The following is a 241,950-nucleotide window of genomic DNA, read 5'->3' on the forward strand; positions in this document are numbered from 1 at the left end:
GGCAAAAGGGAGGGGGAGTTGGTGGAAATCGGCGGTGGAGCCAGGCTTTCCAAAGGTCTAGTTTCCAAAGGTGCACTGGCATGATCAGGGCTCACTGCGACCTCTGCCTCCCAGGCTCAAGCGATCCTCCCACCTTAGCCTCCAGAGTAGCTGGGACTACAGGCGTCTTGAATAGGTAGATGTGGCAAGAGTGGACAACTTTGTTTCTGATCTATTGAGATGTTCACGTGGGGTATTTATTTCCCTCTTCAGTTTATTAATATGATGTATTACTGTGATCTTGTGTTTATGAGACAGGGTCATGCTTTGTTTCCCAGGCTAGAGTGCAGTGGCTCAGGCTCAGCTCACCGCAACCTCTGCTTCCCAGGTTCAAGCAATTCTCATGCCTCAGCCACCCCAATAGCTGGGATTACAGGTGCACACCACCACGCCCGGCTAATTTTTGCTTTTTTTTTTTTTTTTTTTTTTTGAGACAGAGCCTCACTCTGTCGCCCAGGCTGGAGTGCAGTGGTGCGATCTCGGCTCACTGCAAGCTCTGCCTCCCGGGTTCACGTCATTCTTTTGCCTCAGCCTCCCCAGCAGCTGGGACTACAGGCACCCCCCATCGCGCCTGGCTAATTTTTTGTATTTTTAGTAGAGACGGGGTTTCACCGTGGTCTTGATCTCCTGACCTCGTGATCCGCCTCCCTCATCCTCCCAAGGTGCTGGGATTACAGGCATGAGTCACTGCACCTGGTCAATTTTTGCATTTTTTTGTTGACATGGGATTTCATCACATTGGCCAGGCTAGTTTCAAACTCCTGACCTCAATCAGTCCACCTGCCTCTGCTGCCCAAAGTGCTGGGATTACAGGCGTGAGCCACTGTGCCACCTTGCGATTTTACTTCATATGCTGAATCACCTTTACATTTCTCAGATAAATCCCACTTGGTCATATGTATAGTGCTTTTAGTATTTTGCAGAATTCAATTTGCTACTATTGAGAGTTTTTTGTATCTATGTGATAATTGATCTGAAGTTTTCTTATTTTATGATGCTTTTGGTTTGAATATTGGGGTAATAATATCCTCATAGAATCAGTTAAAAAGCAATCCTCCTTTTTTCGAAGTTTGAGAAAGACTGGTGTTGTCTTCTTTAAAGATTTGGTAGAACTCACTAGAAAAGCCATCTGGTCCTTGGCTTTTCTTTGTTGGAAAATTTTTGACTATTGATTCAATCTGTTTGCTACATAGGTCTATTCAGATTTTGAGACAGTTTGGGTAGTTTGTGTTTTTCTAGGAATTTGCTCATTTAAATTGTCTATTTTTTTAAACATACAATTGTATTCTCTATTCTTTTTATTTTGTAAGGTCAACAGTAGTATCTCTACTCTCATGCCTGGTTTTAATAATTTGAATCTTATCTTTTTCTTTCGAGTCTAGCTATCAAGGTTTGTCAATTTTGCTGATCTTAAGAAACCAACTTTCGGTTTAATTCATTTTCTCGATTGTTTTTCTATTCTCTCATTCATTCATGTCCACTGTAATCTTTATCATTTTCTTCTTTCTGCCTTCAACATGTTAAATAGGTTTTTTTCATTTTAGTGTACTATTTTAATTACCTTGTCATTTCTCTTACTATATATTTTGGAGTTATTTTCTTGGTGGTTGCCCCAGGGGTTAATTTATAACATCTTAATTTATAACATATCAAATTCAGATTAATATCAACTTAATTTCAGTAGTATACAAAATCTTTGCTCCTATATAGTGGTCTCCTATTCCCTTTTCTAGTTTTTGTCATAAATTACATCTTTATACATTGTATGTCCATCAATATAGATTTATAGTTAGCTTTACTCAGTTGTCCTTTTTATTTTTAAAAATTTTAATTTTTTAGAGATGAAGTCTCATTATGTTGCCCAGGCTGGAGTGCAGTGGTTATTCATAGAGGTGACCATAGCACACTACAGCCTCAAACTCCTGGACTCAAGCAGTCTTCCCACCTCAGTCTCCTGAACAGCTGGTACTACAGGGCATATGCCACCACACACATCTTCGCAGTTGCCTTTTAAGAAAAGTTAAAAACAAAAAATGCATTACTGTTGATTTTTATACTTTTACATACTTGATTTTATAATCTTTCACACTTTTAAAATATATTTTGTACTATATACTTACCTTTACTGGTGTTGTGTGATTTTGTTAGTCTAGGGTCCTCACATTTCAACATTTAGCATTTCTTGTAACGATGGTCTTCTAGTGACAAACTTTTTGTTTATTGGGAAACATCTTAATACCATCTTCCTTTCTGAAGAATAGCTTTGCTGAATATAGAGGTCTTGATTGACAGTTTTCACCCCTTTTGGCACTTTAAATGTCATTCCACTGGCCCTGTGAAGTGCCAGTGGAAGGTAGGACTGGCACTAGAATTCTCAGTTGGGGGTGGGATTGGGGAGAGTAACTGAATTCCAGCAAACCAGATTATCTTTGGATGACGGAAGGCTTCAGGCAGCCCTGTGTTTGGAAAAGCGCTGAGTAGAGACCTAGGTAATAGATCTTAACTCAGCAAACAGGTCCCTGTAAATTAAAGAATGCAATGAGGAGAATTTATATTCATGTGGAGACACTGGACCATACCAAGTCAAACGTTTTCTGACCAACTTAATTTTCCTCATTCCTCACACTGTTGTGTTTAATCAATTTTGGGATGTACATTTTAACATTTCTGAAATTGCGATGCATCTCACAGTCATTATTAGTCAGATGATGGTTGTGACATAGTCATCAACGCCTTCACATGAATATCAGGACTCAGATAATAATCCTGGGAACTATAGTGGAACATCAAAACGCTGCATCATCAATGTTTTTGGTAGCATAGAGGATGATATTGTCTAGAAAAGACAGATGTTAATGACTGCATCAAAAAGTGTCTCAAAACAGTGGGACTCTGAAGTTTTAGGAGTATTTTAACCAATTTAGTTCAGTTGTATTTTCCTTTGCTAAGTTTATACATAAGTGATACATGATACAAACGAAAGTCTAAAAGACTCTTTTCAGTATGAAAATTCTAACTTACGAAAGTTCTATCAGTTTAAAAGTTTGTCAGAACTTTTTAGTAGTGCAAAACAATAGTATCTTGCAATCTATAGTGTTTAGAGCTATTGATATATAGTACTGTAATTTCCTAGAATGCAGTAAATAAGCTTGAGGTCACAGAAAGTTCATCCAATGTTAGGATAAATGAGTGAACATCTGAAAATCGTGTTTTTTTCTTTTTTTTGAGACGGAGTCTTGCTCTGTCTCCCAGGCTGGAGTGCAGTGTTGCTGTCTCGGCTCACTGCAACCTCTGTCTCCTGGGTTCAAGCAAGCGATTCGTCTGCCTCAGCCACCCAAGTGGCTGGGACTACAGGTGTGCACCACCATGCCCAGCTAATTTTTGTATTTTTAGTAAAGACGGGGTTTCATCACATTGGCCAGGATGGTCTTGATCTCTTGACCTCGTGATCCGCCCGCCTCAGCCTCCCAAAGTGTTGGGATTACAGGCGTGAGCCACCGTGCCTGGCAAAAATCGTGTTTTGTCTATTAACCAATAAAACAATTATTTTGACTTTCTTTAGAGGTCAAATGAAGGCAAGTTTGAGGGTCACAAAGGCCCATAGACTGACATGAGACTAAGGATTATCTGAAGTCAAACTGGCTTTGTTTTTCCAAAGGCTAGCACATTAAAAACAGGCTAACCAGCACAACCATAGTCATAGCTACTACAGAGACTGAGGCAGGAGGATCACTTGAGCCCATGAGTTCAAGGTTACAGTGAATGGCCAGGCACAGTGGCTCACACCTGTAATCCCAGCACTTTGGGAGGCTGAGCCGGGCAGATCACCCGGAGGTCAGGAGTTCGAGACCAGCCTGGCCAACATGTTGAAACCCTGTCTCTACTACAAATACAAAAAATTAGCAGGTTATGGTGGTGCATGCCTGTAGTCCCAGCTACTTGAGAGGCTGAGGCATGAGAATCGTTTGAACCCGGGAGACGGAGGTTGCAGTGAGCCGAGATCGCACCACTGCACTCCAGCCTGGGTGACAGAGTGAGACTCTGTCTCAAAGAAAAAAAAAAAGTTACAGTGAACTATGATGGCACCATTGCCCTCCAGCCTGGAAAACAGACCTCGCCTGTATAAACAAAAACAGGAGAATCAGAACTATACTATTCCTAAGGAAAGGTTTCTGATATTATCTGTACCATTAAATGGTATTTATATATCGAAAAATTATGGTAAGACAGTGTTTTAAAGACATAGTTATGGCCTGGGGTATCTGAGATGATGAAGTTCCAGTATATGAACTTATCATGACCTTTGGTTAATTTAACATACTCCTAGAGCCTTTCATTATTTTCTCCTCCACCTCACTGAATCCTGTTTTTTTTTTTTTTTTTTTTTTTTTTACGGAGTCTTGCTTTGTCTCCCAGGCTGGAGAGCAATGGTGCGATCTCAGCTCACCACAACCTCCGACTCCTGGGTTCAAGCAATTCTCCTGCCTCAGCCTCCCGAGTGGCTAGGATTACAGGCATCCGCCACTACATCTGGCTATTTTTTGTTTTTAGTAGACACAGGGTTTCCCCATGTTGGTCAGGCTGGTCTCGAACTCCCAACCTCAGGTGATCTGCCCACCTCGGCCTCCCAAAGTGCTGGGATTACAGGTGTGAGCCACCATGCCCGGCTGAATCTTGTTTTTAATTCCTAAAGTCTCCTGAGTCTTCTGACCCAAGGGCTCAATAGTCTAGGTGAAGTGTCTTTGCAGTTAGTAGAGTGAGAGGAAACTGCTTAGCCTCCCCATGTTTGCTGGAGGGAGCAGCAATCTAAGGCTTATACATACCAGTCTGTGAATGGAAGCTATTATTATATCTCATTAAGATCCTCTCTAACGTTCCTCTAAGCTTGGAGACTTTTAGAAACAGCATGGTATGACACAATTCATGCTCATTAAGCATTCATTTTTTTTTTTTTTTTGAGATGGAGTCTTGCTCTGTCCCCCAGGCTGGAGTGCAGTGGCGCGATCTCAGCTCACTGCAAGCTCCGCCTCCTGGGGTTCACGCCATTCTCCTGCCTCAGCCTCCCGAGTAGCTGGGACTACAGGCACCCGCCAACACGCCCGGCTAATTTTTTTTGTATTTTTAGTGGAGACGGGGTTTCAACGTGTTAGCCAGGATGGTCTCGATCTCCTACCTCGTGATCCACACGCCTCGGCCTCCCAAAGTGCTGGGATTACAGGCTTGAGCCATCGCGCCCAGCCTAAGCATTCATTTTTCTATTGTGTTGGCTTTACATGGAATCTCATTTCAGTTTTAATTTGTGTTGGCAGATTCCATTAACTGCTGACTCAATAATCAGTGTGCTCAGCTGTACCCCAAAACCTCTCGCTGCCACTGCCAATCTCCATATTCTGTGCTGCTACAAAGATTCCAATTTGATGAAATGAGACAATACGCCCTGCCCGGGGGATGAATCATGACTGGTCTAAGGAAATCACAGCAATCCTCTCCTTAGCTTGGACATTCACTCTAGGTTTCTACCTTCCTTTGCAACTGGGATTGGCGTCTGGCGAATGAGATGTTAAGAGTTCATCTTGAGCTTCAGGAAAATTGCCAGTCTACATTTCCTTGCCCCCTTCCCCCGAACCCAAGTCTGTTATATTGCCAATGTCATCTTTTCTTAAAAGAGGGGAAATAGCCTGAATTTGGGATTTGAAACATGCACGGGTGCGAATCTTAATTTTGTTCCTGAGGATTCCAGGGCAAGTTACTTACCTCTGTGCAGTCTCAAGTTTTGTTACTTGTAAAACAGGGTAAGTACCTCTCACAGAACAATGAAATGAGACATGAATGGGACAATGAAGAGGCGTAAATTCTTGCGGCCTTTTCAGGGTCAACAAATGGGATTCCTTATCTAACTAAAATTAATAAAACACATTCCTGCAAGGTCAATACATTCTCACTGTAGTGCACAAATCCTGTTATTTCATGGCCTCCACTAAGTCATTTTGGTTTAATGCCCAGCAAGACAGAAGCATATTTGTGGAAGTGATTTTTTTCTTTTTAGAATTCTAGCGGTTAAAGAACCACATTTTGCCTAGTTGACAAATTTTCTTTACTTATGCTTGTGTCCACGATTGTAAAAAAGCAAACAGTGCCAATGGCCACTTTGGTAAAAACACACAGTGTTCAAACCTATGAAGGATTACATCCTTTGGACAGGTTTTATTCCCAGGATATCAAACCCCTTGGCCATGACAGCAGCTACTGCTTCACATAGCAGCATACGCCACATGTTCACCTTCAATATTTTTCCTGAAAAGACAGAAAAAAGTTGTTAATTAACTTGTTTTCCTTTTTGAAAATCATTATTAAAGAATCCATGCTACTTGCAAATTTTAGTTAGAAGTGCATAGCCCAATCCACAGATGGTTTTGGGTTTTAACTAGAATCTTCTTTACCTTAAATTATGAAGACAGACAATTTAAAAAATAAAGGCATTTCTGTTAAGAAATATGTTTTTAACTATTAAGAGATATAAGGTATGCAAGGATGAGAACAGTAAATTTTAACTTTCTTTTAAAAAACTGTCCTAGTCCTCATGGTCTGAAATAACTATAAACCTCATTATCACAGTGGTGATTTTTTTCCCTAATAAAGTTTCAGTCCTCAGGCATGACTTTAACAAATGCCTACTTGCCTCGTAATACATTAATTCTGGCTACTTCATTAACTATGTAATATGACAGAGGGCAGAGGGCCTAAGGTAAGAAAAGATAACAATTGTTTTCCGAGAAGTTTCCATTATCAAAAACACCCAAAGATTCCTTCTGGGACCCACAAACACATTGTGTTTGTTGGAAAAGTCCTACTCTCAGTCATCTTCCATTTGTTTTCTTTGGAGTCCTAAGGTTCCATTTCATGTGCCTAATTGTAGAAAAGTAGACTAATTGGGCAGAGTTCCACTTCTGGTTGAAAGTGCTACTTCACATTTTGTCTTTTATATATGATATGGTTCACCGTGCAACTGCTAGGGAAAAAGTGGAAGTTTCCATGAATAAAATAAATCTGCAAACCACTCCCATACAATTCAAATGCTTTAATGGCACCCCATCCCTAATACGGCTACTAAATGAGACACTTGGACCTGGGTGCAGTGGCTCACACATGTATAAGTCCAGCTATTCGGGAGGCTCAAGTGGGAGAATCACTTGAGGCCAGAAGTTTCAGGCTTCAGTGACCTATGATTTCACCACTGTACTCCAGCCCAAGATCCGTGTCTCTCACAAAAAAAAAAAAAAAAAAGACACTCACCAGTCTGTCTATCTTTCTCCACACAGTAGCAGCTATCATAGAACTCTGTGAAAGTAGTTGCCAGCTCATATATATAATCACAGAGAGTGTGGAGAAATAAGTCATCTAAAATCTTTTGCAGAATCTCAGGGAACCGTAAAATGCACCGGCCTAGTTTCCATTCCTTCTCATGATCCAAAAGAATCTTGGTTTCTCGAGCAGCTTTTTGGAGCATTTCTTCATCAATATTGGCCAGACGTGCAATAGACCTTAAAAAAATAAAATAAAATCATCAGGCAATCACCACTGTTCCCTTTTTTAGGCACACTCATTCTCCACTCGAAAATATGTACTAAGAAGTGATTCACGTAAATCAGAAATTATCACCGATTAAAAAGAAGTTCCTATAAAATGAAGTATTTTATTACATAACATACTATTAGGCAAAACTAATAACCTGATCTAAAGCATTTCATAATACTAAAAATGGAAATATAATTCTTTTAGGGGATCAGCTGACACTTTCTAGGTATTTAAACATACAGCATCTAGAAGAGTATCGGCAAGTGCAGTTAAGGCCAGGTTTACGGATTCCGGGATAACTTGCAACACTAAAAGAGCACGTATTTCCAAAGATGCTTGTAGGCAGAAAAATAAATCTGAAAAAAACACTTTAGGCTGAGCGTGATGGCTCATGCCTGTAATCCCAGCACTTCAGGAGGCCGAGGCGGGTGAATCACTTGAGGTCTGGAGTTCCAGACCTGCCTGGCCAACATGGTGAAACCCTGTCTCTACCAAAAATACAAAATTTAGCTGGGCATGGTGGTGAGTGCCTGTAATCCCTCCTACTGGGGAGGCTGAGGCAGGAGTATCACTTGAACCCAGGAGGTGGAGGTTGCAGTGAGCCGAGATCGCACCACTGCACTCCAGCTTGGGCAACAGAGTGAGACTCTGTCTCAAAAACAAACAAACAAACAAACAAAACACTCTAGAAGTCAGGTGTAATGGTGGTATGTCAGTAATCACAGCTACTCAGGAGGCTGAGGTGGGTGGATCATTTGAGCCCAAGACCTCGTCTCATTTCAAAAAAAAAAAGAAAATATTTTTGAGTAACTAAGTATGTTTTCATTTGATTCACAATAAAACAATGCCTACCCACAATTACCTGATTCTAGTGAAGGCATACAACAAGTAAGCAGCTGTATTTCCTTTGTCATCTAGCATTTTGTCAAAGGAGAAGACGTAGTCATTCAACCGGTTATGGGAAAGGTCAGCATATTTGATACAGCCATATGCGACGGATGTCTGAGCAGCATTCAATTCCTCTGCAGTTAAGACCTTTGGGAAAATCAAAACAGTATTTCATAGCTTACTGACTGCTGCTTCTGCCCTGGTGTCTCATAGGCATAAGACTGGGGTAGGGAACATCTAATGGTATTCTTTTACCAATAAACTTTAATAAACACTGACACTGAGGCAGAAGGACATGGGCCAATGTACAAACAAAATAATGAAAATGTAAAACGCATTACGCACAACGAAGAATGTTTATATGAGAAACCGAATTTGTAAAATGTAAAATGTCAGCATGCATACCTTTTTCCAGTGTATTCAGTAGATATGAAACCAGAAGCATCAATTATTAGTTTATATCCACTTCATACTATGAACATTGTGAGGTTATAGGAAACAGAGTAACACCAAAAACGACAAACAAAAAGGGTTAAATAATTAATTGAAATCAAGGGTGTATTAAGAGTAGATAAAAGAACCCATTCACTGATTTGCTAATATTTGCTCAAGTATTCTGAAGCATTATTAGGTCACAAGTAAGTAATTAAGGATTTTTGCTTCTCGCCATGACAGAATACCTTGCAGCAGACTAACCATTCTACCAAAAGCAACTATTTAAAAGCTGGGTTAAACATATGAAACAACTGTTTGAAGTCACTAGAGAGCATCAACACAAGCAAAGTTGAAGGGACTATAGTTCTTAGAAGAACAAAAACATTGGGGATGAGTCCATAATCACTTGGCTTTTGCCCTAAGGGCATTTTTCAAATCACTACATAGTGGACAAGGGGGACAGAACCCAAGCAGAAAGAAGTGGTCTTACTGAGGGGAGAAGACAAGAGTTTAGAGTATGGGGCTGCCAAAGAAGCAAGGACACAATCCCCAAAAAGAAGGAGCCACAGAAGAGTCAAAGACTCTGTGAACAAATTTCTTTCAAATGTCATATGGCTGGCATGCACAAGGCAAGATCCAAAAACTCTATCAGGAAAGCAAGTGGTAATTAAAGAGCTGAGCAGTGATTTCAGCAGCTGTGTGACACTAGGCAGTTCTGCAGTGGCAAAATGGAAGGGCATTAGCACACACACCATTGAAAGATGGCCAGAGGGCCATATTTCAGGAGTAAGGACCTCACCCTAGTCATAAAGGTAAAATTTAAATAGTTCAGCCCTAAAGAAGCATAAGGCCAATACGAACAGGGTCAAGATAATCAGCTAGTATGCTATCTGTCGGCTAGAAGAAAACATAACAGTCTCTGGAGGGAAATAACCTCAGCCAGAATCTTTATAATTTTCTCTTCATAATGCCCAGCACCCATAACAAATAAATCTTTCTAAAAAAGTAAGATGAGCCATGCCTGTAATGCTCATGCCTGTAATTGGCTCATGCCTGTAATGCAGCTACCTGGGAGTCTGAGGTGGAAGGATCACTTGAGACCAGGAGTTTGAGACCAGCCGGGACAACACAGACCCCTATCTCTTGGGAGGGGAAAAAAGATAAAAGAGCAAGATGAAATAACTAAATACTAAGGAGGGGGACTACAAAGAAAGGGCTAGCAGAGAATCAAGACAACAGAAACAAAAGAAAAAAGATAATAGCAACTTTAAAGTCTGAAATTGTTTAAGATGAAGCTACTTAAAAAATACTTATTAATGACAAAGGGGGAAAATACTAACTTTACAGGGGAGAAAACTGATACCATCACCTTACCAAAGAGATCAAAATTATTATTATTAATTATGAAGCTTATCAATATCATGTGCCTCCCGATATGAACTGATAAGAACTCTACATCTATTCTTGTAAGACTGTATAACCTGGAAACAGACTTAACAGAACAGGAGCCAGTATCAGACAAATCCAACTAAGTGATATTCCAAAAAAACTAACTGACCGGCAGACTTCAGAAGTGTTGAGGTCATGAAAGTCAAAGACAGACCAAGGACCTAACTGCCCAGATTAAAGATAAGGAGACATGATAACTAAATGTGACATGTTATCCTGGACTGGATCTTAGACTAGAAAAAGGTCATTAGTGAGATCAACTGTGCAACCAGAATAAGGACTGCAGATTAGTTAATGGTATTGTATCAATGTTAATTTCCTGATTTTGATAATCATACTATATAGCTATGAAAGATATTAGTATCTGGGGATACTAAATGAAAGATACAAAATTCTTTGTAATATCTTGCAACTTTTTTATGTCTAAAACTGTTTTAAAATGTTTAAAGAAAACTATGATTAACATGTTCGAAAAATTGAAAGGAAAACAGTAAGAAAAATGGAAGAAAAGATGAAAAATTTCAAGAAATACCTTAAACATAGAATACCAAAATATAATATCTGAAGTAGAAAATATTCAAAATAAAGCAAAGAGAAAAAAATGAATTAGAGCATAAGAAACACGTGAGATACAAAGTTCTAACATATGTACTTGGAGTACCAAAAATAATAGAATGAGGAAAAGTAGTAGCATTTGAAGAGATATGGCCAAGGATTCTCCTAACCTGATGAAAGAACTCAACCCACAGATTTAGGAAGTTCAGCAGCCCCCAGAGAGTAAATACAAAAATGATTCCCCAAACCACACTTAGGCATTTCTTAGTCAAAGTACTAAAAATAAAGCCTAAGAAAAATACTAAAAAAAGTCTGAGAAAAAGACACATACTTTCAAAGGAGAAACAATGAAACTTACAACTGATTTTCAAAGGAAACTACGGTAGCTGGAAGACAATGGGGTATAATTTTTATTTATTTCCTCCCCCAGCCCCACTGGTCCTCTCTAGTTCTGTGGAATATCATTTCTAAAAATGCTGAAAGAAAACAGCTGCCAAACTAGAATTCTATACCCAATAAAAACATTGTTCAAAACTGAAGGCATCATAAAGACGTTTTTGGACAAACAAAAATTCTGAAAGAATTTGTCACCCCAGCAGACCTGTGCTAAAAAAAATAAAGACCTTCAGATTGTGGAAAAATAATCCCAGGTGGAATTAAAAAACTGCAGGAAAGTGCAAAAATATATAGATAAATGCAAGTACTGATGGTCTAATGCAAAATAATAATAATAATGATAAATGGGCAAAAGAGTTAACAGACTCTTCACAAGAGAAGATTATCTAGATGACCAATAAGCCTAGGAAATGCAGTCAGGCAGGGCACGGTGGCTCATGCCTGTAATCCCAGCACTTTGAGAGCCTGAGGCAGGCAGATTGCTGAGTCCAGGGGTTTGAGACCCACCTGGTCAACATGGTGAAACCTCATCTCTGAAAACAATACAAAACAAAAATTAGCTTGGTGTGTTGGCATGTGCCTGTAGTCCCAGCTACTCAGGAGGCTGAGGCAGAATTGCTTGAACCCGGGAGACGGAGGTTGCAGTGAGCCAAGATTGTGCCACTGTACTACAGCCTGGGTGACAGGGTGAGATTCTGTCTTAAGAAAGAAAGAAAGAAGCCGGGCACGGTGGCTCACACCTGTAATCCTAGCACTTTCGGAGGCAGAGGCAGGGCAGATAACGAGGTCAGGAGATCGAGACCATCCTGGCTAACACGGTGAAACCCTGTCTCTACTAAAAAAAAATAAATAAATACAAAAAATTAGCTGGGAGTGATGGCGGGCGCCTGTAGTCCCAGCTACTCGGGAGGCTGAGGCAGGAGAATGGCGTCAACCTGGAAAGCAGAGCTTGCAGTGAGCCGAGATCGCGTCACTGCACTCCAGCCTGCGCGACAGAGCAAGACTCTGTCTCAAAAAAAAGAAAAAAAAAAAAAAAAGAGGAAAGAAGGAAAAGAAAGAAACATAAAGGTAGTCAATATCATCAATATCATTATTCATCAGAGGAATGAAAATTTTAACCACAATAAGTCACTATGCACTCACCGAAAAGCTAAAATAAAAAACACTGACTAAACCAACTGTCAAGGTTAATATGTCAACTTGACTGGACTGAAGGATACAAAGTATTGATCCTGGGTGTGTCTGTGAGAGTGCTGCCAAAGGAGATTAACATTTCAGTCAGTGGTCTGGGAAAGGCAGACCCACCCTTAATGGGGGCGGGGGGTATCATCTAATCAGCTGTCAGTGAATACAAAGCAGGGAGAAAAACGTGAAAAGAAGAGACTGGCCTAGCCTCTCGGCCTACATCTTTCTCCTGTGCTGGATGCTTCCTGCCCTCGAACATCTGACTCCAAGTTCTTCAGTTTGGGACTCAGACTGGCTCTCCTTGCCCTTCAGCTTGCAGACAGCCTATTATGGGACCTTGTTATTGTGTAAGTTAATACTTAATAAACAACATCCCTTTATATGTATCTATCCTATTAGTTCTGTCCCTCTAGAGAATCCTGACAAATACACCAGTGTTGGTAAACACATGGTGCAATGAAACTCTCATTCGTTAGTAGTGGGAGTATACAACGGTCACCACTTTCTCCTTGGCAATTTTTAATAAAGTTAAGCATAAGCCAACCCTACAACCCAGCAATGCCATTCCTAGATATATATCCAAAAGAAAAAGCACATGTACCTCTAATAGGGCTTGAACAACAATGTTCAAAATCGCTTTGTATTCAGAACAGCCAACAACTGGAAATAATCCTAATGTCCATCCATAGGAGAATGGATAAACAAAATGTGGCACCTTCATATATCAGAATATCATGCAGCAATAAAAATAAATGAACTACAGCTGGGTGTGATGGCTTATGCCTGTAATCCTAGCACTTTGGGAGGGCAAGGTGAGTGGATCGCTTGAGCCCAGGAGTTCCAGCCTCGGCAACATGGCAAAACCCCATCTCTACAAAAAAATACGAAAATTAGCCGGGTATGACAGTGGGTGCCTATAGTCCCAGCTACCCGGGAGGCTGAGGTAGAAGGATCACTTGAGCCCAGGAGGTCGAGATGCGGTGAGCCATGATCTTGCCACTGCACTCCAGCCTGAGCGACAGAGACTCTGTCTCAAAAACAAAACAAAACCAAAAACATATGAACTACTGATGCACATGGAAAAGGGCATATACTATGTGATTTCATTTATGTGAAATTCCAGAATAAGCAAAAGTGATTTATGGTGACAGGAAAATCTCTGGGGTGATGGAAATATATCTTGATTGGTGTTCTAAGGCATATATATGTAAAAATTCATTAAGCTGTACATTTTACTATACACATTTAAAATTAACTTAAAAAAATACTAGCTGGGGTGGTTAAAAAGAGTTAAAGCAATTTTTGTCACCAGGCAGACTAACAGACAGCTAGATGACTAAACTTACCACTTTTCATCTGACTGTGCCAGATGAGCCTAGACCAGTGATTTCGCTGGATCATGGGGGCAGATTCCTTATGGCTTGGTGCTGTCTTGGTGATAGTGAGTTCTTGTGAGATCTGGTCACTTAAGTGTGTGGCACCTTCTCCCCCTACTCTCTCTCTCTTGCTCCTGCTTTAGCCATGTGAAGTGCCTGCTCCCCCCTTCATCTTCCCCCATGAATAAAAGTTCCCTGAGGCCTTCCCAGAAGCCAACTGATGTTGGTGCCATGCTCCTACAGCCAGAAGAACCATGAGCCAATTAAACCTCTTTTATAAATTACCCAGTCTCAGGTATGCATGATCTCTCTCCTCTACTGCTCTAAACTTCAAAAAAAAAATTTTTTTTTTCCTTGTTGACTTTTCATTTCCTCCAAATTCCACACAAACTGAGCCATAGTCTTTTCTAAGGGTGCTATGAAAGGCCATCATGTTGCCTGCTCTGAAGGTTCATCAATGGCCTTGGGTGGCAAGAACTGACTGCTATGACCACTCTACAAATGCTCCCAAGAAGGAGCATGGCACATGTAGACACTGATGTGAGCTGACGAATCAAACCCCTTCAGTCTGCAATATTCTCCCATCATTGGGAACTGCTGTTAAGCAGCACGGATACTAAGCTACATTAACAAAGGAGGAAAAAGCCAAGGTCTTTTTTAATTGCCAAGAACTATATTTTCTAAATAAATGCTGAGCAATTCACAAAATAAACTTACTGTGCAATAAAGTCAGAGCAATGTAAGCCTTGTCCTAGGTGGGACTGACTCCTTATACTTCTCCTCAGTTCTCTCAATAAAAACAAAAATGAAAAATCACAATGCTTGATACATATTATGCCAATAAGGCTTTGAATTACCTTGTCTCTTTCTTTTTCCTTCAACTTATCCATGGATCGTTTTAGTCCTTCTCCCAGAAGGTCCACGAGGCGCACTGTTTCACCCGAACGTGTTTTAAACTTTTTCCTAAAAAATGTAAAACCCCCAATCAGATTTTGAAACAGACTTTTCGACTTACAAATCTTTGAAAATGAAGGTTTGAGAGACCTGACCACAAACTGCAACATATGTTTTACATCTCTAAGGTACATGTTGCCCCTGAGAACTATGAAGAGAGGGTTGATGCCAATGGTAACAATGCCTTATGCCAGTCATCAAGCAAGGAGAGTACTACATGAAACACTGTGCTTTCAAGTGTCTTTCATCTCCAGCCCTCAACTCAAAGCATCCTATGCTTTAGCCCTGAAAAGCACTCTCTACATATTTACCTTTAATAAGTTTCCTAACAGCGAAAGAAGATATTTGTTAATTTGTTTGCTTTCTTGGAATACTGAGTTTGGCTTACATGTTTCACCTTTTTAGAAAAATTACTCATCAAAATATAAGTTTCTAGAATTGTTGGGAAAGTCAGCAAATCCTTTGACAAAATCTCACTTGAATTTCTCTGTATACTAATTCCCCTTGTTCAGTGGTAACCAAGCCTTGATTCATACCAGAATCGCCTGGCAAGCTTTAAGAAAGATGCTTGAGCAGCCAGTTGCTTGCTTGCTTCATTCACTCATTTATTTATTTTTAGAGACAGGGTCTTGCTCTGTCACCCAGGCTGGAGTGAAGTAGTATGACCACAGCTCACTGTAACCTTGAACTCCTGGGCTTAAGTAATCCTTCTACCTTACCCTCCCACGTAGCTAATTCTATAGGTGCGAGCTACCACACCTGGTTAAGTTTTTAATTTTTATAGAGATGGTGTCTCTCACTATGTTGCCCAGGCTCCTATCAAACTCCTGGTCTCAAGTGATCCTCCCACCTCAGCCTCCCAAAGTGTTGGAATTACAGGCCGGAGACACTGCACCTGGCCTAGTTCCTTAAAAAAAAAAAAAAAAAAAAAGAAAGAAAGAAAAAAAAGAAAAAACCCCCAGGATGCTAGGGCCCTGTTCAGATCCACTGCAATCAGAATCACTACGGATATGGCAAAAGCAGTCATAAGCATTGCCCTGGGCAGTCGCTGTTAAAAAGCATTTTGAGAAAACTGAATTTTAAGTATTAAACAAAAAAGTTTACATAACACCAAGGATATAGTATCATTTTCCTTTTTTTGGTGTGTGTGTGTGGGCTGTTTAAAAAATCCCTCAAACACAACAATGAAGCATGCTTTTCTAACACAAAGAGTACCAAAATGAATGTGCTACTTTGTTTTATTTCCAGAGCTTGCCTAAGCAAGAATCTACTTGCCCTGTAAAATTCTGCTTATACAGAATTAAAACTCCTTTATTATCCCACAAATACATTATATATTTCGATAGCTTTCTTTAGCCCATACACTCCTTCTTAAGTGTCCAACTTTCAAATCTCTGATAAAATGAAACTCATCATGAAGACCAGTCAAAATGCTAAAAGAACCTTCCTTAATCTTTCTACTTTGCAATTACTGTTCCTTTCAGTTACTCCCTACCTGTGCCTGCCATGAATTTTTGTTTTTGTGTTGGTCTATTCTGACTAGTGGCTCTACAATGAGGGATGCGTATCTGAATATCAAGAGAGCTTTAAAGAAAACACAGATGCCTAATACCCCCTTTAGACCCAATAAGTCAGTAACTCTCACAGTGGGGCTTGCATGTGTATTTTCTGAAGCTCCACAGGAAACTGCTCTGCTCTAGATGATAGCCTCTTTCAGAGAGGAGGTCATGTTCTATGTACCTGTGTATACACACTGTGGAGCATCCAACCAACACCACGCACAGCACATGCTCAATAAACAGATGTACAAGGAATAGCAGGAAGATGATGAAATAAAAAAAATTATCATTCAAAAAATTAAAACAGAAAATGTCATTTAAAAATAGCAGAATCTGTGAGCATTAAAAAAAACAAACAAACCTTTTTTTAAGTCCCATCCCCCTCTGTGAGAAATTTTTTTTTTTTTTTTTGAGACGGAGTCTCGCTGTGTTGCCCAGGCTGGAGTGCAGTAGCACAATCGCAGCTCACTGCAAGCTACGCCTCCCGGGTTTACACCATTCTCCTGCCTCAGCCTCCCGAGTAGCTGGGACTACAGGCACCCGCCACCACGCCCAGCTAATTTTTGTACTTTTAGTAGAGACGGGGTTTTACCATGTTGGCCAGGCTGGTCTCAAATCCTTACCTCGTGATCCACCTGCCTTGGCCTCCCAAAGTGCTGGGATTACAGGTGTGAGCCACTGTGCCTGGCCCAAAATTGAAAAAAAAAAGGGGGGGGGGATAGGATACTGTAACCACTCGATGCTGAGTGCAGAAAAATTTTAAAAATTATCAAGAATCCTTTAGCCAATATATGACAAATGAATTAAATGCCATAATATGAGCACTAGTGAGTAATTTTAAGCAAGTGTCAGAATATCATCTAAATGTCCAAAAAACCAACCGTTAAGAAACTAAGATACTACTAAGTAATGATGAACTTATTGTTTTGTTTTAAAAAACTTTATGTCCATAAACACTATAATAAGGACTTAGTGTCTTCCTAGTTATTCTTTTTGTTTTTGAGACAGAGTCTCACTCTGTCACCCAGGCTGGAGCCCAGTGATGTGATCTCGCCTCACTGTAACTTCCATGTCGATGCTCAAATAATCCTCAGCTGGGCTGACAGGTGCATGTCACTACGCCCGGCTAAGTTTTCTCTTTTTTTTTTTTTTTTGGCAGATATGGGGTTTCACCATGTTGCCTAGTTTGATCTTAAACTCCTAGGCTCACCCAATCCTCCAGCATTGGCCTCCTTAAGTGCTGGAATTACAGGCGTGAGAGCCACTGTGCCTAGCCCCTAGTGTCTTTTGATTTCAAAAAAGTGCAGATCCACGGAGAAGAAACACAATTAGAAAATGTTGTTCCCAACAAGGTCTTTGAGCTCCACATAATCTGTATCTAAGATAATACCTTAACACATCTAATCTGCCTTTTACATGTTCAATTAGGGCTTTTGTACATTGGCTGGCCAAACATCTTGAGCTACTTCATGTGGTTTTTTAGAAGTATTATCACCTTTGTAGGATGGAAATATTTAGGCTTTGTTAACAAATCTAAGATGCCACGGATTTTTGGTAAGTGATCCTAAGACACCAGTGAATACAGGAGGTTAAAACATGAAAAATGTTGTGCCTTTGAATTGAGGAATACTGTATGGAAATATGGTTGTATTTAACTTTTTATTTTGTAAATATTGAGAATATAAAAAAATTAGAAAACAGAAGAGCTGAAAGTATGAATATTAATACATAGTTCTCAATAAACAGTATTTTCGGAGAGAACATAACAAAACCAGTGAATCTTAAAACTTAACTGGAATCTCAATAACTTATACCTTTTGCCTATGTTCAACTTTGAAGGAAAAAACAAAAACATTTACAAAATGCATAAGCTATATTGTTGAATAGTGTCTGAAATCTGAGCAGGTATTGTAATAGATTTTATAATTTAGATTAGTGGGAGAGGAAACCCCTCATATATAATCTATTAGGTCTACAGTCTGGCTTTCACTAAACTTTGTACATACTATCTACCTAAAAGGCTACATTCTCTGGCAGTGATGATATAGATACAAAATCACTCAGCTGGGTTTATACCATTATAGCTTATGTGAACTAAAGAAAACTGTGGACTTTCTTAATTCTAATATGGTATCAAATGAAAAGTAGCCTCTTCCAAGTAAATGTGGGGGTCAAGTATATCATTACCATCTTCAGATTTTCCAGACTTACTTGTCTTCCCCTAGCACCACACCAAATCCAGCAAGGAAGACTCGAGTTACTTTAGGGTCATACCAACCAATCATTTGAGCAGCAGCAAATATTGTCTGGAAGTGCACAGACTACAAATCAACAGAAACGGAAAGTTACTTGCTAGTCTTCTTTAAAGAAAAAAAAAAAAGACTTAAGCCTCTTTTCCTTAGGAATAGATGTGTAAAATTCAAATCGCTCATAAATCTTGTGAGACAAGTGCTATTATAAAACCTCCTCTTTTATTCCCTATATATGAGAAACACTAAGAGCAACACATATTTTCTACTACGTTCAAATGTTTTTAAAGCAACTGAATTAAGGGCAGGGTCACATGCAAAAACTTCAGTTACATTTTAGGTCTCACAATAACCCTATTGACAGGAACAACTGTTGAGGTTCAGAGGTTCCAGTTTGTGGAGGCAAGCTGGAAAACTAGGAAGTGTCCAGTTTGGCTGGGTCCAAACCCTCTTCTTTCTTCTACGCTATACTGATGTCCTGAATCTTAGTCTTTGGGGAAAATTTACAGTTCCCCAGTGTCAAATGTCACCAACTGCACCATACTGTCTTACCTCCAATCAGTCAATGTAAAATACATACAAATCTACAAACTCACTTGTCCATTGTCCACCACATAGATAATCATATCTGCTTTTTCCTCAAATAGTCTTTGTTTAATAGCAGCCAGGTCAGATGTATCATAGGTATAACCTCCATCTGATTTTACTATGGTTAATGGTATGGAACACCCTGGGACAAATACAATCTTTCTGCCATCATCCACCTGCACAAATCCTAGGGGGTAAAAAACACTTCATTAATAAACGTAAAAGAACCCTGAAGGAAAATGAATGCTTACTCATTCTGCTATGTAAATATTTAGTTATTCTAAGAATATTTTGAAATATATTTATTAGAGAGCTAAAGAAAGCACATAATTGTTTCCTCACCATGATCTATTAGAAACCTTGGAAAATGTTAAGCATCAAGGTTGCCTGGATACTCAGGGTGCTATCAGAGCACAGGTCAGATGTTCTGGCATTTTTCCAGACTTACACTAAACTTGGTTCCCAACTGCTTTTTTTTTGTTTGTTTCTTTTTGACACACAGCCTTGCTACGTTGCCCAGGCCAGTCTCAAACTCCTGGGCTCAAGCGATTCTCCTGCCTGGGCCTCTGCAAGTACTGGGATTACAGGTGTGAGCCACCATGCCTGGCCTCCCAAACTCTTTAGTTGGAGCCCATCAACTTGGTAGGCCCAGAACATGAAAATCTGCTTTGCTTTCAAGCTGGAGCCATAACCTTCCTCTTGGAGAAAGCTGCAATTCTTTTTTTTTTTTTTTTTGAGACGGAGTCTCGCTCTGTCACCCAGGTTGGAGTGCAGTGGTGCGATCTCGGCCCACTGCAAGCTCTGCCTCCCGGGTTCGCACCATTCTCCTGCCTCAGCCTCCCGAGTAGCTGGGACTACAGGCACCTGCCAACATGCCCAGCTAATTTTTTGTATTTTTAGTAGAGATGGGGTTTCACCGTGTTAGCCAGGATGGTCTCAACTCCTGACCTCGTGATCCACCTGCCTCAGCCTCCGAAAGTGCTGGGATTACAGGCGTGAGCCACTGGGCCCGGCATTTTTTTTTTTTTTTTTTTTTGAGACAGAATCTTGTAGCGTCACCAGGCTGGAGTGCAGTGGCATGATCTCGGCTCACTGCAATCTCCACCTCCTGGGTTCAAGCGATTCCTCTGCCTAAGCCTCCCAAGTAGCTGGGACTACAGGTGTCTGCCACCACACCAGCTAATTTTTTGTATTTTAGTAGAGATGGAGTTTCACCATGTTGGTCAGGATGGTCTAGATCTCCTGTCCTGTCCTCGTGATTCGCTCACCTTGGCCTCCCAAAGTGCTGGGATTACAGGTGTGAGTCACCATGCCCAGACATGCCTGGCTAATTTTTTAATTTGTAGAGACAGGGTCTCACACATTGTTGCCCAGGCTGGCCTCAAACTCCTGGGCTCAAGTGATCCTCCCACCTCAGCCTCCCAAAGTGCTGAGATTACTGTCACGAGCTGCCATGCTCGACTTCTCTTTCTCTCGTTATTTTTTTTTTTTTTTTCAGAGACAGGGCCTCATTCTGTTGCCCAGGCTGTAGTGCAGTGGTGTGAGCATAGCTCACTGTAACCTCAAATGCCTGGGCTCAAGCATAGCTAGAACTACAGGCATGCATCAACATGCCCAACTACTTCTTTTGTTAATTTTGTTAATTTTTTGGCAGAGAAAGGGTCCCGCTATGTTGCCCAGACTGATCTCAAACTCCTGGCCTCAAGTGGTCCTCCTGCCTCAGCCTCTCCAAGTGCTGTGATTACAGGCACGAGCCACTGCACCCAGCCAAAATTTTATCATCTTAAAAAGTATGGTCCCGGCCGGGCGCGGTGGCTCACGCTTGTAATCCCAGCACTTTGGGAGGCCGAGGCGGGCGGATCACGAGGTCAGGAGATCGAGACCATGGTGAAACCCTGTCTCTACTAAATGTATAAAAAAAAAAAATAAGCCGGGCGCGGTGGTGGGCGCCTGTAGTCCCAGCTACTCGGAGAGGCTGAGGCAGGAGAATGGCGTGAACCCGGGAGGCGGAGCTTGCAGTGAGCCGAGACTGCGCCACTGCACTCCAGCCTGGGCGACAGAGCAAGACTCCGTCTCAAAAAAAAAAAAAAAAAGTATGGTCCCTAGGCCCTAGACCGTGATTAAAATACTACTCCCACTCAAGGAAAACAGGCTTCCATAGAGATATGGTTGATTTCAGGTCTGAGGCAGGAAATGTACAAAATGGGCCTGGAATATTGTATACCAGAAAGCAATTAACTACCAAAGGGGTTGAAAAAAACAAAACCACAATAAAAAATATGAAGTTACTTGGCCAAAATGGAACAATTTGAGCATTACATAAAGACAACTGACTGAAAAATATAAAACACTTTAAAAGCCCACCACAATAATGTTAAAATCAAACAATTCACTTTGAGATGCTAAGGAACAAACCTATTATTCTGCAATTGATACAAAAAAAATCAAGCACTTCTACTACCCTACCTGTTTTATATGAATTGTACCTGAGGATAACCAAAATAATGAGTAACAAAGTTCAGCATAAGAGAATCCCAAGTAACAAATGGAGAAAGAATGACAGAACACTACCATTTTCCAACCTCCAGTGAAGTGGTGGATCTAAGTCATGGTCATAAATAGCTGATAAAGCCAACAGGGAAAAGTCTGATGGGGAAATTTATGGACAGATCCAGCTGATGATACCTGAATTCACTAATCAATCTTAATATGACAAAAACAGAGACAACCAGACACTGCCTCATTGCCTGCATTCTTGCAACTAAAAGAAAACAACAAAAAAAGGAATAAAACATAAATCAGAATCTAATGAAGCCTCTTTAGAGAAACACAGACAAGGAATTATGCTAAATAGTTTCATATGGGAAATTATTTAAGACAAATGGCCCAGTTTCTTCAACAGTAAAAGAAATTTAAAAAGAGGGAGAAATCTCAGATTTATAGAACTTAAGATACATATCAAACAAATGTTATATGCAGACTTTGAAAAAACTATTTAACTGGGTGTGGTGGTGCATGCGTGTAATTCCAGCTACGTAGGAGGCTGAGGCAGGAGAATTGCTTGAATCCAGGAGGCGGAGGTTGCAGTCAGCCGAGATCACTCCACTGCACTCCAGCCTAGGCAACAGAGTAAGACTCTGTTCCAAAAAAAAAAAAAAAAAATTCATGAATCAACTTGGGAAATTGGAACTCTATTTAATGGTATTAAGAAATTGTTATTGGCTGGGTATGGTAGTTCATGCCTATAATCTCAGCACTCTAGGAGGCTGAGGTGCGAGGATCACTTGAGGCCAGGAGTTCCACACCAGCCTAAGCAACATAGCAAGATTGTTTAAAAAAAAAAAAAATATATATATATATATATATAATTTTGTTATTATAATGATATTGCGGTTTTAGGGCAGAAAGAAGGTCCTGTTCTTTCAGAGACATATACCAAAGTCATTATAGATGGAATTATATGATGGAAGCAGTGTAAGAAGGTATAGATACAATAAGGTTGGTCAGTACCCATAACTGTGGAAATTGGATGATGAGTACATGAAGCTGGCGTTACTATACATTCAATCCACTTTTGCCTATGTTTGAAAATTTCCATAATAAAAAGTTAAAAGAAGAGTGCCTACCTCTATCTTCAAATTCCTTTACAATATCATACATCCTATCTTGATAGAAGGATTCCCCTCTCTCTATTAAAGAGATGTCCAAGGCATCATAGATTTTATTAAACTCTAGGGAAAAAAATAAAACGCCACCAAATAAAATGCATAAGAATTTTTTAAAAACAGGAAACATGCATCTTACATTAAAATAAATTTATTAATAAAAATATTAAAAGGAAATTAATTACATAAAAATGTATGATACAGAACATTATATACATGCTGTCATTTTGAAAAAGGGAAAGAAAATGGTAAGGTACACATCAAAATATTAACAATGGGTGAGACTACAGATAATTTTATTTTTCTCCTGTCTACATTTACTTTATTATTATTATTATTATTATTATTATTTTGAGATGGAGTCTCGCTCTGTCACCCAGGCTGGAGTACAGTGGCGCGATCTCGGCACATTGCAACCTCCACCTCCCGGGTTCAAGCGATTCTCCTGCCTCAGCCTCCCGAGTAGCTGGGACTACAGGCGTGTGCCACCACACCTGGCTGATTTTTCTATTTTTAGTAGAGATGGGGTTTCACCATGTTGGCCAGGCTGGTCTTGAACTCCTGATCTCAGGTGATCCACCCGCCTCGGCCTCCCAAAGTGCTGGGATTACAGGCGTGAGCCACCGTGCCCGGCCTACATTTACTTTTTTATATAAGGAACATGTCCTTCTTGTTTAACTTATAAAAAATTAATTCTTAAAAAATGTGAATGAGAAGAAAAAAAGCTGTTCCTATCTAGTGATCAAATATTTACTGAATTTTCTTGCGGTTTTTCCTGATTTAAACCACTTACCTCTCTATGTAGCAATACATCAGTGACACAGTATTACTTACTGTAATTATAAAACATTTTATTACCTAGTGCTGCAAGCCAGTCATCATTAGTCGTCTTTTTCAAAGATTACTGCTTGTTCTTTACCCATTTACTCTTCAAAGAAACCTTTAAAACTATTATGTCAAGTTAGAAAACTTGAAATCGCCTTAAAACCATAAATAAATTTGGAGAACTAGGGAACTAGGCCTGGCACTCTATCCAAACATTCTACTCCATCTCACTGTATACTTCTCACCATTTTGGTCCTACACATTTCTGAATAAATTCATTCCTAAGTGCTCCTAAGTGTTTTATAGGTTTTGTTGCTACTGTGAATAAGATTTATTTTTATTTTCCACTTTATTTTCTAATTAATTTTTGCTGACTTCTAAGAAAGTTAAGATTTGAACCTGCCTGTCTTATGGCAGGTTCAAAATTTATTAGTTGTTTCAGAAATACATTTAAGAAAAAATCTATTTGCCTGTCCTCAGAAGGTTAAAATATCACTCAAAGTCAAATCAAAATTAAGACTCAAGGAAATGATATACATAGTATTTGCTGGATGAAGGAACAAAGCCCAGAAACTCACCTTGGCGGGAGACATCACAGATAAGCTTCCAAGCTTTTGTAATATCTGGGTTTTTACCCTGAAGCAGAACTACACACTGATATGCTCGCTTCTTAAATTCCTCCTCAGTATCAAACCTCTTCTTAGATTCCTGTGTATGTATATATTTTAAAAAGCAAGGTTTGTAAAAAGATCTAATCCTGTATTTCCAGAAAAAGAACTTACACATTTCTACACACACAAACACAGTGAGAAAGTACAAACTCAGAACACCAGAACAAGTGCTCTCCCTCAATAGTTGAGAATACTGTTACAAATGAACATGCCAAAGAACTCTGAAATCATTTCTCTTGAAAAATACAAAAATCACACCACAGTTTTCTTTACACTTTTCCAATTCACAAAAGTCTACTTCAGCTAATACTTTTGTGTTCAAGAAGAGTTAGTACAGAATAGCTAACAGGTACAACTGAATTTTCTGTGTTCCAATCTCCATTTTGGATGTGGTCCTGAATGAATTTTTTTTCTTTTTTTTTTTTTTTGAGACATAGTCTCACTCTGTCTCCCGGACTGGAGTGGCACGATTTCGGCTCACTGCAAACTCTGTGTCCCGGGTTCAAGTGATTCTCATGCCTCAGCCTCCAAGTAGCTGGGCTTACAGGCACATGCCATCACACCCGGCTAATTTTTGTATTATTAGTAGAGACAGGATTTCACCATGTTGGCCAGGCTGGTCCTGAATTCCTGACCTCAAGTGATCTGCCCACCTGGGCCTCCCAAAGTGCTGGGATTACAGGTGTGAGCCACCGTGCCTGGCCAACTGATTATTATTAACTAAAAAGAAAGTTGCTTTCATTGTTTTATTTCTATTTTGAAAGCAACACTTACTTAAAAATAATTAATCTCACCTCAAATTAACCGGTGTCAAAATTTAATGAACAAATCTAGATATTTCTTTACAAATACACATATATGTTTTATCAAAAATTGGAAATGGCTTTTCTTTACTGTGGTTTGTAAATTTTAGCAATTTATTTATACAGACAATTTCTTGCATTAATAGGTCTGCTTCACTATATTCAAAGTACAGAACTCCAAAAGATGTTTATAACATTAGTTTTCCAGTCCATATCAGTAAACATTTAGCTTATTTTCAACAGAAAACATTTACCAAAAGCAAAATGAAGCCAACAAAAACAAAATCCCCACAAATGTTTACTTTTTAATACAGGAATCCTATTCTTGAAACGTTCTCCATCATAAAGAAATGCCTAAGAATTTAAACAGAAAACATGCAACTCACATTAAAATAAATTTATTAATCAAAATATCTGAGAGGAAATTATGATCTTTATGATCCTTCTACCATAGGGAATTTTTTTATGTTTATTTTTTTAAGACAGGGTCTCACTCTGTCACTGAGGCTGGAATGCATTAGTAAGATCACAGCTCAATGCAGCCTTGACCTTGCCAGGCTCGGGTGATCCTCCCACCTCCGCCTCCCAAGTAGCTGGAACTACAGGAGTGTGCTCGGCTAATTTTTTGTATTTTATGTAGAGACAGGGTCACTCCATGTTGTCCAGGCTGGTCTTGAACTCCTGGACTCAAGCGATCTGCCTGCCTCAGCCTCCCAAAGTGCTAGGATTATAGGCATGAGCCACTGCACGCAGTCCATAAGGAAATTTTTAAAAAACATTTTTAATTTTTGAAGAAATAATTTTTTTTTGAGATAGGGTCTCACTCTGTTGCCCAGGCTGTATAGTGCAATGGTGTGATCACAGCTCACTGCAGCCTTGGCCTCCCTGGTCTCAAGTGACACTCACTTCCACCTTAGCCTCCCAAGTAGCTGAGACTACAGATGTACGCCAACATGCCTGGCTAACTTTTGTAGTTTTTGTAGAGATGAGGTTTTGCCATGTTGCCCAGACTGGTCTCAAACTCCTAGGCTCAAGCATTTTGCCCACCTTGGCCTCTCAAAATGTTGGGATTACAAGTGTGAGCCACTGAACCCAGCCAGGAAATAATTTTTAAAAAGCGAAAAAATCCAAGTCTACAAAGCTATTTACTGAATAATAACACCTCTAAAATAGAAAAAAATCCTAACAAAGGATCAATGTAAACATCGGTACACTGATCCAACAAAATGTGCAGTCATAAAGTAACACAAAAGTTGCAATATTAAATATAATAGAAAAACTATATTAAAATCATAAATGATTAATACATGTTCATATACAGATAAGTCAAGGAGTCAAAGAACGTTGATCACGATGGGCGTTTTAAAATTATGGATGATGTGAAAATTTGTCTTTAAAATTGTTTTTCCATACAGTTAATCATATCAAAATACATAAAATTAAGCATCAAAAAATTTTAAGTGCTATAATGCATTCTGATTAATAAACCTCTAAATTCAATGTGGTAGAATTCATTTTTTTACTTTTATTTTTTAATATAATTTTATCTTTTAAGATAAGGTCTTGCTCTGTCACCCAGGCTGGAGCGCAGTAGCATACTCACGGCACACTGCAGCCTTGACCTCCTGGGCTCAAGCGATTTTCCCGCCTCAGCCTCGCAATAGCTGGAACTACAATGCCTGGCTAGTTATTTTTGTATTTTTTGTAGAGATGGGATCTCACTTTGTTGCTCAGGCTGGTCTCAAACTCCTGAACTCAAGCAATCTGCTTGCCTCAGCCTCTCCAAGTGCTGGGATTACAGACATGAGCCACCGCACCTGGCCTAGAATTTGGTTTTTCACATACACCAATAAACAAAGCAAAGATAACATATTAACAGGTGGGGGATGGCTGTTTCTATGCACACAACCAAATGTAGGGTATCTAGTAGTGGTTCTACATACGTGACCAAATGCAATGAATCTGGGGGTAGGGGACGGCTGTTTCTAAGGCACACAACCAAATGCAATGAATGTCAGAATAAAAAAGAATTCAGTGTAGGTGAACAAATTTTATATGTTTATCAATTAGTCTGTTCCCATTTTGCCTTCTACCATAAATAGAAGCTCCCTGAGTCCTCCCCAGAAACTGAGCAGATGCTAGCGCCATGCTTGTACAGCCTGCAGAACTACGAGGTAATTAAACGTCTTTTCTTTATAAATTTAAAAAAAAAAAAGTAGTTTAAGTTCAAGAGAATGTCATTTATACAGAGACATGTATTACTAAGGCTGTTAGCAACTTTCACTTAACTCCATAGTAGCTTTAAAAACCATTTTAAGTTTCCTAAGGAAAATGGATAATTACGATTAATGGTAAACACAAATAATATAAAAGAAATGGTATCAAACCTTATAAAAGAGCTGAAGATCCCCAATAGGAGGTGAAACTGTTAGATAATCTGGAAATTTATCTTGCAGGTGAGCGATGAGCATGCCAAACTGGGTTCCCCAGTCTCCTACATGATTTAACCTAACACCAATCAGAGAATAGAAAATCATTTTTTAAATAATAAAGATGGTTAAGTTAAATTAGAGGAACTATATTCCATTAGGAACCACTAACATTTACATGCCAGTACGTCACCATTTAGTAATACCTGTTTACTTGGTTGTTTCTTCAACTCGTCTGCAACCTCCACAAGCGATGGAAACTATGTCTGTTACATTCAGCTCTGCATACTCAAGTACTAGAGGCTGCACATGGCAGGCATCCAGAATTTGTTGAATGAATGTGTTTTCTGTCAGTGGACTATAATCTGTTTATTTTGTAGCTAATTGAGATAATGACAGCTGGCCAATGTTGATTATTCCCACAATTTTATGAAAATTTAACATTTTAACCATTATCTTAGTGTAATTTAGACCAATGGTTCCCAAATATCAATGAACAAAATTCTTGAAAATATATGTTGAGGCCGGGCGCAATGGCTCACGCCTGTAATCCCAGCACTATGGGAGGCTGAGGCAGGCGGATCACTTGAGGTTAGGAGTTCCAGACCAGCCTGCAAACATGGGGAAACCCCGTCTCTACTAAAAATACAAAAAATTAGCCTGGCGTGGTGGCAGGGGCCTGTATTCCCAGCTACTCGGGAGGATGAGGCAGGAGAATCGCGTGAACCTAGGAGGCAGAGCTTGCAGTGAGCCAGGACCACGCCACTGCACTCCAGCCTGGGCGACAGAGCGAGACTCTGTCTCCAAACCAAAAAAGAACATATATGTTGATCCAACTCACTTCTCTCCCTCTCCCCTCTCTGCTTTTATCTAATCCAAACCACCAGATCATCTTTCAAGCGGATCATAATGATAGCCTCTTACTTTTTTTTTTTGACACAGAGTCTTGCTCTGTTGCCCAGGCTGGAGTGCAGTGGCACGATCTCAGCTCACTGCTATCTCTGCCTCCCAGGTTCAAGCAATTATCCTGCCTCAGCTTCCCAAGTAGGTGGGATTACAGGTGTGCACCACCATGCCCAGCTAATTTTTGTATTTTTAGTAGAGACAGGGTTTCGCCATGTTGCCAGGCTGGTCTCAAACTCCTGACCTCGTGATCCATCCCTCCTCGGCCTCCCAAAGTGCTGGGATTACAGACGTGAGCCACTGTGCCTGGCCTAACACTTACTGTTATAGTCTCCCTTCTTTGTCTAGCTTCTTCACAGTAAGTAACCAGAGTAATCTTTAATTTGTATTATTTTAAAAATTTTCTTTAAAAATATAAAAAATAGAGACAGGTTCTCACTATGTTGCCCAAGCTGGCCTAGAACTCCTGGCTTCTAGTGATCCTACCACCTTGGCCTCCCAAAATGCTGGGATTATAGGTGTGAGCCACGGTACCCAGGCTAATCTTTAATTTGATCACCCTGCTTCACAAACTAAAACTCTCTAATAGCTTCCCAGTACACTTAAAATAACATCTCAATTGCCTCTCACAGCTTACAGGCCCAAAATAACCTGTTTCTTTACTACTTCTCTCCCTGCCAGGATATAAACCCGCTGCATACAAGAGGTCCTCAAGAAAGATGTGTAGAATGAAGGAAGGAGTTTTGTCCTTGGTTCCACTAAGTCTAAAAAAAATAACATAGTAAAAAAGGTTCAGAGGAAAGGCTCAGGACTTATTTTAAAAGCTTACTGGGTGATTGTAAAGAAGAACTAAGCTGATGAACCACTGATTTAGTCGAATGTTCTTTCTTGAGTGAGATATTCCATGTGCTATAGAATTTTCCAAACGAGAAAATAAGGAATGAGAATAGTAAGCAAGGCAAGAGCACATACCTGAGCACGTCATACCCTGCAAATTCAAAGAGGCGGCTTATACTCTCTCCTATGATAGTGGACCTCAGGTGGCCTACATGCATCTCTTTAGCTATATTAGGGGAGGAAAAGTCAACTATAACCTGGGGTAGACAAAAAGAGAAAGGCTGTTAAGTGGGGCATAAACATAAAGACAGAAAGATTTTTTTAAGACGAGCATAAACATTTTGTTCTAATGCATTCATTAATAACACATTTAATAACAAACTCAGACTTAAACATTCATTTGGGTTGTAATTCAACCATGTTTGATTTTATGATGGATCTGCTTGTGTATTTTTAACTGAAAAAGAATCAAATTCATGTATACTAATTATCCATTCTATTTCAGCGATATCTGTGTATCAATTGGCTACCTCAAATGCCAATTAAGTGGAAAAAAAAAAAAAATCACACAACATGCTAGACCCAGGAGAAAGGCTACTTCATAAATGTTCATAATCTCAAATGTGAATGATTAAATTTCAATATAAAAGTGAAATCCATTCCCAGTTTCAGCACATTCCACGCAGTTCGTTTTTCTTTTTTAGAGATGAAGTCTCGTGATACTGCCCAGGTTGAAGTGCAGTAGCTATTCACAGGTGCAATCATAGCACACCTCAGCCTTGAACTTCTAGGCTCAAGCAATCCTCCTGCCTCAGCCTCCCAAGTAGCTGAGACTATAGGCACATACCACCGTGCTTGGTGCCATGTAGTTCTAAGATACTAATATATTAATAGAAGAGTGTACATATACCTTTTTATTCTCTCCCAGAGCAGGTAGTCGAATTCCATTCACTAGGAGACTGGTCAATTGTTCTGATACAAAATCCTTTCTTAAGTGGACATTAATAAAACCTAATGGATAGAAGAGAGAAAATATCAGATAGTGTGTTATCTTGAATAATCACTCACTCCTAAGGATTTGCTCCAGACGCTGACCTGGCTCTGGCAAAATTCTTCAAGATTCCAATACCAGTTGTGGCCTTGACTTAAGCTGTCTTGTAAGCTCCTGTCTCACCATCTACTTCAAGCCTTCACCACTCTCCTGAAACCTTCCTACTTAACTCAGGGCCCTTTCATTTTCAGCAAACGATCTGTTCGCCTCTTAAAAGAAAACAGAAGGCCCTTGTGCCGAAGACTTATATGCCATTATCTATCCTCATTTTGCTGATGAAAAACTGAATCACAGAGGCAAAGTAACTCATTCAAGATAAAGCAGCTAAAAGCGGTAGCTGAGTCTAGATTAAAACTTCAATTTCCTATATCACAATCCACAGTGCTTTCACCATCTTGTTCAGTATATAAATTTTAACCCTGTAATTAAAATGTGTGTTCTTTTTTAACTTCAAAAAGGACTCATCTTCAATACAACTATTAAGAAGGATAACATTATGTCATACCAGGACCAGCAATTTCAACTTTTTCAATACATTCATTGTCTGGGAGGTGTTTGGTAATGTTTTCAGCAATTTCTCTTGGATTAACTTTCTGTTCCTTGGTTTTGAGCATCTACAACACAATATAAAATGATTCATTACACAACAGATTTCAGCAAGTTACTCGGAAATGCACACCTGACAAGGCACAAGATGCATTTTACGTTAAGAACCATCAAAAGGCAGAGGCAGAGAAGTCCAATCACATTATGAATGACAGATTAAAGTATCAATAGTGCCAAGAGGAATAGAAAGTGCCCAAACTACATGATCTCTATTTCCAAATACGTTACACACTAATACCTGGAACTATTTTTTTTTTTTTTTTTTGAGATGGAGTCTCGCTCTGTCGCCCAGGCTGGAGTGCAGTGGCGTGATCTCGGCTCACTGTAACCTCTGCCCCTGGGTTCAAGCAACTCTCCTGCCTCAGCCTCCCTAGTAGCTGGGATTACAACACCTCGAACTTTTTAATGATGACATAACAAAGTCTACTGCTATGAAGCCTGGTTCCAGCATATTTACATTTCTAATCTTCAAGTCATGAAGGTGTGCAATATTCACACTTGAGAAATAAACCACGCTATAAGACCTGGACTCTTCAGAGTAACCCTTTCCAATTCAGCAAAGAAAGGAAAACAGAAAGACCCAAGCCAGATGCAGTTAACCACAAACACATCAGACAATGCAGCTATTTAAAATGGGGAACTCCTCTGCTTGAAAATGAATATATAAGCCTGGCTCAAAGATCACAGTTACATCAAATATTTAATTGGGATGCTGACTGGTAAATGTCTTATTTTAATTTTTCACCTCCCAACACTCAACACCACCACACAGCAATCCTGGACGCAGCAGGAGGGAAATACCTAAACAAAAGAGTACCAATGATTGCCCTTAAACATTGAGAATACATATAAAATTTAACCAAACCTTAAAAATTGCGCCTAAAAAAGTTAAAACATATGCGCCCCCCTAACCCCTTTCTCAAGTTTTTCAAACTGTGGCAAATGCCCTTTTCACTAACGATACAACTTGCAATAGTATTATTTCTGTAAATGGCAATGATGATAATAATACTTAAAAAAATCAAACAGCCAAGAGTCATGACAATACATCACCTGAGAAATACCCATAGCACTATTACACTGATAGTCCCCGAACTTGGCCTGCTGACTTGGTGTCACTAGCAGAGGAGGATTTTCCAAATCTGGATATGCAGCCTTAATTGCATGACCAAAGACCTCTTGTAGGCGGCTAATAATGTTAATCATATTTTTAGTTGGTTTGTTCCTTTCTGCCTGAAGACTCTGTAGGAAAAGAATGGAAACATGTCCATAATGTACTATACCATCATCATACAAGATGTCTCCAAATATTTTGAGTATAAACCTTCAAATATCTTAAGAACCAAAAGGGAAAACGTACTCATAGTGTGATGCCCTCATATCTGGGATTTGCTAAGACATGTAGCAGGACAAGTCCATCCCACGGCATCTAAGACATCCATGGGAAATGCCCTGAGGTCTTACTTTTTGCATTTGTTTTAGCAGAACAGAAACTGGGAGGAGGAAGTTAAAAGGGCTGACGGAATCCTTTTCTCAGCTTCAAATCTCTGAGAAAATAATATAATTTCACATCAAATATTGGAAGTGAAAACTCAATGGACAAAAAACAAACAAAAAATTACATGATGTCCATCAAAATGTTGACCTCTTCAAGGCATGAAATAAAAGGGAGCAAAGTAGGTAATATCAATATACCAGAAAAGCCAGTAGTTTTGTTTTACTGTTATTAGACCTACTACCTCCTGTTTTCCCATGGAATATAGTCATTTAAGAAGGCATATAATTATCTCTATTACTGCACTTGTCATACCCTCACAGAACTCTCTGTCTCTACCACTAGACTGCTGGATGCACAGAAAGTGCTTAATTCATGGCTCTCTTCCCTGTCCCTGGCATCTAGCACTGTACTTGCCATATAGCAGTTTAGCAAAAAAAAAGGTGAATGACACATATGCTTTTAATGGAAGATAAACACGCTGCCTATACACCTTTATGTTTGTCAATTTTATGTACATCAACATGTTCATCACAATTTTATGTTCATCACAAATTTATATTCATCAAAATGTCGTCAACAGTATAAAATAATGACAATAACAAAAGTTAGTATTTGAGTATGTAGTGTCAAGATTTGAACCAAATGCTTTATTTATATGCATTATCTTATTCCATCTACATAATAAAATTCAGTTTGTTACTATTATCACTATTTCTATGTGGGCTACAGATAAGTAACTTGCCAAAGACAAGACAGAGTAAGTGGAAAAGGCCAGATTCAAACTCGGGTCTACTGGAATGGAGAGTCCAAGTTTTATGCTCCCCTCATCAGCCCTCTCTATCATATGAAGAAATTATATTCTTAAATTCACTAAAAAACCTGATTTCAAGTTCGTAGCTAATCAATAATTGACTCCTCTCTGTGGTAACATACTTAAAACAAGGAAGATACATTTTTCCCAATCTAATGATTTCCAACAGCAAATGCCAAATTTACTTGGATATGATCCTTTTTTCTTCTTTGTTGGGGGTAACAGACAAGATCTCACTGTGCACTCTGCTGAGGCTGAAGTGCAGTGGCATGACAGCTCACTGTAACCTGAACTCCTCGGTTCATGAGATCCTCCTGCCTTGGCCTCCCAAAGCATTGGAATTACAGGCGTGAGCCACCACACTTGGCCTAGATTATGATCTTATACCCAAAAGCTGCTATAATAAATGTCAATTTTTTGTTTATTTTTATGTATTTATTTTTTTGAGACTGGGTCTTACTCTGTTGCCCAGGCTGGAGTGCAGTGGCATGATTTTGGCTCACTGCAATCGCCACCTCCTGGGTTTAAGCGATTCTCATGCCTCAGCCTCCCAAGTAGCTGGGATTACAGGCCCGCGCCACCATCCCTGGCTAATTTTTGTATTTTTAGTAGAGACAGGGTTTTGCCATGTTGGCCAGGCTGGTCTCGAACTCCTGACTCCAGGTGATCCACCTGCCTCGGCCTCCGAAACAGCTGGGATCACAGGTGTGAGCCACCGCGCCCAACCTCAATTTTTTATTTTTAAAGGATAGGAGTACCACCACGTACATACGTATGTGTGTGTACCTACACACACTAAATCTACTGTGCTTAGTTTTGGCACTATGAAAATTGCTATCTGATTATAATCAATTCAGCAAGTTGTCTCTACCAGTTTCATATGTGATGCTTTCAAGTCAGAGCGCCTGGCCAAAGTGAACCAGGGAAAGACGACAGGGTCAGTGGCCATCACACACAGTACTTTATTACTCTGTGGTTTTTAGTTCTGCTGTGTACCTTGTGTTCAGCTGTTCATTAAGTAGGGCAATGTATTTGTCAAACTACCAATATGCCTCCCACAATACAGTGAGAGCATTCTCCTATCTATATAAGAGCTAATCTGCATTATAGAAAAATGTGTAGTAGAATATGCTGTATTTCTATCCCAGCTACTTGGGAGGCTGAGGTGGGATGATTACTTGAGGTGAGGAGTTTGAGAAAATACTGTACTTCCTTTTGTGTATCTTTTCCCTCATAGTCTCTAGCATATATTAGACATTTAATAATACTTTTGAATTAAAATAAATATAACAGAGAATTACACATATATAAGTGTAGAATGAATGACATAACGAGAAAGGTGAGATTCTTTTGGGAAGATTCTATGGAAAAGGAATTTTGTGATTTTAGAAGACTCAAGGACAAGCACAGCAGATCACATATAGGTAATATGAGACTCGAGCACAGCAGATCACAAATAGGTAATATGGACGCCGGCCACGGTGGCTCACGCCTGTAATCCCAGCACTTTGGGAAGGCAAGAAAGGCAGATCACCTGAGGTCAGGAGTTCGAGACCAGCCTGACCAACATGGAGAAGCCTCGTCTCTACTAAAAATACAAAATTAACCAGGTGTGGTGGTGAATGCCTGTAATCCCAGCTACTTGGAAGGCTGAGGCAGGAGAATCGCTTGAACCTGGGAGGCGGAGGTTATGGTGAGCCGAGATCATGCCATTGCAATCCAGCCTGGCAAACAAGGGTGAGACTCCGTCTCAAAAAAAAAAAAAAAAAAAAAAAAAGATAATATGAGAGACGTCATGGGAGTGGGGCAGATAGAGTCTAAGGTGACTAAATGGAATCAATCAGCTTTGGGAAAAGGATTTAATGCCAGCACAGTTTGTCTGAGAGTAATATATACACACAGGAGAATAATTACGGGAATGAGGTCAATACTCTGGGATATGTCATCACCAAATATGAAAGGCAGGCCAAAAAGCTGCAGCAAGTTCATTTTTTTAAAACAAAATTGAAAACACTGTTAAATCATGAGACCATTAAATAAACACAGCACAAGTTTCATGGGGAAAAAAGTGTTGTGAAATACCAGATGGAAAAAAACCCAAATGATTATGTAAGATATAAAACTGTAAAATAACCAACTTAGGGCACAGAAAATATGCAGGTGTATTTTCAAATATTTCCTTTATGATAGAGGCAACGGTTTAAAAATCAAATACGTTGTTTTAAAAAAGGCATGGGCATAAACTGTTGAAAGAAATGCCTCAACCATGCTAGGTGCCGTGGGTCATACTTGTAATTCCAATACTTTGGGAAGCCAAGATAGGGAGGGTTGCCTGAAGCCAGGAATTCTGAGGCCAGCCTGGCCAACACAGCAAGATCCCATCTCTATTAAAAAAAAAAAAAATTAGCTGGATGTGGTGGCACACGCCTGTAGTCCCAGCCACTCAGGAGGCTGCGGTGGGATGACTGCTTGAGCCTGAAGGTTGAGGCTGTACTGAGCTGTGACGATGCCACCGCACTCTGGCCTGAGTGACAGACACCTTGTCTCAAAAAATAATAAATAAATTTTTAAAAAGAAATGTCTCAACCCTACCTAAATCCTACTTTAAGTTAGCCAAATAGTTAGCAGGATGAAACATTTCAAAGAGTCCTGAAGGACAGGACAACACCAACTTCTCACTATTTGCACCAACTACCTCAGTCCTAAGTTGTCTAATGCAGGGAAAAGAATAGGGTTTCTATGCTTCTTTTTCCAAATTCCATAGGATATACTTCCAGAATCTTTGGTAACAAAGGCTTTTAAAAAGGTATAATGATTCAAATTGGAGAATAAAACTGAAACCCAAAGTACTCACTTTTCGAAGAATATTCAGTCGATACTTTAATTTTAAATTTTCTTCTTGTAACTGCTCCAAATTTGGAGAAGCTCCTAAACAGCCACAGTTTTTCAGCCGGTCAATTTCAGCAGTCAGAGATTTAATCTCTTCTTCCTGTGGAAAAAAAAGCACTTTTTTCAGTCCATAAACTGACTTCCACATTTCCCCTCTCTACCAAGGCCTGGCATAGACCATGGGAATCATTAATGTTCCCTTTGATGAGCTGTGTTTCTTTCTCCTCTGAGACTTTTGCTGACGTTAGCATATTATCCTTAATAAGAAAATATTGGCCAGACATGGTGGCTCACGCCTGTAATCCCAGCACTTTGGGAGGCCTAGGCAGGTGGATCACTTGAGGCCAAGAGTTCAAGACCAGCATGGCAAACATAGCAAAACGCTGTTTCTACTAAAAATACAAAAACTAGCTAGGCATGGTGGTGCATGCCTGTAATCCCAGCTACTTGGGAGGCTGAGGCAGGAGAACTGCCTGAATCCCACAGGCTGAGGTTGCAGTGAGCAGAGATCGTGCCACTGCACTCCAGTCTGCTTGACAGAGCGAGACTGTCTCAAAAAAAAAAAGAAAAAAGAAAAAGAAAATATTAACCACACATACATGTGTGCTGGGAGACAGGAATAGGAGTAAGTATATAATGGGATATGTCTCATGTCTCATATCCCTCGTTCTTTTCTTTGGCTCGATAAGACACTCTGATTTAGCAAGAGTAGTTAAGTTTCAGGTTGACCAACCCGCTTTTATTCCCAAATCTTATGACTTGGGACTCTTAAAAAACCAAATGTCTTTTGTCACATTCAAAATAGCTCAAGGGTCTGCCTTTCACCCTTTCTGGGACTAAACAATTTTCCCATTTCTTCCTCTTTCCAGTGTGTTAGGTCCTAGACTAGACCAGACCAGGCTTTGTACTTTAATATCTAAAAGTAAAGACATGTCAATTCAGAAAGAAATAAAGCTTCCAACTTAAACTGCAAAACTCAGGGGGAGATTCCTCACCTGAAATTTCAGAATACTTACTGGGAGATAGCTACAGCCAAAACCAAATTGCCAAAAATGAGCAAACATTATGTTCCAGGAGCTGAGCTAAACACTTTTCAGAAATTACCTTTATGATTATCACAACCCAGTGAGGCAAAGATAAATATATACCGATAAATACATGGCTCAGAAATGTAAAGAGCTTGCCAATTTACTTGACTAACTTGTACTTTGTGGCTGCTGATTAAGTATAAAGCTGTAACAGGACAGAGTACTGTGAACTATCTTCCCACCATCCCTCCCCATCTGGGCATAAAAGGTAATGGAACTGTTCCGTTTTCACTTTTTTTCGGGGGGGGTGGGCGGGGGACGGAGTCTCGCTCTGTCGCCCAGGCTGTAGTGCAGTGGTGTGCGCTCTGCTCACTGCAAGCTCCGCCTCCCGGGTTCACGCCATTCTCCTGCCTCAGCCTCGAGAATAGCTAGAAATACACGCGCCCGCCACCACACCCGGTTAATTTTTTTTTTGTATTTTCAGTAGAGAAGGAGTTTCGCTGTGTTAGCCAAGATGATCTCGATCTCCTGACTTCGTGATCCGCCCACCTCGGCCTCCCAAAGTGCTGGGACTACAGGCGTGAGCCACCGCGCCCGGCCGCTTTCACTTTTATCTGGTGTGGCTGCTCCTTCCCGACGAATGCTGAGGGCACAGAGCAAACTCCGTTGGTCTGATAATGAATCGCCCCATGGGCTTATTAGGAATCCTCTCGCTCAGTAACCCGGAAAGAACTGCGGCTGAGCTGCAAAACAAGACCCAGAGCTCTGAATGTACTCCCAACTTGTCTATCTCCCCGCATCCCCTAAATCACATGTGTATGCAGAAGAGGAGGTGGATTGTGGGGAGAGAATTGTTCTAAACATGCCAGGCTCCAGCCCACCGAAGACGCTGGCTTGAGGGAGGCCTGGGAGAGGGTGGGGACCCTCCATTCCGCTGAAAGTCACAGTCGCACGGGCTTTGAAATGATGGGTGCTTCCTCTCCCAACCCTTCCTGCTCCCACAGGGACCGTGCCGCCCCACTCTGAGAGGACAAGGATGGTCCCTGCCTAGCTGTCGCGCCCCAGAAGCCGCTTGGGCAGGAGTCAGAGCCTGCTCCATCTCTTTCAGGCGTTCCCGCCGGTCTCCTGCGTCCAAACCTGCTGCAGCAGCCGCGCGGAGCATTCAGCCACCAATACCTCCATCCTCCCGTCAGCGTCTCACACGCCAAGTGGACGGAAGCGGAAACGGTCAGCCTCTCCCGGAAGCGGAAACCCCCTCTGGTCCGCTGTCCCGTCGGACTGGGTGTTGCCGCCTCTGTTGCCTCCTGGCGGGATCCAGTGGACACTGCGAGGAGAACCCGCGGGGATTTCGGCCAGGAGCGAGGCCAAAGCTCAGGGACGTTTGGGCGAGGGGAGAGGAATTGAGCAGAGACTAACCAGAGCTGCTCTGTGCTTGAATAGACTAGGACAGTCACTGACCTAGAGCTTCTGGCTCTCAGAGGCCTCACTTTGCCCCTTTGTGAAATGGGCACAAAACTAACAAATCCATTCATTTGTTCAACAAGCATTTATTGTGTACTTTAAAATGCCAGACACTATTCTAGGCTCTGGGGGCACAGAGAAAACAAAACAGACTCGATCTCCCCTCTCATGGCAGACACATTTTAGAATGGAGAGAGAAAATAGACCAAAAAAGGCAATAATCTCAGGTAGTTTTAATTGCTAGGAAGGCAATGTGATAGAGTGACTTGGGTCAGAGAAGACATCTCTAAGTAAGTGACATTTGAGTTAAAAATCTTATTTATTTTTCCAGTTTTATTGAGGTATAATTGACAAAGATTGTATATCATAACGATATACAACGTAATGTTTTGATATATATATATATACATTCTGAAATGATTACCACAATCAAAATAATTAACATAACCTTCATCTCATACAGTTATCATTTGCAGGTGTGTGTGTGTGTGTGTGTGTGTGTGTGCTGTGAACATTTAAGATCTATTCTCATCCTGGGAAACAGCTAAGACCTCGTCTCTACAAAAAAATGGAAAAATAGCCGGGCATGGTCGCATGTGCCTGTAGTCCCTGATAGATGGGAAGCTGAGGTGGGAAGATCACTTGAGCCCAAGAATTTGAGGCTGCAGTGAGCCATGATCATGCCACTGTACTCCTGCCTGGATGACAGAGTGAGACCTTTTCTCTCTCTATTTAAAAAAAACAAAACGAAACGAAAACGAAAACTGCAAGTATACAATATACATTACATCTCTAGAATTTATTCATACTGCCTAACTGAAACTTTGTAACTTTGAGCAGCATCTACTATCTTTCCTACCTCTGCAGCCCTGACAACCAGCATTCTATGCTCTGCTTCTATGAATCTGAATTTTTTAGATTACATGTATACACGAGCTAATGTAGTATTTGTCTTTCTGTGCCCGGCTTATCGCACCAACATAATGTTCTCCAGGTTCATCTATGTTGTCACTCATAACAGAGTTTTCTTTTATAAGGCTGAATAATATTTCATTGTATATATATTGAGTTAAAATTATAAACAGCAAACCTGGGATATATGTTCTAAGAGGGCAGGGACCTTAATTATCTTGTTCACTCTTCTCTATGACTCCAGAACTTAGAAAGTAGCACTCTAAACGTTTTCGCTTCTGTGCCTCATAAAAGTATTTTAAAAATTAATATCCCAGTGTATACTTTTAAAAGTTGACATCAGGCTAGGCACAGTAGCACATGTCTGTAATCCTAGCACTTTGGGTGGCTGAGGCAGTCAGATTGCTTGAGCCCAGGAGTCCAAGACCAGCCTCGAAAAAATGGTGAAACATCGTCTCTACCGAAAATACAAAACATTAGCCAGGCATGGTGGTGCGCACCTGTAGTCCCAGCTATATAGGAGACTTACGAGGGAGGATTGTTTAAACCCACAAGTTTGAGGCTGCAGTGAGCCATGATCCAGCCACTGCACTCCAGCCTGGGCAACGGAGTGAGCCTCTGTCTGGGAAAAAAAAAAAAAAGACAACTAAAAACTCTTTTCACAACTTCTGGGAATGGATTATTTTCTGGCATGATATTTCATAACTGTTCTCACTGTATTTTTGTCAAAACTGTGGATTTGCACGTTTAGCTTGTCCAATTCATGCAAAGTATCGGCCATATTGTTTCATTGGCAAAGCCAGTCCTCTTTGTCCAATTAAATAACCCAAATTATTTTACTTAATTTTTAACAAGCTTAAAGTTTGCCTGTATCTTTTTTCTTTTTAAATTAATTAATTTATTTTACCCAGAACTATATAAACTATCCTTTATTTTGTAAATAAAAGTGTTAATATACCAGTCCTTCCTTATCCGTGGGAGATACATTGCAACACCCCTCAGTGGATGACTGAAACCGTGAATAGTACCAAGCCCTATACATATACTATGTTTTTTCAATCCAGTAATTCAGAGGGCTAATAAGTGACTAATGGGTGGGTAGTGTAGACAGCATGAATTTGTTAGGCAAGGGGGGATTCATATCCTGGGCAAGACAGAATGGGACGGTGGAGATTTCAACATGCTACCAAGAAATGGCATGCATTTTAAGACCTATGAATTGGTTATTTCTGAATTGGTTATTTAAACCTATGAATTGGTAATTTTCCACTTAATATCTTTTGGACTGTGGTTGACAATGGGTCGCTAATATATACGGAGCACATAAGTAGGGGGGACTACTCTGCATGTTCCTGAAATGGCCTTTGCAAAATTATGACAGTAAGAGAAATTTGACATCTTGCTTCACAGGCTGTCTGTCTTTGCTCATTTCTGGGCGTGGGCCAAGCTAACTTTGTGGGAAATTTAGTTTATAGTTGAAATGATAATAGCCCTTCCCCCAAATCAAAGTGTTCTTGTAAAACTAATGCAAGGCAACTAAGCTATGAGGATGAGAGGGACTTGAATTCTAAACAATTGTCAGCCATTATTCTGGAGGTCAGATTTGCAACTTCCGCAATAACTCTTGCAGATAACATTACTATTGTAGAACGTAAGATTGGCCTTTTGAGATGTCTTTTCAGGTTTGTGCATTTCTGACAACCGGGTGGCCCCACCTAGACCCACCAGTCAGTCCTGTGGCCCCTACCCAGGAACTGACTCAGCACAAGAGGACAGCTTGGATTTCTTATGATTTCATCTCCAACTCAACCAATTAGCATGTTCCCTACCCTGCCCCACTACCCAGCAAACTATCTTTGAAAAACCCCTAACGTAGGAGCCTTCGGGGAGACTGATTTGAGTAATAACTCTGTCTCTTACACAGTGTGGCCAGACTTGTGTCAATTAAACTCTTTCTTTATTGCAATGCCATGGTGCCCATGAGTCAATTTTGTTGTGCAGCAGGCAGGAAGAATCCACTGGGTGGTTACATCACTCTGATACCTTATTTCTAAGTGCTGAGAAAGATGGAGGGAGGGATGGACAAGCTGGTGGATAGACAAAGGGATAGGCAGATAGATCTCTATCTTCAAGATAAAGGAGGAAATAAAAACAATCATTTTACTAAGCCCTCTTTGTTTAGCGCTCAAGGATATGCCCTGTGGAAAAATATGTTCTTCAATGAGAACACTTGGACACAGGAAGGGGAACATCACCCACCGGGGTCTGTTGTGGGGTTGGGGGAGGGGGGAGGGATAGCATTAGGAGATATAGCTAATGTAGATGACGAGTTAACGGGTGCAGCACACCAACATGGCACAGGTATACAAATGTAACAAACCTGCACGGTGTGCACATGTACCCTAGAACTTAAAGTATAATAAAATAAAATATATATATATATAAAGTGTTTTCAAAAAAAAAAAGGAAAAATATGTTCTTGAAGTGTCCCTTGTTCAATTCCTGTTAGTTTACACCCAAGCAATGTGGAGTCCTAATTTAGGGAGGGGGAGTTGGGCTGGTGAGAATGAAGGAAAGCAAAAAGAGAAGGCAGGTAAGCTATAAGTCTACCTTTCTTCGTGGTTCAGGATACATAGTCCTCCTGTGCAAATTACTCACCATCTTCCTGCACCCAGCTATTACCAGACAACTCAGCTGATAGAAAAGTGCAAGTTAGCTCACTGCAGCCTCAGCATTATCAGTACTGCACAAAGCCCTCTTAACACACAGCCCAAGCACCATTCTATCAAATCCCCAGCAAACCTTTGTTTCCTGGCAGTCAGCTCCTCTCTTGCTGATTTGCTTGTTGCACCCTTGCAACATACTTTCCTGCTTTGTCTAATAAATCTGCCTTTCTTTACCTACAACTGTATTGATAAATTCTTTTTACCACCTGCGTGACACGGGCCCCAGATAGTCGCTACCTGCGACAGGCAATGGAAAGGGTGCTCTGCTTTTCCTTGTGGAAGGGGAGATGTAAAAGGAGAATTGGAAGACTGAGTTTGCAGGCCAATCAATTTTAGAAAAGAGTATACAAAAATTCAGGATTTCCCTAGTATATCTGGGCCCACAGATCGCTTTGAAGGGTCTTCCCAACTGTGCTATATGCACCTCAGGGTACAGGACTTCCCAATCCCCCAACCAATAAAAGGGGGGAATTGGGTACTAGCCCAGGTGGAGAGATTGGCAAAAGTGAGAGCATATAGGAATTTGTAAGTTGTACAGGACTTCCTGTACCCCGAGGTACGTATAGCCCAGCTGGGAAGACTGTTCATCTTGTTGATTTAAAGGAAGAAACTGAAGCAAAATTAGTATAAGTGGAGAGTCTATTTGGGCCAGGGTTGAGGTCTGCAGCCTGGGAGTCATGGATTCAAGTTGCCCTGAATATATGCTCCGATTAGCAGCCATTACAAGTGGGTTAAAAGTTAAAAAAAAAAAAAAAAAAAGATGAAACAGTTAGGATGCAGTTCCTAAGTTGCTTACCAAGAATTTACAGTGGTTCATTAAAATAACATAAGCTATCATTGTCTATACATTGATCTTCCTACCACAAACCCCAGGAACGTGAAGATAACAGGTGAGGGTCACATTGTGTAACTTGTGGTAACATTGCAGGTAATTTATCAGCTAGTCTGAAATTACGGAAAAGGAAAGAGAAAACAAAATGCCTTTAAGCAATTACCCCCAGGCATGGGTGCGGAGGATGTGACAGGTGTCTCCTGCTCCTGTCTGGGCCTAATCAATTTTGCATACCTCACATTCCTCAGACTGCTCTGAGCCACTTTCTCAATGTAGAGCAGTGCTAGACACAGGGCATTGTCTAAAAGTGTTTCTTAATTGAATGAGTAGGAAGGTTCTATGCAGTGAGACTAGCAAATGCAAATGAGGCAGGAGCTAAGTTTAGAGTATGATCGATGATGGACTGCTCATGTGATGATGGTACCTTAAGATTATAATGAACCTGAAAAATTTCTATCACCTAGTGACACCTTGATGAGTCTGACCTGTGTAGGCCTAGGTTAATGTGTATGTTTATGTCTCAGTTTTTAACAAAAGAGTTTTAAAAGCGGGAAAAAACTTCCAGAATAAGGCCATAAAAATGTTTTTGTACCTTTGTACGTTGGTTTGTTTTAAACAACTGTTATTATAAAAGAGGCAAAAAAATCAAAAAATTAAAACATTTATAAAGTAAAAATATTATAGTAAGCTAAGGGTAATTTATTATTGACGACAGAACATTTTTAATTTTTTATTTCTATTTTTATAGAGATGGGAATCTCGCCATTTTCCCAGGTTGGTCTTGAACTCCTGGGCTTAAGCGATCTTCCTGCCTCTTCTGGGTTTACAGGCGTGAGCCAACATGGCTGGCCAAAATTTTTAAAGTAAATTTAGCGTAGCCTAAGTGTACAATATTTAAAGTCTACAGTAATGGACAGTAAGATCCTAGGCCTTCACATTCACTCACCACTCACTCACTGATTCACTCAGAGAAATTTCCAGTTTTGCAAGTTCCATTGATGGAAAGGCCCTATACAGGTGTTCTTTTTTTAATCCTTTTTTTTTTTTAAATTATTGTTTTGAGATAGAGTCTCGCTCTGTCGCCCAGGCTGGAGTGCAGTGGTGCCATCTTGGCTCACTCCAACCTCCGCCTCCCTGGTTCAAGTGATTCTCCTGCCTCAGCCTCCTGAGTAGTTGGGATTACAGGTATGCACCACCATGCCTGGCTAATTTTTTGTAATTTTAGTAGAGATAGGGTTTCGCTATGTTGGCCAGACTGGTCTTGAACTCCTGACCTCAGGTGATCCACCTGCCTCAGCTTCCCAAAGTGCTGGGATTACAGGCGTGAGCCACTTCGCCCAGCCCTATTTTTTATCTTTCATTCCCTAATTTTACTGTACCTTTTCTATGTTTAGATACACAAATACTTTCATTGCATTACAGTTGGCATTACAGTATTCAGGACAGTAATGTGCATACAGGCTTGGAGCCTAGGAGCAACAAATACACCATACAGCCTGGGTGTGGAGTAGGCTCTACCATCCAGGTTTGTGCAAGTACACTCTCTGATGTTCACACAACAAAATTGCCTAATAGCACATTTCTCAGAATCTGTCCCCATCGTTAAGTGACACATTACTGCATTTGAAAAAAAAAAAAAGGTGGGGGGTGGGCATTGGGTACTAGCCCAGATGGAGAGACTGGCAAAAGTGAGAGCATGTAAGAATTTGTAAGTTGTTGGGGCTCGGAAACCGATACCCCAAAATATGGTGCTTTGACATACCGAAATGAAGAACACTCGAGGTTTCTCTGACCTTCTTCCTCATCCCATCTTTCCCAAAGAAGTTACAGTTTCTTTATCTGCCTAAGATCCAGACACACTAAGGCACATTAAGGACGATTGTTTTTTCTTCCCTTTCCTGTAAAACCAAGAGTATAGCCACACTTGAACAGACCTTTTCACAAGATAACGTACACGTTAATATCTGTTCCTTAATCCATCCATTCTCCCTAAAAATCCCCTCAACAGAACTCCTCTTCCCCCACTCCCATAACCTGTTTTGCCAGGACGACATATACACTTAGGCACCACCTTGCGGGGTGAGCAGTTACTTAGTGGTTCTCCCTGTGAATACACAGCAAATAAATTTGTATGCCTTTTTACCCACCAATCTGCCTTTTGCAAGTTGATTTTCCAGTGAAACTTCAGGAGGCCAAGGGGAAAGCTTTCCCTTTCCCTTTACCCACGTAAAGTCAAGGCAGGGGTTTTCAATTTTAATCTATGCACAATGGGAACCATTAGAGGGTTTGGATGAGTAGACGGCTGGTGGAGAATTTTTGTTTTTCAAAAGGGTGGTGTTGGCTGGGCATGGTGGCTCACGCCTGTAATCCTGGCACTTTGGGAGGCCGAGGTGGGTGGATCATGAGGTCAGGAGATCGAGACCATCCTGGCTAACACGGTGAAACCCCGTCTCTACTAAAAATACAAAAAAATTAGCTGGGCGTGGTGGCAGGCAACTGTAGTCCCAGCTACTCGAGAGGCTGAGGCAAGAGAATGGCGTGAACCCGGGAGGCAGAGCTTGCAGTGAGCCGAGATCGCGCCACTGCACTCCAGCCTGGCTGACAGAGTGAAACTCCCACTCAAAAAAAAAAAAAAAAAAAAAAGCGAGGGGGGGTTGTTATGTGCTGAAATGTATTCCTCCAAAGTTCTTATGTTAAAGTCCTAACGCCCAGTATCTCAGAATGTGACTGTATTTGGAAATAGGGTCTTTAAAGAGGTAATAAGTTAAAATGAGGTCATGGGGGCCAGGTGAAGAGGCTCATTCCTATAATCCCAGCACTTTGGGAGGCCGAAGTGGGCAGATCAACCGAGGTCAGGAGTTCGAGACCAGTCTGGTCAACATGGCAAAACCCCGTCTCTACTAAAAATACAAAAATTAGCTGGACGTGGTGGCATGCACCTGTAATCCCATCTACTCAGGAGGCTGAGGCAGAAGAATCACTTGAACCTGGGAGGCAGAGGTTGTGGCGAGCTCAGATTGCACCACTGCACTCCAGCCTGGGTGATGGAGAGAGACTCCATCTCAAAAAAAAAAAAAAAAAAAAAGAGGTCATGAGTATGGGCCCTAACTCAACATGACTGTTGTCCTCATAAGAGGAGATTAGTATGCAGACACAGACACACACAGAGGTAAGACCATGTGAACACACAGGGAGAAAGTGGTCAAGGAAAGAGCCCTCTGAAGATACTGACCTACCTGCCAGGACCTTGATCTCAGAATTCGGAGAAGTTCAGGTCAGCAATGATAAATCAAAATGGTATCAGAAAAAAAAAATGGATAGATTTATGATATATTTTAGAGGTAGAATTGGCAGAACTTGCTGGTGGATTAAGAGTCTAAAAATGAGGACATGGGTTAAGAGTGTCAAGTGGCTGGGCATGGTGGCTCACGCCTGTAATCCTAGCACTTTGGGATGCTGAGGTGGGCAAATCATGAGGTCAGGAGTTCGAGACCAGCCTGGCCAACATGGTGAAATCCCATCTCTATGAAAAATACAAAAATTAGCCAGGAGTGGTGGCGGGTACATGTAATCCCAGCTGCTTGGGAGGCTGAGGCAGGAGATCACTTGAACCCAGAGGTGGAGGTTGCAGTGGGCTGAGATCGCACCACTGCACGCCAGCCTAGGCAACAGAGCGAGACTCTGTTTGAAAAAAAAAAAAAAAAGGAGTCAAGCCAAGAATGATGAGGTTCATAAATTTGAAGAGGAGAGCTTTATTTCACATAAAGAGTTGCATGGTGCAGGTGGCCATTCTGAGAGGCTGGAAAGTGTAGCCTCCAGCCAGTAGCTGAAAACATGCACTTCGAGGGAAGGGCACAGGAAAAAAGAATGTATGTTGAGCAGTTGGCCAAATATACATATTTAATAAGCTGTAGGAGGGGTCACTAATATTTGTGAAAGGAGAAACGTGTGCCTGTGCAACTGAGCTTCATGCCCTTTCATGGGACCCCTGTACAAAACATAGTGTCCTTACCATGATCTGAGGGTGGAGCTTCTGGGCTTCTGATGTCAAAAGGTGAAGCGGAGGATATGAAAACCCTCCCTGCACATCTGTTGTAAACTGGCCAGAACCATTCAGTGGTGGGTGGCCTCTTATCAGGAAGGAATGCATGTTGGTTATTGTGGTGAAATGGCAAAAGGGAGGGGGAGTTGGTGGAAATCGGCGGTGGAGCCAGGCTTTCCAAAGGTCTGGTTTCTGTTTAGACTTTAGGGAAGAATGCCTACCAGCAGCTAGGGAGGGCATGGGTATAAGGAGTTGTGTTCCACCTCCAGATGCTGTCCCGGGCTCTCCTTGGCCAACAGGACAGGACTTCCATTCAGTCAGTCATGGGGCTTAGGATTTTGGTTTTACTTCTCAAGAGAAAATGAACTGACTAGGAAGAAATGAAAAAAGCTATGGGGAGGGAAAGAATGACTGGAACCTTAAATTTTCCTTCTAGTGGTAAAGTTTTAATGACCCAGGTCTGATCACACACTACTTGTTTCCATAGGGAATAATGTTGATTTCACCATCAATCTGTAAATGCTGTTTACTAGTTTTTAACTTTTTAAATCAACTCACAGCAGAGGAAGCTTTATGATTACATGATTACAGAGCAGTGTGTAAATGTGATACCCTTTTTTAAACTATATAAAAATAATAATGTAACCAAGAAAAATTAGAAGTTGTGGCTGGGAAGGAGAAAGGGTAAGTATGTGCCATAATGTCCTCATCTTTATGGCGAGGAATGGAGAGGTCTTACTGAAGATGATGAATAAAAATAATACAGGCCATTTTTTTTAAATTTTATTTATTTATTTATTTTTGAGACAGAGTCTCACTCTATCGCCCAGGGTGGAGTGCAGCGGCACGATCTCGGTTCACTGCAACCTCCGCCTCCCAGGTTCAAGCGATTCTCCTGCCTCAGCTTCCCGAGTAGCTGGAACTACAGGCCCACACCACCCTGCCCGGCTAATTTTTGTATTTTTAGTAGTGAAGGGGTTTCACCATATTGACCAGGCTGGTCTCAAACTCCTGACCTCAGGTGATCCACCTGCCTTGGCCTCCCAAAGTGCTAGGATCACAGGCATGAGCCACCGTGCCTGGCCTACAGAGCATTATTTTATTTTTAAATTTTATTTATTTATTTTTTTTAGAGACGGAGTCTCGCTCTGTCGCCCAGGCTGGAGTGCAGTGGCATGATCTTGGCTCACTGCAACCTCTGCCTCCTGGGTTCAAGCAATTCTCCTGCCTCAGCCTCCCGAGTAGCTGGGACTACAGGCGCATGCTGCCACACCTGGCTAATTTCTTTTGTATTTTAGTAGAGACGGGGTTTCACTGTGTTGCCCAGGCTGGTCTCGAACTCCTGAGCTCAGGCAATCTGCCCACCTCCGCCTTCCAAAGTGCTAGGATTACAGGAGTGAGTCACTGCGCTTGGCCCAGAACATTTTTAAAAAGTGGAAACCACCAGATAAACTACTGTGAGTGGTAGATTCCAGAGGGTGGGGGTGTCTTTTATTGAGTATCTCATACCCTTCTATAGCATTGTAAGAATTTTTTTTTTTAACTGTATTGCCAAAGGATGAATTATAGCCAATTTAAAGATCTCAGTTGGCTTTATTGCAATTCTAGAATTGGGCAATGCTTCAGTCTATGAAATAGAATCGGTGTTCCAAAGCACTGAGCAGAAGAGGCTGGCTTCATAGAGAAGGCCTGAAGGAAGCGGAACCTAAGAACAGAGTGTATTAGTCCTTTGAAAGTTACTTTTCTCGTAAGGTGGGGACAGAATAATAGAAAAATAACTGCGTAGTTAACAACAGTTTCCTTCAGGCTACCTTTTTGCCTGTAAGTATTAAGGCAGAGGGAACTTCTTCATGACTGAAGGACTGAAGGCTTCAAAGGACCTGTCTGGAAAATTGGGTGTTCTCTCTCTCCTGATTTCCCTGAAGGTCAGGTGACTTAGTTTAGGTTTGGTGACATGAAACTTGAGCATGGGTGACTCCATTCTGATTTTTAGTCTGGTCTGTTGGGGCCTGGTGCAGGAGCTTAGCCCAAAACGATGGCCGCCTATCATTTTACTTAACGATGTGTATCAATTACTTACATAATAATTGAAAACTAAGTCTAATTTTTTTCAAAAAAGACACTAAGCTCCCATCCTGAGGCTCTGGGAGAGGGCACGCTCTTTGACACAGAGTCTCACTCTATTGTCCATGCTGGAGTGCAGTGGCACAATCTCGGTTCACTGCAACCTCCACCTCCCAGGTTCAAGCAATTCTCCTGCCTCAGCTGTGCACTCTCCTACGCATGGTGAGAATGCCCCCAAGCACAGGGTGACTCTCCTAGGGAGGGGTGGGGCTGAGACAAAGCCCTGACCTAGTAGGAGGCAGGTCCCCTGACCCTTGAAAGCCTCTCCTTGTCCCTCTCCCTACTATCACAAGGGTGGTGGGAAGGCCCACCCAGGGTGCGTGAGCCACTGCACCCCGGCCCCAGATGTTTTAATCATCACTATTTTTGCTATTTCTTTGTTTCATCATATAAAGTACATATTTTTCTTTAAATTGATTCACTTTATTAACTTAAATATTTACTTATCCTCATCTTAAACAGTAATATCTGTGAAAGCATGGGTTTGATGGGCAAGTTATATATAATGTATACTAAAACAAATATGACTATAAATATAAAAATTCACCCATGTACCACCTAACATTTTCTCCTGTCACCAATCATACACCTATGCCTCCCTCTGGGGAAACACTGCATCCAGTCACTTGTTGTCACAGTAGCCTGTAGAGAGGGTTGAAAACCACTCGGAAGTGTGTGCCCACGTTCATGTTGGTACTTGGCAGGATTAGAATTAGAACTTTGGTCTCAGCTTAATTCACTCACTGAACAATTGTTGGGGGGTCTGCCATCTGTCAGGGACTGTTCTGGCCCTGAGGCTAAGATAGTGAATAAGATATGCATGGTGCCTGCCCTGCGTCTCCAACATCCTAATAAGCAGACAGATAAAACTAAAGAATCAAATACATAAATGCAAATGGTAAAAAGTACTGCAATGGCAAGCTTGTGTTCTTTTGTTACTCTGATTAGCTTCATGTATATTTATCAGCTACTCTGTGGTTGGTTGCACATTTATTACTTACCACATTCTCCTAAATACATTTATTCAGGCCAGTGTGGTGGCTCACGCCTGTAATTTCAGCATTTTGGGAGGCTGAGGTAGGCAGATCACTTGAGGTCAGGAGTTCAAGTCCAGTCTGGCCAGCATGGTGAAACACTGTCTCTACTAAAACTACAAAAATTAGCCAGGAATGGTGGTGCATGCCTGTAGTCCCAGCTACTTGGGAAGCTGAGGCAGGAGAATGGCTTGAGTCTAGGAGGTGGAGGTTGCAGTGAGCTGAGATCACATCACTGCACTCCAGCCTGGGCAACAGAGCAAGACTCTGTCTCAAAAAAAAAAAAACAAAAAAACCCCACATTTATTCAGTCCCAAGGGCCCTGAGAGAAACCTTACCAAAGGTGTAGGCCAAACTCGTAAGGTTTAGTTATTCCCAGAATCATCTAGAATATAACAACTAGAAAATACTCCCTACTAGAATATAACAATTTTCCTACCATCCATTAGCAACGTACATCTCTTCTCTACCTAATCTCATTGAATCTTCACCTCACTCAGTGAAGAAGGGCAGGCATCTCATCTTGCTCAAAGTCCTGGAGTTGGAGGTAGGTGCAGTGTGGACATGGCACTCAGGACTTCTGTTTTCCAGAGTCTCATCTTTTTCTACTGCCCTTCAAGCAATGGAGACAGAGAGGTATGTTACAGTTTTACCTGGGAGTCTAATAGTGCATTTCAAGAATGAGGGCAGTAATTTATCTACAGACATATTCATACATGTGCAAAAGGATGTATAGACACAGAAATTAGGCACTGTCAAAGCAAGTGACTGGTGACAACAGACGTGTCCATCCATTAACTGATGGCACATCCATTCAGTGGAATACTACATAGTTGTATGAATGAGTAGATACCTTATTGAGATAAGATACCAGATATCTTTTTTTTTTTTGGAGTCTTACTCTGTTGCTCAGGCTGGAGTGCAGTGGCGTGATCTCGGCTCACTGCCACCACGCCTGGCTCTTCAGTGAATTTAAACATTACATGTGTCTTAGCTCCCAATCGCTTCCGCTTCTTTATGCTGTGGGGTCACAAGTGTGTTTTGGGGCAGGGGGTGATGGCTTGAGCTGGATCGGATGGGGGTCTGCACCCTGGCACCTGACAAAACCAGCTTTTAGTACTCCTGTTCTACACAGAGCCTTTCTGGCTTCCTGATTAGAATGACAAAGATGTAGAGACTAAATACACCTTTGAGGCAGATTTTTCATCACATCTATTCATTCAATTCATTTCACAAATATTAAGAACCCACTCTACATCAGAACTAACAAAAACAAGGCAAATGTCCCTGCTTTAAGAGCTTATGCTCCAGGGCGGAGAGGGATCTTGAGGGGTGAGGCTCCAGCTGAGACCTGAAGGGTGAGAAGAAGCTGGCTATGTGAAGTCAGTGTGAAGACATGGAGGAAGAGTGCGCCAGGCAGAAGGAATTAGGACTGCAAAGTGCTGGTGGAGGGAAGGAGAAAAAGAAAGGCCAGTGTGACTGGAGCCTGCTTAGCAAGGGGATAGTTAACTGGAAGAATCTTAGTCATTTGCCTTCTTGAGAGGCAGAAAGCACATGTGCATATTGCAAAAAGGTCTGTACTCAAAGCCAACCATCGCCTTTAGGAGTGGGAGGATCAAACCCAGTGAGGTTTGCTGTCTTTTTTCAGACTAGTATCCTAGTACCCTGCCTTTCTCCCCACCCTATGCAGAGAAACCACAGGAATTTGTGACTTCATTCTTAAAGACTAAGGATTCTAAGGCCCTACAATTAGGGCCTCATGTGGTGCGGTGTGGTAACGCCACCGTGAAACAGAAGCTGGAGCTGAAAGAAAATAGAGATTTTGGAGGTGAAAGATGGAATTAACATCCTAGCTATAGCCATTTATTATTTATGTGAGCTTGAGGGGGTCATTTCACATTTCCCGGCTTTGTTTCCCGAAGGTCCTGGAAAAGACACATGCACAATTATAAGTGAACATTTATTTATTTTTAAATTTCTCTCTAGGCAAACAACGGAATGTATTGGTGGTTTGCTGGTGGACCATTTATAGAGAATTCAACTCCATGGCTGGAAGACGTCTGTTGCCTTCTGCAGAGGTGGTCTGGTTCTCCCCACAAACGCCCCAACAGCTGAAGTGATGCTGAGATGCACTTCTTCAGGCAGGAAGATTTGCTCCATGTAGCTTTTCCCATACACAGGTAGGGCGTTTACAGCTCTTTTTCATAGCAGCAGATGCTGCAGGGGTATGAGGGGCTGACCCTTGCTGGGAGAACTGAGCACAGATGAATGTGTCACTGAGAAGGAATTCCATAACACATGTGACTTTCAAAGTTTTTATTGAGTCCAAATGGACTGCAAGTACAGTGAGGATGCTGCTGCCTTTTGTGCCAATGAATTCAGGCTCCAAGATCCCCAGGACACCCCCATTCTGTCTCCATCTCTTGCATCTGCTTTCCTTTGCAGGTTGGCCTCATTTTCCTAATCCCATTGCCCCCATGAAGCTGGAACCATGGCCAGAGGTAGCCTTGGGAAGAGAAAATCTCATCTCTAACCTTTGAGTGGAAAATGCTAGGGAATGGTTCTGAATGGCTCAGCTGGGCCCCATGCCTCTCCTTGGTCTAATCATGGGAGCCAAAGGGATGGGTCACTTACAGCCAGCTTGGGTCATTTGCCCTGTTGCTGTGGCCAGTGCCCTTAACAGAAGGGCAGAAAAGATGATGGAGTCAGCAAGGAGAGCAGCCTCCTCAAAGCTCAGAGCTGTGTAGGCACAGGGGCCACAGAGCAGCACGAGATCATCCTTGTGCTCTACAACCTAGTACAATTGAGCTGGGGAAGGTGTTGATTGATACTCATATGAAGACATTACAAAGTCAACCCTGAATGTGTCTGGTGGAATTCAATGGAAGGAAAGAGAACATCAGAGATTGATGTGTTCAGAGATGTGAAGCCATGGGGCAGGAGGAAGCCCCAGGCCAGTGGTGAGAAATAGGGCTGGATAGCAGCTATCCGGGGTGCCTGGAAGCCACAGGGGGAGGAAGAGTAGATTCTACACCACTATAGGTTCCTTATACATGAGGAGAGACAGCCAGGTAAGGGATATGCTGGGGAGAGAGGGAAGAGCCTCAGCAGCAAGTGAAGGTGACGCCACTCCCTCCATCACTGCCCACAGGTCCCCAGTGGCCTGGAGAGGGCCATGAATTTCAGGTTCCCTGTGTGACTCGCCAATAGGATGCGGGCCTCACCATTTTCCCTGTCTCTGCCTGGGTTTCACTCCCTTTATACCAGTGGGGCTCTCAAATTGCGGTGTGCGTAAGACTTACAGAGGGAACATGGGTAAAACACTGGCACTGGGGACCGTCCCAGGGTGGGTGGGATAGTTCAGTGGGTCTAGAGAGGGACCTGACAGTCTGCATTTTATTTTTATTATTATTATTTTTTTGAGATGGAGTTACGCTCTTGTTGCCCAGGCTGGAGTCAATGGTACCATCTCGGCTCACTGCAACCTCCACCTCCCGGGTTCAAGCCTTGGCCACCCAAGTAGCTGGGATTACAGGTATGCGCCACCACGCCCAGCTAATTATGTATTTTTAGTAGAGACCAGGTTTCTCTGTGTTGATCAGGCTGGTCTCGAACCCCTGACCTCAGTTGATCTGCCCGCCTCAGCCTCCCAAAGTGCTGGGATTACATGCATGAGCCACCGCGCCGGCCAGTCTGCATTTTTCTTTTTTTTTTTTTTTTTTGAGACGGAGTCTGGCTCTGTCACCCAGGCTGGAGTGCAGCGGCACAATCTCGGCCCACTGCAAGCTCTGCCTCCCAGGTTCAGGTCATTCTCCTGCCTCAGCCTCCCGAGTAGCTGGGACTATAGGTGCCCACCACCACGCCCGGCTAATTTTTTGTATTTGTAGTAGAGACAGGGTTTCACTGTGTCAGCCAGGATGGTCTCAACAGTCTGCATTTTTAATAGGCTGCCCCAGGTGATTCTGATATAGCTGGTGCAACTTGCTTTGCTGAGTGGTGCAATAGACTTTGAGAAAAGTTGCACAGGGTAATGTCCGAGAGGAAGGAAGAAGAGATTTGTGGCTGTTGCTATTTGTTAGAAAGTGACTTCTGATTGTCTGCAACAGACCCTGCAAAGCTCTGAGCTGGGTAGGGATAGGAGCCACAGGAGCAGCACGAAGCACAAGCTGCAGCACCTACTGCCCCTGGGTTGGGGACGACATGGAATGATGCTCATATGAAGAAATTGTGAAGTCATCTCTCATTGGGTGGGGTGGAATTCCATAGAAGGAGACAGTACAGAGAGCATATCCCCAGTCTAACTTGGGGATGTGGATTCCCAATGAGCTGAGCAGTCATTTTAATTTAATGAGCAAATAAAAACAGTGGGCAAAAGAACAAATAAATGTTTCCAGGACTGGGGATGGGTGGGAAAGAAATGACTGGAAAGGGGAGAGTCAAAAATCAGGGAAACAGATGGAGTGAGGGGTAGGAAAGAAAAAGAGAGCAACAGGAAGATTCTTTTTGAAAGGCCACTTTATTGATGGAGATCAAACTGAATGGAGTTCCCCACAGCCCTCCCCTCACTCATGTTAGTGGCTTCACTGGGCATCTGAGACCAGCGTGGCCTGTCACCCACATAGACTAGACTGCTTAGCCCGCCCAGCCTATCACACCGCCCGCTCCACGTTGGGCAGCCACATAAAAACACGTCACAGCTCAAGAAGATCCGTGGATGCACCTCTGAATCCCCCCCCAATGGTTTCTGTGCATTTTTTTAATATTGTACAAAATATGTTAACTAGGAAAAATTAGCTGTACTGTGACAAGTGTGGGACGTCCTATTAGGATTACCGTCCCCCAGGCATTACTTCTTATTGCAGTAAGACCTCTAAAAGGTGGAGCTGTACAAACCAAAAAAAATCTAAACGATTTTAAGAAGAGCAGCAACTCAATACTGCTTTAGTTCATTTAAATTTTCTTTCCCAAAAATACACTCCTAAATATACAAACTATACAATCTTATTATTTTAATGCTGGTTTTTTTGTTTCCGTTTTTTTTGTGTGTGTGTTTTGTTTTTTTGTTCTGTCTTTAATAACAACAGTAGGAACCAAACTAAAAAATCGGTTCATCTTCAAACCAACAAGAGCACTAGAGGACTTGTGACTCGGTACCTTCATATAACACCACATAAATAACTTTAGCCACAGTCAATGTTCACAGCCTGGTCAGTGGAACAAAGGAAATACTTTTCTGGCGATTAGACGTCATCTGCAGAGAGAGCTGGGATATTCATCCGAGGCCGGGTGAAAAATGCCATCTTCTCCCTATAAGAGAGGCCATCCCTTTAGAGCAGGGGTTTTCAACCTCGCTCTACAGAGATTCTGGGCAGGATAATTCTTTGTCGTGGGGGCTGTCCTATACATTCACTGCAGAATATTTAGCAACATCCTTGGCCTCTTACCCTCTAGATGCTGGCCGCATCCTTGACCTCCAGTTATGACAACACAAAATGTATGCTCATTGCCAAATGTTCCAGGGGACAGGGGAGAAATCACCCCTGGTTGAGAACCACTGCTTTAAAGGACCATTAGCATGAACAATGACCCTTAGAGTTCAAATCAAATCAGAGGCTTCTCAGAGTTTAAAAGGACCCCTGGGCCACTTCGAATGTTTGTTTGTTTCAGATTCTCAATTTGTTAAAAAGTTAAGAGATGCCCAAAGATAGATGTACAAATGTACATTTTAAATGTTTATATTCCACAAAGGAAATTTTTTTTTAGCACATACACAAACATGTGTACCTTATTTGAGAGGACACCAGAAGTCTAAACGCTAGGGCCTCCATGGATGGGAGGCCCAGGCCAAAAGGCATTCGGGACCCTCCGAGAATACATCCGGGTCCAGCAGTGCAAGAAAGCACCTCCCTGAGATCCTAGCAGGTGGCAGGCAGAGCCAGGGAGGCCCAGGGAGCATCCATCACCCCCAGGCTTATTTATCATTCAGCCAACCCTCCACAATTACCAGTGAGGAAAACACTACGAGGAAAGGCTGGAGCAGGTGGCTCATTCATTAAACAAGAGGATCTAACAAATTAGCTCGAGTTGTGTGGGGACTGATAAAGACAGCTGAGGGATGCCGGGCGCGGTGGCTCACGCTTGTAATCCCAGCACTTTGGGAGGCCGAGGCGGGCGGATCACGAGGTCAGGAGATCGAGACCACAGTGAAACCCCGTCTCTACTAAAAATACAAAAAATTAGCCGGGCGTGGTGGCGGGCGCCTGTAGTCCCAGCTACTCGGAGAGGCTGAGGCAGGAGAATGGCGTGAACCCGGGAGGCGGAGCTTGCAGTGAGCCGAGATCGCGCCACTGCACTCCAGCCTGGGCGACAGAGCGAGACTCCGTCTCAAAAAAAAAAAAAAAAAAGACAGCTGAGGGAAGAGCACTGCAGAGCTCATGGATCGCCAGGGATGGCTTGGCGGAGGATGAACATCTGTTACAGGGAAAGCCAGTGCTCTGTGAGCAAGGGATGAGAGCAGTAAGACCACAGACAGAAGACTAAGGCCGTGGGTTGGCTGAGAAAGGGATGGGGGGCTGCTGGGGCCCTCTGCTTACCTGAAAGACTGCACTTCTGGGGGTTCCTTACAGCTCTGGCCTCGGAGCCTGTGCACATCCTTGGCAGCTGCCCTCATCATCTTGTCTGTCTGAAGCTCACCCTTGTGCTCTGCTCGGTCCATCTGCTGAGCAAAGCAAGCAAGGCCCTGAGTCAGTGGAGGGGGCCTCCAGAAAGGGGCAAGGAGAACTCGCTATCACAACAGAGGGGGCTACTGTAGGGACGGCACGCTCACTCTTGCTCCACGTGGGATCCACTTCATTCAGAACGATAATGGGAAGTGCTCAAATAATCTGTTTGAGTGAAGAGATTTTTGGGGCCAGGAAACGGAATACCTGTGTGGATCTGAGGAAGTGAGGAGATGAGGGCTGCCTGGTGAAATGTGCGCTACCTCTAATCCTCAGGCCACCTAGGAGGGTAGATGTTATTACCTCTATTTTACCCAGGAAACTGAGGCTCCGGCAGAGTAAGAAATTTCTTCAATGTCAGACTACTAAAAAATGGTGGAAACTCAGTCCCAAGCCATGCAGTAGTTCTTAAGAGGCTTGGGTATAACACTATGCCCCTTCCTCCTAATGTAAATGTATGCAAACACTTTTGAGAACAAACCACAGACAGCCCTAAAATATCCACGTACCATATACTTGAAAACATTGCACAAAGACAGAATTTTCTTAAATAAAGCCATCATTTTTTTTGTTTGTTTGTTTTTGTTTTTGTTTTTTTTGAGACGGAGTCTCGCTCTGTCACCCAGGCTGGAGTGCAGTGGCGCAATCTTGGCTCACTGCAAGCTCCGCCTCCTGGGTTCACGCCATTCTCCTGCCTCAGCCTCCCAAGTAGCTGGGACTACAAGCGCCCGCCACCACGACTGGCTAACTTTTTGTATTTTTAGTAGAGATGGGGTTTCACCATTCAAAGGATGGTCTTGATCTCCTGACCTTGTGATCCGCCCGCCTCGGCCTCCCAAAGTGCTGGGATTACAGGCGTGAGCCACTCACCCGGCCTAAAGCCATCATATCAATGGTTCTTTGTTAGAAGTCATAGATGGTACTTTTTTTTTTTTTTTTTTACTATTTGAAAGGTCAAGTTTTCTAAGTTTGTTTTTCTTAAGTCAGGGCACGTATTACTTCTCAGTCTTTTGAATAAGATCAAGTGTTAAGGTAGGGCACATAGGCACTTGTTTTCTGATCTCTTTTTGCGTTGGTTACCAGGAAGCTCAAAGATAAATATAATACCTAAATATAATTAGGTTACTTTAGGTTTGGGATATATTTATTTCCTGTCCTCCTTCAAGCCTTCCAAGTTTCTATTTTCCCCTCAATGTTCTTGTTATAATCCTGTTTATAAGTAAACAGGGTATAAATAAGAAAGAAATAAACTTTTCTGGAACTTCAGAACTGCCAGAGTCAGTTTGAAGCTCCCATATCAGTCCAGGCCTAAGAAGTCCAGCATCATCTTCCCGCCCTAGAGCATCACCACCTGTAATGAGCACTGAGATTTCAGCTGATGGTCCTGACATTTCAGGTAGGCCCCCTCTGTAAGGTGCTCTCAGCAAGTCTGGCTGTGTGCAGAGGGAACTAGCAAAAGTCTTTCTTGCCGTGGGTGGCGATCACAGAGTGGCAGGTATTATTTTTCATAAATGAGTAGAGAATGGCCCTTGCATATTGGTCCTATATCGTTTATTTCTTCATGGCAGTCTGGGACCTGTTGGCTTAAAAGCCTGCTGGTGCCAAACTCAAATTTTTACCCTTCCAGTTGTTTTAAATATAGCTCAAATAAGCAGCTTTTAAAGCCATATACAACCTTCCTGTTTTGCATACCCTGTGAAACTGTACCCAACATTTGTTAGCCATAGATAGATAAACCCTGGGCCTATAAGAGACCCCAAGCTGCTGCTGTGCTTTGGAGTTCTCTGACCCAGAGACTCCCTCATCGTGCTGCAGAGCTACCTAACCTAGATGGCCCCTCTTCCCCAGCTCTCCCCTGGGAGTTCCCTTGCCTTCCTCCACACTGGACAGTAGCCCCCAGCACCTTTGGAAGGTCTCATGCTGTGAGGGACTTCCCCTGCATGCAAACCTGTCAAAGTGCAGCGCACGCCAGGCATGCTGGCTCATGCCTGTAATTGCAACACTTTGGGAGGCCGAGGCGGGTTGATTGTTTGAGCCCAGGAGTTCGAGACCAGCCTGGGCAACATGCAGAAACCCCATCTCTACAAAAAATACAAAAATTAGCCGGGCATATTGGTATGCACCTGTCATCCCAGTTACTCAGGAGGCTAAGGTGGGAGGATCGATAGAGCCTGGGAGGTGGAGGTTGCAGTGAGCCATCATGCCACCACACTCCAGCCTGGGCGACAGAGAGAAAACCTGTTTCCAAAAAAAAAAAAAAAAAAAAAAAAAAAGCACAGCTAATATAAAACTTTGTGTGCTAACACCATTTTGAGGTTATATCTTTCTCCTTGATCAACCCCTAAATCCCTTAAACTCATTATAGCAGGGCAGAGGTGCCAGCCGACTTGTACTCCAGGGCATCCTTGTTAGCAGAAGGCCCTGGTGTGACCAGCCCTTCTCCCCCTTTGGCAAGGGCTGCCCTGTGGGACTTCCTGGGCAGGCATCGAGGCAGGTCAGTGTCCTATTGTTACTCAAAGTGCGTACTGTGGCACAGATTGGGTACCCTATGTATTTCATGAAGAACTGCATGATGAGTACATGTGTGAATAATAAGGGCTTGCACACAAAAGCATATCAACAAATGTAGTAAATGGGCCTTGCAGCCAGGTGAAAGGTTCATAAGGTTGAGTGTGCAAAGGGATTTCTGGATCCCTCTGCTGATGTGAACGAGGGATGGGTGGAACACCCTCAGTGGAAGCTGTGGTGGGAATTGTAGGATGCATCAAGAGCTCTGGCCTCTCTTCCCTGGGGCAGTGTCCCCCGACCCTCTGGGGCAGAGCGCAGGGCTCCCCTGCCTTCGAGGCAGCACTCACCCGCTTCTCCAGCATCCTCAGCAGCAGGCGGAAACGCTCGTCCTCACGCAACCACTGTGGCAGCTCCTTCTCCCCATGGCTCTTGGCTTGTTCCAGCTGCTCCTTGAGCTCCTTCAGCACCGAGATCTCCTGGGTCAGTTGGCTGTGCCAGGTTCTTGTCGCCTGCAGGTCTAACTCCAGGTCCAGCGAGGTACGGATCAGACGCTCGGAGCGCAGCGACTTGACCGAGGAAGGCTGTGGGGGTGGGGACGGCTTCTCTTGTTATTAGAGCTCTGCCCGGTGAGCCCACCCAGCCTCTTCCTCTGACCCTCAAATGCCCTCTCTTGGTTTATCCGTAGGCACCCACTCCTTCCAAATGGGGTTTGCCCTTCCCCGGGAAGCCTGTTTTGAATTCTCCCACTCAGCTCATGTTTATTGGGCATTTATTATGTCCTAGGAATGGTACTAAGCACTTTATTTCCATAACCTCGTTTCATTTTCACAAACCTAGGAGGTCCCGAGGTTTATCATCTGCACAGATGAGGCTTGCACAGGTTAAGTCCCACAGGATATGTGTGGTAAAGCTGAAGCTCCACTCCACGAAGCTGGCTGCAGTCCCCACCCGCCCTCTCTGTACACTGTGCCAGCTTCAGTACTCTCAGCTCCCTGCATATGTACATTCTCAGTTATTGATTCCTGTCACTGTACTGTTCTGAAGTTGTTTCCCCAATACAGGTCTGTTCCCGCTTGAGGGCAAAAGTCATGTCTTCTTGACTTTGTGTTCCTGTAATGGGCCCCTATTGTTTCTGCTTGTCCACCATTTGTTTCCCCAGCCTTAGAGTAACAATGCCCTCACCTTCCCTTGGAGATCTCCTCCTCTGCACTCAATCCACCTGGTTTGTGTGGGGCATCAGGGATAGGAATGTGACCTGAACCTGGCCAGTCTGCATCTCAGTGACAGGTTCAGAGGTGAATATGTTATCAAAGCCCAGCCACTAATACTCAATTCTGGCACTTTGCTGAACTACTTGGAAAAGAGGCAATGTCTTTACACAGAGGTTGTTAAGCCTTTGAGATATAAACCTGGGACTGATCATGGTCATCTTTACTTGTGGGGTGACCTGTTTGAGAATTAAGCTGTACAAAGGGAGCAATGCCATGAGAAAGGGGCTGAGGCCTGATGACATCATTTCAACCTCTGGATCAAGCCATGCCTGAAGGTAGTCCAACATCCTGGATTTTTTCATTAAATGAGACAATAAATTCCTTCTTTCATTTTTAAGCTGTATTTGAGTTGGGTTCTTCAGTTATCTGTATGTAAAAGACCCTGATTAATACAATCATTAGCTCTCCTCCCATCAAAAGTCACTAATGATTAAAAAACAATAATTAATGGTTATGGGAGTCAGAATTCTAAAATGGTTTCTCAAATCTCATTGCTAATATACACGCCCTGTATAATCTCCTCTCCTTTCATCAGGTAAGCCCCTAAAAGATGGCCTGGGCTTTTCCTGGCTGGGCTCTTCTGCTGGCCTTGAAGAAGTAAATAAATCATGTTGTAGAGATGGTCACAGGGCAAAAACCTGAGAGTGACCTCTAGGAGCTGAAAATACTCCCCTAAGCCCCCAGCTGACAGCTAGCAAGAGAATACAATGTAATAAATTCTGCCAACAACTGGAGGCAGTGCCTGGATCAGATGTTTCCTCAGTCAAGCCTCCAGATGAGGACGTGGCCATTTAACACTTAGAGGTTTCAGCCTGCTAAAACCCTGGGCAGAGGGCTCAGCTAACCTGTGCTTAAGCTCCTGACCAGCAGAAACTGTGAGGTAAGACATTTGTATTATTTTAGGCTGCTAAAGTTTGTGGTGATTTGTTACGCAGCAATAGAAAACAAATACAATGACCAATACAGAGATTTCAGACACAGTATAAGAAGCATTACCGTAAGACCTAGTCTCATTTTACAAGGCTGGCAAGCATACTATTAGGAATATAAGACAGCTCTAGGAAGAATTTCTAGAATGCTCTTCTAGGTTGAACATGGTCTGCTCTGTGCTTATAAATGAGCAAGATCAAGGAAATCCAGCTGAGTGATCTACGTGGCTCAAGTTCTCAGAGCAACAAATAAAGATTCTTTTGCATTGTCTGACCCATGTCCAGTCTCAGAAGCTGGGCAGGCTGCAGTAGAGAGAGCACAGCTCAGGCAGTGCGTGGAAGCAAGGAGCAGTGCCGGAGGGTCCAGGCCCAGCCTCTGGACTCTCCTGTTCCTCAGGACCCGAGGGAAATGTGGGCTCAGACCCACCATCAGGGGCTCCCTTATTAAGTCATCCTCTTGGTTAAGGGGAACAGGGGGTGATGAAGGGACCTGCTTCTGTGGGGCCTGCCTTAGAAGGGAGCTGTGGGAAACGCAGGGGGAGCAAGTAGGAGATCAGTGGCATTTCTGCAGGAGTGGATCATCTGCTCCAGAAGCCCCTAAGGAGCTTTGTTAAAATGCAGTTTTCAGGGCCCACGCCAGCTGCCTGAATTAAATGGTTAGAAGTGTGGCCTTGTAATCTGCATTGTCACCAAGCTCCCCAGGTAACTTTTGGTGCTCCAGAGACTGCAGTACAAGCCAGCTACAGAAGAGGGGGTCGGCGTGGGGGACCCAGAGTGGGCAGTTGGTTGTCCCTGTCACCTGAGGCCATGTCCAATTTCTCCCACACCCGCGCACTCTCCCTTCCCTGTGTAGCCTCCCCTGTGTTGCTGTCTCTCTCCTGCTCTCTCCAGTTCCCCCTCAGACTTGTTAGGGTGAAGGATGTTAGGCAAAGGACCAGATTCTGGCTGTCAGCAGGCAGTGCAGGAGAGGTGGGGGGCCTGCCCCTACTGGGGGCTGTTGGCACTATCTTTTCTCTCCATGTTCTCTTTTGCTTTGCTTTCTCATTCTTTCTTTCTTCCCTTCCTTCCTTCCTTCCTTCCTTCCTTCCTTCCTTCCTTCCTTCCTTCCTTCCTTCCTTCTTTCTTTCCTTTCTTTTCTTTCTTTCTTTTTTTTTTTTGGTGGAGTTTCGCTCTTGTTGCCCAGGCTGGAGTGCAATGGCGCGATCTCTGCTCACTGCAACCTCCACCTCCCAGGTTCAAGCAATTCTCCTGCCTCAGCCTCCCGAGCAGCTGGGATTACAGGCATGCACCACTACGCCCAGCTAATTTTGTATTTTTAGTAGAGACCGGGTTTCTCAATGCTGAGGCTGGTCTCAAACTCTTGACCTCGGGTGATCTGCCTGCCTCGGCCTCCCAAAGTGCTGGGATTACAGGCGTGAGCCACCGTGCCCGGCCCCTTTTTTCTTTCTGACATTCTGGCTCCTGGTTTCCTCTGGTTCTGCAAACTCATTAGACAGAACTGCTTTAAAGTTGTGTTGAAAGCCCAAGGTGGGGAGGGCCCCCTGCATCTCCTGCAGCCCTTAATGGTCAAAGACAAATCAGGGGTCGCTCCTTTGCCTACCCCCACCCTATCTGGATCGCTCAGCTCAGTCTCCACTAGGAAAGGCAAGACTTCTGCAGGGCAAGTCTGCAGCCTCTTCCCTGTGGGCTTCCCGCTGGTCTGAGGGAAGCCCATTTGCACTTCCCTGCTTCAGGCTAGTGCTCAGAGGCATCCAGCCTCTCTGCCACCAGGACCTGGACGACAGGCACACTGAGCAGTCTTGCATGAGGAAGGCTTCTGTCAGATAACGCGCTCTAACTGATGACTGTTGGGTTGGTTAATTCTTCTTCTTCTTCTTTTTTTTTTTTTTCCTGAGACAGAGTCTCACTCTGTTGCCCAGGCTGGGGTGCAGTGGCACAATCTCGGCTCACTGCAACCTCCACCTCCTGGGTTCAAGCGATTCTCCTGCCTCAGCCTCCCAAGTACAGCCTGGGACTACAGGCACGCACTACCACGCCTGGCTAATTTTTGTATTTTTAGTACAGATGGGGTTTCACCGTGTTGGCCAGGCTGGTCTTGAATCCCTGACCTCAGGTGATCCTCCTACCTCGGCCTCCCAGAGTGCTGGGATTACAGGTGTGAGCCACCGTGCCTGGCTGGGTTGGTTAGTTCTTACTGACTTTGATTTCTATCTAGGAAGGCAAGGCCAAGTGTACACACTCCTCGTCTAACCTATTTGTCATAATAAGACAAATACATTTACCCTTCGGCACCTTCACCAGTGGCTACAGAGACCTCATAGTTCACAAACATCTGTTCTCAAATACCATTATGCTTGCGAGAGCAACATTTTTCTTGCCAGTGGCTGAGTAGAAATGGCCAGACATTAGGAGATGTGTGTGTAGGACACAGGGCTTGGGGCAACGAGGGAGGAGCAGGCAGAAAAATAGCTTTGAGGTGACTCTCTTACCCGCTTCATCCGGACGCTGCGTCGCTCCAGGGAGTTTCGAACAAACGGTGGCTTTTTGGACAGAGTGGAGCTGTCACTATCACTCCGATTCAGCTGCAAGAGAAAAGTCATGGAATGTTAAACATGGTCAGAGTGCATTCTGGAAGGTGCACTGAAGCCCAGAGGGAGGTCAGGTTCCTCCACTCAGGACGGTCCTTCCTCTCCTTCTGCAAACACCCAGACTTTCTTGTTCCAGGTTTCATTCTGACCTTTCTTTTCTTTATAAGTGAACATTCGTTGAGCATGTACTATGCATGATGCACATTGCTTCATCTCCGTGCTAGTATCTGCATGATGCTAAATGCCACGAATATCCCACTGAATCTTTCCAACAACCCCATGTGATAGGAGCAAATCCATTTCACAAGTGAGGTGACAGAAGCTTAGGGGTTGCAGAACTGGCCCAAGGTTGGCAAGCTGGTCAGCCACACAGCAGGGCCGGACACTGGGCAGTGTGACTTCAGAGTATACTGCCCTCTTGACCTACTACACAAAGGGCCGTTTGCATCAACTCTTCCCTGGTGTCTACAGAGCCTGCCTTTACTGACTCAAATGCAGCCACTCTCAAGATGGATATTTAAAAAAGAAAAAGGCAGTTTAAAGGCAAAGCCTCAGGGACCATACCCTTAGAGATGATGGGGCAGATCGTAACTCTCCCCGTGGGCATCCCCTCAATCACTGAGTTATCTATACTTCCCCCAGAGGGCTAGTATTTCCCATCTAAGACCAGAAATCAGGCCTGTAGTCAGGATGGGAAGCTTCTATATTGAGAATGTGTCCCACCCCCTGAGGAGAGCAAGAGAGAGTGGGTAGGATGACAGCACCTCCTGGGAGGTGGGAGCAGAGTGGGGAGTTCTTTCTCAAGTCCTATTTCCAAAGTCGGTGGGGTTGTCACAGGCCGATGCTATTGTGCTTGTGTGTCTAGCAGCTGTCCGTTCACTGCTGCAGGTCTCCTGAGAAGCTGTTTCTGTGGTTATTGATAATTATTTGTGATAATGATATTAATAGTCCTGCTAAGCTGACAAACACAGCAACCCCAGGGACAGACTGATGAAACAGCCACTGGGCTAGGCAGGACCTCAACCAGAACCAGACACTGAATAGTAAAAATAATGACTGCCACATGGATAGAGCACCTGCTACGTGCCAGGTGCTTTAGTGACAGTTTCATTTAATCCTCAAACAATTCTAACGTGACGGGAACTGAGGCCCAGAGAGATTAAGAAGCTTGTAAAGTTGAATAGCTGGGGAGCATCAAAACCAGAGTTCAAGACTCAGTCTGTTTGGTTCCAAGGCCACCAGCTCTCCTGGCTCCAGCCTGTAGGTAGGGCTCAGAGATGAAACTAATGTGCAGGTGGAAGGGTGTGCCATCTTGACAACCGGCGTAGATTCATATAAACTGGTTGCATGTGGTACCAGAAGGAGGCTTTCTTTTTCTTTTTTTTTTGAGACAGGGTTTCACTCCTTTCGCCCAGGCTGGAATGCAATGGTGCTATCTTGTCTCACTGCAGCGTTGACTTCTCGGGCTCAAGTGATTCTCCCGCCTCAGCCTCTCAAGTAGCTGGGACTAAAGGCACGTGCCACTGTGCCCGGATAATTTTTGTATTTTTTGTAGAGACAAGGTTTCACCATGTTGCCCAGGCTGGTCTCAAACTCCTGGGCTCAAGTGATCCTCCCATCTCAGCCTCTCAATGTCCTGGGATTACAGGTGTGAGCCACTGTGCCCAGCCTTTTATTCTACATTGTTTTAATCCAGTGGTGACACTTGAAGGATATGTGTCCTACCGACCAGAAATGGGTATCAGGATAATTGACCCTTAAGTTGTAGTTGTTTACATGTTAAAGACTATGTTATATAAAAGAGAGACAGAAGCTACATTAAGTCCTTGAATTTAGCTTTCTCTAATATAAAGATACTTTAATGCATTTAATCTCAGACATGGTAGAGAATGTTGTAACCTTTTTATTACTTCCAGTTAATAGCTAGAGAAACTGATGCACAGAGTGGTGAAATCATTTAGAGTCACAGGAAGCTAGTTCAGGAATGAGAATTTAGGATGGGCTATGTCCATTTGGTCAAAGTCAATCAACCCACAAATATGGCAGCACTTCAGATGAATACATGGGGGCTGAGGAGAGCTGTAGGAAGGGTAATTCATTGTCCCTATCTCATGGACTTCAAGTTCAGTGGGGAAACTCAAGACAGCGAAACTAACCAAGTGACATAGGCGAAGATGTCACCTTGTTTGATAACAAGGGAGCCACCCAGCAGAGGATGCCTTTTGTGCAGAGGCCAGCAGAAGGGTCTACTCACAATCAGACCCGAGGAGGCCAGAGGAAGCCCCTCAGGAGGTGGCTCTGAGCAACAGAGAGGCTGCAGGCTTTGGAGCTGGACTCCCAGCTTTGCACTTAGTAGCTGTGTGACCTAGAGCACAGTGTTTAAGTTTTTGAGTCTTAGCTTCTGTGTCTATAAAATGGTGTTCACACAACTCACCTTGCAGGGCTGTAAGATTAGATGACACAGAAAATATATTTTTTGGCTGCAGGGGCTGGAAGTGTTGCTGATTAGCATTTGAAATCCCATCCTGTGGGTGGGAAAACCCCACCTTATGACTTGCTGGGAAACAAAGCCCACCTCCCACTGATGAAGCTGAAAGTAGCAGAACCTTGCTTTTACTGCCTCACTTGCAGCTAGAGGCAGGCACAGGACTAGCCTCTGTCAATTGGATGCAAATGCTCCAGGCCTTGAATCACAACCTGGTGACTTGCACCCTGGTGACAACCTGGTGACTTGCACTGTTACTATTGTCTCTTGAATTGAAACAGGCCACTCTTTCTCTCCTTCATTCTACAAATGTGCCAGATTTGTTATCTCCGGGAAAAGCCAATAATGGTAAGTAGTGGCAGTGGCAGCAGCGACCAGAGCTTCCATGCCAGCCATGGCAGGAACCTGGTGGAGGCATAAATATTGAATGCCAGGGGCAGCAGTCTGGCTGGCTGGGGCCAGGTTTTGTGGCAGCATCGGTGAAGATGTCACCCGATTGGCTTTGTGGTGTGATTTTGGTTGTGGTCTGGACTTCCTTGCTCCTACCTGATTTCTGAGGCTGGTTCTACAGCCTTGTGATGAGTGTGTGGGCTCCTCAATTTCCTTTCCCCCAAATTTTCCTGCATATACTGCTCACTGTCCATTTCCATTGCTTGCAATGAAAAGCCCTGACTGGTACAGGCAGGAAGTGGAATGCTATCAGTTACAGCTCTTCTCACTTAGGAATGCCCAGGGCCAAGGGAATGCTTCGCTTATCTTGTGGGTGCAAAACAAAGGGTTAAATTGTTCCCTGCTATATCTCAGCAGACAGTCTCCATGCCTGCAGAGTTTTAGAGGAAATGATAGGAAAATTTTCACAATATTGTACTCTTGGCTACATCTTGTAGCCTTCAGTAAGTTTTATACAAAAAGACACAAGCTTGAGCTGAAGTGGGCCAACTAGAGAGCAAAGAAGGAAAAATATATGACTTTGCTTAAAAAAAAAAAAAAAAGCCCTTTCTACCTGTGGCGCGTGATCTCCGTTGACTGGGAATCTCTTAATTTGTGATTTTGCGGGGTTAGAAACGGTATAAATAATAAAATATGGGAAGTGGAAGCATAGTGCTTGGTGTGTTACAGATGCTTAATAAGTGGGACAGGTACTTTTTGTTATTTGAAGATGCGAATCCTGGAAAAGGGTCACTTAAAATACACTGGGGAAAAATGCGTGAGGCTTGACTCTACAGGTGGAAAAGATAAACATTTCACCAAAGTTATTCTACCTTATATCTCCCATTTAACAAAATTACAACCACATTCTAATCCTGATGAAAAAGAAGGAACGAAACGCTAATTTGTTTGGTGTGATTTTTCTGATGAGTGACATGCTTCTCTTTGTGTTTGATTTCTACTGCACGTTCATAATGGCAGTAATTTCCCCCCCCCGCCAAAAAAAAAAAGGTGGAGCGTCATCCATTGTCTTAAGGGCTTTTCTAAATCACTCAAATTATTCATGTTTTCTTTTTGAGACAGAGTTTCGCTCTTGTTGCCCAGAGGCTGGAGTGCGATGGCGCGATCTTGGCTCACTGCAACCTCTGCCTCCCAGGTTCAAGTGATTCTGCTGCCTCAGCCTCCAGAGTACCTGGGCTTACAGGAATGCGGTGCACCACCATACCTGGCTAATTTTGTATTTTTAGTAGAGAAGCACCGATTGGATTTTTCTCTTTTGCAGCTGTGAGCCAGCTTAATTGCAGCATCTTCTACCTATGATTTAGGAAGCCCAACATCACATTCAGTGACTTCAGCAAATCCTGTACCTTGTGCAAGATACGAAGCCAACATGCATTGTGCCTGCATTATCTTTTCAGATGCTTACAAGTTCAAACAATTAGCTAGAGATCTACCACAGAAGGAAGAGGTTTATGTTGCTCCTGGGAGGGACTGCAGGGAATGTTTTCATGGGGACCCATTCCATAAGTAGCCAGTCAATTAGTAAAATTTTCACATTATAAAGAAATGAACGGCCGGCACAGTGGCTCACACCTGTAATCTCAGCACTTTGGGATGCTGAGGTGGGTGGATCACCTGATGTTGGGAGTTCGAGACCAGCCAGACCAACATGGAGAAACTCCATCTCTACTAAAGATACAAACCTAGCCAGGCGTGGTGGCACATGTTTATAATCCCAGCTACTTGGGAGGCTAAGGCAGGAGAATCACTTGAAGCTGGGAGGCGCAGGTTGCAGTGAGCCGAGATGGCACCATTGCACTCCAGCCTGGGCAACAAGAACGAAACTCTGTCTCAAAAAAAAAAAAAAAAAAAAAAAAAAGAAATGAGCTTCTCTACTCAATCTTATACAATTGTAGGCCTTGAACACACATGATGAGACCTCTCCCTTCCTCTCCCCTTCCCTCCATAATAATAGTCAGATAAGTGGCAGGCAGAGAACCAAGTGTGGACTCCACAGGCCTCCCCTTCTGTGACAACTTTTTGGGACATTAGGCAGGAAGGTTCTGTTGAGGGCCTAGTTATGATTCAGTGGTTCTATATGGTGGGGGAAGGAAGCATACTGATATCACTGGAAACCAGGATCAGGTACGGTAGGCACATGTTTTATCTGTGCTGTCCCATGGAAGGTCAGGAGCAAGGGCTGGTTCTGTAGCCCCAGCAAAAGCATGACCCCTCAGACTCAGTAAACACTCAGACCCCCCACGCAGGGTAGAATGAAGGAAGGTGAGCTGGCCTAGGAAGGGGAAGGGGTAGGGGAACTGGAAAGCAAGGAAAATGAGGGTATGAAGTAACAAAGGCCACTGCAGGGCTTGTACATTCCTCTGGGTATACAGGAGCTGGTGGGCAAATGGAACGGGTAAAGAGGGCCAGGTAGAGGCTGGGATGGACTGGAAAGCTCCCCACCTCCATCAACTAAGGGGAGTTGCCCTCACCTCAGTGCCAGCCAATTGCTGCCAAATTGTGTGTGGTCTGTGGTGACATACAGTCTCTTTTTTTTTCAAGAACTGGAATTTTATGTCAAACTCCTCCTATTTTATTTATTTTTTTGAGACAGAGTTTTGCTCTTGTTGTCCAGGCTGGAGTGCAATGGTACGATCTCAGCTCACTGCAACCTCTGCCTCCCGGGTTCAAAGATTCTCCTGCCTCAGCCTCCCAAGTAGCTGGCATTACAAACATGCGCCACCATGTGCTAATTTTTTGCATTTTTAGCAGAGACAGGGTTTCACCATGTGGGCCAGGCTGGTCTCGAACTCCTGGCCTCAAGTGATTTGCCCACCTCAGCCTCCCAAAGTGCTGGGATTACAGGCATGAGCCATCACACCCAGCTTTATTTTATTTTTAGTTGCCCTTTAATTTAAAAATAATTTTTTGTTTTTAAAGACAGGGTCTTCCTCTGTTGCCCAGGCTGGAGTGCTGTGGCGCAATCATGGCTCACTGCAGCCTTGGACTCCTGGGCTCAAGCAATTCTCCTGTCTCAGCCTCCCCACTAGCTGGGACTACAAGTGCATGCCACCATGCCCAGCTAATTTTTAACTTTTTCTTCGGCGGAGACAGGGTCTCACTATGTTGACTAGGCTAGTTTTAAACGCCTGACCTCAAATGACCCTCCTGCCTCAGCCTCCCAAAGTGTTGGGCTTACAGGCATGAGACACTGCATCTGGCCACCTTTTTAAAAAGTTTTAAATGTTAACAGCAGGTTCAATTAAAAAATCAAACAAACTGGTAGCAACAGGTTCAATTAAAAACATAAAACAAACTGGTAGCCAAATAATACAGATCTGCTGTAATTTTGCAGCCTTAGGACGTACACTAGAATCGCCCTGAAGGTGGGAAAGAAATGCCTGTGTATCTCGGGGACACTGAGGTGTCCCCCTCTGATCTCAGCAAGTAGTTGCAGGAGGGCAGGGCAGAGTGTGAACAAGGAGGAAGTGAGTTGGTTGGAATTATAATAACATTGACCAAGTACTAACTACAAAGCCTTTTCTATTGCTTGTCTAAAACAATCCTATGAAGTAGGCCCGCGAACTCCACCTGAGGAAACTGAGGCTCTGAGGTGTTAACATACTCGAAGTCACCCAATAATATGAGAGTAATGGGATTTGTACCCAGCCCTGTGTGAGGCTCTCGGCTACCCTGAGGGGAGCAGAAGGGGGCCGCACGCTCACTTACCCGGCACACGTACTGGCTCTGGGGTCCCGGGGAGAAGGTCTTAGAGCGGATGATGGTGCTCCCTCGAAGAAATGGCCCCTGGGACGGGGTACCCACTCTCCGGTCCTTAGGTCGCACCACTGTGGGGGATGGGGCCGGGGTCTCCGTGTTGGTCTCTTTGTCCACCTGAGGAAGAAGTCACACCTTGAAGCCACCAGTGTCCACAGAGTCTCAGCCACCCACCAGAGACCACTCAGCTGCTCCTCTTCCCTCCTGTCACCTCACCTTTCCCCACAGACACAACCAGGGTTTCCTCAGCATTAGCCCTGCTAGATGAGCTCAGCCTGGTGCAGCCAGGACAGTACCCAAGGCGAGGTGTGCCGACCCCTACCCCTCCATGGCACGTGTGGTTGGGGGCTGGTGGGAGCACATTCAGCCCCCAAACAAACTCACATGAGCAGTAGAGGTGTCTCAAAGTTTTGAGAGTGTCATGTCCAACACCCTGGGTGTCACACTCTCAAAACTTACAAACCAAGTACATTTTGAAAAACCACACCCAAGGCTTCCACAGCCCTGGCAAAGTACTACGGTTGCTTTCATCAAATTCTGAAGGCAACTGGCAAGTCTTGTTTTTAAAACCAACTCATCAGGTTTTTTATTGCCCGTGCACAGTAGTCATCAGGAAAACATAAACAAACAAAAACACCTACATGCAGCACCTTTGTCGCCTAAATAGTGCCTTTATATAATTTTAAGAAAGGACACGACCTCTGGTTGGAGAAATTGCAAAATGATGCCTCCTTGGTGTGGAGGAGTTAGAACGAGGGCCCAGGTCCTACTGCACCTGCCGCAGGCACCTCTGTGCGGTACTCCAGGGGCAGCCTCGCTCAAACACGGCAGGTGCTCTAGCCCTAGGAGTCATGGAGACAGCTGTCTGTGGAGAGTGAATCCTGCTGTAACATGTGACCCTAGTGCAGCAGGGAAGCAGGGAGCAAAGGGAGTCCGGCCTTTTTCCTGTCGCACTGTGGGCAGGCCCACATAAAGAAATATATTTTTGGAGCCTATCTGCAAGGTTGGTTTTATTGTGCCCATTTTAGAGATGAGAAAATGGAGTCTTGATAGGGATGAAGTCATCTGCCTAAGACTACACAGCCAGGGAGTATCAGAGCCAGAATTCTAACCCAAACCCATCTGACTGCAAGGCTTGAGTTCTGTCCAGAGAAGTCAGGGAAAATGCAGAGGGCAGAAGAAAAGAGATGGGTGAGTTGGCCTCTCCTGGTTTACTATCACCAGAATGACCCCAAGGTCACTCCATTGTGAGGGCTTGTGCTCTGATGCTGGAGGCCAAGACTTAGCTCTGAGTCTTTTCTGACTGCCTCGGCACAAGGATTGAAGGCTCTTTCCCCACGACAGCGCTTCCATCCCCCCAGCCCTTCCTACCTTTAATGCTGGGTACCCATCCATATCAGGTGAGGCTTTCTCGGTGAAAACATCCTCTTCTCCCTCCTCCTCCTCCACCTCCTCCTCCTCTTCCTCGGCTACTGCCTCATTCTCACTGGTCTCCTCGTACCTCCTGTGATGACAAAGCACTTTGGTTACCCACCCAGAAGCCGCTCTGCCTCTGTTCACCTGCCTTTAAATACACCCAAGGTAGGGCTTCCAATCCTTTTGATGATTGAAGATATATTAAAAAAAGTTTTGGGGGGCCAGGCACGGTGGCTCATGCCTGTAATCCCAGCACTTTGGGAGGCCGAGGCAAGAGGATTGCCTGAGTTCAGGAGTTCAAGACCAGCCTGGCCAAAATGGCGAAACTCTATTTCTACTAAAAATACAAAAAGTAGCTGGGCATGGTGGTGCACACCTGTAGTCCCAGCTACTCGGGAGGCTGAGGCAGGAGAATTGCTTGAACCCAGGAGGTGGAGGTTGCAGTGAACCGAGATTGCACCACTGCACTCCTGGGCAACAAGAGCGAAACTCTGTCTCAAAACAAAAAAAAAAATTTTTAAAGAGGCATAATTTGTTTCCAACAAAATGCATTTTCAATGTATAGTTTGATGAGTTTTGGCCAATGTACTCACCTATGTAACCACCACTGCACTTGAGATGTAGAACATTCCATTCCCCACCAGAATTCTCTCCTACCTTTTCCCAGTTTAATCTCCACCAGGCAGCCACCGATTAGCTGTTATTATAGATTAGATTTGACTTTTCTAGAGTTTCATGCAAATGGCATCAGACAGTGTATGCTGTTTTGTCTCTGACTTCTCTGTGTCTGCATAACGTTTGTAAAGTTTATCCACAATGCTGTATGCATCAGCGGTTCATTCCTTTTCTTTTTTTCTTTTGAATCAGAGTCTCACTCTGTCACCCAGGCTGGAGTGCAGTGGGACCATCTTGGCTCACTGTAGCCTCCACCAGTGGGCTCAAGTGATCCTCCTGCCTCAACCTCCTGAGTTGTTGGGACTACAGGTGTGTGCCACCACACCATGCTAATTTTCCTATTTTTTGTAGAGACAGAGTTTCGGTATGTTGCCGAGGCTGGTCTCAAACTCCTGGGCTCAAGCGATCCACCCACCTTGGCCTCCCAAAGTGTTGGGGATTATAGGCGTGAGCCACCACACCCAGACAGTTCACTCTTTTTTTATCATTAATATTCCATTGGATGGCTATATTGCAACATGTTTAGATCTGTTCACCTGCCTTTAAATGCACCCAGGGTAGGGCTTCCAAACCTTGGAACGAGGTGGGTGGCTGAGGAAAAGGAGGAGGAAGATGAGGAAGAAGAGGAGGAGGAGGAGGAAGAGGAAGAGGAAGAGAAGCAGAGTTTAGTTGATGAACATTTGGATTACTTACATTTCCAAGCAAGTATGAATAAAGCTTCTTGTACATTCATGTACAAGTCTATGCATGAATATAGGTTTTCATTTCTGTTGGATATTGCTAGGGTTGCAAAACTAAAACACCGCGGCCGGGCGCGGTGGCTCACGCTTGTAATCCCAGCACTTTGGGAGGCCGAGGCGGGCGGATCACGAGGTCAGGAGATCGAGACCACGGTGAAACCCCGTCTCTACTAAAAAAATACAAAAAATTAGCCGGGCGCGGTGGCGGGAGCCTGTAGTCCCAGCTACTCGGAGGCTGAGGCAGGAGAATGGCGTGAACCCGGGAGGCGGAGCTTGCAGTGAGCCGAGATTGCGCCACTGCACTCCAGCCCGGGCGACAGAGCGAGACTCTGTCTCAAAAAAAAAAAAAAAAAAAACTAAAACACCGCATACTAGGTGGCTTAAACAACAGAAATTGATTTCTGGCAGTTCTGGAGGCTGGAAATCCACGCTCAAGCTGTCAGCAGGTTTGGTTCACCTGAGGCCCCTTTCTCTGGCTAGCAGATGGCTGCCTTCTTGCAGCGTGCTCACAGTCTGTCCTCTGTGCATGCGCATCCCTGGTGTCTGTGTGTCCAAATATCCTTGCATGACGTCCCATCCCAACTTTAATGGTCTCGTGTTAACCACCTCTTTAAAAGCCCTACCTCCAAATACAGTCACATTCTAAGGTACTAGGGGTTAGGGCTTCAATGTATGAATTTTGGGGGGGACACAAATCAGCCCCTAACAGGTAATAGAATTACTGGTTCATACAGTAAGTGTAAATTTACCCTTTTAAGACACCGACAGGCCGGGCGTGGTAGCTCATGCCTGTAATCCCAGCACTTTGGGTGGCCAAGGTGGGCAGATCACCCCAGGTCAGGAGTTCAAGACCATCCTGGCCAATGTGGTAAAACCTTGTCTCTACTAAAAATATAAAAATTAGCCGGGCGTGGTGGTGGGCACCTGTAATCCCAGCTACTCAGGAGGCTGAGGCAGGAGAATTGCTTGAACCCAAGAGGTGGAGCTTGCAGTGAGCCGAGAGAGCGCCACTGCACTACAGCCTGGGTGACAGAGTGAGACTCCATCTCAAAAAAAAAAAAAAAAAAAAAAAAGACACCAACAAGTGGCTTCTCCAAAGTGATTTTGCCATTTTCTGTTTCCCCTGAGCAATGTTCTAAGAGTTCTAGTTCCTCACTACACTTGGTGTTGTTCATCTTTGTAGTTAGTAACTCTGCTACTGGGTATGTACTTGCATCTTGTTGGGTTTTAATTTGCATTTTCTTCTTTTTTCTTTCTTTGTTTTTAGAGACAGGGTCTTGCTCTGTCGCCAAGGCTAAGGTTGGAGTGCCATGCTGTGATCATAGTTCACTGTCGCCTCGAACTCCTGGGCTCAGGTGATTGATTCTCCCATCTCAGCCTCCCAAGTAGCTAGTACTACAGGCACGTGCCACCATGCCCAGCTAATTTTGTAAATCTTTTGCAGAGATGGGGTTTTGTTTCCCAGGCTGATCTTGAACTCCTGGCCTCAAGAAATCTTCCCGCCTCAGCTTCCCAAAGTGTGAGCATTACAGGTGTAAGCCACTGAGCCTGGCCTAATTTGCATTTTCTTGTTGAGAAACTCTTCATGCATTTATGACCATCTTCCTAAGTGAAGTGTCTGTTAGAATCTCCAGCCCCCTAAAAATCGGGTTGTTGGCCAGGCACAGTGACTCACGCCTATAATTCCAACACTTTGGGAGGCCGAGGTGGTGGATCACCTGAGGTCAGGAGTTCGAGACCAGCCTGACCAATATGATAAAACCGAGTCGCCTCTACTAAAACCACAAAAATTAGCCAGGCGTGGTGGCATGCACCTGTAATCCCAGCTAATCTTGGGAGGCTGAGACAGAAGAATGGCTTGAATCCGGGAGGTGGAGATTGCAGTGAGCCGAGATCACAGCCTGGACAACAAGAGCAAAACTCTGTCTCAAAATAAATAAATAAATAAATAATAAAAAAATTGGGTTGTCTTATTATTGAGTTGTAAGAAATCTTAATATATTTGAGCTATGAATCCTTGGTCCGGTACATGGACTGCACGATTTTCTCTAAGTCTGTGGCTTGCCTTTTCATTTTCTAAGTGGTGTCTTCCAAAGATCGTAAGTTTTTGATTATGATAAAGCCCAATTTATTGATTTTTTTCTTTTACAGTTTGTACTTTTTATGTCCTAAGAAATCTTTGCCTACCTCAAAGTTGTGAACAGTTTCTTTCTTACACTTTCAGAACTTCTATAATTTCAGGTTTTATGTGTAGCTCTATAACCCATTTGAGATTAATTTTATTTTTTTTTGAGACGGAATCTCGCTCTGTTGCCCAGGCTGGAGTGCAGTGGTGCGACCTTGGCTCACTGCAACCTCTGCCTCCCAGGTTCAAGCGATTCTCCTGCCTCAGCCTCCGGAGTAGCTGGGATTACAGGCACGTGCTGCCATGCCAAGCTGATTTTTGTATTTTTAATAGAGATGGTGTTTCACCATGTTGGCCAGGATGGTCTTGATCTCCTGACCTTGTGATCCACCCACCTCAGCCTTCCAAAGTGCTGGGATTACAGGTGTGAGTCACCGCGCCCAGCCACAGATTAATTTTTATACATGATGTACGTGTTCAAGTTTATTTTTTTTTCCATATGAATATCTAATTGTTCCAACAGCATTTGCTGAAGAGATTTTCGGTGACAGTCCTTAAAACTTTCCATTTCCCTTGGACTCTAAGGTTGGAAGGATTTGGTGTGACAAATAGGCTGTATTTGTTAAGCAGTAACTTATCTCTATTCCCATCTTGACTTCTGAAAGACATACAGAACTGCCCGGCTTCTGATCAGCATGAGACAGTGTTATCATACTGAGCCAAAAGAATCCCAGCCAAAAGCAGAGAATCTGACATCCAGCTAGCTGGCTTGGCAAGAGTGTAGGGAAACACAAAATCTCCCTGAGGATTTTCCCAGTGGGGAGAATGCATTTTGGATCTCTACTCACAACTCTGCAATTAAAACCTCTTCTGTACTTAGATGAGGACTGCTGCTGTGGAGGGGCCTTGGCTCTCCTCCTTGGCCCCAGCAGCCTCTCTATCTACAAATAAAAGAGCTGTTGGCGGGTGCAGTGGCTCATGCCTGTAATCCCAGCACTTTGGGAGGCTGAGGTGGGTGGATCACCTGAGGTCGGGAGTTAGGGATCAGCCTGATCAACATAGAGAAACCCCATCTCTACTAAAAATACAAACTTAGCCTGGCGTGGTGGCGCATGCCTGTAATCCCAGCCACTTGGGAGGCTGAGACAGGAGAATCACTTGAACCCGTGAGGTGGAGGTTGCAATGAGCTCAGATCGCACCATTGCACTCTAGCCTGGGCAACAAGAGTGAAACTGTCTCAAAAAAAAAAAAAAAAAAGGCTGTTAAACATGTGAACACACAGGGAGCCCCTCCACAAAGCCCTCTGCAGAAGACACATTGACCAGTACTTATTGAGGGCTCCATAAGCTCCAGGTGCTATGCCTCACAACAGTGCTCAAAGAGATCATCTCCATTTCCCAGATTCAAAAAGTGAGGGGCAGAGGCCTGAGGCCTTGTCCAATGTGGCAGGCTAGTCATGGAGCCAGGTTTGCAAAACAGGTTTGTCTAGATCCACTAAGTGCTCAACCATTATGGGAGTCTCTTCTATTTGACTGTGAATCTGATCTAAATATTCCAAGATGATAAAAAAAAAACCCCAACTTAATTTTAATTGTAAAGAGAAAAATAATTAAAATCAACAATATCTTTTCACCCACTGGAGTGGCAAAGCGGGAAAAAAAATCTGGTAATATCAAGTGCTGGTGAAGGTACAGAAACAGGCATATCCCTGTGGGAAGTGTAAAGGAGAGCAGCCAATTTACATTCTGAAGGCAATTTAGCCTTATCTGTTAAAATAAAAAACGTACATATGCTTAATTAAGTTACAGCAGTTTGATTAGATTGTCAGAGAGGCTGTAGGTTAGGGTACTCTTAATCATTGCCGGTGGGAGCATTTATTAATAAAATCTTATGGCTAGGCGAAGTGGCTCACGCCTGTAATCCCAGCACTTTGGGAGGAGGAGGTGGGTGGATCACGAGGTCAGGAGATCAAGACCATCCTGGCTAACATGGTGAAACCCCATCTCTACTAAAAAATACAAAAAATTAGCCGGGCGTCGCGGTGGGCGCCTGTAGTCCCAGCTACCCAGGAGGCTGAGGCATGAGAATGGCGTGAACTCAGGTAGCGGAGCTTGCAATGAGCTGAGGTCGTGCCACTGCACTCCAGCCTGGATAACAGAACAAGACTCCGTCCCAAAAAAAAAAAAAAAAAAAAAAAACCAAAAAAAAAAAAATCTTATTTGAGAACTATTCTATGATGTCTATTAAAATATAAAAAACACATGTCCTGGGATCCAGCAATGCCACTTCTCAGCATCTGCCCTAGACAAATACAAGTTCCCAAGGAGGCAAATACAAAGATTTTTCCCTCTAGTATTGTTTGGTGTCATTCTCCTGCATTTTCTAACACTCTTAGTTTTATTTTGCTTGTGGATCTTAAAAAAAAAAAATCCAGTCTTCTGATTATATGATTTAAAGACATATAAAAACAAATAAAATAAAAAGAGAGAGTACCAGTGACATGCTGGGTTTTGGGTGCCGAGGAAGGACTGTAAATTGGAACACACAGACAGCCTTTTGAAGACCAAAACACAAGACTCCAGAGATGAGCAGGCATGGCAAGGCCAGTTAACATCCCAGGACCAAGAGAAGCTTCCAGTCTAGGGGAGGGGGCTGCAGATGGTTTACCCCACTACAGCAGCTCTGGGATCCCCAGCCCTCTTTGTAAGACAGCGTCTGGGGGAAGTTTGAATGGCAGGGGGTGTGGAGACAGGGGGCCACAAAGGGAGAAGGAACAGAAGGCAGTTGCTAGGAGACGGCTTGAAAAGTTGCAGCACAAGCTTGGAATTTGGTGGAAACCACTGATCTTGTGCCAGGGTTTTGGGAGATAGGTCCTGGGCCTATTTCTGGCATCAGACCTTTGCCTGTGTGATCCGTAGTAGAGTGTGGCACAGCAGTGTGCCAGGGAGAAAGAGAGAGGCAGAGAAACAGAGAGGAAAGGAAAGAGAGAGGGAGATGGCCAGGGGTCAGTGGGGAGAGACAGAGAGAGAGAGAGAAAGAAAGAGAGAGAAAAGGAGCGGGAGAGAGAGATTGAGACAATTTAGAGAGAACCCTAAACTAACAAAGGAACATACAAAAATTCCAGGAACCTTGCCATCCACTTTATCACATGAAAAAATAGTAAGGGAGAAGAGTAAAACAAGAATCAGCAAACTATAGCCAGTGGGCCTAATCCTGCCTGCTGCTTTGTTTTGGATAGTCTAAGCCATGAATGGTTTTTATATTTTAAAATGGCTGAAAAAAAAATCAAAAGGAGACTACTTGGTGAAAAGGTGCAAATTATATAAAATGCAAATTTCAGTGTCCATAAATGACATTTCAGTGGAACACAGACACTGTCATTGGTTTACATACGGCCTACAGCTGCTTTCACACTGCAATAGCAGAGGTGAGGGGATGCAACAGAATTCCTACGACCCACAAGGCAAAGAATATTTACCATCTGGCCCTCTCCAGAAATCATCTGCTGACCTCTGGAGTAAAAGATATTAAGGGAGGGCGCCGTCTGAGACTAAATATATAATTTGGGGCTCTAAGAGAATAATAATACGGAAGAGTTATTGAATGCTTCCTCTAGGTCAGGGTCTGTGTTAAGCGCTTATCATGCATAATTTTACTGAATTTTGCAAAATACCCCATGACATAGTGGCTGTTTTCTAAATCTCTATTTCACAGATGAGGAGATGGAAGTTTACAGCTGTGATATTTAGCCCAGGCTGCACGTTAGAATCACCCAGGGAGCTTTTAAAACTTACTAATGCTCAGTAAGGTCTTACTGATCAGAAATAGGATCCCAGAAGGAAGTTGGCTGAGCTAGACTCCAGATCCATATCTATCTGAATTTAAAGCACATGCACTTAAGACCAACTTATTTTTCCTGCTAAATGGCAAGACTCATAGGCTGTGGCCATTTCCTACATGGGATTTACCCTGTTTCCAGCCAGTAGTGAGGAACGTTCCTTCTCTTTTTCCTAACAATAATTTCGACCATGTATTGAGGGTCTACCATGTGCTTTGCACTTGATCTTCATTAGTGCCTTTCCCTTGAGTCTCTTTCAGTAACCTTACATAGTATTATTTCCTCAGTTTTCAGATGAGCCTCAGACAAGGTTAGAGCGACTTGCCCAACAGTGACACAAGGTGCGGGCTTCTGTGGTGCTCGTCACATTCTGCTTCCTGATTTGGTGCTAGTTACAGAGGAGTTTTTCTTTCTGAAAATTCACTGAGCTCTATGCTTAGGTGAATTTTCCGTATGTATTTTACACTGCAATAAAAAGTTTAAAAAATACTTTGCCGAAGGTTACACAAAACATGAAAAATCCAAGTTTCAAACCCTAGTCTATGTCATTGTTTCTTAAAGTGTATGATGAGACCTTTCTCATGATACAAGGAATTAAATAGCACTGAATTACAAAGGGAGAAAGTTGTCCCCTTTTCAATTCTTGTTCAGACATTTTGATTACATCAAGGAGAAAGTCTCTCTTTGGCAATAGCATGTCTTCAACATTGCTGAAACATTTGCTAACCTTTTTTTTTTTTTTTTTTTTTAATAACGGGAGAGAAGGCTCAGGCTTAGCAAGCAATATATCTAACTAGACTAATAATATTGCTTTATTTTCGTTACATTGTGTTTTCCACAGTTACCTTTTGAAGCAGACTTGGCTCTTGGTCTACCCAGTATCCACTTTTTCCCTTAGTAACAGAAATTTGATTTTCGTACCCAAATAACAGACCTCATTCTCTAGTCTCGCTTGCAGTTAGGCAGGCTAAGTGGCTAAGCTTGGCCAATGAGAAGCAAGCAGAAGTTGCTGTGTGGGACATTCAGGAATGCTTCTTAGGTAAAAGGTGTACACAGGCATGCTCTCTTTTGTCTTTCCTCTTTCCTGATGGTTACCTGCCTGATGGCTGGTGATCCAGCAGCCATCTTGGGCTATAAAGCAGCCTTGGTGATGGAGGTCACATAGTAAAGACAGCAAAGCTGACAGAGGAAAGGAGCCTGGATTCGCAGTAATACCGTGGGGCTGACAGAATTGGATAGCCTTGGATTGCTTCCTCCCGTTTTTTTTTTTTTTTTAAACAGAGTCTCACTCTGTCACCCAGGATGGGGTGCAGTGGCGCAATCTCGGTTCACTGCAACCTCTGCTTCCTGGGTTCAACCAATTGTCCCTGCCTCAGCCTCCCGAGTAGCTGTGATTACAGGTGCACACCACCATGCCCGGCTAATTTTTGTATTTTTTAGTAGAGATGGGGTTTCGCCATGTTGGCCAGGCTGATCTCGAACTCCTGACCTCAGGTGATCCATCCGCCTCAGCCTTACAAAGTGCTGGGATTACAGGCATGAGCCACCACGCCTGACCTCTCCCATTATTTAAAAAATTTTTTGAGATGAGGTTTCACTATGGGTTCAAGCAATCTTCCTGCCTCAGCCTCCCGAATAGCTGGGATTACATTCCTCTTCTTTTTTTTTTTGCTCTATCACCCAGGTTGGAGAGCAATGGTGTAATCTTGGCTCACTGTAACCTCCCCTTCCTGGGTTCAAGTGATTCTCCTGCCTCACCCTCCTGAGTAGCTGGGATTACAGGCGCGCCCCACCACGCCCAGCTAATTTTTATATTTTTAGTACAGACAGGGTTTCAACATGTTGGTCAGGCTGGTCTCTAGCTCCTGACCTCGTGATCCGCCCACCTCGGCTTCCCAAAGTGCTGGGATTATAGGCATGAGCCACCGTGCCTGGCCCTCTTCTTCTTAAGTGAAGAACAAGTAAACTTCTATTTTATTTCTGTCTAATATTTCTGCTCTCCATTCCTGAAAGTCAAATGCAATTCCCAAGAACTCTTTAATTTATGGCAAACTACACAAATTTTCCATTTAGAGTAACATAAAGTTTCTTTACTGTTTTTTTTTTTAGCAAAATAAATGTCACTATATCAAGATAAAGAACATTAGGTGTGAACTAGCATAGGTGATTCATGGGAAACAAAATGGCAAATTTGAAAGGAATTCTGGGAACCATCGTACTAGGTTACATTGCCTTTTTGCCTGTAGAGAACCTGTGAGGAGAGGGGTTCTCAACCTTCCCAGTGGAACCCTTCTCTTAGTTGCACTGGCATTGGGGGATCTCATTGCTGGGCCTAGGTCCAGGCAGGGCAGCTCCTGAGGCCCAAGGGCGTGCTCACTCACCAGCTGTCTTCCAGTGTCTGTGTGCTGCTCCTGCCCTCCTGCCTCTTCTCCAGCTCCACTGCTGTCTGTTCCAACAGAGCAGACACAGCGTCCTATAGAGACAAAGGTTGCTGGGTCATTGGGTACAATGTAGGTGCCACCCTACCTGCCAGGAATCAGAGCATCTCAGAGCTGTGACCCTCCCAGTGAATTGATGGTGAAACCAAAGACCAGAGTGGTCAAGTGTCCTGCCCAAGGTCACTGATAAACTGGAAAAATTGTCCTTAATTCCTTCAACTAGCAGTTCTCCAGAGAATAGCTCCTGTATGTATGAACCTACTCAGAATCGTGGTGGAAGACAGCCAAGTTTAGCAGTGAAGTGCGAGAGAATTAAGGTCTCTGACTGTAAGGAGACCACAGCGTCATCAGACCAACGTGTGAACCATCAATAACATAACGCAATAAGGATTTGACATAGAAGAGAGGTAATAGGAGAGATAAGTATTGGCTGTTTGGGAACAGTGGAGCAGTGATAAAGCTTGGGAAGTTGCATTCAGGGAGGGCTTCCTGAAAGAGGAACATTTATACTGAATGGTATCTACAGTGAAAAAGCCCATGTGACTTGAGGAAACTATTTAACCTCTCTGAGACTGTTTCCTCTAATAACTGCTAGAAAGGGTTGTTATGAAGATTAATTGAGACTCTACATAAGGAACATAGAAGAATACCTGGCATATAATTGACATCCAGTAAATGGTAGCTAATACTAAAGCAAAAACTGGATCCTGTAGTTTTCTGAGCACATGGTTAATTTGTAGTTACCCTTGGTAGTGTGGGCCAGAGCCTGAAAAATTCCTGACATTTTCTTGTAAGGAGGGAAAGAGGGAACTAAAGTCAACTGAAGGCCTGGTATATACCAGGCACTGTGAAAGATGGTTTATGTGTAGCATCTTATTTAATTTTTACAACCATCCCGGTAGGTGCGAATTATTATGACTCGCTTGAGAAACAGGAAGGAGAGAACTAGTGTGTCTAGGGTTGATGTTACTTACTCAAGGTCATGCTCTAGGAAGGAGAGGAGTTTCAAGACCTTTACCAGCTCACTGTCTGCTTTTGGAGTGAGAGACCTGGGTTTGAGATCTAGCTTTGCTGATGAGATGTACATCTTAATGTAATTTGGTTATCTCTCTGAGCCTTGGTAAACTGCACATAATAAACAGAACAGTGCCTGATGCAAAAGGAAGTACAGAAAATGATGTTGATGATGATGATGAAAAAGAAGTTGGGGTGGGGAGGGAAAGGAGAGGAGGAGGAGAAAGAGAAAAAGAAAATAGACTTAATTTATCTATTTGCTACCCTTATCTTTACCTGTATGTCCCAACCCATCCCCTCCATTGAAATTCTAGGCAGTGGCTGTCCAAACTAACCAAGTACTGACAGAGGGAACAACCTCTACAGAGAGGGAAGAATCACTACAGAGAATTACAAGAAAACCTGAATCCAAAACACTCTCTATTTAACTTTTTGATATGGCCAGGATCCCGTAGGAGTCCAACACCCTATATGTAAGACTCACTTTGCTGCTCAACTGAGTCCTGACCAGTCTACCTGCCCAGGAGGTTTGGGCTTTCCAAACAGGCGAGACAGTTTAAGGATATTTTAATACATTAAAGCGTACTGCACTAAAATGAAAACAAAACATATTTTTTCACTGAAAATAGGCAAATATAAGATTTTTTTTCTTTTCTTTTCTTTCTTTCTTTTTTTTTTTTTCCTGAGCTGGAGTCTTGCTCTGTTGCCCGGGCTGGAGTGCAACAGTGTAATCTTGGCTCACCGCAACCTCTGCCTCCTGGGTTTAAGCAATTCTCCTGCCTCAGCCTCCCTAGTAGCTAGGATTACAGATGACTGCCATCATGCTTGCTTGGCTAATTTTTGCAATTTTAGTAGAGACAGGGTTTCACCATGTTGGCCAGGCTGGTCTCGAACTCCTGACCTCAAGAGATCCTCCTGCCTCGGCCTCCCAAAGCCCTGGGATTATAGGCATGAGCCACCACGCCCGGCCAAGATTTTCAAATAACAAAGTCATAATGGAACAGTTACCAAGTGCTCTTTAAAAATATTTCTTCAAAGCATCATAAAAACTATTTTCTTATTTTTATTATTATCATTATTTTTTTTGGTAGAGACAGGCCTCACCATGTTGCCCAGGCTTGTCTTGAATTCCTGGCCTGAAGAGATCCTCCTGCCTCGGCCTCCCAACGTGCTGGGATTATAGGCATGAGGCTCCGTGCCCATCCTCATAACAACCTTTTAAGGCTCATATTAGACATTAAAAATTGGAGGCTCAGAGAGGTGATATGACTGACCTAGCCCTCTGATTCTCTTCCCATGACTTCCAGCTGTCTCTTATACAAAGCCTCCACTATGGACCTTGAACAAAGTAGGGGCCCAAGAAAGGCTCATCTTTTATCTTCCATAGTTTTCTACCTCCTTCTCCATTTCATTTGTAAAAAATCATGAATTAAGGTTTTCCTTAGCCAAGTGGTATTAGGTAGAGCAAAGGACAGAAGGAGGAAAAACAGATGTGGAAGAGTACAAGTTGCGGAAGCGGAGCCGCCTGCCCCTTAGTGGAGATCTCTCCTTCCCTGTCTTCTCCTACTTCCTCCACCCCATTGTTCTCCTCTCATGATGCCCGACCACCTCCAGTTCTGGGAGAGGCTTTCCCTTCCAACATCCAGGTGCTGCCTTGTGGGAGGGTGGCGCACCTGGTCCCAGCTCACCGTGCTGGCAGGCCCTGGGGCAGGGGTCATGACTCCCACTGGCTTGAGCTCCCTGCTTTGTTTCTTCAAGTATTTGTAGCTGAGGAGGTTGTACCAGCGAGTCGACCTCTCCCCAGACCGGCAGACCTCCGCCAGGCTGATCTGGGCACCTCCCTGTTGGGGATGGAAACAAGGAGAACATAAGAGGCGGGGGGCAGGGGGGTGGGGACACCAGGTGTCAGGGAATTTGGTTCAAGGGGACAGCATGGAAAAAACACCACTCCAGATGAGAGGTAGGCATCCCGGCAGGAAGAGAGGCCAAGTTGTTAACATTTCCAATTAACTCATTTGTTCATTCATTCATTCGTTGATTGGTTTAATCATTTGCCAAATCTTTACTGAAGACTTATCCTATGAATTTTTTTAATTAAAAAAACTATGATAAAAAAAACCTTTAGTTTACCATCTTTGCCCTTTTAAGTGCACAGTTCAGTGGTATTAAACATTTCGCGCATTGTCGGAAAAGAGATCTACTGAACATTCTCATCTTGCAAATCTGAAACTCTACACTTATTAAGCAACGACTTCCTTTTTCCCCTTCCCCACAGCCCCTGGTAACCACCACTATATTTTCCGTTTCTATGAATTTGATGACTTTAGATACCTCGTATAATTGGAATCATATAGTATTTGTCTTTTTGTGACTGGCTTATTGAACTTAACAATGCCTTCAAGGTCCATCTGTGTCGTAGCATGTATCAGAATTTTATTCCTTTTTTGTTGTTGTTTATTTGGAGGTAGGGTCTCACTCTGTTGCCCAGGCTGGAGTGCGGTGATGTGGTCATAGCTCACTGTAATCTCGAACTCCTGGGCTAAGAGATCGCCCTTTCTTTTTAAGGCTGAATAATATTCCACTGTATGGGTATGCTACATTTTGCTTATCCAGTCATCTGTTGATGGACATTTGGGTTACTTCCACCTCTTCACTATTGTGAGCAGTGTTGCTATGAACATGAGTGTACAAGTAATTCTTTTTTTTTTTTTTTTTTTTTTTTGAGACAGAGTCTCGCTCTATCGCCCGGGCTGGAGTGCAATGGCGCAATCTCGGCTCACTGCAAGCTCCGCCTCCCGGGTTCACGCCATTCTCCTGCCTCAGCCTCTCCAAGTAGCTGGGACTACAGGCGCCCGCCACCACGCCCGGCTAATTTTTTGTATTTTTAGTAGAGATGGGGTTTCACCGTGGTCTTGATCTCCTGACCTCGTGATCCGCCCGCCTCGGCCTCCCAAAGTGCTGGGATTACAAGCGTGAGCCACCGCGCCCGGCCAAGTAATTCTTTAAGAACCTGCTTTCAGGCCGGGCGCAGTGCCTCACGCCTGTAATCCCAGCACTTTGGGAGGCTGGGGCGGGTGGATCATCTGGGGTCGGGAGTTCGAGACCAGCCTGACCAACATGGAGAAACCCCATTTCTACTAAAAATACAAAATTAGTCAGGCATGGTGGCATATGCCTGTAATCCCAGCTACTCGGGAGGCTGGGGCAGGAGAATTGCTTGAACCCAGGAGATGGAGGTTGCAGGTGAGCTGAGATCGTGCCATTGCACTCCAGCCTGGGCAACAAGAACAAAACTGTCTCAAAAACAAAACAAAACAAAACAAAACAAAACAAAACAAAACAACAACAAAACCCTGCTTTCAATTCTCCTGAATATATGCCCAGAAGTACAATTGCCAGGTCATATGGTAGTTACATTTTTAATTTTTTAGTGGAACTACTACACTGTTTACCTTAAGACTCGCTAAGGGAGTGCATATAATCCCACCAACAATGCACACGAGTTCCAATTTCTCTACATCTTCACCAACACTAGTTATTTTGTGTGGTTTTTTGATAGCCATCATCCAAATATGTGTGAGGTGGTATCTCACTGTGGTTTTGATTTGCATTGCTCTGATAACTAGTAATGCTGAACACCTTTTCACATGCATGTTGGCCATTTGTATATTAATTTTGGAGAAATGTCTATTCAAGTCCTTTCACCTTTTCAAATTGGGTTATTTGATTTTTTTGTTGTTGAATACCCATTCTGTGTTACTTATATTAAGCACTAGGTTCTGTGTTATGTACTGAGGATAATGATGGTCCCCACCTGGTTCCACCTTCTGGGAGCCAGCACTCTCCCAAGGAACTCAGGAACTGAACAAGTAATTAATTCTAAGTGAGGTAGAAAACTGCGTATCATTTCTTCTCCACTAAATTTGCAAGAGTTAAAAAAATTGACAACAAATGCCGTTGGTGAGGTTATGGGGAAATAGGCCCTCTCTCACCTTGCTCGTGGAACTGTAAAATGGCAGAAACCCAATGGAAGGAATTTAGTCATATCTAGCAAAAATATAAATGCATTTTACCCTTCGACTGAATAATTCTCCTTGTAGCTGTCTATCCCACAGGTACACCTGCAGAAACCTGCACAAGTACAAAATGACCTACAAACAAGAGTATTCATTCTGACCCTCTTTGTAATAGCGAAATTTTTTTTTTTTTTTGAGACAGAGTTTTGCTCTTGTTGCCGAGGCTGCTGGAGTGCAATGGCATGGTCTTGGCTCAACACAACCTCTGCCTCCCAGGTTCAAGTGATTCTCCTGCCTCAGCCTCCAGAGTAGCTGGGATTACGTGCCACCATGCCTGGCCATTTTTTTTTTTTTTCTTTTGTATTTTTAGTAGAGACGGGGTTTCTCCATGTTGGTCAGGCTGGTCTCGAACTGCCGATCTCAGGTGATCCGCCCACCTCAGCCTCCCAAAGTGCTGGGATTACAGATGTGAGGCACCCGGCCAATAGCAAAAGATTTTAAATGACCCAAAGGTCCAGCAACAGGGAACAGACTAAAAGAACTATAATCTATCCATACAATGGATTATATAGCCATGTAAAAAAGAGGAAGATCTCTTTTTACTGATGCAGAGAGATGGCCAGGCTATATTGTTAAGGGGAAAAAATAGCATGGTGCAGAAAAGAATATATAATATGCTACCTTTTGTGCAAGAGAGAGGGGGTAAGTATATCTGTGTCTATAGTCTATCTACATATTGCACCATGTTTGAGGTGCCAGGGGGAGTGAACATGATCATATGCGCACAAGAAATAATGGAAAGATGAAAAAAAAATTAATCAAAGTGGTCACCTATATAGGATAGGTGGTGAGGCTGGGGTGGGGAGAGAGCATGATTTCTCTTCAATAAACCTTTCCATACAATTTTTCTTTGAATTATGTAAATATATCCCTTAAAATAAAAACAAACTATAACAAACTAACCTGACTGACTATAAGCTCACAGAGAAAGGAATTATTTCAAGTGACTTAATATTTTTACTGTTTTTTTTTTTCCCCTACACCCTTCCTAGAAATTACTACAAACTAACTAATCATTCCTCAGAGGCTTTATTGTTTCAACATGTGCAAAAATGAGCCCTGGTCAGGTTTGGGAAGGTGGTCAGCTCACCTTCCCCTAACACACCAGTGTTGGTGGGTGGAAGGGGCTACCCAGACTCTGTGCTGATGGGTGGTAGAAATACCAAATGCCAGTTTGCAAAATGGACCTGTAGCCAAGTGTATTAATCCGTTCTCATGCTGCTAATAAAGGCATACCCGAGACTGAGTAATTTTTTTTTTTTTTTTTTTGAGACAGAGTCTCGCTCTGTCGCCCAGGCTGGAGTGCAGTGGCGCGATCTCGGCTCACTGCAAGCTCCGCCTCCCGGGTTCACGCCATTCTCCTGCCTCAGCCTGCGGAGCAGCTGGGACTACAGGCGCCCGCCACCACGCCCGGCTAATTTTTTGTATTTTTAGTAGAGACAGGGTTTCACCGTGGTCTCGATCTCCTGACCTCGTGATCCGCCCGCCTCGGCCTCCCAAAGTGCTGGGATTACAGGCGTGAGCCACCGTGCCCGGCCGAGACTGAGTAATTTATAAAAGAAAGAGGTTTAGTTGACTCACAGTTCAGCATGGCTGGGGAGGCCTCAGGAAACTTATAATCATGGCAGAAGGGGAAGCAAACACTTGCTTCTTCACATGGTGGCAGCAAAGAGAAGTGCCGAACAAAAGTGGGAAAAGCCCCTTATATAAGCATCAGATCTCATGAGAACACACTCATTATCACGAGAACAGCAGCATGGGGGTAACAGCCCCCATGATTCAATTACCTCCCACCAGGTCCCTCCCACAACACATGGGGATTATGGGGGCTACAGTTCATCAGGATGCACTGGAACGTGGCAGGGCTGTGCTAGGTCTGGGACAGTGAAAGGTGGTTTCTGAGAGCACAGTGGTGCGTGGGGAGAGGAAGAAAGCACGATGCTGACACTTCACTTATTTAGTACCAGCTTCCTCATCTGGAAAACAGGGAAAATAACTCCTACCTACCAGCCTATTGGGAGGATCAGAGGGAATTAAATGCTTGCCACACTTCAGACACCCAGAATAAATGTACATGTATACAAATATTTGTCTATTACTCAGTTACTCATTCAATAGAAACTCCCTAAGCCCTTCGCAGACTCTGGAGCCACAGAAGCATGTAAGACATGATTCTTCCCCAAAACGGGGCTCACGGTTTCCTAGGGAGATAGACAGCGATTTGGATATTACAGTTCAGAACATGCCAGGCCATGTGTGAGGTATGAGGGGAAAGGACCAGGATCACAGCTTTGAGGTGTAACACCTCCAGCAGATTATTATTAATTCCAACAAGATACACTGTTTATCTGGGGCCGGCTCACAGCTGTGAGTATTGTCTACCTCAGTAAACTGGATGCACTTTTGAGGGCATTTACGTATTCATTCATTCACTTATTCAACACCCAAAAATCTGCTGAGAAGTCTTATGTGCCAGGCACTGTTCTGGGTGCTGGAGATAGAGCAGAATTGAAGGCAGATAAATATTCCTGCCCCAAGACCTTATATTCACGTCTAGGGGAATCAGACAACAACTCCATAGGTAAACTCCATACTGTGTTTCATCAAATCTAAGATGCCATCATTTAAAAGTGTACCATTATTTTATGCACCAAGAAAGAGAAATAGTTGCCAATGAAACTATAACCTGTCATCTAGTACACAGTGCATCTTGATTTCAGAAATAAAACGTAAAGATAACATGTACCCTATAATCTATGAGGTACAGCGAAATGTTAGGTGATAAAAGGTGCTGTAGAGAAAATACTACAGGGAAAGGGGCTAGGAGGGGATAGGAAAGCAGAGAGGGTAATGGGATTTATATAGGGTGGAAGACCTCACTGAGAAGGTGACATTTGAACAAAGTCCAGAAGGAGGTGAGGGAGCACCTGGGAGGACTGAATGCCAGGCAGAGGACACAGCAAGTGCAAAGGCCTGGAGGGGAGCACATGTTGGTGTATTCAAGGAACACGAGGCTGGAGGAAGAGTTTTGGGGATATAATCCCAGAGATAAGAAGCGGCCAAATCCCAAAGGGTCTTGGAGGCCAGGCAAAGGACACAGGTGTTGACTCTAGGTGGAGACATAAGCCATCATAAGGTTTTAGTGAAAGAATGGCATGCACTGATTTACATTTAAACAGGATTAGTCTGGCTACTCTGTTGAAAAAAGAGGAAGGGGAAAAGGACAGAAGCCGAGAAACCAAGTAGGAGATGGCTGCCATCATCCAGGTAAAGGAAGACAGTGGCTTGGGTCTGGGGAAGCGGTGAGAAGTGGAATCTAGGGTTCTTTTGAAGGTGGAGCTAAGAGGATGGGGTGAGGGAAAGAGACGGGTTAAGGATGACTGCAAGGTGTCTGGCCTGAGCAATGGAAGAATGAGATTGCCATCGGCTGAGACAGCGGAGACACAGGATGAAAGGTCAGGGGCATTCTTTTGGCCATGTTAGTTTGAGGTCCTATTTTACATTTAAGTGAAGATGCACAACAGGCAGTGGAGATACGAGATTCGAGGCGAGTGGGGAGGCCCAGGCTGGAGCCCTGCACTTGGGATGGGTTTGCAGCTGGGAGACAAAATGAGATCACCAAGGAAATGAGTAGAAAAGGGGAGGATCAAGGACCCAGCTCTGGGCCCTCTGACATAGGGAGGTCAGGGAAATGAGGAAGAATCAGCAAAGGAGACCAAGATGCTAGAGGTGAGGGGAGAACAATGGAAGAGCGAGGTAACCAGGAGGCCAAGCAAGGGCAAAGGATGTTGAAGGAGGTGGAGTCAGCCACTGTGGCAAGTGTAGCTGGCAGGTCCAGAAGGAAGATGGAGAGCTGGCCTCTGGTCTGGTAACAAGGAGCTCACTGATGAACATGATGAGCACACCGTCGGTACAAAGATGAGGGCCAGGCCAGGCATGGTGGCTCACACCTGTAATCCCAACACTTTGGGAGGACAAGGTGGGCGGATCACTTGAGGGAAGTTTGAGACCAGCGTGGCCAACATGGTGAAACCCCATCTCTGCTAAAAATACAAAAATTAGCCAGGTGTGGTGGCACGTGCCTATAGTCCCAGCTACTTGGGAGGCTGAGGCAGGAGAATGGCTTGGACCCGGGAAGCGGAGGTTGCAGTGAGCTGAGATCACGCCATTGCCCTCCAGCGTGGGCAACAGACTCTGTCTCAAAAACAAAAAAAAAAGAAAAAAGAAAGATGAGGGCCAAAGTCCGTGTGGACTGGGTTGCAGAGAGGAAGGGAACACCTCTTTCAAGTTTTTCCATAAAGAAAGGGAAAGAAACAATGTAGTAGTTTGAAGTGGAAATGGGGTGAAAAAAGTTTTAGGTCTGGCGTGGTGGCTCACGCCTGTAACCCCTAGCCCTTTGGGAGGCTGAGGCGGGAGGACTGCCTGAGCCCAGGAGTTCAAGACAAGCCTGGGCAACATAGTGAGAACCCATCTCTACAAAAAATACACAAATTAGCCGGCCATGGCGGCATGTGCCTGTAGTCCCAGCTATGGGGGAGGCTGAAGTGGGAGGATCACGTGAACCCAGAAGGTCAAGGCTGCTGTGAGCTGAGTTCATAGCACTGCACTCCAGCCTGGGCAACAAAGCAAGATCCTCTGTCAAAAAAAAAAAATTTGTTTTGTTTTGAGCATGGGAGAAACAACAGCATGATGATATACTGATAGGGTGGATCCAGTGGAGGAGGGAAAATTGAAGATGGAGGAAAGAGCGGAATGGCTGCTGGAGTAATGTCCTTGCGAGAAAATGGGGGCGGTGGCCTCAGACAGGAGTGCAGAAGGCCCATCCTCAGAAGCCAGGGAAATGGCAGAACCTACAAGAACAGCTAGATATGGTGTGGGGGCCCTCTTCTGAGTCTGTCCTCTCTTCTCTCCCTGAGAGAAGTATGAATTAGTCATTGTGATGAGTGGGTGAGTAAATGGTCCAGGGAGATACAGTATAATTTCTGGGCAGCATTCAGGGCTCATGGGAAGTGAGTGATCACCATTTCCAAATGACACCATACAGCGTGGTTGTGTGCACTATTTTTTCCAGTTGCTCAGTTGGAGAGGAGGGGGTGGAGTATTCACTTTGACAGGGCTGGGTTTTGCCAAGTTAGTATGCCAAAGTGAGAGGAGGCAAGGGAATGGTTGTAATGGTGAACCATGGGACGTAAGTGGGGCCTGAGAAGCAAGCTAGCTTGAGAGAGTCCGGGCTGGGTGGCACTGAGCTCAGCAGTAGAGCAGCGGGCAACTAGGCCCCCTGCAATGCCATGCTAGGGCATTTGGTGGAACTGTTGCCTGCGATATTGGGAAGGTGGGCTGTGTATTCCTCCCAACCTGTAATCTGGGTCTGGGGACATGAGAGACACTCATAGTAACCCCCTGAGAAGTAGCACGGTGAGATGGCTACACATAAGGAAGCTGGAGTCTCTGTTCAAATCCAGGCTTTGCCATTTTGTCCTTGGATGACCTGGCAGTTTACTTAGCCTTTCTGGGCCTTGATCCCTTATCTTCCTGGGGCCATCGCGAAGATTAAATGAGATACTGCACATGAAGTTTTTAGCCCACTGGTAGACACACAGACTCGGCTCAGTACAGTTGCTGCTGCTGCCTGGCTGGAAACAGACTGGGGATTCCACACACCCTGCTGCCCGGAGTCTCTGCGTGGGAGCGGACAGGCCCTTTTTCCTCCCATCTCACTTCCTCTCCTCCTCCAGCCACCAGAATACGACAGCCTGACACTCCATGTCCCCACCGTATACGAGAAAGGAGGTTTCCCATTGGCCGCAGGCAGAGACAAGCCACAGTGAGATGAGCGCTTTGGCTGCTGCCATGGCAACCAGCAATGACCAGACTTCAATTAGGAAGGAGGAATAAAAGGCATCCAATTAGGAGAAGAAAATAGGATTGAGCCTCTTCTCACTTAGGAATGCCCAGGGCCAAGGGAATGCTTCGCTGGAGGAGCCCAGGCTTGCCAACCCCTTCAAGTCACCACCCCCACCTCTGGGCTCCAGGGAGCCCTGTGCTGGCAAAGAGACAACAGAGAGGCGCTGACGTGTGTGGACTTCAGAGGTAGACCTGCTGGGGTTCAAATACGGCTTCTGCCACCTTCCTGTGATAGGAAAGGTCTTTCACCTCTTTGTGCCTCAGTTTCTCCACTGGAATACGCTACCTATTTTGCAAGGTTGGAGTGAGGATCAATAGAGATAATGGGCTGGGGATGGTGGCTCACACCTGTAATCCCAGCACTTTGGGAGGTGGAGACAGGCGGATCACTTGAAGTCAGGAGTTCAAGATCAGCCTGGCCAACATGGCAAAACCCCGCCTCTACTAAAAATACACAAATTAGCCGGGTGTGGTGGTGCCCGCCTATAGTCCCAGCTACTCTGGAGTCTAAGGCAGGAGAATTGCTTGAATCTGGGAGGTGAAGGTTTCAGTGAGCCGAGATCATGCCACTGCACTCCAGAGACTGAGAGCAAGACTCAGTCTAAAATAAAAAAAAAAAAACAGAGATAATGCATGTAAAGAGCTTAACTCAGTGCCTGCCATATAAACTGCATCCTACTGTCATTAACTATTGCATTATTGTCAGTAACAACATCAATGGCAGTGATGCTGCATTGTACTCAGCTAAGAAGGAAAGAGATGGGAACTGATATCCAGTGAGCACAAAGTGCAAACACTTTGCTGCTCTACATTCTTGCTACACAAAGTGTGATCCAGGAACCAGCAGCACTGGCCTCACCTGGGAGCTTGTCAGAAATGCAGAATCTCAGGTTCTGCTCCAGACTTGCTGAATCAGAATCTGCATTTTAGCCAGAGCTCCAGGTAACTTGTGTGCATGGCACAGTTTGAAGAGCTGCTTCAGCAACCTATTTAGTCTTCAGAGAACCACCTCCAGGAAGGCAGTATGAGCCAGATTTTACAGATATGGGAACTGAGACCGAGAATTGAAGATTGTGAGGAGACACGGCTGGAAAGGCAAGCCTGGTGACAGCCCCAGGCCACAATCCAAGATGTGGCCCCACAATGCCATGATAGAGAAACAGATATAGCGCATGCAGATCAAGGCAAGGATGGAGAGCAAAGAGATTCCCTTCTCTGGGCAAAGGTCTATGATTTATAGCAGGAGAAACGGGCGAGCCCTCCGAGAAGGCAGTGACAGAGTCTCCACCTTCCAGCTTCCAGAAATGGAGGCAGGAGAGGCTCGGAGGGGTGTACACATCTTGTTTCTCCCCTTTGCACGTACCCCACATTTTCCTCCATCACTTCAACCCATCCATTTCCAACATGGCCCTCCTCACAGTTTGTTTACATCTTAGCCATCAATGCTGGCACCTTGTCTGTTTGGCTCCCCCATTGAATCCTCAGCCCCAGACACAGGGGTGGGGACACAACAAGGTCCCAGTACAGATCTGAGCATGAGTGGAGTGACCTTCTAGGTATAATGCCCACGCTTGGGCTCCTTTGTGCCCACAGTTGAGTTATCATTAAAGTACTCTAACACTAAATGGCATCAGGGTTAACAAAGCCCTTTACTTCTTTTAATTCACTTGTACATCACAAACCCGAGTTAGCTATTATATAAATCCCCCTTCTACAGATGGGAAAGCTGAGTATCTGTCTGCACTTGGGTCTGCCTGTCTCTTAGGATACAATGTACCTGGGCTACTTCATCCCCAGTCCTGACTCCTGCCAATGCAGTGAGAGATGGAAGCTGGAGGAGGTCAGTTTCAGGGAGGAGGCTGGCAATGGCCCCACTCAATGAGAACCCACTGTGGATCAGACACTTGAAGAGGTGCTTTACGGGTGCTATCTCAATCCTTATGAAGATTCTTCTAGTGGGTAGGATGGAGGCATTATCATTTGCATTTTAGGGATAAGAAAAATGAGGATCAGAGATGTTAAGTACCTTGCCCAAGGTCATCCAGCTATACAGCAAGTGGTAAAGGTGGGATGTGAATGCCTATGTGTTTGTTTTCATTATTCTGTGCTTTTTTTCTTTTTATTTTTGACACAGGGTTCTGCTGTTGCCCAGGCCAGAATGCTGTGGCATGATCAGCTCACTGCAGCTCAAGGGATCCTCCCATCTCAACCTCCAGAGTAGCTAGGACTACAAGCATGCACCACTATACCTGGCTAATTTTATTTTTTGTAGAGACGGGGTCTTGCTGTGTTGCCCAGGCTGCTTTCGAACTCTTGCACTTGAGTGATCCTCTGGCCTTGGCCTCCCAAAGGGTTGGGATTACAGATATAAGCCACTACACAGCCATAGTCTGTGCTTCTTATCTATTCTCTCATGCTGCATAGTAAAGCTGCGGTATGTGGCCTTTTCCAGGTTCTGGCAGTTTTAAAAGGCACTCTCAGGTCCATCACTCTTCCTCTCGTGAAAGAGCTCCTTCCCTCCCACCCTAAGTCTGAGAACAACATTCACCTGTGGAAGTCTCGCTGCCTAGAATCCAAGATGAGCCTGATTGATAGCACAACCTGCATCTCCTTCGAGCCTTCTTCCTGAAGCTCAGGGTAGACCAATCCCCATAAACACAGAAGGCCAGCCAGCCAGCCAGCCAGCCAGACACAGCCCTTACCAGGCACTCTTCCAGATGGCTCCTGTCGGTGGTACAGACGTCGACTCTTAAGGTCTTCTGGTGAAGGGCTGGATAGGACATGGATACCCAGAACACCTCATTGAACACTAGAGTGTCTGAGGCATCCAGGGGCCGGGTCCGGAACAGGCAGGTAGTGCTTTCAGAGCAAGGAAGGACAGCCACGCGGATATTACTAGAGGGAGACAGAACCGCAGGAAATCTTGGGTCAGCCCATGCCTGGGGCTAAAATCTTGGACTAAACAGCTGCTGAAATCCCTAAGCAAACAACAGTGGATGAGAGTTTGCAGAAGTGAGGAATCCGGGGAAGCAGGCCCCTATACACTGGAAGGAACTTTGACAAATCAAACAAAATTCCAGATGCATTTGTCCTTTGGTCCAGACCCTTCACTTCTAGGCATTATCCCACAGATGCCCCGGCCTGAGTACCAGTGAGCTATGGAGGAGGCTATTCCACCTGGCACCGTCTGTGTGGGCAAAAGACTGAAATCGACCCAAGCATCCCATCTTGTCTTCCTTCTGTTTTGCCCACCTTCCTGCCCTTCCTTCTTCCCACATGTGCCACCCTCACAGTCTGGCTGGGTGTAGACCACAGACACATAAGCTTCTGTTGCCACCCTCCAGGCCTTACAATCGGAGAAAACTTGGAGGCAGATGAGTGCAATAAAGGATAAACCCATCTACCATGGGAGGAGCCCACATGCGGACAGAGCAGGTGTTTGCATCCCATCAGCATCAAGGTAACACGCAGTCACACCCCTCCAAGAGAAGCACAATGACTGGTGCTGACTCTTGGAAACAGAAGACCCATCTCTCTCTGCAAGGAACACTTGAGCTTAGGAGAAGATAAAACAGACTGTGACCATCTTCTCCATGAGGCTCCAAGTCCAGGAGGGTAGGGCCCAGGAAGGCTCTGCTCACCACCCCATTCCTAGAGCTGGCATGCAGCAGGTGCTCAGCACGTAATGGGGCAGGAATTCACACAGTCATCTAGAGAGTGCTTGTCTTTACAGGTGGTGGGCTTGCCATTGCGCCTGTATTCACATGCACAGAACTGACATTGAGCATCACAGTCATATGCATTACAAACCCACAGTGCCTTGACAAGGCCCATAACTGGATCAGGACAGGGCAGAAAAGTGACCCCCCGGGTAACTCCAGAGGGTGAGAGTATGATATACACCCATCCAGCTACATACTCACACTTTCTGGTCTTGTTGCTGCAACAGAGCAGAAAGGTTACTCAGCTGGATGATTAATATTGCAAATTGCTTATTCTTCTCATCATACCTGAAATGAAAAGGGGCATATGAAGTACCTATTAGTAACACACTCATCTCTCTCATTCCTTCTCTCTGTTAAAAGTCACAGGACGTGGCTGTTGGCTGCCCTGGGGACTATGGTGAGCCCAACAGCACAGGCCCAGTGCTTTGCTGCCATGCAGGGATGTAGAGCTAGAGCTGCCAATTGTTTGAAAAAATTTTTTTGTTTTGAAACAGGGTCTCACTCTGTCATCCAGGTTGAGTGCAGTGGCATGATCAGGGCTCATGGTAGCCTCGACCTCCCAGGCTCAGGTGATCCTCCCACCTCAGCTTCCCAAGTAGCTAGGACTACAGGTGTGCACCACCAAACCCAGCTAATTTTTTCTATTTTTAGTAGAGAGGGGGTTTCATCATGTTGCCTGGGCTGGTCCTGAACTCCTGGAATCAAGTGATCCCTCTGCCTCAGCCTCCCAAACTGTCAGGATTATAGGTGTGAGCCACCGCGCCCAGCCAGTTGTCTGAATTTTTAAAAAGAACCCATAAACGTGGGTGAAATTTCATGATATGGAAATATTGTCAACTAATTCCTATTAAAAAATATTGAAGGCCAGGCGTGGTGGCTCATGCCTGTAATCTCAGCACTTTGGGAGGCTGAGGCAGGCAGATCATTTGAGGTCAGGAGTTTGAGACCAGCCTGGCCAACATGGTGAAACCCCATCTCTATTAAAAATACAAAAGTTAGCCGGGCATGGTGGCACACTCCTGTAATCCCAGCTACTTGGGAGGCTGAGGCAGGAGAATTGCTTGAACCCAGGAGGCAGAGGTTGCAGTGAGCTAAGATCGCACCACTGCACTCCAGCCTGGGTGACAGGTGAGACCCTGTCTCAAAAAAAAAAAAAAAAATTGAGATCATCCCCCAACAAAAGAAAACAAAAAGAACAACCCAATCTGGGCTGCAGCCCCCACTGATCAACTTCCATCCAGACCGATGAAACCTAGACGGGATGGAAAGACAAAAGCCACAGCAACAATGAACAAACACACTGAGAGGCAGGAGGTCTCAGTCCCAGTCCTGGCTCTGCTACCAGTCAGCTCAGTGAGTTGGGCCAAGTCACAAGGTCTTTTAAAACCTCATTTCTCCTATCTGTAAAGCGGATGGCTGGGAGGTAGGAACGAATCAGCATCCCTTCAGTTAAGAAGCTGCAATGGCCAGCAGGTCCTGCTGGTGCTGCCTTCCACCCTGGGCGGCTGTGAAGGTAAATGCTGGGGAATGCTGCGGATGAAGAAGAGACCCCACACAGACCATTCCTTCTGTCCTCCTAGTCCTTGTCACTTACTTCAGGGCAATCTGAATTCGGGTCGCACCCACTGCTTCCGATTCGTCACTGTCAAATGCAGCAGCTTCTGAAGCACCCAGTCTGAAAGGCAACAGCAGAGGGGGAGTTAGGCTTCCCTGCAGTGAACAAACTGTTCTGGGAGGCTGAGGTTACATCCCCAGGAAGGAAAGTTGGGGTTTGCTCAGCTTTCCTCCAGGTCCTTTTTAAAATTTTAATAAAAAGAAAATTTTTAGAGATGAGGTCTCACTATGTTGCCCAGGCTGGTCTCGAACTCCTTGTGTCAAGTGATCCTCCCACTGAAGCCTCCCAAGTAGCTGGGATTACAGACTCACACCACTATGCCCAGCTTGGACTCCTCTCTTAAGGCGCCCTCCCTTTCTCTAGCGCTTGCTCCTTAGCCATACACCTTTTTCGTAGCTACCACAGAACTAGCACTCCCCAAACCTGAAGCATCTCTAACCCCAGGAAAAGTTATGCTGTCTGTGCCTTAGGCTGCCAAGAGGAAGGTGGGGTCGCGCCCTCTTGGGGCTCCTCCCACACACTGTGGGGGCCAAAACCTAAGCCACTCCACAGGCCTAGGCTCTGGATATTCAGAGTTCATGGCTTACAGGGCCACAGAGAGAGCCAGCACCCAGACACCTACCTCTGCACGGAAGCCTCGTACACACCACTGTCTCCAGCCACTGACTCATCTGATACGGCGGCTGAGACACAGGCCACTTTCAGGCCACACCCCTGGGCTGTATTCACAGCTAGGGAAGGAAAATGGAAAGGGAGGTTCAGGAACCAGAAAACTGCCTTTGCAACTCCCAATTTTGTTTTGTTTTTGAGGCAGGGTCTCACTCATCCAGGCTGGAGTGCAGTGGCACAATCATGGCTCACTGCACCCTCGATCACTCCGGGTTCTGGTGATCCTCCCACCTCCGCCTCCCAAGTACTGGAACTACAGGCATGTGCCACCATACCCAGCTAATTTTTAAATTATTATTATTTTGTTGTAGAGATGGGGTTTTGCCATATTCCTCAGGCTGGTCTTGAACTCCTGGTCTTAAGCGATCTGCCTCCTTTGGCCTTCCAAAGTGTTGGAATTACAGGCATGAGCCACTGTAATCCCAATACTTTGGGATTTTGGGAGCCTGAGCTCCCAATTTTGATACACTCTCTATGGATGAAAGACGGTTCCACCAAATTCCAACCACCTCTAAATGCTAAAGCAAAAAAAAATTTTTTAGAAGTTTGCTTTAGGGTGATGGAAGGAGTCACATGTGATTTTGTGTTTTACCATCCCAGGCTCTGGAGTCAAACTGCCTGGATTCAAATCCGGTTCCACCACTTACTGCTTCATGACCTTGAGATACTGACTTAATCCTGTTAAGCCCCAGATGCCTCATTTGTAAAACTTGGATAATAATACCTACTTATAGGGCTGTTGAGAGGACTCAGCAAGACATTATAAGGGAAGTCCTTAATATACAGATTGGTGCAGGCAGGCGAAGTGCTCTGCAAAACTCATTACAACTATCCTTATTGCCACTACTGTTCCTATCACTGTAGATATCCATACTTTCAATGGCAAAAACCGCAATTACTTTTGCACCAACCTAACAGATCCATCCCTACCCACCTGGGGCAAAATAACAGCCCCTGGACCCTCAGGACAGAGAAGGGAGAGATTAAGCACCCGTTCTTCCACTGCCTATCCCTTTCCACTCCGAATTCAGCTCCTCCTCTTCCCTACCCTTAACAGGGGCCCTTGAAAGTCTCTGCTCTGAGGCTCATAACTAAGCACTCAACACATGCTGCATATTCCTTCCTTGCCCAAGTAATGGAACACTCACGATGAGCCAGGCCCATTGCCATGTTCAGAACTACAAAGATTAATAAGACAGTTCCTGCCCTCCTTGCAGCGGGGAAGGCCGGATCCAGATCTTAAAACCTCACAGCTAACACCTCTGAGCATCTGCGGACAGACTGGAGAAGGGCAAGGGCTCGCAGCATTGAGGGGCACAGAGTCCAGGGCATGGCAGGCTGGGGACGGCGATGGGTGACGAGGAGGGCCTAGGAGACTGCAAGTGCTGGCGCTGGGGAAACTGAGCCTGCGTCCCATGCCTGCTGAGCCCGTGGAGACCTCCTGCTTTCAGACCCACGCATCTCCAACCTCCACTAAACCACTTAAGGAGATTAATTTGTCTGCTGACTGAAGAGTGGCACTAATCACATAACCTGCTTAGCGTCTGAGCTCTGCCTGGCATTGCTCGCTGCAGGAAAGGCTTCTGGAGATGGCAAAAAGGAAATGCCATCCCGAGACCTGTGTGTGCCCAGCCTAATGTGCTGTCTGAGGCCTACAAGCCCCAAGGACACTGTTGGGGAGGGGAGAGGAGGGGGTCACTTCACAGGACATAGCTGGGGTCTGAGTGTCCTGACTTGGCTTAATATTGTCATCAGAGGCACGCTCCTTGAGCCTTCTTAGAGGTTCCACCTGCACCCCCTCCTCTCCAGGGAACAATTTTCTGATACTTGCCACCTGCTATAGTAGGGTGTTTGCTTTTATTTTGAAAGCACTCAGCAAGGCTCCCTTCCTGATGAGGGAAACCCAGGGATCTCTCGGCTCCTCTTCTAAGGAAACCACTGGCACTCAAAGCCTTTAGTTAACAAGGAAACCTCATTTCCCTACCATGCTCCCATTGGCCCTTGTACACAAATGGATAATTCTGGGCACAGCAGCAGCACTCCTGCCCATGCCTGGAGCCACAGGGCTAATATGGGTCTGGCTGCTTCTAGCTGGCCTCACCTGGAGCCAGGAGCACGAGCTTTTTGTAGACAGAACCCGGCACATGGATAACAGTGTGCCTTCTGAGCAGGTGGTCCTTGTGCCAGTCCTGCCTGGTCTTGCCATTTCACTCTGTGGGACTAACCTCAGACAAGTCTTTTAACCTCACTGTGCCTCACTTTTTTCATCTTTAAGATGGGGATAAAAGGGGCTGGACTTGGTGGTTCACACCTGTAATCCCAGCACTTTGGGAGGCCAAGGTGGGTGGATCAACTGAGGTCAGCAGTTCGAGACCAGCCTGGCCAACATGGTGAAAACCTGTCTCTACTAAAAATACAAAAAATTAGCCGGGCACGGTGGTGTGCACCTGTAATCTCAGCTGCTTGGGAGGCCGAGGCAGGAGAATCACTTGAACCCAGGAGGTGGAAGTTGCAGTCAGCTGAGATGGTGCCACTGCACTCTAGCCTGGGCGACAGAGTGAGACTCCGTCTCAAACAAAAAAAAAGGAGATTAACAATAGCACCCACTTCCCAGAGGTGTTGTGAGGCTTAAATGAGTAAATATGCACAGAAGTACGTGAATCCTAAACACCAGTACTCTATATATCATAGCTATGATTATTGTGAGCTATTATTACTATGGCCAGGAAAGCCAAGGAGGCCCAGTTGAGTTTACTGAGCATCCTACTCAGTCCTGACCTTCACACCCAGAGCCAGATGGGGTTGGTGGGGCCCCAAGCACCAGGAGTTGGCACGAATGTGCATGCTGAACTGCCTCCCAGCCTAAGGCATGACAATAAAGGGGTTGGGTCCTGGGGCCAGAAAGACTCAGGTTCCTATCCTTGCTTCCTCACTTGTTGGCTGGGTGACCTAAGGCAAGTGACATCACCCCTCTCAATCTCCAATTCCTCATCAGTGAAATGGACAGAATAGAAATAACTGATTTCACCATATATCAAGCACATTGCCCAACTCATAATACATCCCCAATAAAAGTTAACTATTATGATTTATTATGTGGTTGCTGCTAAAGATAAAAAGGTTTTCTCCTAATAAATCTTAGCTGTCAATGTCAGCATCATCTTCTATTTTGAAGATTCCAACTTAAATCCCGACCAGCGCCAAAATGTTCTTTCTGACCCCATGCAGAATGGGAGTCAGATCATATAATTCCTGGCTTCAAATGGTCACATAGGTCCCCAGTGCAATTAGGATAAAATCCAAACTCCTTAACACAGCCCACCGGGCCTTTCAGGATCTGGACTCTTGCCTAGTTCTCCAGCCTCGTTGGTAACCCCCTACCTCTGACTCACGGCTTCCTGGCTCCCCTTCTAGTCCCTTGCTCTGACCTCAGAGATTTTGCTCTTGCTTTTCCCAAGGCTGGCTCCATCTCACCATTCAAGACACCCTCAAATGTTATCTTCTTTCACAACCCAACCTGCCCCGGCAGTCCCACCTCCAACCAGAAAGGCTGGATCACATTCCCTGTTTTATTTTCTTTGCAGTGCTTGTTTGGTTGCAGGTTTATTCCCTGTGCCTCCATTTGAACATAAGCTTCATGAGAACAGGGACCCTGTCTGTCTTCAACACAGAATCCTTAGTGGCCAACCCAGTGCCTGGCACACAGCATATCTATAATAATGGATAGATGAATCCATGTATATCCATTAGCATATGGATATGCTAGCATGGATATCCATATGCTATGGATATCCGACATTTCGTTTTATAAGGTGCTAAATGTCTGTTGGAGGACAGAATCTACTACTGAAAACCCTTCACACAGGACCTCAAAAATACTGAGTTAATAAATATCCACTGAATAAATATACTTGCCATACAAAGACCCAGCACACAGAAGCAGTCAGTAAATATCGACTAGAATGATCACTGGGGGTTCTGAGCACAGAGTATCTCTTTCCCTCCTCCTGGTTCCCACCCTCTGGGCATGGTGCTCTCTACCTTGGCCCAGCTGCTTGCCCTCCGTTCCTGGTTCCTCCAGCCGGTATCTTTCCTGGGCGCTGTTACCAAGGCTCAGTTCACAAAGAGTGGCATTCAGCTCCGAGTCTTCAAACTCCAGGGAGTTGAGGAAGGCATCACCAGCCAGAAGGGGGTCAGCCATGAGAGGGGAACAGGGTGGGGAGGGGGAGGAGAGAGAGGAACGTGGGGATAGGGAGGTCATGGACTTTGGGGTGCCAGACAGGGAACGCAGAGCCTGCAGGCGGCCACCTCCCTCTGCCTTCTGGGTCTTGGCCACCTCATCCTCGTGGATGGTCGTGATGCAGCCCGAGGGCCGGAAGCCGGTGGCCCCCTCCAGGAGCAGGAACTCCACCTTGCTCTGCAGCTCTGAGTCCAGCTGCTCAAAGGGGTCATAGTAGAGGTCAGTGAAGCTGGCTGAAGTGGAGGAGTCCAGGCTGGATGCAACCAGGGAGCCCCGGCTGGACGTGAGGGATCCGGGGCTGCTGCCTGAGGACAGGGACTGCATGCTGCTTGAGAGACTGGGACACAGGGAGGGGAAGGACAGTGAGACGCACACAGTGACGTGGGCCCCCGAGACCTTCTGCTGAGCTCTGGAAAGCACCATGATCTCACTAGACTTGCTTGGCAAACTCTAGGGTAGACCCTTCATCCCCACTTCATGGAAAACTGATACCGCAAGAAGGCCACATAATCAAGACATGGCAGAGCTGGGCTTTGAACTCAAGTTATAGCTGCCTTAAAAGTCCACTTTTTCCTCTAAATCTGTTTCCCAAAGCTCCAATTGGCTATGTGGCGTTTGTATGATATTTTTTCATAGTTGAATCCATTATGAAATAAAGATTTCTTAATATCTTTCTTGAAATCAACTCACTGTGTTTTTTTCTTTTTTTGGAGACGGAGTCTTGCTCTGTTGCCAGGCTGGAGTGCAGTGGCGCAATCTCGGCTCACTGCAACCTCCGCCTCCTGGGTTTAAGCAATTCTCCTGCCTCAGCCTCCCAAGTAGCTGGGACTACAGGTGCCCGCCACCACGCTCGGCTAATTTTTTGTATTTTAGTAGAGACGGGGTTTCACCATGTTGCCCAGGCTAGTGTTAAACTCCTGAGCTCAGGCAATCCACCTGCGTCGGCCTCCCAAAGTGGTAGGATTACAGGCGTGAACCACCACGCCTGCCCCAACTCACTGTTTTAATACTTTAAAACATCTACATTAAAAGGAAACTTTACATCCTAAGTGTAATTTGAAAAGCAGTATCACTTACTACAAAGAGAAGGCCACCATTAGAAAAAAATCTAATGGAACAAAATGTTGTTATTAAATTCCACTGATGCACTGTTGTTCATGGAGGCCCAGCTCTGACGCCACTTTCTCTGTGTTGTACAGGTAGGTGGCAGTGTGAGTTTCCTAAGGCTTTTTGTTTTTCTTTTTGGAGACAAGGTCTGGCTCTATCACCCAGGCTGGAGTGCAGTAGCACGATCTTGGCTCACGGTAAGCCTCCTCCTGGACTCAAGTCATCCTCCCACCTCAGCCTCCCGAGTAGCTGGGACCACAGGCATGCACCATGACACCTGGCTAATTTTGTATTTTTAGTAGAGATGGGGTTTCGCCATGTTGCCCAGGCTGGTTTCAAACTCCTGAGCTCAAGCGATCCACCCACCTTGGCCTCCCAAAGTGCTGGGATTACAGGTGTGAGCCATGACACCCAGCCGAGTCTCCTAAGACTACCTATTTGGGGCCTTCTTTGTGCTATCAGTCTGGAGAGATCAAGACCCCTATTCCTAGCCACACCAGGCCATGCCCGAGTCTGCTGACAATCCACTTGCTGTGCTTCTAAACATCCACTTTCAAGCCATGGAGGAAAAGTGAAGGGTAGAGCCTGGGCTGGGACACTGGGGACACCCATGTCTGGCCATGCCCAGGGGAGTAGTGGCCTCATTGCCCACCTCTCACCTTTTCAGCTGGGAGTGCAGAGTTGCCACCTGCTGAGTGGCTTCCTCCAGTTCTCTCACAAGCTGGTTCCTCTTACTGTTTAACTTTAACCTGGAGGGAGACAAAGCATGAGAGGGATGCGCCGAAAGGAAGCACAGGCATGCACTCTTACCCATGTACACCCAGACCCACAGGCACAAGAACTTTCCGCAAGCATTTGACCAAGGCATCCGGGGAGCTAGAGCTTCCACATACATTATAATCCTATGATAACTGCAATATCACTCACCCACTATATATATATCAGGCACTCTGCTAGGAACCTTAGGACACTGCCTTAATTCAGTCACACAATAATGCTGCATAGTAAGAATGATTTTTACTACTTTACATACGAGGAAATCGAGGCCCTTAGAGTTGTATAATTTACCTAAAGCTGTGGAATTAGTGGCAGAATTAGGATTTCACCCAACCGCACCCTCCTTCTCTTCCTTCCTCCATCTTTCAGCTCATATTTACTGAGTGCCCATTTTGTACTGGACCCTGCCCGTGGCACTGGGGATAAAGTAGTGAGTGAGCACAGTAGGACTTGTTTCTGTTCTTATGGGGCTTACATTCCACTGGGGAGAACCGATATTAAAGAAATACTCAAATATCTAATTAACGCAGTGTGTGACAAGGTCCATGAAGAAAAAGTACAAATGGTAGAAAAGAACACAAAAGGAGAGGCCCAATTTGAACTGGCAGGTGAGCCTCTTCCAGCCAAGTGACTCTGTAGCTGAGACTGGTGGTGCGTACTCTGCCCTGTCCCTCGACCATTTTCCCAGCCTTCCCTGTGGCCGGGTGGGCAGGGCGTATGACCAAGTTCTGGCCAATGGGATGTGAGCACTAGTAGTTAAGAAAAGTGGGTGTGTCTTCTTCACTGTCTCTTGCCTGGACTCTTGTGGACTCAAAGGGGAGACGTCACAGATGGAAAGAGCCTGAGTTCCTGAATGACCACATGGAAGGCTGCCTGTTAACTGGACATACCCAATTAGACATTATATGAACAAGAAATAAACCCGTTGTGTGAAGCCACAGAGACTTTGGGGGCTGTTTCTTGCAGCAGTTAGATTCCTGACTAGTAGAGAAATTTAAGGATGGATAATGGACAGCGGTTGGCTAGGAAAAGTGCAGGAGGAAAGAACATTCCAAGCAGGGGCTTTAGCAGAGACCTTATCATCTTGAGGTCACCATGACTGCGGGGAGGACAATGGGCAGGAGGCTGAGGACTGAATGCGGGGAGGGTGGCTGTGAGGTGTAACTGAGATGGTGGAGGCTTGAGCAATGCAGAGACAGAGACAGAGACAGTGTCTGGGCTGCAGGAGCGGGTGAGGCTGAGGGAGTAAATGTGGAAGACTGTGCGGTTACTGCTACAGGCAGTCAAGTGGCCCTGCAGATGGCATCTGCTAAGAGGAGAAGGCTGAGGCAGGGGAACCCGGGGGAAGAGAAGAGCTCTATTATGGATATGTGGGTATGAATACTGAACAGACGGGCTGCTATAAAGGTCGGGGCGGTGGGGGTCCCTATCAGATGGATCACCACCTGAATGAGATTACCATCTGTTCTGGCTTGATTTTTGTCCCCCTGAAATCCTACATCAAAGTCCTAAGCAGCAGTACCTCCGAATGTGATTGTATTTGGAGATAGGGCTTTTAAGAAGTAATTAAGGTAAAATGAGGTCAGTAGGGCAGACTCTAATCCAGTATGACTGGTGTCCTTCTAAGAGGAGATTAGGGCACAGGCACGGGGGAAGACCACGTGAAACGGAGGGAGGAGGAGGCCATCTACAAGCCAAGGGAAGAGACCTCAGAAGAAAGCAACCCCGCTTACATCTGATCTTGGACTTTTAGCTTCCAGACTGTGAGAAAATAAATGTCCACTGTTTAAGTCACCCAGTCAGTCTGTGGTACGTTGTTATGGCAGCCCTAGTAGACTCATGCACCATCTTAGGGCAAAATACAGAAGCGAAAACAAGGGAAGGCCTAGGACCAAGCTCTGAGTACACACAACATTCCAAGGTTGGATGGACTGGCAACAGTCAGCAAAGGAGCTGGACAGAATGGGACCAGAGAGTAGGGAGAAGTTAGTGGATGTGATGGAATGTCACAGAACTGGAAGCAAAGATTCTCACCCAGGCATGCCTGGCGCCAAAGCCCAATTCAGTAAACTATCTCCCTGGAGACAAATCCTTGTGTTTGGAAGAGACCTTTGGCTCTAGGACCATATCTGAGCCCTGATCTCTCCTGAAACCCCCCATGGAGGGCAGCTTGGGTGGACTCCAGGGTGTGTCTTTGCCCCCAGAATGGCTCTCCAACCCCTGGAGTGGGCCCACTACAAAATAAAGGGCCCTATCAAGCAAGCCTGTGCCCTCACAAACTCACTGCCTGGGCTGCTCTCGTGTGTCTACTAGACTAGTCTTTCTCAGCCTGTGGCCCACAGACTACCTGCATCAGAAAGTGGGGAGTGATTATTGAAATGCACATTCCTGGGCCCTACTTTGACCTGCTGAATCAAAAAGCCCAGGGTAGGGCCCAGAAATCTCTCTTTTCATTAAGCCTCCCAGGTGATCTTTAGGCACACCAAGGTTTGCAAGTTGCTGCACTGTACAGGGATGGCAGAGAGGCAGAGGCTGTGTTTTGCTCACCCAGCACAGGGCCCACCATGTAGACATGCTCAATATTTGCTGAATGGATGACTTTTTCTCCAGATGAAGCGGGCAGAGTTTATGAGCTCTGCTGAAAGACCTGCATGTTATTATACCTTCCATGGACAGATGTGTTCCATGGTTGGCCTCCATCCCCTCATGTCAACCTGCTGAAGAGGGGATGACTGGCTAGTTGGTCTCTGGACTGGGGAGTGAACCTAGGATACAGCTAACCCAGCCTGGGGCCTGGGAGAAAGGGCTCATTTCCATGGAAAAGCCAAGTCATGCCATCCCTCTGCCCACACATCCAAGCCCCGAGCACATGCCCTGCAGTAAAGACCAGAGCTTGCTCTATACCAAACGGAAAAGTGTTGAGGGGTGGGTCGGGCTTGTTACTGGGCAACTAAATCTGTGAAATTACAGAAAAGGCAATAGGAGCAGCAGGCAGAGTGGCCTTGGCATGGTTCTTGGTCAGCTCAATCCCTGGTACTGTTCTTCTAGAGTCCTGCCTGAGGCTGGGGTGGTGGTGCACAGTGGGTTGGCAGATGGAACCAGTAATGAACAAAATCCTTGACTTTCAACAGAATGAACAAGGCTGTGGAATCTCTTGACCCAGTATAAAAGGAAAACTCAGGAACAGTTGAGGTCCAGGATCAAGGAGCAGCTGGGGCTCACCATTTTTACCTTGGTTTTCCTCTTCTCTGTGGGAGAAAAGTCACAGAGGTGTGTGCTGGGAGTAAATGTGGGTCCCCAGTGAAGCCTCAACAGGATGATGAGGGGTCTGGGAGTTGGGCTGCCATGACATCCTGGCATTAGGGGCTAGCTACTGCTAGCAAATGCACAGGTGCCGAGGCCACCTCCCAGTGGCGTTGGGTTTTGCAGGATAGATGGCACATGGGTGTGATGCCTGGCACACGCTTGGAAGCCAAGAACGCATCAAGCGTGGAGGCAGGCAGAGGATCCAGAAGGTGGGACTGGAGTCCCCACAAGCTGTAGCTCAGCACCTTGCTTGGGTGCTGGTTAAAAATGTAAGAACCTGGGCTGTATCTCAGGCCAGAAGAATCGGTCCCTGGGGTGGGGCCAGGGAGCCCATGTGCTAACGAGCATCCTGCATGACTGTACACCAGCTCTGGGGAGCAGTGGGGAAGGCCCTTGGGAAGGAGAGGGAGGCAGAGGGTAGGATGAGGTTTGTTCGGATGCCTGTGAGTCTGACTGATTTGTGAGTGGGGTTTGGCAGGTCTTGCAGTCAGCCTCTCCTGGATGTGTCTATTCCCGTCCTCAAAGGCACCTTGAATGCGAGGCTGTTGTGTGAAGATGAGGAGCATAATAATCCCATTTTGAGAGAGAGAGAATAGAGAAAGAGGAGAGAGGGGAGACACCGAGAGAGAAACAGAGACACTAAAAATAAAGATACACACACATGAGAAACAAAGACAGAAGGGAAACAGAATACCAGAGTCAGAAGGATGAACACAGACAGACTGACATGGAGCTGGAAGGAAACAGCTGCAGACACACAGACGGCTGGGATGGCTTTCCCATCTCCCCACTGTGGGAGACCCATAGCCATGAGCATGGTACCCCATTCCTGTGGGCTTCCTCCTTAGACTCCTCTTAGGGCACACACGGCTGCCTGCCTGCATGCCCTCCAGCTTCCCTACCACTGCATTTTCCCCAAGCACCCTCCTACCAGACCCTCCGAGCTGCCCGCTCAGCAGCTGTGGAGGAGTAGAGGTTCTGGCCTCCTCGTACGAGCTCTGTGAACCCACTGCCCCGGAGGAGCCTGCAGACCTTTAAAAGATGGGGTTAAAGGCAATAACGGAAGGCCTTCCGAGTGCCGAGCATCCTAAAGTGAGCACAGTCTTTGGGGCTAGCAAACTTGTGGTTTTCTAATCCCAGCTCTGGCACTTAAGGATCTTGGGTGAGCCTCAGTTTCCTCATTTGCAAAATGGGGATTAACCTCAGGGTTCCTGGGAGGTTTAAGTGAGATTATGTATGCTACTATCTGGCACAGGATGGGAGCTTTTACATGTGGTATACCCTAGGAGTCCCTAAGAGCCTCCAATTAGAGTTTCAAGAAAGCAACAATTTTACAGAAGGGAAGAGCCTCAATTCACAGCCTGGTCTAGCTGCCTGCCTCCAGACCATATATGTGTTTAATGTAATTACAGTAAGTCCTCAGCACTGTAGATAGGTTCTTGCTAACCACAACTTTAAGCAAAATGATGTACATCAAGTTCTCAAATTATGTCATTTTTAAATAAAGTTGATGGAGCTGGGTGCAGTGGGTCACGCCTGTAATCTCAGCACTTTCGGAGGCTGAGGCAGGTGGATCACCTGAGGTCAGGAGTTTGAGACCAGCCTGGCCAACATGGTGAAACCCCATCTCTACTAAAATACAAAAATTAGCTGGGTGTGGTGGTGCACACTTGTAATCCCAGCTACTCGGGAGGCTAAGGCAGGAGAATTGCTTGAACTCGGAAGGTGGAAGTTGCAGTAAGCCGAGATCGTGCCACTGTGCTCCAGCCTGGGTGACAGGGCAAGACTCCATCTCGAAAAAAATAAAAATAAAACATAAAGTTGATAGAAAAAAATTGGTTTCATTGTATGTAGTTTTGCTTAAAGTCACAGTTTTCCAAGAACCTACTAACAAATGTTAAGTGAGACTTAGTGTATCCTGTTTTTTCCCTATTATGCAAGTGAAACCCAAATTGGTCAATGACTTGTTCAAGGTCAGCAAGTGAGAAGCACAGCAAGTGAGAAGCACGGTGAGAAGCCGAAGAGTCTGTTCTCTTCAGCTGCTGGCTGTGGGGATGATGAACAGCTAAGGGCTTCCCAGTGGCAATTATAGGGTCTGGAAGCAAGTGAGGGACTCAGGGAATGGGTATAAAGACCAGGAGATATACACAGAGGCCTAGTAAGGGTCTGCCCAGGACAGCTAACCATTTATTCTTTCAACGAACACTAAAGGCATGCGGGCACATAGACATAGGCCTTATCCCCATAGCACAAAATCCCAGAGAAAGCAGAATGGAGTCGTGGTGCTAAAGAAGACTTCTAGCAAGGTGCTTCCAAGGGCTGCAGAACACCAATTATTCAAGCTCTGTCCTTCTCCTTCTCCCACCAACTGGTGGTGGATCAGGGCTAACTAGCTGCTGCTGCCAATGAAGAATGGAAGAGAGGAAATGGATACGCTTTGGACATGACTGCTAGCAGTTCTGACTAAGCAACTAGTGCAGAGAGATTCCTATCATCGACGAGTCAAGGGGGTCTCTGAAGCCATGGGAGGCCAGGCAAGAACTTGCGGAACCTGATCCACCTGGCACCATGCCATGTGCAAGTGGGGCCTACTCAATTGCTAGGATGGTACTGCAAGCCGGGTGCCTTAGAGCTCGAAGGCTCCCTGGAAGACTCATGATGGGGTGACAGAGTGAGCACAGACAGCATTTCTAGGAGTCCAGACTACTTCCACTGAGGCAGTAGGCATGTTTACTTGCTTCGTAAACTGGGCCTCTGCCTCTGATTTCACTAGAAAAAGGAATTCCCTTGCTCATATTCCAAACACACACACACCACACATACCACACACACACACACACACACACACACACACACACACTTGAAAATCACTAGCTTCACTTCTAAGCTCCTTAGGGGCAGGGACCTTGCTGCATAAAGGCTCCTGCCAAAAAATCGTGAAAATAACTAGAATAGATTTAAAGGTCATGGGGCAGGGACCATGTCTTGTTAATTTCTGAATCCCCCAAATTGCCTTGCACACACAATCTGTGCAGCAAAAGGTTTCTCAAATGAATGAGTAAACATTGGCTGATGAACAGAATGAATGAATGAACATGAAGCTGGAGAGCTTTGTAAAGCCTATGGTGAACGCAGTGTTGCATTCGGTGCAATGTGGGTGAGGAGGCTGGTGGGAACACTGAAGGAAATAAACAAAGACAATGTCTATAATAAGGTCTAAATTAGAGAATATAAACCAGTGGCTTTTAGGTTATATCAGGCCCATAGATGAGGCTGATTTGCATATTTTTAAAAAAACTTCTGGATTAGTTCCCAATATTTAAAAATAAAAATTCTGAACGACTCTTTTGTTTGAAGTACAGGGAGCTCTGGCAGCCTGAGGCCTGCACTCCCATTTGCTGGAGCAGACAGACAGCACCTGCTTTAAACCAGTGGGGTCTGTGCACTCTGGTCTGACACAGACCACTGCCAGGTGGGTCTCCAGCATTTCTGTGACCTGCTTGGCTCCTATAAGCATGCCAGTTTGCAACCCCCATCCAGACCAGTATTTTTCAAACTGCAAACTGCAACCCCTTACTCAGCATGGGGTGAAATCAATTTGGTGAGTCATGAACTGCATGAAACAAAATGCAACAGAAGAGAGAAAACATCAGAGGACCATCACAGGTAGAAAGAGCATGCACTATTTTGTGAACCTTGTATCAGGTCACAGTGTAAAATGTGCATCACTGTCAAAAAGTTGGAAAATGTCTGCTTTAAATTATATAGAGTTATGTGGCTTAATTGAATCAGAAGATACATTTTTGAACACCTGCACCTAAGCAGACTTTTTGGTAGCATGATTCACCACGCAAAGTACCAGGGTAGCTGGCGCACCAGATGACAAATCGTCTTTCCTGATTTCCTGTGTCGGCAATCTGAGAGATACCTGAACTGAGCGTGCTCAGGGTGGAGCCCAGGGGCCCGGAGCCCCCTCATTCTTCCCCCATCTGGGGGCTGAGGAAGACTGCCAGTGAGAGAAGGGTCCTACAAACCCTGGGGCCCCAGCCCCACCTCTCTGTCAGCGCCTTGCTCTGGGTGTCCCGGGCTGCCTGCAGGTCCTTTTCCAGCCGCTTCCGGGCCATCTCCAGCTGCTCCACTTCCCCCTGGGTCCACTTGCGGGGGCTGATGAAGCGCATCTCCTTCAGCAGCTCCTCCTTCTCGTTGATGAGGATCAGCCGGTCCCTCTCTGAGTCCAGGACCCCAGGCCAGGCCTCACTGTCAAGCTTGGCCAGCTGGATCTTCAGGTTGGCGATCCTGGGGGCCAAGAAAGCAAGCATGACTGGTGTGCCTAATGGCACTGCGGAAACAGGAGATGCCATGAAGAAACAGACATCTCAGAGCAATCTTTGACAGTTACTGTCATCCTTCGATCAGCATGTCATCTCAAGGAACCTATTTTTTTTTCTAAACAAACACATATGGGTGCCTACCATGTGCCAACAATGAAGTAGGCTCTGCAGGAATGGGGTGCAGACATGAAGAAGGCAATGCTCTTGCCCTGTTCCTGGTACAATAGAGATGTGGACTCATCACCAGGCACTAACCTCTTACCACTGGCTGTGTGGCCTTGGGCAAGTTGCTCATCTCTCTGAAGGGAATAACAAAAGCTCTTTCCTCATGCCATTTTGGTTGAAGGTTTTATGATATAATCTGTAACCTGCAAAGCACAGTACTTGGCACATAGTAAGTCCTTGATACTGCTGTTATGACCTGGTGTGACCACTTATTAGGTAACATTGGATCAATTTCCTAGGCCTTAAAGATAAGAAAAACTCATTCATCAGAATGATTGGGAAGGGTGTCTGGCACATAGCAAGTACTGAGTCACTGGCAGCTCTGGACCACTAAGACTACAACCACTGACCACGTATTCTCAATTCAGAGAGAGGTAGTGGCACTGTGTGAACAACTGTGGATTTGGGGTCAGAGGCCTGGAGTTGGAGTCCTGGCTCGCTCTGGCCTTCTTGATGGAAGGGACCATTTCTCAAGAAATCATTTTGGTATCACAAGCTTCTAGCACAGTGACTGGTATACTGCAGCACTAAGTAACAGTTAAAGGAAAGAGCTGGCAGCCTCATCCCTTAACTTCTCTAAGACTCAGTATCCTCATCTATAAGGCAGAGATGATATGGTACCTATAGGGTGGGTTATGTGAGAACACAGCATTAAGAGCCCTTTATACATTGCCAGGTGTTATACAGATCTTTGGTATTATTATCATTGGGCCAAAATAAGATTCACAGTATAACAATGAATACTGCTACAAATAGCTAACAACAATCATGACATCATCCTTTAGGACTTGGCCTCTGCAAAGTACCATCAGCTCTCACACCCTGGCCACCCCATCTCTAAAGGGTGAGTAAGATAGGAGTTGTTCACCTGGTTGGACAGATGGCCAGGGAGGATATGATGCACCTAAGACTGCAAATCATAAATGTGGCCAGTACTTGTTGAGACCAGAGGCCTCTGGACTCCCAGTTCAATCTTACCTGCAGACAATGTGGCCCAATTCTTATTTTATCAGAACACTGCTGGGGACAAAATTCACCATGATGTGCAGCAAAAATTCCATGTAGAGAAACATACCTAGATTTGCTTATTCCCCAGCGAAGTGTCCCAGGAGGAATTCTTATACACTTGACCCTTGGTATCTGCAGGGGATTGGTTCCAGGACCTCCCACAGATACCAAAATTCATGGATGCTCAAGTGCTTTATATAAAATGGCATAGTGTTTGCATATAACCTATGCACACTCTCCTGTATACTTTAAATCATCTCTAGATTACTCATAATGCCTAACACAATGTAAATGCTATGTAAATAGTTGTTATACTATATGTAAAAATTTGTATTATTTTTAATTTTTTTGCCTGGATACTTTTGATCCTTGGTTGGTTGAATCCACAGATGCAGAACCCGTGAGTACAGAGGACTGACTGTAGTTAGTTATTTAAATTCATATTCATGTATACAATAATCTATCAAGATTGGCTTTGAGACAACTTTGTAGCTGCTGTTCTGCAGTACTTTGAGAATGAAATGGTATGGTAAGGCCTGGCAGAGGCTCCAACATATGCAGGACATTGGGAAGTGACTGATGCTTTACTGGATGTACTTTCTGTTTCCCTATGCCAATGCTCCTTAAATTTCAGGCCTTACATCCTTTTAAGAATCTGATAAAAACAACTAGTCTCTCTTCTCAGAAACACATGTGTGACAAAACTTGACATCCAATGATCAGACCCTCCTTGCATTACAGACACCTCCCTTCCCTCTTTCAAGTCCTGCAGCTTGCTTTCCCATTGAGCAAGCTGCTCTGTCCTTTACACTAAAATGAGCTTCGGGTGGAGAGGGAAGCAAGAGGCTGCATAAAGTCAGATGAGCTAGGAAGCTCTGTGATGAGAAGTCTAATGGCTCAACTCCAGAGAGAGCATTGTGGTCCTTTAGTGTCTCTAGGACTGACCATCTAAGATAGGCATTCCTGCAGGATGGAATAGATCCAAGGTTCAGAGTGGTCCTCTTCAGAGAGGACAAGAAGTGGCTATCCGAATACAGATGTCTTGCTGTTTTGCTGGATGCCTGGGGGAGCTGAAATAGTACATAGGACATCTGTTTTTTTTTTTTTTACCTGACCAGTATTCAATTCCTTCTTCTTTTGTTAATAATATTCCAATTTGTCTTTGGGAAACCACTCCTTTCGTACTTTCAAGTCACCTGGTTCCCATACAGCTGACCCTTCCCAGCACTGGAAACATGACGCATGCCTAGACCTTTAGAGAATCCTAATTTTGCCCACCCCCAACCGTCCTGTAACAATGCTTGGTTCACCCAAAAATGCCAGGGAGTCTCAAACCCAAGGCTAGTTAAAACTATTGGGAAAGGTAGGTCCCCTTTCCGCAGGGAATGCTAACCTGGTAGTGTGTAAGCTCCGAATTGCTGGGAGTTGCCTGGCCACTTTGACAGGAAAGTCTGCTGGAGGGGTAAAGCCAACATAAAGGCAAGCAGGGTGAAGAAAAGGAGAGAGACTGAGTCTGGGTAACATCATCCGAGTCCTTGGATCCAGCTGTGCCTGAAGCTAGGTATCTCAGGACTTTGGAGTTAAATAAGACAATACATTCCCTTTTTTGCTTTCTCTGGTTTCTATGAGATTTCTGTCATCTCTGCAAAGAGTTCTACTATTCACACAGAGTTGGCAGAGGGGCAGAGCTGGGCACTGCCATACTTCACCTGGCCTGGCTGAGAAGGTCCACAGGCCAGGCAACTTAGTCTAGGAAGGAATGGATGCAATGTGCCTGGCTTCCATCCACACCACAATGCCCAGGGCATTCTTTGCCAATAACGCTGGCTCAGAGTACAGAAAGATCATGAACTTGAAGCCAGATTGTCCAGGATTCAAATTCTGCCTCTACCACCTGGAATAGTCATGAAATATCTTGGTCTTACCTTTCTCCTCTCTAACATGGAGATAATAAGATAGACCCTGTGCTATAAGGCTGCTTTTAAAATTAAATGAGAAGATGTACGCACCAATGTTTTAGTACAATAAACAATCTCAGCCAAGTGTAGTGGTGTGTGCCTATAATCCCAGCTACTCAGGAGGCTGAGGTGGGAGGATCAGTTAAGGCCAGGAGTTCAAGACCAGCCTGAGTAACATAGCAAGATCCTGTCTCTAAAAAAGAAAACAAAGTAATTAAAAAAAAAACTGTTTAGGCCTATAACAGACGCTCTAAAAATGTCAGTTTTGATTATTATTTTGATTTTACTTGGGGTAGTGGAACCTGACTGCTTAGGATTCTGTGAAGCCACAGAACATCTAAATCCCAGAGGCCTACAACTGCTTAAAAGCCCAGCTTGCTCCCAGCTGTGCAGGAGACACTGAAGTGGGTAGTGTCCATAATCTTTTTAGCCTGTTGCTGAAACTCCAGTTGTACTCCTTCAAACCGAAATGCTTACAGGATCATGGGAAAGCCTTGGTTAGAGAAATCAAGACAGGCAAGTGGGAAGATAACTCGGCTTTGAGGTTAAACAGATCTGGGTTCAAAGCATAGTTTCACCCTCTATCTTGTGAAGTGTCCTGGGTGAGTCACTTCCTCTCTGAATTTCAGAGAGGATGAAAATATAAAGATTACAATAACTATCTTCATAATCTTTGTGAGGATTAAAGAAGCCGAAGTGTGTGAAAAGCTAAGCACAGAGCAGGCATTCTACAATAGTAGTTATTATTTTTGGAACCATCCCGCCCCTAGCCCCAGCCCAATTACCTTCTCTTAGCCTCTTCATATCGAAGGCGCAATCTGACCTTCTCTGCCAACTGATTGTTGCTGTTGATGCCGAACTGGAGGAGAAGAACAAAGTCAGGAATTATGTGGCTGTTGTGGCCAGTGCTGAGTTGGGTTTCGAGGGCTCATGAGAGACTTGACAGTTTGCGTGGGCAGTAGCCAAGAATAGCCCCCGGTGATTGGGCTGGCGGTGCAGATCGCAGGGAAGCTGGTTAAGCAAAAACACTTTCCGCCCTTCAGGCCACGGAAGAGCCGTACACTCAGACATCGATCACTTTGAAAATAGAAGCCAAAGACTCAGAAAATCATCTTGCAGACCCAAATGGCTTGGCTTGGTGCCAATTCAAGCCACAGAAGCGTGGAGGACAATTGGTGAGGAGGAAACAGGGATAGCCAATATCAAGAAAGCCATTCTGAGGGCACTGGGGAGGGGATCCATAGAAAACTCAGAGGCTGCAGTCAGGAATGAAACACTGGGTGGATGGGGAGAAGACCCCAGCACTCACGAAGAGGGGTACAGTTCCTTTACAAATACTTTGGCCTGCAGATGGCTAGTAGCGGGACACATGGTGGTGTGAGGAAGGAAGGGACAGCCTCTTTTGCTGTGCTAGTCTGTTAAGAGCAGCAAGAAGCTACAAGGCTCACCGGTCACCCTTGGACAAGTGGGAAGACAGCTATAGAACTTAGAGAGGAACAGCATTTAGGGGCTGTCCGCCAGAGAGGCTGGAAGGCAGATTTGTTCAATGTTGCTGGCTCTAGTAAAACAAAAGCTCTCCAAAAGTTACGAGGCACCGTGGGTCAGCCCTACTCTAACCCTTTCCCGAGCCACATCTGGACAGTGCTTTCACTATTCATAACTAGGACTGGACTGAGCTTTGGAACTGGGAGTCAAGCAGCTGCCTGAAAGCTGCATGCATTGTTTTGAGACTAACAGGAGGAAAATATCCTCTGCTGTCCAGCCGGGGAAAGAAAAATGGAAATGGAACTGCAAAATAGTATGAAAAAAAAAAAAACAACACAGAGAAAGACATTTTGTCCTTTAAACATGCTTTCTGTGCAGCATTAAGAGACACAAGCACCTGGTCAGGCAATACTCAGGGCCATGATGGCCGTCAGTGCAGGCTTTTCCTCCACAGCATCACATCATATCCTCCTGGGGCCAGGAGGTCTGTAAGAGAACAGAGCTCCAGAGGGCTGAGGCAGCAGCCAGCCCTGCAGAGAGCCCCTGGCTAGCTCCCTGGTGAGCCATGAGAAGGCAGCTGTCCATTACAGCAGCCTCCCGGCTGCCATCCTGTAGAAGGCCCCCAGCAACCTGCCCTGTCTACTCACACTTCCCGAGATGTCTGTCTGGGAGCTCACGTCCAGGTACTGTTTCGGTAGCGGGAAACTCGAACTCTCCAGAGAGCTGCTGCTGGACCACAGGTCTGAGTGAGACCCCCTGTCAGTGCGGAAGCCGTCCTTCAACATGGCAAGGCTCTGAAGGAGGGGAGAGCAGGGTTAGTGATACGCCTTCCCAGGAGGGAGCTCTGGGTCTGCCATGCTCCCCATGCTTCCCTCTCTACCCTCCCTTAATTTAGGAACCTGTGCCCTCCCCAGACATCCTACTGATCCTGTGATAGAGAGCTAGCAGTGAGTGGGTCCTTGCTGTGTGTCAGGCTCTGCGCTGGGCCTATGACATAGGAGAAACCGGTGTGGATGCTGACTCTGGAGCCACATTGCCCTAGTTGGAATCCCTGCTCTGCTGCTTCCCAGCTGTGTGACTTGACCTAGCTGAATAACCTCTGTTTGCCTCAATTTCCTCTCCTGTAAAATGGGAATAATCAGCTGGGTGCTCATGCCTGTAATCTCAGTGCTTTGAGAGGCCGAGGTGGGAGGATCACTTGAGGCCAGGAATTCAAGATCAGCCTGGGCAACATAGTGGGACTCCCATCTCTAAAAAAAAAAAAAAAAAAAAAAAAAAAATAGCTGGGTGTGGCGGTGCATGTCTGTAGTTCCAACTGCTCAGGAGGCTGAGGTGGGAGGATTGCTTGAGCCCAGGAGTTCAACGCTGCAGTGAGCTATGATCATGCCACTGCATTCCAGCCTGGGCGATAGAGCGAGACCCTGGTTCTTAAAAAAAAAGGGGGGGGGGGGAGAATCGCAGGTCCTATCTCACAGGGCAATCATCTTGATTAAATGAGATGACAAGTGTAAAACACTAGTGAATACAGCCCATACTCAATAACTGTCAGCTTTGCCAGAGTCTTCCTGAATCCTGACAATAGTCATGCAAAGAATGACCTACGATTATCCCCAATTTATCGATGAGAAGCTGGCAATTGACCGAGGCAAGATTTGGACCTGGTCTATCTGGCCTAAGGCTCCACGATTTCAACCACTAATCATAACAGGAACATCCCTCACTGTCCATGAGCTCCTCATCTAAATGTTTTCACTGGGATGCTGTCCTGGGCAGGAGCTTCAAAACTGTTCTGTTTGTCATAGAGCATACAGCTTCCTTCACTAAGTCATTTATAGCATCTCTGAGGACTCCTAATCTGCCAGTGAAATATCTGAGGTCAGGGTGGTTTGTGGAAGGGGAGGTGATATGTACAGGGGTAAGAGAATGGGTTTGTAAGTCAGGGTTTGAATCATGGCTCTAGCTTCCTCTTTGAGTTGTACAGTCTTTTTTCTGTAGGATGGGGATAAACTAGGGTTGATTTAAGAGATGAGACATGATGCATACAAAAGGCTTGGCATAATCACCTGGCACATTACATAATATCTATTATAATTTGTTCAGTTCCCAGCATAGAGGCAGAACACACAATGAAATGCTTATAGAGATGCTACATTTTGATGTCAAAGGTTAATGATGTTGAAACCACCTCCCTCCATTTCATTCCTTGAAAAATAAGTCAGGGGCCAGGTGCGCTGGCTCATGCCTGTAATCCCAGCACTTTGGGAGGCTAAGGTGGGAGAATCTCTTGAGCCCAGGAGTTATCAAGACCAGCCTGAGCAACATAGCAAGACTCTCTCTTTTTTATTTATTTTTTGAGACGGAGTCTCACTCTTTCGCCCAGGCCAGACTGCAGTGGCACTATCTCGGCTCACTGCAAGCTCCACCTCCTGGGTTCACGCCATTCTCCTGCCTCCGCCTCCCGAGTAGCTGGGACTACAGGAGCCTGCCACCGCACCCGGCTAATTTTTTGTATTTTTTAGTAGAGACGGGGTTTCTCCGTGTTAGCCAGGATGGTCTCGATCTCCTGACCCTGTGATCCACCCGCCTCGGCCTCCCAAAGTGCTGGGATTACAGGCGTGAGCCACGCCCGGCCGACTCTATTAAAAAATAAAAGTTTAAAAAACAAAGAAAAAATAAGTAAGGTAGTTAGAGCTAGTGGCAAGGATGTGGCCTTTGGACTAGGCCAAATGATTTCCATTCCAACTCTGCCATTTACACTAGCTGTGTGACCTTATGCAAAGTCACTTAATGCTTCTGAGCCTCCACGTCCTCCTCTATGAAATGGAACCAAAACCCCAGGAAGACTGGTAATGAGAACTCAGTGATGTGTGTACCATGTGGAAATAGCCTGCATATGACTGGCATACAGGAATACTCAGGAGAAATCAAGATGGCACCCACATCAACAGGAACTTGCATACCTTAATGAGATCTTGCTTTTCCTTTTCCCCACAGGTAATAGCCTTTTTGATGGCTTTTGTTTCTCTCAAGACAGCCTGAGCTTCATCCAGTTTGTAGCTGCCCTGAGCATCAGACATTTTCTTATCGATTCTAGGAGACAGTTAATGGGAAAGGTCAGCCTTAGATAGGGTGAGGGACAGGGTCTCCCCCGGGGAAAAGCACAGACCACAGGACTTCAGTCCCTTAAGAAGGCCCCTCCCTCTGTCCTGCTAACCCTTCCTCCCTAGGTCCCACTTGTGGGATAAGGCATAGAAGGTTCCAGGCTGGGCATGGTGGCTCACACCTGTAATCCCAACACTTTGGGAGGCCAAGGCAGGTGGATCACTTGAGGCCAGGAGTTCAAGACTAACCAGAGCAACATGGTGAAACCCTGTCTCTACTAAAAATACAAAAATTAGCTGGGCATGGTGGCACAAGCCTGTAATTTCAGCTGCCTGAGAGGCTGAGGCATGAGAATTGCTTGAACCTGGGAGGCAGAGGTTGCAGTGAGCCGAGATCATGCCACTGCACTCCAGCCTGGGAGACAGAACAAGACTCCGTCTCAAAAAAAAAAAAAAAAAAAGAAAGAAAGAAAGAAAAGGAAAAAAAAAGGCATAGAAGGTCCCTGTTAAATGGCCAATGTGTGTGGCTGCAGAAGCAACACTGCTCATGGAGTCAGTGTCCTCTAAATATCAGCTCTTACGGGAGGCCTTCCCTGATTACTTCCCTGGGTCCTCCGGGCTGGGTAGGGGCTTCCCATATACATCACACATAGCTGTGACTCTGCAGTCATTACATTGTGTGATAATTTATAGTTTATGTGGTAGCATCTTTGACTTGACTCTGGGAGGCTTGGGAACAGGAGGCAGAGTTGAACATGTTTGTCTCATTCTCTTTTGGAGGGAGGGCAGGCTGTCCTGTGCATTGTATGATGTCTAGAAGCATTCCTGGCCTCACCTCACAAGATGCTGGTGGTACCCCTACCCTGAAAATATCTGAAATTTCAGTGACAAATGAAAATATCTCCATGTATTACCTAATGTCCCTTGAGGGAGAGGGAGCAAAATCATGCTGGTCAAGAACCAGTCTTTAATAAACATGTGTTGAGCTAATGAACACAATGAAGAAAAGGATAGAAGGATGAAAAACTCCCAGCCCTACTACCTATTACTAGGATGACCCTAGGGTCATCTCTCAAATACACAGAGCCTCAGTTTCCTCCTCTAAAAAGCCTGGATAACGTTATCCACCTAGCCCATATTCATGGAGTTGTCAGGAACATCGAACGGAATATGGGATGGAAAATCTTGTGATGAACTAAGAATTACTATACAAACATAAGGGATTAAAACACTTCTAGTCTGGAGAACTTATTGGCTTATCCAGGCCCTACATACAGGTTCATTTTGATGGGGGAAAAATTAAAAAAAAAAAAAAAGGGTCCTGATGTAGTTTTCTGAAGGTCAGACCAAACCAGAGACAGGCAGGGGTGAGCTTCTGGAGAAGGAGGGCCAAGGTGTCAAAAAGGTCCGGGGGCAGAGATGCATTTTAACTACATCACACTTTCGCCAAAGGCTAGGCCTGAGGTTTCAGTCCAAGGTGGAGAAAAAGGAGTTTTACAGTCTGCGGGAAAACCACTAACTCATTATTTCAGGATGAGAAACTGCTCACAGGCATTCCTTTGTGGTTTCCTGCTACAGGCCAAACTGTCCTGGGCTAAAAATAACCCTCATGGGGAATCCTGAGCAGAAGCAGGTTTTCATCCTGGCCTCATCGTCTGCACCTCCAAGCAGAGGAGAGAGCGAGGCATGGAGCACGGTCTCAACACAGCCTCCCCCTGCGGTTACTTCAGCCTCCATTGAGAGAAAACAAAGCCCCGTTTATGTCTCCCCACTAAAAATAGCCTGTCTATTCCTTTCCAGGACTCGGGCCTGGGCAGGCCTATCAGGTCGTCAAGCACCGGCCCTAGATTTAGTCTGAAAAATTAGTCTAAGGGAGCTTAGAAGATGCTCCATGGCAAGGAGGCTCCCCAGAGCCAGTGTCCGGGACAGGCAGTGGTCCTGCTGCAGATGGGCATAGGGGGTGCAGGGAGACGTTGTTTGTTGGAGCATGTCCGAGGGCTGGGGACTCTGGGGAGGGGGCTGTGCGCAGCTGTCCTCTGCCAACAGGACGAGAAGGGCTTTGAATCCCTTGCAGGATGAGACAGAAGCGGTTTGTCTGCTGGGCCTCCAACAGCCTCTACCTGATTTCTTCAAGGGCCTTAGCAACCCGGCCTCTGGAATTTGGCTCCAGAGAGCGGGTCTGAGAGGGAACACTCTTGGGATGAAGCTGGGTGGTGGTGGGGGGGGAGAATAAAGGGTCACCATTATGCACACGGTGAATGAATCTTTTTTTTTTAAAGGGAAAGAAAAGTGTGTGTGTGTGTGTGGATGCATGTGTTTTAGGATTTCCAAATTCCTCAGCTGTCCTCTCTTCAGGACTTTAGAGATTCACATACCCAGTAGCCACGGAGAGGTGGGGCAAAGGCTGACAGCAGCCGACTCCTGGTCCTGTCCAGACACCTCCCACCTGGGCACGGCAGGGCTCGTGCTGTGCAGAGAGGTGCTGCACTGCCCTACCCCGACAGGGGCGAGATGCCTGGTCTCCACTCTTCCCTGTTTGCAAGGGAGCTGGCAAGTCAAAGTCCCAAGCTTTCGTCTTGATTTTTCTTTGCAACCTCCTCCAAGAGGCAACCTTTAATCCTCATCAACCTTTTCTCTCCTCTCTTTTTTAAACAGGTTGCTGACCATGAATTGAACTAATACGGATTCGTGGCCCAGAGTAACTCAACTGCCCAAAGAAGCTTAGCTGGTATCATCACAATCATGACAGGTGACATAGCTGCTCTTAAAAAACAACAGAGCTGGCTGGGCACGGGGGCTCACACCTGTAATCCCAGCACTTTGGGAGGCCTAGGCGGGCAGATCACAAAGTCAGGAGATCGAGACCATCCTGGCTAACCAGTGAAACCCCAGCTCTACTAAAAATATAAAAAATTAGCCGGCATGGTGGCATGCGTCTGTAGTCCCAGCTAGTCAGGAGGCTGAGGCAGGAGAATCACTTGGACCTGGGAGGCAGAGGTTGCAGTGAACTGAGATTGCGCCACTGCACTCCAGCCTGGGTGACAGGGCGAGACTCCATCTCAAAAAAGAAACAAACACAAAAAGAAAGAAAGAAACAACACAGCTTTTGGCTGCTAAAGAGAAATTTTCTAATACGGGAAATTACATGTGGTCAAAGTTATCCTGGAAATTCCTTAAGGATAAGTTGTACCTTTCTCCATGTTCTGCCATAAGGGTAGGCACAGAAGTAGAAGTGACTGGATAGCATCCCTGTTAGACTCTGAAAAAGGGGCCTTACGTTTTGTAGGAATGAGGAGGGAGTTATCTGGGATGATGCTGGGAAGGGAGGTACTGAGCCATGAACTTCAAAATCCAGTAGTCCTGGGTTTCAGCCCTGACACCTGCTAGCTGGGCGGCTCTGGGCATATTTTCAACCCTGCCAGTGCCCTCATCTGTAATATATGGCAGGACAAAAACGTCTCTTAAAAGGAGGGTAAAGAGAATGAAATGAGGTGGCTGGCGTGAAGTGCTTCCCCAGCACACTGTGTAGCCCAGGGCAGACAAAGAGTTCATCCGAGTTCCCTTCCCAATACAAGCAGGCAACCAGCTAGAGGTCACCACCCCAGCCCACTCTCAAGGAGCTCTTTCCTCAAGCCAGGCATTACCACACACTTGACACGGATTTTCCAATTCAATCTTTACAACCCCTAGGTTTTCAAATCAAGTCAAAGCTCACAGGGGTTAAGTCACTTTTCCAAGGACCCAGGGAACTGGGATTTGAACCCTGACCACCTGCCTCTCAAGACTACATTCCTGACCCTCTCTGCCAAGGTGTACATTAAAGGAGGCATCTTCCTCCACACTGGACACAGAGCCTGGCTTCCGGCTAAGGAGTGTGGGTGGCTGGAGCTGCCATGGAGTCTTATCTGGGCCTGATATCAAAAATGGGGCAGAGGGAGAGGGGAAGAAAGGAGGCTTGTCTTTGGGGTTTCAGCATCAGCTTACCAAACAACAAGAGTTTTCAATGCTGCTACAGGGTGACAAAGTGGTAAAACAGGTTTGCGGTGGCTCAGAGAATAATGGGAAGTGTTCTAACCAGAAGCTCTTGGACTGCAGGAGCCAGGAGGCAGGGAGAACCCATTCAGTAAGATGATGTGGGAGTGAGTAGCCCTTAAACTGTGTGCTCAGAAGCCATTTTGCTGCAAAGTGGAGGAATCAGGCTATTGCTTTAATAGGTCAAAAATAGGCATTTTCTAAGCTTATACTATTGCCCCAAACTGTCATTGGTGCTACTGAAGATTGCCAAGAAGCATAAAGCATGGTTCCAGGCCTTAACAAGTTCAGAATTCGGTTTGAGAGACAAGATTGGTATATGTATACACACATATATAAATAACACATATATAATGTAGATGTAAACATATAGAAAGCCATAATTTATAATACTTTGTAAGACACAAAAATTACATACAATTTGTGATAATACAAAGCCATACTTTCTTATAGCATGTGTTGTGCTGAATTCGTGTGGCTCACCCCAGGTAGTGGGGACTTGTGGGATGGGAAGATGTGAAAAAGAACCAACTGGTCCCTCAACGGATGACCACAGTTCCCTCAACTAATAGGGCTTGGAGACAGACATCCAAAGGCTTGGGGCTATGGCCACAGAAGGATGAGGGTGGATTTGAAATTTATGGAATGAGGAAAAGGTATAGCAGTCAGGGAGGGACAAAAAGTGAGAAATAGCCATCCATACGGGTGTGGCCTCCCTGGGAATGTAAGTGAGATGCCCCCTTAGAAGGGAGAAATCTGCCCAGTGTCTTGCCTACAGCGTCTAAGAGGGCTACCAGGTGACCTTCATAATGATTGTCCAGTGAGCCCATTGGATACACTGAACACAATTCAATGAATGAGTCTGTTACACGCTGTAGTTAATAACAACAATAAGCTAACATCTTTCTCTCTCCCTTTCTTAATTTCTTTCTCTCCTCCTCTCTCTCCTTCTTTTCTTTTTTTCCTTTATTTCGAGACAGGGTCTCACTTTGTCATCCAGACTGCAGGGCTTGCTTTCTCTCTCTCTCCTTCTCTTTCTTTCTCTCTCCTTCCTTCCTTTCTTTTTTTCTTTCTTTCTTTGGAGAGAGGGTCTCACTTTGTCACCCAGACTGGAGGGCTTTTTCTCTTTCTCTCTCATTCTTTCTTTTTCCTTTCCTTTCCCTCCCTCCCTTCCTTCCTTTCTTCTTCCCTCCCTTCCTTCCTCCCTCTCCTCCCCTCCCCTTCTCTCTCTCTCTCTCTCTCTAATTCTTTCAAGACAGGGTCTCACTTTGTCACTTAGACTGGAGTGCAGTGGTGCAATCAGCTCACTGCAACCTCCAACTCACAGGCTCAAGCAATCTTCTCACCTTGGCCTCCCAAAGTGCTGGTGCTGGGATTATAGGCCTGAGCCACCGTCCCCAGCCACAATAAGCTAACCTCTCTTGAGTACCTGCTAAGTGACTCAGTTTTCTCATCTATAAAATGGGGATAGTTAGATAACAAAGCATTCCTTACAGTGTTGCTATAGCATCAAACGAGCACACCTGCTTGGAAACACTGCAGGGGTTCCCTGGCACAGAGTAACTGCTCAACAAAGCTTAGCCAGTATCGTCACAATCACGACAGGTAACACAACTATTCTTAAGAAACAACAAAGCTACTGCGTGTTCTCACTTATAAGTGGGAGCTAAATGATGAGAACACATGGACACATAGAGGGGAAAAACACAGACTGAGGCCTCTGGGAGGGTGGAGGGTGAGAGGAGGGCGAGGATCAGGAAAAGTAACTAATGGGTACTAGGCTTAATACATGGGTGATGAAATAACCTGTACAACAAACCCCCATGACACAAGTTTACCTGTATAACAAACCTGCACACGTACCCCTGAACTTCAAATAAAAGTTAAAAAAATAATAAGAAGACACAACAGAGCTGTATTTTACCTGGCCACAGCTCAGCTTCTAAAGGTGAAAATTACATTTGGTGAAAGTTATCCTGGAAACTCCTTAAGTCACCCATAGAGCACAATGCATATGGCATACTTTTCTAGTAATTGGTTTTTGCTAGAAGAGATCATTAATCCTTCAATGAAGCACTTAGTGACTGCTTTTAGGGGATATGGAAAAAAGAAGTGTGTTTTGTTTGTGTGCATATGAGACCCTACTGGATCGAGTAGAGATGAGGCGTGTGCACAGAAATGCTGGGCAGTGCTTGTTTCTATGACTGGATAGTAACACTTGGCTAAGTGGAACAAATCTTAATGGCTTCAGGAGTCCACAGGACAATGAGTGTTCTGTGGTCTGAAACGACTCCCCTCTCCTCTTTCCAAACCCCACCCTTGGGTGGCAGTATCTTCAGGAAATGCCAGTGGAACAGAACTTGAATTGAATGATGAGAGAGCCACATTTTGAGAAGGGAGGAAAGGGACTGAAGGAGAGAGAGACAGAGAGGACAGGAGGGGAGCCTGGGTGGGGAGCAGCCCCCATGCTCTGGGATGCAGGGTGTACTTACTTCTTCAGGGTCTGAAAGCCACGCTCTTTGAACTGCAGCTCATGCTGGAGGTGAACCATCTCTCTCTTCAGCTTGTTGACCTGGAGGGCAGCAGACCACACACAGGGCTGGGTCAGAGGCTGACACCAAGGTACAGGCTGCCTTCTCCCTGGAAAGGGAGCCCAGAGCCTCCCACTGCACCTGCATAATGACTCAGGTCAGCACCCCTTGAGCCACACTGGTCAGAGCCCCCCCCGTCACCGATGTTGGCCTTGGTCTCTGCAGATGCCCATTCAGTCAGCACCCCGGGCAGTGTTTCTGTAGGTCATTCCTAGCCAGTCCTTGCTCCAGGGAAACAGGAGGTGGACAGGAGTTGACCTGGGATAGAGTGGGCCTTCCCACTTCCTCACTGTGTGAACTCTCTCAAGCCATCTTGCCATCCTGAGCCTCCCTTTCCTGTTCTGATGGATGAGGACAATGGCAATTCCCAGAGCTGTGGATCACTTAAAGCTGGCAAAGGCTAGGAGAGTGCTTCACGTGGAGGCAAGAGGCAACTTAGTAACTTTAGTGGCAAGACATGCCTTAGGAGCTAGACTTGGTCTGCTGGTTTGTGTGGCCTACACTGTATTATTCAACTTTTAAAATGAGTTGCTAATAATCAGATCTTCAGAAAGTTCACATAATAAACCTAGACACACAGTTCCTTTATGAAAACACCTGAAGATGTGGTAACACTGAGCCCACATTCCAGCATGGGCACAACAGACTAGAGTTCAAATGCAATTGCCTTTAAGACTGGGCAGACCTCTCCTGGTTACACAGTCACCACAACTCTCTACTGCCTCAACCCCAGCCCCCATTCCTCATTTATGTCTTCTCGCAGGCATCTGAGTTTGTGGAAACTGTTAAATTCTTTGAGTTTTACTAAACCACTATTCAAAATACTGATTTTGCCACGAGCAAGTAATTTCACTGCTGTGCCTCAGTTTTCATATTGGTAAAATGGAAATACTAATATTTATTCCCTAAGGTAATCATGAAGTAATTAAAATAAGATAATGCAGAATAATCAGTAGCTAGGAAGACAGTACACTATATTAGAAACTTTGGAGTAAGACTTGAATCTCTTGTAACCTTAGGCAAGTTTCTTAGCTCCCCTAAGCCTCTGTTTGCTCATCTTTAAAATGCAGGTGACAGCTTGCTGGTGGCTCATGCCTGTAATCGCAGCACTTTGGGAGGCCGAGGCAGGTGGTTCACCTGAGGTCAGGAGTTTGAGACCAGCCTGACTAATATGGTGAAACCCTGTCTCTACTAAAAACACAAAAATTGCTGGGCATGGTGGCATGTGCCTGTATTCCCAGCTACTTGGGAGTGTGAGGTATGAGAATTGCTTGATCCTGGGAGGGCGGAGGTTGCAGTGAGCCAAGATTGCACCACTGCACTCCAGCCTGGGTGACAGAGTGAGCCTCCATCTCAGAAAAAAAAAAAAATAGAATAAAACAAAATGTGGCCAGGAGCGGTGGCTCACGCCTGTAACCCCAGCACTTTGGGAGGCTGAGCGGGTGGATCACGAGGTCAGGAGATCGAGACCATCCTGGCTAACACGGTGAAACCCCACCTCTACTAAAAATACAAAAAATTAGCTGGGCATGGTCGCGGGCACCTGTAGTCCCAGCTACATGGGAGGGTGAGGCAGGAGAATGCCGTGAACCCGGGATGCGGAGCTTGCAGTGAGCGCAGATCGTGCCACTGCACTCCAGCCTGGGTGACAGAGCAAGACTCTGTCTCAAAAAAAAAAAAATAAATACATAAAATAAAAATAATAAAACAAAATAAAATGCAGATGACAGTAGTTACTTCATAGAGTTGTTACAAGGACACGAGATGATACACATGAGCTATTTTGCACTGTGCCTGGTATATGGTGACTGCTTGTGAGATGGTAGCTGCTACAACCATTACTATTACTGTGACTACTGCTTCTACTGTTATTATTTAGGACCTTGCTGGCACTGGCTGTCACAGCCTGGCTGGGGCATCTGTTCTGGTCTTGTGGGTGGCCTTGTGGCCTAAGACCTCAGTGGCCCCCATCACTAGCACATAGCATAGGTGAAGAAGTCCTACCCGGGATTTTGCAGTGGCAATTTCAGCTTTCAGGATCTCAGGGTCATACTTAGAGCTGGATGATGAACCAGAGACCACTGTAAGGAAAAAAGAAAAACAAGAATATCAGTAGAAGAAACAGATTTCAGCAAAGTTGGCTTATTGGCCATCTAAATAAACCTAGAAAGGAAGGACTAAAAGTGAACAATCTAAATGTTCAACAAAGGGGGATTTGTTACATAAAGATGGTACACGCGCAAATGGGGACTACACAACTTAAAATGAGGATGAAGAATATTGAATGACAAGGGAAAATGTTGAAACTCATTATGTGAAAGCAAGTTTACAAACAAAGTGTAAAGAATAATTTAAATTTGGGGCCAGGCACAGTAGCTGAAGCTTGTAATCCCAGCCCTTTGGGAGGCTGAGGCAGGGGGATCACCTGAAATCAGGAGTTTAAGACCAGCCTGGCCAACATGGGGAAATCCCATCTCTGTTAAAAATAAAAAAATTAGCTGGGTATGGTGGTGGGTGCCTGTAGTCCCAGCTACTCAGGAGGCTGAGGCATGAGAATTGATTGAACCTGGGAGGCAGGGGTTGCAGTGAGCCGAAATCACATCATCACATTCCAGCCTGGGCGGCAGAGCGAGACTCCGACTCAAAAAAAAAAAAAAAAATTTAAATTTGGAAAATACAGTTTCCAAATATACACACACATATGCATTTTAAAAAGACTGAAAAAAATACCAAAGAGAACACTGATATCTAGAGAGTTAGATGGTAAATGATATTATCATCTTTATATTTTTATCTTTTCTTGTTTTAAAAACAATAAACATATGCTTTACAATCAGAAAAAAAAACTAAAAGTATTGTTGATTGTACTTTATAATATTAATGTACATTCAAAAAGGAAAATAAATTATCCATAATCTCACCACCCTAATACAATGATCGTTTTCCCAGGCTGCCTTCCAGTATATATCCACGGTTCTATCATGTAGCTGTAATCTTACTGTATTTTTAAAATAGTATTTATTAATGTCTTGAAAAAGGATTTTAAGCCTTATGCAAGTGAACACTACATAGTAAAATACATTTAAACTAAGGAAAACGAGACAAAGAGAAAATAAGGATAAGGAAACAAAGTGGCAACAGGCTCTGAGCCTCATAACTGGTTATGTGAGGGGGAAATAGGACCAGATATAAGATTTGTGGTGTCCTTAAGGTAAACACAACCCCACTGTTCAGAAAAGAACAGTTATTCTTGGTCAGGAGGCCAGAGAAGTATTTCTCCTGTGAGTCCTTAATCACACTGTAGGAACAATTTCATCATCTCCCCTGTCTACCTACTACCATCTGAACACTCTTTCCTGTTCACATGTAGCCAAATCACCTGCTGAGATCTGGGTTTTCTTTTCTTTTCTTTTTTATTTTTTGAGATGAAGTCTTACTCTATTGCCCAGGCTGGAGTGCAGTGGCACAGACTAGGCTCACTGCAACCTCTGCCTCCTGGGTTCAAGCTGTTCTCCTGTCTCAGCCTCCCGAGTAGGTGGGATTACAGGTGCGCTCCACCACACCCAGATAATTTTGTATTTTTAGCAGAGACAAGGTTTCACCACATTGACCAGGCTGGTCTTGAACTCCTGACCGCAGGTGATCTGCCTGCCTGGGCCTCCCAAAGTGCTGGGATTACAGGCGTGAGCCACTGCACCTGCTATCATCTGAACACTCTTTAATGTTCACATGTAGCGAGATCACCTGCTGAGATCTGGGTTTTTCTGAAGATAGAGAAGCTTATTTGGTGATTGCTGGCAATTATCAGTGTCTGGAGGTAGGTATGACAGTCATGAGGGGAATGCTACTGTTTGGCTTTGTTTAAAAATACTTTAATAGGCCTTTTGGTTATGCACAAGGCATTAAAATGTAATATTTGGAAGCTTGGGGGAAGAGAAAACTGCTCTGCATAATAACATAAAAGATGTTTGGCACCACAAGAAGTGTTGCATTTCTGCTGAATTTACAATGATAATGATGATGCAGAAGAATAACACCGAGGTTTACCAGAAGAGATGAGTGGGGACAACACTGGGGTGGCAAGGGCCTTGTAGCCTTTGTCTCAAGCATGGAACAGGGAAACCATGTACAGAGATGTTTTATTGCCAGTTTAAAGTTTTCATCTCCTGGTGTCGAATTCCTTTGGTCTTTGCCAGACTTGGGGATTTCAGGGACAGACCTGGTTGGATATTTAGCTAGAGGTATCACCTTAAGCATACAGTGTAGGGAGGTTATAATATTATAATGTTATAATAAAATGACCTTGAACAAAATGATGTTATTTGAGGACCTGCTGTATTTCCCAAATAGGTACTTTCAACAAAATATTAAGACAGTTAACACCATTTATCACTCACTGATCAATAATAATAACAGGGTGAAAGAAGACAGGAGCTGTCAGTGTGGCAATAACCTGGGAATACACACAGAAAGGTCCTCAAGGAGTGTGGGGCGGAGCGGGGGACATCTGTTCTATGAGCGCCCTGTCCTGCCAACCACCCTGTTCATCAGGCTGTGCCTCTGCACATGGGTCTGTACTGTGGGGCAATGTTGAGGAGACTGTGGCAGCAGCATGGAAGACTCTGTAAAAATGGCAAGACTTGGCCGGGCGCGGTGGCTCACGCTTGTAATCTCAGCACTTCGGGAGGCCGAGGCGGGCGGATCGCGAGGTCAGAAGATCGAGACCACGGTGAAACCCTGTCTCTACTAAAAATACAAAAAAAATTAGCCGGGCGTGGTGGCGGGCGCCTGTAGTCCCAGCTACTCGGAGAGGCTGAGGCAGGAGAATGGCATGAACCCGGGAGGCAGAGCTTGCAGTGAGCCGAGATTGCGCCACTGCACTCCAGCCTGGGCGACAGAGTGAGACTCCGTCTCAAAAAAAAAAAAAAAAAAAAAAGGGCAAGACCTGACCCAGACAGGGAGAGGTTGGCTGTGTAGACCAGTCATGCCAGGGCTGACTTGAGGCATGCATCGTGTTCCTTGGGCATGCCCGGAAATCCTGGAGACAAAGGATGCCAAAAAGAAGAGATTCTCACCAATTGGGCCACCAGGAGCTTTAATTCTTACACCCTGGAGTATCGCTGTGAAGTGCACAATTTTTACCTAAAGCCACTGACACGAGATGTAGCCTGTTACTTATCCTTTTGTAAGTAAATGTTTGATTGAGGTAAAAAATACATACACAGAAGTGTACACATCATGTATGTACAGCTTGAGGAATTTTCACAAAAGAAACACGCTCAAGCAATCAGCACTCTAATCAAGAAAACAGGTCATCAGCCTCTCCTTTGTGTCTGCATCCCTTCACTATCCTCTACTACGAGAATTTTTTTTTTTTTTTTTTTGAGATGGAGTCTCCCTCTGTTTCCCAGGCTGGAATTCAGTGGCGTGAACTCGGCTCACTGCCACCTCTTCCTCCCGGGTTCAAGCGATTCTCCTGCCTCAGCCTCCCGAGTAGGTGGAATTACAGGCACCCGCCACCACGCCCAGCTAATTTTTGTATTTTTAGTAGAGATGGGGTTTCACCATGTTGACCAGGCTGGTCTCAAACTCCTGACCTCAAGTGATCCACCCGCCTCGGCCCCCCAAATGCTGGGATTACAGACGTGAGTCACCACGCCTGGCCCCACTACAAGAACTTTATATCCAAAAGGACTTTAAATACTGTCTTGTCCCAATGTTTAATAGTTCTTAATTTTTTAAAGTTATATATGAACACAGTTTAACAGTCCAACGTAGTACGAGGTTTGCTATAAAAAAGAGCATTCCACAACCCCTATCCCCATAACTCACACCCTAAAAGAAAATCATTTTCAATTTCTTGGGTGGCTACCTCTATGTGTCTAATAATATGCATGCATTACTACTTCTTGATCTTTTCTGTTTTCGGCATTACTTATTTACTTATCTCTCAGGAGGATGGGGACTTAGCCTCCCTTCCTTCCCTTCCCCAGCCCCTACAGCATGCACATGAACCTCTCTCATCTCCCCATCATCCTAAAAGCAATAGCATACTTTTGGTGAAAGCGATCTTCAGTGTTTGCATTATTTTTACTCTGCAAACACTATTCAGGATGGAATCAGCTAGCCGACTTTGCTTACTTTTACTTTTCAGCACTTTTTTTTCCCCTTGAGTTAATTATTGTCATTTTTACATTTGCTTAGTTTCTCCAAACTTATCACTAATTCAACCTCACATTCTGCTGGTTATCTAAATCTCCTCTCATAGAGTCCAGACCAGTGTGAATCTGGTGAGTTTTCTGTTTTGGGATCTGTCCTGCCAGGGCTTCTGCCCTGCTTCAGTGTGAGCGACTCTGTGCTCGGCTGGCTTCCCGAGATCTGCCTTTGTGTTCCTCTGCGTGTCTCCTCACCTCTCTGTATATCACGTTTTCCTTTTCGTGGTCTACCCCCTCATTTTGGTAGAAAATCATCTCCAGTAGCTTCCTGAGAAAGAAACCATGAAGGAAATGAACTTTCTAAAATCTCACACGTCTGAAAATAGCCTTATTCGGCCCTACACTTGATTAAAGGTAGTTTTGCTGGATATAGAATTCTAGGTCAGAAATAATTTTTCTTAAATCCTTGAAGGCATTGCACCATGGTCTTTTAGATTTCCAGTGCTATTGGTAAGAAGTCTGGAGCTATTCTGAGTCCTGATCATTTCTGTGTGACCTGATTTTTTTCTCTCTGAAAGCTTTTAGGATCTTGAATTGTCCCAGTATTTGAAGTTCCACAATGAGATATCTTGGTGTGAGCCGACTTTCATCCACTGTGTTGGACACTCAGTGAACCCTTTCAGTCTAAAAATTCTCCTCCTTCAGTTCTGGGAAATGTTTCTGAATTATTTCAGCGATGCTTTTCGCCTCTGTTTCCTCTGTTCTATCTGGAACATATTTTCCTCAGATAGTAGATTTCCTGTCCTTGTAGTCTATTTTTTTTTCCTTTTATTTTCAATCTTGTATTTTTGCTCTGATTTTTAGAAGGTTTCCTCCATTTTATTTTCCAGTCTTCCTTTGGAGTTTTCATTTCTACTATCATATTTTAATTTCCATGAGCTCTTTTTTACTCTCTGAAGGTTCCTTTTTAAGCAATGTAGTACTGCGTTCTTGTTTCCTGACCATATAGCTTCTCTTAACGTTCTCTTCTTCATGCAAACTCCTTGTTTCCTCCAAGCCCTCCCTTCACCACGTGCTGGTTTGAGTCTCATTTTCTCTGTTAGAGGCTTTCCTTGGATATCTGGAATCTTGGTTGTCTGCTCACATTTAAGGATGGGAGCCCAAAATGCTGACTAGAGTGGGGTGTGTGGACTGTGAGTTGCACAGCACGTGATTTGTTTTCTATTTTTAAAATTTATTTTATTATTTAAGAGATAGGTGTCTGTTGCCCAGGCTGAAGTGCAATGTACACAATCATAGCTCACTGTGACCCTGAACTCCTGGGCGCAGGGAATCCTCCTGCCTCAGCCTACTGAATAGCTGGGACTACAGGTGCTTGCCACCACGCTCGGGTAATTTTCTTCTTTAAATTTTTTGTAGAGTTAGGGTCTTACTATGTTGCCTAGGCTGGTCTTAAACTCTTGGTTTCAAGTGATCCTCCCATCTCGGCCTCTCAAAATGCTGGCATTACAGGCATGAGCGCCTGGTCACAGCGCATGATTTGGCTGGACATGATTTGGTTTCATCCAGGAATCCTCAATGTCAGTGTCTTTCCAGCTTTACTCTGTATATCTCTTCCCTGGTCAGATTTCCAGTAGAGTTCTCTACTGTCCAGCCTAGAGGGTAATGACCTGGCACCATTCTGGGCACCAAGTGGTATATGAGGGCTAAGGTCTCAAAACCCTTCACTTACTCATGCTGTCAGGATAGTACAGTACTCTGGCTCCGAATTTGCCTTGTGTACTGGAGTCCAGAGACTCTATTTTACCATCTCCAGAAAATAAACTTCCAGTCATTTGCCAGACTGAAGATGGTGGTTGCCTGACTGTATCGATTTAAGGAAAAGATCTGATGGTCTAATTGTCTTAGAAACAACTTTTACCCAATCCTCTTTGAGACCCTCCTCCCTTCAGTCTTACTTGCAGAAATAGCTGCTGCCACCAACATCTACGGTTTTTGCAAGTGCTCTATAGAACAGTGTTGTGAGCCTTCCTCACTATCAGCCCATTTTCTCTTTTCTCAGGTCTGCTACATAGGTTGCCACCTGTCTGCTTTCCAGCTTCCAAATTTTATTGCTGTTCTTTCTTCTCTAATTTTCCCTAATCTTATACATATATATGCATGCCTTAAAATATATTTTATCTGATATTCTCCTAGTTTTGCAGTGAGTAAAATCAAGTGAGTGGTTCAACTGGCATTTTTTAGTTTTTTTTTTTTGAGACGGAGTCTCGCTCTGTCACCCAGGCTGGAGTGCAGTGGCTGGATCTCAGCTCACTACAAGCTCCACCTCCCAGGTTCACACTATTCTCCTGCCTCAGCCTCCCGAGTAGCTGGGACTACAGGCACCCACCACCACACCCGGCTACTTTTTTGTATTTTTAGCAGAGATGGGGTTTCACTGTGTTAGCCAGGATGGTCTCGATCTCCTGACCTTGTGATCCGCCCGCCTCGGCCTCCCAAAGTGCTGGGATTACAGGCGTGAGCCACGGCGCCTGGTCCATTTTTTAGTTTTTAGAGATGAGATCTTGCAATGTTGCCTGGACTGGACTCCTGGGCTCAAGCGATCCTCCCACTTCAGCCTCCTGAGTAACTGGAACTACATGTGTATGCCACCATGCCTGGCTTCAACTGGCATTTTTATCTGGAAAGCCCTCAATGATTTATTTTCCAAATGGGAAATCAAGGCCTAGGGAGGGGAAAAATATGATAAGGTCCCAAAGAACCCAGCTCTCTTGAGTTCTCACCTTTTAGAGGGTGGAGGAACCAAATGTAGCTGAAGAGCCTTAGCATTTGACTGATGTGGGTTAAATTAAGAAAATTGATTTTGAGATCAGATATATCTGGTTACAAAGGCTACCTTGCCACTCTTTACCAGTGTGCCTTTGGGGAAGCCACTTCCTCTTTGGGGGCCTCAGTTCCCTTGTCTGTAGAATGGGAACAACACTGTCTTAGAGGACTGTGTGTGTGATTCAGGAGGGAGGTTACTTAGAGTGCCTGACATATTGCCCTCCAGGCACACAACAGGTGCATATTAAATGTTAGTTCCCTTCTTCCCCATGGAGCTAGAGATTACACCAGAGAGTCGACAGCAAAGCCTCCATCCCCAAGGCAGGGCCCCGTCTGTGTCTGGGACCCAGAGCAGCCAAGGCCAGGTGGCAAAACCCTCACAAGCCCTGGCAAGCCATCTGAGTTAGAGAACAGGCGTGTGACTTCATCCATCTGTCATGCCAAGAGCTTGACTTGGAAGGCAAACCTGGCTTGTAAAACTTGAAGACAGAGTCATGATGAGGCTTGGGTCACACCTTGTTTAACTGGGATGCTTGGGCTGGGGGAATCCCAGTTTCTGTGTGGTTTATATCTCAGATCCAGTTGCCTGAAATGACCCTAGTCCCTTCAGATGGAAGATATTTAACACTGAAAATGGTGGTGGTGCCTCTGAGGCCAGTGGAGCTCTTGGGAGTGTCTGGAAGTCATATGACAAGGCTGAGGAACTGTATTGTTTACTTCCTACCTTTGTTCATGTATTTATTCTTATTGGTTCCAGAGATCTGTAAAAAAAAAACTCTTTTTCATTTACAATGCGAATGAACTAATAATTACCATTATTTACTGAGAGCTTAAGAATATAAAAAGTACTACTCCGAGGACTTTACATTCGTTAAGTAATTTAGACCCCATAACACTCCCATGAAGACGATACTATGATTAGATTGATTTTATAGATGAAGAAAACCGAGGCACAGAAGTGGCATAACTTGTGCAAGGTTACAACAGCTAGTAATTTGCATATCCTGGATTTGAACCAAAAAAGCCTGGCTCCAGAGTCCATAGTCTCAAAATATTATGTATTTCCTATCAAAAGGACTATTTATTGAGCCATTAATATGTTCTAAGGAAATAGTACCAAGTGTCTTACCTAGACCAGTGGTTTGGGCAGTTTTATCCCCTATGACACTTACGACAAAATCTAGAGACATTTTTCGTTATCACAACTTGGGTGGGGGTGCTACCGGCAGCTAGTGGGTACAGAACAAGGATGCTGCTAAACACCCTATAATACACAGCGCTCACAAAGAAGAGTTACCCAGACCGAAATGTTAATGGTGCTGAGGTTAAGAAACTCTGACATGGTCCCGTGAGATGAAGGTACTATTAACATTTCTGCCCGACTGGTTCAGTCGGTAGACAATGAGACTCTTAATCTCAGGGTCATAGATTCATGTCGCATGTTGGGTGCCAAGAATTTAAAAATTAACTAAAAACAAAAATTCAATAGTTAAACACAAAGATTCTGAGACTTAAAGAGGGAGTACGCTCCCCTAGAGAACACCCAGGCTGTCTGACGTCAGAGTCCAGCTGCCACCTCCCACTACAGTGCTTCTTTTTTTTTTTTTTGAGATGGAGTCTTGCTCTGTCTCCCAGGCTGGAGTGCAGTGGTGCTGTCTTGGCTCACTGCAACCTCCGTCTCCTGGGTTCAAGCAAGTGATTCTCCTGCCTCAGCCTCCCAAGTAGCTGGGACTACAGGCGTGCACCACCACGCCCAGCTAATTTTTATATTTTTCATAGAGACAGGGTTTTGCCATGTTGGCTGGGATGGTCTCGATCTCCTGACCTCGTGATCCGCCTGCCTCAGCCTCCCAAAGTGCTGGGATTACAGGCATGAACCACCGCACCTGGCCTCCTACTACAGTGCTTCTCATGTGAATGCTTCATTCTCATAGTGCCCAACTCTGGTTTTTAATTTTGGAAACTTTTTATCTATAGAAAATTTGAAAGAATAATATAATGAATCTCAATATATCCTTCTCTTAGAGCCACGAATTTTTAATATTTTCCCATGCTTCTTCTTGCCATCCCTCTTCCCATCCCAGTTCTTTCTTCCTCTCATTAGGGTGGTTCACAGTAAGCCCTCCACTAATCATGATTAGAAATGGTGACAAAATCTGGACCATATTCAAAGCCATCAATGTGTCATCGACAATTATTTATTTTTTGTTTTTTGTTTTTATTTTGAGATAGAGTCTTGCTCTGTCACCCAGGCTGGAGTACAGTGGTGCAATCTTGGCTCACTGCAACCTCCGCCTCCCAGGTTCAGGCAATTCTCCTGCCTCAGCCTCCTGAGTAGCTGGGATTACAGGCACGAGCCACCACGCCTGGCTAATTTTTGTATTTTTAGAAGAGAGAAGGTTTTACCATGTTGGCCAGACTGGTCTCAAACTCCTGACCTCAATTGATCCACCCACCTCGGCCTCCCAAATTGCTGGGATTACATGTGTGAGCCACCGTGCCTGACTGAGTTTTTCCTATTTTCTTTCCTTTCCTTTTTTTCTTGGACCTTTTTTGGAATAAGCTGCAGATATGTTGCCACATGCATCTTCATAAAATCTATGTAGACATTCTCCTACATATTCATAACTCCATTATCACAACTCAGGAAAGTCTCCAATTGTCTGAGAATGTCTTTTATGGCTGCTTTCCCCCCATTTCAGTCTCTAATTCAAGGTACAAACATTTCATTTGGTGGTATGCCTCTTTAGGCTTTTAAAAAAAAACCTAGTCTAACTGTCTTATAGAATAATCCATATTATGGATTTGTCTGGCTGTGCTCTTGATTAGATTCAGATGAAATATTCTTGTGAGGGATCTTCCATGATGTCTTTATTGCATCACATCAGAAGGCATTGACATCACCTGGTCTCATTGTTGGTCATGCTAATTTTACCACTATGTAAAGTGGTGGCTGCACATCTCTCCAATGTAAAAGTACATCCTCCTGAAATTAGTGAGTGATTTGTGGGGTAATTCTCATTACCTGACATGTAATTATGGGTCCATGTAAATATCCTGTCCCCCAAAATACAAAGGTTTGTTTTTATTTGTTTGTATATACACCTGACACTTTTTCAACCTGTGGGACTTTCGAGAGAGAGAGAGAGAGAAATCACTTTGCTCCTTCAAACCTGAGGTTCAACAGGGACAATAACATCTCTCTTCCAGGACTGTCTTAACAATAATGGTATGGACTGAATTGTGTCTCCCCTAGATAAATATTATACATTGATGTCCCAATCCCCAAAGTGAGGAGTATTTGAAGATGAGGCTTTGGGGAAATAGGCTTAAATGAGGTCTTGAGGGTAGGCTCCTCATGATGGGATTAGTGCCCTTATAGAAAGAGGCACCGGAGAAGGCAGTTGTCTGCAAGCCAGGAAGACAGCCCTCACCAGAACTCGACCTTGCTGGTACCCGAATCTCAGACGTCCAGGCTCCAGAACTGTAAGAAGATAAATGTCTATCGTTTAAGCCACCCAATCTATGGTATTTTATTATGGCAGCTCGGGTTGACTAAGACAGATTAAGTGCTAAAACCTTCCTAAAAGTCTCCAGAACATTACTTGATACAGAATAGCTAATGAATGTAATACAGTTCTTTTCTATAACCTCTGAGATCCTGGGGGTTTTCCTGAGCTGCTAAGGAAAAAGGAGGGGCTGGGACAGTAAGTACCCTGGCAGGGTTTGTCCTGTCTTGGTAGCAGACAGAACTTCTCAAAGTGAGGGCTTCACACTAGAGGAGAATTCAATGGCCCAACCCAGCCATGGCCACTCTGATACCATGCCCTGACGCTAGTCCCTGTGGCCTGGCCCACATGAAAATACTGTGGGGACAACAGAACGGATTTGCAAGTTACCACTATCTCTCCCCAGCTGTAAGACCCTGGGCACACTGTTGATCCTCAGCCTCAGTTTCCTAATCTGTTAAAGGGTGTTATTAATTGTTCTTGCTCATAGAACTGTTATGAGGATTAACAGAAATAGCATATTCAGACTATAGCAGAGTGCCTGGCATGAAACAGAGACTCAATAAATACAGGAGCAATTTAGTTATTAGAAACACTGAGGCTTGGCATGGTGGCTCACACCTATAATCCCAGCACTTTGGGAGGCTGAGGCAGGTGGATCACCTGAGGTCAGGAGTTCGAGAACAGCCTGGCCAACATGGGGAAACCCTGTCTCTACTAAAAATACAAAACTTAGCTGGACATGGTGGCTCACGCTTATAATCCCAGCTGAGGCAGGAGAATTGCTGGAACCCGGGAGGCAGAGGTTACAGTGAGCCAAGATTGTGCCACTGCACTCCAGCTCGGGCGACAGAGCGAGGGTCCACCTCAAAAAAAAAAAAAAAAAAAAAAAAAAGAAAAGAAAAAGAAAAAAAAAAAAGAACAAGGGGATTTTGGCATGCTTGCTCTCCTCCTTTGGGTACCAGGGATAGGATAGGAGCCCCACTCTGACCAAGTTTATGTTCTGGTGGAGGAAATACTGATAACATACAAGCAGATGTATTGTGATATGTGCTATGAAGGAAATAAACAGACAGCCATGGCCAAGACTAGAGTTGAGGAAGAGTGGCTTCTGATAGAGTTGTCAGAGCAGGCCTCTCAGAGGTGATGATCTGAAGGATGAGACTTGAAGACTGAGAAGGACTTAGCCTTGCAAATGGATGGGTGACAAAGCATTCTAGGAAGGGGACGGGCAAATACTAAGGCACTGAGGTGGAAAATTACAGGGTGGGGTAGGGAAGCAGAAAGGGGGGCTGGGGACTCAGCACATCTGGAGCCTAGTGAGGGCATGAGATGGGGCAGGAGTGGCTGGCAGGGGCCTGACCACGGAGGGCTATGTAGTCCATGGAAAGAGTGAGGGGAAGCCACTGAAGGGCATTTGATTGTTTTGAAATTGTGGTAAATATATGCAACATAAAATTTACCATTTTAACCATTTATTAAGTGTACTGTTCAGTAGCATTAACTACATTTACACTGTTGTGAACATATTACCATCCATCTCTAGAAATTTTCTTCTTCCCAAACTGGAACTCTGTAATTGTTAACTAAGAATTCCCCACTCCCAATTCCCCTAGTCCCTGAAAGCTTTTAAACAAGGAGATATGTAATCCGATTGGCATTCTGAGATGATTACAAATGAAATAAAATGAAACACAAATGGCAAATGAATCACTGCAAGGAACAGGTAGGAGCAGGAAGAAGAATAGACAAGATGGTGGTTTGGACAAAGAGTAGAGGTGAAAAAAAATGGGCAGACTTGAGAAGCAGTATTGGCAGAACTCAGTGTGGCCATTCTCTGTTGGTGTCGGTGGGGGTGGTGGTAGTGGGAGGTACTCACAGCTGACCTGGGAGCCCAGCTTGTGCTCCCAGACGGCATGCAGTTGCTGGTACTCCTGCTGTGCAAGCTCCAGGCGCTGCTGCTTCACCTGGTAGATCTCCTTTTGTGCACTCAGAGCCTCCTGGGCCACCACCAGGTAATCCTTCAGCATATGTTCCTGCTCCCGCCGCCATTGTACTCGAGGATCCTCAATCTGAGTGGTTTCTGGAACAGACCCCAGAGATTCTAGGTCAGCATCTCACAAATATGTGTTGGGCTGGTGGCCTGTGGAATCCACTAGCAGAAAACAAAAAGCAAAATGCATAGACAAATCACAATAAATGTAAGTGGGGCAAACTCATTTACTAAATGACAGTGATTCTCCATTTGGAGTAGTCAAACAAATAATAAGCCAGGGGGCTGGGTGAGGTGGCTCACGCCTGTAATCCCAGCACTTTGGGAGGCTGAGGCAGGTGGATCACTTGAGGTCAAGGAGCTTGAGACCAGCCTGGCCAACATGGTAAAATCCCATCTCTACTAAAAGTACAAAAATTAGCCAGTATGGTGGCAGGCACCTGTAACCCCAGCTACTTGGGAGGCTGTGGCAGGAGAATTGCTTGAACCCAGGAGGGGGAGGCTGCAGCAAGCTGAGATTGTGCCACTGCACTCCAGCCTGGATGACAGAGTGAGACTCTGCCTCAAAAAAAAAAAAAAAAAAAAAAAGGAATAAACCGGATCAATTTCCAAACCCAATGTCAATCTCTGAGAACAGCCTGAATAAGGATCAGGTTTGAGTACTAATCTAGACAGAGAGGCTCAAGGACATTAGAGATGCTCAAGGTAATCTCCTTTGGTGAAGACTAAAGGAAAGAAAAATAACCAATGCTTCAGCGGATGTGGAGAAATAGGTACCCCACAGCCAGCTGGAAATGTAAATTAGAACAGCCTTACTAGAAGACTATCTGACGATGCAAATTAAGAGCCTTAAAATGTTAATACCCTTTGACCAATAATTCTCCCTATAGTAATTCATTATAAAAAGTAATTTAAATTCAAACATATATTTGTACAAAACCATGATAATAATAATACATTATGAAGTAGCAAGCACATGTCATTCATTCTATGATAAGTGCTGTTCTAAGAACTTTACATGTTTACTTCTTAAATCCTTACACTAACCTTATAGATTCTATTACTATCCCCATTATACCAATGAGAAAACTGAGACATAGAGAGGTTAAGTAACTTGCTCAAAGTCACACAGGAAATAAGTGTTCAAATATGTATGCTATATCACAGAATGCACTATTATAACGATAACGCCTTTGAAGAAAAATTAATAAAATGGAAAAGTACATCTAATATGCAGGTCATAAAACTGAATAAATAACTGTATCTATCAAAATCAATATGCACATTCTCAAAAAGATGAGAAAATAGGAAAATATCAACAACCAACTAGGTGGCAGGATATTTTAGGATATTTTATTTTTTACAAAATTTTGTGTACAAAAAACATATAAAATAATGATCTGAAAAAAAAGCAGCTGACTAGTTATGGAAGCGGTTAAAATAATGTCAAAGAATCAATGCCCATGGACTATTAACTCCTCAGTCACCCCCAGTTGTTGGGTGGTGTTAGGGGTGATCAAAAAACCAGAAATTGTATAATTAGGGCAATGTGGTGAATCCAGCCTCCAGAAAGGTATTGCTTCTGAATTGATTACTGGTATGTAAAAAATGGAGAGATGTATTCATTAAAATCCTGTTTTATGGCTTTTCTTGATCATTCAGAAGTTATGGCCACCTTGGGTTCACAACTGGCCAGAAATCCCAGCACTCCATCTGTCAAAACCTGGTCTGCTTCATTCATTTATGTCATATGCCTAGCCTGGGGAAACACTGGAGTTTATGCCTCCCAATCTAGGCCCTTTAGCTCACATTCCTTCTAAACAGGTCCATTGAGCATCTCTAGTGAAAGAAAGATCAAAGAAGCAGCAGGGCCAAGTTCTCATTCCTGCCAATAATCACTGTGTTACAACAGAAAGGCTGTTTAACCTCTCTGAATCTACTTTTGTATCTGTTAAAGGGGGTAATGAACCCTGCATCATTACTTCCCAGGAAACAGGAAACTAAAGCACTTGTGCCAGGTAAAGGAAACAAATGGTAGTGAAAGTAAAACCCAAACTATTGCCTAGGACCAGTTTTTGTTGTTGTTGTTTTCTTTTTTCTTTTCTTTTTTTTTGAGATGCAGTCTTACTCTGTCTCCCAGGCTGGAGTGCAGTGGCGTGATCTTGGCTCACTGCAACCTCTGCCTCCTGGGTTCAAGTAATTCTCCCTGCCTCAGCCTCCCAAGTAGCTGGGATTACAGGCGCCCGCCACTATGCCCAGCTAATTTTTGTATTTTTAGTAGAGACAGGGTTTCACCATGTTAACCAGGCTAGTCTTGAACTCCTGACCTCAGGTAACCACCTGCCTTGGCCTCCGAAAGTGCTGGGATTACAGGCGTGAGGCACTGAACCCAGCCTAGGACCAATTTTTGAATCGTCTGTGAATAGCAATTCTTCAAGCTATTCCTCCTTTTTCTGAGAAAAAAAGTAAGGTCTGAAGACTGCTGGCAGTGGCTACAAAAAACTGCCCCTCATGAGAAAAGCTTTCCATCCCTTCAAACCAAACAAGAGGCAGGAACAAATGCAAAAATAACACAAAGACAAAACAAAAAAACAAGGGGGAGGTGGACTTTGTAAAACTGGGCTACAGAACGGCTGCTGTGGGTTCCCATCTCCCATCAGCAGCTGTGGATTCCCTCGGCATTCAGGACTCATGGGTCCCCCCGAGGGATCTGCCCTACACCTCCAGCTGGCACAAGCCACAGAAAAAAGCAGCTCAGCCTGTCTTGAGCAGGCTGGCAATGTTTCTTAAAGTTTGTAACTTTTAGAAGATCTGATTTTTCACCGAAAAATAATGAAAAATACAAAAAAGAAAAATGCCACAATTCCACCATGACAAGTTTGTGAAGTAAGAGAGTTTCCATCTCTCCAATCCCATTGCCCAGAGGTAACTGTTGTTGAGTCTCACACAGATACTGCCTTCTGATTATACATGAAGTTTTGTTTATACATACATGCCTATATATACAAGGTTACTTTAATGCAACATGGACCATGCCATATATATTGGTCTGTGACTTGTTTTCATCTCCAAATGATATAGCATGCTCACTCTTGCCTGTAGGTGCACCATCTTCTAAACACCTGTATAGTGTTCCACGCTACGGTATTTGGATTTATTTAGCCAGACCTCGAAGGGAAATATTTGAAGTGTTTTCAGTTCTTTTGCTACTACATTCAATGCTGCAGTAAGGGTTCTTAAAAACATATGTCTATGAACTTGTGCTATTAATTCTGTGGGATAGCTTTCTTAAAGAGAAACTACTAGATCAGAGGGTACACACACTTACAATTTTAATAGATATTACCAAATTACCTTCCAAAGGCAGGTAATTTCGTTCCTCTCCCCCCACATTCTCAGTGAAATTGCTTTTTTTTTCTTCTTTTTAAAAGTCAGTGCCTCATCCAGTGATTCTGGGTCTTTGCTGCATATTAGAATTAGCAGAGAAGCTTAAAAAAAAAAAAGCCTGAACCCCATCCCACCCCCCAAAGAACACTTAAATTAGAATTTCCAGGAGCGGGGCTCAGGTGTTGACAGTTTTTAAAGCTTCTCTGGGTGACTCTGGTGCAGATATAGCTGAGAGCCCCTGGCTGAACATTAGAATCACCCAGGAGAATTTTTCAAAAATCCCAATCCTACTCCAGATCACTCAAATCCCAATCTCTGGGAGTGAGAATAAAGCAACGATGATTTACAAAGCTCCCCCAAATAATTCCAATGTGCCACCCAATGTGAGAACCAGTGTTTAAGAGATGACAAACACATGGGCCGATCGGTCACTGAGGCTGGCAGGTGCAATGCAGGCTCCAGGTGGAATCACCTGCCCAGGTGCTGGTTGAAATGCTGGGCCCGTGTGAAGTTCCCTAAGCGACACCTAGGTGGATCCTCCCACAGGGTTCTGGATTTCATCTGGAAGGGGCACCCTCCCTTTGGCCTTAGACCTCAGCACCGCTCTGTAAAACTATAAAGGTATATGAGACACTTACCTGAAGGTCTGGCCAAGCCAGGTGGCTTGGCGACCATTTTTGGTGGCTCAGGGTCTCTTTTGTAAACCAGTAAGAATAGATGGGTGCACGAGCAGACAAAAACAACACACAAACTCACACAAGAACTGGTTCTCAGACTGGCTGCACACCGGAATCACCCGAGAGATTTCCACTGAATTGATCTACAGTGTGAAGTGGGCATCAATTTGTTACATTTCTAAGAATACTTCCTTTACCCCAATGATCCCTTGGATGCTCCCAGGCAATCTCCTCTACCCACCCCCTCTCCCAGTTTGCCTGTTTTAGAACTTCATATGCATGGACTCCCACAGTATTTGCTCTCAGGGCCTTGGTTCTTTCACTAAGCAGAAGGTTTTTGAGACTCATTCCTATTGCTGTATCTGTTGTACATTTCTTACTATTGCTGAATAATATTCTATCGTATGAATATATCACATTGCCTTTGTGATAAATTGTTAGTTTGCTTCTAGTTAGGGATTATTATGACGAATACTCTAAGTCTTTGTGTGGGCATGTTTTCGTTTCTCTTGGACAAAAATACCAGGGTTAGAATTGCTGGGTTATACTTGGCAAGTATATGTCGAATTTCACAAGAAACTGGCAAACTTTTCCAAACTGGTTGTACCATTTTACATTCTCACCAGCAGTGTATCAGAATTCTAGTTCTTCCACATCCTTGCTAGCAGTTGGTATTGTTATTTTTTCCCTCATGTTAGTCATTATAGTGGGTATGTAATGATACCTCGCTGGAATTTTTTTATTTTTTGAGATGGGGTCTCACTATGCTGTCCAGGCTGGTCTTCAACTCCTGGGCTAAAGTGATCCTCCAGCCTCAGGCTCCCAAGTAGCTGGGACTACTTGGCATGTACCACCATGCCCCAGCTGATTCTGTATTTTTATTTTTGTAGAGATGAGGTCTCACTATGTTGCCCTGTGCTGCCTTATGTTTTGCTATGGCTGGTCTTGAACTCCTGGGCTCAAGTGACCCTCCACCTCAGCACCCTGAAGTGCTGGGATTACAGGCATGAGCGACTGTGCCAGCTGCTTCTTACTGTTAAGTTGTAGGACTTCTTTACATACTTGGAATATGGTTCTTTGTTAGATATATATATTGCAATATTGTCTCCTGTGGCTTGTCTTTTCAGTTTCTTAACAATGTCTTTTGAGGAACAAAGGTTTTAATTTGATGAAACCAAATTTATCAATTTTTCTTTTCTGGTTAGTGCTTTTTATGAGTTGTCCAAAAAAATCTTTGCCTATCATAAAATCTTGCAGATTTTCTCCTGTTTTCTTTTAGATGTTTTATAGTTTTAGCTTTTATGTTTACGTCTATGATCCATTTTGAGTTTAATTTTACATATGGTGTGAGACAAAGGTAGAAGTGTTGGCCTATTTTTTTTCCATATGGATACCAGTTGTACCAGCAATTGTTGAAAAGATTATCCTTCAAGGGCATTGGGCCTTTTAAAAGTTCTTTACATGGTTCTAAAGAGCTGTGTTGGCTGGGTGCAGTGGCTCACGCCTGTAATACCAGCACTTTGGGAGACCGAGGCAGGTGGATCACTTGAGGTCAGGAGTTCAAGACCAACCTGACCAACATAGCGAAACCCCATCTGTATTAAAAATACAAAAATTAGCTGGGTGTGGTGGTGCATGCCTGTAATCCCAGCTACTCAGGAGACTGAGGCAGGAGAATCGCTTGAACCCAGGAGGCAGAGGTTGCAGTGAGCCAAGATCACGCCATTGCACTCCAGCCTGGGTGACAAGAGTTAAACTCTGTCTCAAAAAAAAAACAGAGTTGTATTAATGCCATTAGTTCTGAACTGTCACACCCTGAGGGGGTCCTCCCACAGCCCAGCCCCTTCTGCTGACACTACCCTTCCTCAAGTCCATCTTACCAAAATAGGTAACTTTATAACTGGCAGGCCCTTTGAGATCGTCTTGGCCACTACATCTTAGTTCTTGTTTTAATTAAAAGTATACATAGATATAGCTTAATAATTCAGCGCACCATAAAATTTCCTACATAAAAAATCTCCCTCATATCCCACTTTCCAAAAGCAGCTACTTTCCAAACTTGTATCTGCTTTAGTGCAGGCATCATTGAGAACCACTTCTCCACTTTCTTCTGCTCCATGCTGTAAATCTCTCCCTACAAACACACGCCATACACATTCTCCATACAGCACACATGGCAGCACACTCATGGGCTCTCCATACACCCACCCCTTCCTACACTTGCCACACACCTGTTTTCTCCACACTGCATACACACCCACGCCGCTAACAATACTGCATTTTCCAAGGGCCTTAGCAACAACAAAAGCAATTCTCTTAAAAACATCTGGAGAATATTCAACCTTGTTACTATGCAAAGGAGTGCAAATTCAAAACAATGAAGTAAGAGTTTAAACCTATGATATATGTATCAAAAGTCAAAAGAAACGAAGACAGCCCCATACTGATAAAGGTCTGAGGAAAATAGTACCCTTATGTCTTGTGGCAGTACAGGCTGATATAATCTTTTGGAAATATTCACCAGTCTAGGAATATATACTAAAAGCTCCCAAAGTATTTATAACTTTGACTTCAAAATCCCATACTTGGAAATGAATTTTCAGGAAATTATCACAAAGAAAGTAACATACACAAAGAGTCTTCCCTGAGTGCTATTTAAAATAATAAATGAAAATAAACCAAAAGGTTGGCAATAGGAGCATTATGGTACTTCCACTATGTGTTTCATTTTTCCTTTTTTAAAAAATTTAACTTTTAAATTTTAGATTCAGGGGGTACATGTGCATGTTTGTTACATGGATGTATTGCATGATGCTGAGGTTTAGGGTATGACTGAACCAAGGTACTGTGCATAGTACCCAATAGGCAGTTTTTCAACCTCTGCCCCCATCTCCCTACCCTCTCTAGTAGTCCCTAGTGTCTATTGCTGCCATCTTTTATGTCCATAAGTACCCATTGTTTAGCTTCTCACTTATAAGCGAGAACATGTGGTATTTGTTTGTCCTTGTATTAATTTGCTTAGAATAATGGCCTCCAGCTGCATCCTTGTTGCAGCAAAGGACATGATTTTTTCTTTTTTAATGACTGTATAATATTCCATGGTGTATATGTACCACATTTGCTTTATTCAATCCACTGCTGATGGGCACTAAGGTTGATGCCATGCCTTTGACATTAGGAATAGTACTGTGATGAATATATGAGTGCATGTGTCTTTTTGGTAGAATGATATCTTTCCTTCTGGATATATACCTAGTAATAGGACTGCTGGGTTGAACGGTAGTTCTAAGTTCTTTGAGAAATCTCCAAACTGCTTTCCACAGTGGCTGAACTAATTTACATTCCCACTGACAGCATATAAGTGTTCTCTTTTCTCCACATCCTCACCAGCATCTGTTGTTTTTTGACTCTTTAATGATAGCCATTCTGACTGGTGTGAGATGGTATCTCCCTGTGGTTTGGATTTGCATTTCTCTGATGATCACGGATGTGGAGCATTTTTTCATATGTTTGTTAGCCTCTTTTATGTCTCCTTTTGAGAAGTATCTGCTCATTCTTTTGCTCACTTTCTAATGGGGTTGTTTTTTGCTTGTTGAATTTTTTAAGTTCCTTATAGATTCTGGATATTAGACCTTTACTGGATGCATAGTTTACAAATATTTTCTCCCATTCCATAGGTTTTCTGTTTACTCTGTTGATAGCTTCTTTTGCTGTGCAGAAGCTCTTTAGTTTAATTAGGTCCCATTTGTCAATTTTAGTTTTTGTTGCAATTGCTTTTGAGGACTTATAAATTCTTTCTCAAGGCCAATGTACAGAATGCTGTTTTCTAGATTCTCTTCTAGGCCTCTTATAGTTTGAGGTCTTACATTTAAGTCTTTAATCCATTTTGAGTTAATTTTTGTATATGGTAAAAGGTAGGGGTCCAGTTTTATTCTTTTGCATATGGCTAGCCAGCTATCCCAACGCCATTTATTGAAGAGGAAGTCCTTTCCCCGCTGCATATTTTTGCTGACTTAGTTGAAGATCAAATAGCTGTAGGTGTGCGGCTTTATTTCTAAATTCTCTATTCTGTTCCATTGGTCTACGTGCCTGCTTTTGTACTAGTATCATGCTGTTTTGGATACTGCAGCCTTATAGTATAGTTTGAAGTTGGATAATATGATGCCTCTGGCTTTGTTCTTTTTGCTTAGATTTGCTTTGGCCATTTGGACTCTTTTCTGGCTCGAAATGAATTTAGAATAGTTTTTTCTAATTCTGTGAAAAATGATGTTGGTAGTGTGATATGAATAGCATTGAATCTGCAGATTGCTTTATGCAGTATGGCCATTTAAATAATATTGATTCTTCCAATCCATAAGCATGGAATGTTTTTCCATTTGTTTGTGTCACCTGTAATTTCTTTCAGCAGTGTTTAGTAGTTCTCCTTGTATAGATCTTTCACCTCCTTGGCTAGATGTATTCCTAGGTATTTTTTTGTGTGTGTGGCTACTATAAATGGGATTGCGTTCTTGATTTGGTTCTCAGTTTGAACGTTATTGGTGTATAGAAATGCTATTGATTTTTTACATTTATTTTGTATCTGAAACTTTGCTGAAATCATTTATCAGTTTTAGAAGTCTTTTGGCAGAATCTTTAGGGTTGTCTAGGTATAGAATCATATCACCAGTGAAGAGAGATATTTTGACTTCTTTTCCTATTTGGATATCTTCTATTTCTTTCTCTTGCCTTGACTGCTCTGGCTAGGACTTCCTCCATTATGTGTTAAAATGTGTTGACACATCCTTCTGATGTATTAAAAATGACAAATATGGGCCAGGCACAGCGGCTTATGCCTGTAATCCCAGCACTTTGGGAGGCCCAGGCAGGAGGATCACCTGCGGTCAGGAGTTTGAAACCAGCCTGGCCAACATGGTGAAACCCCATCTCTACTAAAAATACAAAAATTAGCTAGGCATGGTGGCACACATCTGTAATTCCAGCTATTCAGGAGGCTGAGGCAGGAGAATTGTTTGAACTCGGGAGGCGGAGGTTGCAGTGAGCCAAGATCACACCACTGCACCACAGCCTGGGGACAGAGCAAGACTCTGTCTAGAAAAAAAAAAAAAAGACAAATATGAAGATTATATAGCGTCCCTTAAATATCTATGATATGATATTCTGTATGAAGAGAAAACAGACATAAAATTTGATCACTGATTAAAACCATCTAATCATGGTATGTGTAGATAATCAGGGATACGGAATACTGACATGAAATAGTAAAAATGGCTTATGTTTTAGAAACAGTTGTCTGTAGGCTGGGTGTGGTGGCTCCTGTCTGTATTCCCAGCACTTTGGGAGGCCAAGGTGGGCGGATCACCTGAGGTCAGGAGTTTGAGACCAGCCTGGCCAACATGGTGAAACCCCGTCTCTACTAAAATTACAAAAATTAGCTGGGCGTGGCGGCGGGCACCTGCAATCTCAGCTACTTGGGAGGCTGAGGCAGGAGAATCGCTTGAACCCAGAAGGTGGAGGTTGCAGTTAGCCAAGATCTGCCACTGTACTCCAGCCTGGGCGACAGAGAGAGACTTCATCTAAAAAAAAAGAAGAAGAAAAGAAAAGAAAAAAACGAAAAAAAGAAAGAGTTGTCTGCATTGCTGCTTCCAATGCCTCCCCTGTTTTCTTTTAGACTCACTCTAATCAGGCTTTTGCTCCCAGTCCTTGTCCAAAGCTGCCCTCCAAAGTCAAGGTCACCCAGGTTGCTAAATCTATTGGTTTATCCTTGGTCCTCTTTGTATTTGCCCTGTCAGAAGCCTTCGACACTGTTAGCAATTCTCTGCTTGATACGTTTCCTTCACGTGGCTTCCAATACACTCGGTTTCCCTCCCTCCTTTCTGTTCACTCTTTCTCAGAATCACTGCTGCTTTTCCTCTTCTTGCCACCCTCTGTTGTCTGGAGACCCATGACTTATTCCTTGGTCCTCTTCTCTGTTTCATTCTCAACCAACTTTATGTCTTTACATACTAGCTATATACCAGCAACTCTCAAATACTTATCTTCAGTCCAGATCTCTCTCCTAAACTCCAGATTTACATATCAAACTGTGAAGCCACATGTCCTCTCAGACAGGTAATAGGCATCTAAGTCTCCACGTGTCCAAATGAACTCCTGCTCTTCCTTCCTAAGTCTACTCTCCCTGCAGTTTTCTCCACTTGGTTGATAGCAACTCCATCCTTCTAGTTGCTCAGCTCCAGAAGTTATTCTTTCCTTTTTCTTTCACACTTTACATGCAATCTATCGGGAAATCCTGCTGTCTTTACCTAGAGAATACCTCCAGCATCTGGCCAATCTTCATCCTGACCATTGCTACAGCCCAGGTCTCGGGTGCCTGGACTGTGGCATTTGTCGCTCACAAGTCTCCTTGCCTCCACCCTTGCCCTAATAAGGTGTATTCTTAGCACGGCAGTCAGACTGGTCCTTTTAAGACATAAGTCAGATCATGTTACTCATCTGTTTAAAACTCTCCAATGGCTCACTCCCATCTCACACAGCGCAAGAGCTAGGCCTCTGGGGCAGACCACTGCCTGAACTCTACTCTGCTGCACTCTGTCCTGATGTCCTTCTCCCCTCTCCTCACTCATTATGCTATATGCACACTTGCCTCTTTGCTATCCCTTGACCGCTAAATGTGATGACACCCTGGAGTTCTTCTTCCTCTCTATGCTTTCTATTTGAAATGCTCTCTCACCTCCTTCAAGTCTTAGCTCAAATCTCATTTTCTCAACAAGATCTTCTTCCCTGAAGACCATATCTAATGGTACTCTTGCCCACCATTACCACGGCCGTTTCTTCACCACCCCCAAACACACCTCAGCTCCCGACTTTGCTCCTTTTTTCTGTGTACTGAACATTCTCTAACATACTACACAAACTACTTATTTATTTTTTGTCTCTCCTGCCAAAACGAAATTTCTATAAGAGCAAGGATCTTTGCCATTTTGTACTCTCATGTATTGCAAGCTCCCAGAAGAGTTGGCCAATAAACATTTGCTAAATGAATGAATGTTCGATGGTGAATGTATGAGCGAATTGTTGTTTGATTATATTGTGCCTATACCTCACTCTCTCTTTTTTTTTTTTTGACATGGAATCTCGCTCTGTCGCCCAGGCTGGAGTGCAGTGGCGGGATCTCGGCTCACTGCAAGCTCCGCCTCCTGGGTTCACGCCATTCTCCTGCCTCAGCCTCCCAAGCAGCTGGGACTACAGGCACCCGCCACCACGCCCAGCTAATTTTTTGTATTTTTAATAGAGACAGGGTTTCACCGTGTTAGCCAGAATGGTCTCGATCTCCTGACCTCGTGATCCACCCACCTCGGCTTCTCAAAGTGCTGGGATTACAGGCGTGAGCCACCACGCCCAGACCTTTTTTCTTTTTTTTTTTTTTTAAGAGACAAGGCCTTGCTATGTTGCCCAGACTAGCCTTGAACTCCTGGGTTCAAATGATCCTCCTGCCTCAGCCTCCCAAGTACCTGGGACTATAGACACATGCAACCATGCCCGATATTGTGTCTATAACTCTTAAGAGAATTTCAGTCCATGAACAATGCACACACAGAACTGGTCCTCGTGCATGGCTCTGAATGCCTGGGCCTTGGGGCTCATATTCCTACTATATTGGTATCAATGGCTCCATCTACTGAAGTGGTCCCCCACACCCAACCAGACCACCTCAAACCAAGAGGAAACCAGTAGCCTGACAGCTTGTGAAACTACCAGATAGAATTCTTCCTGCTATGGCCCCATTTAATCAACCCCATACACCCCATTTCTGCCTTCAGTCCCTCAAGAATAAACTCTGCCACGGCCTGCTACTACTTTCTTCCATTTTTCCAACAGCTCTGAGAAGCACCTTGAAATCCCACTCCCGCCATGAGATTTTAATGAGGGGGATGCACTCAGCAATTAGAAACAGGAAAAGACTGATTAGGGCTCCTGCACATCAGTGTTTAACCCAGCATCCCATGCAGCCCTCCAAGCATTAACCTCATTCCCCATACACACTCAATTAGGCATATTTACTTCTCATTATCCAGTACGCAATCATGAGTGCTAATAAAAACCTTTGCTACCCCCAACAATGCAATTAATGCCATTAGCTGTCTCTCAGAAGCTCTTCTACACTTTGGTGCCAACAACAGTCCACTCATTCACGCATTTATTCATGCATTCATGCACGTATGCCCTTTTCTATTTAGCACAGGTTAAGTTCACACCTACTATGTGCCTTACCAGGCAAAGGCCTGGGACTAGAGAGATGAATTAGACACAGTCTCTGCTCTAGGAGACCTGCAACAACAGGCAAATGATTATAATACAGGGTGATGACGGGCACAAGACAGATGTGGCCAGGGTGCTACTGAAACCCAGAAGAGGAAGTAGATGGAGAAGTACAACTTCATTCTCCAGGGCCAGTTCAAATCCCAGCCCTGCCACATTTTAGCTGTGAGTCTTCAGTAGTCAACTGACTCTCAATCCCATTTATGACATGGGGATGATCATCTGAACATCCCACCAGGAATTGGGAGGATTAAAAGAGATAATGCCTATCAAGTGCGCAGCACAGGACATGGCACAGACTGTGTGCTCAGTAAACAGAGGCTATTAGGATTTGATGCCCTAGTCTCAGCCTTCAGACTTTGCCAGGCACATCCCATTTCATTCCATTTTCTTCTTGCCTGAGAGGATTAAGGGGATGCTACAGTTTAGAAGGCTGAGAGTGAGGCCGAAAAATCCCTTTCCTCTGTACACATGGACAAGTGGGACAGCAAATTTCACAGAACAGTCTTGGCCAAGAGGGTGCTCAATGGATGAGGCCCAAATACACATCAAGTCTCCCCCACTGGAGGATTGCTCCCTGGGTTCCTCCACCTGTCAGACAACCTGCTTCTTTCCTCAAGTCATTCCTCCATCATAGTCCCAGAGACAGAGGTACTAGGAATCTTTGTAATGGATCGGGATACTTGGATCACAGATATGAAGTGAGGGTGGGCTGACTGGTATGATGGGCCACACACACACACACACACACACACTCTCTCTCTCTCTCTCGCCAATTCACTATGGACATATATGCATACGTGCTGTGGGGGGCCTGAGAGGGCTCTGGCTGCTCTAAGATAGTCTGGCAATGACAATGACACATCTTTCTTTGAGAGGAAAAAAAAGTATGCCAATAAATTTACATATGTAAATATATACGTGCATATATACACATACACACACACACAAACACATGATTAGAAAATTTCTGGAATGATACACAAGAAACTGTTAGCAGTGGCTGCCCCCATAAAATTGGGGAGATGGATTGTGAGAGGAGTTTTAGATTCTATTAAAAACCCTTCTAAACTGTTATTTTTACACAAGCATACATTATCTATCTATATCTACATCGACATTTCTATCTAAATCTATATAAAACAAAATACAATCTGGCTCCAAGAGTTTGCAAGTGGTTCTTCCAGACTTGGAGGGAGGGTGGGCTTGGAGGTAGAGGGATGAAGAGGGCACAGGGAAGGGAGGACCGTCGGGAACTTACTGGTGTTGTGGTCTATGAAGTAATCTCCAACCTGTGGGTCATATGCCTCTTCCCATCCTAGCGGCAACTCATCACTAATGCAGTCAGCAAAGGTGAGCGGTTTGGTGTACCTGGCAAGGGAGAGGAGAAACAGACTCCATCAGCCTACAGTCCCCAAACGCCTGCAACCTGCTGCTTCTCTGTGCCTCTTGCTTTTCTGGGCTGGCTCAACAGATCCAAAAGTTTTGCACTGCAGCAGCACCAGTTCTGTTGTCCCCTTTGTTCCCGGGAAGGTGAACACATAGCTGCAGCAGCAGGATAAGATCACCCTGTGGAGGAGGGGCAGGGAATCTGTGTTCTGGTCCCAACTTTGCCACTCCTTCAGAAGTGACTGGAGCAAGTCACCTTCCTTCTTTGGGCCTCTGTTTCTGCAACTCTGATTGAGGGTTTGCAGGCAAAGGGTCTAAGGTCAAGTCTTGCTTCTTGACTTGGCCTCCAGCCCTCCTTGGCTTCTCCACCTGCAACTCACTCAGCCACCCCACCTCCAATCCTTATCCTGGCTCTGTCTCATGCCTGTCATGCTCACTTGCCCTTTGGAAGGCTGGCTTGCCGCAACATCAAGAATAGCAGATGTTCCATCCCTGTGAGTTTGGCCAATGAGCAGTATTTATTTTCCTCTTGAGCTGATTCCCAAATGCTTGTACCCACAACAGCGCTTCCTTAGACAATCCAGGCCAAACTGATCTTTTAGCAATAACCATTCTCTGTGTCCCCATCTTGTGGGGAGTGAAGTAGTACTAATCACCAAGTCTCAGTGGCTAAATCAAATAAACAAATCACTCAACTAAACTAACAAAGGCTTGTCAGTGCTGGAAAACTATCACAAACGATTTGTCAAGTATTTAAACCAGAGTATGGGAAGCTGGGAATCTGGGTATATGAGATTCAGCCTGGGTGGCCCCTCCAGACAGTCACTTTGGTTTCTTCCCATCGCTGCCTCTGCCTAAAATACATATTCTACAATCTCCTTCTCCTGTCTGCTTCCTACCCAATCCCAATTCTGGAAGCCCAGAAGGCTCTGCTTCACATTCTTTCCATAGATTGGCAAAGTGAAGTACAATGGGATAGGACGGGAGATGGCTGGGCTGGGGTCTAGGATTTCTCATCAAGGGCTTCCTTCCAAGGAAGAGACTTGCTAGATATGTCCCCTCCCAACAGCTCCCCTGCTGCTGCATATGGATCATCACCTTTTAAATTCCTTCTTGGGGATTAATGATTTTAATCAATGGTGCAACCAAGCTACAGAATCCTGTGTCCAGTACAATTGGCGCTCAATAAATATTTGTGCAATGGGGCCCAGCGCAGTGATTCATGCCTATAATCCCAGCACTTTGGGAGGCTGAGGTGGGTGGATCACTTGAGGTCAGGAGTTTGAGACCAGCCTGGTCAATGTGGTGAAACTCTGTCTCTACTAAAAATGCAAAAATTAGCTGGACATGGTGGCTGGTGCCTGTAATCCCAGCTACTCGGGAGGCTGAGGCAGGAGAATTGCTTGAACCTGGGAAGTGGAGGGTGCAGTGAGCCGAGATCGCACTACTGCACTCCAGCCTGGGTGACAATGTGAAACTCTGTCTCAAAAAAAATGAAAATAAAAATAAAATAAAATTGCACAGTGAGTGAATAATGTAATGAATACATAGGAAAAACCAAAAAAAAAAAAAAAAAAAAAAAAGATGAGGCTTACACTCTCCTGCCCTCTAAAACCCACTCCAAATCCAACTTAAAGAAAAATGCATGAAGAAAGGGATGCTGAAAGAGCCCCAGCTGGATAGGACCTGGTGTGTTCATGTACCACTATATACCCAGGGTCTGGCAGGCTATGAAAAATATCTTTTGGTTAAATGAATGAATACCCAAAAGCTTCTGATAGTAATTTACTGCTGCACTGTGGAAGGCTGCTGGTTCCATGAGGATGAGGCCAGAGGTATGTGATGTGCAACACACTATGTGCTAAATTAGCCGGGTATGGTGGTGTGCACCTGTAGTCCCAGCTACTTGGGAGGCTGAGGTGGAAGAACTGCTTGGGCCCAGTAGTTGGAGGCTGCAGTTAGCTGTGATGGCACCATTGCATTACAAGCTGGGCAACAGAGCAAGACCCTGCCTCTAAAACACCACCACCACCAACACCACCACTACCAACAACAAAACAAATAAGGGTTCAGTAAGCACCACTTACTGGCTGTGTGAGTTAGGCAACTTACTTTACTTCTCTGTGCTTCAGTATTCTTATCTGTATAACGAGGACAGTACTAACTCTCCACTTGTTGGGTGGGTTAAATAAGGCCATGTTTGTGAGTACTTTTAGTACAGGTGCCGGTGTGAATGGGCACTCAAAAATCATTAGTTATCCTTACCTCCATTTACCAGAAGGAGAAACTGAGGCTAAGAAAGACTAAATAACATTCTCAATGTCAAAGACAAAGCTGGGATTTCAAGCAAGATGGCTGGTCTCTAGGGCCCCTGTGGGGAGCTACCAGATTCTCTTGAAAGCTGACACCTTCAGTGCCTCTCCTAAGCCCCATGGGAAAATACAAACCACCATTTTGGAGTAGAAGGAGGGAAAATGGGGTAGACACAGGTGATGGGGACTTTCCTCAGCTCAGGATGCACTTGGTTCAGGAGCATCTGCTCCAAACGACCTGGATGAAGTTTCCCCAAAGCCATCTCCAGGCCACCCGCCACTGCCCCCCACGCCCTGACAGATGTCAGAAACAAAAGGCCACTTCTCTCAGTGTCTTGCTCAGAGTTCTTTAAGTGGTTTGTTCCCTCTTCCTTTTGGAGAATGAAAACCAGCAACCAAGAGCAAAGCCTCATCTAACATCACCTCATCTAACAAAGCCTTGAAAGGGGCTCTGAAGGAAAGCTCCACACACAGGTATGCCTTCCATGGGGAGTGACTCCATGGCTGATGACGGGTCAATCTGTGGGGAAACAGGCATGGTCAGGCCACCAGAGAGATCATTCTTTCTGGCTAATTCCTCCACCTGCACTGTGCCCAGAGAAGTCCCATCTACCAGCAGAGGTATGAATCTTATATAGACAGTTTGCAACCCAGAAAACCAAGAAGATACGTCCCCTTCCCAACAGCTCCCCTGTTTCTGCGTATGGATCATCACTTTTCAAAATTCCTCCTTGGAGATTAATTAAGTGATTTTAATCAGTGGTGCATCCAAGCTACAGAATCCTGTGTCTGGCACAATTGGTGCTCAATAAATATTTGTGCAATGGGTGAATAATGTAATGAATATGTAGGAACAACCAAAAAAGATGAAGTGTTCTGGCCGGGTGTGGTCGCTCATGCCTGTAATCCCAGCTACTTGGGAGGCTGAGGCAGGAGAAGTGCTTGAACCTGGGAGGTGGAGGTTGCGGTGAGCCAAGATTGTGCTATTGCACTCCAGCCTGGGTAACAAGAACAAAACTCCGTCACAAAAAAAAAAAAAAAAAAGAAGTGGAAATGCTATCTGAATATAGGGATTTCAGTGTAATTTTATTTCTTCTCTTTCTTTCTTTCTTTTTTTTTTTTTTACTAATTTATTTATTTGTTGTGTTCATATATTAATCATAACCAAAATGTTGAATAATGGTTAACTCTAGGCCTAGAAAGCAAGCTGTGTATGTGACATTCCCTTTCCAGGTAGCAGGTGCTCTTACTCTGTTTTGCAAATAAGAAATCATGCTCGACATCGCACAGTTAGTAAACACCACAGGTATAACCTGAAGTTCCACTGCCAGATTCCAAAACTCGAGCTCTGCTAATAAAAATTAACAAGATGAAGTGAGTCTCAGAACAATCTGGAACACAGAGCAAGCTATGCTAGAGGTACAGACAGTGAAACGAGACAAGAGGGACATCTGAAGCAGGCAAAAGGCATGGGGGCTTTAGCATATTCGGGACCTTCAGTTATCTATGTGTTGGTGCAAGGATATTCAATAGACCTGGGAAATCCATGGCTGCTTAATAAAAAGGCAATTAAGTGTTTCAAAGTCGGCTGGGTGCAGTGGCTCATGCCTGTAATCCCAGCATTTGGGAGGCTGAGGCGGGTGGATCACCGGAGGTCAGGAGTTCAAGACCAGCCTGGCAAACATGGTGAAACTCCGTCTCTACTAAAAATACAAAAATTAGCTGGGCATGGTGGCAGGCACTTGTAATCCCGGCTACTCTGGAAGTTGAGCCAGGAGAATCGCTTGAACCTGGGAGGCGGAGGCTGCAGTGAGCTGAGATCACACCACTGCACTCCAGAGCAAGAGTCCATCTCAAAAAAACAAACAAACAAATAAATTGTTTCAAAGTCATTAATACAAATGATTTACTGAGCTTGCTGGGTGTGAGGATGGAGATGGGGTTAGGAGGACGGGACTGAAACACCGAAAATGTGTCACTATCTGGAAAACCGTTAACTCCACTGATTGTTCCAGACTTACACATTGAGACGTCAGAGCTAAATACATTTGTTCGCTCCAAGCATCAGTAATGTGACAGACATGTGGATACCCTACCAGGGCACAATGCTGATTCCACTTGCAGTGAACATAGACACTGTGCCCAAGAGAAATAAAGCAGAGGGAGGCAAGAGGACCCAAAGCTAGAAGGAGAGGGCAAAGGAGAGAGAAACACTTTGGGTTTGATATTCTCATTCCCCTTTGATGCAGTCACAGGGGAAATGCCACAGGGCTGACTGACTGATATCCTGACTCCCAGAGCTCTTCCATGGGAAACAAGGAAGCGCCTATGGAAGGCTATGCAACTTACAAGAAATCTGGACAGCAAGATTCTCTCTGGAACAAATGCCAAGAGGGAGATGAATTATTCAGTGTGTAGAGATGTGTCATTCAGGATGAAGAGATGTGTTTTTGGCTGCACAAAGATTTAAACAGACACACTCACACATATATACATGCACACACTCACTCTTCCTGCCAGTTAAGGAGAGGAATTGTCCATTTAAACCAGCCACCCCCACTCTCCTGGGAATTGTGGGTGCTCCTCTGGCCTGAAATGTTTCACCTTGGGCAAGTGCTAAGGATGCAACCTGGGAAGAAATGTCTGCTTTCAGATGTGGCCAGGACTTTGGGGCCTGCCTGGAACTCCCAGCCCCCACCCTCGGGTGAAGCAATTCACCACCATCCAGCCTGGTTCAATCGGTCCCTGCTTCCAGCCTCCACAACTCGGGCTGCCGAAAACCCCAATTGTGAAATCAAATGACCCAGATGCTGGAGGGGCAAGAGGGGAGGGTGCCAGACAAGAACGAGTTCTGCCTCTTCTTAATTACAAATCTCTAAAGGAGCACAAACATTCCTGAATGTTTCTCAACAGGCCCTCCTGGAAAAATGGCCGGATGTGTCGTCGTGGAGACAGGTAGGTTCTGCCAGGAACACCCTACAAACAGCACACAGGCACACCTGTTGGGGAGAGCCACCCCGGGGGCTGGAAGCCTCCCTTATCCTCCTCTCAGGGGCCACCACCAGTGGGTAACTGGTAGTTACTTTCCTACAGGCTGTGGGGACATGAGACCACGGTGGGCATTCGGTATTCTGACAATGTGCCTTTTCTAAGGAGGCGGCTCAGAGGAGGAGAGGAAAGCCTTCTGCCAAGTCTAATACTGGGTGGTGATTCTCTCGGGACTGAAGAATGCATACCCTATCTTTCATGTTCCTAGTGTTTCCCGAGCAAGCCCCAGCTTCCCACAGTAACCTCTTTATTACCGTCCAGCAGGATGCTGGCCTGCTCTCTCTGAGGGCTGGCTGGGCGGGATCACTTTCTAAAGGGCCCTCCAGACTCCAAGCCAAGAACTGTCCAAACTTTCAGCCGAACCTCTCCTCCCCAGCCCAGGCACAATGGCCAGGCTGGTTCTTCCTGCCCCGGGCTGTTTCACACGCATAGTTCCCATAGCTAAGGTTGCACAATTCCTGATAACGCTCCTTCACCTGGGGCTGCTGCAGAACACCATTTGTAAGCAGTCCCTTCACCTTTAGCTCCGGGGAGGCCAGAGTGAACAGGAAGAAAGGCAACGTTTGAAGTCCTTCCTTTAACTCAGTTTGGTTCAGACGCTTTTATTCATTGTCTAACAAATCTGGGGATGATAAAAATAACCATCTCTCAAGTTTGTTAGGAGAGCTGAGCACATGACACACAGCAGAGCCTTCGTTAACACCAGCTACAGAGGAAAGAGACAGATAGGGCCCTGCCCTTACAGTCTAGAGGGCGAGATGCACCCCGGGCAGAAGCAAATCAACAGGGCCATTTCAGAGAGATCCATGCTATTCAGGTGAAGTGGAGGCGGAGGTCAGCTCTGGGGGCTCTGGGGCCTGGGTATGCACTTTGGATTATTCCTCTGAGCACTGCCCTTGTGTTGAGCTAGAGGGTGACCCAGAAACACTCTCTGCCTCACCCTCCACTCTCATCCTTCCACCCTCATTTCAGTCGATCCACCAAGCAACAAGCATTTATCAAGTGGGTATGGCACTCCAGGCCCATGCTAGGCACTACGAGGGCTCAGACACTTGAAGAAGCCATTTTTCTGCCTCCAGGGGCAGAGGGTCTGGCCAGGGAACAAGACTCACACTCCAAACAGGCAGGGAGTCATCCCCACAACATTCCATGGGAGTGTATGTGGCTGTAACACTACCCGCGGCCTGAGCCACAGGTAATTAGAGGATGCAGGGATATTTAATAAGGTGCTAGGTCAGCAGTATAGACGCGAAAGGCCAACGGGCCATGGGCAGGGAGAGAATGCAGCAATGGGGTGTAGTCAGGGAGGGCTGGGGAGGGGAGGAGGAAAGAGCAGTGGTCAGCTCCATGGTTAAGGAAGAGGCAGGGTAGATGTTGCCCGCAAAGGCTCAGGAATGGGATGCGAGGCTGAAACCCAGGCTCCACCTCTTCCAGAACTGTGGGTGGGTTATGTAACCTGCTTGAGAGGAGTTTTCTTCTCTGTGAAACTTACACGGGAAGGCCCACTCTCATAAGGGTGTTGTGGGGATTAAATGAGATAACCTATATAGTATCTAGTGCCGGGACTGGCACAAGACAAGCCCTTGATAAATGTGGGTTGTAAACATAATCAGAGAGTTCTGTGCATTGTGAAGAATCACGTCACCCTTCATCTCAAATACTTAACACATGAGCTATCATCACCACCATCACCATGCCCACCATTATCAATCTTCACCCTAAGAGATACACGGTGGTGGTTAAAAACTCACAGGTCTGGAGTCAGCCATCTGGGTCCCAATGCAGGCACTGTCACTCATTAGCTCTGTCCCCTTGGGCATGAACTCTAACCTGTGTGGCTTTGTTTCCTCATCCGTAAGATGGGGGTGTTCAAAGTCACCGCTGCGTTAAAATGGGCTGTGCTGACCACATGGCATTCAGGGCTCAATCTACATTGGCCGTTAGGATGAGTTAGGTTTTATACCCCTATTTTCATGATGGGGAAACTGAAGCAAAATAATTGTCCTGGCTCGCACAGCTAATAAACCTTGCACTGTACTCGACCACCTCCCTTCCTGGAGGAGCTGGGACTGCTTAAACCACCTTTTTTTTTTTTTTTTTTTTTGAGACGGAGTCTCACTCTGTCACCCAGGCTGGAGTGCAGTGGCGTGATCTCAGCTCACTGCAATCTCCACCTCCCAGGGTTCAAGTGATTTTCCTGCCTCAGCCTCCTGAGTAGCTGGGACTACAGGTGCCCGCCACCATGCCAGGCTAATTTTTGTACTTTTAGTAGAGGTGGGATTTCCCCATGTTGGTCAGTCTGGTCTCAAACTCCCGACCTCAAATAATCCTCCTGTCTCGGCCTCCCAAAGTGCTGGGATTACAGGTGTGAGCCACCACACCTGACTTCCTCTCTCTTTTTAGAAAGTTAAATGGGAGAAGGTAGGAGATGGTAGCTGAATTGGATTTGGTTCTCAAAATCTGCTCTCTGAAGGAGGAGGCATTTATACCTGGAATTCCCAAGTTCTTCTTCTCTTAAACCCTTCCCTTCCTCTTGTTCTCTACTCTCAGAACACCTGTCTCAAAATTCTGGCTTTTCCACCCTTAGATGTCCTTGCTTCCCTGCTCTGTTTGGGCTGGCTTACCCAGAAGTTTTCTTGGCCTAGTTATTCTCATTCTAAAATTCTTTTATAGAAAAAAGAAGAGGAGGGAGAGCTGGAGGAGAGATTCCAGACGGTTCCTCCACCCCAAACCCTCCCTACCTTCAGACTAGGCCCCCACAAACCAGTGGCTCACCTCCCTGCTGCCAAATCTTGGATTCTGTCTTCCATCTGCCCTGCTGGGTTGGTGAGATCACACACCTGTGCCCTTTGGGCCCATCTCCTTCCTTCACCTCCATCTTGAGTCTCAGTGCTTATCTGTTCCCACTCACTTACATGGGGTGAATCTGGGCTGCTAATCCCCTCTGTGTGCCGCCTGTTGGGTTTAAGATTTCCGTTCTGAGAACCAAATCATGGATTAGAGTAGGTAAAGCCAACTGACAACCAGAGGGCCAAATTCAGCCCGGAGATACGTTTGTTGATCTACTACAGTGCTATATTTTAAAAACGGACTTAGCACGCCTTTGGGGACAGGCACTGTCTGGATGCACTTTGTCCCCAATGCTTTCTAATGTGTCACTCCTGCCTCTTGGTTAAGAGCAGAGGGCTCTGGAGCCAGACTCGCTGGCTTTGAATCCAGGCTGTGTCATTTTCTAGCTGTGTGTCCTTGGACAAGATATGTAAACTCTCTGTGGCTCAGTTTTCACATTTGCAAAACAGGAAAAATAAAAACACATATACTGAGCACTCACTATGTACCAGCAACTGTTCCAAGCAGTTTATGTATTTATATATGTACTCAGCTGGCCTTCACAACAGCCCTTTCAGGCAGGTACCATTCAGACCTGCCCCACAGTGCTCCTTGAAGCTTACATGAGATAATGCATGAAACGGCACGAGTACACAGTGAGTGCTTGATAAATGTGAGTGATTCGTTTTTCATTTATTTATTTACTTATTTTTTGAGATGGAGTTTCACTCTTGCTGCCCAGGCTGGAGAGCACTGGCATGGTCTAGGCTCACTGCAACCTCTGCCTCCCGGGTTCAACGGATTCTCCTGACTCAGCCTCCCAAGTAGCTGGGACCACAGGCGCCTGCCACCACGCCCGGCTAATTGTTTCTATTTTTAGTAGAGATGGGGTTTCACCATGTTGGCCAGGCTGGTCTCGAACTCCTGACCTCATGTGATCCACCCGCTTCAGCCTCCCAAAGTGCTGGGATTACAGGCGTGAGCCACCCCACCCAGTGATTTATTTTTCACACTGCTGTCCAAATGAGGCCCCCAACGTAGAGAATGTTAAAATTAAAAGAAACCCAATAAATCAACTCCCTTTCTTTACCAATGAGGAAACTGAGGGACAGAGAGAAAAGACTTGCCTGGAGCCACCCAAGGACCCAGGGGACCTGGGGACCAACTCCAGCCCTGCATCACATAATGCCAGGAGATCAAATCAGCTTGGTGCTGGGCTTGGCTCCATGTGAAATTCAATAAGCATCTGAACAGCCTCCAAGAAATAGGTATTGATAGCATTTTCCCAGGCTAACTAACCCTATTATACCGAAGGAGAATGAGCATTGGGTAGGAACCAAGATGGAGAACTATGAAGCTCCCACTGGAGAGACGACGTTGGGAGGTGGGCGCTTCATTTTTCTCATTACCTACTTGGAAGGTAATTTCCTAAAAGCCCCACACCATGGTAGAATGAAGACCCTGAAATATCTGTTTGCTCCTCACCCAGCTCAACCCCAGCTTCATCCTCATTCCTGAATTAGGAGTTAGGCTACGGAAGCTCTGTGCCCTAAAGAAAAAGCCAACAGAACCAGAGAGGACTCCCAGTTCCATCCTTCCTAGCTGCATAATCTCAGTCCATTCCTTCCCCCAGCTCTGAGCCTCAGTTCTCCTGCAGGTATACAGCAGACAAGAAAACCTGCTTCCCAGGTTCTTGCATTCATTAGTGCACGGAGAAGACTCAACACGGCACCTGGCACACAACCCCAGGCAGACCTGCAGCCCTACTCCTTTCTGTATTTAGGACTCTGGGGACACTCAACTCCCAGCCTTATTCCTTCCAGCCTCATGAGCAGGGTTCCCAAGGGCTCTTCCCAGTTGCTGGGCTGTCTAGAAGCCTCGTCAGCAGTAACTGCAGAGGCAGCAGCTCACCCTGCCCTGGAATTTGGCCATTCCAGAATCTTCTGCTCCTTGAGCTCTGACCCTTACCACACAGCTTGAGGAGCTGGTCCTTCTAGAAATGGAATTGACCGTGAAGACTTTTCTGAGATCCTGTCTGACTTAGGGCCCCTCCCAAGACCGCATGGTTTAGACAGAGCACTGGAAGAAGAATGATGAGATCTGGGTTTGAAGCCTGACGATGCCCTTGGGCAAGGCATTCCTGTTGCTGAACCTTAACCCTCTCTCTTGATCTTTCCCACCTGCAAAATGAGGAAGCTGGAATATAACACCCCTAAGGCACTCTCTGCAGCTTTAGTCTAATATCTGGCCAAACTGTCCCAAAGGTCAGGGCAGCTTCCACTTAAGGCCAGTGAAGCACTAGGCACAGGACCATATGCTCCATGTAAAACAGATTGCTTTCTTTATTCTAACAATATTTCTGTGAGGCAGGTACCATCACCCCAATTTCACCAACAGGAAACTGACGCCTAGTAGTAATAGCAATAATAATAATAAAAGCAAAATTTCATTGACTATTTGCAAAGTGCCAGGCACTGTCCAATGTCCCTTACACAGACCCTATTTCACCAACAGATGCACATTTTTAAACACATTCAGCATTTTCTGAAACTGATGTATGCTACTACTACTGACATCTTACAACTTCTATCAGCTAGGTTGCAGTCCTGATGGAGCTGTCACTGCCTGTGTGTGCACATATATCAAAGGCATCAGCACTGCCACTGGTGGAATGGGTGCCACAGGCTTGGGATAAAAATCCCACAGACAAGACATTGAGGAATTCAAAAATTCCTCAATAAAGTTGTAAGCACTTTTAACCCCTAGGAACCAAATGGTTGTGGAAAGGTGTGGAGAAGGTTGTCAACAGACTTGTTTAGCAACATTCCCAAAGCAGGAGTCCGAAGCTGGCTACCTCTACAGAACTGTCAAGCTTTGAGTCCCTTTTTGTGGGTCCTTATAACAAGGCTGCATGACTAACACTCTTAAGGGCACACAGGACAATATTAAAAGCACAGACATTAATAACTCAGCTAAAAAGCTACTCCAAAGAACTGGATTCTGAATGGGAAGACACTGCAGGAGCACCAGAGCTTTATTTTGCTCATGTATTCCTTTGTGGATTTTTTGTACACATAAAAGTGATATGTGAGCTAAAAAACAAAAAACAAAAAAAACTAAGTTTGAAAGATTTATTTCAACAAATATAAAATAAACATTCTAATTACATAAAACATTGGGACATAGTTTAATTGGCACAATTTCCCTTTCTTACGGCACATACAATAATGGTGCTTCTTAAAATAAATATTATCTTTATTTATAAAAACCCCGAGTTAGAAACAATCCATATGTCCATCAATAGGTAAATGGATAGACAACTGTGGTACAGCCAAACAACAGACTACTCAGCAATAAAAAGGAATAAACTATTAAAATATGCAGTAATGAAGATTAATTTCAGACACGTACTAGGTAAAAAACTCTATAGTGTATAGGCCAGACGTGGTGGCTCACGCCTCTAATCCCAGCACTTGGGGACGCTGAGGTGGGTGGATCACTTGAGCTCAGGAGTTCAAGACTAGCCTGGGCAACATGGTGGAACCCTGTCTCTCCAATACAAAAAAACTAGCCAGACAGGGTGGCGCATACCTGCAGTCCCAGCTACTTGGGAGGTGGAGGTGAGAGGATCCTTTGAGCTGAGGAAGTAGAGGTTGCAGTGAACCCAGATCGTGCCACTGCCCTCCAGCCTAGGTGACAGAGTGAGAGTCTGTCTCAAACACACACACACACACACACACACACACACACACACCCCAACAACAACAACAGCAACAACAAAAACCATATACTGTGTGATTCCATTTATATAAAATTCTAGAAAAAACAAATTAATTACAGGGGCAGAAAGCAGGTCAGTGGTTGCCTGGGGAGGAGGGTTAGAGGGAGGGGATTACAGAAGGGCACAAGAAAAGTTTTGGAGATAAGAAGGTTTGTTATACTGATTATGAGGAGGAGTGCCTACATGTGTATGTATACATGTGTTCCGCATATATATGTGTGTGTCAAAGCTCAAAAATTGTTTAAACACATACCATTTAGTAGACTTCAAAAATTCCTCAATAAAGTTATAAGAAAAAAGAAAATTGTCAATTCAAAGCAACATATTAACTTATTTAAAACAATCTTATACATAGTATTATTAGCTCCATTATATAGATGTAGAAACTGAGGCACAGAGAGGTTAACTGGTTCATCCAAGGACATTCAGCTAGTTGAAAGGCAAATCCAACTGGTATTAATCCTCAGCTATACTACTGAGTGACTGTGGGCACCTTCCCAGCCCTTGGGCTGCTGTTTTCCCATCCCTACCATGAGGTGACAAAGTAATGGCTGAAGGACGTTTCAGCACTGAGTTTCCATGACTGTGTCTCAAGGATGTGTTCGGGGTCATGCAGCCAGAGGAGTGGATCCTTCTGGACACTCAGGTTCCCTGACACTCACTGAGCTCTCCTTGCCCATCCTCATTCATTCTCTGAACACACCTCCTGACATCTCTTTATTGTATACAATAAGTCATCCTTCCAGGACCACTGTATGAAGCCTTTTCTAAACTAAGTTGTACATTTTCTACCAAAGGTGTCCTACCAGGGCCCCAGGGAGACAGGACACTGTTTCCCCAGGTCACCCACCAAGAGAGACAAGACCTTCCTGAGACCTGTTCCAGATGCTGCAGCTGACATGTCTGGAAAACCACAAGCCAGCATGGCCCACCATATGCAAGGATCCCAAGTCTGTGGATTCCAAAGTGTTTGCACACTCAGATTCCCAAGTGAACACATCACAGGGAGCAGACTGATCTAGCCAGAATCTAGCCTTGTCTGCAACTCGACTGCTATTTCTTTGGTTTTTAGAACCACAGAGGCCTACAGTAACTGATTACAAAGGAGCTCTGCACAAGAGTTGAAAAGAAACAGTTTTCACCTCTGAAAAGTATGACTTGCTTTATGGATTTATTTTTCTCCCATCATTTCTTTTTAAAGAAGAAAATAATAGAATGTTATTCCCTGAAGGGAAGCCCTACCTGCAAGTCAACATGAAACACCGAAGTGTTCTGAGCTGAAGGCGGCTGGATTAAAGTCAGCACTGAAACAAATAAGCAATTAAAACAGCTATTTTGGGAAGCCCTAGAAAGAGGCAGATACAATATGAATTATTCATTCATACTGCTAGGATGACTTCTGGGCATTGTCCTCTTTGCCTTTGCTCTTCTCTTGTCCATTCAGCCGCTCAAGCACAGAAAGGGAACACAATACCCTGGAATGCACGCACGTGCACGTGCACACACACACACACGCACACACACACACACAGAAGGCAGGTTGCCACTCCAGATGGTGAACCACACGGAAAAGAAACCCACAGGTTGGCAGACGCTTTGAGCTCCAGTGCCGGGGAGAATGCATGAATTTCCAATTGGCCCAAGAAGTGTGTGTGCGTGTGTGTGTGCACGTGTGTGTGTAAGAGAGAAAGAGGAAGAAAAAGACAGTATCTTAATATCTTATTAATAGTTGTAACCTCAGTATCTTATGAGTGGGCACCAAATGAATGTTCACTGAATGAATAAATGAACTCACAAAAGAACAAAGAAAGAAAGACCTCATTGGAATTCCCAGCAGGGTTCACAGCTAGGCCCTCTACTTTCCAAATTTTGCTTGTCCCAACAAAGAGAAACTCGTGACTGAAGAAACATTTAAGGTCCTCAAGGTGCTTTTGGATTCTTGACCTTACTGGATACTCAAATAACCGTCACAACAGTGGCATCATGACCATCATGATTATTTCCCTGTTTTACAGATGACACTCAGAGACTTTCCACAACTGACAGGGCTACCAGGGCCCTGGGAAGGGCCAGGATTATTAGACATGAGCCACCTGAGCCTTGGCCCACTGCTCCATCTCCTCCACCAGGAACCGTCTCCATGGGCTTCCCTTATTCCCAGCTGGTAACTGGAGAAGTGCGACAAGAGCCAATTCCCTTCCCCTGGGAATGCATAACCCACTGAGTAGCAAACAAGGCCTCTGTCTCCTACTCCTGTTTCATTTTAATTAGTATAATCATCATCATGAAGAAGCCAGCTCTCTCTGGCATGTGCGTTCTGCAGCCCTTGGATAGCTCTACTCGAAAGTCCTGGGGGAAGAAGATGACACTGAAGGTAGAAAGGATCCTTGTGGATTGTCTACAGGTTTTAGTGATTTGAGAGACAAGGTTGACTCCATTATCATATTCAATTCCCAGATCAGAGCAGGGTGTGGGCCGGGGAATTCTCCCAGCTCAGCTGAGTTGGAAGACTCTTGCCTGACACCAATGTACGACAGCTTTTTTCCTATGGATACCAACACACAGGAGTCTAGAGGCCAGGCGAGCGGGCAAAGGCTTTGGAACCCCAGGGACCCAGGTTCGCAGCCGTGAGAGCTTGGGCCAGACACCTTGCCTCCATGGGCCTCTGGCTGCATCGGCATGTTCCCTGGCACTGAACAGGGCTCAAGAAGTGTGCATTCCTTTGCTTCCTGCTACTTTCTCTCCAGAATGAAGCCTTACAATAAACCCGCTCTTCAGCGACGTAATGAATCTAGTAGGCAGAAATCATGTAGCAGGATTCTGCCATGAATTGGGTAGAGCACCAGACAATGAACCAAGATCCTTCCCTTGCTGCTCACTCTCCATGTCCTACCTGGATGAGAGAACCGATCCCCATGCTCTGAGCATTCACAGGCCACACACTAGACCTTCACCTGGGGCTTTCCAGAAGCCCCTGAATCACAATAGCTTGTTCTCATCACAGCCCCCAAGAGAATTACTGATATCTCCCTCGGTCTCTCTGGCTCCCCATCTCTCTCTCTTTCTCTCTCTTGTTCCTTCCCTCTCTGCCTCTCTCCTTCTCTCCCCACTTTGCAGCACCCTTTCCTCACTTCTCCAGCTGTTTATTTTCTCAGTTTTTCTACCTACACTCCTTCCTGTTCACTCCTTTGCCCACTCCCATAATAAAAACAACAACAACAACACATTAATCCAGTCTTGTCACTCCGTTGCTCCAACCCCTTCAAAGTCTTACCACCAAAACAAGATGGAATAGAACTCCTTGCCCCTGGCCTGCCCCTCCAGCTTCATCTTTCTCAATACTCAGAATGCAGTAACCTCATTCCCACCTCAAAGCCTTTTGCTCTCGCAGGTCTCCCAGCCTGGGACACTGTTACCTGTCCTTGTCTACACACCTGTCCACTTTTTGCATGGCTGGCTCTCAGTTGAAATGCTGTTCTTTTGTTTTTGCTTTTTTTTTTCCTTCTGAGTAGCTGAGATTACAGGCTCCCACCACCATGCCTGGCTAATTTTTGTATTTTTAGTGGAGACGGGGTTTCAACATGTTGGCCCTGCTGGTCTCAAACTCCTGACCTCAGGTGATCCGCCCACCTCGGCCTCCCAAAATGCTGGGATTACAGGCGTGAGCCACCACGCCCAGCCTGAAATGCTGTTTTTTACAGGCCTTCCTGGGCAGGCCTGACTGAGTGCTACCCTCCCCCAATTACTTTCTGTCACTGTATTTGTGTGTTGATATGTTGAGTGTCTGTCTCTCCCACTCCAACAGAGTCACCCCTGCAGAGTTCACCATTGTCTTACTATGACCAAACACAGGCCCTGGCAGAGTTGAGGCTCCCTAATATCTGCTGAATGAACATAGCAGAAGGCTTGTGGCCATCTCCTCCTCCTCTAAGAGGAAAGCTTTGGGGGCGTTTTTGGTCTTGCTTTTTACCTCCTGAAGCAAAGTCCCTGAGCCTATTGCTTACAAAGCCAGCCTAACAAAGACTTCCAGGGATACAAAGCATACAGCCCTATTCCAGGGCCTGCTGCAGGCCACAAAACTGTTCACTCTGGAAGCTCAATGCTCTCTACACACCCCACAGCAAACTGGAAATGACCAAAGAACCGGCCCTGAGAACCCTCCCTGGGAAGACTGAAATGATGGAACTAAGGCAGGTCCACAAAGGAGAAACTTACCAGTGGAATGGAATACACAGATGTCCAGATTGGCAAGTCATACCCGGGAACTGGGTCCATGACAAACACTCAAAGGTCTTATAAACTGCAGGAATTATGACTTTTGTACCTAGGACAGCACTAGTGCTAGGCATATCCCAAGTTCCCCCAAAAGACAGAATGGAGGAGTAAATTAGTTTTTCAAAGTAAGCTAAAATATATTTTAAAAAGTATCCAAATAGTTTAAATTTTGCTTTTCCTTAATGAAAATACAAGCCAATGAGAAAAGATTCAACAATGAGCCCCTGATTTAATTCTGTTCCAGCGCATCAATATTAAAAAACAAAAAATGAAAAAGCACTCAGGCTGGGTGTGGTGGCTCATAACTGTAATCCCAGCACTTTGGGAGGCCGAGGGGGGCGGATCACCTGAGGTCAGGAGTTTGAGACCAGCCTGGCCAACATGGTGAATCCCTGTCTCTACTAAAAATACAAAAAAACAGCCAGGCGTGGTGGCAGGCACCTGTAATCCCAAGTACTTGGGTGGCTGAGGCAGGAGAATCGCTTGAATCCAGGAGGCGGAGATTGCAGTGAGACGAGATCACACCACTGCACTCCAGCCTGGGTGACAGAGCAAGATTCCATCTCAAAAAAAAAAAAAAGAAAAAAGAAAAAGCACTCATTTTTGGAAGAGCCTAAGCTTATTTCCAAATATCTTTTCAGAGCTATTGTATGTTCAGCACCAAGTATGAACTTAAAGCCAGCTGGAAGTAAACACACAAACTATTCATTCATCCATGATCATGTATATGGAGGAATGAAGACATCGTTCCAAATGAAACTTTCACAAAAGGTGACACAAGATTCCCAGAAAGGTGAAATCTGTGCATGCTGGACTACTCCCAGGAGGTTCTGTAGAGGAAGCAGGAAGTAGCTTGGGCCCTGACTTGGCAGTGATCGGGCCAAATAAATAAGACCTTGCATTTAACCTTCCCAACCACACACTACACAGTGGAGGACACTAAGGCTTCAAGAGGCGCTTGATTGGCCTGACAGCACACAGCGAGCGATGGAGGAACAGCCCTCTAGATCATGGTCCAAGCGCAAAGAAGGCTCCCTGGGCATCAGGTGAAGGAAGGACAGCAACTCTAACTCTTTGGGGTAGAGATGAGAAGGACAGGGGCTGGCATGCCATTGAGGGGCAGCAGGAGGCCTGAGAGAGGTGGAGGGTTGGCAAGACGACGGCAGGCTGATGCCAGGAGTGGCTGATGCCAGGGGCAGGGCTGTTGCGTGTTTGCACACTAGTAGCATCTCGTCTCTTTACTTAAGAACTTCATATGCAAAGGGCAAGGACTGCCTCAGGGTCTGGAAGGACAGCATGAGACTGGAAGAAAAGTCTGGAAGGAAGAGCCAGGCCAGTCACAGGCTACCTCCAGGGAAGCCCAGGGAGTAGGGGGAAGGTCAGTCGTGGCCTTCTCTTAGGGAATGTGGGGGTGGGAGGTGAGTAACCTGCTGAGGGGAGTGTGAGGACCTTCCCAGGCCCCCTGGAAGGACCCCAAATACACAAAAAGGGGTTCAGAGTGGGAGGGAGGCTGTCTGTGGGGTAGAAGCAATGTGGGCTTTGGAGCATGCAGGTCTGGGTTCGAATTGGAGTTCAGCCAATGAGGTAACTTCACCTCATTAGTAACAATAATAGCAACAATCATAGTTCTCATTTACAGGGCATTACTATGCAACAGGCATTGACCTAAGAGTTACCCATATTAACTCCATTTAATCCCCACAGCAATCTTGTGAAATGGTACTATTTTGTATAATGAAAAATTATTATCCGGGCCGGGTGCAGTGGCTCATGCCTGTAATCCCAGCACTTTGAGAGGCCGAGGTGAGTGGATTGCTTGAGGTCAGGAGTTTAAGACCAGCCTGACCAACATGGTGAAACCCCATCTCTACTAAACACACAAAAATTCGCTGGGCAAGGTGGTGGGCATCTGTAATCCCAGCTACTTTGGACGCTGAGGCAGGAGAATCACTTGAACCTGGGAGGCGGAGGTTGCAGCGAGCCAAGATCATGCTACTGCACTCCAGCCTGGGCGACAGAGTAAGACTCCATCTCAAAAAAAAAACAAACAAACAACAACAAAAAAACTATATATATATATAAAATCCACATTTCAGATGAAAACTGAGGCATGGAGAGGTTAAGCCGCATGCCTTAGGTCCTACACCTGGAAGGTGGCAGAGCTGGGATTTGAATCCAGGCAAATAGGTTCAGGGTTCTAAGCTCCTAATCACCAAGCACCATGCAACTAATAAAACAGGAACAACAATATCAATACTTTGTGGAGTATCAGGAAAAAGTGCAGAGCTCAATGAATGATATTTGAATAATTACTGGATAAACCCAAAGCACAGCAGAAGCCACCCAGGCGAAGGAAATATTTGCCAAAGACATACTAAGTGGTTCTCACTTGGTAAACATTATTCGACCACCTGATATGGACATCCCATTTTTCAGATGATGACACTAAGGCTCAGAAAGCTTGAGAAGCCAAGAGGGCTTCAGTAAGCACATGTGGCAGTGTTTAAGACTCGTGCTTGTTAATGTTAATTGAGCTCTCGCCACGGGCCAGGCCTTGTCTCATTGGATGCTCCCGACCGCCCTTTGGGGTAGGTGCTCAGTGACCTCTAAGGAACGCAATAGCAGGTCCTACAGCTAGCAAAGGGCAGCTCTGAGATCGGAATCCGCTGCTTCTACCACATCAGCTGCCACGGCAGGGTTACTGCACAGAGAATGTGGGGCAAACAAGGGTGTCTTGGGTGGAGAGGGTGCAGAGAAGCAGCCAGTCCCTGGGCAGACACCCCTCTCAGTTCTGAGTGGAGTCCACTCAACACCACCATTAGGATCCAAGGATAAACAGGACACCCAGAGTGGGCAGGTGGAACGTGGTGCAGAAACCACCTGGCTGCGACATGACTGGTTGCTGTTCTCTACCCACCTCCAACCTTTTCCCTGGTCTTTCTTGTTTCCCCTTTGCCTGGGCTGCCCAATCCCTTTCTCTGGAAGTCAAATCCTCTGCAAGCATCCAGGCCTGCTGCAAACACCATCTCCCACCTGCAGCCTTTGCCAGGCCCCAGAAAAGCAACCTCTTCTCATCTCCCACAGCCTTTACCTGCACTCCTGCTTCCATCACATCCTAACTCATGGCACTTTCATTTGTATCCTGCTCTTCTCTCGCCTCCTAGAGGGGAAGTCGCTTTGAGACAAGGTCCGAGTTGGATTCATTTCTGGATTCCAGGAGTATTATAAATTTCCCAAGTGTATATGATGCCTTTGGTGGCACACAGGATGACTTTATGAGGTGCACTTGCAAGGCAGGAAAAAACATTGCATCTGTCAGGGAGAACGCTATTCCCTTTTCAATTACCCTTCAGCTTTTCAGATTCAATCAAGAGTAGAGTCCACAGTCTGGAGCTACTGTGTCTTTAACTCTTCCAGCCTCTGCCAGGCTCCTTTGTTAGCTGAGAGAGATTGGACCCTAGGCTCAATGCCTTCCCATGGGCTATCTAGCTGGGAATTTTTTTTTTTTGAGACAAGGTCTCACTGTTGCCCAGGCTGCAGTGCCGTGGTGTGATCTCGGCTCACTGCAACCTCCATCTCCCAGGTTCAGGTAATTCTCCTACCTCAGCCTACCAAGTAGCTGAGATTACAGGCATGCACCACCATGCCCAGCTAATTTTTTGTGTTTTTAGTAGAGACAGGGTTTCACCATGTTGGCCAGGATGGTCTTGAACTCTTGACCTCAAATGATCCGCCCACCTTGGCCTCCCAAAGTGCTGGGATTACAGGCGTGAGCCACCGCGCCCAGCCTCTAGCTGGGAATTGGTAACATCATTTTACTTCTATTGGCAAAAATTGGGAAGAGGGTGCACCAGTGACTGAAGTTTTGGAAACCCTCATTTAGCTCATTGTTTGCAATGTCTTAGATGCTCAATAAACATTTGTTATGCACATAGTTAAGCAGAAGAATGAATGAATGAATGAGTGAATGATCATGATAACAACAGGCTTTCTTCCACGTCCTTTTCCTCCTGTCCTGCCCTTGGCCAGATGCCCTTTATGTTGGGGTGGAGAAAAACAGAACAATGTTTAAGAGTAGGGAGCCAAGGGAGAGCCAGTCTAGAAGAGGCACGCTCAACTTCAGTCCAAGCACCCTCCTGGCCCACGCCAAACAGCCTCCTGGACTGTGACCTGGGGACCAGCAGAGGAAGGGATGGAGAACAGTTGTTGGATTTTTGCCACCAAGCACCCATTACTGCCTCTTTTGGTGACAGCATTGCAAATTGCCTGAGGAACCCACCTCTCTGAAGATTCTCCAGCCACATGCTTTGGTGAGCAGTTGATTTTAAGCCATTCCTGGACCCCAGCTTCCGACGACCCACTATGGGCTAGTAAAAGTCAATCTCAGGACTTCCATCTGAGCCATGAATAAGAGAGACCTCTTCCTGCATTTTTCTTCAATCCTAGAAGATCATCATGTGCAAACTGAGAATGAAGCTGATACAGCAGCAGGCGGAGTCAGGAGGAGAGAAACTAAGACCTGATGATACAACTGGAGCCCTGCATCGAACCTCTGGACTTTCCCAGTATGTGAACCAATCCATTCCTCTAGTATTTAATGTCCAATTTAGCTGAGAGCTTTTCCATAGGATCTCAGAGGAATGACCTGAAGCTGGGGGGTGAAGCAGGTGTTTTTAGCAGCAAAGGTGAGCTGTCCACATTTGGAGGGCCCAGAAAGATGGCACCCATGCAGATAACCATCCTTCTTGCTAGGCGAAAGGTGGAGTGTTATTTTGAGGAAACAAACGGTTACTCAGGAGGCCGCTGTCGGTCATAGAATTGGGGTTGGTGGAGCTGCTGCTCCAGACCAATTCTTCCAAAAACAGGAAGGCCTGTGAGCCTCCCGCCCAGTGGCCCAGAGCAGCCAACCCCACTCTCTGCCCTACTCTACCTTCTATCTGCAAACAGAAGCAAAGGGAAGAAGAGCCAGTCAAATGAGGGAGAAAGAAGGAAGCACTCCTGAGGACCTACTGTGTGCTGAACAGCAGACCACAATTCAGGTCCCAGCTTGACGTGGCCACTTACCGACTGTGTGACCTTGAGCAAGTCCTTGTTACAGATGCTCAGTAAATATGAGAAGGTGACAGAGCCAGCCTGCAGGGCTGTGCTGAAAGAGAGGGTGAGGCTGCTTGGCCAGGATGAGGCCCTGCAGAGTGGGATGGAAGGAAGAAATCTTTTACAGGGGAGGAAAGAAGGGATTTTCTGAGCCCAAAGCTGGAAAGCATTAAACAAACAAACAAACAAAACCTTTCTATAGTTATAAGGTGGGGGTGTCATATACAAAAGATTTCAGAAGGCTTGCTGAGAAACAGGTGTGTCAGAGGGGTGGGAAGGGAACTGGGTGGGGGTATCAGAAACCCATGTGCCCAAGAGGCCTACACCTGCATGGCTGAATGACCTTACAGGTCTCTGGGACACAATCATGGGAATTCGGTAATGAAAGGACTTTTGGAAATCACTGTGTCTGGTCCTCTCATTGTGGAGATGGGGAAATTGACGCACAGGGAACAGAAGGGACTCGGCCACGACCGTTCAACAACTCGCTCTGTCACCTGCCAGCTCTTGAATCTTGGGCATATTAACCTCGCCGTGCCTCAGTTTCCTCCTCCGTAAAATGGGGATAACAATCGTCCCCACCTCACAGAGCTGTGGGGAGGTTTTTTTTTTTTTTTTTATTATACTTTAGGGTTTTAGGGTACATGTGCACAATGTGCAGGTTTGTTACATATGTATCCATGTGCCATGTTGATTTCCTGCACCCATTAACTCGTCATTTAGCATTAGGTGTATCTCCTAATGCTGTCCCTCCCCCCTCCCCCCACCCCACAACAGTCCCCGGAGTGTGATGTTCCCCTTCCTGTGTCCATGAGTTCTCATTGTTCAATTCCCACCTATGAGTGAGAACACGCGGTGTTTGGTTTTTTGTCCTTGCGATAGTTTACTGGGAATGATGTTTTCCAGTTTCATCCATGTCCCTACAAAGGACACGAACTCATCATTTTTTATGGCTGCATAGTATTCCATGGTGTATATGTGCCACATTTTCTTAATCCAGTCTATCGTTGTTGGACATTTGGGTTGGTTCCAACTCTTTGCTATTGTGAATAGTGCCGCAATAAACATACGTGTGCATGTGTCTTTATAGCAGCATGATTTATAGTCCTTTGGGTATATACCCAGTAATGGGATGGCTGGGTCAAATGGTAATTCTAGTTCGAGATCCCTGAGGAATCGCCACACTGACTTCCACAATGGTTGAACTAGTTTACAGTCCCCACCTCCTGTGGGGAGGTTTATAGGATGACATGTGTGCAGCACTGGGCATTATGTCTGGCATATTGAAAGCAGCTGACATGTGTTAGCTTTGGAATTTTCAGACCACCCAGGAACTTTTCCACCAGAAAGGAAACCCCTTTCTTCTCACACCCTCAAGCGAAGATCCCACGCTGCAGTGTGGGGGCTGGATACCCCTGGCCCCACCCCAATCAAATTTCTTCTGGGCCACCTTCAGGACGGCTCTGCTAGGGCCCTTTCCTAGGCTGATGATAATTTCTTTCTTTGTATTTCTCCAGTGGACCCTGCCTGGACAACTACTCCTCGATCCTTTCCGGATGGCACCTTTGTATTTCCTCCTTGGAGAAGTCCTTGTTTGTGATGGCCGCACCCCCAGCTGGCAAATGTGTGTGGCTCTCCTCTGGCCCGTCTGAGGTCAAGGTGGGATAAAGGGAGGCCTGTGCTCACAGCCAAGCTTCCACCCCACCCCGGAACTTCCTGAGAGGTACGCTTCAGGGAGAGAGACAATGATGTGTGGCCCTTCCCTCTGCCAGCAGCTCTTCCCATCCGGCTGTGGATTAAAGGAGCCTGGGTCACTGCCCAGGCAGAATAAAGCCTGCAAACATCCTGGGGACGTGCCCCTCCTTGGCAGGAAAACAGTAGAGAGGGTGAGGGTGAGGGCTTGGGTCTCCCTGAGCTTCACCCTACCTGAGCCTGTGCACACACCCATGCACACGCATCGCAGTCACATCCCCTGAGCTCAGGAACCAGCTCTGCCACTTGCCAGCTGTGTGGCTGGTGCACATCACTTCTCTTGGCCACCTTCAGGAAAAGGTGCACATCACATCCCCCAACCTGTCAAATGGGGCTGCCAGTAACGCCCATCTCGGGAATAAAGAAGCTCAGGTATGCCAGGTGTTTGCACAGTGCTTGGATACAATAGGTGCTCAACACTCTGTTATCATAGCAGATATCTCTAATAGTCACACTGCCATCTCCTGAGCATGACTCCTCTGACCCTTCCAACATGGCAGATCCCAGCTTGATAAGGCCACAGCCCATCTGCTTCTCCTTCCCAACTCTTCACAATGACTTACATTCTTTCTGTGGAGATAGTGACCTCTGCAAGGGCAGCGATCAGGACTGTTTAGAGCACTGCAGTATACCCAGTGGACAGAATCATTCTTGATACATAATCATAAATATATAGGGATTTTTTTTTTGGACTGACCTTGCTCGACAATGACTCTGTAAAAGAAAAGAGGCCTCCAATTTCACTCAGGCTAATAAATGAAATAGATCGTCACACAGATTGCTCTTCACCTTCTTCAGGGCCATCCCTTACACCAAGAGGGAGGGTACAAGAGGGAACCCAAGGGCTGTGCTCAGTTGAGGCCACAAGCTGACAGAATGACAGAAACAGGGTTTCAGTTCTGCTCTAGCAGGGGACCCACAAACACATCTTAACAGGGTGAGCACGGAGTTCACACGACCTTTTCTTCAATATCAGCATCTCAACAAAAGGTCCAAAGAAATCCTAGAGAAGCAGTCAGGATTAGGGCACAGAACTCCAAATTCCCTCTCCAGGCAAGGCCAGGGTGATCAACTGAAGGTGAATCGGAAATAAGGAACAGACCCTTGCGAGCCTGGTGGGCTGAATAAGCAGTATCCCTGGAACTGCCTCCTTCTTGAGGTCTGCCCTGGAGGGCACATGACTGACAGTGGTTAACTTGAGAACTCAGGGCATCCCAGGCCTCAGGACACAGCACCCATCTACAGTCAGGGCAACTGAACTGGAGAGATGCTGGCTTTGCCCTCTGAGGAGGACCCTTGTCACTCAGTGGGTTGGGGGCATTGCCAACGTCTGGGGGTGACATCCAAGGACCCTATTAGGAAAGCGGGGAGCAGCCCAGAGTGCGAGCCCAGTGTCACAGACTCAGAATGATCCAGGAACCATCCAGGGAAGCAATGCCCGCAGGAAACAGCAGCTGCAGGTGTATTTCCTCCCCTGCTCAGCTCCTCCTGCCCTGCATGAGCAAGACCCTAAGACCCTCAAGAGACCCTCAGAAAATCTATCCAGTGCCCCAACATCAGAATGAAGGCATCTGGGGAACAGGTCGAAACACAGAGCCTGACACTAACCAAACGGCTCCTCCTCTAATTGTTTTACATGGAACCAAACATCCATTGTCACGTTAAAAAATAAGACACGTCTGTCAATCATTTCTAAGCCACCACCAACTCACGGACCAATCTCACTCACAGCACACCAAGCATGGGCCCTGGGAGGTCCCGGCTTTTACTTTTTAACTAATTCTAACTAGTCACACAGGTTTCTCAACAATGGCTCACCTGAATTCCTCTGCTCCTAGTCAAACAGGAGGTATTCAAATGAGTCTTGTATTCTGCATGCATTTATTTTCTCAACAAGCATTTCAGGCACGCCTACTAAGGGCACCCGTGTGTCAGGCACTGTTTCTACTTGTTCCCCAGATGCCTTCATTCTGATGTTGGGGCACTGGATAGATTTTCTGAGGGTCTCTTGAGGGTCTTAGGGTCTTGCTCATGCAGGGCAGGAGGAGCTGAGCAGGGGAGGAAATACACCTGCAGCTGCTGTTTCCTGCGGGCATTGCTTCCCTGGATGGTTCCTGGATCATTCTGAGTCTGTGACACTGGGCTCGCACTCTGGGCTGCTCCCCGCTTTCCTAAGTATCTCGTATCTCCTTACAGTGTTTGTACCTGCAAAACACAGATTTTCAGCCTAACTTCAGACCTGCTGAGATCAGTCTGCAAGAACCTGCCCTCCCCAAACCCTTCTCCTCCTTCCTTTCGACATCAGACATAAGGTACCCAATTAATCTCGGTGGGCTTCAGGTGGAGGGAGAGCCAGGGCTGGGCATCCCAATCAAACGCTCTTGGGGGTGCCTCCTGGGCCATCTGCTTCTGTTATGAAATGGGGCCAGTTGTTTCTCCCTGCCCTGGTGGTGTTGGACAGAGTCTCTCTCACCACACAGAGTCCCCGCAGGCTCGCACTGGGGAAGACTGAGACTCCAATAATTTAATTATCTTATCAAGGGTCACACAGATTGTACAAGTAGAAGCTGGGATTCTAACCCAGCCACTCTGACTCCACAGCCTGCTCTCTTAATCAGGGGAAAGTCAATGACTGGATATGTATCTTGATTCCTGCACTTAGATGATCATTTAGAGAAACAAGAGTCATCAAAATACAAAAACTAAGAGCTGAGTTAAAAAATTAACCCACGAATTGAGTACTTAGAATAAAATCAGTGCCTACACAAATATTGCTCCCCACTTAACATTAGTGTCTAGCCCATGCCATCAGTATTTCCTGTCAACATCTTTATGGGTCTGCTGGATGTCTTAGCATCTGACAAAGCAATGCAAGTACAGTCCAAGTCAACTGCAAGGGAAATCACTAATATTCTAAAAGAGGCAGGATTTCATGAAGTTTGTGAATGTCATGTTGAATAACTACTCAATCACACCCAAGGAGTGGCTGAGTTACTCAGGTAACAACTGAAAAGCAGAAAATCCATTAAGATAAAGAAGAAGAGACAACAGGCCCTTTAAAAGGGAAGGATTTCAGGCCGGGCACGGTAGCTCACCTCTGTAATCCCAGAACTTTGGGAGATGAGGATCACTTGAGGTCAGGAGTTTGAAACCAGCCTGGCCAACATGGAAAAACCCTGTCTCTATTAAAAATACAAAAATTAGCCCGGCAGGGTGGTGCACGCCTATAGCCCCCGCTACTTGGGAGGCTGAGGTAGGAGAACAGCTTGAACCCAGGAGGTGGAGATTGCAGTGAGCCAAGATTGCACCACTGCCCTCCAGCCTGAGCAACAGAGTGAACCTCTAAAAATAAAATGATAAAAGAGAAGGATTTCAGTGATACCAAGGGGTTAAACAAGGCCATAGGAAAACAGATAAAGCCTTCAATATTTTGTAAAAATGACCTTCCTTATGAGCCTGGTGGGAAAGTCAAATGAGAAGAGAAAAATGTCCTTTTCTGCTATGGCTCATTGTATCCAAATAATCACACAAAAAATAAATCAACACTTTGTTCAAACTAAGAACTGGGGCATGGTTGCAGTATGTTGTTAAATACAGTATAAATATACTTTTAAATTTTTACTTTTGTTTCTCAAAATGAAGGCCTGATCAAATCTTTCCCCCCCAATATTTACTATAAATGTTTGACTTCTATTTTAAGTCATTTCTCTTCTAAATAAAACCTCTCCTTGGAATACGAACCCCCTGCACTGCTTTGTTAAGCAGCCCCTGCTTCCTGCTGTGACAGATGCATTGCTAAGGCTTGAGCAAGAGCACCTGCTACAGAGATGCTCAGAGTTTCTTCCCTTCACAGAACTTTCCTGTCTACTGTTTCATCTGATGTCTTCAAGAACTCCATGAGTTAGTTCAGGAAAATGTGTACTATTATCCCACACATATACATCTACTTTGTAGCTTACAAAGCTCTTATCACATCTGCTATCTCATCTTGACCCACAGGACAATTCTGGAGGAGAAAAGTAACACTCACATTCTACAATGAGAAAACCGAGGCTGAAATGTAAAGAATGGGCCCAAGACCCCATAACTCGCTGTTGGAAGCTTTAGGATTAGAAGCCAGGTTTTCACCACTTATTCTTTCCTGTGGGCTACCCAGCTCTCTCAAGCACAGGGAAGACAAATGACAGTTCTGCAGGCTAGGAATCATTTTTTCAGGCCAGTGAATTCTTTTTAGAAGCTATCTGCAAGGCTGCCTTAAAACACTCAAACATATCTCCTTTTGCAGAGAGTCCAAGGTATATAAGCAAAACAGCGACAATCAATACATTTCCATCGTTCCATTATGACTGTTCTAGGTGGAAAATAAGGATCAGAAGAGTTCCATTCCAAATGTTCAGAATGGACAGGACTTGCAAGCTGCTGTTTGGGTGAGCTGCATAATAGCTCGTCAGCTACAGTGGTTTAGATGCAGCAGTGTTCTCCAATGCGTAACTGAGCCGAGGGGAAAGCATGTGAATTATTAAGAAATGTCATCAGTGGAAGACTGAGTGGAGGTATGGTGGGGGAGACATCTGAGAGCCCTGAACCTCTGAAGACTAGGAAGAAACATAAACATTCCAGAAGCAAAAGTTCAACTCTTTTTTTTTTTTTTTGAGACGGAGTCTTACTATGTCACCCAGGCTGCAGTGGCACAATCTCAGCTCACTGCAATCACCGCCTCCTGGGTTCAAGTGATTCTTCTGCCTCAGCCTCCCAGGTAGCTGTGATTACAGGCATGCCACCACACCCAGCTAATTTTTGTATTTTTAGTAGAGATGGGGTTTCACTATATTGGTCAGGATGGTCTTGACCTCTTGACTTCGTGATCCACCCACCTCGACCTCCCATAGTGCTGGGATTACAGGCTTGAGCCACCGCACCCGGCCTCAACTCTTAATATATGTCAGCCCCTCCTTTGCAACCAGCTCTGCGTGCTGCTGCTGACAAGCAGCATGGTGTGGAGGCAAGGGATGTCCTAGAGTCCAGCCAACCTGAGCTCTGCGATCTTGGGCAAGTTATTTCCCTTCTTTGAGTGTCAGTTTTCATCTATTAAATGGGGTCATCACTTTCACTTGTCCTGAAAAGTATACGAGATAATACAGTTAGCACAGTGCCTGCCGCACAGTGAACACTCAGAATGTTGAAGCTATCATGAATAAATTCAAATGCAGGGCACATGAAAGCACTTAATGAACGTTTGGCCCCGTCATCAAGAAAGTATTTCTGTATCTCCTAGCACAGTGAACTTTATGACCTTTAAAACCATGATTATATGGTCCGTGCAAATGTGAAAGGGAAGTAAAGTTGAGAAAATTGGGAGGTCCATCTGTGCAATGAAAATGCATACAAACCCCCCAAGCTCTTAGGTCTGGATGGTGGTCATAAAACAAGAACTCCAAGCTTCTGGGAGTCCAATCCTTCCTTGGAACATATAAATTGGAAGGAATTGTTTAACACTGGAATTGGAAACACCCTTTGCTCCCTGCCTAGTGCCCAGATACTTGGTGGTGGGCACTTGGATAAACCCTACTGCCCAGAGTGTGGAAAAGCTTGAGGGGCCCCCACTGTGCTCTCAATCCGTCCACAGTATGGGGTCTGTTCTCTGCAGCACTTGCATCCTCCGGTTCTTTGCTCAAGACTTTCCAGTGGCTCCCAGTCATTCATGGGTTTCCTTAGCTGGGTCTTCAGGGCTCTTCATCTACCCTTTGGGAGTTCGTACCCTTTCCATGAACCCCCTCCTCCATACAGTGTGGTATAGTCCTTGCATACATACTTCCCACCTCAATGTCTTAGTGAGTCATCCACGACTCTTCAACCCATCCCCCACCACATCTGTTTCTGCCTTTCTAGATCCTACAAAGCCTTCAGGGCCTCCGTGAAGTCCACAGAAATCCGGTCAGCATGAATTCAACCTCATATCTAATGTTACTGCTTCAAACTTCTATGCATGTTATCACTGGCTGAACTGTGAGCTTCCGGGAGGCAGGGAATGTGCACATACTTGTGGGTGTGCATTCACCCACAGCACCTAACACTGCCACTTGGATCCAGCCAAGTGCCTGCCTGCCTAGAGGCTGACGGCCTAATTTTTGCTCAATAGCTCTAGCTTCCATGGTCCCTCCCCCGTTCGGCTCCATCAGCTCCGTCAGCTCCTAGAACCTATTACCCTGATCTTTATGTTTTCCCTCTCCCTTCCTCTGCTCCAAACAATTCAGAATAAAACCAGGCCAGTTTGAGGTGAGCTGTGTCACATACTCCCTGCATCTGAAAGTCTTTCAGTAAGTCCCCCCAGTGTCCCCCATTGACTTCCACTGAAACTTCCCCATGCCTATGGTGCCAATTTCAGTGCCTGAAGATGCCCTTGGAACCAGTGCTCTGGACATGGAAGCTGTTTCCTCCCATTACACATGCTGGTGTCTGACACAGGCTGCAGGCTTCACTCTGGGCACCGAAGCCCACTGGCCAGGGAAAGGGGCAGCACAGCTGTAATTGTGTGGAGTGATCATAATTAGCTACCAATGCTCTCGGCCCACCTGGGGAAAAGGGGTGGACACAAAAGCTGCTATCAAGAGGTAACAGAACTTTCTTCCATTATCTATGGGTGAATCACCAGGTTCTTTTCATGGCTCACTTAAGGGGCCAGGGAAGGACCAGCATCTGAACACCTGACAGGTGTGTATCTGGTGACCCAAGCTTTACTTTTTCCAAAATCTTTTTTTTTTTTTTTTTTAATCAGCAAATGACACCTGCACTGCTTTGAAGAGGAATGATATTCTCCCCCATTTGAAAGGCCAGCTACCTAGAGGAGAGGAGATGAAAAATGCCATCCTGGGTTTTAGATCTAAAGCATATCAGCCTTTTGATGTTGAAAATGAGAGGCGGGGATGGGAATTTGGGTCTCTCAGACTGGGACATCAGTGATCTCTGACAGCAAGATGTGTTCCTGCCTGGGGCTGGAGAGATTTTTCTCAGTTAGCAGTGTCCCTAGGACCCATTATCCATGGAGCCTTGTGCCTGTGGGGTGCTGAGTAATTGCTGAGTAAATGCTTGACTTCAGAAGCTTGCATACTATACTGGCCCTACCCTCGAGTCTTGCACCCTTTAAAGCTGCTGCTTTCCTCCATCTCTGCCTGGTTAGCACTTACGTGTCCTACAGATCTTAGAGCAAGCACCTCCTCTCCAGGGAAGCTTTCCTTCCCTGGCCACTCTGATGATGACAAGTCCCAGGGCCCACCAGTCTACCTGCCAGAATCTTGCAACTCTCAACTGTAATCCTTAATGCAGTTGTCATGGTAGTTATTTCCCGTGTCTTCGATTATTGCACCGTGGTCTCCCTGTAAGTTTCACAAGGACAGGGACATGTCTGCTTTGCTCTCCCCAGTCTCTCTGGCTCCTGGCACAGTAGCTGCTATAAGGAAGCGTTCAGGAGAGGTACTGATGAACAGCACAGACTTTGGAGGCAGACTACCTGAGTTCTGATTATGACTCTTACTTACTTGCTGTGTGACCCAGGCAAATAACTTAACCTTTCTGTGCCTCAATGTCCTTATTTGTAAAGCAAGGAGAAAAATAGTCCCTACCAAATATCCAAAAGAAAGAAAAATGTATGTACATGCAAAAGTTTGTACGTGAATGTTCATAGCAGCATTCATTCGTAATAGCCGAAAAGTGAGAATAACCCAAATATCCACGAACTGATGAATGGATAAACAAAATGTGGCATATCCATACAATGGAATATTATTCGGCAACGAAAAGCAATGAAGTACTGCTACATGCCTCAACATGGATGAAAGCTGAAAACATCATGCTAACTGAAAGAAGCCAGACACAAAAGGTCACATATTGTATGACTCTGTTTATATGAGATGTCCGGGATAGGCAAAATTATAGAGGCAGAAAGTAGATTAGTGGTTGTCTAGGGCTGAGGGGAAGTGAAGACTGGGGGATGACTGCTAAGGGGTGCAGAGTTTTTTGTGGGGAGGTGATGAAAATATTATAAAAGTGATTGTGGTGATGGTTGCACAACTCTGAATATACTAAGAGCCACTTAATCGTAAGCTTTAAATGGTTGAATTGTAATTGCAGCACTTTGGGAGGCTGAGATGGGTGGATCACCTGAGGTCAGGAGTTCAAGACTAGCCTGGCCAAAGTGATGAAACTCCGTCTCTACTAAAAATACAAGACTTAGCCAGGCATGGTGGTGCATGCCTGTAATCCCAGCTACTCGGGAGGCTGAGGCAGGAGACTCACTTGAACCCGGGAGGCGGAGGTTGCAGTGAGCTGAGATTGTGCCATTGCACTCCAGCCTGGGCAACAGAGCGAGACTGTCTGAAAAAAAAAAAAAAGAAAGAGAAAGAAAAACAAAAAGAATGGTACTTGTCTCATAGTGTCGTTGTGAGGGTTAAGTTAAATGTACTATTATCTGTCAAGTGTTTGTTACCTAGACTACATAAGTAACTGAATACTCATTATACCTTGACTATGTGCTGGATACTCCGCTAAGTTACAAACAGTACCTTATTTCAACTTCACAGCCCAGGGAAGGAAGTACTGTATTTTTCCCACTTTACAGATGAAGAAACTGAGGCTTACAGAGGGTAAGTAACTCACCCAAGGTGACAGGGCTAGTAAACGGCAGAACCAGGGAAAGCCACCCTTGCCCGAGCCACCACATATAGAACAATGTTCCCCAAACCCAGAGACCCCTTGATTTGAAGTCAGAACCACTTGGCAAAAACAAACACAACATTCTCCTTAACATCGAATGACTGCACCCCTCACAGCCCCAACAGCGCCTCCACTGGCATTCTTTGCCCCAAGGCAACTAGCTAGGGGGAAGGAAGAGCTCCCTCCCTCCCCAGGTCCCAGAACCCCACACTCATCCCTCTGCTCTTACAGCCTGATTTCTACCAGGAGCCCAGCTGGAAAAGCTCCTTGTCATGTCATCTCATTTGGCCTGCTGAGGGGCCAACAGCTTCCCTGGGGCCTTCAGTCGCTAAACAATAGCCAGACCGTTTCTCAGCACCTCAACATTTTCTTTTTCAATTTTTAAAAATTGGCACATAGTTGTACATATTTTTAGAATACACAGTGATGTTTTGATACAAACAATGTATAGTGATCAAATCAGGGTAATTAGCATACCCTTTATCTCAAACATTTCTCATTTATTTGTGTTGGGAACATTCAATATCCTCCTTCTAGCTATTTGAAACTATATAATATGGTTAACTATAGTTTTTTAGTGCTATAGAACACTAGAATGTATTCCCCCTGTCTAGCTTTAATTTTGTATCCTTTAACAAATCTTTCCCTAACTCTCCCTTCCCAGCCTTTAGAATCCCCTGTTCTACTTTTTACTTCTATGAGATCAACTTTTTATAGTTTCCACATATGAGTGAGAACATGCAGTGTTCAACTTGCAGGAAAAATCCCTTCTGATTCACACTCTTAAAATGTTTTAAAAAGTAAACTCAGCATCCCAGCACTTTGGGAGGCCAAGATGGATCACCTGAGGTCGGGAGTTCGAGACCAGCCTGGCCAACAGGGAGAAACCCCCGTCTCTACTAAAAAATACAAAATTAGCCGGGCATGGTGGTGCATGCCTGTAATCCCAGCTACTCGGGAGGCTGAGGCAGGAGAACTGCCGAGATGGCACCACTGCACTCCAGCCTGGGCAACAAGAGTGAGACTCCATCTCAAAAAAAAAAAGAAAAAAAAGGAAACTCTATCCTGTCACTTCTAAGTTAAAGGCTTTCCAGTGGCCTCCCATTGCATTTATACTTTTTTAATTATTTTTTTTTTTGAGGCAAAGTCTCACTCTGTTGCCCAAGCTGGAGTGCACTGGCGTGATCTTGGATCACCACAACCTCCACCTCCCTGCTTCAAGTGATTCTCCTGCCTCAGGTTCCTGAGTAGCTGGGATTACAGGTGCGTGCCACCACGCCCGGCTAATTTTTGTATTTTTAGTAGAGATGGGGTTTTGCCACGTTGGCCAGACTGGTCTCGAACTCTTGACCTCAGGTGATGCCACCTTGGCCTCCTAAAGTGCTGGGATTACAGGCATGAGCCCCTGTGCCTGGCCTTCCCATTGCATTTAGAACAAACTGCACACTCTTGCCCAGCCCTCCAGCCTCCTCCAGGTCCTGGCGTCTTCTCCAAGGCTCACTCTGCTCCAGCACCTGCCCTTCTTTCTCTCTTCATCCCTAGCACACTGTGACCATGCCAGGAATACCATCCTCTTCCTGCATGGCTAGCTCCTGGGTTTGCAGACCCCAGTTTAACTGTCACCCTCTTGTGTGACTGAGTCATCCTAGTGAGGTCCCCTCATTTATTCTCCACCATGGCACCATTTTATTTCCTTCATGGATCTTACAACAATTGGCAATGATGCATTTCTTTCTTTCTTTGGCCATTGAATTTCTGCCTCCCTTGCAGCACAAACACTAGACTATAAGATCCATGAAAACAGAAACAGTGTTTCTCTTGTTCATCACCAGGCCTGCCTGATGGATGCTTAACATATATTTCAGGGCTTCCTGGCCTTGATCTTCACTGTGAGACCTGTTGACATTTTGGGCAGGATGATTCTTTGTGGTGGGGGCTATCCTATGCACTGCAGGATGTCCAGCACTATCCCTGGCCCCTAGCCATTTAGAGGCACCCTCCCAGTTGTGACCACCAGAAATGTCTTGACATTGCCAGCTGTTTCTGGGGGGAGGGGTGTAGGAAAGAGAGGAGGTGTCAAAACCTTCCCTAGTTACACCGATGGAGCTTTTGAAAGATGAATAAGCCTAAAGTAAGGAAAAAAAAAGAATTCATCCAAAAGTACCATACAGTTGGAGAGTGGGGTATATGGATGCCAAGAAGGGCTGCTCCCCACTACGTGTACTAGTGGGAATGGGGAGAGAGTTACAAAACCAGGTCTTTGCAGGACCCCAATGATTCTGCCAGCATCAGTTGGTGTAGATGGCTGGGCAGCTGGTATGAGGAGCACAGGGTGAGGTTCCTTTTTCTTAGGATGTCACTTGGATCTTTATACATAGGTGAAGGTTGTTTAGCTCAGTGCCAGTTTCTCACTGTGGTCATGGTACATTAAAAACAGCTGATGTTTTGCAATCAAGATTAGTAATATCGGCTCACATATGTTGAGCACATACACCATCTAGTTTAAAAGCAGGATCTGAAGCCGGCGTCACCACCTTCTCCACATGTAGTAGGAACTAAAGCACAGACAGGGTAGGCGTCTTGCCACAGTCACATGCTATAGAGCACAGGTGCAGTGATTCGAACCAATTCCATTTAACTCTAACTGTCCTATATTAACTACGAATGTATCTGAATTTCCTAGTGAGTCACAATACCAAGCACACAAGTAAAATGACGAATTTACTCTTTCTTCCCTACAGTGGAGTCAGTGTTAAATACACAACAAAGAGTTCTGGGGCACAGGCTCAGATCCTTCTGGCTGAGGTCTTGAGAAGGATGGAGACCACAGGGTATTGGTTTTTTGTTTTTTGAGAGGGAGTCTGGCTCTGTTGCCCAGGCTGGAGTGCAGTGGCATGATCTCAGCTTACTGCAACCTCTGCCTTTAAGCGATTCTTCCGCCTCAGCCTCCCTAGTAGCTGGGATTACAGACGCCTGCCACCATGCCTGGCTAATTTTCTGTATTTTTAGTAGAGACGGGGTTTCACCACGTTGACCAGGGTGGTCTTGAACTCCTTACCTCATGTGATCCCCCTGCCTCGGCCTCCCAAGGTGCTGGGATTACAGGCATGAGCCACCGTGGCCGGCCAGTTATTGTTTTTAAAAAAGAGAATGTGCCCTGGCTCTTCTGCTAGACCCAAAATTAGAGAAGCAGAGATGGCTGATGAAACTGGAAAGGCCTTTGGAAATCACCTACAGCTGAGGTTCTCAAACTGGGTTTTGTGGGGCCCACACACCCAGGTGGGCTGAGGGCAGGAGTAAGCGGGCAGTTAAAGGAGTGGTTTGCATACCAGGGTTCAATGAGAAGACTCCATTTCAAGGAATGGCTCCATTGCTAAAACAACATTTGAAAATCTCTGACAACGTCCAATGTCCTTCTTTTATAGATGAGGAAACAAGGACCAGAGGAGACAAGCGATTTGCTCTAAGTGACACAGACTCCCCTCTCTCCTTAGGGGGAGGAAAGCAAGGGCTTTGTGGGTAGAGGGAGCTGTGTTTGTATCCTGGTTCTGTTAATTTCTCTAAGCCTCAGTTTAGTAATTTGAGAAATGAAAGTAATCATATCTTCCTCATCGAGTTTTATAAACAATTAAATTAGCAAATGAATGGGACATGCTAAGAAGACTGGAAATAGTCAAGTGCTGGCTGCTAGGCCTACTTGGAGGTGACACAGTGGTCAGAACAGAGGCTTGGGAGCTACTAGATGGATGGATCTCCATTCCATCCCAGCACTTCCACCTCCAGCTGTGTGACTGACTATAGGCAGATCAGTTCCTTTAGTCCTAATTCCTCTTCTGTTTAATTAGCATAATAATTCCTCAAGTACAGGTGTACTGGGAGGTCCAGCTCATACGAGACACACAAAGTGCTTAGTACATTGCCCAGGGAATTCTAGATGTTCTTTCTTTCTTTTTACGAGAATGGAGATTCGCTATATCGCCCAGGCAGGTCTCAAACTCCTGGGCTCAAGCTATCCTCCAGTCTCTGCCTCCCTAAGAGCTGGGATTACAGGTGTGAGCCACCATGCCTGGCCTAGATGTTCAATAAACACTTGATATTATCTTCTGTGACACCTCATTAGGAGAACTGCTGCTGGTATGTCTCTGCTAGCACCCAAGAAGTACCCACCAGGAACTTCAACTCCTCTAGGGTGTGCAATGCCGAGAAATCTTGGAAGATGCACCTGCACCAGCAAAAAGCAGGCCTGGGTGATGAGTGGACTTAGAAGTGACTTAGAAGTGACTTATGAGTGACTTAGAAAGCCCTCACCTCACAGCTCCCTCAGAAAGAATGTGTTGCATGATTGCACCTTTTATCTTATTTTTTTTAGAGGGGGAAAAAAAATAAAGGCTAGAACTTCAAGGTCAGGTTCACTTCCCTGCAGGCTCCTCCTAGGCTGCAGTGAAATTTCAAGAATTCAGCCTCCGGGCCCAGTTTACATTCCCACCCTCTCGGTATCCAGGATACCAGAGGGACCTGTGGCATTCCATCCCACCAATCAGCTCTTCAGCTGGGCTCCAGGCGCTCAGGCGCTCAGTCACATCCTCAGCTGCCTTCTTGCTGGAAGCTGGGCCTAACCCTTGTTCTTGGGAGAAGCATCGCTGCTTAGCAGGAGAGTCATTGATTCATTCAGTTGCCCAAAATATATGCTCAGAACTCACTAGAGCCAGGCACTGAGGATATAGTTTTGTGGTAAACAGCCAGAGTCCCCTGTCCTTAAGGAGCTTGCAGTGCAGTAGAGAAGGCAGATACAGAAATAATTTGGACAATTCTACAAAGCAGCAGCACACAGGGGCATGAGACTGTAAATGGGGGTGGAGGGGGGAGGGTCTGATCTTACTCCTCACGGTTAGAGAAGGCTTCCCAAGTGACTGTGATTAAACACAGGGCTGAAGGATGAGTAGGTGTAAGTAGGTGAAGAGAGCAGGAAAGATAACTCCTGTTAGAGAGGCCAGCATTTCAAGTCTCTATAATGCACAAGGTTGCAATGTCTCTCAAGACCTGTTGCCAGAGTGCAGTGGGGGCGGGGCAGAGAAACAGGATGGGGCTGGAGAGGCAAAATCAGGGTCAGTCCTGTGTTGTTGAGTGTCCTGTGAGCGACGTTTGGGAGAGAAGAGTTTGTTGTTGTTGTTGTTGTTGTTGTTGTTTTGAGACAGGGTCTTGCTCTGTCACCTAAGCTAGAGTGCAGGGGTATCATCCTAGCTCACTGCAAGCCTGAACTCCTGGGCTTAAATGGTCCTCCCTCCTCAGCCTCACCAGTAGCTGGGGCCACAGTTGTGTACCACTATACATGGCTTTTTTTTTTTTTTCAGTAGGGATGAGGTCTTGCTAAGTTGCCCAGGCTGGTCTCCACCTCCTGGGCTCAAGGGATCCTTCCCCGTCTTGGCTTCACAAAGTGTTGTGATTATAGGCATGAGCCCCCTTGCCAGGCCAGGGAGAGTAGACTTGAAGAGCCATGACAGAACATAAAGTGTTTTATGCAAGGGGATGATCAGGCTATAGTTCTATAAGAATCTTGTAATGAGTTCATCTTGAAGGAGTGGAAGGTGGCTGGTAAGGGATAGCAATTTCTGAGTCTTCAGCATAGAAGGGATAGCAGTTTTTAAGTCCTTAGCATAATGAACCTGGGCTGATAAATGGGGAAGCTGTGCAGGTAAAGCCTGGGCGGGGGGGATGCGCTCTTTCCAAATGTCCCTCTCCTGCACTCTCTCCTTCAGGACAGATCTGCAGCCACACCAGTACAGAGCTCAGTGTTTCTGGACTGATAGCACTTCAGAGCAGCCTCTCCAGGTTGCAAAAGTGACAGAGGTGCTGCCCATCATTATGAACCTCTAAACCTACACCTGGCCTCACAATGAGACCTTGTCTGGGAGAAGAAGTCGCATTCTCCACAAAGGGCTCACAGCACCAAGGGTGCATTCTCAGGCATAAAGGTATGAAGAGATGGTCAAGGATTATAAGGATGCATGTTTTCCATGCATCTCAAGGGTGCAAAATAGGCACCATCCACTCCCAGCTCCCGAAGGGAAAAGAAGGTCCGTAGATGCATGCTTAACATTATACATAGGGGAGGTACTCAAAAAATATTTGAGGAAGGAGAGGAGAAAGGGAAAGAGGCGGGCAAGGAGACAGTCAATTGGTTAGTGAATTCATAGTTTCTTTGAAACCCCTGTGAGCTTCACGGAGTCCTTGGTCCCCTACAGACACCAGTTGGCTTTCAGCCTGGTTAGACAGAGAACCAAATCTGGCTGCCTGGCACCTGGGATGCCATCCCTGGAGATGCTGAAGTCAGGAGGTCTGAGGTGGGGCTTGAGACTTGAAGGGTTCCCCCACCATTTTTTATAAAAGTGAAAAATGGCCAGGCACAGTGGCTCATGCCTGTAATCCCAGTACTTTGGGAGGCTGAGGAGGGTAGATTGCTTGAGCCCAAGAGTTTGAGACCAGCATGGCCAACATGGTGAAACCCTGTCTCTACAAAAATACAAAAATTAGCCTGGTGTGGTGGCACATGCCTTCAGTCCCAGCTACTTGGGGGGCTGAGACAGGAGGATAGCTTGAGTCTGGGAAGCAGAGATTACAGTGAGCTGAGATTGTGCCACTGCACTCCAGCCTGGGTGGCAGAGTGAGACCCTGTACCGAAAAAAAAAAAGAAAAAACCAAAAACATACAGAAGTAACCCACAAATACAAGTAACAAGAAACTTTTCCCTCCTCACCTACTATGCAAACCCTTAAGTTACAAGGAAGTTCATATTTCCAGTGTGCCCTTCCAGAAATGTTTTCACAGACATATCAGCAGGTACACTAACCCAGCACACATGCATGTGTACACAAAAACACATATACATGCTGATCAAATACACACACATACTCTACTTCATTACTAAGAAAGCATCACTTATAAACAGGATTATTCTAGATGCAACCAGGAAAGGAAAACACTACCAATAAGTTATGACCCCAAGCTTTCCTTACCTTAGAATATTTATATGTACTGAAAAAGCTCAGACTTTTTTAGATATGGACTTTATGATATGACTCTCTTTTCCATGTATGACAAGGAAGATAAGTGAAATGAATGAACTAAGGCAAAAGATTGAGCCCCTTCTCAGCTCTGAGTCATCGGCACCTGTCTGTTTCTCATTCACAGTGTCATTCTTTTGTGCCACTGAATGTTAAGGCATTTTTTTTTTTTGAGACAGAATCTCACTCTGTCACCCGGGCTGGAGTGCAGTGGCACAATCTCAGCTCTCTGCAACCTCCATCTCCTGGGTTCAAGTGATTCTCCTGCCTTAGCCTCCCAAGTAACTGGGATTATAGGCACGTACCACCATGCCCGGCTAATTTTTGTATGTTTAGTAGAGATGGGATTCCATCACGTTGGCCAGGCTGGTCTCAAACTTCTGGCCTCAAGTGATCCACCCGCCTTGGCCTCCCAAAGTGCTGGGATTACAGGCAAGAGCCACCATGCCCAGCAGCATTTCTTGAAAGAGAATTCTGATGATGTTTCCGTGATTCTCTTCCAAGCCACTGACAATTACTTTGAATTTTGATTCTAGCACTTTCTTGACTTCACCAGAAGATGTCAAAGAAAGTTTTTCAATAAGAACAAAGACCTGTTTGCAAATGGTTTTTCCACGGTTTTCAATGAAAACACAGAGGGGCCACAGCTATCACGTTACCTTAACAGGAACAATATTATATGTGCATGTGCAAGCAACGATAGCAATGGCCAACAGCATTGTCAAGAGTACCCCGCATTTGAAGATGTTAACATGCAAAACAAACCAGTTCATCTTAAAACTGATCAATTACACTGTAGGACATACACAATTTCCCTTAACTCACTCTCAGTTGTCTTGGGGTTGCAAACTCAAATTCCAGCATGACCCAGGCAGGTAACCCAGTGAAGTAGGAAGGGTGGACTGCAGTGAACACAAGCTTTCAAAGGGGGGTCCTGGAGCAGCAGCTATTTCCAAACCATGTGGGCCAAACATTTCTATGGGACAGATAATTCCTTGAAGCCCATCTGTAAAACTCTAGTTGATGGGAGTGCATACTTTTAACTCCATTCTTTAAACATATAACCTACTGTTCTGAATCTTGCTGAATGCTCCATCATGTATCTTGGACTCCTTTCCCTATGAGCACCTGTAGCTCTACCTTAGACTTGTCAGTGTCCACAAGGCACTCCATTGCATGGGTGCCCCAAAACGTATCCACACAGCCCCCAGGGAGAGAGATTTGGCTGTTTGCTGGGCTTGCTGCTCTTACATAAAAGACTGTAGTGAGGAAGTGGCAGGGCTGCAGTTCTGAAGCATGACCCCCTCGAGATGTGGGGAAGGGGTGGACATTCTGACATCCCCAAACTGGAGAATCGCTATGTTAGTCACCCAGTTTGTCTTGGCAGCTCAGCATTGAGGGTTCGAAGATTCTGGGAAGGTCAGGGGAAGGACTGGTTGTAGAGGATTCTGAATGCACCAGCTCTTCTTATAGTCAGAAGATTCTGCAGCTTTAGGGGAGAGGTGTGGCCAACTCTTCACCCACCTCTGGCTTCCTCAATTGCAGAGCCCTGTAGCCCCCAAACCTGACTGCTGCCTGCCAACAGTCCCAAACACCCTCACTGCATCCTTCTCTCTGCTCCATGTTCCTTTTCCTCCAACAGCCCCAACCCCTTCTAGACTAACAGAGGAAAGAGAAGAATGAGCGCATGTGGGATGGGGGGAGGTCTTAGCTGTATTTGCCCCAGGATCACCTCCCACTACCTCTTCCCCTTCTAGCACATTGTATGCATATATGGTGGGTGCATAGAAGTAGGGGTAACGATAGTGACCTCAAGAACAATTGATTGCCAAACACTGTGTTGAGAAAACACGAGCCAATTAATCCTCATAATTCTGAAGGTGCCTATTGTTAGCTCCATTTTATTGATAAGAAAACTGAGTCTCAGAAAAGGTGAATGTCTTTGCCTAAGTTACACAACTCATGAGTAGCTTCCCTCCATAGAACATCCCAGTTTTTCAAGGATTTCTTCCAAGGGGTTGTTGCTCAGACAGCACATGGAAACCAGAAGTTTCTTTCCTAGACAGCGTGGGTCCCAAGCCAATTGCCGAGACCCTCCTGTCCAATGCATTGTTGCATTCCTGGTGAGTGAGGGTGGCATGAGAACATTTCTTTTAGTAATTTTTTGGAATTCACATTTTCATTTACATTTTCAACCAAAGCCACAGCTGTTTTTTGTTTTGTTTTGTTTTGTTTTGTTTTGAGACAGGGTCTCGCACTGTCACCCAGGCTGGAGTGCAGTGGTGCGATCTGGGCTCACTGCAGCCTCCACCTCCCGGGTTCAAGCGATTCTCATGCCTCGGCCTCCCAAGTAGCTGGGACTACAGGTGCCTGCCACCACGCCCGGCTAATTTGTGTATTTTTAGTAGAGACAGGGTTTCACCATGTTGGCCAGGCTGGTCTCAAACTCCTGACCTCAAGGGATCCGCCTGCCTCGGCCTCCCAAAGTGCTAGGATTACAGGCGTGAGCCACCACACCCGGCCAAAAGCCACGGCTTTTAAGTAATATTGCTTTCTATCATTTGACTTTCCCCTTTATCTTTCTACCCTTTGAATTATTGTTTTGCTTATTCCTTCCATTTTCATGCACTGACCTCCCTGGCAGGGGAAGAAGCAAGGCAGGCTTTCCTAACTCTCTCTCATTCCAGTGGGTCCAGGAATTTGCAGAACCTGGCAAAAAGGTTCTAACTCCAGGTTCATTAGCATGGCTTGTTAATTATAAACACTCCCCTTCCTCCCAAACGCCTAAAACAGCAGATTAAGTTTTAACTTTTGCTGGCAGGACACCTGCTTCGGACATTCCTTCTCCCCTCACCTCCTAGGATTTACAACACGAAAGTAAACATTTACACTGGTTAAGATTTACCAAAAGGAAGTGTGGTCTGGAATGCTTCCTTTGAAGTTCTGCCTCACAAGAAGAAGAGAACCCTTTTAAATACATAAAATAAGAAAATAAGCTCACGTTGGAAAAGAAAACCTCAAAGCCTTCTAGATGATATCCCACTTGGGCTCAGCATAACCAGGTTTTCTGTTTGTCCCTTGGGCCTTGAGGGCAGCGTATGTTAAATCCTAAGAATAACACAAAACTACAGGTCTCTGCTCAAGGTAAACTGGGTTATCAGTCAGCAGTGCAATCAAGTGGTCTCCTGGAAGCTCTTGGATAGGACTTTCTTCCTGACCGAGATATCACCGAGGGGGAAGGAAGAAACCAAGTACCCTACAGAGGGGGAGCCAAGGGGCAAGACCAACTTATCAGGACGGAAAGAGCAACGACATCCACCTGTTCGTGCCAGAAAAAGCTGATTCTTTCAATGAGGCTTTCCTGCTTTATTGCAGGTGGATGAGGGGTGGAGCCCAGACAGCCCAAGGTGGATGCCAGCTGCGCTGACTGAGGGAATAACAGATGCTTTTGCAAGCAGGGGCACCAGACACTGAGGTCATGCAAGTACTTTTGGGGAAAGGGAAGTGAAAAAACTCCCCACAGGCCAGGCGCGGTGGCTCATGCCTGTAATCTCAGCACTTTGGGAGGCCGAGGTGGGCAGATCACAAGGTCAGGAGTTCGAGACCAGCCTGGCCAACACGGTGAAACCCCCGTCTCTACTAAAAATACAAAAATTAGCCAGGCGTGGTGGTGTGCCTGCAGTCCCAGCTACTAGGGAGGCTGAGGCAGAAGAATTGCTTGAACCTGGGAGGCAGAGGTTGCAGTGAGCTGAGATCGTGCCACTGGACTCCAGCCTGGACGACAGGGCAAGACTCTGTCTCAAAAAAAGAAAAGAAAAGAAAAAACTCCCCACACCCACCCTAAGATTGCAGGTCAGTGGCAATGCTCTAATAAGGAAAGGAGGAATGACTACAGTTGCATGGCACTCCTATCCAATCAGACTCTTCACCCTCTAGAGATAGTGCCTCCACCACTATATACCTCTACTGGTCAAGATCAACCAAGAATCTTCACCATGGAGAGCAAGTCCCAAGAGCTTGTTGTTCACCAGCAAGTGAAGAAAGGGTGCACCAGGAAACAGCATCATTCATAACCCATTCTGTTCTACCCCTGCTGACTTCTTTACCTGATTAGCTCGCTGGTCTCTATGACGGCCCAGTGAGGCAGATGTTATTACGCACACTCTGTGGGTGAGATCACTGAGGCTAGCTAATGCTCCCAAGGCTGCAACTTATGCCAAAGCCATCCAAGAGGCAGATGTGTTAGAAGCAGCGCTGAACTTGGACTCCTAAATTGTGAAAGGCTCAGCTCTGCTTTCTGTTAGCTGGGAGACCTTGAGCAAGTTACTCAATTGTGCAGGTGTTTCTGGTCCCACTCTGTTTTGGGCAGCAGCGTTTCAGTGGGTTGCACATTTGAGGGAGAAGTCCACATCCACCCACACGCTCTAACTTCCTGACCCACCCAGCTGAGTGTTCAGAATTTATCAGCATGAATGCAACAAATTTTGGTAAGGCTTTCCCCTCACTCCTGGGTTCCCTATAAAGTGGGGAGCATATTCCTGCCAACACGAGCTTATATTCTCATTTGATATCCTTCCAGAGTGGAGACAGCAGCCAACTTAATGCTATACCACACTCAGGCTTTTGTTAAGGGAATATCTACAAGCACTGGCCTTTCATCATTCTTCAAACAGCCCTAGCAAGGTCTCACCTTTACTCGCAGAGACAAAGCAGATCCAGAGCCCCTGGGCATTTATTCTTGCTACCTCCAGCTTCCTATTGTCTCAAAAAGCCACAATCTCACGCAGAGGATCACCCCAGTGCTGGTTCTAAATTTGATCCAAGGACCATAATTGCAAACCCATTTCTCTAAACTGTAGAAGCTCAATTTTCCAACTTGCCAATTGGGCATGAAACAATGTACCTTACAAGGTTTCAATGAGAAGCTAAGGAGACCCCAAAAAGTAAGATTCTTTCCATCATAAACATTCCTGCTCTTAGGTCCTGGGCCCTAGAGCACACTATCCGAGTGAGTCAATACGAGATATACATGTCAGAAACAAATACAAAATACAGATCACAGGGTGAACAAATGAACCAAGAGGTAAATGAAAGAATGAGGGAAAGGAGAGGGGGAGAAGACTGGGAAGACCAATGGGGGCCCTGAGTCATGCTAAGATATTTTGGGGTTTTCTATGAGCCCTGGAGAACCATGAGCAATTTCTGAGAAGCAGAGCAATTTGCTCTGGAAAGCCCTGTGGAAGAAAATTCCAAAAGTAGTTGCAACAAGAGATTGCTGGAAAATGATCTTGGAGCCTGGTTACCGTTAGCTGACTGTCGCAATAACCAAAGCAAGAAATGACACCTTAACTCAGACACTGGCCTGCATATGGCCAGTGCATAGAAGGGTGGGAATGAGTCAAGAGACCTCAACCACCAAAGGCTCTCAGCAGCTCTGTCCCTTCAAAAATGCAGATTTGCAAGAATAAGCTTTCCCAGATGCTTATTTTTGTTCTAGGTTTCTACAAATGTGAAATAAGACTATCCAGTCTGGCCGGGCGCAATGGCTCACACCTGTAATCTCAGCACTTTGGGAGGCCGAGGCAGGCAGATCACGAGGTCAGGAGTTCAAGACCAGCCTGTCCAACATGGTGAAACCCCATCTCTACTAAAAATACAAAAATTAGCATGGTGGCTCGTGCCTGTAATCCCAGCTACTTGGAAGGCTGAGGCAGAAGAATTGCTTGAACCAGGACCCAGGAGGTGGAGGTTGCAGTGAGCTGAGATCACACCACTGTACTCCAGCCTGGGCTACAGAGCGAGACTCCATCTAAAAACAACAACAACAAATAAGACTATCAAATCGGGGCCAGGCGCGGTGGCTCATGCCTGTAATCCCAGCACTTTGGGAGGCTGAGGCGGGCGGATCACCCAAGGTCAGGAGTTCGAGACCAGCCTGACCAACATGGAGAAACCCTGTCTCTACTAAAAGTACAAAATTAGCTGGGCGTGGTGGCACATGCCTGTAATCCCAGCTAGTAGGGAGGCTGGGGCAGGAGAGTTGCTTGAACCTGGGAGGCAGACGTTGCGGTGAGCCGAGATCGCGCCATTGCACTCCAGTCTGGGCAACAAGAGGGAAACTCCGTCTCAAAAAAAAAAAAAAAAAAAAACTATCAGGTCGGTGTCCTGAGCCACTAATTCCTATCCCCATTTACGCCTTATTACCTTAAAACAAAACAAAACAAAAAATAATTGCTGTCCACTCACATTCATAGCAGCATTATTGACAAATAGCCAAAAGGTGAAAGCAACTCAAATGTCCACCGACAGATGAACAGAAAAACAAAATGTGATATCAGCATACAATGGAATATGATTTACCCTTAAAAAGGAAGGAAATTTTGACACAGTCTACGTCATGGATGAGTCTTATGTATTATTTCACATAATGCTAAGTGAAACAACCTGTCACAAAGGACAAATACTATGGGATTTCATTTATATGAGGTATCTAGAGTAGTCAAATTCATAGAGCCAGAAATAGAATAGTAGTTTCCAGGGTCTGGGGGCAGGGTGGAATGGGGAGTTGTTTAGTGGGTGTAGGGTTCCCGTGTAGGAAGATGAAAAGAGTTCTGGAGATGGATGCTGGTGATGGTGGCATAATAACAATATACTTAATGCACTAAACTCTACCGTTGAAAATGGTTAAGATGATTAATTTTATGTTATGTATATTTTACCACAATTTTTTAAAAAGGAAAAGAAATTATTTCTCACATGGAATGTCAGTGCAAATGAGACTGCCTGTAAACGATGGAATTCTTTGCCACCAGACACAGCCTATCCAGGAACCTTCTCCTCCTCTTCCAGGCAACTTTTCATTATTGCTTAAAAATTCCCCACCCCACTGCCCCACCTGGTGCTGACTCAGCTCCTGTCAGTATCTGAACGCCAGGAACCAGCCTGAGGGCGGACACTGCCACCTTCTTCTGTGTCCTAGGACACCCAGAGTTCCCAGAGACTGACAATGATGCCATCCACCACTCCAGGACCCCAGCCCCTGCCAATCTCAGCGAACATGGCCCCAAGTCCTGACTGGCATCACACGTGAGCTTGGCAGGTTCCAGAAAGCTTTCTTCATGGCAAGAAGAGCTAGGGTGGGGTACCCTGTGGGAGCTGTTGGTAGGGGCTCCTATCAGAGGGCCCCAGGGCCTGCCATCTTAGAGGACAAGGAGGACACATGTGGTCTCAATGCTAAGCACAGAATGAGGCCATAGATATTAGCTTGCTTCTGCCCACTTCTGCCCTTGCCAGTGACTCAAAGGAGATCAGGACTGGAATGAGGAAATGGGTCCATCTCTCCTCTCCCCTGCAAAGAGCTGGAAAGCTTGCTCTACTGGATACAGTCATTTATTCAGGTATTTGAACTCAGCTACTAGGTGTCTACACATTTAGGATGGTCATGTCTTTTTGATGAATCATCCTATTATTGTAAAAGCTCTCTGCATGCCACGCTGACAGCCATTCCAATATTCTTTTGATTAGTATTGGTATGGTATATCCTTCCTATCCTTTTACTTGTAACCTATGTGAGTATTTATATTTAAAGTGAACCTGTTATAGGCAGGCTATACACTTAGTCTTGTTCTTTTTTTCTACTTTTTAACTAAAGTGTTTAGTCCATTTGCTTTTACTGAATTATTGATATAGCTGGATTTAAGTCTACCAACTTGCCATTTGTTGTCTATTTATCTTACCTGTTTCTTGCTTCCTTTTTCTTTCTGTTCTGCTTTAAAAAAAAATTCATCCACAATACACCATTATTATGTTTGCTCTAAACAGTCAACTATCTTTTAAAGAAATGAAGAAATTTTTAGTTTTTTCTATTTCTGGTGCTCTTAATTTCTCACGTAGATCTAAGTTTCCACCTGATATCACCTTCCTTCGGCCTGAAAAATTTATTTTATTTTTTTGAGACAGAGTCACGCTCTGTTAACCCAGGCTGGAGTATAGTGGCAAAATCTCAACTCACTGCAACCTCTACCTCCTGGGTTCAAGCGATTCTCCTGCCTCGGCCTCCTGAGTAGCTGGGACTGCAGGTGAGCACCACCAGCCTGGCTAATTTTTGTACTTTTAGTAGAGACAGGGTTTCCCCATGTTGGTCAGGCTGGTCTCAAACTCCTGACCTCGTGATCCGCTCACAGCCTCCCAAAGTGCTGGGATTACAGGCATGGGCCACTGCGCCTGGCCCTGAAAATTTTCCTTTAACATTTCTTATCGTATAACTGTGCTAGTGATACTTTCTCTAAGCAATTTATTTTATCTGAAAATGTTTGGATTTTATCCTCATTTTAAAGATAGCTTGTGGTTGGATACAGAATTGTAAGTTGACAGTATTTTTCCCTTTCAGCACCTTAGAGATGTCATTCAATTATGTTTTGGTTTGTATCGTCTCTGATGAGAAATCTGCAGTATTCTAATTGTTCTCCTGTATGTAATTCCTATTATTCTCCTGTATGTTATTCCCTGATGATTTTAAGATTTTTCTCATCTTTTGTTTTCAGCAGTTTGACTATGATGTGTCTAGGTGTGGTTTTCCACATGATTTTCCTGGATTTACTGGGGTTCTTGGATCTGCGGGTGATATCATTTTCATCAACTTTGGAACTTTTCAGCCATTATGTCTTCAAATACATTTTCTTTTCCAATCTCTCTACCTCCTTTTTTATGGGAATGCAAATATACATTTCTTAGACTGATTAATAATGTCCCACAAATTGCTAAAGTCCTGACTTTTTTTGTTTTTCCAAGCTTTTTTTCCTTCTGTGCTTCAGCTTGGGTACTTTTTATTTTATTTTAGACAGGGTCTCACTTGTTCTGTTGCCCAGGCTGGAATACAGTGGCACAATCATAGCTCATGATAGCCTCTACCTCCTGGGCTCAAGTGATCCTCCCGCCTCAGCTTCCCAAATAACTGGGACTATGGGCACATACCCCATGCCTGGCTAATTTCTTTTTTATTTTAGTGGATATGAGGTCTCACCATGTTGCCCAGGCTGGTCTTGAACTCCTGAGTTCAAGGGATCCTCCAACCTCAGCCTCCCAAAGTGTTGGGGTTACAGGTGTGAACCACTGTACCCAGCCTCGCTTGAATACTTTCTATTGCCCTGACTGCATGTTCACTAGTCTTTATTTTTTTTACAGCATCCGATCTATTATTAAACTCATCTAGCAAATTTTTCACCTCAGATATTGTAGTTTTCATCTAGAATTTTCATTTAGTTCCATTTCTATATTGACTTATTTTAAATCTTTACACATATCTCAACAGTCAATTATCTTTTAAAGAAATGAAGAAATTTTTTAAAGTCATCTCTGGGTCTGTTTCTATTGACTGACTTTCTTCATAAGCTGAGTACCTTTTCTATTGTTGGCTGGACATTGTCAATATCAAGTTGTTGACCATCTGAACTTTGTTTTCTTTCTTTCAAGAATGTTGAGTTTTGTTTTGATGGCTAATTTATTGGCTGATCAGCTTAATCTTCTCGAGGCTTGTTTTGAAGCATTGTTAGGCCATGAAGTGATTTTAAGGATGGAAGCCACATGCAAAAAATGGTGGGGTAGAAAAGCATACAGAATCTGGGTCCCTGATGACAATGTGGCACCACCACCACCCTGGTCCAGACTGACCTGTCTCTTGATTCTTTTTCGTATGTAACAAAGAGATAACATCTATCTTGAAGCCACTGTTATTATTGACCTCTACTACCAGCAGCTAAACACTACTTCTATTAAAATTAACAAGTATTTACTAAGTAGCAGGCCTTGCACTAGGTGCTGAGGATAAAGCAGTTTACAAGATAAATGTGGCTCCTGCCCACTTAAAGCTTTTAGTCTAGAGCAGGGATAGAGAACCATGGCCCACAGGTCAAATCTATCCATTGCCTGTTTCTGCAAATAAGGTTTTTATTGAGACACAGCCACACCTGTTTGTTGATCTATTATCTATGGCTGCTTTCCTTCTACAGAGTAGTTAAGACAGAGATGGTGTGGTCCACAAAGCCTGCCTAGTCCTAGACAAAGTTTCCAACCCTTGTCTAGGATAGCGGTTCTTAAACCTTTTTTTTTTTTTTTTGTATTTTCCAATCCCCCTTCAAAATTGGTGAGAAAAGTGGTATATTTTACATTTTTGCAAGTCTCCTCAATGTAATGTATGGTTTAATAGCAGACAGCTGAGTCCTAAGAGCTGCTTTTGCATCAAACTCTTACAAAATCACATGCCATGTTGCCTACAGAAAACTCCACTGTACTCTTGTAAGAGGTTGAAAGTTAAAAAGGCAAGTAATTTCTTAGTATTATTATGAAGCTTTGACCTCACAGATCTCCTGAGAGGATCTCAAATATTTCCAGGGATCACACTTCGAGAACTGCTGCTCTAGAAAAGTTCTAGGCTTCCTAGAACGGAAGAGGCTTAAAAGAGAAAAGAAAAACCTCCTGAGCTGACATTATGCAGAAATACACGAGGTATTAACTAATTACAACAGAACAATTGATTCAAAAGAAAAGGATATTGCCGGCTGGGCACAGTGGCTTACGCCTGTAATCCCAGCACTTTGGGAGGCCGAGGCAGGCGGATCACCCAAGGTCGGGAGTTTGAGACCAGCCTGACCAACATGGAGAAACCCTGTCTCTACTAAAAACACAAAATTAGCCGGGCGTGGTGGCACATGCCTGTAATCCCAGCTACTCGGGAGGCTGAGGCAGGAGAATTGCTTGAACCCGGAAGGCAGAGGTTGCAGTGGGCCGAGATTGTTGCAGCGGGCCGAGATCGTGTCATCATTGCACCCCAGCCTGGGCAACAAGAGTGAAACTTCATCTCAAAAAAAAAAAAGATATTGCCCTATGAGAGAAGGCAAACACTGAACCTGTCCCCCTTCACGGAGTTGGAGAATGATTTCTTGAGGAACTAACTTTTAAGCTGGGCCCTGAGAAGGAGGTTAACCAGATGAAGACAGAAAAAGGCAGTTCTTTTCTCCCTCAGTACACCTGATCTTCCTGCCTCGCTAAGGATATTGGGTTAGGTTTTAAAGAAGGATCAGAGGTGGAGATTACTTTCTCCCATGACATCTCCCCTGGAAGAAGAACCTGGTTCTTCCCAGACTAGGTTGGAAATCCACTCTGGGAAGAAAAGGGGAAGCTATAACTTAGGGTCCTTCTGATGCTCAAGGAATTAATCCCAGTGGCACAGAAGCCCAGGTATCTCTGGGATGAGGGGGATGGCCTACCAAATACGGCACTGTATGGAGGCCCAAGTGCTGAGACTCAGGGGACGCAGGCCTGAGGACAGTTACGCAGGGTGCAGCGGCCTATGGTAACCCATGTAGCAACAGAAACCCTTAGCTAACTGCCGTAATTTAAGGCAATTAGGAGCCATTCATCATCCAGATGGCTATTGGCTGTAATTGTTACTGGCTGAAGGAACTATATATAGCAGCTACCTTTCCGCTCCATTCCCAGGCCTTGTTCCTGTCTTCTGGTTGCCAGTTCCGCACTCACTCACTCTTGAAACCAGACATGCCAAGTTCCAGGAGGGACATCGGACTGACACTGCCCCTGTTCTTCTGCCCCTTGACACACCCATCTTTGGGGTGTGAAAACCCACTAGTTCCAGCCACCATCTCACTTCAGCCTCCCAAGGCCTTTGCTCTACTTGAAAAAGCCTCAGTAGAGAAGAAAGCCATCCCGGGAGGATGAAGGCAGCAGATTCTGCTCTGTTCACTGACAGTACCGATGCCCAGCATTTACCAAACACACAGAGTCTTACACATGCTATGGGATTTATCTCTATTAATTCGCTGAGTTATGCTGGTAACCTGATGAGATTAGGTCACTTATCCCATTTCACAGACAGGAAACTCAAGCACAGAGAGGTCTTGTAACTGACTTAAAGTCACCAAATTAGTAAGGAGAGTAGACAGGATTAAAATCAGGGAGTTTGGCTTCTAAGATCAGTTCCTTGAATGTTACACTCTACTGCCTCTCTAGCTTTGAAGTAGCACGAGGAGTTGGCTTTTTAAAAAGCATATGGGCCGGGTTCAGTGGTTAACGCCTATAATCCCAGCACTTTTGGAGGCCGAGCCGGGCGGATCACTTGAGGTCAGGAGTTCGAAACCAACCTGGCCAACATGGTGAAACTCCGTCTCTACTAAAAATACAAAAATTAGCCAGGCATGGTGGTGGGCGCCTGTAATCCCAGCTACTTGGGAGGCTGAGGCACGAAAATCACTTGAATCTGGGAGGTGGCAGTTGCAGTGAGTTGAGATCGTGCTACTGCACTCCAGCCTGGGTGACAGAGCAAGAAAACTCCATCTCAAAAAAAAAAAAAAAAAAGCGTATATATAAATGCTCAACATCACTCATCACTAGGGAAATGCAAACCAAAACCACAATGAAATGCCACTTCACACCCATTAGGTTGGCTACTATTAAAAAACAAAAACAAAAACAACAATAAGTGTTGATGATGATGTGGAGAAATTGGAACCCTTCTGCACTGCTAGTGGGAATGTAAAATAGTGGAAAACAGATGGCAGTTTCTCAAAAAATTAAGAATTACCAAGCCAGGCGCAGTGGCTCATGCCAGTAATCCCAACACTATGGGAGGCCAAGGTGGGTGGACTGCTTTGAACTCAGAAGTTCAAGACCAGCCTGAGCAATGTGGCAAAACCTTGTCTCTACTAAAAATACAAAAATGAGCTGGGTGCAGTGGCTCATGCCTGTGGTCCCAGCTACTCGGGAGGCTGAGGCTGGAGGATCACTTGAGCCAGGAAGTAGAGGCTGCAGTAAGCTGAGACTGCACCACTGCACTCCAGCCTGAGAAAGAGACCTTGTCTCAAAAAAATAGATAAATCACCATGTGATCTAGCAATTCTCCCTCCGGGTATGTACCTAACAGAATGGAAAGCAGGGGCAACAAACACGTATTTATTTAATTTATTTTTTTGAGATGAAGTCTCACTCTGTTGCCCAGGCTGGAGTGCAGTGGTGCGATCTCGGCTTACTGCAACCTCTGCCTCCTGGGTTCAAGTGGTTCTCCTGCCTCAGCCTCCTGAGGAGCTAGGATTACAAGAACCCGCCACCACATCCAGCTAATTTTTGTATTTTTAGTAGAGATGGGGTTTCACCATGTTGGCCAGGCTGGTCTCGAACTCCTGACGTCAGGTGATCCACCCACCTTGGCCTCCCAAAGTGCTGGGATTAGAGGCAGGAGCCACCACGCCCGGCTAACACATATTTATACACGTATGTTCACAGCAGCATCATTCACAAGAGCCAAAACGCAGAAGCAACCCAAGTGTCCACCAACAGATGAACTGATTAACAAGACGTCATGTATAGTGTGTATGTATGTGTATATATTGCAACACATTGTATGTATATACATCTCACATATATACGTACAATGAAGCATTATTCAGCTTTAAAAAGGAAAGAAATTCTGACACAGCCGACAACATAGATAAACCTTGAGAACATTGTGCTAAGTAAAATAGCCAGTCACAGGCCAGGCATGGTGGCTCATGCCTGTAATCCCAGCACTTTGGGAGGCCAAGGCGGGCAGATCATCTGAGGTCAGAAGCTTGAGACCAGCCTGGCCAAGATGGTGAAATCCCATCTCTACTAAAAATACAAAAATTAGCCAGGTGTGGTAGCAGGTGCCTGTAATCCCAGCTATTTGGGAGGCTGAGGCAGGAGAATAGCTTGAACCCAGGAGATGGAGGCTGCAGTGAGCCGAGACCACGCCATTGAACTCCAGCCTGGGCAACAAGAGTGAAACTCCATCTCAAAACAAACAAACAAAAAAGCCAGTCACAAAATGACAAATACTGTAAGATTTCACTTACATGAGGCAGTCAGAGAAGTCAAATTCATAGAGACAGAAAGTAGAAGTTTTCAGAGTTTCAGTTTTGCAAGATGAAGAGCGTTCTAAAGATGGATGGTGGTGATGGTTGCACAATATGAATGTAGTTAACACCACAGAGCTGTACATTGGAAATGTTTCAAATGGTAAATTTTATGTTACATATATTTTGCCACAATTAAAAATAAATTTTTAAAAAGTAAACTAAGAAAAGGTATCTGTGTAATAGATCTCAGAACGTTTATTATTGTAATTAAGGTAAAAATTATACAATCTTATAAAAAATTGGGAGCTGATTACATTTCTGAACTTCTGGAACCGAGAGAACATTTGCAAACAGATTAAGTGCTGTGGACTTTCCATGATCCGCACGCCAAGCCAAAGAGGTGATTAGCAGGCTTAAACTACTGATTTCTAATCAGACAGTTTAAAAAAAAAAATCATACTTTGTCAAAGAGAACAGCAACAAAGGGCCAATAAACCCAGGAGTTACACAATAGAAGCTGAATTGTGCAGCATACCAAGACCCCCGGGTCTCTCCAGCACTGCATTCTTGTCTGTGAACGTGTTCTCAGAAAGCCAGGATTTTCATGACGTCACCGGGCTATTGCATTGCACTGATAACACATCATTCAACACTGTATGACCTCTCACAAAGGCAGGCAGTGACTCTGAATGAAAATGAGGACATCTGGAAGGACATATTCTAGGAGTCATTAGCAATTAGATCTAAACTGTCCCAGTCCACTCACCTCTTCTTCCCACATAATCCAGCCTTTTAATCTCTCCAGTAAGCTAGGATCCTGGGAATACTGAGGAGCAGGACTTCTTTCTCACTGAAAAGGCCTCTGTGCTCACATTTCTAAATAGCTATAGCTCTTAAGAGGGCAGGAGGCAATGGGGGAAATAGGACAGGATGCCTTGGTGGGGGAAGTCCTGGGTTCAGTGCCTGGGAACTGACAAGAAGCATGGGCCTGGAGAGTCATCGCAGCCCTGTCTACTCTGCACCCCACTACCATCCTGCCAACCCCTGGGCCACACTTCCCGTCCTCACTGTCCAACAGAGCAGGATCTGTGGGATCTGGCTGCGGGCTCCAGGAAGGAGGCAGGAACTTCCTCCAGTGCCTGAATTCCAGGCACTGCACCCCGGAGAGTGCAAGAGCTTAACTAATTCTCAAATCAGGACACACAGACAAATGCTCTGAGAAATGGCAGAGAACTCAAGGAGGGTGGGTGATGTTACATCAACACGCGCCAAATACCTTGAGACAATGCAGCACTGCCAGGCACTCGGCTGCGGAGTCAGAGAGCCCAGACTGCAACCCCAACCCTCTTGTCAACTTGCTGTGTGACCTTGGTAAGTTCCCTAACCTCTCTGGGCCACAGCTGCCTCATCTGGAAGGCGAGCACAAGTGAAAATGTAAATGTCTATAAAATCTCTCAGTACGTGGCAGCTGTCACTACCGCCAGGTGAGGTTTCCACAGCATCTAACAAGATTTTTGAACTGTATTGTCACTTTACTCTTTTTTGAATACAAAATCTTGACCAAATGATAACAACATACTATTTTCCTCCTGGAGGCAAATCAAGTGTAATGTGGTGAGAAGGGAAGAGAAAGGGAATGGATTCTGAAATAACATTCTCATAAAGAAAAAAGCACAAAAGAAACAGTAATTGCCAAAACTTTGTAATACCTGACTCCCTCACGGAATACCAGCAAATGTCAGAAGGATTCGGATACAGCCCATGTTGAACTAAAGCTGGTCTCCCCTCGGACCAATTCAATTCCAGAAGCATTTGCTAGGGCCTGCTGTGCACTTAGCCCTCAGCTGCTCGGCCCTGCTGCCTACAACCCAGCCAGTCCTTTCTTTCTCTTCAAGGAACCAAGGGGTTCTTCACCTACTGCAGACGTAGAGGGCAGGCTGCCCTCACCTGGACCTCCTGGGCTGAGTCCCCTGAGGTCACAGCAGTCTGGGCTGACCCTAGAGTCTCACTAGGTCAGGCCTCTCCTTTCCAAAGCCACGCTGCCTGGAGCCAGCCCTACAAAAACACCCCCAGCCCTCACATACATGCAGATAAGCGAGCCAGCTTCCAGGAGGCACCATGGACTGGTAAAGCAGGTTTCTGGTGCTCAGCTTGTTAAGAATAAGGAAATGCATTTTGTTTTTCACAGCCAGGTGATGGGCAACGTCCTTTCGATCCCAGGCACCTGCTCTCCCTTCACTGACGTGATGAAGACAGCCTGTCTGGGGCTTCTGGTATCTTTGTTTGATTTCTGTTGGGTCAGCAGTTACTGGTTTGGCAAATAGCAATTGCGAGCCTCACACAGAAAATCGTGGTCGCAAATTCTGAGAAACGCTGAGGGGGAAGGACTCTTGGGAGTTTCATGGTCCGATAGTTCTATTCTTCAGCTCCTCCTGCCTGAAAAGAGGGGGAGGCCTGAGTATTCTAGCTGCCCTGGGTTTGGGGTCAGCCCTGGGGATTGAAAACTGTTCTTTCATCTGTTTTTCTATAGCAGGAAGAATGTCAAGCTATGGAGTCTCCCTGAAATACAGACAAGGATCTAAGCTTCCACCAGGGACACTGCAGTCCCAAACAGGTGGGCTGTGCCTCCTGCCGGCCAGAGCCTTAGCCTCTTCTTGAGTCTGATGCTTGCCCTCTGGCCCCAGACTTGACCTAGGAGTTCAGACTCACCAGGAGAGGAGTCAGAAGGTGATAGCTTCTTAACAGGAAGCGACCATTCGTCACCCAAACTCTGTGGCCTTTCCATTGCTGCTCAGCACCCTTCACTTGCACTGATTCCTTTCTTGGTAACAATTATAGGCAAAACTTTGTGCTGGGCCTGGGGAGACTGGGCAGGATGCTTCCCCATTCAGGGGAGCAGTCAGGCAGAAAGAAACTACTACTTTGTGGTAGATTCATATTAGGAGAAAACACAGTGGGCCCCTATACAAGGTGGGACAAAGATGGCAAGGAAGGCTCCCAGGGAGAGGTGGCCCTTTAGCTGAAGTTCACCAGGTGGGGCAGCACAGGGAGGTAGCATCAGAGCGCAGCAGGCACACAGTGTTGACACAAAGGAAGGATCAAGCAAAGGGGCAAAGAGAGTGAGAGGTTTTCAAGATTAAGGTGTATTAGAATCATCTGGGTAGCATATTAAAAATGCAGTTCCCAGAAGCCCCACTGAGATTCTGATTCTGTAGGCTTAGGGTGGCGGCCCAGGAATCTGCATTTTACAAGCTCCTCTGGGGAGTCTAAAGCAGGAAGTCTGTGGACCACACTCTGAGAAATCCTGCTTTGAAGGAATGGAAAAAAAAAAAAAGGTTATTTGTGGCTTTGATGGAATATTGGTTTATTTTCCTGGAATGTTCCCAAAGGGACTTTGGACAGCTCACTAATGACTCGTTCTTCAGTCATGTTACACAGACATACATGCCAACGTCAAACAAACTGGAAATGAATCTGGGGGGTGTCAGCAGCCTCCCTCACACCAATGGACTGAGTGTCTTCTGAGACGGGCGGGGGAGTGTTATCTCAGGAATGTGTTGGGGCAAGGTCCATGCTTCCGATAAAATGCTGTGCACAGGTGAGCCAGGGCCTGGCGAGAGCAGTGTCCTAATCCCTGATGGGAAAGCCCTCTGGAATCTGGCCACACCTCCTGCCACCCTCATGCCAGGAAAGGTTAGGTGCTTCACAAGTCTCTCAGACTCTCCCTGCAGCCCGTGACTGGCTCCTTGTCCCCACCTGTACCCAGTCTCACACCTGGAGCCCACCTCTGGCTTCCCAGGACTGCTCCAGGCTCAGGTTCCCCCTGGCTGGGGCCAGGGTTTATGTTTAGGGGACCCAGCTCACCCAACCAAAGCCTTGGCCCAAGGTATCATTGTGCTAGTCCCCTCACAGCAATATTTCTTTTCTTTTTTTCAGATGGAGTTTCACTCTTGTTGCCCAGGCTTGAGTCCAATGGCGCAATCTCGGCTCACTGCAACCTCCGCCTCCTGGGTTCGAGTGATTCTCCTGCCTCAGCTTCCTGAGTAGCTGGGATTACAGGTGTGCACCACCACACCTGGCTAATTTTGTGTTTTTAGTAGAGATGGGGTTTCTCCATGTTGGTCAGGCTGGTCTCAAACTCCCAACCTCAGGTGATCCACCCGCCTCAGCCTCCCAAAGTGCTGGGATTACAGGCATGAGCCACCATGCCTGGCCCCCTCACATCAATACTTCTCCCAGGCAGCCTGTGACTAACTTTGCCAGCTCAACTCCCTGCCTGGGAAACTCATTGTAGACTCCAGTTCCTCCTTGTCTTGTTCTTCCCTCTGTTCTCTGAGGACTGGAATCCTGCCTCTGTGCTTGCCACTGGTGTCTGCCAGGCCACCCCTCATTGCTTATTAGAGCCAACAGGCACCACCCTGCCATGAGTGCTCCCACCTCTGACTGGCCGTCATCTGCTGTCCCATGTTCTGCAGCCCTGGTGACCTCCTGCATAGCCTGAGACTGCTCTGACCTTTGGCACCTGACCTTCTTGGTAGACGCACTGAGACCTCAGGACCTTGCATTTTCTCTGCAGGTGTGAACCCCTATCAATTGAGCTCCATCGCCCCACCCGCCTTCACTCTCTTATTTCACATGGGGCTCTGGGAATAAGCTGCGAAGCTCCTTTCTCTAGATAGTATTTATAGCTGGTTGTAAAAGTCCACTGTTTATTGATACCACAAGTATGTAGTGTGCCCTAAATCTGAACTAGAAAGAGGCAAAGGCAGCCACAAAAGAAAAAAAGAAAAACAACAGAAGTAGTATTGAACGGTCAGTGCTACTCAATGTTAACATGCATAAGTACCTCTGGGGATCTGGTTAAAATTCACATTCTGATTCAGGGGATCTGGGGTGCAGCCCGGGATTCTGCATTTTTTTTTTTTTTTTCGTTTTTGAGACAGTCTCGCTCTGTCACCCAGGCTGGATGGAGTGCAGTGGTGCAATCTCGGCTCACTGCAACCTCCACCTCCTGGGTTCAAGCAATTCTCCTGCCTTAGCCTCCTGAATAGCTCGGATAACAGATGCCTGCCACTATGCCTGGCTAATTTTTGTATTTTTAGTAGAGACGGAGTTTCGCCATGTTGGCCAGGTTGGTCTCAAACTCCTGAACTCAGGTGACCGGCCCATCTCGGCCGCCCAAAATTCTGAGATTACAGGCATGAGCACTGTGCCTGGCCGGGATTCTGCATTTCTAATAAACTCCCAGGCAATGCTGATGTGCTGGTCCACAGCCCACACTTGGAGTAGCGAGAGGGTAGGAATCACACAGACAAACAGGAGTTTGCCACAGGGGTTTGAGGCAGAAACCACCAGGCCCTGCGAACTGCCATGAGCATTCAGAGCAATTCACTTTCGAAGTTCTGAGAAATAATGTCCTTAGGCTGGGCACAGTGGCTCATACCTGCAATCCTTGCACTTCGTGAGGCCGAGGCGGGTGGATCACTTGAGGTCAGGACTTCGAGACCAGCCTGGCAAACATGACAAAACCCTGTCTCCACTAAAAATACAAAATTAGCCAGGCGTGGTGGCACACGCCTGTAGTCCCAGCTACTCGAGAGGCTGAGACAGGAGAATTACTTGAGTCTGGGAGATGGAGGTTGCAGAGATCATGAGGCTGCAATCTAGCCTGGGCAACAGAGCTAGACTCTAAAAAATAGTAATAATAAAAATAAAGAAAAAAAAGAAGCCCTTAGGATGTCAATCACCCATGACCTACCCTGAGTGGGCACCTGCTGCGGTTGGCACCACATGACCCCTGATGTCTCCTGCACCAAGTGAGTCCAGCTCAAGGCTGGCTCTGTGATATTTTCAACTCAGCATCTCTCATGATTTGCAGCGGCTGAGCTGAAGGGTTAGGAGGCATACGCTGGGGCCATCAAGTCCATTGCAGTCACCTGCAAACTAATACTGTGATACTGTAATAACTGTTAACATTTTAAAGTATTTATGATGAGCCTTGCTTCTCTGCTAAATGCCTTAAATAAGATAAACCATGCTTAATTCTCACAACAACCCTTCAAAGTAGATGGCAGTTTAAGAGCACAAGCTCTGGAGCCAGACAACTGGAGCTTGAATCCTGGCTTTGTCACTTTCTAGCTGTGCGACCTTGGGCAAATTACTTAATCCCCCTGTGCCTCCACGTCTTCATTTCTAAATAACGACAATATTAGTACCTTTCTCAGAAGGTTGGTGTGATGGTTACTTGAGCTAATAAATATAAAACACTTAGAGCAGTGCTTGGCACTCAATAAAATCTCGGTTATTGTTACTTTTTTTTTTTTTAGACAGCGTCTCGCTCTGTCGCCCAGGCTGGAGTGCAATGGTGCAATCTCGGTCACTGCAACCTCTGTCTCCGAGGTTCAAGTGATTCTCTTGCCTCAGCCTTCTGAGTAGCTGGGATTACAGGCATGCACCACAATGCCTGGCTAATTTATTTATTTATTTATTTATTTAGACTGAGTCTTGCTCTGTCACACAGGCTGGAGTGCAGTGGCACGATCTCGGCTCACTGCAACCTCTGCCTCCCAGGTTCAAGAGATTCTCCTGCTTCAGCCTTCTGAGTAGCTGGGATTACAGGTGTGTGCCACCATGCCCGGCTATTTTTTTTTTTTTTTTTTAGACTGAGTCTTGCTCTGTCGCCTAGGCTGGAGTGCAGTGGCACAATCTCGGCTCACTGCAACCTCTGCCTCCCAGGTTCAAGCAATTCTCGTGCCTCAGCCTCCTGAGTAGCTAGAACTACAGACACCTGCCACCACACCCAGCTAATTTTTTTGTATACCATTTTTAGTAGAGATGGGGTTTTGCCATGTTGGCCAGGCTGGTCTTGAATGCCTGACCTCAGGTGATCCACCTGTCTTGGCCTCCCAAAGTGCTGGGATTACAGGTGTGAGCCACTGTGCCTGGTCTATTATTACTCTTAGCCTTATTTTTACAAAGCAAGGGAACAGGCTCAAAGTGATTAAGCAGCTTGCCGAGGGTCACACAGCTAGTAAGAAGCAGAACTGACTCATAAATGAGGGTTTTAGGAGGCAGAGGAAACCATGACATAGGTGGGTAGGTATAGAGTGAGCTGTGGGGAGATGCTGCTGCCTTGGTTCCTCACGCCTCCCTCTTGCAGCCCCCACCTGCCCAGCAGCAGGGGCCACTATTCCTTGCCTTGGATTCCTGTGAGCTTCTTTCTAGAGCCATCTTGTATGGGCCTCTGTAGCCTTTGACCAGAAAGGGCCTGACTTGAAGCCGACCCCTTCCTGCTGGAAGTAGGGAGGGAAGCAGATGACGGATGTCTCATGGAGCAGGAGGCACTAGGTGCTGCCTGGGAGGGGAGGCGTGAATGCATACAGGTGGGGCTGGGGAGCTGCAGTCCAGCAGGAAGAATGGCAAAGCGTAGGGCATGCTTGGGAACTGACAGCAACCCAGGTGGGCTAGAAGCCAAGGACCAATGAAGAGAACTCAGCAACCATGGCTACCAATTATTGGCACCTACAAGGGTGATGGGCACTCTGCAAAGTGCTTTACTTTATTTATTCAGTTTAATCCTCATAAAAACTGCATGAAGTAGTGTGGTTATGTAAGAGAACAATCTTATTTCTTACGAAATTCACACCAATGTATTTAGCAGTAAAAAGAAACGTATCTCCGAGTTACGCTTTTTTTTTTTTTTTTTTTTTTTAGACAGGGTCTCCCTCTGTCACCCAGGCTGGAGTGCAGTGGCACAATCATGGCTCACGGCAGCCTCGACCCCCTGGGTCCAAGTGATCCCTCCACCTCAGCATTCCACAAGATGATGGAACCACAGGCATGCACTACTATGCCTGGCTAATTCTTTTAATTTTTGTACAGACGGAGGTCTCCCTATGTTGCCCAGGCTGGTCTTGAACCCCTGGGCTCAAGCTATCCTCCCACCTTGGCCTCCCAAAGTGCTGAATTTACAGGCATGAGCCACTCTGTGCCCGGCCTCCAACTTACTCTTAAATGGTGTTTGTTTATACATAAATATTTTACATATATCTATAAATGATATACATTATATGTATAATTTCTATATCTTTGGATACATTATATATACTCAGAGATACAGAAATGGGGTGTGTATATATATATATATACACACATACACACAATTTAAATGGTTTTTATATATAAATAATTATATATAATATATTCAGAGAGAAAGAATAAGAGAATATAAGGTAAATGGTCAACACAAAAAAACTGGTAAATCTGGGTAAAGAGTATATGGAAATTTCTTGTACTATTTTTGAAATTTTCCTATATGTTTGAAATATTAAAATTAAAGAGATACAAAAATATTACAGGGGAAAGGTCTTCTTAAGGCACTTAAAAATAGGATGAAGTAAACACTATCATTCTCATTCTTACAGATGAGGAAAGTGAAGCAAAATATGAGATGCTTAGAAGATGAGGGTGAGACCAGCTTCGAGAAGGTCAGCAGTGTGTCCCCCAGCAACCCAAGGGGACAGTGAAGGGGGAGGGCTGGTCAGCGCTGGGTTGTGTTACACTGAGCTGGTACCTTCTCATGGTAATGGCAGAAAAGGCAAGAGGCAAAGTTGTTTGAGACCAGAATGGGATTCAGTTTTCGATTTGTTGTAGTTTGTCGTGCTTGTCTAGACACCGAAATGATGTCCAGTGGGTATCCAGAAACAGACACCTGTGGCTTCATGGCAGAGGAGGTGGTTGAGGGCTTGGGGACACAGGATACCCCTAGGGAAGAGCAAAGAGGGAGAGGTCTCCATGTTCTACTAAGACAGAGGGAGAGGTCTCTATGTTCTACTTAGAGGGAGAGATGCCTATTTTCCACTAAGACAGAGGGAGAGGTCTCTATTTTCTAAGACAGAGGGAGAGGGGTCTATTTTCCACTAAGCTTCTATAGGAATAAACAGAAAAGGAATGAGGTGTCAGAGCCTGCAAAAGAAAGGGTGGCAGAACTTGGCAGCTAGATGAAGGAAGAAGGAATGGAGATGGATGTTTCTGGAAATAGGGGTTGCCTGTGGAGAGAGGGCTGGGTAGGTAGGGACCAGGTGTGAGGAAGATCTACATTCCACTGTGCACCCTTTGGACCTTAAGCATGTGAACCATGCCTATGTTGTAATCATTACAGAGATACCATCTCATGGTAATGGCAAAAAAGGCCAGAGGCAAAGCTGTTTGAGACCAGGACTGGATTCAATTTTCGATTTGTCGTTTGCGGTGCTTGTCTAGACACAGAAATGTCCAGTAGGTACCCAGAAATGGGCACCTGAGGCTTCATGGCAGAGGATGTGGTTGAAGGCTTGGGGACACAGGACACCCCTAGCGAAGAGCAAAGAGGGAGAAGAGTGCAAAATGCCCCACCTCCTCTGGATGAGGATGACCCTGTAAAGGAAGGGAGTTGGAAGCACTGCTAGGTGCTACAGGAGGTCAAGGAGGATACCACTGTGTGGCCCCTGGTGACACTTCTGGAACCTTGCTCTGAGGCTGGGGTGGGAGAAGGAGGGATGGAGGTGCTGAGGCATGAATGGGGGTGGTAGAGGCAGTGGATGTGGGACTCTTCTATGTTCTTCAGGTAAATGGGCACCAGGTGGGGTTTGCAGATTGAAGACTTATTCTTGGAGAGGGAGCCCCTGAGCATATTGGAGAACTGAAAGTCCATGAAGGCCTGAAGAAAGGAAGAGACTGTTTTGATGTGAGGACCAAGAAGTGGGCCAGGTTGTGGAGGAGGCTGAAGGGATTCTAGCTGCATCTCTACATTGATTTGCAATTTGGCACAAATCTATTCCCTTGATCAGTGGTTCTCAAACTGAAGATTCCATCAAACTCACTTGGAGGTTCTCTTTACAAATGTGGAGTCTGGGTTCCACCTCCAGAGATTCTGACTGGGGTAGGGCCTTGGAACCTGCATTTGAGCCACTCCCTTTAGAGGTTCAGATGCACGCGGCCAACAGATCACACTGCTTTGAAAGCTCCTCTGCCAAAGTCAAGAAAAAAACATTGCTTGTTGCCAATAAAGTGCCATGAACTCCTGCGCAAAATGATGAAAACTCCAGTTGAAGAGGCATCACTATAGATGTATTTTATTTAAAGCTAAAAGCAAACTCAGTTTTTCTGACTACAGAACTTTCTAACTTTATCCTTTGACCTTTGGAGTCAGTGACAAGGCCTGTTATTTTCCAATCCAGCATGCTCTGATTTTCCTAATCTGTAATTATTTTGCTTTTTTTTTATTATTTGTCTGTAAGCTCCGTATAGGGTGACAGCAATTCACTGCTGTGCCTTTTCCTAGCACAGTTCTCAAAGAAGGGATGGCTTTCTCTGGTTTCGGTTTTAACCAATGTGCAGCAGAAGTGGAAGGTAACCCATGCACGGCTAAAGCCACTTCCTGCTCGCAAGGCTCAGCGTGAAGACCCACTTGACTTCTAGTGAACCCTAAACACACATTCTTTCTGAAGGATGTTCTATTGGGCAAGCAGGAATGCTGCAGAGCAAGCCCACAGGCCGTTCAGGCACCAAACAGTCAAAGGCAAACTTGGTTCTCATGAAGCCTTTCATACCAAATAAGCAGATGGAGACCCCTTGAGCAGAACAGTCCACAAAAAGAAGGGTGAAATCAGCTGGGCATGGTGGCTCACACCTGTAATCCCAGCACTTTGGGAGGCCAAGGTGGGCAGATCACGAGGTCAGGAGATCGAGACCAGCCTGGCTAACATGGTGAAAATCCGCTTCTGTCTCTACTAAAAATACAAAAAATTAGCTGGGTGTGGTGGCAGGCACCTGTAGTCCCAGCTACTCGGGAGACTGAGGCAGGAGAATCGCTTGAACCCAGGAGGTGGAGGTTGCAGTGAGCCAAGATTGTACCACTGCACTCCAGCCTGAACAACAGAGCGAGACTCTGTCTCAATTAAAAAAAAAAAAAAAGAAGGGTAAAATCAAAGATGTTGATCGCCACCACAGATGAGGGCATTTCGTCAACGAAATGATTCCTAGGAGGGATTTTGAAAAACCAAATGTACTCAGAAAAAGAGCTCACTCACCTTGTTCACAGAGCGAGGGATATCTGCTAAAATAAGGGTAGAACAAGCAAAGACCAAGCAAAGACAGACACTGTACAAATGGAAGAAAGTGCCAATGAAGGAATCACAGCAGTTAAAGAAGCTCTAGTCTAAATCATCAGGACTAGTTCAGGGCTGCTCTCCTTGACATCCTGGCCTGACCTACATGATGGTAAAGAACATGTATCTGCGGGGGCAGACAGACTGGGTTTGCATGTCAGTTCTGCCACTTATTAGCTATGCAACCTTGGGCAAGTTTTCAACTTTCTAAGCTTCAGTTTCCTCATCTGCGGAATGGAGATGGTTCTTACCTCATAGGGTTGCTATGAGACTTAAACTGGGCGATGCATTCAAAGCACACAGCCCAGAGCTTGGCACAATCTAGAGTCGTAATAAATATTAGCAATTATTAGTTCCTGTCCACAGGCTGCGATCTATATGGTGGCAGTGTCTGCAACCCATTTTCTCGGAGTCTCAAAGATGTAGATTATGTGCATAAAATCCAAACCAGGTTCAGCAAATGAAAGGAAGGCCTAGCCCCCGGCTTACAACTCTAAAGTAGCTTAGACTGGCTGGGCGTGGTGGCTCACACCTGTAATCCCAGCACTTTGGGAGGCCAAGACGGGTGGATGACCTGAGGTCAGGAGTTCGAGACCAGCCTGGCCAACATGGCGAAACCCCATCTCTACTAAAAATACAAAAATTAGCTGGGCGTGGTGGTGCATGCCTATAATCCCAGCTACTCAGGAGGTTGAGGCAAGAAAAGTACTTGAACCCAGGAGGCAGAGGTTGCAGTGAGCTGAGATTTTGCCACTGCACTCCAGCCTGGGTGACAAAGCAAGACTCTGTCTCAAAAACAAATAAATAGAAAATAAAGCAGCTTAGATCAATTTATTCAAAAGCATTACTGCTGCAGTGGGAGTTGAAGATTTTCACATTATGGCAAAAGGAGCCCAAATATCTTTGATTCTTCACCCGTCAGGAAAAAAATAAGAAGATAGCCATAGAAGAGGGGAAATTACCAAACAGCAAGATAACTGACATTCCCCCAAATATTTATTTTTATTTTTTAAGATGGAGTCTCGCTCTGTAGCCCAAGCTGGAGTGCAATGGCATGATCTAAGCTCACTGCAACCTCCACCTCCTGGGTTCAAGCGATTCCCCTGCCTCAGCCTCCCGAGTAGCTGGTATTACAGGCATGCGCCACTACGCCTGGCTAATTTTGTATTTTTAGTAGAGACAGGGTTTCACCATGTTGGCCAGGCTGGTCTTGAACTCCTGACCTCAGGTGATCTGCCGACCTCGGCCTCCCAAAGTGTTGGGATTACAGGCGTGAGCCACTGCACCTGGCCATCCTCCAGATATTTACTTCTCCACCTCCTGCAACTATTTTTTAAATACTTCCTGAATAATCTCAATTTTTCCAAGTAAAACTATAAATATTAGGTTTTAAAATATCTCATGTTCCTATGGCACTTGTCCCCTTTACAAGGTACTTTCATTTAATCTCATTCAAACTCTACAAATGTTTGTAAGGAAGGCAGATATTTACCTACAGCTATGCTTCTCCAATCTGACTGCAACCTAGAATCAACTAGGGACTTTCTAGAAATTCCATGCCCAGGCCATACCACAGACCAAGTAAACCAGAATCTTTGGGGGTGGGCCAGGCATGGGTATTTTTAGCTGTCCCCTCCAGTGATCTGACGAGTCTAATATGTAGCAGAAGCTGGGAACCACTAACTGTTCCTTTTGTTCCCCCAGCTCCAAAGACACCTTCTCATCTCCTTGTAGAAAGGAGATCAAGACTCCTTATTCATCCATTGCAGAGCTAAGGAAACCAGGGCTCAGGAAGGTTAAGCGATTTGCTGCTAAGAGGAAGGGCCAGAAACAGAATCCAAAACTCCATACTGGGGAGCATTCAACCCTGGCTTAATGTGCTTCTACTGCATGCCAGCCACTGAGCTACCCATTAACCAAGAAGAGAAAAGATGCAGGAAATCATGCCGTTCTATTACAGCACATGATGCTATGGAGCCTGGGCTGGGGAGGTGGGGAAGGTGTTTCTAAACTTCATTTGTAAGCTGAATCTTAATGCCAAGAAGATGTGAGGCGATGGTGAGGGCCTGGAGAAGGGAGTGTGGAGATTCAGAGTGGCCAGCAAGGGTTTGGGAATGATATTAAAAATGTTTCTAAGTTGGCCAGGTGCAGTGGCTCACGCCTGTAATCCCAACACTTTGGGAGGCCAAGGCAGGCAGATCACCTGAGGTCAGGAGTTTGAGACCAGACTGGCCAACATGACAAAACCCCACCTCTACCAAAAAAAAAAAAAAAAAAAAAAAAAATACTGGGCCAGGCACAGTGGCTCATGCCTGTTAATTCCAGCATTTGGGAAGCTGAGGTGGGTGGATCACCTGAGGTTGGGAGTTTGAGACCAGCCTGACCAACATGGAGAAACCCCATCTCTACTAAAAATACAAAATTAGCTGGGCATGGTGGCACATGCCTGTAATCCCAGCTACTCGGGAGGCTGAGGCAGGAGAATCACTTGAACCCAGGAGGCAAATGTTGCGATGAACCGAAATCGCGCCGTTGCACTCCAACCTGAGTGAGAGTGAGACTCCACCTCAAAAAAAAAAAAAAAAGTTCATAAGCTAATTATGGCCATTTCAACTGGCTGTGTGCACCTGTGCTCAGAAGATTCTGCAATCCTGGCCAGCGTCTGCCATTCAACCATTAACAAAATATCTCAGGTCTTTCTGAGTGCACTTAGCCAGTGGTTTACAGACTTGAGTGGGCAGCAGAGTTACCCAGAGAGCTCATGAAAACCCAGATTGCTGGGCTGTACCCCCAGAGTTTCTGATTCAGTTGGTCTGACGTGGGACATGAGAATGTGTGTTTCTAACAGGTTCTCAGGTGAAGCTAATATACTGGTCTGGAACCACACTGAAGAACCATTGTACGAGGGCCAAAACCTTGGAGGGCCTCATGACCAGTGCAGAGGCTGAAGAAAAACCCAAGGTTCTCCACTGGCTGCTGGTAAATGTTTGTTTTACATCAGCAATAGAAATAAACCACTTACGTTTGTTTTGAAACTCCATGAGCTATTAAGGCACCTCTTAATATTCCTGTCCAGCAAAAGTCATTGTCTACTAGGAAGAAGTCTATCTTCTTAGGCATGACCAGTTTTTCCAGGGGACATTTTTCTCAGAGAGAAACAAGAAGTGGTTTACATCCAAAAAATCTGGTCCTCAAACGAACTGAGCAGTAACTCTGTAACTACAGAGAAAGTTATCAAATATATTATGGGGACTGTAATGGCTGCCATTAGAACTGCCTGGTCAGTGGAACTTGAATATAATGAGAGATGTCTAATGTGATTATTACTAACTCTATGAGATGGATTCTAATTTATTCTCATTTTGCCAGTGAAGAAATGAAGGCTCAAAAAGATATAAGTAACTTTGACCAAAGTCACAGAACCAGCAAGTGACAAAGGTATGTAAAGCTGAAGCAGTGGTCTAGGGGAACAGCAGTGGATAAGGCCTCCCTAGAGGGCTGATGTGAGGATTCCATGAGAGGAGGGATTTGCTTTTCCTCAAAACCACCTCCCTGCACTTCCTGGAGTTGAAGTAGGGAAAGTTCCCTGGGGTGAAGGAGCCCAGGGACCCTTCCTCTCCCAAGCACCTCAGCACAGGGGAGTCCTGGCTCAGTTCCACTGAGAAAGAGGGAAGGCAATTTCCTCTGATACTGCTGTGGCCATGAAAATACAAATTCTATACATTCTAATGAAAGAGAAGTCCCTTCGGTCTTCTGGAATCCCCTTAGACTGGCTGCTTCCCCGTGCTTGCCTGCTTTCTTCTTGAGACGGTCTCACTCTGTCACCCAGGCTGGAGTGCAATGATGTAAACACGGCTCACTGCAGCCTTGACCTCCTGAGATCAAGCGATCCTCCCACCTTAGCCTCTGGTGTAGCTGGGACTACAGGTGTGGACCACCATGCCCAGCTCATTTTTTGAATGTTTGTAGAGATGGGCAAGAAAGTGAGATCCCATCTCACTTTCAAAGTGGGATCTCACTTTCTTGTCCAGGCTGGTCTCAAACTCCTGGGCTCAAACCATCCTACTGTATCAGACTCCCAAAGTGCTGGGATTACAGGTGTGAGCTGCCACACCTGGTCTCCTGTGCCTTATTTCTAATGAACAAGAAAAACCCACAGGATTTTGCTACTGGTCAGGCTTTGGTCAGCAAAACAAAAGAACGTGATATATCGTCCTCATAATCACAGTGATGCAGGTAGACAGTGTTGGCTCATGAGACCATTTCCTTTAGCCCTCTTAGCATAGGGAGGACGAAGTTACTTCATTTGTCTTCAGTTTCCTCATCTGCAAAACAGGGACAATTGAGTACCCTCTCCTGGGTTATTGTAAGGAGTCAATGAGTCAGTGTATTGGTTGGTATGAGTTGGGTCAAGCCAGGATCATCATCTGGGGACCTGCAGGAAAGGCACATTCTTGGGCCCCATCCAGATCCACTGACTCAAACTGAGTATTTAACAAGCCCTCCAGGTGGTTCTGATGTTTCCTCAAGTTTGACAACCACTGCACTTGAAAGTAAGCTCCAGGAGGACAAGCATTTTTGTTGGTTTAATCCCTGCTGAACCCCCAGTGCCAAAACAATGCCTGGCACATTACAGGTACACTATCCAATAAATATTTGTTACATGATTGGATGTGTCCAGATGAAACAGGAGAGGAGGAAAACAGACTCAGAAAGCCTGGTATTTCTACTATATTTGCACAGCTCCTTGACTAGCTATGCCTCTCACTAATTTGTAGTAAATTCTGTGAGTTGGAGACTCTATTGTGTATCACCATTGCACTGCCAGCAATTAGCCCATCTCACCACAATAGGCTCTTGATAACATCCTACTAAAGGCCCCAAGGTCTCCCGGCTTCAAATCTAGGTTTGCACCACCACTGTCAACAGGTGTCACCAGGTCTGTCCCTCCGTCTTCCTAAAAGAGCTCTAGAGAACATCAAACCCCCAGTGATAATGCAATTTATCTATTTAACTATTTCCCAGTCTCCATCCCCCGCATGCACACCCCATTGCAGCAGGGACTTTGCTCTGGTCCTCCACTCTGGCAACAGAGTCTGAGCACAGTAGGCACTCCATAAATACCTGCTGAGTGAATGGCCAACCCCCCGCTGGGTGGGACGTGATAAATGCCAATGCCCTTCCTGCAACACCACCATGCTCAAATCAGCAGGTCCTCAAACAGCTCTCAAACAGCGCAAAAGGGAAGACTGAGTGAGGGGACATGATATCAAAGCAGTTACAAATGAGTTCCAGAGACCTCCAGTTCCTGCATCAGCCTTTTTAGCTCTGCCATGACAACTGCAATTCATTACCCTGATTCACACACAGCCCTGGTGCCAGCTCACTGGCAAGAGTCGCTTCACTCCAGAAATTCCAAAGAAGGGCTTGCCTCCGATAAGACTGGGGGAGGAGGGGAGTTTATTGATTCATATAACGAGTGCTGCCAAGGTGGTTTGCGAGCTCTAATGTCAGTGTGGCTCAGGTGAGCCATGGCCCACCAGGAAGAGACTTGAGTTGGCAAGGAAGAAACAGGGGTTTTAGTTCCTCTACCGTTACCAATGCACAGGAGGGTAGGTTGGCCTAACTGGAAAGAGCTCCCATAGGAAGGCATGATATGCACTAAGCATTGTGCTAAGACTTTCCATGTTGGATGTCGTACCCTCACCATGACTCTCAGGGGTACGTAGGTTCTACTCTTATCCTTGTTCTATAGCTGAGAAGGAACTAGTTCAAGGTCACTTACTTTTTTTTTTTTTTTTTTTGAGACGAAGTTTTGCTCTTGTTGCCCAGGCTGGAGTACAATAGCACAATCTCGACTCACTGCAACCTCCGCCTCCCAGGTTCAAGCGACTTTCCTGCCTCAGCCTCCCGAGTAGCTGGGATTACAGGCGCCTGCTACCACGCCCGGCTAATTTTTTTGTGTATTTAGTAGAGATGGTGTTTCACCATGTTGACCAGGGTGGTCTTGAACTTCTGACCTCAGGTGATCCACCCACCTTGGCCTCCCAAAGTGCTGGGATTATAGGCGTCAGCGCCCAGCCCCACTTACTATTTTAAAGTGACAAAGCCAGACTTGACTCAGTGTCCTCTAATGATCTTTATGGAGAGCTTATCTATTACAGGGAATCGTGAATCGTGCGGTATGCAATCCCATGTTTGGGTGGAACCGCACACACATATACATTTTTTTCCATAGTGAAAAAATGAGCTTGTCACTTGACTTGTCTCTCGGCCTCAGTTTCCTCATTTGCAAAATGCCAGAAAAATATGATGAGCAATAGTGTTTGGCATGTGACAGACAATGGATAAAGATCTTTAAAGACAATCATGATTATTTATCACCATTATCACCAGGTGCCAGTTATTGTTCTCACTGTTAGTGATACAAAGACAAACAATGCACTTATAAGAAATTCCTGGAATACACAGTGAAATGCTCACAGCACGACTCTCCAAGAAAAGCCACGACAGATGTAGGACTGGAAGGCTGTCCCTGGGTCATCTCATCCTAGCAGCCACCTGATGCCTGCATCTTGACATTTTATCCTTCCAAGTCTGTTACCCGTCAGTGGATCCCAGGGGCTGCCCCAGGGACGAATCCAACAAGTAACCGCCACTGGGCGGGGAGGAAGCCAGTGTAGGGGCTGCTACCAAAACAGGCCTGGGCAACAGCAGGCAGCCGACTGGGGAAAGTCAGCAGCTGCAGTTGGCCTGGTGTCCTCGCTGCCAGAGAGTGATGAATGGAGCAAGAGAAGAAAAAAAAGCCAACAAAGGTGTCCCTAATCTTGATGCAGCTTCATTTTTTTTTTCTGGCTGACCATTGAGTGAGAACTTAAGCCTCCATCCCTTTTCTTTGGCAGACATTTGAAACTGAAAGATCTCATTTCTTCCCAACAGAGAGATGTCATGGGTAGAAGCATTGAGCAGGCAATTGGCAAGGGGTGGGGGGTGGGGAGAATGGGCATGTGACCCACCACACTTGTCCTTTTTCTTCCCCTCCTCCCCACTCTCTGCTCCACCCCCTCTTCCCCATCCTGCATCTTTAGAGAATATTCTCCTCACACAACAGTGAACGCCTGCCCCCTCCTCCCGCTACCCCATTATTTTTTTTTCTGCTCAGGAACTAAAGGCTGAATGGCCTGCTGGGGAAGGTCTAATAACAAAATGTCACTGTATCCAGTTTCTTAGTTTTCTCTTTCTTTATCTCACTCTGAAACGGATTCAAGGCAGCAGCAACTGAGCCTTTCGCTGTTCTACCTAAAGGTGTGCAGCCGGCTGGCCATCTCCATGCTGGGAGAGGCAAGACAGGAGTTTTTTGCCCAGATCTAGCCCTCAGCCCTGTCCAAGTAGAGGTGCTTCCCTTAGCAAATAGCGAGGAGCTGGTGATAGGGATGTCACCAGGCTACTTCCCCAAGTGAAGTGGATTCCTCTTATCCAGGGCCCCTTGCTGAACTGGAGGCTGCAGAGCCTCATCACCTAGCACCGCATGTGGCTGGAGAGAGCTCCTGATAAACGTCATGGACAGCCACCTGACACTAGGTCGGCATTCCCTGCAAGCGCCACTGAAGGCTGATCAAGGCTTCTGCCACTGAGGGAACCGTGCAGCAAGATGGTGGCCACCTTCGACTCACACTTATTCTAGCCTTGTTTCTCCTTACGTGCACCTGCACTTGGCGTGCCAACCTTCCAGGTAACTAAGGCAACCTGATTCTCTTCCCTTCAAAAGGGCAGTGTTTTTCTCACAGCAATCTGGGACCCCAGGGAATTGGAAAATTGGGTCAGTTTGGCTAAGCCCTCTCCCCGGGAGGGGGAGGGATGGTGACAGAGAGGAACGGCCTTGGCTACTCATTCCCTGGCTGTTGGAAGCATTTACCCAAGCGACTTGGAAAGGACTGTGAACTCCCTGTACACACTGCATCCTTCAAAGAGTCCCTCTGCCTCCATCTCTCTCTCTTCTCCCATCCCCAAAGCTCTGGTTAGCCAGCTGCTCCCAGAGGGTGGAGTTTATGCCAAACAGTCTCCTAAGCTGCCATGAGGATCTCACTGGCTTCTCTGGTTAAGGCTCCTTAGCAAAGTCTCTCCCTGAGATCCACATCAGGTTCACGCATTTTAAGAATAAATGGTAACTCTCAAGCCTAGCTGTCAACAGGGCACTCTGGGGCCCTGAGATGGATTAATAAACCAGGACAGAGCCAGACCAGGCTACAGCTAGTATGAGTGTAGATGCAAGAATCCAGCTAGGTGGGCTCCAGTCCTGGATGCAACACCTGTTGGTGATCTTGAGCAAGTTACTTAACCTTTTTTTTTGAGACGGCGTTTCGCCCTTGTTGCCCAGGCTAGAGTTCAGTGGCGCAATCTCAGTTCACTGCAACCTCTGCCTCCCAGGTTCAAGTGATTCTCCTGTCTCAGCCTCCCGAGTAGCTGGGATTACAGGTGCGTGCCACCACGCCCGGGTAATATTTTGTATTTTTAGTAGAGACGGGGTTTCACCATGTTGGCCAGGCTGTTCTTGAAATCCTGACCTCAGGTGATCCACCCACCTCAGCCTCCCAAAGTGCTGGAATTACAGGAGTGAATCACCACGCCCGGCCGGTTACTTAACCTTTCTAAATTTCAGTTCCCTCATCTGAAGTACTTACCCCATATGGCTGTTGAAAAGATAAAATGAGGTCACAATAAAGAATGCTTAGCTCAGTGGGCAGCAGAGAGTAAACATTCAATAGATGTTGGTATTGACTATTATTTTATTCCTCTCTGAGTTACCAAATCTCTTCTCCCTATTATCTATCCTAGTGTTTTTAAACCTCATTTCTTTCTTAATAATTGACATAGGATGTTCCCAGGCATGGTAGTCTCCCATGGAATACGTAGATCTTAAACTCAAGCCTCAGAAAGAGATAAAAAGCCCTCTAATAACTTGCATATAAGTACTATTATTATACATCTGCAGGTATTAGTGGATCATTAAGAGCAGCAGCATGGAGAATAAAAGAGGTTCTGGGTAACTTCCCTGGCAGACTGGTTATAACTCTCACTTAAGAAACCTTGTTGGGTGGGGCACAGTGGCTCACGCCTGTAATCCTAACACTTTGGGAGGTTGAGGCAGGCGGATAACTTGAGGTCAGGAGTTCGAGACCAGCCTGGCCAACATGGTAAAACCCTGTCTCTACTAAAAATACAAAAATTAGCTGGGCGTGGTGGCATGTGCCTGTAATCCCAGTTACTCGGGAGGCTGAGGCATGAGAATTGCTTGAACCCAGGAAGTAGAGGTTGCAATGAGCTGAGATTGCACTACTGCACTCCAACCTGGGTGACTGAGCAAGACTCAGTCTCAAAAAAAATAAAAAATAAAACAAAAATTAAAAAAAGCTTGTTGGAACATGACATTAGACTGACAATAACTCTAAATCCATTTTAATTGATTGTAAAAATAGGAATTCACTTGCAATCACTGGACTGTAACCATTTGACATATAGTAAATTCCTATGACACAACTCACAAGTGATTGTGACACACGATGAATGCAACTTCCTGGTCTATACAATCAAAAAGGATTATTGGGAATAATGCAGCCATACACATAAAATATGTGTGAATTATTATCATTGATGAGAAGGACATAGATCTGACTTTCAGTAAAAAATTTATATAAGAGAAAGAGAAAAAAGAAACTTTTACTAGACTCGAGGTTGGCATTTATTTTCTGTGTGACCTTGGGCAAGTCACTTGTCTCTGGTTCTCAATTTTCTTTTTTTTTTTTGAGATGGAGTTTCACTCTCATTGCCCAGGCTGGAGTGCAATGGCGCGATCTTGGCTCACCGCAACCTCCGCTTCCCGGGAGGGGAGTGTGTGTGTGGCTCCTGCCTCAGCCTCCCAAGTAGCTGGGATTACAGGCATGCACCACCACACCCGGCTAATTTTGTACTTTTAGTAGAGACGGGGTTTCTCCATATTGGTCAGGCTGGTCTTGAACTCCCGACCTCAGGTGATCTGCCCGCCTCAGCCTCCCAAAGTGCTGGGATTACAGGCATGAGCCACCACACCTGGCTGGTTCTCAATTTCATCAGTGAAACGAGAAGCCTGGATTTCACGAACAGAAAGGTCCACTCTAGCTGCAGAACTGGGTAGATATGCAGCCTCCACTTGATGCTGGTGTTTCACAGGTACTTTCTAGTAAAAGTTAAGGAACTGGCATTCCTGAGTGTCCCCTGCATGTCAGACTTAATGCTTGCTGCCCTACCTACCTTCACTTACTCATCACCCATAACTACCCTTGATGGTTGATGGACATCTCCCCATTCATTAGAAGACAAACGCAAGGTTCAGGGACAATATGTCAATTACCGAGGGGAGATCCAAGATTCCAGGAGCCAAAGACTCACTTATCCACATTTGCCCTCTAGGTGCCCATGACCTGGCCACACCAGAATGGTCACAGGTAAGTGAAATCATGCCTGTTTTAGCTCCATTTCCCAAGGCCAAATTCCTTAGGCACTGGAGCAGCGGTCTTGATTCTGCAGCTAACTCAGCAGGAAGTAAAATGAGGCAGTGGTTAGAAATGTGTGTTCTGGTGTGAGCCCGCCTGGTATTTACATCACAGCTCCACAAAGGTCGAGGGGCTTTACCAAGCCTCCCTGAGCATTGGGTAATTCAGGTGGGTAATAATTGTACCTAGTCCCAGGGTTGTTAGGAGGGTTTAAAGAGATAACCTATGTAAAGCTCTCAGCAGACTGCCTGAATATAGTAAATACCCAATCATTATTTGCTACCTAGCTAAACAGGAGGGCTTTCGACGGTGGCAAGCAATTTCCAAGCTTATCTATGGCAGGAGTTATGAACCCGGGGTCCAGGAGGTCCCTGAAATTATGTGCAAAAACCTTTTCTCTAGGAAGAGTTCTGAACCTTTATCAGTCTCACAAGGGTCTGTGACCTGACAGAGGTTTAGACTTTTTGACTGCTGTAGACCTGACTTCCTACCATATAAATTATTTCTGAAATAACAGGGTTAGCAAAAGATCCTCAAGTCGTGGGAGAAGTCGCTGGATCCTCTCAGCATGGCCTCTCCAGCCACGTGTGCCTGCAGTACTTACCACACAGACCCAGAAACTGCCCAGAATTCCCAGGTGGTTCCTACCAGGAGGTCTGAATACAAATCGCACAACAAGAAGGAATCAGGCTGCAGGAACCTTCTCTGTGAGGGCCAGCCCCAAAGATCTATTCTTCCTCTGAGAACAATCGGTGCATCTGTTTTGCATACCACGAAGTGAAATACACAGGACGCTGGCCCCTTTGCTAGGAGCTCACAAAAGCACCCGGAGTTACTCCGCAAAAGGAGCACGGCTCCAAGGTGCTGTTCAGACCTGATCCACAGCACCTGATTCCCAAAGGGCCTGTCACCTTCCCAGTCTGGCCTTGACTCAGGAAAAGCCTGTGGTGCTGCTGGAGCCTTTGGCCCAGTGGGCAGGACCCAAGCTGCCCACTGGACCCTCTCCGGTTGTTGGGACAACCATCCTCAGGAATTTCGGCCTCCCAGTCTTCCCCTGGGTGAGAAGGGGAGAGAGTTGGCAAGGCTGGCTGCTTGGCTGCTCTTCCAACCCCCTGGTGAAAGGGGAAGCTGAAAACTGGATTCCCTACCCCCAGCAGCTCCTGGCCGGCCAGCACACAAAACAGCTCAGCCCCAGAGGGAGGAATGTGCCAAGACATTCTTTAGGGTTGGTAACCAGAGACGCTATTTTGTCCTTGGTGGCTAAGAAATCACTTTTCTGACTGAAGGACCATTTGACTTACTTCTTTCAAATTCAGGGGAATGGGTGGGCATCTCCATGATTCAGGTAAGGAAAAATCCAAGGCAAATACACACACACACACACACACACACATACAGTGGAATTTTTTAGTGCAATTTTTTGCCTCACAGCATTAATTAATTGCAGGGATATAACTACCTTGGCAGAATTTTTTCTCCCCAACCCACCACCCCCCAAAATAAGTTTGGCTCTTTTCAGCTTTGTTAAATTTCTTCTTCCTTTTTCTCATAGCCCATCCCTGTTCCCCCTTCTCCTCTCATGGAGTCTGGAGAGGTAAGAGAGGCAGAAGGGTTTGAAATAATATTTAAGAGCTGGCAGGCCCTTGAAGACCATCTAACCAACCCACTTCTCAAGCACTCAAACCTCAGAGAGGTCAAGTGATTTGCCCAAGGCCACACAGACAGGACTAAAAGGCAAAAATGGGGTATGCCAGAGGGAAATTCCAGAAAACCACAAGTGGCTATCCTCCAATTAGCTCTTGTCCAAAACACACAAAGCTGGACCACAATAGTGACCCCCAGAGATGACCTGAGACCCCCCTCAGGACCCCAAGTTCAGGGGCCCAACACCAGCCCAGTGCAGGTGGGATGACAAGGAGGTACAGAGATGAAGCTTATAAACCAGTGACACAAGGCCAAGCGTGGTGGCTCACGCCTGTACATGGTGGCTCACACCTGTAATCCTATTACTTTGGGAGGCTGAGGTGGGCGGATTGCCTGAGCTCAGGAGTTCGAGACCAGCCTGGGCAACACGGTGAAACCCCGTCTCTACTAAAATACAAAAAAATTGGCTGGATGTGGTGGTGTGCACCTGTAGTCCCAGCTACTCGGGAGGCTGAGACAGAAGAATCGCTTGAACCCAGGAGGCGGAGGTTGCAGTGAGCCAAGATCGTGCCACTGGACTCCAGCCTGAGCGACAGAGTGAGACTCTATCTCCAAAAAACAAAAACAAATACACAAAAAAACAAAAGCAAACAAACAAAAAAACCAATGACACAAGATGAAGAAGGTGAGCTGCTCACCTAAGTGCCACTATGTTTCTGCCGCCTCTTCATGGCTTGCCAATCTGTCTAAAAACAAAGGCTGGGCAGGCGAGGCGCTGGGGCCTTAGGCTGGCCACAGTACCTAGCTAAAATATACTAACCCTGTTTTTTTTTTTTTTTGCCTATCTTTGTTTCCCCTTTATGACAATAGATATAACTAGTTTCCCATTTGTGAAAATGGTACACAAATTTTTAAAGTGAGTTGATCTAAAGTCAAGGAGTAAGTAAGCAATAGCACAGGAGGATATAGCAAAGAAAAATCATGGCGGTGGTCCATGTAACACTAAAATTTGGGAGATTGTGCTCCAGCCAATCAGTTCTTCATAGAAGCTACTTGCTTGCCCTTTTCCAAGGGTAAAGAATTACTGTTGAGAGGAGCCTCCTATTGCTGTATTATAAGTCCCCAGATACATAATTATCAGTGTTGGCAGGGGCGGTCCTTTCCCTCCAACAGGACGTCCACCTGCTAATAGCACACAGGCCTCCGTAAACTACAGGGACCTAAATTGGGGCAGGTCACATATGTTTGAACTTGTGTCTCTTTTGAGAAAAGGATAAGAGAAAAGGCACTGCCAAGTTCACCAACACAGTAACAGAGCTGGCAACTGACCCGAGTAGGGGTGAGGAAGCAGTGTGTCAGGGTGACAAGTTTGAAGGTTAGAACTTCAGAGCTGGTGAAGAACTGGTATGCAGAATGGCAGAAAAATCAAAATACTTGAGCAAATCACACCTCTGGGCTTCAAATTTTCTCTTATGTTTCAAGTGGGAGTTGGGTTCTGATCTACGTCCCTTCCAACTTTTAAGCATCCCAATATTCCCTTCGAAGCAAACCTTTTAAATTCAGGGAAATGGGCTCCCCCATCTGACAAACAGGGAAACTGAGGCTCAGAGGTTGAAGCAGCTTGCCTAAGAGATGCTCTCTAGCACTAAATATTTACCTTCCAGATTACATTCATGAGACATTCAGCATGGTGCTGAGTATAGAGGAGGCATCCAGGAAGTGCTGAATGAACGAACGAATGAATGAATGAACGTAAGTGCTCCCAGAAACTACCGAGAATCTCAACTCTCATTTTCTTTCTGCTTATTTTCTTTTTTTAACCCACATCTTGCTACATACACTTCTGGGACACCTCCACCCCTACCACACAAGATGAAGAGTCCAAGAAATTGACCTTGGTTACTTTACAGGGACCTGACCCCCAAGGTCACAGACAAGGTTTAAAGTCTACATTCCCCAAGACACTCTACCCACAGACCGTGTCAACAACATCGTGGTCCGGGGACTCCAGGACATACATGGAGACGATGAATATATGTGTGTGTGCAGCATGTGAGCAAAGAAATGCCAAACAACCAGGAGAAAGTCTGGAGAGGTAAGAGCCACACCGAGCCATCTCAGGCTCCACCTGCCTCTGCACATCATCTCAACCTACAGCGGCCTGGTACCCACCAAGGTCAGGTCCCGCTGGTGCAGGGCTGAGGAGCCTCGCCGCGCCCTCCCCCGACCAGGGAAGAAAGGGAGGAGAAAGAGGCGAGGGGCAAGGCTTTCCGGGAGGCCTCTCACCTCCATCTGCATCCTAACAGCTTCCAAGTTGCTGCCAGATTCCTGGATAACCAGTCTCCCTCATCTGCCCTCCCCCGCTTCTTCACTTCCTCCCCACCCTCGGGTTCCAGGGCCCCCTGGCTGCCCCTGTCCTGTTCTCAGCAGCTTCCAAGGCACCTGTCAAAAGGCACACCTCAGGTTGCCTTCCCCTGCGCCAAGTGCCCTCTCTCCAGTGGTCTCCCATGGAATCCTGGGGTCCTGACCACCCCCTCCAAACCGGACACTTCCCCATCCCCATCCGCCTACCCCCACGCTGGGTGGAAGCCTCCCCGGGAAGACCCGGCTTCACCCGGCTAGGTCGCTCCCCCAACCCCCGCCCCCGCCCGACCTCTCTTCCTAAAGGGGGCGGGCGGGGCTAGAGCTTAAGGTCAAAACTCCGGGCAGGTGCCGGCTGGGGCCTAAGTCCTCCAACTGGGGATGGCGGTGGGGCAGCCTGGGCCAGCTCCCCGGCAGGCGCCTCCTCTCGGTAGCCCACTGAGGTGGGAGCAGCGCTCCAGAAGGTTGGGGGGAGCAGGGGGTGGCGAACTGAAGAGAGCTCAAGAGGCACGCAGAGCTCCCCCGCCCCCGCCCAGTAACGGCCGGCGGCTCCAGCGGCAGGTGGGGGCCTGGGCGGGGGTGTGGGGGAACGGAGGAGTGTCCCAGGGTCCTACCTGTCCCGCGGGTCGATCCAGCTGGTGGTGCGGTTCGTGTGGTCTATGTAGTAGACCTTGCCGTCGAAGTCGCGCGCCTCCTCCCAGCCCTCCGGCAGGGGCAGCTCCGGCCGGGGCATCTTCCCGAGCGCTGCCGGCGCTCCCCCATGCAGCTCTCGGCCGCAGCGGGGGCTCAGCGGCTCCAGCCGGCCGCTCTTAGCCCGGGCGGCCGCCGAGGCACCATGATCGGGGGGGTGGCGCCGGCGGATGGGGGGCCCTAGTGGGGGCCGGCCGGGGTGGCGCCGCTGTCCATGCGGCCCTGCGGCCCCGACCCGGCGCCGCCCGCTCCTCCCGCCGCCGGCCTCTCACGCTGCCATGTGCGTCCGCAGCGGCGCGGTGCGAGCCCGGGTGCGCGCCCAGCCGGCCGGGCAGAGCGAGCCGAGCGCCGCCGCCGCCGTCTGCCCTCCTCCGCCGCGCGGCGCGCTGCGCCCTCCACGCCGCCGCTGCCGCCTCCCTCCTCCCTGCAGCCGGGTGCCGTCCCTCCTCTCCGCTCCGCCGCTCTGAGCTCGCCGGGTTTGTGACTTCTGCCTCCGCCAGGTGCGGCTTGGGCGGTGCAGGTAACCGCGCTGCCCCGGAAACGGGAGGCGGAGCGCCCGGGCGCCTGGGTTCCCGGGTCCCCTCCCCGCGCGCAGCGCCTCGAGGGCGGGTCCTAGGGCCCGAGACGCGCCCCCTCGTGGGACAGTCCCAGCCGCCGGCCACCCCTACGCTGCCCCTGCCAGGGGAAGGAGAGACCGCCCCTCACCTGCGTCCCAGACCTAGGGGGCTGGGCCAAAAGCCTCTCTGCCTGTACTTAAAACTCTCCTGTCTCTCTCCACCCGGAGTAGCCAGGCTCTTGGCACAGGTGGTCCCAAATCTTAAAACTCCCTGCTTTTCTGTGGTGTAGAATCAGGAGTCAGGCAAGAAGTGGTTAAATGGAAACATTCTTGCGAATTGGGAAACATAAGTTTTCCAGGATCTCTGGTCCCTTCCCCCAACACAGGCACCATCTGTCTCCTTCTATTCAACTCTCCCTACGACGTTTCGCCCACCCTCCACCCCTCCCCACCATTTGGAAATGTAGCTGGCTCCCCTCAGGGCCCCTAAAATTAGGAGCGCTGTGGATCCGCTTTCCTGGGAGGACTTCCAGAGGGTGTCAGGGAAAACACTTTGTAAAAGTAATAGTAATGCCATTGTTATTGTTAGCTAAATTGAGGACTTACTTGTGACAGGCCGTGGCTAGCAGCTTCACAGGCGTTCTTTCCTGTGATACTTTGAGGTAGGTGTGTTATGGATTTGGGAGAAGTGGGGTTATGAAAAAGAAGAAAGTAAGCAAAGCGCCGGGCGCGGTGGCTCACGCTTGTAATCCCAGCACTTTGGGAGGCCGAGGCGGGCGGATCACGAGGTCAGGAGATCGAGACCACGGTGAAACCCCGTCTCTACTAAAAATACAAAAAAATTAGCCGGGCGTGGTGGCGGGCGCCTGTAGTCCCAGCTACTCGGAGAGGCTGAGGCAGGAGAATGGCGTGAACCCAGGAGGCGGAGCTTGCAGTGAGCCGAGATTGTGCCACTGCACTCCAGCCTGGGCGACAGAGCGAGACTCCGTCTCAAAAAAAAAAAAAAAAAAAAAAAGTAAGCAAAGCAAAATTCCATCTTGAAAAATGTTCAAAAGAATAAAACAATCAGAGACACAATGTTTCTTGAGAAATTAAAAATGTAGAATTAGCTGGGCGCGGTGGCTCACGCCTGTAGTCCCAGCACTTTGGGAGGGTGAGGCAGACAGATTACCTGAGGTCAGGATTTGAGACCAGCCTGGCCAACATAGTGAACCCCATCTCTACTAAAAAATAATCATAATAAATTAGCTGGGCGTGGTGGTGTGCACCCGTAGTCCCAGCTACTCGGGAGGCCGAGGCACGAGAATCACTTCAACCTGGGAGGTAGAGGTTGCAGTGAGCCAAGATCGCGCCACTGCACTCCAGCCTGGGCAACAAAGCGACACTGTCTCAAATAAATAAATTAATTAATTAATTAATTAACTTAAAATGTAGCATTAAATACAAAAAGCGAGCTAGCATGGTTGAGTGAATGATCAACTGGCTGTTCACTTCCCCATCTCCTCTTACATCTGTATACTGAGTGGGAATTTAACCCTTTTTTGCCCTCGGCATATGGCATGAAGCTGGACTGGTCAAATGAAGCCCAGTTCCATGTCTTCTCTTGCCTAAGCCCCACGGTCTTCCAGAAGAACCAGCACCCTGTGCTGTATGGGCCAGGGTGTTGCTGAGCAAGAGAGGGAATCATGTTTGTGGTCTCATCTCCTCTTGACAGAAAAGACCCACCAGAGTGAGCCTCGCCTCCAAATGCCTTCTGCGTAGTTAATTCCTTCCCTGAGGCCAGGCCCAGGGGCTCAGTGCTTGGCCCTCCTTCATTCCATAAATACCAGGCACCAGAGTCCAGGGACACCAGCCTCAGACTGGCCCTCAGCACCCAAAAGCTGGAATTCCCCATTCCTTTATGGGGGAATTCCCACAGCCCTCTACACTTCCTCCGTTTGGGTCAAGCCTTTACTACATAAAAACCCACTATTGATTAGAGCAATAGCCCCAAAGCAAAGCCAGCCTGGCGCTAGGTTCTTTGAATACATGATCTCAATCTTCATAACAACCCTGTGGCGTAGGAAAGGCTATTTGTTATACCCATTTTACAGATGAGGCTCCAAGATGCTTTGTTGTTGGCCCGGGATACAGAGCTCATAAGACAGACCAGGTCTGACTCCAGTGCAGTGTTCTCAGTTATTAACCTATACTTTCTTTTTTTCTTTTTTGAGATGGAGTCTCCCCCCTGTCCCCCAGGCTGGAGTGCAGTGGCATGATCTCAGGTCACTACAACCTCTGCCTCCCAGGTTCAAGCAATTCTCCTGCCTCAGCTTCCAGAGTAGCTGGGATTACAGGCCTGCGCCACCATGCCCAGCTAGTTTTTATATTTTTTAGTAGAGCTGGGGTTTCACCATATTGGCCAGGCTGGTCTTGAACTCCTGACCTCAGGTGATCCGCCCACCTCAGCCTCACAAAGTGCTGGGCTTGCAGACATGAGCCACCTTGCCTGGCTGACTTTCTCTTTCTTTCTTTCTCTTTCTTTCTTTCTTTCTTTCTTTCTTTCTTTCTTTCTTTTCATTTTTGAGACGGAGTCTCACTCTGTCACCCAGATTGGAGACTTTCTTTCTTTTTTAAATCACTCTGCAGCCTCAGAACTTCCCCATGGTTGGGATGTGGAACATGACTGATACTGACAAATGTTCATCTCTGTTGATGTTTCCTTCATAGTTTTTGGGTTGAGAAGCAAGAGCTCTAGAATCAGGCTGTTTGGGTCCCAAGCCCACCCGATTTTCTAGCTGTGTGACCTTGGGCAGCTTGCTTCACTGAAGTCCCAGTCTTTGATTTGAAAAAAGATCACATAACAATATGGACTCCTTTGGGCTTGTGGTTAGGGCAAAGCAGGAGGAGAAATGTGAGGGCTTGGCACTCAGCAGCACGCCTTCATCTCCGGGGCTGCAGTGCAGTGCATTCGGAGCACCGTGCCTGGCAGCAGACACACCTCTATGAAATGTGGACCAATTGAAGTATTTTCTGTTCAAAACAAATCCACGTCCTTTCCCCTCCTGAAAATTATGCCTGGTTGCTTGCAACAGTCCTCCTAATTGCTGATTTTTTTTTTTGGCCTTATTTTTCAACCAAGCCTTTTTACTGGTTGGCATTGATTGTGAAGAGAAAACACCTTTTAGACTGCCAAGTCCCACTTTCGTTTTAGTCCAGCCGCCCAAACCCTGGCATTTTCCAAATGGCTTGCTTCTTTGGACCTTTCGACCTGGCCTGGGAAGTAGGAAAGAGAGACCAGAGCAGGAATCGACTCCTGAATTAAGGCCTTGGTCTGTTCGCTCTTTTTACCTCCCATCCACCCCCAACGAAAGAATCCCAGGTTATCTCGCAGAAGCTGCAAGCAGGGTGAGGTAATAAAACAGATGACTGCCTGCCCCATGTGATGCTGCGTGAATCATCCTGGACATTCTGCGAGGCTGAGGGCAAACGTGAAACAGATTAAAGGTAAAACCGGCTCGGCCACATGATAGGCTGAATTGGACGTTACTCTACAGGTGACTGAACTGCAGGAATCTGAACTAAAGACAAGAAGCCCAGCCCTCTTCTGGCCATCCTTCTGGGGCTGTGTCTGGCTGCCTGCGTGCGGAGTTGAAGGAGACAGGCTTGGACAGTGTTGGGCAGTGCAGAAGTGACCACGGGCCAAGCCTTTCTAATGACAAAGGCCACTTCCCGGTGGCCAAGAGGAATCACCTGAGCCTGAGACAGGCTGTCTTGTTTTTAAAAATGATGCCCACTTAAACCCTTTCCTCCACTGCAACTGCAAGGAAGAAAGGCCGTTATCCACGCGTGTTTTAGAGTGTTTCAGAGAGCCGGAGTCATATATTCCATGAAGATGGTAAAGAGGAGAAATAAATATAAAAAAAAGGAACAGCTATGTCAGCAAGTCCAGTTTCCTGTTAGCATCTGCATTCTTCAGGTGGAACTGAGGCTTTGAGAACCTCTGCTGAGATTTTGCTTCCTGCTCCATGACTGTACCTCCCTACCTCATGCCGTCCCTCCCACACATCCTGGGAAATGCACAGTTATGTTCTGTGATGGAGCCAGTAATGTCCCCTTTCTTGAGTCATGCATTATTTGAGGTTCATAAATGTGCTGTGGACTGTTTTTTTCCAATGATGGGAAAACAGGTCCTGAGCCAGAGAAAATGAGGGTGGAAGAAACCTTGGTAACATGAGAGCCGAGGCAGAAAAGATGTTTTTTTTTTATTTATCTCTAGGTCCTCCATGCTTAGTTCAGTGCTGGGAAATCAACTGAAACAAGTCTTGCACAGCCTACTCATTTTACAAACAGAGAAATGGAGTTTGTGTGAATAATGATTTACTGCCCTAGTTCCTGCTGGTTCCATTTCATAGATGAGCAAACTGAGATTCAGAGAGGCAAAGTGACTTTTCTATAGTCATGTAGATATCAACTTAGCTGCTTCTAGTGAGTTTTTGCTTCTAGACTCCCAGTGTGGGCTTTAGAATGCCTGTGAAGGAGAGATTTCAGGGCCATGGTCTGGTTGGGAAAGGAGGTGGGGTGGCCAGGAGACTCTCCTTAAACTCCTACTTATGTTTGGGTTGTGTGTCTATTTGGAGTGGATGGAGGAGGCCATGGAGGTTGATGAGGGCATGCTAAAACTGGTCACAGCGGAGCTGACAATGAGAGGGCAGAGTTGAGGTGGGGGTTCTCAATTCTAAGAGGAAGAGATAGTGCCCTGATCCCCCATCGCCTGCCCAGTGCTGTCCACAAGACCCCCCAAGGGGATTGGTGTCAGGGGATTTCACAGGCTCAGCTGTCTCTGTGGGAAGAGGGGTACTTTTCTCCCTTTGTTGCCTGTCTTTCCTCCCCACTTGTTTCCTTGCTGGTTCTTTCTTATTTATTTATTTATTTATTTTGAGACAGAGTGTCACTCTGTTGCCCAGGCTAGAGTGCAGTGGTGCAATCTCGGCTCACTGCAACCTCTGCCTCCCTGGTTCAAGCAATTCTCCTGCCTCAGCCTCCCGAGTAGCTGGGATTACAGGTGCCCGCCACCACGCCCAGCTAATTTTTGTTATTTTTAGTAGAGTCAAGGTTTCGCCATGTTGGCCAGGCTGGTCTCAAACTCTTAACTGAGCTGATTTCTCCTATGTGAGAGGCTGAGGCTGGCAGGAGAGGTTGAGTCCATCCTATTTCTGACTCTCTCATCAAGGAATTTTCTGGGGACTGGGAGCTGTTGTGTCTTTCACTGAAGAGGAAATGAATTATGCACCAAAGGAGGAGGTGGAGATGAAATCTCAGTGTCAGGGGTGGGGGTATGGAGAGGAGAGAGCAAACCCATGAGCAGAGGGCGGGAGTTCTTGCAAAGCAGTGCTTTCCTCTGTTCCTCTACTCAACAGCAGAAGCGGAGCCCTGGTGGGAGACGGGGGTGGGGGTACAAGTGCAGTCACCAGCAGACTGGCTGAAAGAAGCCTCTCTCTCGGTATTTATAGAGCTTGCATCGCCATGGTACCCAGGCGCTTAAATTAAACTCTAGCCCAACTGCTTGGAGATGCATGGAATGAAATGCACTTTACCTGTCCACTGTATGTGGTCTCATACCTCATTCTCAGAACTTCACCACTGCAAAGATAAGCAAATGGAGTGAATTTTACCAATCACCTGGCAAGAAGGGTATAGGGTTGGGTTTACACAACAACGTGTCTCAACAGGGTGGCTGGGCGGAGTAGTAGAAAATACATGGGCAGAAAAAACAATCCAGATCTGAAACTTGGCTCTGCATCTTGGTCAGTGTGTGACTGTTGGCATGAGACTGCATCTCTCTGAGCCTCAGTTTCCTCACCTGTAAAATGAGAGCACCAACAAGAAACATGAGAGCAACAATGCTGCCTCACTATTGACTTGTGACAACTATATGAGATGATACAAGTGAAGTGCTTTGTTCAGCTTCTGAAATGCAGAAGCTCTTTTAAATATAGGTCCCCTTCCCTGATCAGCTGTTATTCATTTATTCCGCAAGAACTTTTTTGTCTGCCTATTGTCTGCCAGACAAGTATTGAGACACAAGGGTGATTTCTGGTCCCGTGGAGCTTACAGTTTAGTAAAGTAACATGTAATAAACAAGTCAGCACATGAAAAAGTAATTGCAAGTTGTTGTTAATAATATGAAGGAAGGAGCGTGCTGTGAAGAATTTGGTAGGGTGTGGATTGGTTGAGAATCTACTTTAGACTGGACCAGAGGAGAAGGCCATTCTCAGGAGGTAACACTTAAGCAGAAACCTCAAGCAGCCCACAATGTGAAGAACCAAAGAACATGCATTGCAGGGAAAGAGAATAGCAGGAGAAATGGCCCTGAAGACAGTATATTCAACACACCCAGGGCGCTGTTCCCATTCCACTGAAAACCACAGGAGGCTGCTCTTGATGGGGGCACCCAAGCTAGAAGGTGGTAGCCCTAAAATGCCACAAGATTCTCTGCCCCCAAACCCATGGCTTCCTGTACCGCCACCTCCATCCTGATCCAGGT

At 45.5% G+C, this 241,950-nt stretch overlaps 2 protein-coding genes and 1 long non-coding RNA gene across 11 annotated transcripts; 1 reads left to right on the forward strand and 2 right to left on the reverse strand.

Moving 5' to 3' along the window:
* Positions 1-6,116: 6,116 nt before the first annotated feature.
* On the reverse strand, positions 6,117-38,523 carry LOC129486041 (arginine--tRNA ligase, cytoplasmic). Of its 3 annotated transcripts, none has more exons than XM_055285312.2 (15): positions 38,402-38,523; positions 36,202-36,336; positions 32,092-32,280; positions 30,938-31,046; positions 30,292-30,392; positions 29,517-29,638; positions 27,600-27,720; positions 24,317-24,446; positions 22,875-22,979; positions 19,257-19,435; positions 18,623-18,732; positions 14,756-14,861; positions 8,477-8,649; positions 7,333-7,580; positions 6,117-6,333 (listed from the first exon to the last, which is right to left on the reverse strand). In XM_055285312.2, the coding sequence occupies exons 1-15, from the start codon at positions 38,444-38,446 to the stop codon at positions 6,224-6,226; spliced, it is 1,983 nt and encodes a 660-aa protein (XP_055141287.1). In that variant the 5' UTR covers positions 38,447-38,523; the 3' UTR covers positions 6,117-6,223. The 3 variants fall into 3 exon arrangements, with proteins under 3 accessions (XP_055141287.1, XP_063498691.1, XP_055141289.1); XM_063642621.1 differs by lacking the exon at positions 38,402-38,523 and adding an exon at positions 37,814-37,962; XM_055285314.2 differs by lacking the exon at positions 22,875-22,979 and having other exon boundaries at positions 38,402-38,520.
* A 16,369-nt stretch (positions 38,524-54,892) lies between these two features.
* WWC1 (WW and C2 domain containing 1) lies at positions 54,893-235,411 on the reverse strand. 7 transcript variants are annotated; one of them, XM_055285310.2, is made up of 23 exons: positions 234,793-235,411; positions 155,623-155,732; positions 141,868-142,071; positions 129,503-129,579; positions 127,400-127,479; positions 120,735-120,864; positions 118,422-118,568; positions 117,075-117,148; positions 112,821-113,063; positions 105,344-105,433; positions 103,379-103,914; positions 99,291-99,399; positions 98,648-98,728; positions 97,252-97,338; positions 96,031-96,223; positions 85,037-85,189; positions 82,278-82,369; positions 72,473-72,605; positions 71,054-71,218; positions 64,312-64,404; positions 59,970-60,203; positions 56,989-57,113; positions 54,893-55,702 (listed from the first exon to the last, which is right to left on the reverse strand). In XM_055285310.2, exons 1-23 carry the CDS (start codon positions 234,909-234,911, stop codon positions 55,636-55,638), a joined length of 3,342 nt encoding a protein of 1,113 aa, XP_055141285.1. In that variant the 5' UTR covers positions 234,912-235,411; the 3' UTR covers positions 54,893-55,635. The 7 variants fall into 7 exon arrangements, with proteins under 7 accessions (XP_055141285.1, XP_055141283.1, XP_055141280.1 ...); XM_055285308.2 differs by having other exon boundaries at positions 56,989-57,110; positions 59,970-60,221; XM_055285305.2 differs by having other exon boundaries at positions 59,970-60,221.
* Positions 176,072-178,935, forward strand: LOC134737152 (uncharacterized). The gene is made up of 3 exons (XR_010121797.1): positions 176,072-176,305; positions 176,442-176,560; positions 178,607-178,935. It is a non-coding gene; the product is annotated as an uncharacterized lncRNA (long non-coding RNA).
* Positions 235,412-241,950: the final 6,539 nt, after the last annotated feature.

This window comes from Symphalangus syndactylus, chromosome 7 (assembly GCF_028878055.3).
Source record: "Symphalangus syndactylus isolate Jambi chromosome 7, NHGRI_mSymSyn1-v2.1_pri, whole genome shotgun sequence".
NCBI classification, from domain to species: Eukaryota; Metazoa; Chordata; class Mammalia; order Primates; family Hylobatidae; genus Symphalangus; species Symphalangus syndactylus.

Excerpts from the sequence above, each read along its gene's own strand:
- WWC1 (XM_055285303.2), bottom strand. The coding sequence starts at position 234,911 with ATGCCCCGGCCGGAGCTGCCCCTGCCGGAGGGCTGGGAGGAGGCGCGC. Across the intron at positions 117,149-118,421 it reads AGACAGACATCTCGGGAAGT|TTCGGCATCAACAGCAACAA; the intron begins GTGAGTAGACAG and ends CTTCTCCTCCAG. Across the intron at positions 71,219-72,472 it reads ATGGGTACCCAGCATTAAAG|GTGGACAAAGAGACCAACAC; the intron begins GTAGGAAGGGCT and ends CTTCTTCCTCAG.
- LOC129486041 (XM_055285312.2), bottom strand. The coding sequence starts at position 38,446 with ATGGAGGTATTGGTGGCTGAATGCTCCGCGCGGCTGCTGCAGCAG. Across the intron at positions 36,337-38,401 it reads CCGCGCGGCTGCTGCAGCAG|GAAGAAGAGATTAAATCTCT; the intron begins GTTTGGACGCAG and ends TTTTTTCCACAG. Across the intron at positions 22,980-24,316 it reads CTGTGATGTCTCCCGCCAAG|AGTTTAATAAAATCTATGAT; the intron begins GTGAGTTTCTGG and ends TTTTTTCCCTAG.